At 38.4% G+C, this 227808-nt stretch overlaps 4 protein-coding genes and 2 pseudogenes across 7 annotated transcripts; 3 read left to right on the top strand and 3 right to left on the bottom strand.

Annotated features, from left to right (window-relative positions):
* The first annotated feature begins 5845 nt into the window (after positions 1-5845).
* On the top strand, positions 5846-85693 carry CTDSPL2 (CTD small phosphatase like 2). Of its 4 annotated transcripts, none has more exons than XM_042942166.1 (13): positions 5846-6015; positions 32787-32996; positions 52358-52496; positions 54062-54208; positions 60067-60282; positions 64295-64373; positions 64705-64816; positions 66987-67073; positions 78062-78124; positions 78229-78308; positions 81284-81410; positions 82864-82959; positions 83583-85693. In XM_042942166.1, exons 2-13 carry the CDS (start codon positions 32811-32813, stop codon positions 83646-83648), a joined length of 1398 nt encoding a protein of 465 aa, XP_042798100.1. In that variant the 5' UTR covers positions 5846-6015; positions 32787-32810; the 3' UTR covers positions 83649-85693. The 4 variants fall into 4 exon arrangements, with proteins under 4 accessions (XP_042798100.1, XP_042798098.1, XP_042798101.1 ...); XM_042942164.1 differs by having other exon boundaries at positions 54059-54208; XM_042942165.1 differs by lacking the exon at positions 5846-6015 and adding an exon at positions 6035-6136 and having other exon boundaries at positions 54059-54208.
* On the top strand, positions 18367-19122 carry LOC122222098 (annotated as a pseudogene).
* Positions 85694-98385: 12692 nt separating the features above from the next.
* EIF3J (eukaryotic translation initiation factor 3 subunit J) lies at positions 98386-118007 on the top strand. The gene is made up of 8 exons (XM_042942168.1): positions 98386-98536; positions 98624-98727; positions 107585-107639; positions 108138-108229; positions 113375-113489; positions 115862-116023; positions 117481-117554; positions 117869-118007. Exons 1-8 carry the CDS (start codon positions 98500-98502, stop codon positions 117998-118000), a joined length of 771 nt encoding a protein of 256 aa, XP_042798102.1. The 5' UTR covers positions 98386-98499; the 3' UTR covers positions 118001-118007.
* Positions 118008-119557: 1550 nt separating this feature from the next.
* On the bottom strand, positions 119558-206283 carry SPG11 (SPG11 vesicle trafficking associated, spatacsin). Its single transcript, XM_042942163.1, has 40 exons — positions 206013-206283; positions 203346-203530; positions 202129-202353; positions 200510-200708; positions 192265-192402; positions 191622-192070; positions 190194-190339; positions 179556-179688; positions 174156-174311; positions 173567-173742; positions 171088-171264; positions 170174-170245; positions 169761-169888; positions 169283-169458; positions 168164-168377; positions 163047-163250; positions 161638-161744; positions 160026-160171; positions 158281-158442; positions 156030-156096; positions 152852-153017; positions 151471-151676; positions 151099-151207; positions 149918-150077; positions 149044-149316; positions 148220-148420; positions 147348-147455; positions 137072-137234; positions 134662-134876; positions 133465-134215; positions 127711-127850; positions 126616-126814; positions 126077-126214; positions 125025-125158; positions 124202-124309; positions 122510-122678; positions 121985-122073; positions 121627-121782; positions 120810-120961; positions 119558-120179 (listed from the first exon to the last, which is right to left on the bottom strand). Exons 1-40 carry the CDS (start codon positions 206204-206206, stop codon positions 119999-120001), a joined length of 7272 nt encoding a protein of 2423 aa, XP_042798097.1. The 5' UTR covers positions 206207-206283; the 3' UTR covers positions 119558-119998.
* Positions 176335-178409, bottom strand: LOC122222099 (annotated as a pseudogene).
* A 3019-nt stretch (positions 206284-209302) lies between the features above and the next one.
* PATL2 (PAT1 homolog 2) lies at positions 209303-218247 on the bottom strand. Its single transcript, XM_042943121.1, has 15 exons — positions 218167-218247; positions 217821-217911; positions 217016-217233; positions 216289-216369; positions 215455-215597; positions 214865-214933; positions 214491-214632; positions 213081-213201; positions 212884-212981; positions 212618-212671; positions 212383-212516; positions 212081-212240; positions 211454-211594; positions 210280-210377; positions 209303-209456 (listed from the first exon to the last, which is right to left on the bottom strand). Exons 1-15 carry the CDS (start codon positions 218245-218247, stop codon positions 209303-209305), a joined length of 1785 nt encoding a protein of 594 aa, XP_042799055.1.
* Between the last annotated feature and the right edge of the window lie 9561 nt (positions 218248-227808).

The raw sequence follows: 227808 nt of genomic DNA, 5'->3' as shown, positions 1-227808 counted from the left end.
TGCCCTAACAAGCTCTGACAAGATTGTAAGGGGAGATAAAGTATGAAGATTGAGTCCTGTCAAGTTAGAACTTAATGAAACTCCTTCGGCTTCTCATAGATATGAACTAACAAAGCATAAAACCAAGCCTATATTAGTTTAAGGTAACTACTCAGTAACTGAAGAATCTGCTAAAATAAGAATCATCACTTTTCAGAAGATAACAATCAAGAATCTGTACAACATATACACAATGTCTAGTTTTCAATAAAAAATTATCAGACATACAAAGACTTGAAATGTGATCTATAGTTAAAAAAATTAGATGGCTGTTGTTATTTGTTATATTGTTATTTGTTAATGCAGGTATTAAAAGTGTTTACTGTATGTTAACTAACTTGAATTTAAATTTTAAAACATTAAATTAAAAAGTCCTAAAAAAAAAGTATGTTTAAAGATTAAATGAAAATGCTTTAAGTAAGTGAACAGATAGAGGATCTCAGCACAGAAATGAAAATTATAGAAAACCTAATGGAAATTCTAGAACTGTGAAGTATAATAACTGAAATGAAACATTCATTGGATGGGTTTAATTGCAAATTGCAAATAGCAGTAGAATGAATTTGAAGACATACAAATGTAGTTGTACTATAAGTATTTGAAAATGGAAGGTTGAAATGTTGAGAGACTAAGAAATGTGGATTTGGGATTCATTCAATATTTATTGAGTGCTCCAGACACCCCCTAACACATAAGCCTAAAGATTCAATCATGAAAGAACAATGATCATTCTTTTAATTTCTTATTGAGTACCTAATCTGTATAGAGAGCTGTTTTGAGTACTACAATGTCTCTGCCTTCATGGAACTTACATAAATACCAGAGGGAGAGATCATTATTTTCTATACTCATAGTGATAAATGCTTTAAGAAAAATAAATCAGAATAAAGGAATAGTGATGGAGGGGTGCTATTTTTAGATAGGATGATCAGGGAGGGCCTTTCTGAAGAGGTGGTGTGAAAATAAGCCATGTGGATATCTTGTGCAACACTATCCAATACAAATATAATGCAGGATACCTATGTAATTTTGAATTTTCTAGTAACTACATTTTTTAAAAAACTGGTGAAATTTTGATATTTAACCAATATATCCAAAATATTACCATTTTAATATGTAATCAATATAGAACACTACTAATGAGATAGAGATATTTTATATTTTCTTTTGTGCTAAATCTCAAATCTAGTGTGTATTTTACATTTACAGCACATCTCAATACGGACATTAAGTTGTCATTGGAAATATTTGGTATTTGGCATTCATAAAATTTATATTTGAGTTAATACATTCACATACTCATGTTCCAAGTATACTTAAAAGTTTTATAATAACTAAACCAAATATTAATTTTTTTCAATATACTTCACTCTTTAGGGCAGTTTCAGGTTCATAACTAAATTAAGTAGGAAGTAGAAAATCCCAACATATCACACACACACACACACACACACACACACACACACACAGCTTCCGTGCCATCAACATCCTGTACCAGTGTAGAATTATTTGTTAAAATTGATAAACCAACACTGTGTATACATCATTATCAACCAAAGTCAGTTTACATTAAGATTCACATTTTGTATTGTACCTTCTATGGGTTTGGACAAATGTATAATGACATGTATCTACCGTTATAATATGCAGAACAGTTTCACTGCCTTAAAAATTCCGAGTTTTCCACTTGTTCCTCTTTCCTTATCCCGAAATCCCTGGCAGCCACTGACCTTTTTACTGTCATCATAGTTTTATCTTTTCCAGAACGTCCTATGATTATAATCATACAGCATATAGCCTTTGCAGATTGGCTTCTTTCACTTAGTAATATTCATTTAAGATTACCCCTTATCTTTACATCACTTGATAGCTCACTTCTTTTTAGCTGATTAATACTCCATTGTATGACTATGTTGCAGTTTATGCATTCCCCCATTGAAGGACATCTTGATTCTTCCAACTTTTGGCAATTATGAATAAAGTTGCTATAGACATTCATGTGTAGATTTTTGTGTGGACACAAGCTCAACTCCTTTGGGGAATACCAAGGGGCAATTTTTTTTTATTGTAGCAAAACTACCATGGTACATTTACATGCAAAGTACAATTCAGTGCCATTAAGTACATTACAATGTTGTGCAACCATTACCACTAACTGGTTCTAGAACTATTTCATCACCCCAGCTGGAAGCTCTGTTAAGCAGTCACTCAGGTATTAATTTTAAATTTTGTTAATTAAAATTAAATAAAGTTAAAAATTAATTTCCTCAGTTGCACTACCACATTTCAAGTGCTCAGTCCACCCATGGCTTGTGGTTAGTGGCTATTGAATAACACAGGTCTAAGGGAAAAGAAGTAGAGGCAGAGAAATAACAAAAACAAAGTCCTTGATACAGGAATATACTTTTTCAGAGAATGGTTAATTAGCCAGTAGGATGGGAATACAAATAGCAAGAGGTAGGGAATGTAGTCATGAGGTAGCCAAGAGTGAGCTAATGAAGGGCTTTGCATGTTATAGTGAAGACTTTAGATTTTATTTTAAGGGTGTTGAAAAATTTATAAAGAGGTTTAAAATGATCACCTTGGCTGTGTTTTGGAAAGATTGATGGAGGTTCAAGAATGGAGCAGGAAGACTTATAGTATTCCAGGTCAGAGATGACGGTCCTTGAACTAGGGGAGATAGCTGAGGTGGTAAGTGTTTGGATTCAAGATATACTTTCAAGGTTTAATTTATTGCACTTACAGTGGATTGGATGAAATATAAGAGAATTATATTCTATCCAGTGGAGAATACTAAGAGAGAAACAGGTTTGAGAGTTTAGTTTTGACCATGTTAAGTTTCAGATGATCATTGCCATCAAGTGAATGCAATATTAAAGTACAATGGCAGTTCTGATACTATTTCAATGTTTATTATGAATATTGCTTTCTTAGTTGTACTATGAGAGTGATAAAAATATGCCTCATAGGGGCACCTGGGTGGCTCGGTTCATTAAGTGTGTGACTCTTGATCTCAGCTCTTGATCTCAGGGTCATGAGTTCAAGTCCCACATTGGGTTCCATGCTGGGTGTGAAGCCTATTCAAAAATATCTCATAGAGGGGTGCCTGGGTGGCTCAGTCCGTTAAGCATCCAACTTCGGCTCAGGTCATGATCTCGCAGTTCGTGGGTTAGATCCCTGCATTGGGCTCTGTGCTGAGAGCACAGAGCCTGGAGCCTACTTTGAGTTCTGTGTCTCCCTCTCTCTCTGCCCCTTCCCTGCTCACACTGTCTTTCTCTGTCTCAAAAATAAATAAACATTAAAAAAAATTTTGTTAATATCTCATAGAGATAGAATTAATGTAAGACTGGATTGTGAAGTGCATGACTTATATATCAGATAAAAGGTAATAAGGGATTTGCTGAAGGATTTTGTTAAATATCCAAGATGCTTCTATCACATTAGTTAGTGAACACCTTATTTCATTAATATTTTTAGATAGCAATAATTTTGTATAGTTTAGAAAGCATGCATGCCACTAAGTTTTTGCATTAAGTTTTTTTTCCTGTGGCTACTGCTTTGTGTATAAATATACCTGACTTTTTTTAAGTTCATATTTTGAAACCCTTATTTTATTCTAAAATCTTGGACAAAGTTTTTACTGAAACTTAATGACATTACGAACTGTCATTTATAAATGAATAAATAATCTCATTTGACTTTCACAACAATCCACTTAGATATTGCAGGAGAGTCTAGTAGAAACTATTAGATGTAAACGATGAAAGTTAAAATCAGAACATAATCGTTATCCTCTGAAAAAATGTTAAAATGTTAAATAAATTGCAAAAGCATTTAGGCTTGCTACCAGCAAACTTTCTAAACTTAACAGGAAACAGTAGGATGTGGTATAATGAACAGAAGGACAGCTTGCTTGAGTCCTGATTGTATTTCTTACTACTGGATTATCTTTGGAAAGGGTGACTGTTTTTTCCTTTGTTCTCCCTTCCTCCTACCTTAAAAAAAAAATTTCAGCGTCTTCAGGTGAAGACTTGCGGGGTGGGGAGGGGTGGGGGGGAGCTCTAATATCACTTATTCACAGGGTTGTTGGGTAAATCAAAATGCATATAAAAGCACTTTGTAAATGGCATATTTAAGTTTTAGAAGAGCGAACACTGGTAGTTATTACTATTGATAATTTTTTTCAGAAATATTCCCAATTTTTACCTGATTTAAAAATTATGTTGGTAATCAGTTGAAGTAATTGTTTAACCTATATGGTTTTCCATGATATACACTGGATAATCAGTAACTGTTGATTTCCAGTTAGTTTTTCAGGAATCTATTATTTGTGCACTAATACCAGTTCTGCTCACTGATACACCACTGGCTGTCAGTAAACATCGCATTCAGAGCATTCTTGTAATCGGAAGATATCGGGTGCAAATGAACTCTGAGCTCTGGCAAGATCTGCAGTATGTAAGGCATTCAGGAGACAACTCACCTGCTCCACACTTTGAAACAACCAGATTCACAAGGGTTCTCTGCTTACCTCGCAGCCTCATCTCTCTCCACTTTCTTCCCCTCAACTCCTCTATCCCCAGCGCACAGAAGCACTACCCTAACTACTCAACACAATCTCATTTTTGGATTTTTTCCATCTGTTTACCTAGGCACTCTTCCTTTGTAACATCAACTCTTCAGGTCATCTCATGAAAGCCTTCCCACACCCCGTTTGTACGCCTGTCAAGAACTCCTTGTGGTCATTTTAGCACATTGTATTTAAATTGTTTACTTGTCTTCTTCAGACCGTGAACTCTGAGAAGGCAGGGTTCACGTCTACCTTGTATCCCTCGCATTCTAGTATGGTCTTCACACGTTGTGTTTTTTCAATAAATATTTCTTGATTGAATAATGTGAGTGGCCCAGAGTTTTAGTAAACAGATAATGCTCTTCCAACCATTAGTCTTGGTTTTTTGATAGTTCACTAGGGCTAGATGCTCGGATTGATACATTTTCACTCCATTAGGCTGACAGTCCTTAGACCCAGACAAGCAGGTAGGAACTCATTTGTCTGAATGATCTGACTTCTCGGCAGAACCACAGCCGAGTTCGCGTGGAGTCGAATGGCGTGGGCTTGTGTGACAGAATCACAAGCAACTGTTATGCTCTCTAGGCAGAGAGCTGGAAAGAGGACCTTCAAGGGCCACCGGGATCCCTGGAAAGATGAAGGATTCGTCTCATCATGGCCTGGGGCAGCGCTCTACACACACTACCACCTCCAGCGCGCCAAGGCGTTAGTCCCACCCCATCCCATTTGGCTCCACCCACAAGGCGCGCCCGGGTTACTAACCCTAGCCGCCAGGGTGAGCGACGCGTTCCTAAGCCCCGCCTCCACGGTGAGGGCGCGCTCCCCCTCCCAGCTCTGCCTAAGCAGTTCCGTTAGCAGCGGGAGGAAAAACCGTCCTTCGGGTCCCCGCCTCTTCACTCCCAACGCTTTACTCCCTACTCCCCCTGCAATCACTACACTGCCAGCTACGGAGGCCCTTAAAGTACAAATATCCCCTAGGTCCTGGCGTATCCTGATAGGTTTTGTCCTTTTTCCTCCATTCGGTCCTAAGGGCCTGCGTGCATTTTGTGTCAGGAATCAGGCTTGTGAGTTTCTTCCGGCGGCAGGAACTCCAACGCTCTTTACGGAAGTAAAAGCTGGATTTTTTTTTTTTTTTTTTTTGACTCTGAGGCCGCCCGCATTCCTTCCCTCCCACCTCGCGGAATTGTGGCGGGAGGGGGAGGAGAAAGTCAAGGCGCCTGCGCGGAGAGGCCGCTTTCCATCCGGGTCTCTGTCCGTGCGGTGCAGCAGGTCGGTAGGCGGGAAATGGCGACTGGCTGAAGGAGCTGGTTCTGTTGCTGCTGCGGGCTAAGCGGGAAAGACACCACACATTGCGCAGTCGGGACCATCGCCGGAGCCTGAGGACACTTTCCTGTCGTCACAGTTAGGTAATCCCCCTCGTCCAGACACTGCCGCTGCTTCCAACCTTAGTCCTCCTCCTCTTCCAGGGCCGTCTGCCGGGGTCTCCTCCCCTTCTCAACCGGGTTCTCCAGCGGCTCCGGCGCCTTGGTAGGCATGCACTATTGGCGCCTTATGAGTGCGCTGTGTGGAGCCTCTCTTCTCTGGACTTTCCCCTGGGAACAGAAAGGGAGCTCACTTCCCGCCAGCTTCAGCTTCTAGGCTGCGGCCTGTGTTGTGATTTCTGGGGTTAGATTTCACTTTGCTACCCACCCCCACCCCGATCTCACGTTCCTAGTCCCAAACCTTGTGGTCCCTCCGGGTAATTGGGTTAGATCAGCTTTTCTAACCTTGGCCCACCTCATGTTTTCGGTATTTCGTTCTTTGTAGTAGGGTGCTTTTAGGGGGGCGTTGCTCTATCTCAGTTTTTATAAACATTTTTTGAGGATCTGGAATTAGAGATTTCACTGAGTTCTGTTTATCTTCTGTACTGTTAAAATGTTGAGTTGACATTGTTACTTTTTCGAATCAAGAGTGATAGTAAAGGACAGCCCATGTGGAAGGCCTGTGGTTTCTGTAGTGGTCAATTAAGGGTGAATCTTATCGCCCGTAGTATTCTACGCTTTCTTTGGGGATTAAATAACTATATGAATGTTTACTTTTGCATTCTTGACTAGAATTCTGTGGTAAATAATTGCATAAGTAAATCGTGTTTATTTACTTCTCACCCTAGTGGTGGCTGGATGTGTGAATGATGTTAAGCACTTTAGAGTACCTTAGGGAAGCCTAAAGAGATACTGCTCGTAAACTGCCCTAAGATCCTGAAATGAAATGTACTTAGTAAATGTTCCTCCAAGGCAAGGATTTATCTTTCTAGTGCTAATAAAATGGTACCATGATTACTACCCAAGATGGGTATACAAATTAGTAACTTGAGTGATAGGTTTATCTTAGTAATTGTCAGATTGTAGAATTTTTTACATAGTCACCCCATTCTTTGCCAAGTTTTAAATTTTCCTTTGTTGTCCAGCTGTTATCTTTGTAAAAGCAAGGAAACGTCTAGTTGAAGCTAATTTTATCTCCCCCACCTCCACCCCCCCCCCCTTTTTTTTTTTTGCGTTGCAGACCAGTTTTCCATAAAGAGAAGTAATAATGACACTGTTGGTGTTTTTCAGAATTTATTTTTCAATCTTGTTGAATTTGGGGCCTTGGTACTTTTTTCCCCCTTACTAGTCAGATTAAGGTTTTAAAACGTGGTTCATAATGCATATCAGTCGATATTTTAACTCACAGGTTTTCAGTTCTCTAGGTTCAGTTTAGAAGACTTCATTAATGTTAGCATATTAGGGTTAAATTTCAGTGATAAACAAGAATACACCAACATCATTATAGTTGTCATTTGGTAGATTCCCTCCAAGGTCATAAAGAAAGTCAAGGCAAAAGTAGCTCTTATGTGAAGCAGTCTTTTAGGATTGAATTGAACCTCATACTTGTCTTCTAGGACCAAAAGGGAATGGGAAGTGGAGGTGAGGGCATAGTGGATGCTTGCTGAACCTATTTGTTTCAAAAAATGGGGCCATTATGTGTTTAAAAGAATGTAAAATAATTGGACTCGTGTAGGCTTCATCTCTGTTTTAATGACCTTTTTGGATAGTTTATAAAGCATTAATGTTTTTAATAAAATTTGGCTTTCAGATGGCTGAGTGAGCATTGTATGTAGATTTTGTCTTCAAGAAATCTCAAATTGTTTAAATTCTACATTCATTCAGTATCTGTGCTCTTTTCATACTCTTCTCAGTACGGCTTGAAAGGATGTAAAAGCTATAAGTGGTATAGTCCTTAATCTCTGTAGTCTTGTAGCTATATAGAAATTCCAAATAGGATTGTATAGAAAAACTGAATAGGATTGGTGTGTCTTATAATATTCCATTCTACATAGTGTCTCTTGGGCATTTCATTTGAGCTAGTAATTTATTCTTTTCCACTGTTAAGAAATTAAGAAGTGGGGGTGTTTTCTCTCTCCCAAATTTATCTGTGTTTGAGATTTCTGGTCCAGAGGTTTCTTCACAAGATTATTATAGAAGAAAATCCATACAATTCTGGTTTCTAAATTGTTGTTTAGAAAGATGTTCTAGGCTCTAGACTTGTAACTGTAAAATTAATTGCAGATTGAATGAAATGGTATTAAATTATTTCAGTCATAGGAGAATGTACTTTGGGTTGAAGCAATAAAGAACAAAGTGATTTGTCAGAATTTGAAGTAGACAGTCTGCAATTTTATTTGTAATTTACCAGGTTGTTGTGAAAAGCATAAAGTAGAAAAGACACTTTAAGTCAGAAGTGTCAAATGTTCTGAGAGACCTCATGTATGGTGTACTAAGGTAATTATTCTGGGTAGGTTAAAAAGTTACCTAACCATTTTAGGGGTGCCTTTCTGACTCATTTAGTAAAACATGTGACTTTTGATCTTGGGATCCTGAGCTCTAGCCTCATGTTGGGGGTAGATAGAGATTACTTAAAAAAAAAAAAAAAAAAAAAAGTTACCTGACCATTTTTAACTGGATTAGCTATGGGGGGTCATTTGCTATACTTTGAAGATGAGAAGATTTGGGGCCCCTGGGTGGCTCAGTCAGTTGAGCATCTGACTTCGCCTCAGGTCATGGTCTCGCGGTCCATGGGTTCAAGTCCTGTGTTGGGCTCTGTGCTGACAGCTCAGAGCCTGGAGCCTTCTTGGGATTCTGTATCTCCTTCTCTCTCTGCCCCTCCTCTGCTTATGCTCTGTCTGTCTGTCTGTCTCTCTCTCTTTCTCTTTCTCTCTCTCTCAAAAATAAGTAAACATTAAAAAAAAGAGAGAAGCACTTAGATACATGAAAAGAAGATGAGAAGATTTAACAGATATGGAGCTTATGATAAAACCATACAATTAACAGTTTTAGTTTTAACTTACTTGACATTTGTGAGGCACCTATCTAAGCCAGATCTATATTCACTACTGGTTGTATGACTACATTAAATTTCAGGTCACCTTTTTTTTTTTTTTTTTTTTTTCTTTTAACGTTTGTTTATTTTTGAGAGAGAGAAAGCATGTGAGCTGGAATGGGTAGAGAGGGAAACAGAGAATCCCAGATAGGCTCCAGGCTGTCAACGCACAGCCGATGTGGGACTTGAACTCACAAACTGTGAGATCATGACCTGAGCTGAAATCAAGAGTTAGCCGCTTAACTGAGTGAACCACCCGGGGGCCCCTAATTTTCAGTTTAAACTGTATTAAATTGTAATTGGTTCTACATTACAAATAGGTAGACTAGATAGTTTACTGTGTAGTATAATTTGAGAATTGTTAGTGCCTAATTTTGTGTCTCTCTTGTGTATTATGAAATTCTTTTTAAATGTTTATTTATTTATTTTGAGAGAGAGAGCCTGTGGGAGCAGGGAAGGGGCAGAGAGAGGGTGAGAGAGAATCCCAGGCAAGCTCTGCACAGTCAGAGCAGAGCCCAAAGCAGGACTCAATCTCACAAACTGTGAAATCATGACCTGAGCCAAAACCAAGAGTCAGACACTTAACCAATTGAGCCATCCAGGTGCCCCTCTGAAATTCTTTTTAAAATGATGTTTAAATCACAAATTCTCTGGAAGATAAACTTTAAACTATTGTCTTTTATTGGCAATATTATCTCGTATGAGTTTATCAGATAAACTTGCTGATACCACAAACAGGTGAGGGTTCAGAGGCAGTGCTAAAATGTAGAAGTAAGCTTTTATGTGCTGACTGATCAGGAGAGGTGTGACATAGGAGCACTGACTGTCTAGCAGAGAAAGATATGGTGGGGGTCGAGTCGCAATGAGAAACTTGGGTTTCTTGGGGTCCTTAAGGAATCTTGTGAATCTGACAGTAATGAGGGGTGAGACTAAGTGTGGCCCAAAGAATGGGAGAACTGTAAGGACAAATATGACTTAAAGGTTTGGCCAGTTTCCCTCAGTTAGTATGGTATTTTTAGAAGAGTGAAGGGAAACACTAATATGCCATTGAAAAAAAAATAGTGTAAAATTTTTACATAATAAGTCTTTTAATTTTATTATAAGGTCACAATAGGCCAGTTGAGTATATTTTGGATCCCATATTTTATGGTATTCATAAAGTCTCCTGTATTAATTTAAAGAGACTGTAGGAAAGGAAGTATGTCTAGATTAAACATAAATCATCAGCCGTACTTTGACTTGAGGTTCTAGCAATCAGGTTTTCATAATAGCTATAATAATTTTAGAACAGGAAAATGTGTTTACTACCTTGGTTAAAGAAACATAAAACTGTACTATTAGAAGACACCTGAATACTTCAGGAATAATTGAGATTAATATTTAGTAGTAGTTGCATATATAGTTTAGGAAGAATATTTTTCTGTGGACTGAATACTTATATATTAAGAAATTGTTTGAGGGGCGCCTGGGTGGCTCAGTTGAGTGTCCGACTTTGGCTTGGGTCATGATCTCACAGTTCCTGAGTTCGAGCCCCGTGTCGGGCTCTGTGCTGACAGCTTAGGGCCTGGAGCCTGCTTTGAATTCTGTGTCTCCCTCTCTCTCTGCTCCTCCCCCACTCATGCTCTCTCTCCTTCAAAAATAAATAAAAACATTTTTTAAAAAATTAAAAAAAAAAGAAAAATTGTTTGGGAAGTTAAAAAGCAGACATGTTGTTAAAAGTAGATAAGGGGAAGATTTTAAGTTTTTATTTATTTATTTTGAGAGAGAGAGATGTGAGGGGGCAGAGAGAAAGGGAGAGAGAGAATCCCAAGCAGGCTCTGCAGTGATAGCGCAGAGCCTGATGTGGCGCCAGAACTGACAAACTTTGAGATCATGACCTCAGCTGAAACCAAGAGTTGGTCACTTAATGGACTGACCCAGGCTTCCCAAGAAAGGGAAAGATTAAGACTCCATTAGCAGCATAACTTGGCATTTTAAATTTCTTATGTTGACCAGTTAATTTTTAAGTAGGAATTTAAAAGTACACTTTATTAAAAGTAGAGTATATTACTTGTTAAAGAAAAATATCCAGAACACATAAGTATCTTTTTAGTTGAGAAAAAACTATGATTATTTGTTTTAGGAATAATTACTTTCTTCCTGGTAGTCCCCAAATATGTATGATTATCCTGTTGAGTTGAAAATGATTAACCTCTCACTGATCTTAAAAGTACCTGCTTTAGTATTTTTTGTTAAATAAGATAATTAATTATACAGTCCTTTAATTTTCTGAGGTACTGATAAAAATTATTTGAAAAATATTCACAATCACATTTCAAAAATAATGCACTTTTTCCTTATTGGGAGTATGCCATTTTATTTTTTTAGTCATAGCAAACAAGAGTGTACTTCTGTAAGAGAATTATGACTATACCTAGTCTTTGACTATTTATTTATTTATTTATTTATTTATTTATTTATTTATTTATTTAAAGGATTTTATTTTAAATTAATCTCTGTACCCACTGTGGGGCTTGAGCTCAAAACTCCAAGATCAAGAGTTGCATGTTCTACCCACTGAGCCAGCCAGGTGCCCCGACTAGTAATTTAAATAGAAATTCACTTGGGGCTCCTGGCTGCCTCAGTCCATATAGCATGTGACTCTTAATCTTGGGGTTGTGAGTTTAAGCCCCATGTTGGAGGTAGAGTTTACTTAAAAAAAAAAAAAAATTCACTCTTCGTAAATTCTGTCTTTATCTCAATCAAAATGACTAATTTTTTCTTGGTAGGTAGTGTAAGAATAGTAGGGATTATTTCAGATACTGTAAATTTATTTTGGGCAAAGGCCTTGGTGTTTACTACATAATTTTAAAAATTTTTAGTTAATAACTATTTTTCCTTCTTGTCAATCTCGTTAGCTTTTTATTCCTATAAGTAAATGTTTTCTACAGGTTTCAGATTTCTACTGACCTGAGTAGGTTAATACAAAATTAATTTTCTTTTTTTTAAATGTTTGTTTATTTTTGAGAGAGTGCAAGTGGGGCAGGGGCAGAGAGAGAAAGGGAGACAGAGGATCCAAAACGGGCTTTGTGCTGACAGCACAGAGCCCAGAGCCCATTGCGAGGCTTGAACTCAGAAACCATGAGATCATGACCTGAGCTTAAGTCAAACACTTAGCTGACTGAGCCACCCAGGTGCCCATAAAATTAATTTTCTTTAAGTAAATAGAAGTTTAATCAAAGAGTATAAGTAGTTGTATCTATCCTCTTGCCCAGTTTCGGTGAGAACTAAAATAAAAGCACTTTTAGGAAAATTCTGCTAAGTTTAAGTTCACTTCTTTTATCGTCAAGTTTCTTTGTTAATGTGTTTAAAAAGTACATTGTAACTTGTATGTATACAGGTGACCCAGCAAATTAAAAAACAAAAATGCTGGAATATATATATATATATATATATTTTTTTTTTTTTTTTTTCTTTTTTTAGAAAGGATAGTAATATGAAAAATAATAGACTGGAGTGACAAGTATTGTATGTGCTTTTTGAGGAAAAAGAAAAGTTTCTCATGAGTATTATGGTACTCAGTTCTTATGAATTCATAAATTATATGTTTGCTAACACCTTGTGTTATAAAGTGTTATTGATAAGAATTTCTTTCATACCATGTAGTAGAATGCTCTTTTTACAAGATGTTTAAATTATATTTATTGAAGGTAGTTAAAATTAAAAGTCTCCAAATTATTGTTCTATTAAAGCTTAGGTTAAAGAAATACAAAAATGCCCTCAGCAGGACATACTACCTCATTCTGTCCATAACAAATACTGATTTTGTCCTAATGGTATTTCTGCTGAAGACATAAAAAGGTTTTAAGTTGGGGTACTGCTAGTAGTATTTTAAAACTTTATATCTGAATGGTTGTGCCTTAATAAGTATTTTCAGTGATTAACAAACTGAATAATGCACTCTTTAAAAAATCAGAGTTCATATTTTCATAGAGTGTTATAGTCATCAATTTAACAATCCACATATTTTGTTTCTCTAGAGAAAAATAATTGATCATAGATTTAGAAAAAGCATTCTTCATTGTTGTTCATCGAAGAAAATTTTGCAAGGAAAGAACCTCATCTGCTGGGTTTTTTTTGTATATTCCCTATATTTTGACAAATGCTTTTGATTATAAGTTTATTATGTTTAGTAGCTTCTAAAGAATCTTATAATGTTAGCTAGTAAAAAAAAACAAAGTCCTACATCAAAAATAGTAATAACCCCAAAATGACCACCTATCTTTATCACACTTTTTGGAGAAGGATTTGATGAAAACTCTTCTTGTATTGGAATTGATGCTTATGTAATACTCCTCTACTAAGTTCTTCTGCCCTAGTTGACTTTTGACTTTTATTAGATGATAAGTGGGAGGGACCAGAGAAATCTCTTCCTTCTCTGAAGTCATTTAATGAAGGCTTAGGGAAGTTGTGGAGATTAAAGTGGACAGTTGCAGTACCTCAAGTTGTTGATTTCAGATTAGTCAGGCTAGAAATATAGATAGGAAAAACAGATGCTGACACTTTTGGAAATGTCATTTGGTATTAATGAAGGCAGTGATTTTTAGCTTTTTTTTTCATTAATATAAATTTTAATATAAATCCAGTAGTGATACTATTTGTAATAGTATAAATTAACAAACTCATAGAAATCTAGACCTAGAGGAGACCAAAGGGCCATCTAGTCCAGTAAAGTCTTTGTTTTATTAACGATGAGCCATTCTGAAGACTTTTTAACATGTAGTAAGTGTTTGTCTTAAATTCTTAATTAGGGTGCTGTGGGATGAGTTGTATGTGATAGGATGAAAACAGCTCAGCTTAATTAATGACTCATTTCCCATTTTGGCACCTTTTTTTTTTAAGGTAAAATTTACATATAGTGAAATGCACAGATCTAATGTCCAGTAATTTCTGCTGTTGAGGAAATGAAATGCTAGAATGATTGCATGACTTAATCAGTGTCTGGCCGCTAACTAATGATAGATTCAGGACTGGTACCTCCCTGTTATTCCTTAAATAACTCCCTCGGGAGGCTACTCTGGAACCTTATATGCGTATATTCTTTATATAGCCAACTTACAATTTATATGTGTCTAAATTTTAATGGGAAAACCCAGACTTTGTTTCCTTTAAAGTTTGATTTGTAATCTTTTTACAGTTGTCTTTATTTATTACTCACTTTTGTTTCCCTCTTCTCTGCTTCATTCAGCAAATACTTGTTTAAAGGATATACATCAGGGTGGTCCTAGAAAATTCGTTAAGAATCCTTTATATGCAGTGTGCTATTTTGTTGTTTTGATAGAAATTTGTGCACTCAAGACATCATTAGCAAATTATTAACTGAGTTTATGCTTGTAGCATTATTATAATCTTGTTAGCACAAGATCATCTGTAACCATAATTGTTTGCTTCAGATATTGCTTGGAATCAGGGATTTTGTGAAGAGGAAGGAAATCTTATGAGGAAGGAACATTTTTAGTTTTATTTATAGGCCCCTTTTTGTGAGCAAGAATTGATTGCTGCAGTGAGGGTTGTTTGTGTTTCAGTGACATACTTTTTTCCCATTTTCTAATCTCTGGTCTCTGAGGAAAATGAGAAAAATTTATGGTTCAGTTCAACATAGATTGAGTTATCTTATGTGCCAGGTTATTGTTACAGATTAGATTTCTGCCTTCAAGACTCTTACAGTCTAGTGCAGTTAAAGATATAAATTATTTCAGTAGGATTTGTTAAGAGCTTAGATACAGATAATATAGGTTTACATCAACTTGGGGATGTGGAGGCGGTTACTTAACTTACTGGGGTGCAAGATACTTGGGCTGAGCTTTCAGTGATGAAGATAAGAATTAGTTGAAAGAAAAGAATGTTTGAGGTAAAGAGAAAAGCAGAAGTAGATACAGCATAGTGTGGGCAGGAAACTATTATTATTGGAGTGCAAAGAGAGAGGCAGCAAATAGCAATGAAAAAAGACTTAGATCATGTAGGGTTTTATACTAGAGTCTAGTCTTTATTTTGAAGACAGTTAATGAGAAGGAACAGGCAGATTTGTGGAGTGGGGAGGATGGATTTAAAGGGGACAAGACTAAGAACTGTTTTAGAGGTGAAGTCATCAGGGTGTGTTGATTGTAGGAAACGAGGAATGACTAGGATATATAGGGTGGTTTCTGGTTTGGTTGATGGGGTAGACGGTGGGAACATTACTTGCAATCAAGAAGATAGTAAGAGAAGCGGCTGGCAGGGTCACTCGGTAGAGTGTGTGGTTCTTGATCTTGGGGTTGTGAGTTTGAGCCCCATATTGGGTAAAGAAATTGCTTAAATTAATAAACTTAAAAAAAAAGAATATAGTAGGAAATAATACAGTAGGAAGAGTAGGTTTGGGTGTGACGGTGGGATGGGAATGTGGGTGAGAAAGAGTTCATTTTGGGGTAAGTTGAATTTGAGGTGCCAAGTGAAAGTGATGAGAAGGCTGTTGGATGTGAGTCTGAAATTTAGAGGTGGTAGAGAAACTAGCAGAATTAATTTCGCAATTGATAATGAGCATTTGAAAGAGATTTTCTCCCCACCCTCCACTACTTTCCCAATCCTTTTAGTTGGCCTGCAGGTAAATAGAAAGCAAACTTCATTGCCCAGTTTTAGATTGCTGAGCAGTCAGCTCTTTCTATTCCTGAAATGAGGTCTGGTTTAAATGTTGAAAAAAGTTGAAATGTTTTACATTATATACTTCCCCCCCTTGTAATGTCATGAGTTCGTAGGCTTAAAAATGTCATTGCCCCATTGTTAGGTTTGTTTTATGATGTAATCTAACTAAATTGTATCATTTTCATTCATTAGATCCATTTCCCTAGTGTACTCATTTCCCAGTCTTTACTTGTTTTATTCTGTTCTACTGATAACAGAAAAGGGCTTATCTAGTAATGGAGCTCCTAGAGAACCTAGAGGATATGTTAAATTCTAACATAAGTAGAATTACCAAGAAGAGGAAGTATATGCATGTTTAAAATTTTTCCTTTATATTTTAAGTGATAGTATTAGATTATTGCAGATGTTGTATAGGCAATTTCTGACCTGTACTTGGCCCAGTTGTTATTAGGGTAATGCTGACCTCATAAAATGAGTTGGGAAGTGTGTTCCCTTCTATTTTCTAAAAGTTTGTGTAGATTTGTTTTGTTTTTGTTTTAAATGATTTCTTTTTTTTTCAAGTTTATATATTTTGAGAGAGAGAGAGCGTGCATGTGCATGCACGAGAGGGAGAGAGAGGATCATGAACTGTGAGATCATGACCTGAGCGGAAATCAGGAGTTGGACACTTAAGTGACTGAGCCACCCAGGTGCTTCTGTTTTAATGTTTTGTTTTAAATGTTTGGTATGATTTTCCAGTGAAGTCATCTGGACCCCTGTGTTAGAGGCTTTTCCTACAATTTCAATTTTTTAAAATAGATGTAGGACTGATCAGGTTACCTATTCTTGTGTGAGCTTTGGTGGCTCAGTTTTTGAGGAGTTTGACCATTTCATGTAAATTGTTGAATATACGGGCATAAAGTTGTTATATTCCATTATTGTTCATATAATGTCTGTGGGATGTGTAGGGATTTCACTTTTCATTCCAGATGTTTGTAATTTGTGTCTTCCTTTTTTCCCCTCAGTCTTACTAGAGGCTTATCAATTTACTGATCTTTTCTAAATCAACTTTTGGTTTCATTGAGTTTTCTGTTTTTGACCTCATTGATTTTTGGTTCTGTTGAATGCTTTGTCTTGACAGTGGGTTGAATTTTCTTCCTTTTTTGTGTGTCTTTCAATATTTTATCAAATGCTAGATATCATGAACAGAACAGTTAAAGACTGAGTAGATAGTATATATACCTGGAAAATTGTGTACCTGGATTTTTAGTGTAGGGAGTCCAGTTGATCTAAGTTTCAGTTTTGTTGTAACAAAAGAATTTTTTTTTCTTTGTGAAGAATATTTTAAGTGCACCATTAATTGCAAACTTCTCTAGTGTTATTTGTGCTTAAGCTAGAAATTGAGGCATGAGAAAGTATTTCTCAGTTTTCCTGATGACTTTCAGTTTTTGGCTTTCCTTGTGCACCTGTTTGTGTTCCTTTGTAGATTCTCCTCTCTTCCAGTGGTAGATTACAGTTGTGTTAATCTGTGCTTGTTAGGTGTGCTCTTTCGGAGGGACACATGTACACCAATGTTTATAGCAGCACTATCAACAATAGCCAAATTATGGAAAGACCCCACATGTCCACTGATGGATGAATGGATAAAGATAAGTGTGTGTGTGTGTGTGTGTGTGTGTGTGTGTGTGTGTATGTGTGTGTGTGTGTGTGTGTGTGTGTGTGTGTGTGTGTGTGTGTATATATACACACACACAATATATACACACACACACACATATAATGGAGGAGTATTACTCGGCAATCAAAAAGAATGAAATCTTGGGTCACCTGGGAGGCTCGGTTAAGCGTCCGACTTCAGTTCAGGTCATGATCTCACGGTCAGTGGGCTCAAGCCCTGCATCAGGCTCTGTGCTGACAGCTCAGAGCCTGGAACCTGCTTCAGATTCTTTGTCTCCCTTCTCTCTTTGCCCCTCCCCCTGCATCTTCTCTTTCTCAAAAATAAGCATTAAAAATTTTTTTTAATAAAAAATAAATTAAAAAAACGATACTATCAACAGTGAAAAGGCAGCCTATGGAATGAGAGAAAATATGTGCAAGTCATATATCTCATATGGGTTTAATATTCAGAATATATTTTAAAACTCCTGCAACAACAAAAAAAATCGAACAACCCAGTTCAAAAACAGGTAAAAGACATTTCTCCAAAGAAGATATACAAAAAAGCACATCAAATAATGCTCAACATCACTAATCATTAGGAAAATGCAAACCAAAACCACAGTGAGGTACCTCTTCACACCACTATGATAGCCATTATCAAAAAACAGAAAATAAGACTTGTCATCAGGGATATGAAGAAACTGGAACCCTTGGTGCACTGCTGATAAGAGTGCAAAATGGTGCAGCCACTGTGGAAAATACTGTTGGCAGTTCCTTAAAAATTTAAACATAGAATTACCATATGATCTAGCAATTCTTCTAGGTAGTTCTAAAGAACTGAAAGCAGGAACACAAACAGATATTTGCATAGCCATATTCACAGCACCGTTATCCACAACAGCCAAAAGGTGGAAGCATAAGTGTCTATTGACAGAAGAGTGTATAAACAAAATGTGGTAGAAATATACAATGGAATGTTATTCAGCCCTAAAGAAGAAGGAAATTCTATAATATGCTACAACATGGATGAAACTTGACATTACACTAAGGAAAATAAATCAGTCATGAAGGGACAAATATTATATGATTTCACTTATACCTACTCAAATTAAGTACCTTATGTACCTATGTATTTGTGTACTTTGTATAAATCTGTTTTTTCCAGGCCTTTCATAACAGGAATTGGAATGGACCGATAAGTAGGATTGGGAGAAAGAGAGGTTTGGGGAAAAGATAACAAAAACCATAGAGGAAGGCCTAACCATAAGATAGTTTTGGGAGAACCACAATGTTTAGGAAAGAGGAAAAAAATCTGCTCTTCTGGTCCTGCATTTCATCCAGTGCCTCCACCTTCCACCCTGTGCTGGCTGTGGGTGCATGATCGCTGCATTCCAGCATCTCCCATCATCGCACAGCCCTTGGGGCACCCAGGCCCACAATGTTGGGCCCCAACAGGGACCTGGGCATGCCAGTGGAGGCAAGGGTAGAAGGTGAAGATGATGACTTCAGGGAGGCAGAATATGCTACCATTGACTCCATGTTGGACCAGATCAACTCCTGTCTTGACCACCTTGTGAAGAACAACCACCTCCACACCCACTTCCAGGAGACTCCAACCAGCAGACACACTGTGAGTTCCAGCAGCAGCTCAGAGAGGCCCCTAGCAATGCCAGTCTGTAGACTCTAGAAAACCCTAACCAGCCCTAACCCTGCCTCCCTGGGTGAGGCTCTGATCTAGGCATTCACCACCTGGCTTAGATACCTTTTCAAGGGCTGGCCTACAGGTCCCCTGATAGACCTGCCTGCCTGGACGACCTTTCTGGTACTCCTCTTGGCATGCAGGGGCCAGCCCTCACCCACCTTATCTGCCTGCCCAATTTTAGGGCACTTTCCACTTTGCCCAGGCCTTGAATGTCCACCCTAATTGGGTCTCCAACAATAACAAAACAAAAACCAAAAAGAAAATGTAGGACGCATTGGGGAATTATTCTCTTTACTATCAGCCTAGCCAGTTTGAACCCTTTCCTTTGGTCTAAACCAAGGAAAAGGCAAGGGAGTTTATGCCAAGCAACCTGAGCACAAACAAGTCATGGAATTACAAATTGCAGCTCTAGATCAGAAAGGAAAGCTCCTCTAATTGTAGAGTTTTACCTAAAGATCCACTTTTATACATTAATTGGGTTCTGCCTACACAAAAGAAAGCTGGGAAAAAAATGCTTCTACAAGCCTAACAACAATTACAAAAATGGGATAAACTACAAAATCGAACTTCTCTTGAGCCTATCAGAGAGCTGAGGACTTAGGGCAACCAAATAAATATCCAAGAAAAGGAAAGCCTTTCCTAAGAGAGACAGGATATAAGCACTGGCTCACCTATGGCAGAGCAAGGGAAGAGCCATAAAAACATTAAAAAAAAATCATGTAAAATTGTTAATAAACTCCTTAAAATTAAGGCAAAGTAGGCTAGCACAGAATGTAGTATTCCTGGAAGCTACAGACACAATGGAAGTGTATCTTTGCCACAGACTTCCACCAGGTGCTCACAATATGGGAACACATGAGTAGAAAGAACCTTCCTCTGCGGTGCAGAGCTAAAGAGGGGAGCAGCTTGTACCTGGGAAAAAAAATATCAAAGCCTCAACCAGATCTTTTTCCCCCAAGGAAAGAAAATTTTAAAGCCAGGGGAGGGGCAGGTCCAGTAACCTTCAGGGCATAAGTGAAGACATGATTAAGGAGGAGGGTAAAGTCTAAGAAAAACCCGTCTACCACTAATGGGTGGGGCAGGAAACAGTGTGGGCAGAGGGATCTTAATACAACTGTCTTCAGAGATCTCCTATCCTTAAGGCAAGGCTCAGGGAACTCTTTCCAAACAAGACCTGAAAAGCTGCAAGCCTAATTTGGCACTGAGAGGCAATCACTGACAGAGCCCCACTCCTTATGCCCAGATACACAGGGCCTATCCTACATTGTGACTACACCAGAACAACACCAGGCTAACAAGCACAGATTTTTTTTTCCTTTCTCTTTATTGATTTTTTTTTTTTTAATTTACATCCAAGTTAGTTAGCATACAGTGCAACAATGATTTCAGGAATAGATTCCTTACTGTCTCTTACCCATTTAGCCCATCCCCTCCTCCCACAACCCCTCCAGTAACCAGTCTATTTGTTCTCCATATTTAAGAGTCTCATATGTTTTGTCCCCCTCCCTGTTTTTATATTATTTTTGCTTCCCTTCCCCTATGTTCATCTGTTTTGTATCTTAAAGTCCTCATACGAGTGAAGTCATATGATATTTCTCTAATTTCGCTTAGCATAATACCCTCTAGTTTCATCCATGTAGTTGCAAATGGCAAGATTTCATTCGTTTTTTAAAATTTTTTTAACGTTTATTCCTTTTTGAGAGACAGAGGTAGAGCGCGAGTGGGGGAGGAGCAGAGAGAGAGGGAGACAGAATCTGAAGCAGGCTGCAGGCTCCAGGCTATCAGTACAGAGCCTGGACAGGGCTCGAACTCAAGAAACATGAGGTCATGATCTGAGCCGAAGTCGGACACTTCACCAACTGAGCCACCCAGGTGCCCTGATAGTGTCCTTTATTGCAGAAAAGTTTTTAACTTAAGTGTAGTCCGGTTTATCTTTTCTTTTTTCTTTTGTTGCCTGTCCTTTTGTGTCATATCCAAGAAATTATTGTCAAACCCAATGTCATGAGCTTTCTCCCTATGTTTTCTTCTAAGAGTTGTATAGTTTTAGCTCTTAAGGTCTTTGATCCGTTTTGAGTTTGTTTTTATATGTGGTGTAAGGTAAGGGTCCAACTTCATTTTTTGCTTTTGGATATCCAGTTTTCCCAGCACTAGAGATATATGGTTTTAATATGAGTACAGATAGGCTTGGTGTAAAAATAGGGAATATAGTTTTCCACACGGTTGATATAATGGTTTAGAGTCTAGATTTTTCTATCGTTATATTATGGGTAAAAGTATGCCATAGGAGCTGCCCTGGAACTGTAACCCGCATTTGTAACACTATTTCTATGAGAAGTTGTATTTTGAGCTCCCAACTGCCAGTTTGTAAACACAGCTGTTTGTAAGTTAACCCTATTTTAAGGCTTTGTATAGACAGGGGTTCATTCAGCGGGAAAATCACTTGTGAATGACTATGTATTTAGAAAAGAGCAGAAGTAAAAACAAACTTTAGAGGGTAATGGGAAATTAGAATTTTTAGTGGCTTTTTAATTAGTTTTTTGTTGGCAATAAATATACCATTTTTACATTGCCAGTTATTTTTATTGAAATTACCTGGAAATTGTTCCTTAAAACAGTTCTGCTGTGTTTTCCACCTCATTTTCTTCCATCATAAGATGGAAGTAATGGATACTACTTTATGATGTTGAAAGATTAAGTGAAACAATGTATTAAAAACCACTTAGGACAGTGCCTTGGTCGGAGCAGTTAATAAAGGAAAGCTATTGGTTAATATATCACTTTAACCTTTTCCATGTTCAGATACATGTAGTTAGATAGGAACTTTATTTTTGAAAAGGATAGGTTAAGGATTGGTTTTCTGGAGCACACAGGAAACTTACTAGAAAACCAACACAGTACTTTTTTAGGCAGTGTTTTGGTAGTGTGCTTGTTTGAATCATGTTTCAATATTCAGGTAAGCATAGACATTTGAGCCTTTATTTTAGGATTTTAGTAATCTGCAAGAAATGCGAAGAGATTAAATTAGCAAATATTTATTGAGATCCTTGGAAATACAAATTGTTTTTGAAGTAAATATAGTTCCATTATATTGGGGAGTTGGAACAAATCATGTAAATACCTAACTTTTCTAAATTAAGCCATAATTGGCAAACTAAAAAAGTTGTATAATATTTGTTTTTAAGTATTAAAATGAAAAAATATTCAAGCTTTGGATTTAAAACAAGGAAAATTATGCTTAACCAAATTGCAAGAGTTAAATTCTTTTTAGAAATTCTGCATATTGGGGCGCCTGGGTGGCTCAGTTGGTTAAGTGTCCCACTCTTGATTTTGGCTCAGGTCGTGATCTCATGGGTTGTGGGTTTGAGCCCTGCATCAGGCTCTGTGCTGACAACATTTAGTCTGCTTGGGATTCTTTCTCCCTTCTCTGCCCCTCCCCTGCTTGTGTGCACTAGCGCATGTACTCTCTTTCTTAAAATAAACTTAAAAAAGAAAAGAACTTTTTTATTAAATAAGCGAATTGATGTTATATATTTGCAGGTTTTATTCGGTTCACTTTAAAAGTTCTTTTTGTTTAGAACTCATTTAACATTTTGAAATACTTGCATTAGGAAGTATTGAGCTTCATGTCTCCTTAAGTTATTTGAGCACAATATAGGTTACCTTTAAACAGAGAAACTATCTGAAAGATTTCTGCTTTGGTTGGGGAGGTTGAACTAGAGTTCTTTTCAACTTCAGTCCTTTGATTCTTTATTATTATTATTATTATTATTATTATTATTATTTATTTGAGAGAGAGAGAGCATACATGCTCGTGCACAAGTGGGGGAAGGGCAGAGAGCAAGAGGAGAGAGAATCCAAAGCAGTTTCTGTGCCATCAGTGCAGAGCCTGTTGTGGGTGGGGCTCGAACTCACAAACTGTGAGATCATCTGAGCTGAGAGTCGACACTTAACCAGTTGTGCCACCCAGGTGCCCCAGTATTTTAATTCTTAAAAACAAAGACAAAAAAACAAGGAAGGGGCGCCTGGGTGGCTCAGTTGGTTAGGCATCTGACTTCGGCTCAGGTCATGATCTCACAGTTCATGGTTTTGAGCCCTGTGTTGGGCTCTGTGCGGCCAGCTCAGGGCCTGGAGCCTGCTTTGGATTTTGTGTCTCCCTCTCTCTCTGCCCCTCCCCTGCTCTTGCTCTGTCTCTCAAAAATAAATAATAAAATAAATAAATAATAAATAAATAAATGTAAAGAAGGAAAATTAAAAAAAAATTTTTTTTTTTAAATGAGGAAAGGGCATGCATAGGCATTTAACCAAATGGGAACTAGAGGTAGCCTATAAATATAATTAAAACATTTAATTTTACCTGTCATGACTACAGTTTAAAGTCATTTTTACTTTTGGGGCACCTGGGTGGCTCAGTCAGTTGAGTGTCCAACTCTTGATTTTGACTGAGGTCATGCATCCCAGGGTTATGGGATTGAGCCCCACATTGGGCTCCACACTGAGCATGGAGTCTGCTTAAGATTCTCTCTCCCTCTCTCCCGCTGCCCCTCTCCCCCCTTAAATTTAAAAAAAAAATCATTTCCTTCAATTATCAAACATTTTAAAAATTAAAAAGAAATTCTGATGTGCAGGATTCAGTATGTGGATAGCTTGCTTGGCCCTCTTTAGTCCCCGTTGTGCATGTGTGCTGCCTCAGCCAGGAATGTGGTTGGCGCAACAACCCCTGCATCTGCAGGCTATTAGAGCTGTTGGCCTCCTACTTCACCTGCTACAGAAATTATTACTTATACCAGAAATGTCACTTATACTGATGATACCATTGAGTGTGGTCATTGTCCGACTGCTGTAAACCATCAGTCTCTTTTTATGGTGACCTCAAAGTTGACATTCCTCTCAGCCTGACAAACCATCTGAGCTTGCAGGTGGAGTAGGGAGTAGGGGAGTAGAGCAGTCCCAGACAGGAATGACACGGACTCCTAACGTTCTTACCCAAAGTTGAGCAGTTTTATAAGGATTCTTAGATTGTTATATGCCTTTGGTTTATTTCTAGAGTACTGAAGTGGTGGTTTTTGTTATTTTGTCTAACTGAATGGTTGCTTTTTGTGGAGATTTATTCACCTCTTAAGCTGGACATAGAATTCCAGGGATTTAACTTCCTCTATATCTGTCTTCTTGTTCTATACTGTTCTAGGTTTCTGAGGACCCAGTAGATGATAGACCTGGAATTAGAAGTCTAAATAATTTTATCTCATGACAGACTCACAATAGCCATGCCAGTGCTATTACCGTATGCATGATTTTTGAAGCCGTATATGCACTTTTTGCTGTGTTCTTCACATTCATCCCTTACTTAAAAAAATTTTTTTTCTTTGATGTTTATTTATTTTTGAGAAAGAGACAGAATGTGAGTGGGAGAGGGGCAGAGGGAGAGGGACACACAGAATCCGAAGCAGGCTCCAGCACAGAGCCTGATGCAGGGCTTGAACTGAGGAACTGTGAGATCATGACCTGAGCCGAAGGTGGTTGCTTAACTGACTGAGACAGCTGCCTTTATCCCTCACTTTTAAATTTTAAATAGTTAAGTATGTTTACATTGTCAGAGAATATACATACTCTACTCTCTTCCTTTTAACCTTCATTTTGGATTTTGCTGTATGAGTAACTAACTCCATGTTGTATGTTTGATATTCACCATCGGTTCTAATGCAATATCTGTACTCAGTTTGGTTTTCTCAAATGCTCTGTTAGATTTTTTTAGGAAGGCCACAGTATTCCCAGAGTTTTTGCTCATTGACAATAGTTGGTGGCCATTATTCTTGTTATTTTTGTTGGATATAAAATCCTTGGTTTACTCACATGGTCTTTTCTTGATTATTTTATTTTAAATATATAACTCCATTTTTCGTCTGGCATGAAGTGTTGCTGTTGAAAAATTGAGAGTAGTTTAATTTTTTTTTTCCATTATAAAGTCACTTAGTACATGTCTAGATCGGGGATATGCAAACTGTTGCCCGTGGGCTGACTGCCTGTGTAGACACAGTTTTATTGTACACAGCCATGCTCATTTACTTAACATATAGTCTTTGGATGCTTTTGCTAAACACTGCCATAGACAATATTGAAACCAATGAGCATGGTTCCAGACACTGATATTTGAGTTTCATTTAACTTATACCCTGTGATCTGCAAGCCTAAAACATTTACTGTGTGGTTCTATAAGAAAAAGTTTGCCTGTATCTGGCTTAGATGCCCAAAGGAGGATTTTTTTCCCGCATTTAAAATTAAAGTTCAGTAAAGTTCTAGTAATTCATACCAGACTGTGTTTTCATATTTGCTTTTCTCAGGCCTGTTTCTTTCAGTACAGAGTTTCAAACTTTTCCTATTTCTGGAAATTTCTCTTGTTTTTGAGTATCTGATCTGTTTTCAGTATTTACCAGTTTCTCTTGAATCTTCATTTGTTTTTTAAGACTTTTATTTTTTTTTTCATTTTTTTTTTCAAATTTTTTTTTTAACGTTTATTTATTTTTGAGACAGAGACAGAGCATGAACAGGGGAGGGTCAGAGAGAGGGAGACACAGAATCTGAAACAGGCTCCAGGCTCTGAGCGGTCAGCACAGAGCCCGACGCGGGGCTTGAACTCACTGACCGAGAGATCATGACCTGAGCCGAAGTCGGCCGCTTAACGGACTGAGCCACCCAGGCGCCCCTAAGACTTTTATTTTTAAGTAATCTTTACTCCTAATGTGGGCCTTGAACTCACAACTCTCAAGATCAAGAGTTGTATTGCTCCACAAGTAAGCCAGCCAGGCACTCTTGAATCTTTGAATCTTTTTTTTTTTAAGTAGGCTCCAAGTGCACTTGTGGGAGCCCAGTGTGGGACTTCAACTCAACAACCCTGAGCTGAGATCAAGAGTTGGATGCTTAACTCACTGAGCCACCCAGGCGCCCTGTGTTGAATCTTTTTTAATGTGTGAAAATATTCCATCTTTGTTCTATCTGTTCATTTAATTTTTTGTTCCTTTTTTAGTCTAGTTTAGAAATGATTTTTTGTTCTTAATTTTTTACAAGTTCTTTTGCTTCTTTTCCCTTTCCTTAAATCCTGGTTAAAATTGTTCCTTAGTATTAACGTCTTTAAGCATACTTGGAAATAGTGTGTAGATGTGATATGCTTTTGTGGATTTATCTTTTGCAATCTTACTGTCTGTAGAAAGTTAGAGATTTTATTTTGCTTCTCAATTTTTTTTTTTCCTTATGACTATGGGCTCTGATCTAATTTCTGTTACTTTTTAATGTGAAATTCGTTTCCTTGAACTTTTGGAAAGAGGTTTGGTTCAGGACAGTTGTTGACTTAAACGGAGCTTTCTGTTATTTTCTTACCATGTTAAAAAATAGGGAAGATTGCTTAGTTTATGTTCCTCCACCCCTCTTTTTGTAGATGTTCTCTTTGCTTTTCTCATTTGATACTGCCCTACTCTATTTTGACTTAATTCAGTTTTGTTTCACTGCTGAACCTTGTCGGTAGCTCTGATAATAAGGTGTTTTGTTTTTTTTAATGTTTATTTATTTTTGAGCAAGAGAGATAGAGTGTGAGCAGTGGAGGGGCAGAGAGAAAGAGAGGGAGACACAGAATCTGAAGCAGGCTCCAGGCTCTGAGCTGTCTGCACAGAGCCTGATGCGGGGCTCAAACCCTTGGACCGTGAGATCATGACCTGAGCCAAAGCCTGATGCTTAACTGACTGAGCCACTTAAGTGCCCCTTTTGTTGCTAATTTTTAATGGAAAATATCAAACATGCACAATGTAAACAGAATGGCATGAAGTCCTATAAAATTATCACTCTTTTTAAGTAGTTACTAATATTTTGTATGTTTTTTAGATTTGTATCCCCACCCACTCCCAACTTCTTGCTGGCTGGTTAGTATTGTTTATAGGAACTTTTTACAGGTACACATTTTTGTAAAATTTACATACCTTGAAATACATAGGTTTTAGCTATAAGTTTTGACAAATAGATCCATACTCTGTTGCATACAGGTCATTTCTTTTCCCCAAGGCAACTTCTATTTTGATTTTTCTCCTCAGATTATTTTTGCCTTTAATAGAATTTCTTTTTAATGGTGTCATCAAATATGTACTTTTTTGTGGCTGCCATTGCTCAGCATAATGTCTGAGATTCTTTCATGTTGTTGATGATAATGATGATCATTGCTGTTTTCTAATTATTCACTGTGTAAAGACACCACAGTATTCATTTTTCTGTCCTTGAGCATTTTTGTTGTTTCCAGTTTGGGGGGCTATTGTAAATAAAGCCTGCCAGGAACAGTTTTGTAAAAGTATCCTGTGGGCATGTTTACATTTTTTCTTGGATAAAAACTTGGATCAAGGGGTGAGGCGTTGTTTGAAAGAAATTGCTCAACTTCTACCAAAAACCTTATATTCCCACCAGCAGAGTATGAGAGTGCTCATTGTTCCACATCCTTGCTATCATTTGTTGTCAGTCTTTTTAATTTTTGCCTTTCAAGTAAGTGTAGATTAGTATTCTGTTTTGATTTTAACTTGCACTTCTGATGGTGAATTGTATTGAGTATTATCATTTCATATGTTTGTGGCCAATCATCTAGCTTTTATGAAGTCTCTTCTCAGGTCTTTTTAATTTTTATGAAGTCTAGTTAGTAGTTTTTACTTTTATGGTTTCTGCTTTTGTGGTTATTTTTCATGCAATGTCATGTCCTTTGCAAAGAGATAGTTTTACTTTTTCTTTTCTAATGTGAATTTTAAAATTTTCTTGTTCTTGCCTGATTCCATGGCATGAACCTCCAGTGAAATGTCAATAGAAGTGGTGAGAGTGGACATCCTTGTCTTAGTTTTTACCTAAGAGGAAAGCATTTAGGTTTTCACTATGCGGTATGATAGCCGTGGATTTTTCGTTGCTGCCTTTTCTCAGGTTTAAGAAGTTCCCTTCTATTTCTGGTTTGTTGAGTATTTTTATTGTGAAAAGGGTGTTGGGTGTGGTCAATTGCGCTTTTTTTTTCTGCATCAGTTGAGATGATCATACGGAATTTTTCCTTTATTCTTTTAACATGGTGTATTATATTGGTTGAGTTTCATATGTTAAACCAGAATTGCATCCCTGGAATAAATTCCACTTTGGTCATGGTGTGTAATCCCTTTATTAAGCCGCTGGATTTGGTTTGCTAGTATTTTATTGAGGATATTTGCATCTATGTTCCTAAAGGACTTGGTTTGCTAGTATTTTATTGAGGATATTTGCATCTATTTTCGTAAAGGATATTGAGTAGTAGTTTAATTTTTCTTGTAGTGTCTTTGTTTGATTGTGGTATCGGAGCAATGCTGACCTCATAGATTGAGTTGGAAGGTATTCCTCAATTTTTTGGAAGAGTTTGAGAAGGATTGGTGTTAATTCTTCAGACATTTGGTAAAATTCGCCAGTGAAGCCATTAAAATTGGACTTTTCTTTGTGGGAGGTTTTTAAAGAAATTATCACTAATGCAATCTCTTGGATTTTTTTTTTTTGGATTTTAAAGAAATTATCACTAATGCAATCTTTTGGATTTTGTTTTCTTGAGCCCATTTTACTTGTGTCTCTATAGAAATTAATCCATTTCTTCTAGGTTGTCTAATTTGTTGGTGTACGATTGTTCATAGTATTCCCTTAAAATTGTTTTTATTTCTGTAGGGTTGGTATTAATGAGCCATCTTTCATTCCTGACGTTAGTGAGTTGAGTCTTCTCTTTTTTTTTTTCTTCGCTAGTCTATTTAAGGTGTGTCCGTTTTGTTGATCTTTTCAAAGAACAAATTTTTGGCTTCACTCTTTTGCTTATTTGTAAATCATCTACTTGAGTTCTTTCTGCTTTATTCTTTATTTCCTTCTTTTTGCTTGCTTTAGATTTAGTTTGTTTTTCTCTCTATAGTTTCTTATGGTGAAAAGTTTTGTTACTGACTTGAGATTTTGTTTTTGGTTTTTTTTTTGGTTCTTTTTTGTTTTTTACTTTTTAAAATTTATTTTTGAGAGAGAGAGAAGGGGAGGGGCAGAGCGAGAGAGGGAGACACAGAATCTGAAGCAGGTTGCAGGCTCTGAGCTGTCAGCACAGAGCTTGACACAGGGTTCGCACCCACAGACTGCGAGATCATGACCTGAGCCAAAGTCAGAGATTCACCCCACTGAGCCACCGAGGTGCCCTGAGGTTTTTTTTCTATTATAAGCATTTACATAAATTTCCCTCTGAGCACTGTTTTTGGGGCATCTCATAAGTTTTGGTATTTGTGGTTTTGTTTTGTTTAATCCTGAAGTATTTTCTAATTCACCTTGTGATTTCTTCTTTGACACAATGCTTACATATTTAGGAGTTTGTTTAATTTCTGCATATTTCTTAATTTCTCGTTTCTTTCCTTGTGATTTCTAATTTCATTCCAGTGTAGTTGGAGACCATATACTTGTATGATTTCAATTCTTCTAAGTTTATTGTGACTTGTTTTGTGTCCTGACATGTAGTCTGTCCTAGAGAATATTATGTATTGTGCTGTTGTTGGATCGAATGTTCCATATGTATCTCTTAAGTCTAGAGAATTGTTCATGTCTTCTATTTCCTTATTGGCCTTTTGTCTAGTTCTGTCCATTATTGAAAGTAGATATTGAAATACCCAACTATTGTTGAATTGTCTATTTTTCGCTTTTGACAGTTTTTACTTAATATATTTTGTGACTTTGGTGTTAGGTGCATATATGTTTATAATTTCCCTCTAAATGCTGCTTATTATATCCCAGACATTTTGATGGTGCTCTTTGGTTTTTTTGGTCCAAAATTTATTTCCCTTGTGCTTTTATTTCCTCTTCTCCCCACCCCTCTCCTCCTCCTCCTCCTGACTAATGATTTATTTATAAATATATTTTTAAATTTTCAAGTATTTGGTACTTTTTAAGATTTTTGTTTTTGATTTGTAATTGTGGTCAGAGAACATACTTTGTAAGATTTTTCTTTAAATTTATTTAGCTTTTTTTATGTGTCTCAGCATATGGTCTATTGGTAAGTATTTCATGAGAAATTGAAAAGTATATGTTTTCTTTATCTGTTGCCTGAGTAGTCAGTTTTGAAAGTTCATGAGAGGGGCGCCTGGGTGGCTCAGTCAGTTAAGCGGCCGACTTTGGCTCAGGTCATGATCTCGCGGTCCGTGAGTTCGAGCCCCGCGTCGGGCTCTGTGCTGACAGCTCAGAGCCTGGAGCCTGTTTCAGATTCTGTGTCTCCCTCTCTCTGAACCTCCCCCATTCATGCTCTGTCTCTCTCTGTCTCAAAAATAAATAAACGTTAAAAAAAAAAAAAAAAACATGAAAGCTTGACTGCCCCAGCCCTTTTAGACCTATTAAGTACACCTTTTACAGTTCACTATTGGAATGGACAAAAATCTTCTACATTTCAACTCTTTCTTTAAATGCTCATGTCTTTCTTTCTAGTAAATGCTCACTGGTTATTTTTGAGTTCAAAGAACCTTTCTCCTAAGCTTTCCCAGAAATGTCTTCACTCTTCTTCATGTGGAGTGATGTAGAATTTTATATATACACTATGATATATATATTTATTTGCCAGACTTATGATTCTCATGGGCAGAGATAGTTTTCATCCTTAACATTTTAGTAGCAGATGACCAATAAGTATTGCAATTTTAATGAGCCAAACTCTGTAAGACTGGACTTAACCTATATGCTTTTAGTCTTTTAAGACCTACTTTACCTTAGTGCATTATTTCATAAGGTGTTATAATTCCTATTTGATGATTCTGGGTTTAAGATAGATTCATTCCTAGGTGTTTTGTTTGTTTGTTTGAGAGAGAGAATTTTAAGCAGGCCCCACTCCCAGTGAGGAGCCCTGTTGGGGGGCCAGGGAGGGAAGGCTCGAGATCATGACCCACTGAGTCACCCAGGTGCCCCTCTGTAATTTAAAAAAACAAATTTTTTCCCCCAAAATACCCAAGAATAGGGGCGTCTGGGTGGCTCCGTTGAGCTGCCGACTTCAGCTCAGGTCATGATCTCACAGTTCGTGTGTGAGTTCGAGCACTTTGTCAGGCTCTGTGCTGACAGCTCAGAGCCTGGAACCTGCTTTGGATTCTGTGTCCCCCATTCATGCGCGCGCGCTCTCTCTCTCTCTCTCAAAAATAAACAAACATTAAAAAAAAAAACCCAAAACAAAAAAGACCTCAGAATAGAACCTGTGTGGCTCAGTTGGTTAAGCATCCAACTCTTGATTTTCACTTGGATCATGGTCCCAGGGTCGTGGGATTGATCCCTGCATGGGGTTTTGTGCTGGGCATGGAGCCTGCTTCTCTCTGCTTCTGTCTCTGCCCCTTCCCCACTTGCTCTCTAATTTAAAAAAATTACAGAAATTGATTAAAAATAGTTTTGAGAATTCCCCCTTGCATTTGCTATATGCGAATTTTCCTTTTCTAAGGAGTGCTGTGCTGAAGAATTAAGGAATTAAGACATCATTTACATACTTTAAATAGGATTTTAAAGTAAATAATACATGCCTTGAATGATAAATCACTTTAGAATTAACTTTGACTCTTCAGGGAAAAAGGCAGCATTTTTTATTTTGGGATGGCAAGTTACAACTGAGTACCATTTGTTTATAGGGAAAAAAATAGTTGTTTGTAAAGGTGTGTAGGGACTTCTCTGATGAATCCTTTGAGTGTGGGGTTTTTGTTGGAGTAGATTGTGTATGTGTGTGTGTATGTATGTATAACTTCCTAAAAGTTTCTAACATTTTTTCTGTGACTGTTGATTTAGTAAAGACATAATGTCTTAAGCTTAAGTCGGTGAAGACTACCTTTTGCCAGGATTTTTGGCATCTTTAGGCGTTGGGAATGCTTAAAAGGAGTTAGACTTTTCTGTGAATGCATTCACTATTGTGAGTAGCATTAATGTTCTCTGCAGTTTATAGTCTTTTCTAATTCCTTTTTCATTTTGAAGCTCAGGATGGTAAGATGAACGTATTCTTTATATAAGTGAAAAAACAGTTAAGTGACTATAGTTTAGCAGTGATTGAAGTAGGATTGGAATTCACATTTCTTAATTCTTTGGTAATTTTTATATTCTGTTTCAGATTCTAATTTAGGGTATATTCTTAACTACCTCTGTCTTGATACAGTTTTGTCAGCCATTTTCTCATCTATAAAGTGAGAGTTCAAGTAGATTGCCTCATAATTTCTTTTTGATGTGAATTCGATTTTTAAAGTATCATGTGTGGTAAGATAAAATGATCTTATAAAATGAATGATTCAACTGCTCTTTTTACACTTGCATGATTATTGATCATTAGAATCATGCTCAGGTAATTAATTCATTCATTGAGGGTTTTCCCACTACATTATGAGCTCCAGAAGACAAAAATCTTCTGTATGTGGTTTACTGTTTATGAGGTTCTTATCCTAGCCCAGTGCCTTGAATGTTGTAAGTGCTCAATAAATGTTTCTTGACTGAATGGTTGAATGAATGGTAATATTGGCATGGGTGGAGGTTGCATAGTGCTGTGGAAAGAGTATGCGCACTCTTTGGTGTTACTCATATTTTTATTAGATCATAGGGTAAAATATTTCAGAAGTTGTTGGGAAGGTTACTTGGGATAGTATGTAAAAGTTCAAAGCATCCTTTCACTTAAAATTTTGGTTTCTTAATTTAATCCTCTGGAGACCTACACCAAGGGATTTTTATTATAGAAGGTGGGCACATTTGGCCATGCTAGGTTTAATTTTAATAACCCTTGTTATTTTTCTCTCGTAGTTTTATATGTGGCACCCATAAAAGATGAGGCTGAGAACACGGAAAGCTTCTCAGCAATCAAATCAAATCCAAACACAACGCACTGCTAGAGCAAAGAGGAAATATTCAGAGGTTGATGATAGCCTGCCTTCAGGGGGAGAAAAACCACCGAAAAATGAAACTGGCTTGTTGTCTTCAATTAAAAAATTCATTAAAGGAAGCACACCCAAGGTAATGGTTTTACCTCGTACTTAAAATTGAAGTTTAGGTTATTTTCTTTAAGCATGCAAAGATGAGAAATCTTAATATTGCTAGTAGATTAAGGAAATGTCTACATTTTGGTGTTATTTTAAGAGTAGTAACATGAAAAATATATAATGGCCATTCAAGAAAACATTACTTATTCTACTTAACTGACCCACTTCACCTTCTGTTTTTTCAGCATAGTATTATGAAAAGCAAAAGAAATTTTTCCTTATTTTATGTGAGTTTAATTAATACATTGTTTAGGGAGATGATTTCTCTATCTGAATTGTAACACTTGTACACTGAAAATGTATTACTTCATTAAGGTGGGGGGAAAGTTGTTAAAAAATGGATATGACCAGGAGTCACATGCTTCACATTCATACTCTGGACCAACTTGAATGATCTGAGGAAATTCTTTACCCCTCTGAACCTTAAGAAGACAGTAAAATGGGACTAATTTTAACTGCTTTGTCTGCCTCAGAGTTGTTTTTACATTAGATGGCAAACAGAAAAGGCAGTTTGAGAAATTTTAATGCACTCTATAAATAGTGTTATTATCATTCATTGTATGTATTTAACGTGGACATTAATGAGTAATCCAAGATTCGGGTTAAAAAAAAGAAAGGAACTTGATAGAAAGATAGGTTTTTCCTATGTTTTCTGACTTCTCTTTGTATTCTCTTCCTTCCTTTCTTTTTTTCCTTCTTTCTTTGTTTCTTTCTTTCCCTTCCTTCCTTCCTCCCTCCCTCCCTCCCTTCCTTCCTTCCTCCCTCCCTCCCTCCCTCCCTCACTCCTTCCTTCCCCCCTTTCTTTCTGAGAGATCATGTGCACAAGCTGGGGAGAGGGGCACAGGGAAAGAGGGAGAATCTTAAGGAGGATCCCAGGACCCTGAGATCATGACCTGAACCAAAATCAAGAGTCAGATGCTTAACCAACTGACCCATCCAGCACCCCTGTTCATATTCTTTTGATTTGGGCATTCTTTTATTTTTTATAATGTTTATTTATTTTTGAGAGAGAGAGTGCTAGTGGGGAAGGGGCAGAGAAAGAGGGGGACAGAGGATTTGAAGCAGGCTCCGCACTGACAACACTGAGCCTGATGGGGGCTTGAACTCACGAACTGTGAGATTATGACCTGAGCTGAAGTCAGATGCTCAACTGATTGAGTCACCCAGGTACCTCTGGGCATTCTTTTATTAATGTGTCATCATAGCATATCATATCATGCTTTTTTTCTCCTTTAGTAGTAAGATCTGTCTTTGTTAGTTAGCAAATTTTTGCCTGTGTCAACTACACATCCAGGGTTTTCCTACAGAAATTTGTTTGTTTGTTTGTTTGTTTGTTTGTTTCTTTCTTTCTTTCTTTCCCCAAATCTTGGATTTTTCATTAATGTCTACTTAAAGGTCTTAAGTTAAAAATAAAAGATGTTAATAAATACAATAGGGCCAAACCTGTTTGCAAACTAATGTCTTATTCACTAATTTGGGGGGGGCAAGAGTTTTCCCGCAGCCACAAAATCATTTAATTGTACTCTTATTCATTATAGATTTTTAAATTATATTCTATAAGGTTATTATGAAAATTAGTATTGGAATGTCTTGCTAAAATCAAGGTACATTTATTTTTTCTCCCAGTCTACTAACCCTATGTTAGAAGTAAAGTAAATAATTAGCTTGTCATGTATTATTCCTATTAAGCTTATACTGGCTTTTTAGTCGTTATTTCTTATTATCATTAAATCATCTTTTTGATAATATATTCTAAAGTTTTATTGAGAATCTATACATTGCTTGCTTATGTTCAGTATCTTGAATACAGTGTTATCTTTTTCAAAATTTGGGTGGGGGTTGGTAATTAATGTTTATTGAATATATTTTAATTAGGTGCTTTATATCTAGTATCTCCTTAATTCTTATAACTATCTTGTTATTTTATAGAAGAGAAAAATTTAGGCCTAATGAATTTAGGTAACTTGCACAATGTCAATAACAACAATAATTGTAATAAATGTCCGAGTAAAAAAGAACAATAAAGAACAAATAGAACAGTAATGACTATCAGCAATTGAGCAATTAATATGTGTCATGTATTGTTCTCAGTGCTTTAAGCATAATAACTTCTTTAAGACTTTCAAACCATATGAAGTAGGTGCTATCATCTCTATATTACAGATGAGGAAACTAAGGCACAGGAAGTTAAATAACTTGTACAGGGTTACTTAGCTTTAAGTGGCAACACTGGCATTAAAGCCAAGAAAGCCTGGTTTCAGAGCCTACATTTTAATCCCAGTATGCACTACTGCCTCTACAATAAGCAACAATACTGAGATTTTAAACCCAGGTACAAGGGTCCCTGGGTGGGTCAGTCGGTTAAGTGTCCGACTTAGGTTCAGGTCACGATCTGCATGGTTCTTGAGTTTGAGCCCCAGGTCAGGCTCTGTGCTGACAACTCCGAGCCTGGAGCATGCTTCAGAGTCTGACTCTCTCTGTCTCTCTCTCTCTCTCTCTCTCTCTCTGCCTCTCCCCCTGTTCATGCTCCCTGTGTCTCAAAAAATAAATAAATGTTAAAAAAAAAATTTAAACCCAGGTACCTTTGACTCTCATACCTTTGACACTCATATAGTGCTCTTTCTACTATACCATCCTTTCTCAAAGTAGCTAGATAATGTCTTAATAGAATCTTGTGTAAGGATTGAAAATTCTTTTTGATGAAAGCAAGTAAGAGTTGAATATTCTATGCTACCTAACCATGTTGTCATTTATTTATATTCTATCATCATTTCAAAGCTGCTTGAAGCTTATTCTTTTTATAGGAAGTTTTTCCTTCTAGTATTTTTTGCATATATTTTCATCTTCTGTTTTTATTCTGGCTGGATAATAAACTACTGCTCTTACCTCTACAAGTATCCTTTTAAAACCACGTTAGACAACTCCTTGTGCTGTCTCTTTTGTTTTTTTGGTTCCTTTCGTTTTTGTCTGCTTTTGGACTTTTAAAGATACGTGGCAGGGCCCCTGGGTGGCCCAACTTCTGCTCAGGTCATGATCTCACAATTTGTAGATTTGAGACCTCGCGTTGGGTGCTCTGCTGTCAGTGGTGAAGAGTCCACTTAGGATCCTTTGTCTCCCTCTCTCTTTCTGCCCCTCCCCAACTTGCACTCTCTCTCAAAAATAAATAAACACTAAAACAAAAAGGTATGTGAACTCTTTAGATAAGCCTTCTTTTGAGCTGTAGTCCTTTCTAAGGTATCTAACATTGCTTTCATGCCTGTCTCAGGAGCCCGACTTTTTTTTTTTTAATGTTTATTCTTTTTTTTTTTTAAATTTTTTCAACGTTTTTTATTTATTTTTGGGACAGAGAGAGACAGAGCATGAACGGGGGAGGGGCAGAGAGAGAGGGAGACACAGAATCGGAAACAGGCTCCAGGCTCCGAGCCATCAGCCCAGAGCCTGACGCCGGGCTCGAACTCACGGACCGCGAGATCGTGACCTGGCTGAAGTCGGACGCTTAACCGACTGCGCCACCCAGGCGCCCCTTTAATGTTTATTCTTGAGAGAGACAGAGACTGAGTGCGAGCAGGGGGAGGGGCAGAGAGAGGGAGACACAGAATCCGAAGTAGGCTCCAGGCTCCGAGCTGTCAGCACAGAGCCTGATGTGGGGCTCGAACCCACGAACCGAACCATAAGATCACGACCTGAGCTGAAGTCGGACGCTCAACCAACTGAGCCACCCAGGTGCCCCAGGAGCCTGACTTTTTGAATGTGCTCTCCTCATATCACCCTACTTTTTTGCTCTTTTGTTTACTATTAAGATGTCTAGGGTCAGTGGCTGTGGGTGCTTGCTAGTTTACCATCACTGACTTGTTTTTATATTTTTATATTACTACCAAGTTTTATAATATGTATTCTAGTCTTAATTTTGTATAAATTAGTCATGAGTGTATTTAGGTAAACCAAACATAGGTTGTTAATTTATAAATATAAGGAGTGTGTAGTAGTTTGCTAGGATTGCCCTAACACCAGAGACTGGGTAGCTTAAACAACAGAAATTATTTTACAGCTGAGAAGCTAGAAGTCCAAGATCAGGGCATCAGCAGGTTGGTTTCTTCTGAGGCCTCTCTCCTTGACTTGGATGGCTGCCTTCTTGTTATGTTCTTCCATAGTTCCCCTCGGTCCTTTATACTGTGTTGTAATCTCCTCTTCTTGTAAGGACACCAGTCATAATTGGATTAGGGCCTATCCTAATAGGACCCCATATTTTATTTTATTTTATTTTAATTTCATTTAATTTCGTTTTTTTAAATATTTATTTTGAGAAGTGGGGAGGGCCAGAGAGAGAAGGAGAATATCTAGCAGGCTCCATGCTCAATGCAGAGCCTGACACAGGGCTTGATCTCACAACTGTGAGATCATGATCTGAGCCAAAATCAAGAGTCAGTCACTCAACCCAGGCACCCCCCCCCCAAATGTCTCCATTTTAACTTAATTACCCCTTAAAAGGCATATTTCCAAATATAGTTATATTCTGCAGTTCTGGGGGTTAGGACTTCAACATATGAATTTGATGGGGGACACATAATTCAGCCCATAACAAGATGAATGAAATCTCTGCTCTCTTTCAAATCCAGATTTTATGATTCAAACATTTACTTCTCTGATTTCAGAATTATGCAATTGTCAACAAAAGCACTCAGGAATTGTTGACATGCAGTCTTTCTGCTTTTAGCATAATGAGATTTCTGATCTATATTTGAAGTGAAGTCCTTACAACTAAAATATATTTGCTTTATACCAGGAATCTCTGTATACATTTCCAAATAGTAGTTTCTAGAGTCTTTCCATAACAAAATGGTCTTTCCTCCGTTCTTCTCTAAATACTGTTACACTGTTGTAGCTAAGGGTCATCAGTTTGCCTATGGTTATAATTCTAAAGAAATAATAAAATCTTTCTGTTATATTAAATGTTTGCTTGTTTATTTATTTATTAAGGTTTTATTTTTAAGTAGTCTCAACACCCATTGTGGGGCTTGAACCCAGAACCCCGAGAACAAGAGTTGCATGTTCTGCTGACTGAGCAAGCCAGGCACCCCTTAAATCAGTGTTTTTAGATTTTTTAAGTATAACCCTCAGAAAGAAATCTAGCTTTTACTACATTCATGTATGTGAAACAAAACTCACCCTTAACATATTTGATGTGCTGTGATTTTTCTTTTCTCTTCTTATTCCCCTTTTAAAGATGATTTTAATACCTTAAATTAATTTCACGGTCCACTGTGCGGTTGTACCCTGTGTTTGAAAAACTCTAACTAACCTTTGTACTACCAGGCTTTGTGGTTTTATTGGGAATTTTCTTCCTTCCTACCAAAGTTAATATAAGTCAGTCTCTAGACCTGTTCTTTAACATCTTAGATTAATGAAGTACTTTACTGTTTATTATGGAATGCAAAAATTAGAACATCAGGTTGATTGGTTATACATACATTAACATATATAGCAGATAACTATAATTTTTCTTATTTTCTGATCTTTAGACATTTTATTTTTTTTTTACTTACTGCATTGGTTAGGACCTCTAGTACAGTGCCCTGTAGAAGTTGTGAGAGGAAACACCTCCTGTTGCTGATCTTAGAGAAAAGTTTGTTTACTATTAGATATGATATTAACTGTTTTTCATAGTTATCTTTTATTCATTTGAGGAAGTTTCCTTTTATTCCTGGCTTTCTAAAAATACCGTGTTGAATTTTGTCAAAGACTTTTCTCCATCTATCGAGATGTTCTTCAGATTTTCTTTTAAATTTTAAATTTGCATTAAATATTTTTTAATGGAAAACCAGACTTGTATTGTTGGATTTGGTTTGCTGTTTTTTGTTTTTTGTTTTTTTTTTAGGGATTTTTATGTCTGTGTTCATGAGGTTTTTGGTCTGTAGTAGTTGAGGATCAGGACGGTGCTTGGATCTTAAAGCAAGTCAAGAATTATTCCCTATACTTTTTATTTCCGAAATAACTTATATTGGCTTAGTATTATTTTATCTTTAAATAAGTAGTAGACTTTATTGTGAGATAGCTTTTATTATAAATTTGATTTCTGTAATTTATATGGGGCTGTTTAGCTTTTCTATTTCATATTTCAGTTTTAATCATATGTGTTTCCCTAACTGGCTTAGTCAGTACAGCATGCGACTCTTGGTCTTTGAGTTTGTGAATTTGAGCCCTATATTGGATGTAGAGATTACTTAAAAAAATAAATAAAATCTTTGGTGGGGAAAAAACATTGCTAGCTTGCTGGCTATGTGCAGACAGCTTGCTGGACTTGGTTTCTGGGCTATAGTTTGCCAGCCAGCCCCTTGCTTAGATCATTGATACAACACTTTTCCCCCCATAATGTAAGTTTTTTTTTTTTTAAGTTTATTTATTCATTCTGAGAGAGAAAGCACACTCAAGTGGGGGGTGGACAGAAAGGGAAAGAGAGAATCCCAAGCAGGCTCTGCACTGCCAGCACAGAGACAAGTGTAGGGCTCAAACTCACAAACTGTGAAATCATGAACTGAGCCAAGATCAAGTCAGATACTTCACCAACTGAGCCACCCAGGCACCCCGTAAGTTTTTTCTTTTAAGTTTATTTATTTATTTTGAGAGAGGGGGAGAGAGTGTTCCAGCCAGGGAGGGTCAGAGAGAGAGAATCCCAAGCAAGCCTTATGCTCTCAGTGCAGAGCCTGAAAGGGAGCTTGAGCTCATGACCTGAACGGAAATCAAGAGTGGGACGCTTAACCAACTGAGCCACCCAGGTGCCCCTCCCCTGATGTAAGTTTTATTTTATTTTTTAAATATTTATTTATTTATTAAATGTTTATTGTATTTATTTTTAATTTTTTTTAATGTTTATTTTTAAGAGACACAGAGAGACAGAGGATGAGTGGGGGAGGGACAGAAAGAGAGGGAGACACAGAATCTGAAACAGGCTCCAGGCTCTGAGCTGTCAACACAACCCTGATGCAGGGCTTGAACTCCCAAACCGAGAGATCATGACCTGAACCGAAGTCTGATGCTTCGAAGCATCAGTCTGATGAACCGAAGACTGAGCCACCCAGGCATTTCAAATGTTTGTTTATTTTTGAGAGTGAGCATGTGGCAAAGAGAGATAGGGGGACAGAAGATCCAAAGCGGGCTCTTGTGTTGACAAGCAAAGAGCCCTTTGTGGGGCTCGAACTCACAAACCATGAGTTCATGACCTGAGCTGAAGTCAGACGCTCAACCGACTGAACCACCCAGGCGCCCCAAATGTTTATTTTTGAGAGAGAGAGTGCCAAGTGGGGAGGAGCAGAAAAAGAGGGGGACAGAGGGTCCAAAGCAGGCTCTGCACTGACAGTAGCGAGCCCATTGTGGGGCTGGAACTCACGGATCATGAGATAGAGACCTGAGCTGAAGTTGAATGCTCAACCTACTGAGCATTCCCTGGCAACCCCCAGGTACCCCCCTAATGTAAGTTTTAAAGCTGTGAATTTCAAAGTACTGCTTTCCCATGCATTCTGATAATATATATATATTTTTTTAAGTTTATTTTAACTTCAGTTAGTTAACATACAGTGTTACAGTGTACAATAGAGTGATTCAGCAGTTCTATAAATACATCACCTGGTGTTGCTCATCTGATTTTATCTTTATTACCGTGTGTGTGTGTGTGTGTGCACACGTGTGTGCGTGTGTTTTGTGACTTATTTTCTGACCTGTGGATTATTTAGAAATGTGTTATTTAATTTCCAGATATTTGGGCATTTCTTAGATCTCTTCTAATTGTTTTCTAATTTAATATTGTGATCTAGGAATATACTCTGTATGATTTCATTTCTTTGGTATTTTTTTTATACTTTCTGGCATATAGTCTATCTTGGTGAGTGTCCCATGTGTATTTGAAAAAAAATGCATATTCTAGAATTAATTAGTGTAGGTCAGGTTCGTTGATAATATATTTTTTTTTCTTTTAGTTTATTTTGAGAGAGAGTGCATGAGTCGGGGGAGGGGCAGAGAGAGGGGGAGAGAGACAGTCCCAAGCAGGCTCTATGCTGATAGTGCAGAGCCTGAAGCTGGGCTCGATCTCACAAACCATGAGATCATGACCTGAGCTGAAATCAAAAGTCGGGCACTTAACCGACTGAGCCACCCAGGCACCCTGATAATATTTCAATCTTCTATATCTTAAACTTGTTTTATCAATTGCTAAGAGAGGGGTGTTAAAAATCTCCAGTTGTTATTGTGAATTTGTCTACTTTGCCTTTCAGTTCTGTCATTTTTTTGTTTCTTCATATATTTTTAAGTTCTCTTGTTAGGTGTATATACATTTGTGAGGAATATAAATTGTTCTTGTTACCACTGTGAAATGTCTCAATATCTCTAGTAATATTTGCCTTGAGGTTTACTTTGCCTAATACTTATATAGCCACACAACTTTATTAGCATTTGCATGATATAGTTCTTTCCTTTTGTGTATAAATATACCCTATGTATTTATATTTAAGTTGACATATTGAGTTAGATGTAATTATTATGAGTTTATTAATCTTACTCTGTATTTACAACATTGTTTTTCTGTTTTTCCTATGCCTTCTTTTGGTAAACTAGTTATCTTTTAGAATATCATTCTATCTCCTATATTAACTTTTAAAAGTTAACTTGATTGAGTTACAATTATACACAAACACACTCATTTAAAGTATATATTGTCATGAATTTTTAACAGATTTATACACTCATGCCCAAAAACCCTTACAGTCTTTGCAGACAGTTTCACAGTTATCACCCTAGACAACCATCTATCTGCTGTTGTTATAAATCACATAAATCTCTTCTGGAGTTTCATAATGATTGTAGTCATATAGCATCTCTTACATCTTTCACTCCGTGTAAAGTTTTTGGAGTCACTTATGTTACTGCGTGTCTTCATACTTTATTCTGCCCTCCATCCAGAATTCTGTTGGTGTGAGTATACTGCATAACATAATTTGTGTCTCCATTTGGATTGTATATATTTTTTGGCTATCATGAATAAAGCTGCTATGAATATTTGTGTTGAGCCCATGTATGGACATATATTTAAGTTAAAAAGATTGGTATTGCTAAGTCATATAATGCATGTTAATTTTTTTTGTGGTTGCTTTATTGAGACCTACATAATTAGCAATACCGTAAAACTCACCCATTTAAGGTATAAATTCAGTAGCTTTCAATATATGCACAGTGTGCATTTGTGTTGTAGCATATATCATTTCATCATTCCTTCTTATTGCCAAGTAATAATATTCTATAACATGGATATACAACATTTTGATTATCCATTTTATCAGTTGATGGACATTTTCACATTTTGGCTATTATGAAGGTGACTCCTGGTGAACATTCACATACAGGGTTTTTTGTGGAAATCTATTTAAAAAAAATTTTTTTTTAATGTTTCTTTTTGAGAGAGAGAATGTGCGTGCAGGTGGGGGAGGGACAGAGAGATAGAGACAGACAGACAGACAGACACACACACACACACACACACACACACACACACACACACACAATCTGAGGCAGGCTTCAGGCTCTGAGCTGTCAGCACAGGGCCTGATGTGGGGCTTGAACTCACAGACTGCGAGATCATGACCTGAGCTGAAGTCAGATGCTTAATGGACCTAGCCACCCAGGCGTCCCATTGTGGAAATCTGTTTTCACATCTCTTGAGAATATACTGAAGAGTAGAATTGCAGGATGATATGATAATTCTGTGTAGCTTTTTTTTTTTTTTAATGTTTTTCTTATTTTTGAGACAGAAAGAGACAGAGCATGAACGGGGGAGGGTCAGAGAGAGAGGGAGACACAGAATCTGAAGCAGGCTCCAGGCTCTGAGCTGTCAGCACAGAGCCCGACGCGGGGCTCGAACTCACAGACTGTGAGATTATGACACATCATGACTTGAGCCGAAGTCGGACGCTTAACCAGCTGAGCCACCCAGGCGCCCCCCTGTGTAGCTTTTTAAGGACTTGCAGACTGTTTTCGAAAATGGCTGCACCATATTACAGTCCCACCAACAAAGTTAAAGGTTCTAGTTTCTCCACATCCTCAACAACACTTGTTATTGTTCTTTTAGGTATAGCCATCTTAGTGAGTGAAATGGTATTGTGGTTCTGATACATTTGTGACATTGAGCACTTTTCATGAGCTTGGCCATTGTAACTTCTTCAGAGAAATGTCTTTTAAATCTTTGTACATTTTTAAATTGGGTTTTGTCTTCTTATAATTGAGTTGTAAGAGTTCTTTATATATTTTAGGTACAAGTCCCTTGTTCCATAAATGACTTGCAGACATTTTCTCCCATTCTTTTAGACCCCTTTGAAGCACAAAAGTCTTAAATTTGATGAAATCAAGTCTAATTTATTTATTTTTTGTTGTTGTTGCTTATATTTTTGGTGTCATGTCCAAGAAGCTATTGCCAAACTCAAGGTGATAAAGTTTTAGGCCCGAATTTTCTTAAAAGTGTTATAAATTTTTTCTTGCAAGCTTCAGAGTTTTTTTCTTATACATTTTATAGTTTTAGTTCTTATATTCAACTCTTTCATCCATTTTGAATTAATTTTTGTAGATGGTGTGAGGTAAGAGTCCATCTGTATTCTTTTGCATATTAATATCTGTTAGTCCTAGCACCATTTGTTGAAAGACTCTTTAACTTTTAAGAAGCTGTTCAGTTGTTTTCCAGAGTATTTGTACCATTCTACCCAGCATTGTTTGACTGTTCCAGTTGCCTATATCCTTAGCAATATTTGATATTGCCAGTCTTTTTAATTTTAGCCTTTCTACAGGGGTGGGTGGTTATCTCATTGTGTTTTTATTTTGTATTTCCCTGATGATTAATGAAGTTGAATGTGCTTATTGGCCATATGTGGATTTTCTTTTGTGAACTGCCAGTTCAGATTTTTTTTCCCCATTGGGAGGGGGTGACTTCTTAACTTTTTTCTTGTGATTTCCATTAGTAGTTTCTTTTGAGCAAGTGTTCTTAAACTTTTTGATCTCAGGCTCCTTTACGTTCTTAGAAATTATTGGAAACTCTAAAGAACGTTTGTTTATGTGAGCTATTTATCAGTATATCTCATTAGATATTAAAACTGAGGAATTTTGAAAATATTCATTTCTAATTGCAATTATAAATCCACTACATGTTAATACAATAATATGTTTTTAAGTATTTCCTAAAAACAAAAAGGAAATTAATGGGAGCATAACATTATTTACAGTTTTGCAAATCTCTTTAATGTTGACTTCATACAAGGTAGTTTGTTATCATTGAAGCACTTAAAACCATATTTGCATGTATGTTAAACAGAAGAGTACTTTACTGTCTTTTTTAGATAATTTTGATAGTCTGTTGATACTATACCAAAACTTGTCAAATGATTTCATCTTGTTCCAAGATGAAATTTGAAAGGACTGCAATAATCTTTTCGTTAGTCAGTCTTGCACTTGGAATGTGTATGTATGGTTTTGTAACACTATACACTGATTGTTTAGAAGATATTGGCTCACTGAATTATGTAGATCTTTGATACACTGATATATTTCATTAATCAGTACTTAAAAATTACATTTCTGAACATCCCCATTGATCTCAACAGGATAGTTTTTAAGTACTGGGAAACTGTCAAGCTTATGGTGCTGGGTCTAAGTTTTCTAAAATTCGAATTTTTGCTCGAAAGCTCAAATTTTATTGTTGGCAACAGAAAGTGTCAGTTTTTCTTGAAGTGGCAGGCTTACTTTGTTCACTTTTCAGAAAATACTGGGGCACCTGGGTGGCTCAGTTTGTTAAGTGTCCAACTTTCGCTCAGGTCATAATCTCACAGTTTGTGAGTTTGAGCCCTATGTCCGGCTCTGTGCTGACAGCTCAGAGCCTGGAGCCTGTTTCGGATTCTGTGTCTGTCTTCCTCTCTCTCTGCCCCTCTCCCACTTGCACGTGCTCTCTGCATCTCTCTGTCTCAAAAATAAACAAACATTTAAAAATTTTTAAAAAGCCTACTTCTAGTAAAAATACTTTTCCATCAGAAAAGTGGTGTAATTCAGCTTATAATCACTCAGATACTTTTTATCAAGACAATTGTGGAAGCACAAGTTTGCAGCTGTAGTATTTTATTGCACTTACCATCCTACAGGATGTTAACACATATTTAAGGGTTGAGATTAAATTAATCTTACAGCTTCAGCAGGGACATTCTTAAGTCGAACTGGCTTTATCCCCCCTGCCAGTGCATGGCAGTAAATAATACGGTAACTATTGGGTGTCATTGCCTTAATTTGTGCTAAGGTGACAGTAGTTATATCTACCATTGCTTTTGCACAGTCAGCACAAATGTTCAACATGTTATTTCAGGATAAACTGAGACACAAAAAAATTACTCCCCATTTGTGTTTATTACCACACATTCACAGTAAAGAAGATCTTTGATAATTAGTTGATGCTAGTATTAGATAAATATAGTCAAAACAGAAAGTCTGGCCATATCTGTAAGGCAAAAGTACAATTCTACAGACTAGATATTAACTAATTTCCTGTATTTGCAGGTAAGTCTTTAATTCAGAGTTACTTTATCTCTGGGAAGTGAAAGAGCCTGTTTCTTTCATTGACTTTTTTATTCACCAGGCTTCCAGCAATGTCTACTGTGCAAGAGTTTATAAGTCTCTCAGATAGTGAGTAATATGTGCACATTTTCAACCAGTGCAGTATAACTTACTCTTTAAGATATTTCAGTGGTAGTTCAGTTTCTTGTTTGTCTTGTGGGGTTTTTTTGTTGTTGTTATTTGTTTTTTTGTTTTTTTTTTGTTTTTTTTTTTTTTTTTGAGAGAGAGAAAGCAAGAGCACAAGTGGGAGAGGGGCAGAGAGAGAGAGAGAGAGGGAGACACAGAATCCAAAGTGGTCTCCAGACTCTGAGCTGTCAGCCCAGAGCCTGACACAGAGCTTGAACTCATGAACTGTTAGATCATGGCCTGAGCTGAAGTTGAACGCTTAACCAACTGAGCCACCCAGTCACCCCTCAGTGATTCAGTTTTTTTAGTTTGAAAAATTACAACGATTTTTGGCTTTTAAAAACTCGATGTGTACATTTAAAATATTAAATTCCTTTTTTAAATGTTGAATGAGTGTTCTCAAATGATAGTGGAACTGAATTGGCACCATAACTTTGAGTATGTTCTATTATATAAGGCATGATGAAACAATAATATTTATACAGCTAAAGGAAAATAGCTTTATCATATTCTTATTTGTAATTTGCAGTTTGATCCAGATTCTTTAGAGTAGTTTTCCCCTTTTGTGAGTCAAGAGAATTCTATGTCAGTTTCTTCTTCGCGTCAGTATAATAATGGAGTGAAACCACAAATTGTCTAATCTCCCTTTTTTAAAATTCATTGTTAATTATAAAGTTATGAATTTTATTGTAAATTTTTAGTAAATTTCAAAATAAGTGTTTTAGACAAAAAAAAATTTTTTTTTTTTAGAGAGAATGCAAGTGGGGGAGGATAGAGAGGGAGAAAATCCCAAGCAGGCTCCACACAGTCAGTATGAAGCCCGATGTGGGGCTTGAATTTATAAGCCGTGAGATCATGCATGACCTGAGCCAAAGTCAGACACTTAACTGACAGAGTCACCCATGCACCCCTAGACAAAATTTTAAAAACCTAATTTGGTATTACTGCAAAGCAAAATATTCAGCGTACTCTTATTATGTTTCCATATATATACACACATATCTACATATACATATATATGTAGATATGTGTGTATATATATACACACATATATATATATACACACTATTAAAAGCTTTAAGACTTCAATATAATAATTTACTGGATCATAATGAGGCTACAGAGATTATAGCAAATATGACCTTTGAAGATAGCTAGTAAAAGTACAGTAGTAGTGAACACAAAGTCTTTTATATTTCCTCATATATTTGCCTTAGTGGTGTTCATTCCTTACTATAGGTTTAGGATCCCATCTGGTATTACTTATTTTATGCCTAAAGAATTTCATTTAGTACTTCTTGTGTAGATCAGCTGCGAAGAATTCTGTTTTCTGTCTCAGAATGACTTTAAAGTGAGCAATTAAAAAAAACACTTTATCTCTTACCAGTTTTCTTATAGTTTTATATCTGTACATTCTGAGCCTATGGTCATTCCATACTATCTTTTAATCCTGTTTTATCTTAGTTACAAAGGTTCTACATACGTTCACTATGTTTCATGCTTATCCTCAGTTCTTATGTCATTGTCTGTAGTCATTTTTGTTGTCTGAAGCTCATTTTCTGGTAGATGCCACAGAGAGTACTCATGGGAACAATATTCTTGCACATTGATAACAGTACTCTTTAAGCTTGAAAATCAGTTTTGCTGCATATAAAATACTCGGGTAGCCTTTTCTGTTTGTGATTATTTTAAATGTTATTCCATTTTATTCTGACATAAAAGCATTGCTGTTGGAAGTTTGATGATAATCTAATTTTTTACCTTTTTAAATGAAGTGATTTTTCTTTGATCTCCAAAGGGTTGGTTTTTTTTTTTCCCTTCAAATTCTATGAAGTTTAGGATATATTTTGTTTGCTTTTCTGGGTTGATAGTTTTAGTTAAACATATCTTTCAACATGTAATTTAAAATCTTTTCTTTGTGGAAAACTTTCTGTTACTTGTTCTGTTGCTATACTTTTGATTTGGTTTCCTTCTTCAGGGACTACTATTTTCTGTCTATTGGATCTTCTTTGTCTATCTTCAGTATTTGTAATATTTTGATGTCTTTAAAATTTTTTCCCCCATTTTATCTTCTGTTTCTTTTAAAAAACATAATTTAGGGGTGCCTGGTTAGCCCACTTGATTAAGCATCTGACTCTTGATGATCTCAGCTCAGGTCTTGATCTCAGGGTCTGATCTTAGCTCAGGTCTTGATCTCAGGGTCGTGAGTTTGAGCCCCATGTTGGGCTCCATGCTGGGTGTGGAGCCTACTAAATAAAAAATAAATAAATAATTAAAGACCTAATCTGTTGTTTACTCACTTTTATGTCTGTTCTAGTTCAGTCTTTATTTCTGATACTACAATAAAGCATCCTTCTGTATCTTAGAGCATAAACTCCTGATGTTCAAGGCCCATCTCTTTTTTTATCCCGAAATTCAGAACTGCTATAACATAGGCACAGCATGACTAAAATAATGAGGATGATGCCAGGTTTTTAATTTTCACTTTTAAGAAAAAGTTGATCGTTTTCACACTGTGATTTTTTTTTCTTTTATTTCTAATTATTTTGTCTCTGATTTGAAATTTTCTAACTCTTGATGTGTGTCTCGTATCATTTTCTTAGTAAGTCTTTTGCTTTGAAATAAGTTATAATTTTTATCTATAATGCTTCTTTTACTGGTGTCATTATATATATGCACACACACAAATATATGTGTTTTTTTAAATTAAATATTTATTTATTTATTTATTTATTTATTTATTTATTTATTTATTTATTTATTTTTGAAAGAGGGAACATGAGCAGGGGAGGGTCAGAGAGAAAGGAAGAGAGGATCCCAAGCACGATCTTCTCTGTCTGCATGGAGCCTCATGTGGGACTTGGTCCCGCAAACTGTGAGATTATGACCTGAGCCGAAATCAAGACTCAGACACTTAACTGACTGGGCCACCCAGGCACCCCCACAGGGTATCTTTTCTAACTAGTTTTGTGTAGTGTTAAAAAATATAGTGATTACTTTTTGAGTTTTCCTGTCTCTTTATTCTTACATGTTTATCTGAAACTTCGCTTTTCTTCTTTTCTTTTGTTTCTTTGCTACTCAATTTTGATTCCATTCCCAGCAGTTTCCCCTTAGTGTGGAGCCCTGTTCTAGAAGAGAGCCTTAGTTGGTCAGTTTTAGGAGTTCATAGGAGCTGTTGTTTCATTCTCACCATGGACCCCTTTGCTATTAGATTGGGCACAACTTTTTCCCCTGTCTTAACATTGACCTGCCATGCTTTACATTGAATACCTACCTTTTAGCTGTTTTGGGCTTCTCTTGTTCTCAGGTGTGTCACACACCTTGTTGATCCCTTTATTCTACACTAGTGCATGTGGGCATTCAGGTATGGTGGCTGTTGGTTTGTCTTCATCTGCTTAGAATTTAAGGGAGATAGCTTGTCCCCTTGTTTTTGCTGTTATTTTGACCTTGAGTTTTTGTTGCCTCTTTAGTTCTGTGTGTTTCCCTTGGGATTCAGAGATTTAAGAATACTACCTTCCTGGTGGATGGCTCAGTCAGTTAAGCATCTGACTCTTGGTGTTGGGTCAGGTCATGATCTCATGGTTTCATGGGTTTGAGCCTGGAGTTGGGCTCCGCTCTGGCACTACAGAGCCCGTTTGGGATTCTCTGTCTCCCTCTCTCTTTGCCCCTCTCTCACTCACACTGTGTCTGTCTCTCTCAAAATAAATGAACTTAAAAAAAAATGGCTTCCTCTTCCTCCTTAGAGATGTAAGCTAAAATATTTTTACTTTCTGTATGTATTTACATACTTTATGTATGCAAAAATACTATATGTATTTTTAATTGACCACAGTATCGTCTCTTCTGCTACAATAAACATGTAGTTCCACAGTATCAGCTAGCTTAGACTATTGGTAAATAGGGGAATAGTGTCAGTATAACATGGGTGATGTATTGCTTTATACATGATTTTTTCCTGAACTGGACAAGGGGATCCTGAGTAATGGGAGTTGAATTTTATATTTCATCAGGAAAGTAAAAAACTTTCAATTCAGCTGCTACAGAAACAAAAGCCCCACACACAGACACACACACAGTTTTTAATTAGAAGTGATAATTAGCAATGGGGGGTTGCCTCCTAGAGAGGTACACTGTGATCTAGCAGAGACATTTCTCACGTGGCAGTTTGCATTTCCTTTTGTGTCCATCTTTGCCCTACTGGCTTAAAGCTCCTCTCAGCTCCCATAAGCCCTTGTTTCTCCTTCTGTTTTTATTACCTTTTATTAAGCCCTGAGGTAGCATTTCAGCTGCTGTTAGCTGCCTCACTGGGGTGTCCAAGTTATCTCTGGAGGTGTCCCAATCATTGTTTTTGTTGGTGCTATGGTTACAGAGTTAACGGGGCATTGACTGATTTTTTCCTTAAGCCTTGTTATTTTTAGTGTTGCAGAATGCAGGGTTTTCAGAATGTAAGTATTTATGTTATAGCAGATGTACTAAGAGACTTCTTTAAGAAGATGCTGGAGCTTAGTCTTGTTGGCTTTGTGGTGTTATTTCTGTTCTTGAAGGACTTTATGAAGAGAGTTCTGTTTTCTGGCAATGGAGCTCCCATATTTGGGATATGAGGCTTCCCTGTTCATCTTTTAAACATGCAGGGGAATGATAAATAGTAAACATATGAAGAATTTTGTTGTAGATCACTGAAGTGTTATTTTGTGCTATAATAGACATACTGTTGTAATGGAGCTACCTAAAATTAGCAAAACTACTGAGTAAAAGTAAAATTCTATGTGGTATGATATGGACTGATATATTTTGACAGTGTCTTTGTTCTCTTTTCATCCAAATAGGAAATTGTAATTGTGTTCATTTACAATACCAAGGTTTGTTTCAGAAATAAAATAATATTCAACCTTTAAAAAATGCATAGTAGCATATTATTTACTGTGGTATAAAAGCATTAAGTACAAATATTCAGTATGAGTAGAGAATTCTTACTCCTGTTGAATAAGAATGTTGATTATACATATAAATTATATTTAATATAGGTTTAAGAATCTCTAATCTCATCCTTACCAAAAGGTTTCAGGTAGTCTCATTAAAACAGCAAGGAATTGGGGCACCTGGCTAGCTTAGTCGGTAGAGCATGTGATTCTTGATCTTGGGGTTTTGAGCCCCACATTGGGTGTAGAGATTAAGATTACTAAAAAATAAGGGGCGCCTGGGTGGCTCGGTCGGTTGAGCGTCCGACTCCGGCTCAGGTCATGATCTCACAGTTCATGAGTTCATGCCCTGCGTCGGGCTCTGTGCTGACAGCTCGGAGCCTGGATCCTGCTTCTGATTCTGTGTCTCCCTCTCTCTCTGCTCCTCCCCTGCTCACACGCTGTCTGTCTCTCAAAAATAAATAAAGATTAAAGGAAAAAAAAGATTACTAAAAAATAAAAAATACAGCAAGGGATTATAGGTCAGTATTACAGTAATGTAAGAAAATTGCTCATGTGGTCGATGACTCTAGAAAAATTTTACAAATGAGAAAGATAGATGTACAAGTGAAGACAAACCAGGTATTACTTGAAGTATACTCTTTTAGTCAATAATATCGCAAAAACAATGTACACTGGTGGTGTAGATTTGCCCCATATAAGGAAACGAATAGAGAGCTTCATTAAGGAGTAAACTCCTTAGTGTTAATTTGGGCATTTAAAGAATTGAGGTTGGCATTGGGTATGGCATTGGCAAGCCTTGTTATTTTGGTAATATGTGATATGCCAACAAATTCCAGTGAGGTTCTGTTTCTTACCCTGAGTGTTCACGGAAACAACCACTGTTCTTTTGGACAAATCTAAGAGTAGGGGAGTATTGCTGAAAATTCAGAGCACATCTTACAATTCGAGTGTTTCAATAGCACAGACAGTGTAATGGACATTGGGGAAAGGATCTGAATTGAGAATGCTGTAATTATATTTGTGTATTTTAAGTGCATTAATAATAAGCACCCCTACAACATTGTCAAATTTTTACTTTGTTTTTTCCCACTTTTGGATATTATATAATTCTATTTTGTTTCTCCTGCATGTGAAAACAGGAAAATATATTACACATATTGTACCTTTTTTAAAGATTGAGGGGCGCCTGGGTGGCTCAGTCGGTTAAGCGGGCGACTTCAGCTCAGGTCATGATCTCTTGGTCCCTGAGTTCAAGCCCCGCGTCGGGCTCTGTGCTGACAGCTCAGAGCCTGGAGCCTGTTTCAGATTCTGTGTCTCCCTCTCTCTGACCCTCCCCTGTTCATGCTCTGTCTCTCACTGTCTCAAAAATAAATAAAACGTTAAAAAAAAAAAAAAAAAAAAAGATTGAGGTATAATTGATATACCTCATTAGTCATTAGTTTCAGTGTACAACATAATTTGATATTTATATATGTATATATACATACACACACCATGTATTCTTTATCCATTCATCAATAGATGGACTCTTAAGTTGTTTCTGTTGGCTATTGTAAATTAAGCTGCAGTGAACAGGGGGGGTACATACCATATTTTATAAGTGTAACCTGTAAGGCAGAATGCCTATGCTCAATGCATGTTTTTTTCCTCATATCTTAAGGAAGAGAGAGAAAATCCTTCAAAACGGAGTAGGATTGAACGTGATATAGATAATAATTTGATCACATCAACACCAAGAGCAGGAGAAAAGCCTAACAAACAGATATCTCGAGTAAGACGGAAAAGTCAAGTAAATGGAGGTTTGTTAATATTTAGATATTCTTCTATTAGGTCTAAGCAGAAATTTCACCTGACGTGTTTCTTTTCTGTTTTTAAAAATTGAATGTGTGTAATTTTTGCCTTATTTTGTAATCTCCTTTGTATTAAGTATTAGCATGAAATGAAATAAAAATTACCTCATATAAATATACTTTGATGAATTAAAATGACAAAGGCAGAACAACTGGCTTTATACTATTTATCATGAAAATGCATACAGAACAACATTTTTGACCTCTAATAAATTCATTTCTTAAAGCAGTAATAATTGTGACTTAATTTACTGAAATAAGTACAAAGAATTTGTTTCTGGATCATGGAACTTCAGCTCAGAGGGGTCTTGGATCACTCAGGGGCAGTGATTCTTAATGAGGGGTTGTTTTGTCCCTAGGGGATGTTTGTTAATGTCTAGAGACCTTTTTGGTTGTCACAACCTATGGTGGGATTGCTACTTGCATCTAGCAGGTGGAGGTTAGGGATGCTGCTAAACATCCTACAATGCACAGGGCATCCTCCCATAATAAAGAATTGTCCAGCCCCAAGTCAGTAGTGCTGCTGTTGATAAATCTTGTTCTAGGTCAGTCTGTTATAGTATTGCTGAGAAGCTCCCCAAGTCCAAAAGAAGGAGAAAAACAAGAAGGACAAGCAGAGGAAGGTATAAAGAACACCACTTTAGAGCATGGGGTGCTGCGTTTTAAACACAACAGCAAGAATACCTTCCCTCTTTCCTCTCAATTCAATATTGTATCTCTAAATTTTGAACTATTAGGGAAAAAGAAAAGAGCTATAGCAGCAAAGAAAGAAATGTGGGTAGATACCAAGTAAAGTTGTGAAAGGTCAAGGATGATTAATCAAAACACATTTGTATGAATTTATTTTTATTGTTTATTTTCCAAAACCCATGAAACATTTTTATTAAGAATCTAAAAAAACAAAAGACAAAAAACCTATTTTTCTTAACCACTCTGAAATGGTGCCTCGGTATGTACATAAGTAATTTTTGCTATATACTATGCATAGTCTTCTGCTTCAGTATATATATGTTGCCGCTATTTATTTAGCTGTTATTCATTAGTAAGAAACTGGAGGGTCGGTTTTATGAAGTAGGCAGCATCCCAAAATGTAAATAAAGACACAGTCTTGCATTTGTGTTTTTGATGTTGTAACTTGCTTTACTTACAAAGAGTTTATTTCATTTTGTTGTAACTTGCTTTACTTACAAAGAGTTTATTTCATTTTCTGTTACACTGTGGAAGCCTATAGTCTACATACTAGAAACTTCAGTCTATATATATACTTCTAGATGTAAATGTGTTTTGTAGCAGTTATAAAACATTATAAATAAATAAATTTGTTGTAAAGATCATTTGATTTACCTCAGGATTTTTTTAAGTAAAGCTTTCTTAACATTAGTGTTCATCAGTTTTTATGAAGTATTTTAAGGGAAAAAATATTTTCCTAATGAATTGTTTAAAACACATTTCTCAAAGTCATGTTTTCTAGATTGCAACTTTTTTTTTTTTTTTTTTTTTTTTTGCCTTAGAAGCTGGTAGTTATGAAGTGACAAATCAACATGTAAAACAAAATGGAAAATTAGAAGATAATCCTTCCTCTGGCAGTCCTCCAAGGACTACATTGTTGGGGACCATATTTTCTCCTGTCTTCAACTTTTTTTCACCAGCAAATAAAAATGGTAAGTATAAACTATTACCCATAAACCATAATCTGGGTTTAAAAATTAGTTTTCCTGGTTTTTCAAGAGATCTGTTTGATTTTACTGGAGTATTTTGTGAGCATCTTAGTTTGTTTTCAGCCTCATTAAAAATACACAGCTCCTAAAAGACTGTTTTTTTTTTTTTAACGGACTGAAATACATGTAGGTTATGTTTAACTCTGTTGAAGTGCATGAACTCTACTTTCACTCTCCGAAAAGCTAGATGATAAACTCTGAGCTGGAAGGAAAATGATTTTTATGATACTTACTATGTATAGGAGAGAATCCAGAAACATTTTCAATATTCTAGATCAGTAAAGTAGAATTTGTTGAATATTTAAGTGAGCTGAAAGTAGGTCATTTTTTGTAACACATTTTATTTTTATTTTTCGTTTGCTTGATTTTTCCCCATAGGGGTCATTAATTTGGATATTTAGTAAAACTACTCTAATTCAAATGAAATGCCTTTGCAAAAGAAATTTGGATTGTTGCCCAGCATTTTTTTTAGGCTCCACACCCAGCACTGAGCGCAATGTGAGAGGCTTGAACTCACGACCCTGAGATCAAGAGTCAGATACTTAATCAACTGAGCCACCCAGGTGCCCCCCCCCCCCCCCGCCTCCCTCCCAGCCCTAGCATTTTTTGTTTTTTGTTTTTCTTAAAAATTTTTTTAATGTTTATTTATTTTTGAGAGAGACAGAGTGTGAGTAGGAGAGGGGCAGAGAGAGAGAGAGACACAGAATCTGAAGCAGGCTCCAGGCTCTGAGCTGTCAGCACAGAACCTGACAACAGGGTTCAAACTCACAAACCATGAGATCATGACCTGAGCCAAAGTTGGACGCTTAACTGACTGAGCCATCTAGGTGCCCCTGGCATATTTTAAAAAAAGATAGCTAGTGTTCTTTTTTTATGAATAATTGTTAATTTCATAAATGATAATTTAGTCTTTATGTGAGGGCAGGAGATCTTGTCTTTATTTTTGCATCCACCATGTTGTTTGATAGTATGGGGCACATGGAAAATAGCCATTAAATGCTTATTGCCTGATTATTTAAATTCTAATTTGAATATGTTTCTGGATGATAATACGATTTTTAAAATAGTGCAGAATAAAATAGTGCAGAATAGTGCACTATAAAATCTAGATGCTCTGGGGGATGAAAATAATGTATGTTAGCACATTTAAAAGGACTATGAAGTCCTATAGTAGAAATAAAACAAAAAACTACCTTTAACTTTGTTTAACCCCATGTTTCCTAGACATGTATGATCCAGTGAACCCTTTTTTGTGGAACATCTGTTAACATCTTATGAAACTAGTGCCCCATAGACCAACTTTGGAAATAGCTGGTGTAGTGGGAAAAGAATGGGCTTTGGAATTAGAGAAACTTGTCTTAAAATTTCAGCTCTGCCGGGTGCCTGGGTGGCTCAGTCATTAGGCATCTCACTTCGGTTCAGGTCATGATCTCACAGTTATGAGCTTGGGCCCTGCTTGGGTGAGCACATGTTCCACTTTGGGTGACCTTGAGCCCCACTTTGGGTGAGCTTGAGCCAGTAAACATGAGCCCCACCTCTCTCTCTCTCTCTCTCTCTCTCTCTCTCTCTCTCTCTCTCCCTCCTTCTCCCTCCCCCTCCCCCTCTCTTCTCTCTGCCCCTTGCTCTCAACAACAACAAATCCTCCTCCTCTTCCTCCTCCTCCTCCTCCTCCTCCTCCTCCTCCTCCTGGCTCTGCCTCTTTAGCTGTGTTACCTTGGTCTAGTTCTTTAAATTCTTGAGCCTCTTTGTCTGTGAGAGAGGATAATTATACTTAAATATGGGGCAGGGGCGATTTGAAGATTTCATGTCATTCATTTGAGTATCTGCTGTGTCCTGGCCATTGTATTAATCGCTAGAGATTCAAGGATATTTAACACATCCATGGTCCCTGTGCTCAAGGAGCTTAATTTTTTACAAGAGGGAGAGAGATCTATAAATAGGTATAATAAATTTTTATAAGTGCACTGATAGAGGTATGGGGTAGTATGGTATTCATAGGATGGAATGGTTCTATATTCTGACATCTCACAATAGTCTTTATAGAAAAGCTGAATCTTGAAAGGTGGTAAAGGGTATTCTAGGTAGAATGAGCAGTGTGAGCAAAGGCATAGTGTGTTTGAGAAACTGAAATTAGTTAGTTACAGATAGACCATTGGATTTGAGGAGTGCACAGGATGGTTAAGATAGTTACAAAGATGGCAGATCAAAACTAACATGGTAAGATATTTGAATTTTATCCTTGGTGGGGGATGACTGAAAGGTTTTAAACTGGTGAGTAAAATGAACAGATTTTTGTTTTCTAAAAATCACAATGTGTCAGCTACATTCTAAAAAGGTTGTGTTGGGGGAAAACAATTAGTAGACTTGTAGTCCACATGAGACTTCATGTAGCCTTAACTATGATATTAGAGAAAAGAAGAAGGATCAGAGATATAGAGTAGACAAATTTTGAGCACAGATTGGAGGTGAAAGAGACCAGAGATTAAGATGACACAAGGTTATTTTTTCAAGAGAGGTTAGGTTATAGGAGATAGGTGGGCCATACTGAGTTTGAGATGCTATGAAACAACCAAATAAAAATATCTGGTAGCCATTTGTCCTTCTTGTGTGGAGCTTAGAAACCTGGGTTTAAGCAGTAGACTATTATATTACCAGCTTATAGGTATCATTTGAAACTAATGGAGTAAATGTTCAGCAAACTAAGATCTTGGAATATATTTAAGGACTGGACAAAGTAAAAGAAAGCAACAAAGACATGGAAGAAGCCAGGAGATTTTGTGTCATAGAAGCCAAAGGAAAAGAGAATATCAAAACCCAGGGTCAAACAATTATAAAGATTGAAGGAAAGGAAATGAGTATTGAAAAGAGACTGCTGAGCCTGGCAATTACAAAGTTACTGGTTTCTTTTTTTTTTTTTTTAATGTGTGTTTGTTTGTTTGTTTATTTTTTGAGAGCACGAGTGTTAGTGGGGGAGGACTGAAAGAGGGGAGACACAGACTCTGAAGCAGGCTCCAGGCTCTGAACTGTCAGCACAGAGCCTGACACAGGACTCAAACTCATGGACCACAAGATCATGACCTGAGCCGAAGTTGGACGCTTAAACAACTGAGCCACCCAGGCACCCTAAGTTATTGGTTTCTTTTGCCAAAACAGTTTCAGGAGAGTGGCTGGAGTTGGAAGCCTAACACATTTGGGTTAAAAGAGTAAAATGGGAGTAAGAAAGGAAGCAGCAAATGTAGGTTACTGTTATGAACTACTTGACTATAAAATTAGAGAGGTTACCAAGTCTCGAGTGGTTTCTCTTTGTGAGAGACCAGCATGTTTTTAAGCCTCAGAGAGGAGTCTAATAGGAAGAGGTTGAAAATAGAGGGAAAATAACTGATGAAGAAAGTTTCTGGAGTCTGCTGACAATGATGAGATTATGGGAACAGATAGTAGAAGGATTAGAATGGAGAAGAGAGGGAAGGTGTGTGCGGAAATAAATGGGCAGAAGTTGGTTTTTGGTAAGTTACTTTTTCTTTGAAGGAGGAGATGGTGCCATGTGCTGAGATTCCTGGTGGCGGGGACTGAAGAGAACAGTGAAGGTTTAGAATGTTTGTTGTTGGGTATAATTAAAAGAAATACATACATAATCCAGTAAGCCTGTAAGTTACATTGATTCAAGAGAGATTTCTATGATGGGCGACATTTGAAAGACGAGGGAGCAAGAATACTGAAGCTGCTGGCTTGTGAGTGTATTAAGTGATATACCATGCAGTCTGACTAGATGAGAAGGGTGGGGAAGGGGCTGTTAAGGAATTGTTTGGAATGAGACTGGCCTTTATCAAACATGAAGGTCACATGTAATGGGAATATGAAATAGGTAATTAAAAGGTTAGGAAGTTGTGGTAGTGGATTGATACATTTGAACTTTAGTTTTCAGAGATGAACAGTTTCTTACTGTGAATGTCCAGGTTATGGTCATGGTACTTGCTAAAGAGAGCAGCGTGTATGAAGATGGAGCTTAAGAGCGCAAGACCTTTGATTAGTCTTAGGGATGAGTCATTGACATCCCCTGTAGTAACAACCAGCAGGTGTTTCATAGAGCTTTAAACTGGTAGCTAGGTGTTAAATTCGTCTGGTTGAGAGAGGATGCTGGCAACAGTTGGTAGAGGACAGCAGTGGGGATAAAGAAGAACTACAAAGCTAGGTGCCATCAGTCTCAAAGGAGGAAGGATTTTTGTAGTTAATAGAAAACCAATGATTTGGTGTCAGCAATGGAATAAATGAATTCTGATTCATTTAGTATGTTGAGTATGGAAGAATAAAGAGCTTTGAGGGGAAAGGTATCAGGAAGAGATTTTTTGGAAATAAGTCACATTTAAAGCTTTCAGGGAGAAGGAATGTTGTCTGAGAAAATTGAGAGTATGGGAGGTTGATTTTGTTTTTGAAAATGACATTTGGAGGATTCCATAAAGAAATAGAGTTGGGGTCATCTCATCGTGGAAGAAGAATTGGGTAGCAGGGTCATTTAGGTTGTGGCTGAGTATGATTAGGAAACTTACTTCAGTCTTTGTTACTGAGATGGAATAGTGTTAGGAAATTGTTCTTGTGTCTCTGAATAAAAATGTTCTGATGGTTAGGGTAACAGCTCATTCTTGGATAACTACCTCTATCCACAGTGGCTAGGATGCTTACTTAGTACTGGACTGATTTGAGGATAATGAAAAATACACACACACACACACACACACACACAATGCCTAGCTCATAGTAGACACTTAATAAATGGTATTTGCTTTATTGAAAAGAAATTCTGTAATCAACAATACTGCGTTGTATACTTTGAAGTTGCATAGAGACTAGATCTTAGATTTTCTCACCACAAAAAATGATAACGATGTGGCAGGATAGAGGTATTAGCTAATACTAGGTTGGTAACCATAATGCAATATATAGATGTGTTAAATTAGCACATACACCTAAAACTTACACAATGTTGTATGTCCATTATGTCTCAATAAAAATTTTTTAAAGTTCTAAATTATGACTCTCTGTATAGCTGGATGTTTCTAAACCGAACACTCTAAAGAAAAATTTTGTTCACCAATAGCGCTATAGCTTGTAATAGTCTTTATTCCTCATTATTTGAAATATCTAGAAGAGACTCACTAAACAGTGATCATCAGCTCTATGTCTGTTGCATTTAGTTTTTCTAAATATTTATGAGTTTATTTTTCAATATTTAATTTTAGTTTTATTAAAATGTATTTGAGGGGCACCTGGGTGGTTGAGTCAGTCAGCCAGCTCTTGATTTTGGCTCATGTCATGATTTCAGTTTGTGGGATCAGGCCCCGTGTGGGGCTCTGTGCTGACAGTACAGAGTCTGCTTGGGATTCTTTCTCTCCCTCTCTCTCTGCCCCTCCCCTACTCGCTCACACTCTCTCTCAAAATAAATAAGCATTTAAAAAAAAACCCTTTATTAAAATATATTTGATATACAACATTATGTAAATTTAAGGGTATAACATGTTGATTTGATACATTTATATATTTTAATATGATTGCCATGTAGCAATAATTAGCACCTCTATCACATTACATAATTATCCTTTCTTTTTAGTGGTTGGAATAATTCTAGTGTCAGCAAGTTTGAGGATTATAATACAATATTGTTGTCTGCACTCTATTGTGCCTTAGGTCTCTAGGGCTTATGTTTGCTTGCTATATAAGTTTGTACCCTTAAAAACATCTATCCTATCCTGCCACTCCCTTTTGATTTTTTAAATGATGGTTGTGAGTACACTGAATCTTAATTATAGGAACATCAGGATCTGATTCCCCAGGACAGGCTGTGGAAGCTGAAGAGATAGTAAAACAACTTGATATGGAACAGGTGGATGAGATCACTACCAGTACTACGACATCAACTAATGGAGCAGCTTACTCAAATCAAGCAGTTCAAGTGAGACCATCGATAAATAATGGTTTAGAAGAAGCAGAAGAAACAGTTAATCGTGATATCCCACCCCTTACAGGTGAAGAAAATTCCTTTTCTTATGCATCTTCATGAATTTAGAAAAATACGGTATTTATTTATTTTTATTTAATGTCAAATGCATATGTTTTTCTTCCTTGAACATAAGACAATTAAAATCGAAAATAAAACTTTCTCCCAGATATATAGTCATTTTGAAATTGAAAGTTTTTAGAAGGTTGTGTTGATTGAGAATTAATCATTTTACAGTTTAATTATTTGTACTGATCTTACTAGTTAGAGAAATTGAACACAAATAGCGAAATAGATGCTCATGTTTATGAGTATATTTATTGTAATTGCACCCAGTCTCAGACCCTTAAGTCTGAAGTCCCTACCTAACGGCAGCCTTACACCTTTGGATTTGTTGCATATATAGATGACATCCGCCCCCCCCCCCCCCCAAGAAGCTTCTGTTCCTAGATCTTGCCCTGTATTCAAACTGCAGCCTAATTCTGGATCCTTATAAAAGCCTAACGTAATTGTTTGGTCCCTGAGCCACTTGTCATGGAAATGTAGAACACATGAGATCAGAATTTATTATGTCTGAGGGTTGTGGTATACAGATGCATAAAGCTAAAAGATGAAACTGTTCCATCATACTTAAAAGCAGAAATAAAATTGAGGACGGTCATCGTTTCTCAGAGGGACAAGATCTTAGGCTTTTATTTTAGATTAAAAAAAATTTTTTTTCATGTTTATTTTTTTATTTAGAGAGAGAGAGAGAGAGAGAGAGAAAGCATGAGCAGGGGAGGGGCAGAGAGAGAGGGAGAGAGGGAATCCCAAGCAAGTTGCACAGAGCCTGATGTGTGGCTCAATCTTACAAACCATGAGATTGTGACCTGAGCTGAAATCAAGGAGTCAGACCCTTAACCAACAGCCACCCAGGCACTCTTAGATTTATTTCTTATAATGCCAGGCATTTGCACATATGTATTGGTTCAGAAATGTAGTTTGGTGTAAGGAAGTAGAATAATGTTCTTCCCTTGAATATAAAGGAGAAACTTGAAAAACTACAATCCAAACAGCTGAAAACATTTAAAGAAAAAATGCATACAATTAAGAAATTTCTATATAGTGCAACCCAGTCATACCAATATGAAAAGTGACATAAAATAGGAAAGATTTATTTTAACTTGGTCGAATAAAAGACTGGGCTCTGTAATGTTAATATCTGTAATGTTAAATTATAATGTTGTAATTTAAGAATAATACTGAATCTGACAAGCAAATCAGTATGGTGCACATAGTTCATTTTGGGTGGTTAAGACTTGGAAATGAACCTACTCTTGACCTGTCATTTTATGCTCATTACTTTGCCAATGTTTAAGCTAGTGAATTGTAAAGTAGACTAAGTCCAGGGCTTTGGGCCTCGTGTTTGATGTTTGTTCTATATTTTTGTGCTGCTGTATTTTTTTTTTCCCTGACAACTATGAAAATGGAGAAGGGATTTCTATAACCATAGTGATTTCTAGAGGGGAAAAGGAAAATTTAGTCCTGTTGTCTCATTCATTCATTCATTTAGTCCCCTAACATTTATTGAACATCTATTTTTTGTGATGGGCATTGTTTATGAAGATGAATAAGATAATGCTTCTTGACCCTGAAGAGTGAATGATCTAATTGATGAGCCAGGTATACACAAAAATTACTGTACAGTGTGGTGAGTGCTGTTATAAAATAAATGAGCAAAATAATGAGGTGGCATATTATATTTACTCTGGGAGTATCATGACAGGAGAGAAGTACAATTTTTGCTGATCTTAAAAGATGAGTATGAGTGACAAAGATTGTTACTTTTCCTTAAGAACTAAGCCAAAGAGAACAAGACAGAAGGAGGCTGGCTCTACCATTTACTTAGCTTTGTGACTTTAGACAATTTAAGCTCACTTGAGTCAGTTTTCTTAGCTTTAAAAGGTAATAATAATTCATGGTTTTAAAGGCTAAATGGGATGAAAGAAGAAAAATGCTTAGCATGAAGGCTCTCAAATATTACTTCCTTTCTCCCTTTTTCTGAGGTTAACAGGAATTTGAAACAGAAGTGGTTAGAAGTTATATTTTTCTATTAACCCTTGTGCTAATGAACTGTCATTGGCATAAAGTTATTACAGATGGACAAAAATTATTATTTACATCTGTCATTCACTGAACATACTATGTTACAAGGTAATTCATACATAAGAAATTAATATATCATAATAGCAAAAATGATTTCTTTTTGTCCTGAAAGACTATTATCCACCAATGTTCCATTCCTATAGACAGATTACAGCAGTTTTTACCGTGTTCCACTATTTTAGTCCTTTTGGGCTACTGTAACAAACTACCATAGACTAGGTGGTGTATACACAGCAGAAATTTATTTCTCACAGTTTAGGAGGCTTGGAAATCCAAGATCAAAGTGCCAGCAAACTCAGGACCTGGTTAAGGGCCTGCTTTCAGGTTCATAGACAACTGTCTTCTCATGCATCCTCACATGGCAGAAGCTATGTGAGTTCTCTGGAGTCTCTGTTTTTTGTTTTTGTTTTTTCTGTAATGTTTGTTTATTTTTTTTATAATTTAAAGAAATTTTTAATGTTTATTTTTGAGGGGGGGGGGAAAGAGAATGAGTGGGAGGGGGCAGAAAGAGTGGGAGACACTGAATTCCAAGTAGGCTCCAGGCTTTGAGCTATCTGCACAGAGCCTGATGCGGGGCTTGAACTCATGAACCATAAGATCATGACCTGAGCCAAAGTTGGACGCTTAACCGACTGAGCCATCCAGGCGCCCCATTGTTTGTTTTTGAGAGAGTGAGAGAGAGAGAGAGACAAAGGATCCAAAGGGGTTCCGCACTGACAGCAGAGAGTTTGATGTGGAGCTTGAATTCACAAACCACGAGATCATGACCTGAGTCCAAATTGGACGCTTAACCAACTGAGCCACCTAGGTGTCCCTGGAGTCTCTTTTATAAGGGCACTGATCCTATTCATGAGGGCTCCCCCCTAATGACTTCATGACATCCTAAAGTCTTCACCTCCAAATACCATTTTGGGAGGACACAAACATTCAGTCTGTAGCATCCAACTTAAGCTTTTGTCTAAAACATTACCTCTGACTAATAATATTATCTTTTGTCTTCTTGAATTTAAGTTGTAATTATTGTCTTAGAAAATTCCCAGCAAGGTTTTTTATTTATTTACGTAATCTCTACACCCATTGTGGATCTCAAGCTCAAGACCCTGAGATCAAGAGTCCTACATTCTTCTGACTTAGCAAGCTAGGTGCCCCTTCCAGCATAATTTCTAAAGCTCTGTCAGTTGATAGAATTTTAGCTTAAACATATACTGGACCATGTGTCATGGCATATAGAATTGCTTCATGATTATTTTTAGGTTGCTTGTAAATTAGAAGTAAAGTAAGCCTCCCCTGAAACAGTGGTTTCTAAATAGAACAGCATTTCTTAACTTTTAAAAGATTTTAGATAGCCTTGAGGTTCCTGGGAAAATGTACATACAACATAAGTGCACAAGGGGGGTTCATGAACCTCTTAAAGAATGTTCATAGATCTCAGGTTAAAAACTACCTTTGGGTCTATTGTCACACATATATATTGACTTCCTATGTATGTACAAGGTACTTTGAAAAACGTTACTGCTGCAAGAGGCAGCATGAAGTTTTTATGGTTACACATATAGACGCCATTCAGTTAGAAATTGAAGTTTGGTGGAGTATATCTTTCTAGCAATAAGTAGTAAATTTTTTCTTTGCTATTAGGGATTTTAATTCTACTAGCCATGATCTAGCTTGCCATTTTATCTGTAATGGCAGTTTTTTCCTTTGCTTCTGGAGTTAAGAAATTTGTGTTAAGAAATATGTGTTAAGAAATTTGCTTTGAAATACTGTTTACAAGTTATTTCTGTCATATCTTTAACCTAAAATACAGAAGGGGTCAGGAAAATCTTATATAAAATCAGTAAAAATGTATACTCATAGTGAGTTAAAACTAACATATTGTTTTTCCTTTTATCAAATAGCACCAGTAACTCCAGATAGTGGTTATTCGTCAGCTCATGCAGAGGCCACCTATGAAGAAGACTGGGAAGTATTTGACCCGTGAGTTTTTTGTGTTTTTTTTTTGTCTTTTATTTTCCTTTCGCTCTTGGAGCAGAATGAAAGTGTGTGTGTGGAAGGATGGCTCAATGGTATATTGCAAAGAACATGTGACCCTTAGGTATTAATAATTTTACTGGGTTACTGAAGTACTAATTTATATATTTTCAGTTTTATTTATGTTTCATAGGTTTGGTTTACTAGGTTAAATGGATATTATTTAATTGAAGATTTATTTTAAAAAGATTTAAATATGAGCTGAATTTAGTAATATGTTTAATATTATTTATAAAAAATAGAAATGTTGAGATTTTTAAAAAAATTTGATCTATAGGTATTATTTCATCAAACATGTTCCACCACTGACAGAAGAACAGCTAAATAGGAAACCTGCTCTTCCATTGAAAACAAGAAGCACACCAGAATTCTCCCTAGTTTTAGACCTGGTAAGTATATTATCTATAGAGGTAGGGAAAGTAAGTTAAATTTATTTTTTAAAATACTAGCTGAAAATAACTAAAAGGATACAATTGAATGAATAGGCTTACACATTTACTAAACATGTCCAAGATGTTCTGAAATGTTTTTATTTGAAGTATAGTATAATGCCAGGATCCACATTTGGTTGGTATCAGGTACTCTTTGAAAATAAGTTAGGCTTTCATTTTTGTATTTAAATTGGTTCTTTCCCCCATATTTCTGGAACCCTTGTGATTTTTTTTGAAAAATTTCCCAGTAAATTATTATTTGATTTCATGCTTAATGAAATATAATTTGATTTCACCTTTTTTGGGGGGGTGGGGGGAAGGGGGTCGTGGTTAGGATTATGTTTCCCTGAAGGACCAAATATTATCTGTGTCCCAATGAGTTAACTTTATGCAAGATTATAGTTCTTTTCCTGTTCTTATTTTTGTGTATTGTCTAATATCAATAACTTTATTAATAGACTCCCCAAAGCATGAGCTCTGAATGCTAATAAAACCTTTGATATGTTTTCTTGGTATGTTAAAAATTTATGTTTTAGGATACCAAAAGAGCTTTGAAAAATGAACATCTACCTCTTACATAATACTGGAAACAATTTATTATTTAGCCTTTGTTACTGGTATCCTATAATTGGAGATGTGGTTTACTTCTCATAAAATTTTTTTCTTGAGGAAAATATCATTATTTTAAATCTTAACTAGGATGTATAGTTCTTTTTTGAGAGTTCACCACCTTAGCCTTTGCCTAGCCAAAGAGGTGTAAGAGAGGTATTCAGAGGTCCTAAGTATTAAGGTATTTATTAGAAGATAAGTATAAAGAGAAAAATTTTGAAACTGATTTATGAGTAGTTTAGATGTGATGTGCAAGTTAGTGGAAAAACTGAAAAAAGATTTTGCTAGATTTTTGTGTTAGGAGTTGATATGGTCATCATAGCAAGTTTGACCATATAATTTTTAATCCAGTTTAAAGGTAAATAGAGAAGGAAAGCTAGGAATTGGCTGAGCATAAATGAATAATTTTATAAAAGTAAATGAAGAATGATCAAAATTTAGATAGTGTGTAAATGAAGTAGTAGAATTAGTTATTCAGTTGTAGGAAAGAGGATACTGGTTTTTTTTTTAAGATGATAAGACAGTACCTTGAAATGTGTAGTCTGATATGCTATTAAAAGAAAATGAGGCATATCTAGAGTATTTTTTGCTCTTTGCCTCCCCAGAGTTAACTTTAGGTTAAAAGAAACACTCCAGCTAATAAGATGTGGAATCACAAGGTATGAACATTTGTGTTTCATTTTAATTCATTTTAAATGCATTGAAAAATTTTGGGGGTAGTCACTGGCAGCTTTTTAAAAGAAAGCATTTTGTCATTTAACTACAAATAGACCTCCTATTTGTATTCGGTATTTAAGAAATATGAATATTTGCACATATCTTAGATTGAATGATCCTCACCTTCTTATCCTCTTAATGAGAAAACAGTTTGGTGATCAAAGATGAGAAGTCTTCATTGACTGCTAATTTAGTTAAATCATGTTTATGTCTGAAACGTATTCAACAGATACTAAGACATCCATTTTATAAAATAAAAGTCTTTATAAAAGATTTAAGGATAAGGAGCTATGTGAATAGAATATATGTAATTTTAAAAATAATTAGATTCTAAACTTTCATTTGTTATTTGTTAAATAAAAGGAGTATGGATTATACTTATCAGAAAGTTGGCAAGTGCAGAACTCAGAGCAGTGGTTCTCAAACTTGAGCATTCATTGGAGTCACATAAAGGGTTTATTAAAATATGGATTGCTGAGCTCCTCTCTCCTTCACCCCCTTCTGAAGTTTTTGAATTATCGTAAGTGGAGCTGGAGAATTTGCATTTCTAACTAGTTATTTGCCTTTCTAACCCAGAAGGTGGTGATACTTCTTGCTGGTCAAGGGACCATACGTGAGAACCAGTGGCTTAGAAAATTCTATCCCAAATTGCTGTGCCACACACAGCAATATGATAAATATAAAATCCCACGTATGAATGAGTACTTTAATAAATGTTTTTGGTGATCATGGGTACATAAAATTATCATTTGAAATTTCTTTTAGTATCTTGGTTTATTCAGTATGTGTTTTTTATTTTAAGGATGAAACACTAGTACACTGTAGTCTAAATGAGCTAGAAGATGCAGCACTTACTTTTCCAGTCCTTTTCCAAGATGTCATTTATCAGGTAATTAAAAAAATTTTTTTAACTTCTTTTTTGGCCTGTTAGATAATGTTCTGAACCAAGAAATCTTTTGTAATTTTGTGTGTGTAAAATTTAATGTGTTTTTTTCCTAATGAGTTTCATCAATATATTACTGATTTATTAACACAAAGTAGCATCATGCTAAATAATTACATAAAACATTAAATGTTACCCAAAACGTGAACCTTTTCTTAACCCAGTGATCTCTGCTAGTTTCATAATCTGTTTGCCAGCAGGTGGAGGCAGAAGCACTGACATCATAGATCCCCAAGAAGAACTTGCCAGGTTAACACCTGGTGTTTTGTTTTTATGTGTGTTTTCCCCCAAAATCTAGTTAGTGTAAAGAAAACTCATTCCTTGTTGGTCATTTTTATTTCCTTTTGTAGTAATATGGTCTGTAGATGGCAGTTTGGTATATCTGCTTTATATCAATCACAGAATTCTAGGACATTTCCAGTTACTGCTTTAAAAATCTGGGTAAAAGCATTTCTCCCTCATCTGTGTTGATGGACAGGTAACTGTGCAAAATACAAATATCATTTATCTTTCATTGTGAATTATGTTGTTTGGCCATAGCTTTTACTTTACGTTTGAGATTTTCCTGTCATAAAATTTGAATTAATTAACATATATGAATACACTTTGAAAATTGCAAAGTGCCTTTCTGTGGTGGCGGCTGTTATTTAATTAGCGTTACCTTCATCCATACTAGTTGTTGAAGGATTGGGAAAGGTCAAAAAGTTTGTTCTTTGTCAAGAGGAAGCCAACCCAAGGATTAAATAAAGCCACAGAACATTTGCCATGTGGATGATGAAAAGGTGTTTATGGTTGTTTATGTGCTCTTAATAGGCAGTTAGAATGTGGGTATAGTTTTCTTAGCACATGATAGTTACTCTCTTTTGGGAATCATAAAATTTCATAATTAAATAGAAGTTTGTGGTTCAGGATTTACTTTACCGACTTCATCTTGTAATGAGTCGTAAGAGGATTTACTTTAGCAGTTATGTCAGTTCTAGTTTAACCTAGTTAGTCATTGTAGGCATGCTAATATCTGAGTACTATATTCATTTCCCTTCTATGGAACCTGATTTTAGTTTTGATTTTTGATCAGAGAGTGAGCAAACTATACATAAATATAAGGGATTTTAAGATTTTTGTATTCGTTTTTAACTGGTTATTATTTGGTTTAAGGTAATCTTTTTTCTTAATAAGACATTTTCTGCCAAATAGGTTGTTCTTGTTTAGTTCATGTTAAGGACAGGAGTCTTCTGGTAAATATAAATAGTATAGCAGTATCTTAATAGGTTTGTCTTTTTAGCTTGATTACCATGTTTTTTTGTTCAAAATTCCATTCAGGCTTTGAATTTGGAAAGGAAAGTTGTCATTTGAAAAATATTAAATCATTATTTTGGGATGACTTCTTAAGCTTTCTGGTTTGAAATTTATTTCTTGCAGATAGTTTTGGTCTGTATGTCATTTTTAATAGTGAAATAAACTTGGAAATTGGAGGAGTTTGATTCTTTCCTTTCATGAGCATTTCTTTTCATTGTGACCATAAGGTTGAATTTTTTTCTTGCTGCTTTCACCATTTCTGCTTTAATTCTCTTCTTTTTAATAAAGTTCTTATTATTTTTATGTGGATCTGGATAGTTGTCTTATTTTGAATAAAAGGCTTCTAGCAGTGCATATGACTAATACTTAGAAAAACTATGTATGTACTGCATCTACCTTTGTGTAATTCAAAGAACTCTTTTTCTTTCATATTCTGAGTTAAATTTTCTGAAACTGAAAAATGATCTAGCTTAAATTAGGAGCAGTGAGCAGGAAGTTTGAATCTTCCAAGTTATAGGGATGATTGCATTTTAATATTATTTATTAGTTACTACATCATAAACAGAGTTTAGTCCCCCTTTAGTAAATTTTTGAGGATGTCCGTAGTTAATATTGGGTACATTCCTTTGGATTTCTGGTTTTGGCATAGCCATTCTGTCTGCTTTTTAAAAAATAACTTTGAAGAAATCTTGGGTTAGGGTTCCCCCAGTTTTCAGACCAGCAAGCTCCCTTTAAACAGGGAATGATGTCTTTTAAACTTTCAGTGGTGTTGTCTCCATCTACTGGCAAAGAAGAAATATACACAAGGGTCTGAGATGATCTAAGAGATTTTGGAGAAACCACATTATTAGGTAAGATGTAACTTACATATTTAACCACTGCAATATAATGTGGCCCACTTAAAGGTTAGAAACCTGTAAAATACTGTATATACTCTTAAAAAATAATTTATTGAAGTGAAATTCACAACATAAACCATTTTTAAATGAACAGTCCCATGGCATTTATCTGTATACTGATGAATATGTCAGTTCCATAGCATTTATGTATAAATTCTTAAAAAATAAAATTGTAATGTTAAGATAGGATCAAATTCTTCACCTGAATCAACGCCAGATAAAGTGTCCTCTTGGGACTTACTTTGCTTTTGGTTTCTTTTTGTGGTAAGTTTGTTATGGTTGGCCTATATCTAATTTTAAATCTATTTGTTTTTTTTTCTTTCTTTCAAAACAGTTTAAAGTGTAAATTGTTTTACATATGTTTAATAATCGTCTATATCAGGGGTTGGCAAACTTTTTCCTGTACAGGGCCAGTTTTTAATATTTTAGGTTCTGTAGTCTTTGTTCCAAATATTTTTTTTTGCCATTGTAGCATGAAACTAGTCATAGACAGTAAGAATGTAATCAAATAAACATGGCTTTGTCCCAGTAAAACTTTATTTACAAAAATAAGTGATGTATTTGGCCCATAAGCCATAGTTTGCTGACCCTTGGTCTAATAATTGTGAGAGTATATACAGTAAATTTACATACTCAAATTCTAAGTGGAAGTAAGTAATCAAATGTTCATCAAAATTCTTGTTAATATATAGAGAAATTTAAAACTAGATCCACTATAATCTGGTTGTGGGCTTTCTTAGTTTTTTTTCAGATGAAAGTTTGAGGGAAATTTAAGGTGACCACTATTCACATTTAAAGACTGCCTGACTCCATGGTATATACTCTCCTTTTGATTGATAAGTAGGACTCAACTTACTTAATGCAAGTCTCAGAATTTTTGAGCAGGTAGATCATTCAAGCCTCAATTTAGTATTTTGAGTGTATTTGAATTCCATTTCTCTGGGAGATTCAAAAAAACTAAAAGATTCAACTCAAAATTTGATACATGTTACTAATACTATTTGGATAGAGAGATTTAGTTTGTGTAGATGGAGAGAAAAAGTCATTCTTTAAAGTGAGTTTTTAAAGTGAGGGTATGGCACTCAAAGAGGCAAAGTGTATGGATTTTTGTTTGGGTCTTTTTTTCCCCCTTTAAATTGGTTGTTTTTCCATGAAGTGTTTTACAGTTAGTTATTGGGAAAACATTATTTATTCTTAGAATTGTACAGATGCATTTGATACCTGGAAAAACAAGTGCATGATCAGTTCCAATCCACATATTTAATTTTTATATTTAGCTTATATTGACACATTGTCAGGAAATCCATCTCGTGGTGTTACTCAGTTAAGAGGTCTCCACTGTATTTAGTTTCTGTTCCTGCAGATCCACCAATTCAAGACTCTAGGTCATCTCACTCCCTCTTCCATCCAGAAGATGACTTCTATCCACAAGCAGGACTGAATCAAAAGACAGATTTTTCACTTAGCTCTTGAGCTGAACCACCTCCTCAATGACCTTCCTCTATCTCCATCAAGAACTGGAGCTCAGTTTTTTGAAGATGTAATAGAGCTACTCAGCCCAAACGTGGCTAATTGAAGACAAAAAGAAGATGCCTCATATGTTTCACCACAGTGCAGCCAAACGTAACTGTGCTGTCCAACTCCTCATTCTGTAAAGTATGGCAGGGGCATCTGATTTTTGACTCTGTTCACCAATAAGACTTTAGCCAGTCAGTGGCTTTCTGAAGATCAGTAAAATCATCAAACTTTGGGTCAGCTGTCCAGAAATCAGATTGTGGTAAGCACTCAAGGAGAGATAGGATCTGTAGGGAGCTACTTGATAAAGGATGCTTTGTTTTATTAGTAGAGGTTGCTTTTATGGGAAAAGTTGGGGGGAGAGGTGGGCGGGAAACCCCACGTTTAGCAAAGCTTAGACTTTTCCCCATCACTATAGTTTGTTTTTTTTCTTGGGAACCTTACAGCCTAGGATAATTTTCATAAGGATCTCAAATATTTTATCCCACAGAACAAGAAAAGTAGAGAGTCAGTGGCTTCTATCTCTTCTGTATAGTCTTTCTTAGAAAAGTCAGCATTATTTTTGCTTTATGGAGAAATAAGCAATCGTGTAAAGGAAGAGTTTTGTAGTAAATACCTAATCAAGTTTTTCTTCCTCTCAAGCTCTGACTTAAATTGACATTAACCAAGAGGCATTTTGTTTCGACCTTCATAAAGCATAATTTTTGTTGTACAAAAGGAGTGTTTATAATATACCTTAAAAAGAACATTTGGGGTTCATGGACACTTAGTATTGAGGATTAAGGTAATATTTTAGCTGGTAGGGAACAATACTGTGATAACTAATTGTAGGTTAATATTAAAAGTAATTTTAAAGTAACTTTCCTATCCTTATTAGTAAGTATAACTAGTCATTGATCTATTTTTTTTCATTGTAATTATTCATTATTGATTTTTTAGGTTAAAAAAAGAAAGAACAAACCTATAGTTAGCTGCCTCTCAAAGGTGATAAAGTGTATTTCATGGGGACCTCTTTGTATTCTTTGTAAATGTATCTTAAAATTAGAGGCAGTTCCTTAAAAAAGCATGGAAAATTCTTGTTCAACAGCTGAAAATGTGCTGCAAATTTAGGAGACGTGACAGTTAATTACTAAGCATATTAAATCATTTAGGCAGTTTAGAGCTTGTTATTAAAGGCAGCATTTTTTTACTAAAGTGACCTTTTTTTGCTTTTAAAATGATTAAACTTTATTTAAATAAAATCAGCAATAGTTTATATATATAAAACATATATATATGCCAATTTTTATTTGAAAATTATGCTTCATTGCTAACTTACGTATATGGATACCTTAAGTTTCATTTTATCCCATGTAGACTCTACAGGAAAATTCCTTTCCAAATTTATTTCTACTTAGTGTAATGTTTTACAGAAGTTTTTAGTGTGGGGATTTTTGATTTTATTATTTTTTATTTTGATGTTTTAGTATTTACCTATTCATTTTCAGATTGATCTGCCTACAAATACTATCCCCAGCAGCCATCTACCTCTTGTTGGAATTGTGTTAAGCAAAGGATGAGTGTAATGTCACCCGGGGGTTATAAGGTTGAGATCTCTGCAGGGCCTACCTGAGCAACCCTCTTTCTATGAAGAGGATTTGGGTTTTGTCTCTGTGCTCTAGTATTGATGCTAAGAAGGTGTTAACTAAGTTAAATAGCGAAGCTATCAACTGATGGAACTCCTGATTATCTTCTCTCTCCTAAAAGTGTAGATTGCAGCTGTAGGGCTTTCTTTTTCAGTTAGGTTGCCCAGTTCTGTCCCATAGAATCATACTCATTCCAGCTATTCTCCTTATGACTGATTAATAATAAGGTGGATAAGTAATAGTCGTTGGCATTCTCCATGTGCCAGGCACTGTTCTAGGTGCTTTACATGTATTAACTTAATCTTCACAACAACCCTATGAGGTAGGTACTCTTATTTTACTCATTTTATGTATGAGGAGACTGAGGTGCACAGAAGGGTTAACAAATTGACAGTCACTTGTTATACCTGTGGTATCTATCTACTCATGGTAAGATTTTTCAGTTATATGTAGCATCTCATTCATCACATTCCCCAGGATTATTGGTTTTCTACTGCCTTAAAGTCTTACTTGGGCGCCTGTGTGGCTCAGTCAATTAAGCGTCTGATTTTGGCTCAGGCCATGATCTCATGGTTAGTGAATTTGAGCCCCGCATCAGGCTCTGTGCTGGTAGTGCAGTGCCTGCTTAGGGTTCTCTCTCCCTCCCTCTCTTTCTGCCCCTCCCCCACGTGCATGTGGGCTCGCTCGCTCGCTCTCTCTCTGTCTCTCAAAATTTAAAAAAAAAAAAAAGTCTTACTGCTGATTAAGTAAATAGCATTTACCAATCATCTTTTTATTTAAAGGGTGCCATACTCTTAAGTGGAGGAGTCCCACAGAATTGACTGTTTTTTTGTGGGGTTTTTTCTGAACCTATATCAATATGTGGCTCCTGGCTGCCTCAGTCAGTAGAGCATGTGACTCTTGATCTTGGGGTCATGAGTTTGAGCTCCATGATGGGCATAGAGATTACTTAAAAAAATTTTTTTAATAAAAATAAACCTGTATCAGTATAGCAATAAATTCAAAAGATATCATGGAATAACTATTAAAAGATGTTTCTTTTTGAATATGTTAAGGTTATATTATCTGTGCTGAAAACTATTTAGAAATACTTTTTCTTAAAAGATTTACATGTAAGAGTTTTTTGTTTTTGTTTCTTCCTTATTCAGTTGCCCACAAAGTGAAGCTGCTTTGGGGGTTTTCTTTTCCATCTCTTCCTCCTCCTCCTCCATCTCCTCCTCCACCTCCATCTCCTCCTCCACCTCCATCTCCTCTTCCACCTCCATCTCCTCCTCCACCTCCATCTCCTCCTCCACCTCCATCTCCTCCTCCACCTCCATCTCCTCCTCCACCTCCATCTCCTCCTCCACCTCCATCTCCTCCTCCACCTCCATCTCCTCCTCCACCTCCATCTCCTCCTCCACCTCCATCTCCTCCTCCACCTCCATCTCCTCCCTCCTCCTCCATCTCCTCCTCCTCCTCCACCTCCATCTCCTCCTCCTCCTCCTCCTCCTTGTTCTCCTCCTTTTTCTTCTCTTGCTTCTGCTGCTTCATTCATGTTGTTAAAGTTATATATGAAATTTCTTTAAAAAGTGAAATTACGTATGAAATTAGATAAGGTTTGGTAAACAAATAGAGATTATTCAGTATATATAGCTTGACATTGAATATTTGGTCATGAATTTGAATTTAGACAGGCTACCACAAAATATTTATAATCATTTTATAACTAGATTGCTATTTTGGTGACTGCTTTTATTAAATTCAGTTTTATTAACCATTATGGCCTGGTAGGATTATCTACATACACAATTACAGGACATTCTCATTGTCTTAACACTAAAGAAAGTACAGGCCATCAGGTATTTGTTCATCTCAAGGAATCTTGATGTAATGTAATATTTTCTGTTATATACATTACTTTTTCTATATAAAATTTAAACTTTAGTAAAATCAATCTACAAGATCATATAAGATTAGTTCCATTATCACAGTTTTGCAGGTATTTCTGGTAGATTTTATTTTTAAAGTTTTATATAATGAACATATTCATAAATCCCTATCTTTGGGTAGTCAGTGCTCTTTAAGACATGTCTTTGGGTATGGTATTTTTATACAATAATTGTTTCTTTATAGCATTCTGCATTATTTTTAAAGTTTTGACATTTTAAAAATGCATATTGTTTAGTGATGGATTAAAACTATTTGTAGGGTAGATAGAATAATTGCTGTATATTTGGAGGGACATATGTATACCAGACTGAAGTGAAACTTTTAGCCTATTCTTACATTTGGGAGACTACATGATTTTGAAAAGTTACAGGTTTGAAGAAGGATGGTTGTTGGTGAAATACTAAGTAGGGAAAGAATGTGGAAAAAGGGAAATAGGCAGCTCAGGACAAGAATCTTTGTTATGAGAAAGGAGAAGAAAAATATAATTATGAGCATCTGTGGAATAGATTTTGAAGCATTTTGGAGGCATGCCTCTGTGCATTTGTACATTTCTATATCTCTGTGACCTAACATAATAAGTGATCATAGTCTCTTTGTATTATATATACCTTAACAATTGTTCTGTTTCCTACTAGACAGTACTTAGTGTTTGACTGTTATATATTTATGCTTTAATATATCCGTCCAAATGACTTAGACCATGCTGGCCTTGTGTCTCCATTTCTATTTTTCTTTCTGAGATTTTACCTTTGTAGCACATAGCAGAACCTCCACCTCTGCTCACTGTTATTTTGTACCTTTCTATATTCTCTTTCCCACTAACCACATTAATTTCTGTGTATATATTTTAATCCTGAATGACCTTCCTGTTCAAATAGTGAATATGTTTTGGGGATAAGAACTTTTACAGCCAACAATTATTCTATTCTCATGGTAAGGAAATAATTTAGCAATATATTCCCCCATCTTCAGTACTACCTTTTTGCATCCTCTGTAAAGTAATGTCGTTTTAAGATGTATTTTTATATTAAGAATGGTCAAAGTAGTAAGTACAATGTATAATGAAGTTACAGTTTTGATTTAATATGGAAGTCATGTATAAGAAGTTGGAAAGGTCACCTTTGTATAGTGTTCCACTTACTATGCTTGGATAATACCGTTTACATAGAAGTATTCCTCTGAAATGGAAGTGTGTTAGGGTTCAGAGGAAGCAAATCCCAAATTACAGAGGCGTTCCTTAGCTTATAGTGTGGAGCAAGTGATAACAGGGATATTGAGACCAAATGAAATCATTTACATAAATGCAAAAATAACATATTGTTTAATTAAATGTATGTAAACGGTAAACTTTCTTAGCAACAAACAAAAGGCTCTGATGGTTCATAGTTTATCATCCTCCTTGAAATGAGGTAATCGGAAAAGAAGTATTAACTAAATTGATTGTTTTCTTAATCATCACAAATCTATTTTGAAAAGACCCATAGTTAATAAAAAATGAGGGGCGCCTGGGTGGCGCAGTCGGTTAAGCGTCCGACTTCAGCCAGGTCACGATCTCGCGGTCTGTGAGTTCGAGCCCCGCGTCAGGCTCTGGGCTGATGGCTCGGAGCCTGGAGCCTGTTTCCGATTCTGTGTATCCCTCTCTCTCTGCCCCTCCCCCGTTCATGCTCTGTCTCTCTCTGTCCCAAAAATTAAAAAAAAAAAAAAAAAAAAAAAAAAAAAAAAAAAAAAAAACGTTGGAAAAAAAAAGAAAAAAATAATAAAAAATGATATTTCTATTTAAGGCAATCCATCAGTTACATGGGTTGGTTACAGGGTATACCAAATGTTTTTAAGATGAAAATGTCAAAATTAATTAGAAGAGCAGCTCTAGTTAAATTTCTTGGGCCTCATTCTAAATGATCGTGATTGGACACTGAGGATTTATTTTTATTTGACTTAGTGGTAGCGGTATATGGCTTACTTTGTTTTTGATTAGCCAAGAAATTGAGATAAAATGCCTAATAGGATTAAAAAGAAGTAAACTTTATCATTCTAGCCTGGAGGTAGGGGTAGAATGATATTATTATCACTCACAATTTGTCTTCTACAAGTGATCAGTTTTTAAGGAAACTCTGTAGTTTTCCTTATCTAGTCATATATGCTTGCTTTTCTTTATTTGTTTTGTTTATATTGCTTGGCTTTGAGTGATTTCATTACTCAATGTATTTTTTTTCTCAAGCACTTACTATATATTTAGTATTGTCTTATGCCTTTTGGGCTTTGGAAACTATAAAGATTGGTAGTACATGGTCGCTACCTCCTAGAATCCTTTGCATGATTTCCTTTTTCTGCCCTGAAACATTCCCAGAACTGGATTTTTTTTTTTTTTTTTTTTTTTTTTTTTATTTATTTATTTTTGGGACAGAGAGAGACAGAGCATGAACGGGGGAGGGGCAGAGAGAGAGGGAGACACAGAATCGGAAACAGGCTCCAGGCTCCGAGCCATCAGCCCAGAGCCTGACGCGGGGCTCGAACTCACGGACCGCGAGATCGTGACCTGGCTGAAGTCGGCCGCTTAACCGACTGCGCCACCCAGGCGCCCCCAGAACTGGATTTTTATCATGAGGGCATTTTTGTGTGGATGTGTGTTTATGACAGAATTAAATTTCATGAAGCCTAGATTTTGAGTTTTTTGCCACTAGTGTTTTGTTGTTGTTTGTTTTTAATCTTAATCCAGTGAATCTGGTGCATAGGTGTTCTATATATATTTGTTGTTCGTGGTGTTTGGAGGTAATAATCACCTTTGAGTATAAAGTTTTCTTTTTATAAAGTTTTGTCACAAAATGAAAACAATTTAAAATCTTTTGTATGTCAGTGTTAGTAGTTACTCATGGCTTATAATTCTGTGCTTTTTGAAAATTGGAGTAAGAGCTACATTAAATGTAGGCAAGAAGATAGACACAGAAATAAGGAAATAACGTATATAAGGCAGTTCTTTGGGTACTGTAGTTTTTCCTGATATTGCCAGTCGATTTTGATAACTGGTGTGCCTTATTATATTTTCAATCTCAAGTAACCCAGTAGTGCTAATTTAGATGCCACATCTGAATCAGTAAATGTAGAACAAGATTGAATTCTGAAAAATTCCAGTTATGTAAAACCCACCAATCCAGACATCTCTTTCTTGAACATTATTTACCTAATAGAGATTTAAAATAAAGGTATTCTTAGCAGGTGATTGTTGAGAAGAAATTCTGAGTATAGAGGAAGGTCATTGAGACAGGTCAGCTAGAGGTGGACACACAGCCTGCCTAATAATTGGATGGATGCTACCTGGCTGGAAGATGGAGCAGATTGGTGGATCAAAATCTCAAAGGGAAACCTTTCATTTTTAGTTGAAATGTTTATTAAAATTATATTCCACAAAGAACTATCATATTGTATGCTGCAATTTAACTATTAAGAAGTGACATCACCAATAATTATTGTTACCCTACCAAAAGATTGTTTTAAGTGGTATTTGGTATGTGAAATATATTTGGCTGAGTGGTACTTAGTATACTTTTCTATTACTTTAAAATACGAACTTTTAAATTATATCCAAAGTTAGAACACAACATATCTTATAAATAAGTTGTTTCTATTTTAGAGGTTTATTTACTGAAGCTTATTTTTGTTATTTCTTTAGGTTTACGTGAGATTAAGACCATTCTTCAGGGAATTCCTGGAGCGAATGTCTCAGATGTATGAGGTAAACATGCTTAAGCTAATTACATAAGTATTTTTATTTTATTCAATATAGTACCCATATTTAGATCATGTATAATGATTACTTCTTTTCCCCTGAATTTGTAGATCATTCTTTTTACTGCTTCTAAGAAGGTGTATGCAGACAAGTTACTGAACATACTAGACCCTAAAAAGCAACTGGTCAGGTAAATTTAATTAAGAAATAGTAGAAATGTCTGTCACACTGATCTATGAAATTACTATGATTCTATTTAATTTTCATGGCCATTTTCAGTTGGCTGCAAATACAGAGATTTGTTGTGTTGAATGGTGAAAACGAACTTTTTTAAGCCCCCAAACTCTTTAAGAGTTCCTAATGATATTAACTTCAGACAGACGTTCTTTAAAGGATACAAAGATCAAATGTATTTATTCACTGTTACATCTGTATCCTCACTTCCTTGGGGACTGGGGGGAGATTGGGGGTATGTGGAATTTTTCACTGTGTGCATGATGTTTTCACTTCCTTATGTCTCTGAGATAATGCATGTTATGTCACCTTTTTAATGGCATAGAAAATAAAGGTTAATTTTAACAGAAAGGATAAATTAAACTCTTTTGCTTTTTTCAAGAGCAAATTTCTCTTCCATGGAAAGAAAACATTACATGAATCTAATTGGAAATTGCAGTTGGTTTAGTCACTCAAGTTACCCGATCTGGACTCACTTCCTTGTGTGTGTCCTGAGCCAGCAGATGCAGTGTGTTCCTGGTTAGGTGGGAGTGCCTCGGGTAATCTTAAAACAGTTTGAAAATCAGTTCCATTATTTCTGTCAACAGAAATGAAATACTAAGACTGCCAGCAGTCTTGCTGCATCCTCTAAGATGACAGAGTTAATCTATGTTGTTGTTTTTTTTTAACCGAGAATGCTGAGAGAGATGCCAGAAAAGGTTCATAAAAGCTTTAATAGCCAGGAATTCATTTTCTTGAATACTTTTCCCCATATTTTTTTAGTGGAAAGTCCTAATTTCTACTGTTAATAGTACCTTTGTTATAGAGTGGTTACAACTATGTTAAAAGACTTTTTCTGATGTCCACGTTTAGGGGATTTGCTTTCTTGTAAATAGAACTATGTTTTTTGTTTTTTTTAATCTAAAGGAGCAAAATTTGTTCTTGTTGTCACTTCCCATTTAACTTCCAATATAAGCAAGCATTAGACACACAAATGAAATTTTTTTTTCTCTTCATAAAGGTATAATGCATGCTTATTTTATCTAACTTTAACAAAAGTACACAAATGATTTTGTTTTGATGACTTCATTCATTCTTAAGATTTCTGTTCTCTTTTAGAGCTTTCTTTCATTTTACTAGGGAACAAATCATAGTCATGGAATTATAATGTTACAAATTAACACCCTTCATTTAAACTACATTTATAAACCTACACACTGAGAGTTTAAATTTGTTTTATCTAGTTTTTGTATCTAGTATTTGAATAATTTAAAACAGGAGGAGCTTTTTGAACAGTGTATTGCATTAGAGTGCTATGTTGAAGATAAGGTAGACTCAAATTCCTGTGATCTGATGAGTCTCATGATTCCAAATGCAAATCTGATGACCGGCAAGAGTAGTTCCTTTCTAAAACTGCAAATGCCTGCTATTGATTCTCAGGCTCCTGAATAACTGGAGGGATTTTAGTGTAATTTGTTTACAGTAATCATTTGTATCCACATACATGTTCATTTGTCTCCTGTCTTGGGTGAGTTTGCTGCTATTGGCAAAGAAACATCAGTAGTGACTTGCGTGTACCTGCTGCACCTGCCTGTCTAGTTTCCTCAAATGTAAATGTTTGTACAGATAAAAATGGAATCTTTTATAGGCCCATCCAGGACTTAAATTCTTTTGTCTGGTCTTACCTTTTCAAAGTAGAACAGTCTTTAAACCATACAGTGGTAGATGATCATTTAATTTAAAGTATTCTTTATAGAAAGGGGGGGAGAGAACTGTTTCTACTACATTTCTTCTGGTTGGAAAACTCTGTCGTCATCACCAGGACTGATGTTTTTAAGGTTGAGTTTTGTTGTTGTTAGAGCTATGGCCAATTTTGTTGGTGGAAAATGCCCTTTTCTTGAAATTCCATAAATAAAAATATAGGTATATATAAGTAGGCCCTAGCTGCTGAAAAATTGTTTAGTGGGATTAAGACACAAGGAAGCCAAACTATCAAATTACTAATGTATGCAAATGGAGTATTTCAGGGTGACCAGTATTAACTATTAGTAATATTCCAAGACTAACATTTTGAGTGCTAAATGAGATTATGTAATTATGACAGTATATAAGTATTATAAGACCTTCAATCGCTTTTAGTGGTACACCATTTTTCAGTTAAGTATCTATCATTGGTGAAACATCAGTTTACATTTGTAATACTTAAATCTGAATTCATCATTTCATTCAATCCTTGTTTTTCAAATATTCATATACACACTCACACTAAATTAAAAGGAAGATGGGTGTTTGGGAAAAGTATGAAGTGATGGAATAAACATTCGTTTTGGCCTCCACAGCTTTTCTCAAAAACTATAAGGGAAACTAAAAACATTTTTGAAAATGCCAACACAGAAACATTCCTTCTTATATTTTCTATTCTGGCATGTACAGGGATAGGGAGGCTGTGTGGTCTTCTGGTTAGAGCAAAGGACTGGGAGCCAGGAGGATCCTGGGTTCCAATGCGGGGCTAACCACTGACTTACTGTGTGACCTTGGGCAAGTCACTTGACCTCCTTGTGCCTCAGTCAACCATCTGGAAAATTGGTTAAAAAGCAGGACCTCGATGACACAACCAGATGCTGCATCTGAACTGAGCTTTCCTGGGTAAATAAATTACAAAAACAATTTACAGAGTTTTTAATCCCTCTTTATAATTTAATATAACATTTTGGGATAAGCCAAAGTTCTTAAAGTCATGGTAATATTTGGTTGTAAGGTTTCAATAATTGCTAACATTTTTTAAAGTAAAACTGTAGCCCAAAGCTTAGGCCCACATTTGTATTTGAATTTCCTTTGTGAGAGAAAATAAGGCTAAAACTGTAAAGCCTGTGGTATGTGTGTATGTTTCAGTATGTGTTATACTTTTTGGAGTTTTTTTTTAAGTTAATTTCTTTTTATTTTTATATTTAGGCATCGGCTTTTCCGTGAACATTGTGTTTGTGTACAAGGAAATTATATAAAGGACTTAAATATCCTTGGAAGAGATCTTTCAAAGACTATAATAATTGACAACTCACCACAAGCCTTTGCATATCAGGTATGAAGAGAGGGTTGCTAAACAAAATGAGATTGGAAAAAAAAAAAATACAATGAGAACAAATGCTGCCAAACAGAATGTAATAGGAGAACAGAGTTTTCACTGGTGGAATTTCCCTTTTTAGTGTTATCTTTTAGAATTAGAAATGCCAAATTGCTATATTTCTTGTGGACATTTTTCTTTTAAATAAATGAAAACATAGATAAAAATCTGAGTAATAATTCTGGATAAGAAGAGATTATAAGATGTACATCAGTTAATAGCATTCTTATCAGTTGTTAAATCAGTATGTCAGCACCAAGCCTGATATGGGGATCGTACTCATGAACCATGAAATCATGACCTGAGCCAAAGTTGGAAGTTCAGCTGACTGAGCCACCCAGGTGCCCCTTCTTTTTCTTTTTTTTTTTTTTTTTAATGTTTGTTTATTACTTTTGAGAGCAAGTGTCTGTGCGAAAGCTAGGGAGGGGCAGAGTGAGAGACTCCCAAGCAGGATCCACGCTGTTAGTGCAGAGCCCGATGAGGGGCTTGAACTAACAAACTTTGAGATTATGACCTGAGCCGAAATCAAGAGTTGGAAGCTCAACCAACTGAGCCACCCAGGCACCCAGCAAGATATGTATTACATTATGAATGTGTTCGTGTGATAGGTCTGAGATTTCCTTTACAGTAAATCAGTGCAGAGTAGGGATGGTGGAAATTGGGTTGGGTGTAGAAAGAACAAGTGAAAAGTAAACAGTAAAAAGATGAAAAAAGAAAAATGGGGAAAACTGCATATGGTATTGAAATGTGTTCAATTTAGGTCATTGGTCACATTTTGAAATATATTTTTAAGAATTTCATATTGGTTCCTGGATAAAATAATTTCATTTATCTACCATCTTAAATATAGTATTCTGCATTAATATTAAAGATAACCTAGAGATTATTTACTATAAAATGTGGTTTGCATTCTCGTTTTTAAACTTCTCTTCAGTGAAATACCATTGCATCAATTTGTTACGTTCCTGCCGTTTCAGGTTATCCTGCTATTTGTTGGAAATAGAACAATGAATGTCACACAGTCCCTGTGTAAAAGTATATAGGCTTTCTGATAGTGTTTACATTGGCAACACCCCTCTCACAGTGCCTAGCATAGACTAATAGTAACTATTTTTTTAATCCATAAAGTAATATTTTTAATTATGTAATTGCAAAACTTGTTTCAATGGATTTTTCTTGTTTAGTTTCATATATATTAAGAAGACATTAAGCTGAAAAACCAATTGGGCTTTGATGTATCCCTTAACATCTGTTTCTTGCACTATTGAATTGTCAGAATGTAACAACCATAAACTGATGGCATTCCTTTTCACAGTAACTTCTGCAGATCACTGTGTACTTAAGTATCTGTTATTTCTTTTAAGTTTTTATAAAGTATGCAAAGGATTTAATTACTTATTTATTATTTTAGCTATCTAATGGAATCCCTATAGAAAGCTGGTTTATGGATAAAAATGACAATGAACTCCTAAAATTGATTCCATTTCTGGAGAAGCTTGTAGAACTGGTAAGTATCTTATTTATCTTGTTGTGTTTTGCACTTGTTGCCTCAACTCTATTGAAGTAAATCTTTTTAATTACTTTACTTTATGTGCACTGACTTTTAAAGTCAACTTGGTATGAGATTAGGGGAAAAAAAAATTGAAAAGGATTACAAGCATTTTCTAACCTTGTAAACTATATCAAAATCATGCTTATCAGTATTTAATAATTTGCAGGTTGAATGTTTTTATTTTCACTGGGCTGCTTCTTATGAAGTTACTAACAGTATTAAATTGATTTCACTTTGCTTTCATAGTTCAGGTCTAGAATTATTGCTTGTGCTACTGAAACTTTATTCTGGTGTTATTTTTTCCTAATAAATAAAGTAGAATTCAGTGGCTTAACACTTTTACCAGTCTTTTGGTTTTGCCTCTTAGTGCATAATTGTTCTTTACAGAATTAAAACTTTAATGACAGTTCTTTTAATCTAAATTTAATTCTAAGTTAACTGCTTGTGTGTAGTATCTTTATATTTGGCAAACAAAGTGAAATAAATAGTGGTATATTTTTTCTGCAAAGGAAGAATGTTCACAGTGTTACGGAATCATATTTTTACATGGCTTTTAAAATGTCTTTTTCTCCACACAGAATGAAGATGTTCGACCTCACATCAGAGACAGATTTCGCTTGCATGATTTGCTGCCCCCAGATTAAGTACAAAGACTTGTCAAATCACTGAAGGGGGAGAGAATGCAGGACCCTTTTGGACTAAGACAAAAACATTGCCATTACTGTTGAAATTTTGCATTTTTGTACCCCGTCTTGCTTTTCTTATCTTTGGTGCCCAATAATAATCAAGGGTTACAGAAAGAGACTTTATCTCAGATTGAATACATACAGTAGGTAGGCTAAAACAGAAGAGTCTTTAGAACTAGTGCAACTCCGGTGAAATTTTTTTATGTACAGGACATCTGCAGTTTATAAAGAATTCTGTTTCTGCCACCAGCAGTTTGACCTGTAGTCACACAGGATTTTATGATAATAACAGAGATGAAAATGGACTTTTATTTTCTCTCTGTTTGGTGCTCTAAGTGGGTTTGTAGCCACTTTTCTGTTACTTTAAGATTCTCATTTCAACAGGAATGGCCAGTAAAAGTTGTTTTATTTTTCCTGTTAAGGTTTATAACCTTTTTACATTTTTGACCTGTATTAGATTAGATTTTCATTATGCATTCCTTTTAGTTGAGGCGCTTCCTAGTTTTCTGGAAATAGTCAGTTTTTAGTTTTTTATTATACATTTGAATGGCCGTTTTCCTGCTTTGTCTGCCTGCATATTGTATATTTGTTTAAAAATATTCTCTACTTTTAGTCCATGTAAGTTTCATTTAGAAAGACATGCATTTATATTTTGTTTCTGTAATATTCTGTAGGTGAAATCTTTTAAAAAAAATCAAAGGACTGGGTAGATAAGAATATATGAATGACTAATATTCAAAAGATTTAAACCATTGTGATGGCATGTGTTCCCCAAATGGTAATATCTTGCAATGGCACACGGATTTAACGGATAAAGGTATACCTCAGACTTCACTGTGCTCACCAATCTTTGAGGAGAATGAGTTTGGTCACCTGTTGGGCTTGATTTGGTTACTGCTGCCTTTGGTTTTCTCCAGGAATGAAGTATTCAGCACAGTGACTCAGTATTTTTAGTTATTTTGCATGGGCTGGTAGTACCTCTGTTATGCTCTTGGTTACAATCAATTTAAAACTCTGTGTAACAGTCTTGGTACCTTACAGTAGCTATGCATAATCCTGTGGCACAGTAAACTCCCAAGCCACCAATGCAGTTAATATGCTCTCATAGTGGTTTTCTATGCTATATGAAAATAGTCTTCAAGCCTTGGTTCTCTAATGCAGCTACCACAAGAGGTTGATATTTTTATAGTGGCGTGTAATCTCCTTTTCGGGAGGCTTTTTATGGAAGGTAGAATTTGTAAAAGTTAGTATGCTTTGCCTCTCGACTGCATTAACATGCCACAGGCTCAGACTGTTTTTGTGTAAAGGATGTCAAAGAACGGCACTTTTTCTAAAGAGAAGTTTGATATTTTGTATGCTTGTTAAGAAAGTACAGTATTGGAAATTAAAGGTGGACAACTGATAATTGAGGAGTATGTCACTTAATTTTTTATGTATATTACCTGTTTACTTGTACAACTTATTGTACAAATTACATGCAGCTTCATTTTCAAATGAATCCTTAAAATAAGGAAATCTTTTTAGGAAAACATTTAATTTTTGTATTTTTGATTTTAAAGGCATGAGTTATGTCAATTTTCAGTGTATTAATGAAGATTTTAACTTTTCATCAGGTTGAGTGTTTTCTTACTATATTATCTGTTGTGTATGTAGTTAGCATATTGTGTCACTGAACTGTTTAAAAAATCTAGCATGTAGAGCAAGCCTGTTTTGTGGAAAATCCTTATTCATTAAAAAAAAATAATCATGGCAGATTTTCTGCAAAAAAAAAAAAAAAAGCAAACGCATTTGCAATTCAGAATACTGGTTTATTTTTTTTTTTTTAATTTGTTTTGGTTTGTTTTTGTTTTAATTTAAAGAAAGGTATTTTGCTTGCAGGAAAAATACTCCAGATTCATTTTAATGAGAATCTTTGAAATGTATTTATCTTTAGGGCATCTGGGCATCTTTATGCTGTTTGTCTTCTGTCTTTCTTGAAATAAAATGTACATACGTTACCTTTACATACGCTCTTGCTCAAAATTGTGAACCTAGTTACATTTCTCCTTGCTCCCCTTTTTATGCTCAAACAGTAAAACCCTAAACCTAAACAAGAAGATCTAAGCTTTCAGTGTGCATTATAATTGCTGAAAGCTTTTCTGATTAAGCAAACACAGTCTCAAAGGGCTTTCCCATGATTTAAAGGGAAATGTAAGCACCTGTACTGTTGTGCCTCTGGGCACTTTAAATAAACACCAACTTTTAGTCCTCTTTTATTAATGGTAAACTGTTTTCAGTCCCATGCTAGGAGAGTTCTTTAAGTCAACTGACAAAGGAATCTAGCATAACAAGATTCTGTAAAGGAATAAAGGGAAATTTTATATGACCTGAGAAAATTTTTCGAGACCAATTTATTTTTCTTCATTACTTAATTTGGGTCATTTTAAATTTGTTAATATAAAATTTAAAATAATTTATAAAGAGACAATTATCCAGCTTCCTTCTACTTTAACATGTTTTATCCTCTCATTACCCCTAATTTTCTTTTATCTTTTGGTAAATGTTATCTTAAACACACTTCCATTTAGTTAAGCGGAGGTGTTTATTTTGTGAATTGAGATGTGCCCAGCTCCTTCAATTCACACAGGAAACATGAACTCTTAAAAACTGACTGTAGGAAATGCAGGAGAGTTGCATACCTGATAAGACACAGCAAAAGTGACCTATATACACATTAACATATCTGAAGTACATATTATAATTGTGATATTTCCAGTGATAAATGTCTGGCTTTTAAGACATTCTTTTAAATATTTGTATTATTGTTAGGATGTTTAAATCAGTTGTGTTTTTTAATTCTGTGTAATATATGTAGCCCTAATCAGATTTATATCACCATATTTCTTCTTGAGTCTTAAAGAGTTGATAACAATTTGAAACCATAATTGTTTTATATTAGCTAGTATGTATATTTATTTACCCGATGGCTTTATCTTGTTTCCCAGAATTGGGGGGGAGGGAGCTGTTGAAAGCATTGTAACTTCTATAAATGGCTATTTTCTTGTACCTGTCAGTGAAAATGGATGTGTACATTGTTTTTTTTTATATTTCTCTGGTTTTTCTGGTTTGTTTGGTTGTTGTTGTTGTTGGCTTTTTTTGTTTGTTTGTTTTTTTAAGTGTTAAACATAGAATGGTTTAAAAAAGTTATCTTTGGCCAATGACTTTTTCAGCTAGATAATTACTTTTATTCAGCCTTCTAAAGAAGTTTGTTTTCATTGTTTTGTTCAGTCAACTTGCCTGAAAAAGAGAGACTTCATCTCATCAATGAAGAAAGCATGTCATTATTCCTACAAATCTTTACAGCGAGCACAGAATTCTTCATAAGGATCAGATCTCTTCCACATCTTGTGTCAGTCACATAAAGCTGAAATGTAAAGGACACTGAAGCCTTCATTTAATTGTACTAACACGGTGGTGTTATATACCACATCATTAGCTAGTTAAGGTTTTCTGAACTGACTTCTCTTTGTCTTCCTAGGTATTTATTTGTTATCTCTTTTAATCTTGTGTATCTAAATTAACTTAGTTAATAGTTACCCACTGAATAACTATGCCAAGCAACTAGGAAAGAATGTTTATTTTATTTCCCCTTATAGGGGAAGAGTGGACTGGGAACAAAAATGTATGGGCCAAAAGGCCTTAGGTTGTCATTCATTCACTTTCTTATTCCTCTCATGAGCTATATTTGAGTATAGTATTTTTTCAGTGCTGATATGCTTGATTATGTCATTACTTCTCATATCTTCCCAAGTTGAAAGCCTGCTAGGAACCTATATAAAACACATTTAAAATTTTCAGAATAAGAACCACAAAACTCAGTATCTTATATTCAAATGCCACTTAAATTATTATGGGAATCCAAGTCTCACTCACTAGGATACATTTTTATAAAATGTTTCTCTGTATCTTGAATTGAAATTACTTGCTCAGAGGCAAGAGTTCTGGGGTATAATGTGTTTTGAGAAATTTTTAGAAAGGGGAGAAGAGAGCAGCAAGTTTATACTTAGTTACTTTATGGTTTTGATATTAGTATTTTAAAATACATCAGTGTTTCCCAAACCTGACCATTAGAATAGTTGTGAAGAGCTTAAGAAATACAGATTCCAAAAGCCTAACCCCCTGCAAAACTGTCTGGATGGATCTAGAGTGGGGCCTGAGAGGTGTGTGTGTGTGTGTGTGTGTGTGTGTGTGTGTGTGTGTGTGTGTGTGTGTGTGTGTGTGTTTTAAAGACCTCCAGGTGATTCTAATAGCCAGCTTTGGGAAATCACTGTTTTAAATAATGTGATGGTGTTTGAGAGTAGGCAACTAAAATAAAGTTTACCAGACATCTCTGGTAGTTTTTTTTTAAACCGGGACCAGATTTCACAGAACTTACTCAAGATACATGGAGGAATAATAAAGAAGATTGAGGCTACTGCTCATTATCATTCTTATCTCCTACTTTTTAAGAGTTTGCATTTCTAGCACTTGGAATAGTTGATCATATATACAGCTGAAGGACATCCCTGAATGAGACCATTATATATATTAATTGTAAAATATTTCACTATTTTTTTATTTTATAAATCTTTGTAGAAATAAGCAATTAAATACTACTTTCATCTTTTGAAATGGGATTTTTCAAGGCATTGTCCTTTTGGCATTAAGGTAGGGGGGAGTTAATATTCTCTCTGCCTTTTTCCATGTGAATCAATATAAAAGTCATGGATATTTAAAAATCTCAGTTTAATTTCTACATATTTACTATGCAGTATAGCCGTGAACAAGTAATGTAGACTTAGTTTTCTCATCTTCAAATGCCCTGATCACCCTACCTCACAGGGTTGTTGTGGGGATAAATAAAACTTTTATGGAAGCACTTTTCTTTGACGATATTTTATCAGCCATTAGAAACAATCTAACAGCTTATATTTGTATAGTGCTTTTTTGCTTGCTTGTTGCAATTACGTGATTTTTTCACATTACTTTCCCCTTTGATATCTTCAGGATGTACCTGTAAGGAACACAGAATAGGTTACAGACAGGCAGAATGACAATTTCTGGAACTACTGTGTGCAGAAGTGGAATAAAATGTGAATAAAGGGGCTAGTTTTGAAAAAAGAGATGATGGCAAAGAACCAGATTATGGTGAACCTAAGATGAGGAATTTCTACTTGATGTAGTGGGCAAAATAACATGAACCAACATAACTACAAAATAGCATTCTGGTTCCACCCCGATTTCTGTGGTGAGACTTTTTCTTCTTTACTGAGCAAAACTGACATTGTGTAAGTTTAAGGTATACGGTATGAGGACTGGATACAAATATTTGAGATGTTCATCACAATAAGGTTAACATCCTTCACCTAATTACCATTTTTGTTAGGGTGAGATGAGAACATTTAAAATCTACTCTGATAGCAACTTTCAAGTATACATTTACAGTACTAACTGTAGTCCCTATGATGTACACTAGGTCCCCAGAACATTAGATCCTCATACAACTGGAGGTCTACCCTTTGACCAGCATCGCTTCATTTCCCCTAGCCCCAGGCTGTGATGAGATTTTTAAGTATTTTCCCTAAGCTCCAAAGGAGTTTGATGCACATACAGGTTTGAGAGTCACTGAAGTACAGGGCCTTTAGAAATAAATGACCTGGCTGGCTTAGAAGAGCATGGAACTCTTGATCTGAGGGTTGTGAGTTCTGCCCCACATTGGGTGTAGAGATTACTTTAAAATCTTAAAATGACGACTTCAGGTGAATAGTTGACTTGGGAGTTTGGTTAATAAAAGGAGCTTTCAGGATCAAAAGATCTGATTTCAAGTCCATAGGTACTCATTAACTTACTAGCCAAAAGCAGGTATCTAAGCCTCAATGTGTTCATCTGTGCAAAGGGTGCACCAAGATGTACTTTTCAGACTTACAAAGATGAATGATATCAAGACATCATAAACTGTAAGGCAATATACAAATAACTACCAGAATAGAAATGGTAAAGCAGCTAGTTCTCTTGCAGATATGCAGGAGATATACATGCACAGTGTTTGGGGAGATGTCTGAAGCTGAAAAGGACAGCAGAAAATCAAGGCATTGTAATAACCACATGTTAGTTTTTTAAGAAAAACATGAGCAGTAGGGTGCATTCACATGAAGACCACAGAAGTGATTGTGGAGAGGTCACCTCATAAGAATGTGTTTAATGAAAATATGCTGAGTGTTAAGAAAAGTGGATGATGAAGACAGTACTGAATGGCTTGAGAAATCTGGTAAGTAGTTGGGGTAGCAGGCTTATATAAATGGTTTGCCAAGTTAGTAGTTGCTTAGTAATGGATGAACCAAATGAACTAGAACTTTTGGTGGCTATCATAATGAGCTTTAATGTTCTATTTGGTGTATGGCAATATTTGTTGAAAGCTGTAAGTAGCCTTCCTAATGACCGTAACAGTCATTTTAAAGCGCTGCCTTACTATGTGTTAGTATTCCAGGCTCTATGAACGGCAGAAGAAAACAACCCTGACATTGCCCTCAAGCTTACAGTCTAGCAGTGAAGACTGATAATGTTGGGAAAAGAGTCATGAAAGGGAAGAATGGCTTTGAGAATGCCACAATCTAGTCTGGAACCAGGCTTGGGTTGGCTGAAAAAGCATTAGGTTGAGATCTGTAGAACATGTACTGAAAGAAAGTAAAGCCAGGCTTGATTGCAGGTGGAGGGGACATAACATCAAGCAAGGAAGTATATGATCGGATTTATCTTGAAAAGATCACTTTACCATACAGGGAAGAGAGGGGGTTGGTGGGAGATCAGTTAAAAGAGTTACAAAAGGCGGCCTAATTCAGGGCTCCTGGGTGGCTCAGTTAAGCCTCCAACTCTTGATTTTGGCTCAGATCATGATCTTGCAATTTGTGTGTTTGAACCCTGTGTCAGGCTCTGCATTGACAGTGTGGAGCCTGCTTGGGATTCTCTTTCTCTGCCTCTCCTCTGCTCTTGCTCACTCTCAAAATAGATACATAAACACATTGGGGCACCTGGGTGGCTCAGTCCAGTTGAGCATCTGATTTTGGCTCAGGTCGTGATCTCACGGCTCGTGAGTTTGAGCCCCGCGTTGGGCTCTGTGCTGACAGCTCAGTGCCTGGAACCTGCTTCAGATTCTCTCTCTCTCTCTCTCTCTCTCTGCCCTCCCCCAACTCGCACTCTTTCTCTCAAAGTATAAATAAACAGTAAAAAGATTTTTTTAAAAAGATACATAAACACATAAACTTTAAAAATTAAAGTTAAATAAGTTAACCTAATTCTCCATACAACGTCTTCCCTTTCTCGTAAGACCACAAACATTCGGTGCTAACCTAATGGACAGTCTGAGGCCAGGAGGTTGGTAAAGTCTTAGGGAGAGTATGGACTGTCCATTTAACTGACAGGAATAGGAAGATAACTGTAGGATTTTATGGCACCATATAAAAGTAAGAGCAAATGTATAGGAGTTGAATGGAGACAGATGCTGTCATTCATGTCTTACAAAATTCTTGGGTAGGCTTTTTTGGGTAGCGGTTGGGGTTAAATGAAAAAAGTCAGTTCCTGTATCAAATATAAATCAAATCTTTTTACATATGTAATGACTCATTACATATTTTGGCACTTTATAAATGTCTTAACTTGGTCCTGTTTGCAATTAAAACTTCCTCTTCAGCCTTACTTCACTTAATCTCTGAGATTTTGAGTCTAGTGCTTAAGCCAGTTCACTTAAAAAGAAGCCATTGGCATCTCCATTTCTGCTGTTATTTACTATCCTGTGGTCTTTTTTTTTTTTTTTTTTTATGTTTATTTATTTTTGAGACCGAGAGAGACAGAGCATGAACAGGGGAGGGTCAGAGAGAGAGAGAGACACAAAATCTGAAGCAGGCTCCAGGCTCTGAGCTGTCAGCACAGAGCCTGACGTGGGGCTCAAACTCACGGACCATGAGATCATGACCTGAGCCAAAGTCAGAAGCTCAACCAACTGAGCCACCCAGGCGCCCCTATCCTGTGGTCTTAATGATGAAGTTCTTGTAGGCAGAGATTTTAATATTAATTTTTTCAACAAACATTGATCAATTACTCTGGTCATCTGTAAAATAAGAATACTGTTCTGTGTGATTTTAGGGCTCCTCTAGAGGACTAACATGTGAATCACAGATTCATTTTAAGGACTGAATAAATTCTCAGCACGTAATTCTATTATTTTTTTAATGTTTATTTTTGAGAGAGAGCACAAGTGGGGGAGGGCAGAGAGAGAGGGAGACAGAGGATCTGAAGCAGGCTCTGCAATGACAGCAGCAAGCCTGATGCGGGGCTCCAACTTGTGAACTGCGAGATCATGACCTGAGCCTAAGTAAGACGCTTAACCAACTGGGCCACCCAGGCATCCCTGGCACATAATTCTAGACAATTGTTTCCCTGCTTCCTCATTTCAAAAAGCAACACGCGCAATACTGTGAATTCTCAATTTCTGCCTCAAAAATCTATCAATGCTGCCTACATATAGCCCATGTATTTTTCCATGGCATCTCCACAAACCATTTTCAACTGCATGTGGTTTAAAACCTTCAAGTTAATATCCCCAGAACCTAGAACAATACTGAGTACAGGGTAGGCACTTGATAATTATTTGCTAAATAAATAAATGAATGAATGAGTTCACACTTCAAAGTATGGACTTCTATTTAAAAGTCCAGAAAATTGATTCATTCAGTGCACCCCAGAATTGATGAGATTCAGGGGAATTGGTTCATACCAATTAAACTCATGAGACACTAGTTTTTAAGCCAGATTTCAATTTCTTTCACTTACTGGAAAAAGTTTTCTCCCTATGAAACTAGATTACAATCAGATGCCTCCTTGGTGAGGGTGAAACAAGAGAAAATCTACTGAAAATGAATTATAATGTCTAATATCAATTCAACAGGATACCCCTCTACTAGATATCGGCCAAATATCTAATAGATACTTACCTTTTCTCTAGAGACTTTTCTCAGAGACTTAGCCTTTTCTCTAGAGACTCACAATCTTGTTCTTTGGATTTTCCTTCCCTATGCTTCACCTTCTTTCTGTTAACTTTTTTTTTTTTTTTGTCTTTAAGATATATTGTCTCAGAACATCTCCAGGCAAGTTAATACAGATAACTACACTAATGACAAATGACTAATCACCACCATTATTACAGATACATATATTGCTTTCCTGAGACTCTACCTTGGGGTAGTTGATCGGATCTGGCACCTTCTTAACCACTTATTTACTATTTACTAGTTCAGGTTACTGCTATAATGCTATAGATTTACTAGTAATATAATAAAAGAAAAAGGACCCAAATTTTCTTTTCAGACCACCTTTCTTTCATGAGGGAGGAACAATGAATGACCTGATGGGCAGGTTTTTCTTGGTAACAAAAACCAAGTTCTGCATAAAATTTATTCATGCAGTCATTCAACAGTTACTAAGTGCCTACTATGTGGCAAACACAGACTTAAATATAGCAGAGCCTAGCCTCTAAAGATTTCTTACCTGTAATTAGACTACTAGGATGTACCTGTTAAAAGTTTTTGCTGAGGCCAAGAATGAAATGTACTGGAAAGATGCTGGGGTACCTTATAACATCTAAAGAAGAGCTGGACAACTGGACATCAAGGGTAGGCAGGAGGAAGTGAGGTGGCCTGGAAAATCATCACTTCATCAAGAGTTGTGGTCTTCCCTTCAGGGTGTTGTCATCAGTCACTAAATTCTAAAGTCCTGGGAAAGAGACTCTGTTAACGCTGCGTAACAATTCACTTCGAAAGTAAAAAGCCTTGGGGTTCCTAGGTGCCTCTGTTAAGTGCCTGACTCTTGATTTCGGCTCAGGTCATGATCTCACAGGTTCATAGGTTTGAGCCCCACATTGGGCTCTGCACAGTTCAGAGCCTACTTGGGATTCTCTCTCTCCCTCTCTCTGCCCCTCCCCTGCTCGTTCGCCTCACTCTTGCTCTCAAATAAACTTAAAAAAAATTTTTTTTTTTTTAAGTTAAGAGGCTTAGGACTACTCTAACTCATCTGTGGGTTGATGGGACTCAGCTGGGCAACTCTTGCTTTCCATCTTTTGCAGTTGCATTCAAACGTTAGCTTGGGATGGAATCACCTGAAGGCTCAATTAGGCTGGATGTCGAAGATGGCTTCTTTACTTCCATGTCTGGCATTTTTGCTGGCATATCTGGAACAGCCAGGGGCTGGCTGGCTCTCTCCCTAAACACCCTCTCTATATGGTTAGTCAGAAACAGCTTGGTGGTCTTAGAGTAGTAAGGCTTCTTAAATGGCTGCTGGCTACCACCAGAGTGAACATTCTAAAAGGCGCAGGTGGAAGCTGCAAGGTTTGTTATGGCTTAGCATCCCATGTCACTTCTGCCCTATTCTACTGGTCAAAAATGCATCATAGGGCTAGCCCAGACTCAGGGGGAAGAGATTGCATAAGGGCTTGAATACTATTCATTGAAGGGCCAACTGTGGAGACTACCTACAAAGAGAATTGATAGTTCCACTGGGTTATTTACATCCCACCTAGGGGCAGTTCCAGATTTTATGTAGTTTGAAGCATACACAATTTGGAGGGCTTTTTTGAAGAGTGTAAGGGGTCTGTGCAATGAGGGGCCCTGAAGGTAAAGCTTCATTAAACTTCACAGTTATTTGTTTTTGACTGCCCTTCCCAAATTAGCTATGGTAAGGGAGCAAACACGGCTTTTAGGAGCCCACATATTCTTGTGTACTAGAACAATTTCCTGAAAAGGAGGAATCACTGTGAGCTCACCCCCCCCTAAAAAAAGTGTACAGTGTTCAGTTCAATATAATCTGATCATTTGAATGAATAAAACCCAGGTCCCCTGACTTCCAAAAGTGAATTTTCAAATATATTCCACAGTATTTCATCTGTCTTATAAATAAAACAACAAAAAACTGGTAGAAGTGGAAGGATACTTTTTTTTTTTTTTTTAACTTACTATGCTTTCTATGCCTTTTTTTCTTTGGCTGCTCCTTAAATATTGATGTTCTTCAAAGATTCTTCTCATTCTATATACCCTAGTTTCACATGATTCCATCCACTACCATAATCAGATGACTCCTAGTCCTCTCCATAACCCAGACCTCTCTAGTTCCAAACATGTACTAGATATTTCTATTTGGATGTCCCACAAGAATGTCAAGATCTATGTGGCCAAAAGTTAATTTATCCTTATTCTTTATTATGATGAGAGGCACCATTCAGTTATTTTCAAAAACATTTATTGACCATTTACTATATGCCAGGCACTAGGAATATAGTAGTAAAAACAACAGACAAGGTCCCCATGCTGCAAACAGACATTAAATATGTAAACAGGGTCATTAAAGATTACGATAAATGCTATGTCAAAAACAGAGCAATGAGATAGAGTAACTGGGGGAGGCTTCTTGCAGGCAGGAGATCAGGAAGAGCTCTGCAAAGGTAGCATTTGAACTCTGATATGAAAGAAAACCAACCATGCAAAGAGGTGTGGAAAGAACACTGTAGGCAGAAAGAATATCAAGTACAAAGTCCAAAACTAGGAAAAGGGTTAGTAGCCTTATAAGGCTAGAAGCAATGAAGTTAATGAGAGAGAATGACATAGGGGGTTGACAGGAGGTAGGAGTCAGACTTGTAGGGCCTTATATGCCATAGTAAGGAATTGGAATTTACTCTAAAAATAACAAGAAGCCAGGGGCGCCTGGGTGGCTCAGTTGGTTAAGCGTCTGACTTCAGCTCAGGTCATGATCTCACGGCTGGGCTAGTGAGTTTGAGCCCTGCATCGGGCTCTGTGCTGTCAGTGCACAGTCAGCTTGGATCCTGTTTCCCTCTCTCTACCCCTCCCCGCAACCACCCCCCACACCGTTTGCGCTCTAACATTTAAAAGAACAAGAACAAAAAATAAAAAAATAAAAACAAGAAGCCACTAAAGGCTTTTCAACTGGGAGAAAGGGGTGTCACAATCTGATTTACATTTTTAAATAAGCAAACTGCCTGGTGTGTAGTGAATGGATTGTGGAGGGAAAGGTGGCAGAAGGAAAACCGACTGGGAAGTCATCATAGAAGAGTCTAGAGAAAGTTTGGATGAAGGTGGTTGCAAAGAGATATGGGGGTAATTAAATGTATTCAAGATTAATAGTGGAAGTAAATCAAAGAACTTGGTGACTGAATTTAGGAGCTGAGAGGAAGAAAGCAGAGATAGGTCTCGGTTTTTTGACTTCGGTACCTGGAGATTGGTGTCACCACCACTCGTTCAATCTCCAAAAGCACTATCCTCTACTGCTCTCTCCCACTTCCCCTCCATATCCAACCAGTCACTGTTATAAGTTGGGATTATCCAGAGAAACAGAACAAACAGCATGTGTGTATATACATAAAGAGATTTATTTTAAGGGATTGGCTCACACGATTGTAGGAGCTGGCAATTCTGAAATCTGCAGAGCAGGCCAGCAGGCTGGAAACCCAGGCAAGTGCTGCTGCTGGAGTCCAAAGGCAGTTTGGAGGCAGAATTCCTTTTTCTACAGTGGTTTTTTTATTTTTATTTTTATTTTTTTTTAAGGCCTTCAACTGATTGGATAATGATTAGGATAAGACCCATCCACATTTTGGGGGTTAATCTGTTTTACTCAAAGCTTACTGATTTAAATGTTAATCACATACAACAAGTACATTCACAGCAACAACTAGTGTTTAACTAAAAACTGGTTATCACGGCCAAGCCAAGTTGACACATAAAATTAACCATCACAGTCAATAAATTGTTTTGACTCTTAAACATTTCCCAGATTGGTTCTTTTCTTTCTGCTACCATTGCCTTACTTTAAGCTTGTGTTCTCATTTAATTAATTCATAAAATATTTACTTTATGGTATTAGATACTGTGCCAAATGGTGGAAATACAACTGTGAATAAAAGATTATTGCACCCTAGGGACCTTGCATTCCAGCCTTTCCCTGCCTTCTGCTAGCCTCCCTCTAATTTAGCTTTATAAAAGGATGACTGTATATCATTGCCTCTCATACTTTAACATGGAGAGTCATCTGAGGACCTTGTTAAAAGGCAGATTTTGATTCAGTAGGTCTGGGATGGGGTCTGAGATTCTGTATTTCTAACAAGCTCTCCAGATATGGCTGTAGATGAGGAATAAACTATGAGTAACTGGGCTGTACAAAATCTCTTTAAAGACCATGTTTATAAAATATGTATTTGTAGGGGCGTCCGGCTGGCTCAGTTGTAAAAGTAAGCAACTCTTGGTCTCCAGGTAGTCAGTTGGAGCCCCACATGGGGTGTAGAGATTACTTAAGTAAATAAACTTAAAAAATAAAATAAAATGTGTATTTTTAGACTCCCTGAAAAGATACACAAGAAATAGATAACAACTGTTGCTCCTAAAAAGAACAGAATGGCTGATCATTGTATATACCCTTTTATAACTTGGATTTTATACCAAGTACGTGTATTACATATTCGAAAATAAATTAACAACAAAAGTAAAGTAAAAACACCTGAAACTGCTCCTCTCTTAATACTCTGCAATGGAGCCCAGTGGCCCAAAGGGCAGAGTGCAGTTTAGCCCATCTTAAACCCTTTATTATGATCAGTTTACTTATTCAGCTTATGTCGAATGTTGCCAGTCAGGTCAGGGACCACAGGCATTCTTTCCACCGGAAATGCACGTGAGCAAATTTCACTTGGTCTTTCAAACTCCAGGTTCCGCAGAACTTACCCCAGGAAGCCTTTCATGCATCCTCCCGCCCCCCGCCGTTAAATTTACCTTTTTACATTTAACCTCATAATGCTTCTTTTTGTTGCAATCATCACACTGTGTCGAAATTTTGTTAACATGTCTATCTTTGCTACTTGATTGTGCGCTCCTTGAGGACAAGGCTAGAGAGGACAAGGCCTAGCGCAGACCGACTTCCGAAATTATTCTGCGAAAGAATCATGTACTGGCTGGCCTCAAGGGGCTCACAGGAAGGGACAATCCTCGAGTTCTGGGGCTCTCTTCGATCCCTTCGTGAATAACTCAAGGCAAACGCGCCAGGAGCTGAATTCGAGTACCTTGGCTGAGAAGGCCGCCAAGAATGCGGCCCTGTCCACTTGCTCCTTCCCGGGCGCCCGGTCCTAGCCGGCGTCCAGAGCAATCTCCCCTCGTCCAGCGCGCGACGCCTCCTCCGGGGGTCGGGGCCGCGGGTCCGCCGCCCCCACTGGCGGGCGCGGCTTGGAAAGCTTGGGGGTCTCCTTGGTATCCGCCAACAGCTCCGGGCGGCGGCCACAGTGAAGACAGGGAGGGCGCACCCGGCCGGTCGGGGCGGGGCTGCAGTTGGCAGGGAAAGGGTAGCAACGACGGGCGAGCACCAAGCGCCAAGGAAGGCGCGCTTCTAACTTCCTCGCACGTATGTTTCCTCGCCGGGACCCACGCTGGGGCAGCCGTCTCCTGTGCGATTCCTCTCTCCCCGCCCCGCTACCTCCAGGACCACTACCTCCACGCTGTGGGGTAAGGAACACTCAGTCTCCCTCTCCCGCCGACTCCCGCGCTGTCGGCCGCATTCCACGCCCCCTTCACGCCCGCGCGCGCGTCGCCGCTGCCGCCGCCGCCAGAAGAGGCGGGGCCTGGGCCCCGGCGCAGAGTCAGCCACGGTCCCAGCCTGCCCCGCGCCGGCCAACGAGAGCAAAGTCAGTGACTCACCTCCGCCGCGCTAACTCCTCGCTAGCTCTCCCCTCACACACGCTCACACCCGGTTCGAGATGGCGGCGGCAGCAGCGGGGGACTCTGACTCCTGGGGTGAGGGGAAGTTACGAGGGACAGGGGCTGGGCCGGCGCTGGCCCCAAGCTGAATCGGGCACTAACGCGGCTCGCTCTCTTCCGTAGACGCTGACACGTTCTCCGTGGAAGACCCGGTGCGGAAGGTGGGGGGCGGCGGCACCGCCGGCGGGGACCGCTGGGAAGGCGAGGACGAGGACGAGGACGTCAAGGTGGGTGCGGGCCGGTACTCCGGGCCTCGCGGGAGCGAACTGGCGCTGTCTCGGGCGGGGATGCCCGCCGAGGGGCGAGCTGGTGGACTCTGGGCCCAGGGGCGCCGCCCGAGCCTGCGGTCTACGGGTCCAGACGCGAGCGTAGGGCCCCCCGGTGCCCTCCTCCCCTACGCTCGCCGGCCATTTGGGCCGGAGTCGAGCAGCGTGGCCTTTTGGATTTCCTTGGCGAGGGCGGTGGCGGCCCCGGCCCCAGCCCTTCTTTAAGGGTCTGCGTCCCGGCCTGGATCCCACCCTCCAGTTGGCGACGGGAGGTGACAGCAGCGGCCGGGCCCGGCCCACGTGCAAACTTCGCGGTCTGGAGCCACTCGCCAGAATGATCTGGGAAGTTGGGCATTGAGCCCAATGGTTTATCCCATATGGAAAGTCTTACAACCACCTGCCTGTTTGAGCTCAGGTATCCCTAGGGACAGTAACTCATTTTTGTTTCTGAAGGCCCATTTGTAGAGTTTGTTGGAGCAGTTTGATGAATGAAATATTGTGCTTTAATTTTAGCCTTCCCCCCCCCCCCCACAAGACAAGTAGAAACAGTAAAGTTTACAAAATAACTTTAGACTACCCTCTCCCCACCTTGTTGTAAAAACCGAGTACTGAGATAGCCAGCAGTTAAGTTGTCAGAAACCTAGGTAGTCCTGGGAAAACGGAGAGTTGACGGAGTGAGTTATTTATTCGCATACGAACGACGCTTAAGAAAATATTGGTTAGAATAGAGGAGGGGGCCAGTGTTTTTTTCCTATGCCTTGTTGATCTGAACCAGATTTATCCTTGTCGTTTGTTGTTGAAAACTCCTGGGGACTCATATTGGTCCAGATGACATTATGACTAGTGCATTCATTTTTTTTTTGTTTTTAGTAGTTAACAAACATCTCAAGCCCAGAATGTTAAGATTCTTTCTAACAGAACTCTCAAAATCTTTTTACATTTGTGCAGAGTTTTTATGAATTGAGAAGATGGTTTCTCTTGGTTTTGATTCACTTAGTGTTTTACTTTCCTGACTTATACCCTTCAACACATATAAGTCCTTCTGCTTGAGCTGAAAAAATTTAAATAGGTATCACTATGAACTTAATACTACTTATGTTTGGATTTTTTTTTTTCTCCTGAGTCTGATGAGGTGGATGTCTACTTTATTGAACAGCTTGAGGTCCAGAAATAATGTGAGTTCTGCACACATTGGGGTTAATAAGTGAGTAGTGCTATTGTGCATATACTTAGATGCTTCATTTACTTGTTGTATAGACATGGGAATGGATTGTGTATCATTCTCATTGCAAGATATTAGTTACCTTACTACATTGTAACAGATTTTCTATTTTGAGCATTTAGTTCACATTTGTCCTTTCACTTTTTCTGTGCTTACTGGATGCAGCAGTTAGGACATCTGTTCTGACTATTGGGAATAATTCAGCAAATGAGAAGAGAGAGAAATCAGGAAAGAAGTACCAGAAAATGAAGCTTGAAGGGAGTAGTCTGGACTAATGCTATGAAGTAACCTGCCTGTGATTATTGGATCTAAATGGTGTCATTCCTGATAAATATAATTCTTACCACTTGGAACTAATTTTGGAGATTTACAGGTTGTAAGGGACCATAAAGGTCATCTTGTCCAGTCACTCTTTTAGTGCAGAATTTTTCTTTTATGCAAATATCTTATTTCTTTTACATAAACATTGAAGTTGATCTTGGAGAAAAAAGCTGAACTTGTCCATTTTATTTCTCACTTGAAATGTTGGTTTATTTCTATTGAATTTCTTCAAGATTCCCAAGGTATGTTATTCATGGAGTAATTTGATTCCTCTGCTTTAGAATCAGACAGACCTAGGTGTATATTATTGCCTTGACATTTTCTATATTTGTGGTCATAAACAAGTTTTTTTACTCTTTCCTTTTAGTTCCCCAATCTAAATTGTCCTTACAGGAGATAACTTCAGGGGGTTGTTCTGCATTTTAAATGATCTAATATGTCTAGCATTAGGCATAGTTGCCTAGCACTTGGGAGGCACGCAAATGTTAATACTCTCTTACTTCAGGATGTTGCCTTCATTTTTCTGGCTTGTGGGAAATACCCTGTTTAGATCCAGTATCTGGGTTTATTTTGTGCCACATTTTGTGATTTCCTGAGCTCCAGGGGACTCTCCACGATGGCTCTTTACTGTGAATTTTGTGTTTTGAATGGAATGATTAACAAGCAAGTTTTTGCTTGTTCAGTTTACCAGTCTAGAGTTGAATTTTGTCACTTTGGATGGTAATGAGTAGTACCAAATTTCTGAATTTTGATGTTTTAATACATAATCCTGTTGTAAATATATGAAAACAAAGCTTAGTTTTCACAAGATCAAATAATCATAGCCTTTAAATAGTATAATATATGCATTTTTTTAAGTCTTCAAAGGTAAGATGTAGAAACAGAATAAGTTCTTCGCTTTGTGTTGTCATCTAGTGTTTAACTTTTAAGAATATAGATTTAGTGTCATTTGTAATATCCTGAGAAATGAAAGGAAAACTGAGGTCTTTGTTGCAGTAATTTGCTTCAGTAGTTTACTGTTCTTCAGTAGACATTATAACATTTTGCTGTCCTTGACTTAGTTGTCTGGCAGTGACAGAAATGGATTTAGGAGAAACTATAGAATTGTTAATCATGAGGAGAGAAGGGAGAGAAGCTGTGCTTCTTCCCAATTAAAAACAAGAGAACTAGGTGTGCCTGCTTGGCTCAGTCAGTAGAGCATGAGACTCTTGATCTCTGGGTTGTAAATTTGAGTCAACTGTTGGGTATAGAGATTACTTAAAAATAAAATCTTAAAAAAAAAAAAGAAAAGATGAGAACTAGGAAAATAGTCTCATGTCATGGGCTGGCTTTATTTTACCTTTCTTGCTATCCTGATGTTATGCAGAGGTAGGGAGGAAGTGTTCACTTGGCATATGTCACTGGGCTCCTTCCCCATTGCTGGAGTGATGTGTAGGTTGTGTTAAGGCAATGAGTGCATATCCCCTGCAAGCAGGGACAATACAACTTTTACTTTATTTTACTAGTCTCCTAGTATTTCAATAGAATAGATTAAAAGCCGGATTTATTCAAGTTGTATAGAATTGTTTTGAGAAAACTGGCTGTGTTCAAGCATCTCTGGCATTTGCACATATAATGTTATTATACAATTCTTTTTAAAAGATCCGAGAATAAACTTTGTTGAAAACTGCCTGACTCATCCTACCCATTCAACTATCTGTTAGGATCGTATCCTGCTTAATAGCCTAAATCTACCAGAGTAAGGACATTTTTCAAGCATTAGAAATAGCATTTCTGAAGAAGGGGAGATTTTTGGGAAATACTCAGAAGGTGGGCATTTTGCCAGGAAATGGGTATCTTGAAGTGTGTAAGTTCTTATGAAAAATTCCAAACATAAACAGAACTAAAGAGAAATTTAAATAAATCCATGAGCAATCTTATTTCTTCTGTATCTCCACTTAACTATTCTCCCCTAACCAGGTTATTTTGAGGAAAATCTCAATTATATCATTTCAGTACCCTGGCAGTTTTTATAACTAGTAAGTTTTTAGTTAGGAAGTGTTTTGTTTTGTTTTTTTTTAACGTTTATTTTTGAGAGAGAGAGGGAGACAGAGGATCCAAAACAGGCTCTGTGCTGTCAGCACAGAGCCCAATGCAGGGCTCGAACCCACAAACCATGAGATCATGACCTGAACCGAAGTGTAACGCTTAACTGACTGAGTCACCCAGGCGCCTCAGTTAGGAAGGATGTTTGGTGTTGAAAATGTGTTTGTCATGCTGGATGACTGAAAATAAATAAGCCATTTGTTTAGTGTTCATTGTCTTGATACTGCTTTAGCCAGGCATTTGAAGTAGGATTGATTAATAATAGTTCCACATGTGAAACTGGTAGGCATTGAGATGGAATTCAACGGAGTGCTTAGCCATAATACATAGTAGGATGTTAAAAACTTAATGAATAGAATTAAATGAAGTAGACTTTAGAGGCAGGTACCTTAGCTTCCAGAAACCAGCATAGTTTTGAGATGATGGAAGAACATTTAGGCTTCTTTTAAGAACTGAACTTTGCTGGGAAGTCTAGACTTGCCAGAAGCCTGTTACACAGTTGTGAAGCCTCTCAGAGCACGTCAGTACAGCTTACAGAACATCAGTAAAAGACTCTTTTTCTGCAAAAGGTTATTTATCTAAACCAAATTACTTAAAGGGAAGTAAAAGAGTATATGTTAATTAATGGACTCTTGCTATGGGGCAGAAGAATTTTACTGCTCCTTTGAAGCTACTTCTGTTTGATGATCTATAAATACATCTTGCTTAAGTTGGAAAGCATTTTCAGCCCTAAATGTGTTCTCTGATTGCATGTGACATTCTGTAGTTGTGCATTGTAAAAATGACAGATCAGCCAACTACTGGCTGTATTATTAGAAATGTTTAAAAAGCAGGGTTTAAAAATTTTGTTTTCAGTTCTCAGTCATGTTCAATTGGGAAGTAGGTTTTAAACTTGAAAAGCAGCCATCTCTTTCAGAGCAAAGGCTCAAATGATGTTGGGTGTGTATCTGTAGAAGAGTGTAGATTAGCAAGAGATTTATAAACTGCCTCTGTTCTTTTTTTTTTCTTTTAATTTTTTTTAATGCTTATTTTTGAGAGAGAGACAGAGCACAGGTGGGGGAGGGGCAGAAAGGGAGGGAGACAGATTCCAAAGCAGGCTTCAGGCTCTGAGCTGTCAGCACTGTGCCGGATGTGGGGCTCGAATCCACAAACCATGAGATCATGACCTGAGACGAAGTTGGACGCTTAACTGACCAAGCCATCCAGGTGCCCCTAAACTGCCTCTGTTCTAAGGAAGGTAGCTAGCCATTTTAGGAGAGCAGCCTTGGTGGCTCAGCCAGTTGGGTGTCCAACTTCAGCTCAGGTCATGATCTCCTGGCTCGTGAGTTCAAGCCCCATGTCAGGCTCTGTGCTGACAGCTCAGAGCCTGGGGCCTGCTTCGGATTCTGTGTCTCCCTCTTTTTCTGCCCCTCCCCTGCTCATGCTCTGTCTCTGTCTCTCCTTCAAGAATAAATAAACATCAGAAAAAAATTTTTTAATTGAATATTACAGTTGGAAGATCTATTAGCTACCAAAAATTGGGTAAGGAATTTACTTGGTTATTGATAAGTATTCTCTGGAACCAAATAACCATTTAGAGCTTACTAAATTACAGACTTACTCTCTGTTTAAATGTGTTAAATTTTAGGTGTTTCTCTAAGAACGTTTTTGAAATTTTATCTGAACTTACTGTCAGCATTTACAAAGTCCTAGTGTTTACAGCAAATTGGGCAGATTTTGACCTTACATTTACTTTTTAGGCGCTGGCAAATTTTATAACTAAGGAAACAAAAACTCTAGTTCTTGGGGAAAACTACCTGGCCTTATGCTGTGGGAATTACGTCTATTTGGAAGTCTCTCTGTTGACTTCACTATGCTCCCTTCTTTAGGGACTTGTCCCCAGTCAGGGCAGCCTTGTTTCAAGCACTTTGGGGTGAGGGTGACAGGCAGAGCTTGCCTTTCATGGTCCTTTTATGAACGCAGGAGCAGGTGCCATAGCTGTTCCCAGGACTTGTTGATAGGACCACTGCTTTTGCTACTAAAATCCATTCTGTGGTGGAATCTAGGTAGCCTCATTATGTCAGCCCTGATGGGACAGTTTAACTTGAGTGTCTGGAATAAGATTTATACTTTGATTTAGGGAAACCAGGAACTGGGATAGGGGTGGTACATAGAGTTGGTATAAATGAGATATTGAGGGCTCAGGGATATGGATGGGGGTTGGGTGATGTTTTACTGGGAAAGGGAACTGAGAAATTCTCCTGATGTATCTGTTTCTCCATGTTGGAGGTATTGGGATGGAGCTGCTCATTTTTAGCTATACCTCTCCCCTCTTGGCCTCCTGGTACCAGAGGCTGCTAGACTTGTTTCTTAAAATTAATAGAAAACCATCACAGGCAATTTGAGGTAGGTAACTGGTATAGTTGTAGCTGGACACATCACTCTGTGCCATACCCTTCCTTTGATGAGCTTTCCTGCAATTCCAGGGGAGCTCATTCCAGAACTGATTGATAGAATGAATTTTAGTGGGGAGGGACCTAGTTCTCAGATAGTTATGGTATACTTCAGGACTCCAGTAAGAAGTTGTTTACTATGACACTTTAAACCTGGTTCCTTCATTTGTTTTGTTTTGTTTTGTTTTGTTTTGTTTTGTTTTGTTTTTGTTGGTTGGTTTGGTTCATTCATTACTTTTCACTGAGATTTTGGGATAGCTATCTGAGGGCCTAATGTTCTTACCTATAAAATGGAGAAACCACCATCTTACAGGACTTCGTGAGGGTTAACTGTGTTACTACATGTAAGGCCCTTTGCACAGTGCTTGGTGCAAAGTAAACACTTAGTAAATGCTTTATCATCATCATCATCATCATCATCATCATCATCATCACTATCATTAATAGAGAGTGGTGAATATGTACCCCTTTGAAGTAAGCAAATGGTCTTCCTGTCTGGAGCACCACCTAAGCAGGATATCACTCACAGACCCAGCTTTCTATATTATGTGAAGATTAAAACAATAACAAAAAACTCCTAGTAGTTAATTTTTATTTTCAACTCTAGGGTTCCTTTTGTACTGTGGTGTATTGATAACAAGCACTTAAGCAAACCAGTCAGATTATACAAACATTTGCTTTTTAATTTCTAACTCTTGTGTCTTAGATGTCCAAATAATGACTAGCAGGTATGTTTTCAGTCTGACCTGTGAGTTAAATTGCCAAGGTGAGGTGATTATAAAAATACTTTACTTTTATCCAAATTTCTTTCTACTCTGCTTACAGAGCCTATGATAGCCTTAATCAGGATTTTTTAGTTCTCTGGTGGACTTAGAGAGTTTTATTAAAATCGAGGTTTGTTTAGTTTAAATACCTAGACTGATTCATTATGAGCTGTCTTGTTATAAAACAGAAGCTTGGTGTCATAGTTATGGCACATTAGTCAGCCTCTACATCTTCCAGCAGCAGCAGAGCCTCTTGCAATCCTGTGGTTCAGCTTCAAATGGCTATCCCTATTAAACTTAAACATTCTAAAGTCTCTGGAACCTTTAGAAAATTGTTTGATAATCAGTTTATATTTAGTTCAATGACTGTGTTAGGTGTAGAAAAGACAAGAGTATAGATCAACCTTAAAGTGCCCTACCCAAGTTAGGGAGTGGGTTCAATAAGCTATTGATCAGCTCTTGACTGCTCTTAAATACTGGGCTTAAATATTATATAGATTTAATTCATTAATCAGGGTTGTGTTGTATACCAATAATTGTGTTGTATAGGTTGTGTTGTATATCAATAATTGAGCCATTGGCTAGAATGTTGGATGTTTTCACATTTGGGAAAGTAAGAAATATAAAGTCCTTTTAATTTTTTATTTAAAACAACTGCAAATTACTTTAAGAGAAGTAGTTTTGGCTTGGTTGTCTTGTGTTGTGTTAACAGACAAGTTGATATAAAATTTCATATGGAAAAACAAACATGCAAGAATGGCCAGGAGAACACTAAAAAGCCTGAAAACCTATAAGAGAGGGAACCAGCCTTGACCTACATAAAAACATACTATAATTAATTAAAGTAATGAAAGCAGTGTGGTATTGGTGCATGAAGAGACAGTAGACCTGTGGGAAAGCAGAAGTAGACCAAGTACCTGTGAAAACTTAGTATGTGGCAAATCACAGGGCTCAGGTATACTTTTTAATAACTGATGCTATGACAATTAGGTAACCATTTAGAAAAAGAGTTAGATCCATACTTCATACCACACAAAAGAAAAAACTCCATATGGACTAGAGATCTAAATAAAAAACAATGAAAGCATACATGTTTTAGAAGAAACTGACTTGATGAAATTCACCGACAATAAAAAGAAAAGACTGATAAATTTTACTGCATAAATGTGGTGGGGTGCATATGCTTCGTAGGGAAACACTAGAAATATTTCCATTAAGAACAACAAGGCAGGGGTGCCTGAGTGGCTCAGTTGGTTAAGCTTCTGACTCTTGGTTTTGGTTCAGGTCATGATCTCAAGTTTTGTGAGTTCAAGCCCTGCATTAGGCTCTGTGCTGACATCACTGGAGCCTGCTTGGGATTCTGTCTCCCTCTCTCTCTGCCCCTCCCCCACTTGCTCTCTATCTCTCAAAAAAAAAAAAACCAAAAAACAAAATAATGATGCCCATTATCTCTGCCATTATTCACAGTGTACTAGAGGTTTAGCCAGTGCAGTTAGATAAATCAGTTGTGGAAGCATAAGAATTGGTAAAGAAGTAAAGCCATTTTCATTTACAGATGATATTATAGTACACCTGGAAAACCCTAGAGAATCAATGAAAGTGACAAATTAACATGTAAAAACCAATTGTATACACAAATAATAACCAGTTAGAGGACATAACAGGGAAGAAAAAAAAAACCCTCCAATTTACAGTAGGAACACATAAGAGAAATACTTAGGAACAAACTTGAAGAGAAATTCACAAAATCTCCAAGAGGGAAACTTTAAAACATTCCTTGAAAGATACAGAAATAGACTTGAACAAATGGAAAAACAGCCCTTTTCCTTGGCTAGGATGGCTCAACATTATGAAGATGTGCATTTTCCTAACATTAATTTACAATTTTAATGCAGTACAAAAAAAAAAATACACACTTCTTTCTGTGGAGTTAGATAAGTTGCACATGGAAAAGTAAACAGGCAAGAATTATTAATAGAAGTCCTTTTCTTTAGGATAACTGGGATGATGATGATGATGAAAAAAAGGAGGAAGCAGAAATAAAACCAGGTGAGCCACTGGGGTTCCTTCATTTTTGGTTTTATATCTTGGTGAGCATGTAATACTTAAGACAAATGACAAAATGCTTGCAAAATTGAAAATTTTTGTGTTGAGAAACCAGACACCCTTCCATTCTCACTTTATTCTCTTCTCCTCCCATCTCTTCTCTCCCCTCAAAACATAATCAGATTGGATACTGCCTGCCACTTTCTGTTTGAGTGCTGCTGTTAGGAGACAGTAGAGGAGGGTGTGATCTCATATTTTAATAATCTAAATCCTGCTGAAAGCACTGGGGAAATATGAAGGGAGATGTTTGAGTCCTAGGGGTCAGATCAGAGAAGAGAAAGGAAGAGTCCCAGAACTTTCCCATTGTTATTCACGAGTAAATCACCATATGAAATTGGAGCTAGGAGAAGTTTGGTCTTTTGAAGTATATTATTGTTATGTCTGTCTCATCCACAAACTGGAAAATATTCAAGGTAACTGTGATTAAAACATTTCTTTCAGAAGTAAAAATTTCAGAAAAGAAAAAAATAGCAGAGAAAATAAAAGAGAAAGAACGGCAGCAGAAAAAAAGGCAAGAAGAAATTAAAAAGAGGGTAAGTAATATTCATTTCCTGAAATACAGAATTCTCACATCAGTAATGCTACATTGTCTTAATAGACAGCAAGTATTACCTAGCAGTCTGACGGGCTTTGTAAAGACAATAAATGGACACTATTAGAGAAGTAAATCCCCAAACTGAATTCTGTGTCTCCCTCTCTCTTTGCCCCTCTGCCTCTTGCGCGTGCTCTCTCTTTCAAAAATAAATATTTAAAAAAGCCCCTCAAAATAAAAGTAGATAAATTATCATAATGAATAATTATGCATGTCACCTAAATTTAACAGTTGCTAATATTTTGCCATATTTGCTTCATCTTTTTTTGTTAAAATCAAGTAAATAAAATGTGCATTTTATCTTTAAATACTTCAGTATGCATCTTTGAAAAATCAAAGCTGTTTCTCACATGATTACGTATCTAATAGGATGAACAGTAATTTTTTAATGTCATCTAATATTCAGCGTATATGGGTTGGTTTTTTTGTTTGTTTTGTTTTATTTTGTTTTTTGAGAGAGAGAGAGTGCACAGACAGGGAAGGGGCAGAGGAAGACAGAATCTCAAGCAGGCTCCACGCTCAATGTGGAATCTAATGTTGGGCTTGATCTCATGACCGTGGGTTCGTGACCTGAGCTGAGATTGAGTCGTACCCTTAACGAAGTGAGCCACCCAGGTACCCCTATATGTGCCCAATTTCTAATTGTCCCAAGATATCTTTTACATATGGTTTGTTTAAACAAGGACCTTAGATTCATTGCATTAGGTTGTTAACATATCCTAAGTCTCCTAGAGTATCTTTCTCTCTGTCTTAAAATGACAGTAAGGGCGCCTGGGTGGCTCAGTTGGTTAAGCATCCAACTCTTGATCTTGGCTCAGGTCATGATCTCATGGTTCATGAGTTCAAGCCCTGCATCAGGCTCTGGGCTGATAGCTCAGAACCTGCCTGGAGTTCTGTTTCTTCTTCTCTCTGCCCCTCCCTTGCTTATGCACATGCATGTGCTCTCTCTCTCAAATAAACTTGAAAACAAAAAGTAAAATGACATTCACTTATTGAAGGGAGGAGCCCATTTGTCGTGTAGAATATCCCACCTTTTTGATTTGTCTGATTGCTTACAGTTGCAATTTCCTGTAACTTGGCCGGTAAGTCTAAAAGTTTGATTGGATTCAGATTAAACATTTTTAATTGGAATGCTTTAGAGGTCATGCTATGTGCTTCATATTGCATCATATCACATCAAGAGTCACGTAATATCTGTCCTATTATTAGTGATGCTAAAATTGATGACTGGGTTAAGGTGGTAACAGTCTGATCCTTCTATTATAAAATTACATATTCTTGTAAGTAATCCAATTTCACATCAAGCTCCCACCCATTAGTTTAGTGTTAGTAATGATTGTTGCCTAATTATTTTATTATGGACTGCAGAATGGTGATTTTTCTCATCCAGTGACTTCTCTTCCATTTGTTACTGGCTGGCTTTTCTTCCTCCTCTTCTACTTGCTTTGCTGTTTGATTACTTTGATATGGTTTGTGCTAGAAAAGCAGAGTAAAAGCTTAATTGTTTTCTTGTAATCACTAATTTCCAGAGTAAGGAGGGAGTGTAATAGTAACTTCAAAGGGTTGAAAAATGAGGGGTTTGTGGGTTTTTTTCTTTTGAGTAAATTTGTAGATGTACAGGTTTTTATAAATTTTACTCAGATACAGTAATTATTCTTTTGATGCTCAAATTTTCCCAACTTTGGCCAGTAGGAAACCCTTTCAGTTGTTCTAATGTTCATCCTTTTGACAGAACCCTATTAGTCTTTGAAAACTTCTTGCTTTCTGGCACAATAAGTGCTGGGCTCACTTGGTAAACTCTCTTCTTTAAGCCTGGAATGTGCTACTTCCCTGAGGTTTTTAGTGGAAATGATGTTTAGAAGCCAAATCTAGTTGCTAGTAGTACTCAGCATTATTGAGGTGGCCTTGCCTTCTAGACCCATTTTTATAGGTGAAGCTAGGAAAGAAATAAATGCATGAGTATATGTGTTGTGTATGTCAGCGTTAGTTCATGGATTCTAATAATGGTAACATAATTGTTTATTTGCTTTTCTACAATACCAGTAATACTAACAATGTTTGTAGGATTTCTTTGCAATTCTTTTTGCATTGAGAATATATCCTCTAAGGATGTATAATTATGTTCTGGGTTCTAAAGTCATTTGTATTATTTTGTGTCAGTATGTCTTTTGATACACATTTTAGAGTTATTTGTTACCGTTTCCATTTTTAAAGTTTTATTTTTTATGTAACTTTATTTTTTAAACATGAAATAATGTTCAGAAGGCAAAACCATACAAAAATGGTACACTCAGAAAAGTCGCAAACATCCATTCCTGTCCTGTCCTCTCCTCTCCATCCTGTTCCCTGTCACCCCCTATAATAAAGCATTTTCACTAGTTTTTGGTTTATTCTTTTTTTGTTGTTGTTTTTTGTAGCTGTATGGTATTCTGTTGCTACAAATATGTACCATATTTTATTTCACCAGTCTTCTAGTCATGGGCAGCTGGATCTTTTTTCCCCATTCCTGTACTTGAACTAACAGTGCTTCCATGAATAGCCGTATCTGTGTGTCATTTTTAATGGGTATAGTCATATTTGTAGGATAGATTGTCAAATGAGAGATTGATGGGTCAGAGGGCAAATTACATTTGTAGTCTTGCCAAGGGTTCTCAAATTGCCCTCTGTATGGGGTTGTACCAGTTTGCATTTGCCAATAATGTATCAGAGTGTGTTTCCCCAGTCAGGGACATTTTAGATACTTTTAAAATAATTTATACTTGCATATCAAAAATATTTACATGTGTGTTTCTATGATCGGAACAAGCAATAGAAACTTAGAACTCAGTCTAAGAAGCCATCTTGGTTAGATCTTTCTTGGTCATTGAAGTTAGAATTTGTACTTCCTTTGTTGGGTCTTGGTATTTATATCCAACATAAAGAAACCTTATTAGTTAGAGTGTGCTCAGTTTGTCTTAAGTAAAATATTGAGTTAAGATGAGTTCAGTTTTGATGCAGGAAATACTTAATAATGTCCAGGTCTACAAAGACAGTTAAGTCAAGATATTTCCTTTTTTCTTTCTAGAAAGTATTCTGAGATTTCCTAACTTGGCATAATGACATTTCTCATTTTATCCTCTCCATGAGAAACAAAATATGATGTATTTCAGAAGTGGACTTGTGACTCAGAATCTGCAAGCTGCATAGACATAGTTAACTATGAATAGCACAAGTTCCCTTTACTTTTTTCCCACTTTAATGAATACTGTCATAGATTCTCCTTCATAGTAAAAGTGATACATTTGTTGTAGGAAGTATCACAGTATAAAGAAATGATATTCACTAAACTGTTGACTGTCAGAGAAGTAGAACTGGAAAATAACTGACAACTTCTGTTGTGTGTCTTTAAAATTTGTTGACAATGATAATGTGTTACTTTTATAATAATATAAAAATGTAAATAAGAGGAAAACTTTTTTTAAATTTTTTTATTGTTTATTTGCTTTTGAAAGACAGAAATGGAGCATGAGTAGGGGAGGGGCAGAGAGAGAGGGAGACACAGAATCTGAAGCAGGTTCCAGGCTCTGAGCTGTCAGCATAGAGCCCGACATAGGGCTTGACCTCATGAACTGTGAAATCATGACCTGAGCTGGAGTGGGATGCGTAACCTACTGAGCCACGCAGGTGCCCCAAGAGGAAAACTTTTTTTGGTGTTTTTGTTTTGTTTTGTTTTACATTTTTATTTATTTTTGAGAGACAGAGACAGAGCACATCTGGGGGACGGGCAGAGAGAATGAGACACAGAATCCGAAGCAGGCTCCAGGCTCCAAGCTGTCAGCACAGAGCCCGATGCAGGGCTCGAACTCACAAACTGTGAGATCGTGACCTGAGCCGAAGTCGGATGCTTAACTGACTGAGCCACCCAGGCGCCCCCAATTTTTTTTTTTTTTTTTTTTTTAATTAGAACGTGTGTGTGCACAAGTGGGGGATGGGCAGAGGAAGAGAGAGAGAATATTAAGCAGGTTCCTCACTCAGCATGTAGCCTGATGTGGGGCCCCATCCCATGACCCTGGGGGATCATGACCTGGATGGAAATCAACAAGAGTTGGATGCTCAACTGACTGAGCCACCCGTGTGCCCCCAAAACATTTTTTTTATGTTTGCATAGTACAGTTGGCCTTTGAACAATGTGAGGGCTAGGGGTGCTGACCCCTGCACAGTCAAAAAGCTACATACAACTTTTGACTTCCCCCAAACTTAACTATTAATAGCCTACTATTGACTGGAAACCTTACTGCTAACACAGTCAACACATAATTTTGTAGTTGTGTGTATTATATATCATATTCTTCCAGTAAAGTAAACTAGAGAAAAGAAAATGTTAAGAAAATCATGAAGAGAAAAATGCATTTGCTGTACTGTAAATACCAGAAAAAGTCTGAATAAGTGGACCCATGCTTTTCAGACCTGTTTTATTCAAGGGCCATCTGTATTGTCATATGGCTGTGCCATGTTTTATTCATTCTTTTGTTGAACATTTGGGTTATCTCTAAATTTATTGGAAATTATAAGTAATACTCCAATGGACATCCTTGTGGCTAAATGTTAGTGTGCATCTTTGGTTTCTTAAGATAAATACCTAGAAGTGCAATTGAGTCCATAAAGCATATAAAAGTTATTTTAAGACTTGATGCACATTACCAAGTTGCCCTAGAAAAGTTGTTTCAATCAATATACAGTCTTTAGCAGCAGAATGTGAGTGTGATTTTTCCCTTGTCTACAGTCTCAATTCCATATTTTTTAAAAAGGCTGTGGAAATAAACTCAGTCTTCTTGGGTTCTTAACTCAGCTCTCTCGCATTAGCAGCTGTGTTAACCTTCTGTTACCATGGACAGGTTGCTTAACCTCTCTGTGCCTCAAATTTTTTTGTGTAAAATCAGGATAAGAACATCTGAGGTGTTTAGAAGGATGCCTGAAATAAACACTTTATAAGTATTTGCTATTATTTATAATTTTGTGTTTATTAAAAAAAGTTCACACAATTCAAAAATGTACTGGTCATTCGTAATCCCAGCCGTTTTAAAATTTTCTTTCTATCTCATTTTAGTTAGAAGAACCTGAAGAACCTAAAGTGCTAACACCAGAAGAACAATTAGCAGATAAACTGCGGCTAAAGAAATTACAGGAAGAGTCAGACCTTGAATTAGCAAAAGAAACTTTTGGTAAGGTGCAGGGAGGGGGTGATTGCAGTGAAGTATTGAAGTTCCAAGTGCATGCGTGGAAGTCTTACTAGTTATGAAAGTTTAGAAAACATCTCCATTTTTGGCATAACAATACTGGCGAACTTAGATATTCGAAAGTAGTTTTTATTTTATATTTGAGGTTTCATTGCTTAAGGCAGAGTGAAATACATTTTCAGATTTTTTAATGATTATGTTCCGAGTATCACATAAAAGGTTATTAAGATAAATCATTGGACCTTTTCAAATAAAGTTTCCTGCTCCTTTAAATATATCAGCTGGATGAAATTTGGATGAAATGTGAGGTCTGTAGCTTTGAGGTTTAAATATTGAACTGACTATAGGGCTGTCCTATTGTCTTAAATCTGGATAAGAATGTCCCTGTGGGGGATTCACCTTCAGCTGTGCCTCTGCTCAGGATCATTCCTTTCTGTGACCCTTCTTGGCCCTCGCCATACCCAGTCTTTAGAGGGCTTCCATTTCTGTGTGTCATGCTACAGTTGTGAGTGGTACATGAGATGAAAAACATATTCAGGATCCTGTATGTATGGAAGTTCAGAGTGTTCTAGGGGGAGAGTAACATGACATGAAGGGGAAAGTAAGAAACATGGCCAAAGAAATAGTTAAAAGTTCTCCCTTTGTTTAATTAAGCTCATTGTTGTCATTACCTATTGTGTACTTTTCAGAGTAGAAGATTATGTTGAAAGAGTTAAAGAGCTTTGAAACCTATAGCTAATTGTATCCCCATCCTTCCTGTTCCTTAAAATGGATCAGGAAGGCTGACAAGTGATCATTGTCCTTTCTGTGGGAGATGTGATTTTCTCACTCTGGGAGTTGCTGGCAACCTGAGGAGTTACTTTGGGTGCTCCTGTGCACTGGCGTGTGCTTGGCAGATCTTAACCTGCAGAGGGCACACAGCCATTATCCAGTGTCTTCATAGCATGGTAACAGCCAGCCAAGTGTTTATTAAAGAAAAGAGTTTACATGCTACTTAAAAATTCTAAAATGGGACAATTATGGATTGCAAGGCAAAAACATGGATTCATACAGCCATCATTTAGTTAATAGGGTTTTAATGTTGTATTTCTCATACTAAAATACTAAATCAGTGATACTGTTAACTCAATTTGCTATTGAGGAAGATACAAAGTGTACTGTCTCTTAGCCTAGAATCCTTTTAGGCCAGATTCTTTCTGTTGGGATTTTTTAAAAATTTTTTTAAATGTTTATTTACTTTTGAGAGAGAGACAGAGCATGAATGGGGGAAGGGCAGAGAAGGAGGGAGACACAGGATCCGAAGCTGGCTTCAGGCTCTGAGCCGTCAGCACAGAGCCTAGCCTGATGGCGGGGCTTGTACCCACAAACTGTGAGATCATGACCTGAGTCGAAGTCGGATGCTTAACCAACTGAGCCACCCAGGTGCCCCTCTGTTGGGATTTTAATACATGGCTTACCCCTCTTAGCTTCTGGAGTCAGCTGCATACTTTGACAGGAGCCATCTGGGTTTTTGTTTTGTTTGCTTTTTCCTTCTCTTCCCATTTTACTGTGGCCTATTTTTTTTTTTAAGTTTATTTATTTTGAGAAAGGAACAGGGGAAGAGGGGCAGAGAGAGAGAATCCCAAGCAGGTTCCATGCTCAGCATGGAGCCCGCCGTAGGGCTTGATCCCATGACAGTGGGATCATGACCTGATCCGAAAGCAAGAGTCAGCCGCTCAGCTGATCCACCCAGGCCCTCCCCTGCTGCAGGCTATTCTTAGACATAGACTTTAAAAACATCCTTTTTGTGCCAGGGACGCTTTTGGTGCTGTGGTGAAAACTACAGGTTTCCTCTTAATATGATGTTTTTTTAAATGCAGAAAATAAAATACATAGAATTTTACTTACTAAGGAAGTCTGTTATATTGAAATAGGTATAATGTTAAAAAGACGAGATACAGTAATAATGTGCTTTTTTATTAATGCAGTAAATAAGATCTAGTGGCAGGTCTATCTAATAAGTAATGTGATTTGAAAGTAATGATGACTGAAACAATATTTTAAGAGAACTACAACTGTAATGTGATATGAAAATATCTGATCTTTACTAGTAACAGGTTTTTGCTAGTTATAACCACTGTGATTTATTGCCTATAATCAAAATGGAAGGAAATGCTGAATTAGAGGTTAATGAAAATAAAGTTGTAATCTTTGATCCAGATTTGCAGACCTGCTGAATTCTGTCCAAGAACTCCAGTGGACCCAGGTTAAGAAACTCTGCTTTAGCATGAAATAACAGCGTTGTTCAGATACCGAATTGGTTTATAAACCTAAAAAAAATCTTTCTGATATTTTTAGTGCTCCCTCTTCTCCTGCAGGTGTTAATAATACAGTTTATGGAATAGATGCTATGAACCCATCTTCAAGAGATGACTTCACAGAGTTTGGAAAGTTACTAAAAGATAAAATTACACAATATGAAAAGTCACTATATTATGCCAGTTTTTTGGAAGCCTTAGTTCGAGATGTGTGTATTTCACGTAAGTAATTCTAATCTCTACTTCTGTAGGTGGATTTTAGTAACAGCCCATCATAGGAGGATGGAGGTTGACTTATTTTGGGATGCTATAATAGACTTAGGATTTCCTTTTCAGAAGTTACCTTGGGAATGTTCTGCAAATACCCAGTGAGTTTGAGTGGTTTTGTTTTTTTGAGGCTCTCTTCTTAATTTTTTTAAAATGGCTTCCCAAAGGGACATCTGGACTTTGCTGATACAAAGCTGATAAAACACTAGCTTATTCTTTTATCTAATTAGATCTTTAAAAAAAATTTTTTTTTTAACGTTTATTTTGAGACAGAGAGTGCAAGCAGGGTTGGGGCAGAGAGAGAGGGAGACACAGAATCTGATGCAGGCTCTGAGCTGTTGGCTCCCCTTATCTAATTATATCTTAAATGGACGAGGAAGTATCTTTTGGGGAAAATTGTCTCTCCCCATACGGAATTTTAGAGCTGAGTGCAACCATAGTAAGTGTTCATTTTACAAACAAGGAAGCCTGTGACTCTAGGTTTAAGTTGCTCAACAGAACAGGTACCTATATTCTGGGTCTGTGGGTGTGGTGCCATGCCCTGAAAGGAGTCATACATTTCAGAGACAGGGTGTGTGGGAGTAAAAACCAGGGGTGGTGTGGCACTAATGTGGAAGGGACTGTTTTTGCTAGCACTGCTGTTTTTAAGATCGAGAAAAAGGAATTCTACACGATGAACTTTCAATTGGGATTTCCTTGAGAAATCATTACTAATTTGGGTGTTCTGAATTTGATTAGTGATATACCCATAGTTGGTATTTTATTTACATATACTTTTTTTCTTCTTTTTGAAGGTGCTCTCCAACCAAAACTGAAACTCTTTTTTGGTAGCTAAAAACTGCTGTGTTTCAGCTTGGTATTTTTATAAGGATCAAAGGATGTGTTGTCCACTAATCAGACTTGTCTCCTAGTAGGATACTGAGATTTCTGAGATAACCTGTTTTCATTCTGGTTCCCATGGTAGAAGGGGTAGAAAATAGAGACCCTAAAGGGTGGGGAGTTGTAATTTGTAGTTTTAAGAATGGTTGTTCCATGTTCATTCAGCCACTCCTCAGTGTGCATCGAGGATGTGTTGTGGAAAGGCATGGTGATCCTCCGTGTGTTTATTTTTTTGCCCCCTCACATGTTTAGATTGAGTTAAGGAGGTATGGTAGGGGACAGTATGAGCTCTAAAGACACTTTGGGTTTCTTTTTGAACAATGGTGTCTTGGTTATTTCAGGTCATTATAAAATTTTTGTTGCTGAGTTTTCTATTTTACGTTAAATAGTTCTGATTTGTGAGCCTAGCCATAGACTGAATCGCGATTCTTTACCATCTTATGTTTAACAGGACAAATTCATAGCCTTTTTAAAGTTACTGAAGCTAATGATGGACAAAGTAGAGGTGGTAATTCCTTTTTCTTTTTTTTTAGTGGAAATTGATGACTTGAAAAAGATTACCAATTCATTGACTGTGCTTTGCAGTGAAAAACAAAAGCAAGAAAAGGTAAGGGCAAACATGCAAGGGAGATGCCTATCACATTAGGATGGGGGTGTGGGGCATAATATTCTCAGTGTACTGGGAGCCTGAACTAAAATTTAAATTGGAATAGAGCTGGAGCCTGAGTGCCATTACTGTCCTTTTGTTCACAGACATGGTCAGAGTTTTCTTTTGGAACAGAAATTGCTTTGGGTTAGGTCTGAGATCTCCCCTAAAGTTTTTTTGTTGCCAGAGGCTTTAGTGTCTCTGTGAGGGTTTCTGTACCAGAAAAAGGTGCCCACAGTGGACAGTCTCATGAATTAACTCTCTTTTGTCTTTAGCAAAGCAAAGCCAAAAAGAAGAAGAAAGGCGTGGTTCCTGGAGGGGGATTAAAGGCCACCATGAAAGACGATCTGGCAGATTATGGTGGTTATGATGGAGGATATGTACAAGACTATGAAGACTTCATGTGACATTTTATCTTCTCCTGGTGTCTTCTTTCTGTTGCCCACAATCCCTTCAACATGTAGCACAACTTCCTTTCCTTTCAGTTCTGCCAAATGCTACAATCAGAAGTGCAGTATCTTTTGTGCTGGTTATTTAACCCCTTGACACTTAGGTGCTAATGTGCGAATGAGGGAACTTGGATCTTGCTGCCAAGGGGTTAAAATTGGGAACCTCAGTTGCTACTAAATCATAGTTTAAAAAAACAAGCGTAATAATGTTGTCATTGTTGCTCTCTGATTCCATAGCAGCAGTCACTGAATTGGAAACAAAGGTTGCAACATGACAAAAATTGTGTAGTATTTACCAGCACCATTCAGTAATACAGCCTTAACCATACCTCCTTGAACTACTTCATAACTTGTCAAGAAAAGCAGTTTGCAGCAAGGGCATGCCGTGTGCACCTAGTATTAAAATTGCTTTGTCTTAAAATTGAGCGTGAGGATATTAAAAATACATTGTGAAGAAGACTGCTTATCTCAGAGTGAAGATACAACGGCTGAAAAGCACTAGCTTGATACTTAAAAATCAAATGACCAAAACCCTCCAACTTTGAAGCTGAAGAAGGTAGACCTCCATTATTGTGTTGCATTACAAGTTGTGGAATCTCTTGAATGCATAGACTGTCTAGTTTCTATTTATCAGACTGTTCTGACGGAGTGCTTCAGACGGGGGAGGGAAGCTCTTTACCTGTTTCATTTCCCTGATTTCAGTGTCTGAACAATCCTCCTTTGTTCTCCTGGGCTGCAATGGAACAACTTTAACAGGGTTTTGGCATTTCCTTTCCTTTATAAAACATGCTCAGCAAACTGCACCAGTTGACTACAGTTTGGTAAATTGTTATGTTAACAATTATGACATCTGCAATGTTTTATAAAGCAACTAATTTAATAAAATCACTATTGTGAGGACTTAAATTTTGTGTTAACTCCCAAGAGATATTTTTGGAGAGTATAGAACAACAGCTCTTGGGACTAGAGTTCTCTGTATACTTACAAAGCTATTAATAAATGCCTGATGAGCAGTTAACAGCTTTAAGACAAAAATGATGTGCCAGGCCTGATTAGTGTCACCCTAGAGCGACAAAGGTATAGGGCTGCCTTCCTCTCCTTATTTATTTGGGCAAATTATTTGCTTGTTTAGATAGTAAGGCCTAACTCAGTACGGAGAAGAGCTTATTTATTTGGAGTAATTGAGCTTATTACTCAGGTTACGGCTGTAAAAGCATAGATTGGGTGATCCTCTTTATTATATATTTTAAGCAATTTAACCAAATTTGTGGTTGGAGTCTTTTTGAAACTGTCAGAGAATCAAAAGTAGGGACAACAAAACATGTTTTAAGTTTCTCTTAAATAGGAAATAGGAACCTCAATCAAAGCTCTGTAGACTACTAAGTGTAAGAACCGTCTAAATGATCGGAGGAATTAACAGAAAGCAATGACTACACAGCAATAATTACAGTAAATAAAGATTGTTTCAGGGCAGACAAGGGCTAAGATTTCCTTGGCAGTAATGATGACATACAATGAATTTAAAATCTATTTTATTATAGAGATCAGTTTCTAACAAATGGAAATGTATCATCTGTTCCTTAACTGTGTAAATAATATTAAATTCCTTTGAAACTGGAATCTGCAGGCACAGATATTCTTTAATCAATATTGCATATCTAAATAGAAGCCATCTTCAGGAAGATGGAGCTTTTGATCTTTATACCAATACTATACTATCTGAAGTGGTATAGATGAACAATCACTTTTAAGTAAGAATTTCCTCGTGAAAATTCTCTCATTTACCCACTATTCACAGAGGACTGGTTATGGTCAGTCCTGGGGTTTTACAACTTGACAACACATACCCCCACCACATTATTCTGAACAAACATCTGTCAGTACCTCACTTCAGTACAAGAAAACAGGCATCTATGACATCTCGGCAGTAACCACCCTCCTATCATCTGCATCCACCTAACCTGCTAGCATGTCCTTTAGACAGCAGCCAGTTTGAGGGTCCTTCAGAAGCATATTTACAATGTCATAAAATTTGTGTTCATATGCAAGTTTGTAATACAAGTAGACATCTTCACAATAAGTGAATAACTTCTTCAGGTTTTTCACAGCTGTGTCAGTAGGCTGATGCTGTTTGTATCTAGAAAAGAAACAGAAGAATGTACAGGTTAAGATACTGTATCTGAGCGAGAGCTGTCTACTCTGACACAGCTACTTACATAGGAGATGATGCTGGAATCTGAGGAATTCTATCTATGGTATTAGGGGTCCTGGATAAACATGAAATTATTTCATTAAAAATGTTATCTTAATGCTCACTTTAATTGCAGTAAGTTCAGTACTCCAAAGGAGGCCTCTGAGGTTTACAGTTTGGCACCTTGGGCAAGCTGAACAGCTGTCCTCCCATTTTAAATTCAGAGTGCTGTAAGTAAACTGTTCTCATTCATCTATTTGCATACGTTTGTTAAAAAAACATCCAGAAGCAAGAGATCTTTTAAGTTGATTTATTTTGAGGGGAAGAGAGAATCACACACAGGCTCTGCACTGTCAGTGCAGAGTCTGACGCAGGGCTCTACCTCACGAACTGCAAGATCATGACCTGAGCCGAAACCAAAAGTTCTGATGCTCAACCGGCTGAGCCACCCAGGTGCCCCTGGCGATTCTTGACATCTGTTTGCCATCTCAGAGAGGCAGCTACAAACATGTTCTATTTAGCCATAGAATTCTTAACCAATGCGTTATCTCAAAGCAGAGTCATTTTAATACTTACTTTTTTGAAATCTCTTCAAATACACTAGATCTTAATAACCTTTGCTGCTTAAATTCTTCCAAGTAATTAAAGTCTCCTTTAACAATCACTTGTTGGTATAGAATTTCAGCCCAATCAGGAACAAAGTCATAGGCCTCAGCCACAATAGAAGCCTTATAAAAGGATGGAGGGGAAGAAGGATACCATTAGAACCCTATCTGATATAAAATTGAAGGCAAGGGGTTCTAAAAAACAACTTCCTACTGTTACATTCATGGTGAATGTGACCATCAGCAAAGACTATTAGCATTAGCATTGGGAAGTTTGGTGTTCGTTTGACATTTCTCTTCCCTTAAACCCCAAACATTTTCCTGCGGTATTTTTAATCTTCACAATGAGTTAGTAAAACTACTGAGAAATGGTATTTTTCCCACTAACTCAACTGTGTAAGGAACAGGGAAGGGGCTGATTCCCTGGTAACCTAAGTGCTAAAGCCAGCCTCCCAGCAGCCCTGATCCCTATGCTAACCCAGGTGTCCCATCCTAGAAACAGTGGGGCTAAGAGCCCATTAGCAGGAATGTTTCTCCAAAGGTTGTCTGCCTTTCTGCTGGCCTAGCAGCAAGCTCCAACCTCTGTCCAAACAATGTGCTAACAAATCCTGCCATGAAAAGCAATTTGGTGTATCGGACAGCTAAAAGTAAAAGCTTAGAATTACCCTGATTCTGTCTCTAGTCCTGACATTCCAGGCAAGTGACTCAACCTGTGGGCCCCAGGAGAGGGGTGGCAGGAAGGGGTGCTGGCAACAAAGCTGACTTCTAGAGTTTCCTTCCTTGCTTACCTGGTAGAACCGAGGTAGAGCAATGATGCAGTCCATCAGCCTGTGGCGGCCCAGGTTGATGAGCATTGTGTTCTGGCCAGTGTTCAGAAAGTGAATCTGCAGTGTTATCAACTTGGTGAGCCGGTGACAGTGCAGGGCCTGTCGCACACAGGAGTCCTGAGAGACAAGGGTAGAGGGAGGCACAGGGGACATGTTGGCATGTCCCCTGGGAACCTTCCAGCAACTGAACTCACCCCTTCTGCCCCCCGTTGGCCCAAGGCTGCGTCTCCTTTCACTTGGAAGAGCCCAGGGAGATCAGATAATTCCTACTGCAGACACCAAGCTCTAAGGCCGTTCTGGAATGAGACTCCACTGTTACCTTGGCATAACTCTCTGCTGCATCCAGCATCAGAGTCAGGGCTTTCAGCAGCAGCTGCTTCAGGTGGTGCCCGTCCTTGAGGCGGTCCTCTGCGGGAGAGAAGGGGAAACCTGTGGGGTGTGTCTGACTCTGGAGGCTGGCTGCTCCCATCCCACTCAGTGATGGTGGGCTGGACTAGAAACATCCAGCTCACATTCGCTAGGAGGCAGGCATGTCTTACTCAGCTAAAGGCTACTGGACCAGAAGCACACACTTTGGAGCAGGGTTCATCTAGTTCTCAGAAGCATCAAGGCAGGCTCGCCCAGCCTCAGTGTACACATTGCTTCCAGATGGATGTCACCCCGGGTGCATGGGCTACAAGAGGGGCAAATGCCTTCCAAATCCCCTTCCGTCTCTTGTCTGCCCAGCTGGGGCCCCACTGAGTGGCAGTTAATAGCTGAAGTGGGTATTAATCCCCTTCTTAGTCCCAAAAACCTCTCCTGGCTGGCAGCACTGGCCTGAGGGCACTGCTGTGACCTCTCTCACCCCAGGGCTGAGACTCAATCAATTTCAGTTGGATGCAGGCAGCTGCCTCGTGATTCTCCCCGATCTCCCGGCACATGCTGAAGCACAGAGCAATCATGTTGTGCTTCTCACTGTCTCCCGGGCGACAGCGTTTGATGTAGTCCAGCAGGGCTGTCTTCAGGGTACCGCTCTGCCCAGGGAAAAAGGGGAGTACCAAGGTCAACCAGTGACTGCGAGGGGGCATGACTGGCTGAGTCCCTTGGTTCTGAAAGTTCCTTGAAAACTCCCAAGAAAAAGGAAAAGATAAGCAAAAATGAACACAAAAGTTTATGCTACCCTAAGAAAACAGGCACATCCTCTCTGCTGGTACAAATGTGAACGGTGAAACCTGTCAGAAGGGAGAACCCTCAAAAATGTGCACATGTGCATTACTCTAACAGTTCCATTTTTTAGGAATCTATCCCTTAAGAAGTAAGCAGAGAAACGTGCTGAGATGGATGTACCACAGGTATTCAATAGCAAACAACTGGAAAGAATCCAGATGTCCAGAATAAGGACTAAGAGAATACCATGTAGCCATTACAGCCAATGTTGGTTTGGGAAATATTCATGGCATGCTTATTAAGTGAGAAAAGCAGGCTATTTTATATCTACACACCATGATAAAAGTTTTGCTAAAAAATACATAACTATGTGTATATATGTTTCTGGCTACATGTGCAGAGAAAGGGCCTACACCAGACTGTTAGCAGTGGCTGTCTCCTGGTGAGGACTTTTTTCTGTGCATTGTTGTTTTCCAAGCGTCTCTATAGTGAATATGCGTTACTTTTGTTATCAGGAAAAAAACTTATTAAAAGAATATTTACATGCACAAACCAAAATACCTTGGAAACAATTTTAAAAAAACCCTCTGGGGTATCCTGCAGGTGTACCTCGGCCCAGGACTTGCTCCTCTCCTGACAATTGGACTGGTCTGTCCTGAAACTAGCCCAGCACTGGGGAGAGTTTTTCTGCTTTATCTCTTAGTCCTGATTGGCTGAGCTCAAGTTCCCAGAAGCCAAAAATGTGCCTTGGTTTTTAAATCTTCAGAGGTGAAAGAGGCTGAAGCAATCAATCAGCCAAATGAATGATTTGGGAACAGAAGCTCCGTAAGTGACATGCCTGGGGTCACTCACATGGCACGCCGAAGACAGAGAAGTGCCCGGAGCCTAGAGGGCTGACAGGTCAGGCCTTGGCTTCCAGGCCTCCTTCCTGGTCATCACTGTAAGCTGCCCCACAGCCTTCTAAGCCCAGGCCTGGGCATTCCATTCACTTCCTAGCGGCTCTTGGCAACACGCAGTCTCATGGTCCCTTGAAAACTCTCCACTCAAAGCCATCAGACACAGCATTCTGAGCTGGTTAATCTACTTTCGCATGGCTCCCAGGAAGGGTTTTTGCTTCCCCGGAGCCAGCATTCAGACAGCCGAGGCAGGTGACAGGCTGACAGGAAGTGCACAAACTTGTTTTCCTCATTATTTAACATCTATCGGCATAATTGCTACCTAGTCTGAACTCTGTAACTTAAAGCTACTGGTTACGGTGTGTGTCCTAGGAAGTTCTTTAATTCTCTCCCTTTGATCCCAGGGGGCCGCCCTGACTGGGATTATTCCTGAGAAGTCAGCTGTAAAGTCAACAATATATGCCGTCCTGGAGCTCAAAATACTGTACACCTACCGGATCCAACTTCTTCCTCATCAGCACTTCAAAGTAGTGCTTTTTATGCAGCAAATCAAATATGTAGGTCATCTCATTGTACCTTCCAATGCCAGTGAGCAGGCGCACCTGGAAAGGGTGAGGGCAGCTTGCATCAGTGTCAGCTGGATCACCGCTGCTCGCATCATTTCGGTTGCTTTCAGATGCCAACCTCCAGGGAGCAGAAGGGCTAATGGCAAGGCTGCCATTCTTAGCTCCCTCCCTCCCTTCCCATGTACCCATTGGGACCTCCTCTGGAGGACTCAGAAATGCTCGCCATTGGGTTACCACTGGCTGTTGCCTCCTCAGTCGTCTATAAACCTAAGTGTTGACGTGACATGGTAGGCAGGCATGCTTCCTCTTCCCAGCACGCCTTATTACAGGGCCCGGTGGCTTGCTCACCCACACGGGTCAGTTCCAAGCCTGGGGAGATTGGGGAGGCACAGGAGGTGTGAGCTGTCAGCTCATTTCAGTTCAGAGACAACACTGAACCTTGTTTTGGGGGGAAACAGAGCTGTCTCAGCCCTCTAGATGAATGAACTGCCCTGGCAAGGGGGTAGGACAGCCCTGGAGCATGGCACAGACCCTCTTGATATCTGCTCCTTTGGGGCAGTCTCTGCTCTGATTTGGACAGTAATCCTAACCTAGAGCAGAGGGTTGAGTTGCCCAGCCAGCTCCCAAGTAGGCAGTGGTATCCAGAGGAGCAAATGCCCTAAGACCATGTCAGCTCTGAACTGGTCCCCGGCCTATCTGTTCCCTCAAAGGTAGCCTCAGAATGGAGGGTGGGGGTTCAGGGGTGACTTACCATCAGCCCATACTCCTCACTGGGGGCCAAGTGTTTGTCTGTAAGCAGCCGGGCAGCCTGCAGGACTCGGCTGATGCCCTCCATGTGGCATGTCAGCGTGAAGCAGTGATGGGCCAGGATCAGCAGCTCCGTGGCTGGATAGGTGAGGCAGTCAGGGTAAGAAAGGATTGCGAACCCTGGCAGCAGGGTGGAGGGGCCTATATAGACAGCCTGTCTGGAGAAGACTCTGAGATCCCTGACCTCACCAGCTTTGGAGTGAAGTGTGGCAACAGACATATAAAGCTTTAAAAATAGGCATACTTTTGAATCAGGAATTTATCTTAGGGAGATAATCATGAATGTGCATATAAATGTGCCTATAAGGATGCTTGTCACAGTGTTGCAAACAGAAAGTTGGAAACAATCTTAAGGTCCCAAAGTAAGGTATAAAATGTTTTAATTACATGAGAAATACTGTGTAACTAGTGACAATGATATAGAAGAATATGGTCATGGAAAGATGTTAATGACAGCATGTTCATAAAGTAATTATAAACAGTATACACAAGATAATGCCATTTTTGAAAAAATGCCTATAGACTTCCAAAGAGAAAGATCAGATGGACACATACTCCCGAATGCCTAGAATGAACTAGATATTGTGGAAAGCGAGCAGGCTTTCAAGTCACAGGGACTGGGTTCAAGTAACGCTTCTGACACGTAACAGTTACAAATCAATCAACTTCTCTCAGCTTCAGTTACCTTCCAAAATGGGGACTGTAATATCCCCATTTTAGGGGATAACGTGAGAGTAAGGTAAGGTAAATGTTATATAAATGTTATAAGGTTACCTTCTTGTGTAAATTTTACATTTTGGGCAGCATTCCCATATTTATTTTCTGAATTTTCTTCAATGACTGATGGCTCTCCACCAAGAACTTATAAACTATGCTGGAAGGGAAGGGATCCAGAGCGGGAACAAGGATCCAAGTTGTTTTGGAAAGACTAACTTGGGGAGACTTCTTGGAGACCGGCTTGGGCCCAAACATGTAAGAAAACGGCCAACAACTTACTGCAAGACAACTCCCCATGGGGAACGGAGGAAATCTTGTCTAATAGCTTCATGCCTACCAACGTGCGGTCTTGACACAGAGTGGTCAGCTGAAGAAACGTCTGGCTTTCCTCTGCTGGGGTGAACATCTGCTTAAGTCCTGTATGAAAAGGCGGTGAGAAAGGGGCTGCTTTTAGCCTTGAGAGTTGAGAGAAAGCTAAGAACCCCATGCCAGGCACTCTGCCCAGTAATGCGGAAGGAGCTCCCAGTGCAGCTGTCTGCTTCGCTGAGCTCAGACACGTTGGCCTAGTGGTCACCTTATAGGTCAGCAGGAGTTCGTTAGCTCCAAGAAAGGCATAGTTACTCTAAGTATAATCATAAAATAATAAACAAAAAGCAACAATAACAAAATAAATGCAGTGTGTTCTCTCCTCTGACAAGTGCAGCCTGGTAGTCTCAGAGGCAGCATGCACGATGCACATGAACATGACATCCAGATTCCTTATGCTGGCAACGTGGGAATGTGGTCTGAAAGACGTGGAGGCATGTAGGGTGGAGCACCTGTTCCTTCCGATGGGGTCAGCAGCTCCCGGGTCACCTCTTCGGCCACAAGTTCAGCCACTGTGTCTGGCTCGAGGCCCTGGGTGCTGATGAAAGCCTGGGCCTGCCTGCATCGGTCGGGCCGCTGAGAGGCCAAGATCGTCCTGAGCATGGCCTCACCGTCCTGAGCGGCCACATCTGCGTAGGAACAGCCCAACTCCTGAGAGGAAGGCAAAGTTGGTCAAAGCTACTGTTAGGAGCCAGGAAAAAAGCTAGCAAAAGGCATCCCTTTCTGAAATCCCATGTGGACAGACTCCACTATTTTTTCTGAGGTTAAAGATCCCTCACCCTGGGCAGAAACCTTAGAAGAAGGAAGCACTGTTTTCTAGCCCTTTCTTTCTCTTCACCAATGAGCTGAATCCAAGCAAGAGAAAGAAAGGCTTGTCTTCAGAAACCATCAGGTGACTCACCTCTTGTTGAACACTGAGCTTTTCAAATGTTATGAAATGTAAGAAAGTTGAATAAAAGGCAAGAGCCTCAACTCTGCTGTTCCCACAGCAGCAGCAAAACCCTCAATCTCCAAAGAAGCCCTTCCAAAGGGCTTTAGTGCCTGCCATTATTTCTCCTGTGTTCTTCCACTTCTCAGTGTCTATTATTTTCTCCCCTCAATCAGCTCAAAGCCACAAACAATTTCTGGCTGCTCTGGTTCCTGTCTTTACAGTCATCACATTCCATTTTATTTTATAACTTATTTTAGGCTCTCCCGCATATGGAGACCTCCAAACAATCCTGAAGCTAACTAAGATATTATGGCTAGAAGGGACCTTCATGATTAAGTCATTTATAGATGGAGAATCAGGAGCCCAGAAAAGTGAAATTTCTTGCCCTCACTTCTGGTTAGCTGGGGCACAGCCAGGACTCAAAAGGCCTGGCACTTGGCCTGGAGTCCCCGGTATTCCCAGGGATGGATTTACAGGGGCCGACATCCTGACGAGCCATCTGCCCTCATGTCATGGTTATCACGTGAAGGGCCAACTTGGCAGCGTCCAAAATCTATCTCCATCTTCCTGCTTCCCTCCCTCAGCTGCCCCAGAGGCCCCACCATTGGGCACACACCTTGGCAAGTTCATACAGACACAGGACCTGCCGACAGTAGTTCTTCCCATGGAGGCATTTGCTTGTCAGAGTTTCCAGATTAGTCACCACTTCATCCCTGGGGGGCAGCATCACAAGTGACTGACTATCCAAACTTGAAGCTGGAAGCAGATACAGGTTTGAGGGGGCTTTAAGCTGGCAAGTAAAGGCCTCTCCCAAGCCCCCTATGGCACAATCTGTTTGCTCACACTTTCCTCCCGTTACACCTCCATGACTCCCCCTGGGTCTGGGACGACTTGTGACTGGGCCCACACCCCACTATTTCATTGCCTTCTTCCAGGAAATCCCGGCCAGGAGACTTCAAAGGCCTCAGAGGCTACACAAGACTCCAAGCCACTCAATGAACACTCTAGATAATTACCAAAGATGTCTGCTGAACCCTCCTCCACACACCCTCCCAATTTCCTCTCGTACCACCTAAGTCACCAGATCTAGCTGACTGAGTCTCTAAAACATCTCCCTGGTCACTGCCTGAGGTACAGTCTTCACAACCCTGCATCTACGAGGCTGGCACCAGCCCCTGCCGCCAGCCTCCCCCTCCCCAACTCAATCTTCTACGGACCCTGAAGGATTTTTCCAAATCAGAAATGAGAAAAACCAAGGGTCAACTGGATAGAGGCCTGAAGCACATGATAAAAATTAAAATCCATTCCTGACTTAAAAAAGAAAAAAATCAAAACAACCTCTCAGCCAAAAATAGAAGAAAGTGGTCTTGAATTGAGAAAGGGTTTCTATTAGGAAAAAAAGTAGAAGGGAGAATTTAGATCACAGTGTTCCTAACAGCAAAAACAAAATTGAAGAATTTAAGTATGTATCAATACAGTACTATTGGGGCGCCTGGGTGGCTCAGTCGGTTGAGCAGCCGACTTCGGCTCAGGTCATGATCTCGCGGTCCATGAGTTCGAGCCCCGTGTCGGGCTCTGTGCTGACAGCTCAGAGCCTGGAGCCTGTTTCAGATTCTGTGTCTCCCTCTCTCTGACCCTCCCCCGTTCATGCTTTGTCTTTCTCTGTCTCAAAAATAAACAAACGTTAAAAAAAAATTAAAACAAACAAAAATACAGTACTATTAAACAATAAAGTCTTAAGTAAAATTAGTGTATTCATATAGAATGCTCTGCAGCCATTAAAAAGAATGAGGTCCAGAGGTGCTGGGCGGCTCACTCAGTTAAGTGTCCAACTCTTGATTTTTGGCTTAGGTCATGATCTTGCAGTTGTGGGATCGGGCCCTGTGACAGGCTCTGCACTGACAGCTCAGAGCCCTGCTTTCTAAATACACAAAAATACACCCGGTACTAAAGTGACAAAATGTTGGAATTACCATTTATTGAACAAACTATCTTTCAAAGTAGCTATCATACAAATTGTTCCAACAAGCAATTATAAGTGTTCTTGAGACAAAAAGAAAAACAGAGTCTCAAAGAAACAAGGTATAAAGGATAAAATAGAAATTCTGGAAGTGAAAAATAACTGAAAATTTAAAAGCACAGAAATAAACTCAAGAGCAGCATGCAAATGCCAGAGAAAAGAGTCCGTGAAATTGAAAATGGACAGACAGAAATGATCCAATCTGAAAACAAGGAAAGAAAAATGATCCAATCTGAATAAAGACGAAAAAAAATGAAAAAAAACTGAATAAAGTCACAAGAACTTGTGAGACAGTAACAAAAGTTCTATGATTTGCATCACTGGAGTCCCAAAAGGAGAGGACTATGAGGACAGTGTTGAAAAAATATCTGAAAACATAAGGTCTGAAAACTACCTACATTTGGTGAAACACATACACCTAAATGTTCAAGTAATTTCAAGTTGCATCCTGGACATTTTGAATAGTATGAGACTCTGATTCTTGTTTAAATCTTATGAAGAATGTTGGTTTTGTTTTAAGCAGGCAGTTGACCTGGTTAGGTTTCCGCTACGATATCCAACCCACGTTCTGTAGACTGTGTCGGTTCTTTTTTTTTTTTTTTTTAAGGACCATTTTTTAAAAATGTTGTTTATTTATTTATTTTTAATGTTTATTTTTTGAGAGAGAGAGAGTGTGAGCAGGGGAGGGGCAGAGAGAGAGGGAAACACAGAATCTGGAGCAGGCTTCAGGCTCCGAGCTGTCACCATAGAGCCGACGCAGGGCTTGAACCCATGAACCGTGAGATCATGACGTGAGCCTAAGTTGGATGCTTAACCAACTGAGCCACCCAGGCACCCCATGTTTTTTATTTATTTTTGAGAGAGAGTGAGAGTGTGAGCAGGGGAGGGGCAGAGAGTGAGGGAGGCAGAAGATCCAAAGGAAGCTCTGCCCTGACAGCAGACAGCCCAATTCAGGGCTTGACCTCAGAACTGCAAGATCATGACCTGAGCCAAAGTCGGATGCTTAACTGACTGAGCCACCCAGTGGCTGTGATTTTAATATCAGTTTTCAAATCCTTTGCAGTGCCATTCAGATCTAGCCTGCATGTGTGTAACATCCTATGCTCAGTCTGCAGCCTGGGTAGTGTAGTTGTTAATTCAGTTCTCCGAGTCTTGATATGCTGATTAGGAGCAGGTCTATATACGCAAAGCCCAGGATTGAGCCCTGGGCTTTACAATTTTATTGTCGGGTTTCCTGAATCTCTCTCCCAAGTATTTTCCGGTTCCCTGAGGCTTCACTTTTCAACCTTCTGGCCAACAGCTGGAAGTTTAGCAGCCTCATTCTATCCTGCACTTTCCCTGACTGTGCCTGCATCCTGGGCCAGCAGACAGGATAATGCAAAAGAGAACAGGGGTTCACTGCATCGTCTTGAGACCAGGACACCTCGAATTCAAAAATAAAGTTCCTCTCTGAGTTTTGGATCTTACCAGCTGCGGCTCCAGCCTCTACTACCACAGCCAAAGGGCTTCTTAGGAGCTGAGATTAGAGAGAAAGGGTGTTAGGAGTTCCCTTTCCTGCTCCTTGAGCCCGTTCTACAGGGCTTCTCCTGGAACACGTGCTCTGTCAGGCTTAGTGCTTAGTTTTGGGTTTCAGACAGCATCACACTCAGGCTGGAGGTGATGGGAGGTGGGGGTGGGGGGGGGATCATAATTTGTGTCACTCAGTGCTGCCTGCTGTGTGCCAGGTTTTACGTTGATTTCAACAGGTGGAGCGAGCTCGTTCTGCCTTACCTACAACCACAACCCCAGGGAAGGGTTTTAAGCAGGGGATAACGTGGTCTGAGTTGCTATTTACTTTTTTTTTAAGGCATATTTTTAATATGTAGTATCTTAAATGCAAAAGTATTACATGCTTAGTGTAATGAATCACAGTAGAGAAGTGCATAAAGTAACAAGTGAAAGTCATTTATCCATTCAATACCACCCCCACCAAATTTGCCAGAATAATGTCTCTTACTTGCTTGGTATGCATTATTTTCTGTGGGTGGGTTTGCACAGGTACATGGGCACATGCACACCATTTATTTTTTACAAAAATAAAGTTACGTTGTTGTACATTTTTTCCTGTCAGTACACATATATTGACCTCATTTAAAGAGAGAGAGAGAGAGAGAGAGAGAGAGAGAGAGAGAGAGAAAGAGAGAAAGCATACACACACAAAAAATTCAAAATGGATTAAAGACCTAAATGTCAGACCTGAAACCATAAAATTCCTAGAAGAAAACATAGGCAGTAATCTCTCTGACATCAGCTGTAGAAACCTCTTTCTACATATGTCTCCTCAGGCAAGGGAAAAAAAAGCAAAATTAAACTATTGAGACTAACACCAAAATAAAAAGCTTTTACACAGCAAAAGAAACCATCAACAAAACAAAAAAAAAGCCTATTGAATGGGAGAAGATATTTGTGAATAAAATATCCCATTAGGGGGTTAATCTCCAAAATATATAAACAACTCAACACCAAAAAACACAAATAATCCAACTAAAAATATGTAAGACGTGAATAGACATTTTCCCAAAGACATCCAGATGGCCAACAGACACATGAAAAGATGCTCAACATCCCCCTCATCACCAGGGAAATTCAAATCAAAACCACAATGAGATATCACTTTACACCTGTCAGAATGGCTAAAATAAAAAACATAAGAAATAGCAAGTGTTGGTGAGGAAAAGGAACCCTGGTGCAATCCTGCTGGGAATGCAAGGTGATGCAGCCACTGTGGAAGACAGTATGGAGGTTCCTCAAAAAATTAAAAATAGACCTACCATATGATCTAGTATTCCACTATTGGGTATTTACCCAAAGAATACAAAAACACTAATTTGAAAAGATATACGACCCCTATGTTTACAGAAGCATTATGTATAATAAGCAAGATATAGAACCAAGCCAAGTGTCCATTCATAGATGGATGGATAAAGAAGATGAGGTATATACACACAATGGAATATTACTCAGCCATAAAAAAAGAATACAATCAGGGCGCCTGGGTGGCTCAGTCAGTTGAGTGCCCGACTTCGACTCAGGTCATGATCTCACAGTTCGTGAGTTCGAGCCCCGCCTTGGGCTCTGTGCTGACAGCTCAGAGCCTGGAGCCTGCTTCAGATTCTGCGTCTCCCTCTCTCTCTGCCCCTTCCCTGCTCATGCTCTGTCTCTCTCTGTCTCTCAAAAATGAATAAACATTAAAAAAAAAAAAAAAAGAACACAATCTGGCCATTTGCAACAATATGGATGGATCTAGAGGGTATAATGCTAAGTGAAGTAAGGTCAGTGAAAGAAATACAATTTCACTCATGTGGAATTTAAGAAACAAATAAAGAATAAAAGAGGCAAAAAAATAGACTCTTAACTATAGAGAACAGGGGAGCCTGGGTGGTTCAGTCAGTTAAGCATCCGAGTCTTGATTTCGGCTCAGGTCATGATCTCACAGTTCGGGGGTCTGAGCCCCACATTGGGTTCTGTGCTGACAGTGCAGAGCTTATTTGAGATTCTCTCTCTCTCTCTGCCCCTCCCCAACTTGCACTGTCTCTCTCCAAATAAATAAGTAAACTTAAAAACAAAGTAGAAAAAGAAAAAAACTATAGAGCAAACTGGTAGTTACCACAGGTCAGGTGGGGAGGGGGGATGGGTGAAATAGGTGAAGAGGATTAAGAGTACATTTATTGTGATGAGCACTGAATAACGTATAGAACCGTTGAATCATATTATATACCTGAAACCATGTAACACTGTATATTAATTATATTTGAATTAAAAATAAAAAGACTGAATGCTTTCTCCCTAAGATCAGTAACAAGGCAAGTATGTCCACTCTTAGCATTCTTCCCCAATATCATACTGGAAGTCCTAGCCAGTGCAATAAAACAAGAAAAAGAAGTAATAGTCATTCAGATTGGAGAGGTAGAAATAAAACGGTCTCTATTCACAGAGAGTATTGTCTGTAGAAAATTCCAAGGAATCTATAAGAAATCCACTGGGATGAGCAAGTTTAGCAAGGGCACAGGATACAAGATTAACACAAAAATTAGCCTATGTCTATATACTATCAATGTATAATTAGAAACATGATTACTGGTACAGAAAAATTTCAATGGACTAGCTACAAGTCAGATAGATTCCCTCTAACTTTGATATACAGCTAGTTAAAAGACACAAGTGTTGCTATTTCATTGACTAGTTATTTACCTAGTTTATGGATTACCCTGAACTTATGTAACTAGTATGCCAATAGGGACCCTTTCTTTCTGGGAAAGAGTGCCAACAGCTCCATTCAGGACTCAGGGAGGTTTGATCTCTTTCACTTACTGCTCCGGGCTTTCCTGAGTGGCATGCCAGGTTCCTCCTCGTCAGGCAGCTCAGCACTTTGCAGGACAGCATGGATTTCTGGGTGCAGGTCACCCACACTAGCTTCCCCTGAAGCCAGTGCTCTGCAGTGCAACACCAAGGCAACATCTTGGTTATAGAAATGAAAATACCGACATATTCTACTTGCTTCATGCACACAGCCAACGTCCAATAGGCGCCCGATCAGGAAGTTCAGCGATTCCTGCTCCTTCCAACCCAGTGTGTTATCACAAGTCTCTTTGGATGGAAGGCCATTAAGTTCTAAGTATTTTGATGTGTTCAGAGCGGCCAACATGGAGATTGAAAACTCACTCGCTACACTTTCAAAGGAAAGTTCCCCATTAGTTGAGATCTGTTGAGAAAACCTGGGCTCTGTTTCCTCTGGGTTTTCCCTGAGGGTGTGCTGGGCGATGCGGCAGAGCCAGATCCGCTTCTCCAGCTCCTCCAGCTCGTCCACGGGCACCAGGCCCTCCTGAGCAAGCCAGTGTGCAGCCAGTGTCAGCAGCAGATGGGCCTCCTCAATGTTGCTCAGTGCCCCCTCAGCTGGGCACTCACATGCCTCAGGGGCCTGGGCTGAGAAAAAGGAGGAAGCTGCTTTGCTTGAAATGGAATTTCTCTTAAAATTCTCGTGACATTTTTTCCAGAAGCCAATTCTTGCTTGTTTCAGGGACCACTGGTCAATGTGTTTTAAGGTCTGCATTTCCTGTGTTATCTGTGAAATTTAACAAAGCAATTTTTAGTCCTTCCTAGATATAAAAGTGTCACGAATGCGAATGCTCCCAAGAATGCCATACTTGTCAAAACCAAATCAAGTCAGAGAACATGAGACTTGGCTACAGATGATCCTGAATATTTTATCTGGAAAGTTAAAGTATGAAAAGCAATTCTCAATTTACGTAATTGAAGGGGGGTTCAAGATGAAGCCACCCTGTATTTAATTCTATTCAAAGCACAACAGTTGCAGCATATCCTATAAGCTGACCTGAATTTAAAACACACATTCTTTGCTAACGGGCATCCTAGGCTCATCCATTTCTGAAAGTAAGGTGTGTGTCAAAAGTAAAAAACCCTCTTCTATAAATCATCTATCTCATTTGATTCTGTTTAATGCTGGTTTAAAAAGCTAACATTTTAAGTAACTTAAGAGACTAATGATACCTCTTCAATAACCAAGTTGTCCACAGGTAGCTCAGCTAATTCTGCTACCCTCCTGGCCAAAGCAAACTGTCCCTCTGTCTCCAGTTTTTCCAAAATAGATCTGCATTCATGCTGAAAATTCTCAGGGCTGTAGCTGCTAATAACTACAGGATTAATGGCTATGGATGTATCCTTCAAAATTTTGCTAAGGACACAGAGCTTCTTCACATCTGGACCTGTGCCAAAGAGAAAAGGATATATACATTTAATCAGGAAAATGCTGCCATGGCCTTTCCAGAGTAAATATCAGGGGGAAAGCATGTATGTTTAACACAATTACGTAATCAAAGGAAAAACACAAACCTATTTTTCTTCTCTGGTTTGCTAGCAAATGAAGCTATAAGGGCATCTCCTACATCGTAAGAACCACTAAAGATTCGTGCAGGGACTCCATCTACACATGTGGCTTTATATACACGGCAGAAGTTGGTGGCCTGCAGTAGCAACTCAGTCGACCTTGGGAAGATCTGACCAGTCATTCAGGCTAATCCCAACTCTTTTGGATTCTTCTCCTACCTTGAACAAATCTGTTTTTATGATTGCTCACTTGCTCATTCGGTGCAGGCATCATGTGGATTAAGACACAGAACTGGCAGGACAGTTGAAACTGTAGCTGACCAATAGCCAAGCCCCTTAATGCAGCACACCGTATCCAGAATGGAGCATCACTTTCTCCTTCGCACAACTGCTTAACCCAGGGAGACCCAGCTGAGTTCTTCTTCATATCCCTAGGAAGTCCTTTTCCTCAGTGACATTTGGAATTCTCTGCCCATAGCAGACCTATGTGGCTGGGTCTGCTCCCATTCCCACATAGTCTGTGTGGAGCTGATGTGTGCCCTACCATAAAAGAGGGGCATGAAAAATATTCTGTAGGGGCCATCTGCTGGGCTGCGGTCTGATTTAGGTGTTTCTGGGGACAGTGAGACACCTTGCACAATAACCACCAGTATGGAGATGCTGGGCTTCTTTTCTTCATATAAAACACAGGTTTTTTATAGGAACAATTTCTAGGGGCACGTGGGTGGCTTAGTCAGTTAAGCATCTGACTCTTGATTTTGGCTCAGGTCACAATCTCTTAGTTCATGAGTTCGAGCCCCGTGTTGGGCTCTGGGCTGGCAGTGAGGAGCCTGCTTGGTTTTCTCTCTCTCCCCCTGCCCCACTCTCTCTCTCTGCCCCTCCCCCTCCCACACTTATTCTTTCTCTCAAAAATAAACTTAAAAAACATAATTTCTTTTCTCTAAGCACATACATGTTACACACAGAGCACAAATGTTCTATAAAAACAGAAAATGTTTATATGAATCAAAGCATAATAATAGTTAACAACACAATCCTTATAATTTCTCAAGGATACAGTAATTCTGGCAAGAAAACTGGAAATTCATTTCTGAAAAAAATTAAGATTACTACAGACCAATAAAAACACCTATATGTAAAAAGGATCTATTTGGTGTACAAAGTAATTGACAAGTCCCATGTGACATACACTGCATTTTGGAAACACCCCTCTTTATTTCCAGTCGTCAGCCCTGACAGCCTACAATCCAGGCATTGAGCCCAGTATTCTGTCAGTGTTTGGTACAGATGTGAGTTCTCCAGATGAATATCTATGAATTTAAATGTGATAAAATAACCCTAGTAGTGAAAATGTCAGAATCTAGTATAAAAACTTGAAATTATCAAACAGAAAAGAGGGTAAGGCAGTAACTGGTTTCTTTCAATCCGTAACAACCTTAGAGACTGCCCATGTCTGGAGGAGTCTGCAAAAAATAAGCATAATTTGTCTGAAACCTTCAAAATGAGTTAGACATTCCTGAAACAGTTTGTGACCCTGAGCAATGATGACATGTTAAGGTGACTTGTCAGAAAAAAGAATGACAGTGACAGGGTGCAGACTAGCCAAGGGGAACGTAGCTGACAAGGACTCAGAAGGAGCAGACAGCTGTATTATTTAGGTTATATCTTGTTGTGCTATGTTTTGAATGTTTTCACCATGATTGAAGATTCCTGCAACCTCTTCTTCATACCTCATTATGGACTATAAATGTAATGTTATATGTATTTTATTTTCCTGAATGCCCTTCTAAAATATTTTCAAGATTAAGAAAGCTAATTTGGGGGTGCCTGGGTGGCTCAGTCGGTTAAGTGTCTGACTCTGTTTTGGCTCCTGTCATAATCTCATGGTTTGTGCGTCCAAGCCCCACATGGGGCTCTACGCTGACAGTGCAGAGCCTGCTTGGAATTCTTGCACTCTCTGCCCCTCCCCTGCTTGCTCTTTCTCTCTCTCAAAATAAATAAACTAAAAAAAAAAAAAAAAAAAAAAAAAGAAAGCTAATTTCCTAACAACTTTAGTTTAAGGACTGTGTCTTACCATCACAGAAGAGATGTTCTATTCCAACAAATAGCTGTAAAAGCTTCCCCAGTTCATACTGGGTCCCACACTGCTGCAGCATAAGCTTCAAAAGAAAACACACCTGCTCCTTCAGCCACGCAGCAGGGATGGTAGCATGGACCCTTGTGGCTGTTGTTTCAACCTATGAAAATAAAAGGGGGTCAGGAAAGGTGATTTCACAGCAAATCAAAACCCCCAAATTTGGGAACGTCTAAGAAAGCCAAGGTACCACCAAAAGTCATTTCCTGTCACAAAGGGGGACACTTATTCAGGTCCTTTCCACATGACAGGAAATGGAAGTATGCCTCAGAGGAGTGCAAAAATAAGCCCTCCTTGGCAGCTTTGCAGATACTCTCTTTGTGAGATGCCCTGCTGTAGAGAGCTGTGTGTGTCAAAGTCAAAGATGGACTAGAGACCTAAAGACTGAACGCTAACCATGGAGTGAACTGAGGCGAATATCCCCAAGTCAGTGACAGCCAAACTAACAATGCTGTGAGTTGCTGTGAAATTAAACTGACATGTTTCACCTAACAGCTTTGGAGAGGGATCTAGGGCTGCCCTGGAGTCCAGAAGATCTGAAATTCATATATCAAGACCTCTTAGAAAGATTTAACATTGCCCAACTTGTTCTACCACTTTGCATGTAGTTTATATTATCATTAGAAAAGGATCTCAATTAAGAAGCCTAGACTTATGTCATTACAATCAAATGCTGGCAATATTAATAGGAATGATCCCAAGTACCAGGCTACATTAGTTTGAACTAGAGAATTAGTTCTTAGTCTTTATTTACTTGTTTACCTACTCCTGCTGCTGTTACAAGAGAGTCTATAGCAGGCAGGTGATGGAACTGGTCAGAAGAAAAGATACATGAAAGTAAAGGGCTGAGGCAAGGATGGAACAGGTGCGCTGCCCCTCCACAGCAAACTGGAGCAGGGGCAGTCAAACAAGAATAAGAACTACCTGGGAGGACCTAAATATAGAATGAAAAACTATATAACTCCTAAAAGATTATACAAGAGAAAACTTAGATGACCTTGGATGATAATCTATAAAAACATAATTACCCAGATTGACTTCATTAAAATTAAAAACTTCTGCTCTACAAAACACAATGTCAAGAGCATTAGAAAACTAGCCACAGACTGCAAGAATTTGCAAAAGACAAATCTGATAATGGGATGTTATCCAAATACACAAAGAACTCTTAAAAACAAACAATAAAAAAACAATGCCATTAAAAAAATAGGCTGGGGGCACTTGGATGGATCAGTAGGTAGAGCATGCAACTTTTTTTTTAAATGTTTATTTACTTACTTTTGAGAGAGAAAGAGAGAGAGTGCACAGCAGGGGAGGGGCAGAGAGAGAGAGGGAGGCACAGAATCTGAAGCAGGTTCCAGGCTCTGAGCTGTGAGCAGACAGCCTGATGCAGGGCTTCAAAACATCAACCGTCATCATGACCTGAGCCAAAGTTGGACGCTTAACTGACTGAGACACCTAGGTGCCCCATGCATGCAACTCTTGATCTTGGGATTGTGAGTTGAGCCCCATGTTGGACATAGAGTTTACTTAAAAAAAAAAAAAAAAAAAAAAGGCTGAAGACCTTAACAGATACCTCACCAAAGAAGATATATAAATGGCAAATAAACATAGGAAAAGATGCTCTGCATCATATATCAGGGAAATGCAAATTAAAATAGTGACATATCACAACATACCCATTAGAACGGCCAGAATCTGGAACACTGACAACACCAAAGGCTGGCAAGGATGTGGACCCACAAGAACCATCATACATTGCTAGTGGGAATGCAAACGATACAGCCACTTCGGAAGAAAGTTTGATGGTTTCTTACAAAACAAAACACACGCTTACCATTTGATCGAGCAATTATGCTCCTTGGTATTTACCCAAAGGAGCTGAAAATTTTGTTTAGAGCACCTCTATTCATAATGGCTAAAACTTGGAAGCAATCAAGATGTCCTTTAGTAGGTGAATGAATAAATAGACTGTGGTATATCCAGACAAGGTAATATTCAGCACTAAAAAAAAATGAGCTATTAAGCCATGAAAAGACATGACAGAAACTTAAATGCATATTACTAAATGAAAGAAGCCAATCCTAAAAGCCTACATTCTATACAATTCCAATTATACCACATTTTGAAAAAGGCAAAACTATGAAGATAGTAGAAAGATCAGTGGGTGCCTGGGGTTGGGAGTGGGGAGGGATGAATAGGTAGAGAAGATTTTTTAGGGCAATGAGACTTCTATGTAGGATACTGTAACACATATATGTCATTATGCATATCTCCAAATGTATACCTGAAGAATGTATAACACTAAGAGTAAACCCCAAGGTAAACAATGGCTTTGGGGTGTTATGATGTGTCAGTATAGGTTCATCCTTGGTAACAAATGGACCATGCTGGTGTTGTGATGTTGGTAACGGGGAGAGTCTATACAGGTGTGGGGGCAGAGGGTATATGGAAAATCTCTGAAACTTCCTCTCAATTTTATGATGAACTAAAACTGCTCTAAAAAATAAATTCCTTGGGGCGCCTGGGTGGCGCAGTCGGTTAAGCGTCCGACTTCAGCCAGGTCACGATCTCGCGGTCCGTGAGTTCGAGCCCCGCGTCAGGCTCTGTGCTGACAGCTCAGAGCCTGGAGCCTGCTTCAGATTCTGTGTCTCCCTCTCTCTCTGCCCCTCCCCCGTTCATGCTCTGTCTCTCTCTGTCCCAAAAATAAATTAAAAAAAAAAAAAAATTCCTTTTGAAAAGGTGGTGTGGAGGGAAGGAGCAGAAAGCACCAGCATCTCTCTCTTCACCTAGACAAGAACTGCACTGGCAAATCAGTTCAATACAATCATTTTGGAACTCTGCAGTGTGTTGAAGGCTTGTGAGTTCCAGAGGAAGGCCTAATGGCAGGTAAATTGCTGACAATTTTGATCAATTTCAGTCCTTACCACAGTAGCTGCAACCCACTCCTCACCCCTAGCCACAGGGGAGGCAGTTGTGTATGCACATGTTCCTAGAGCAGCTTGCACACAGCTTGCAGGAGTTGTGGGGGCAAAAAGGACCCTGTCCTCCAAATATCAGAAATTGGTGCTCTGATCCCCAGTTGCTGCTTCCAGCCACAGAGGTGTAGACAAAGAAGTGGGCAGTCGTTGTTTCACCTCACCCACTGTTGCAAGCTCCACCGAACTCCTCCCCTGACTTCCAGGAGATTTAAAGGGCTAGCACCCTTTTCCTTCCCACTCCCTTCATTTTTTGCTTTTTTCCCTTTTGGGAGCCAGACATAAAGACTGAGACATTTAAAAACAACTGCATATATGAGGAAAATTAGAAAATTACTGTGTATGTGCAGGGAAAGGCTAGAAAAGACCCAAGAAGACCTTACTTAGATTTACACTTCGTGCTGATCCTTGGCACAGAAATGACTTCTGGCCACCCAAAACCCAAAATAATAAAACAATAACAAAAAATAACAAACCCTGGGGAAGGGGGAGAATCTGACTTCTAGGGTTACCACAACATTAGATTCAAATGTCCAGAGTTCATACAGAGAATCATAGGGCATACACATAAGCAGGAAAGTAGGGCCCCAAAAGAAAAAAATTTTGACATAACCAGTCCCTAAAATAGACCTAACGGCAGATACACCATTAAAACAACTGTTTTAACTGAGGAAGATGTGCAGAAAGTCAAGAAAATGATGTGTGAACAAAATGGAAATACCAAGAAAGAGAAAACCTAAAAGGAAACAAATTCTGGAGCTGACAAGTAAAATAACAAATTCACTACATGGATTCAAAGGTAGATGTGAGCAGACAGAAGAAAGAATCAGCAATCTTAAAGGCAGGACAATAGAAATTATCAAGTTTGAGGAAGAGAAAGAAGATTGAAGAAAACCAAACAGAGCCTAAGAGACTGATGGGACATCATCAAGTGGACCAATGTAAGCATCATGTGAGTCCTAGAAGACGACAGAAAGGTGTAGAGAGAATATTTGAAGACACAATGGGTGAAAACCTCCCAAACTTGAGGAAAGACATGAATATAAATATCCAAGAAGCTCAGCAAACTCTAAGCAAGGTGAACTGAAATAAACCCATAATGAGACACATAATAATTGAACTTTCTTAAGGCAAACAACAACGACAACAACAACAACAAGAATCTTGGAAGTAACAGGAGAGAAGGGACTGGTCACATATAAGGGATCCTCAAGAAGATTATCTGCAAGGGTCTTATCAGAAACTGTGGAGGCCAGAGACAGTGGGATGAGATATACATAGATACACACACACACACACACACACACACACACACACATTTAAATGGGTGTTCCTTTTAAAATTTTTCTAATTTTTTTTTTAGTTTTATTGTTTTATTAAATTCCTTTATTTATTTTGAGAGAAAAAGAGAATGACACAGGGGCAGAGAGAGAAGAGGACAGAAAATCCCAAGCAGGCTCCACACTGTCAGTGCAGAGCCCAATGTGGGGCTCGATCCCATGACCTGTGAGATCATGACCTGAGCCAAAGTCAGACATAACCGACTGAGCAACCCAGGCACCCCATGGCTGATATATCCAGCAAAACTATCCTTCAAAAGTGAGGGGGAAATTAAGACATTCCCAGGGAAACAAAAGCTGAGGGAGTCTTTGACTACCAGACTGTTCCTATAAGTGGTGCTCAGGGGAGTCCTGTAAGGTAAGTGAAAGGACACTAGACGATACCTCAAAGTAATATGGAGAAATAAAGAACTCAATAAACATAAATACATGGGCCATTATACAAGCCTGTATTACTGTAGCAAGGGGTTTTTACTTTCCATATGATATAAGAGACTAATGCATTTAAAGAAGAAAAGAACAATTATTAGTATAAAAGCCGGTATTGCTGTAACTTTGGTTTGTAACTCCAACTGTTGTTTTCTTCATAATTTAAGAGACTAAATGCCCTTAAAGGAATTATTTATGTCTTTGGGCATATAATCTATAAAGACGTAATTTGGTGACATGAACAACTAAAAGGGGTGAGGTTGGAGCTGCAGGAATACTTTTTGTTACTGAAGTTAAGCTGATATAAACTCATTGTAACCACAAAGAAAATAGCTACAGGATAGGCACAAAATGAAATCAGAAAGGAATTTAAACATTTCACTACAAAAATCAACTAAACACAAAAGAAAACAGTAATGAAGGAAATGAGAAACGATAAAGCTACAAATTATAAAGAAAACCAACAGCACAATGGCAGAAGTAAGTTCTTCCTGGTTAGTAATTATTTCAAATATAAATGGATTAAGCTCTCCAATTAAAAGACAGAGATCAGAATAGACAAAAACACATGATCCAACTATGTGCTGTCTACAAGAGACTCACTTGAGATCCAAAGACATAAACAGGTTGAAAGCGGAAGGATGGAAGAAGGTATTCCATGCAAATAGTAACCAAAAAAGAGTGGTGGAGGTGGCTATACTAATATCAAACTTTTAATCAAAAAGTTTACAGAGAAGGAGAGTAGATACTCATAAAAGGTTTAATACAGCAAGAAAATGTAACAATTATAAACATTTACATACCTAATGATGGATTTCCAAAATACATGAAGCAAAAGCTGATGGAATTGAAGCAAGAAATAATAATAGCTGGGGACTGCAATACCTCACTCACACTAATGGATAATCAGACAAAAACAATACAGGGCTTGACACAATAAACTGAATAGATTTAACAGACAGGGGCAGAACATTTTACCTAAGAACAATAGAAAACATATTCTTCTCAAGTGCACATGAGGTATTTTGCAGGACAGACCATACATTAAGCAACAAGTTTCAAGAGATTTCAAAAGGCAGAGATCATACAAAGTATCTTCTCTGACCACAATAGGATAAAGTTAGAAGTCACTATCAAAAGGAAGACTGAAAAAATAAAATTGTGGTTTTATTATTGAAATTAAACATTTTTTATAGAGGTCTCAAATTACTAAAATCAGAAATGAACGTGGGGTCATTCTACAGATAAAAAGGATTATTTATTTCTCGAGTGGGGCTCGAGCTCACCCAAAGCAGGGCTCACGCTCTCCCAATGTGGGACTCAAACTCACCAACTGTGAGATCATGACCTGAGCTGAAGTCAGATGCTTAATGACTGGGCCAACCAGCACCCTCAAAATAAATAAACTTAAAAAAAAAAAAAAAAGGATTATAACAGAGTACTATGGACAAAGAAAAGCCCTGGACACGATGGCTTCACTGGTGAGGTCTAAAAACATTTAGAGAAGAACTACTACCAATCTTTTGCAAACTTTTCTAAAAAACTGAAGTAGAAGGAACACTTCCCAACTCATTTTATGAAACCAGCATAATCTTAATACTAAAGACAGATGAAGACACTACAAGAAAATTATAGACCACATCCCTTACAAACACTGATGTAAAAAAAAAAATCCTCAAAAAAATACTGGCAAACTCAGGGGCGCCTGGATGGCTCTGTCGGTTAGGTGTCCGACTTTCACTCAGGCCATGATCTCACAGCTTGTGAGTTTGAGCCCCACATCGGGCTGTGTGCTGACAGTGCGAAGCCTGGAGCCTGCTTCGAATTCTGTATCTCCCTCTCTCTGTCCCTCTCCTGACTTGTGCTCTGTCTCTATCTCTCTCAAAAATAAATATTAAAAAACATTAAAAAAAATACTGGCAAACTGAATTCAGCAGCATATTAAAAGGATTATTCACCATTACCAAACAGGATTTATTCCTGGGATGCAAGGATGGTCCAACATACAAAAAACTAATCAATGTATACATCGTATCAACAGAAGATAGGAAAAAAAAACCCACACGACCATTTTACTATTGATGTAAAAAAAAGTATTTGGCAAAATTCAACACTATTTCAAGGTTAAAAAAATAAACAACTGGGGATAGGAAGAAACTATCCCACATAATAAAAGCCACATGTGACAAACCCAGTGAACATTTTACTCAAAGGTGGAAGACTGAAACCATTCTTCTAAGATCAGAAACAAGGCAAGGATGTCTGCTTTCATCACTTCTATTCCACCCAGCACTGACTGAAGGTTCTAGCCAGAACCTTTAGGCAAGGGAAAAAAATGCACCAAATTGGAAAAGAAGAAAATAAAATGATCTTTTCAGAAAGTATGATCTTACATGTAAGAAAACCCTAACAATCACACACACACACACACACACACACACACTCACACAACTTGGAATAAGTGAATTCAGCAAAGTAGCAGGATAAAAAGTCAACACCCCAAAATCAGTTGGATTTCTATACACAAACAACAAACAACCCGGAAAGGAAATTACAGAAACAACTCCATTTCCAAAAGCATCAAAAAGGATAAGTTACTTAGGAATTAACTTAACCAATGAGGTAAAAGCCTTGTACAATGAAGACTACAAAACACTGCTGAAATTAAAGACATAAATAAATGGAAACACATGCCATGCTCATGGGTTGGAAGCCTTAATATTGTTAAAACATCTATACTCTCCAAAGTGATCTTTGGATTCAGTGCAATCCCTATTAAAATCCCAATGATGCATTTTGACAGAAATAGAAAAACCATCCTAAAATCATATGGAATTTTAAGAGACCCTCAATAGCCAAAATAATCTTGAAAAAGAACAAAACTGGAGACCTCATTCTCCCTGATTTCAAAACTTACTACAAAGCTATAATAATCAAAACAGTATGCTACTGGCATAGAGACAGACATAAAGACCAATAGGATAGAACAGAAGGCCCAGAAATACACCCTCACATATATGGTCTAATGATTTTTGACAAGGGTGCCAAGCCATTCAATGAGGAAAGGACAGTATTTTCAACAAATGGTGCTGGGAAAACTGAATATCCACATGCAAAGAACGAAGTTGGATCCTTATACAAGAATTAACTCAAAATGGGCCAAGGACCTAAATATGAGACCTAAACACAATAAAAACTCTTAGAAGAAAATATAGGACAAAAGTTTCACAACTCTAGATCTGGCAATAATTTCTTGGCTAGGACACTAAAGGCACAAGTAACAAGGGAAAAATTGGGCAAGTTGAACTTCGTGAAAACTTAAGGAAAGACACTATCGACAGTAAAAAGGCAACCCAGAGAATGGGAGAAAATATTTGCAAATCATATGTCTGATATGGGATTAATATCTCAATTATATACAGGATTCCTAAAACTCAACAACAAAAATAACCCAATTCAAAAATGGGCCAAAGGCTTAAATAGACATATTTCCAAAGATGATATACAGCCAGTAAGCATGAGAAGATGCTCAACATCATTAATCATTAGGGAAATGCAAAAAAAACTACAATGAGATACCACCTCACACCCATTAGGAAGACTACTATCAGAAAAAACAGTAATCTCGGGCACGTGGCTCCAGATTCTGTGTCTCTCTCTCTTTCAAAAATAAACGTTAAAAAAATTAAAAAAAAAAAAAAAAAAAAAGGAAAGAAAAACCAGAAAACAATGGGGAGGCTGGCTGGCTCAGTTGGTACAGCATGCAGCTCTTGATCTTGGGGTCTCCACACTGGGCACAGAGCTTACTTAAAAACAAAAAAGAACAAAAAACAGCTAACAAGTGTTGAAGAGGAAGGATGTGGAGAAATTGGAACCCTTGTGCATTGTTGCAGCGATGTAAAATAATGCAGCTGCTATGGAAAGCAGTATGACAATTCCTCAAAATATTAAAAACAGAGTTACCATATTGTCTGGCAATTCCACTTCTGGGAGGATTCCTCAAAGAATTGAAAGCAGGGTCTCCAAGAGCTATTTGTATACCATGCTCATAGCAGCATAGTGAAAACATAGAAGCCACCCAAATATTCATGGGTAGATGAACAGAGAAGCAAAATGTGGCATATAAAACACAATGGAATTTTATTGCATTTAAAAGGAAGGAAATTCTGCAATATGGTACAACATGGATGAACCCTGAGAATGTCATGCTAAGTGAAATAAACCTGTCACAAAAGGACAAATACTGTATGATTCAACTTACATGAGGTACTTAAAGTAATCAAATCATAAATACAAAACGTAGAATCATGGTTGCCAGAGGCTGGGGATAAAGGAGAATGGGGAGTTACTGTTTACTGAGTACAGAGTTTCAGTTTCACAACATGAAAAGTGTGATGAGGATGGATGGTGGTGATGGTCGTGCAATAATGGGAATGTATTTAATACCACTAACTATATACTCAATGGTTAAAATCGTAAGTGGTATGTGTATTTTGCTAAAATAAAAAATAATGTCAAAAAGAAAAGAAAAGGAAAGAAAGAAAGCAAGAAAGAAAGGAAAAGAAAAGAAAAGAAAAGAAAAGAAAAGAAAAGAAAAGATATCTAGCAGAGCCCCAGCCATGGAAAAGTGCTAGACTTGAGGACATTAATGTTCCTATTTGCTGTGATTTTGTAACCTCAGGCATATTTCAATAATTTATTCAATATTTTCAAATAATTTAACTTTTAAATCTTCATTACAGTTATTGATTTACAGCAAAAGCCTATACTGGTTCCACTGTGATATATTTGTTGGGTAGAATCAGTATATAGTTTTGTGTCATTTATCATCGAGTTCTTTTGGGGTTAGAGAAAGCAAAAGTGCTAAAACCCCATGGAGGACTAAGGCACATCTCTTTTCCTGCCTTATGACTTCCTCTTTCTTCCATAGGGTTAATTAGCTCCACATGATAAACAGGCCTGAAACAAGTACTGAAACGGTGAATCCTGAAATGGACCACAAGGCTCAGCATCATTTGGACAGGGACTACGAGGACTCTGGATGGAAAAGGCCATTATTTTCTGCCACAGCAAATACAGCAGTATTACGCACCCTTCACGCTCAGTGCTGTTGGCGGTTCTGTTAGAGTGGCAAAGTGTGGCTCACACACCACCATACTCCTCTCAAGCAGCCATAGCAGATCCTGTTAATCCCTTTCCCACTGAGCTTGGCTGCAGCTCGGGACCCTGATTAGAATTAACACATTAGATGAAACCTCTCTGTCATGCCTGGCAACTGAGGTGCTGTAAGCAAGGCCGCTGTGACTCCTGTCCTACCCCCACCCCCCACCTCTGGAACAGTACAAATGAGTTGGTATGAATTATGACACATACCAGCCATTCGCCTGTCATATCCTGACTACTAACAGATGATGGGCCACGCTACCCAATTTCAGATCAGCCACAAAGAGCAGTATGATTCCAACTTACAGTCTCAAAGCTTTTTTCGAACTCCAGAAGTTTAACTTCAGCTTCCTTATAATTCTTAAAGAACATACATAGTTCATACATCTCCATCATCAACAGTAGTGGGGAATCCTTTAAGAAAGAGTTTGAATGAAATTACAAAATCGTGAATTCAATCAATACTATTTTCTCAATGAACAATGCCAATCAATATAAGAGGTTAAAGTAAAAACATAAGTACTAATAGTAACAGTTTCATCGTAGAATTAAGCCATATATGTTAAAAATAAAGATTAAATTTATATTCCTTTTATCTTTTAGAAAAAAGATATTCAGGCCAGGTACACCTACTCAACAGTCCATTTTCTGTCTATTGTATGTATACTTGGTCCACTGCACACGAGCTGGAGATGTTCCACTAGATGGCGCTAGGACACCTCTACATACACTCCTGGAAAATGGGCTCCACAGAGCTGCCAACCTACAGCTGTCTGGGGCATTTCTATCACTTTGGTGAAAGCTTTTCAGTCAGAAGACAGGCGTTTTGGAATGAGAAAGTATAGATCTGAACTATAAATATACTACTAAAATACTTTGAGGCCCTGGGGAAAGATACTTAAGTTCTACAAGCCCAAGCTTGTTACTGTATAAAATGAGGATAATACCATTTCATAACATCTTCATATAATACTGTCTTTGTATTGGATTATTTTGAGAACTGGCTAGAATAATAAATTTAAAGCTCTTTGCTAAATAAATGGTAGTTCTATTATCATTATTTGTTGTTGGCTAAAAAACTCCAAAAAACCCAGGGTTACAACAATTGAAAAATCCAATGGGAAAATTCTGAAGTAACCTTTTTAAACTCAGGAAAGAAATGAAGTGACTATCACTACCTTCAAGAAAAGGTGGAAACCTCTGATGAGAGTTTTGCTCTTCCGCCTTGTTAACAATGTTTTCCAGATGACTGAGAGGTCTTGAAGCTCCCACATGTGGCCCTCCACTGAGCCCTGAATGTGTCCTGTTGCTTCGGCTGCAACACTCTCCTCCACAGATGTGATGATCCAAACACAGAGACAAGGAATAGTACTGGCACCCTGCCATTGGATAAAAACTTTTCAAAATAAAATAACAATTGTGTCTGGATTACCTGACAGAGGGAGTTGGGAATTGCCAGCAATGCTACAACCATGGATGGATATGTCCTGTTTAGAACAAGTCACCTCACCAACAATAAATTGGTTAAAATAGCTTGAAAAGCCTTCAAACATGAAATAAACACTAATAAACAACAAGGGATTATCATAAACTATTCTGCAGAGTGTAACATGTCAAAGGACCAAGAGACTGAGCAGGTATACATGGAAGTTGTGGAAATACAAAGTATAAGAAAACAAGACAGCCTTCCACAGAAAGGCTGATCAAGGGGCTGGCTACAGCATCCCACTTCTTTGCTCAAGAGGCAGGGTCCCTTCTCTTTGCCAGCCAGGAAGCAAGGCTCTGATCACCTGAGTTACTGAGTATCAATGTACAAGAAAGTGTACTATTAGATGGCCTGGAGCCTAAGCTGGAAAAGCACAAAAGTGACAGTGGCCTTGAAAACACAGGCTGGAGCCTCACATCATCACCCCACTTCCTCTCTGATTATCAGCCTTCCCAGTCCCTCTCCACTGTTCTCTTGCTCTCTGGGTCCTTAATTTAGGTTTTTCATTATCCTCACCTGGAGACATGAGGCCAAGACACTAAGGATAGGGGCCTGTTGTTTCACCGCTTCAGCTAGGAGCCAGGACCCGGAGTTTGGCTCCTCCCAGCACTGGAGCAGAACTTCAAAGAGATCAGTCATCTCTTCTTTGTTCCCCTGGAATTCCTGGGGGGACCTGTTGCAGACTTGATCACTGTCCATCCTGGAGTTGGACACTAAGGGCAAGTTCTCAAAAGCCAATCTTAAGTGGTCTTCAAGGACAGGACTGAAATATTGAAGAAGAGATTTCACCTAGAAAACAGACGATTAAAAAAGACAACTGTCAATTTCACCTGGAGCTGAAAAATGTTAGAGAAGAGCAGAGGCAAATTGTTCTTTCTCACCCTGAACTGCGTGCAGGGGAAGTGACCATGGAAATTTACAAAGTAATTTATTGCTTTGGAGTGAATTTCCATATTCAATCTGGAGTCACAAAAACCTCTTCCTTCAGCTCTTTAATACTAATGATTAGTCCTTTTTTTTAAAAAAAATTTTTAATGTTTATTTATTTTTGAGATAGAGCATGAGGGGGTGAGGCTGCAGAGAGAAAGACACAGAATCCGAAGCAGGCTCTAAGGTCTGAGCTGTCCTCACAGAGCCCGACGCGGGGCTCGAACCCACGAACCGTGAGATCACAACCTGAGCCGAAGTTGAACACTTAACTGACTGAGCCACCCAGGCACCCCTAATGATTAGTCCTTTAACTGAAGCCAATCCACTGAAATCTTAGTAAAAATAGTAGCATCATATAAAACAAAAGCCTAGGTATACACAACAGAAAAAACACTACTTTTCTTCCCAGAAGTCTTCTAATTTCCTCTTCTTGAATAGTTGGGAACAAATGGTGGCTTACCTCCTCTGGGGGATAGTTATGGAGTTGACTGTGAATAATGAACTGTAACCAATCATTTGCTTTGGCACATTCTCTGAGATAAGACGTGCTCAGTTTCACATTGTGGATCCTGCAGAACTGTACCGCTAATGCCCACTGGCTGCTAGATTCACTAGATATCCTGTAATTGGGCAGTAGAGGAAAAAACAAACTTGTTAAGATATAGCTTAATTTAATTTTAAACTGGAAAATTAGTAAATATTAAATAAATTTAACCACAGCATATGTTCTAAAAAGCCTTTCAACAAATATCAATGTTTAGTAGGCTGTTCTGGAAAACAGTGGTGGGAAAAAAGAGGACTCCTGTACCCATAACACAAAGCTTTCTTAGTATACTAGCAGAATTCATTTCTTTTATCAGCCAAGTATCTATCAGTAGATATAGTAGCTATATACCATCTTAAGGAGAACTGCATAAACAGTCAGTCAAGACACTTCCTGAGTGCTTAACTGTTTTTGCATGATTTACAGTATCAGAGTCCAGACAAGTGCATGGGCTTCCTAAGTGGGGAGTACCTGTTCCTAGATCAGGCGCGTTCAGGGTAGTATGGCTGTAGACAGGGAGTACCTGTTCCTACTGGCAGCAGGAAACTGCTGAAAACAGAGCCATTGACAGCAGGTATAGGAGAACAGTGTGCCTTCCCACAGTCTGGGGTCACCCCAGGGTTACCCCAGGTGGCGTAGCACAGAGGAAAGATGGCATAAATGTGTATGTAGAGGGGTTTTTGTGGATAGATGGTCACCTCAACTTTCATTATCAACTGACATACATTAGGAAGAAAAAATTAAGGACATCACTTAGAGTCAAATTTTGTGAGATCCATCCCACATCTTCTTAAATGATTTCAATATGTGACACTTAGGAGATTCCTCTGACCAGCAGGACAGTGGAGGAGACAGAGCACTTTTCCATCTCTTGGAAACTCTAAAGAGTGAATAATTATCTTCACCCTCCTTTTACTAATGGCAAGAAGAAATTAAAATCCTTGTCCATTTACCAAGTATCTGCTATACGCTGGCTGAGTAAGAAGACTTGAAAGGATTGATAAAAATATGTGAGGCGTTAGAAGAAAGACTAGGCAAACACAGCTTGGAAGATTAAAGCTTGCTGGAAAAAAGACTGAGGTTGCAATTCAACAAACCTATTTATTTCCTGCTGCTGAATGCTGCTCCATATACCTTCTTCTAAAAGAATAAGCAATTCTTCTATGGTTGCCTTTTCACCCATAGCCAGTTTAGATAGTTTTTCAGCTGTAAGAAATATAAACAATAAAATATGGTGAAGAGAAAGGGTCAGGCGCTGGGAATTTCTGTTTGAAGAGTGTGGCCTTGGGCCATTTCAGAACCTAATTAAAAGGCCCAAAAAAGTGAGATAAAGTGCAAACATTCTGCCGTAAAAGAATGAGACAGGAAGATAACTGTTTCTCCCCCAACCACTCATAATCCAGTGCCTCAGACCTATTCATCCCTTGTCCCCTGAACAAAACAAACCCCAGATAGAAAAGGTGCTGTACCTAGAGACTCTCTGACACAGCTGTACTGAGCATCTTCATTTCTACACTTGTAGCTCAAAATTATATTGGCCACTTTCATATCAACTCTGAGCTTTAGGCTGTCGAGGCCAAGCAGTTCTAAGAAACAAACACACGCAGCTGCTATTGAAGGTATGTAGAAGGAGGAGAGTCCTAAAACATAGGCTTCATTGCCTACTTGCTGGACCCTGAAAAAGGAAGGAATCAAAATCACATCAGGGTATGAAAATTATTTCTCAACAGGAAGAGCAGCCAGAATTACACAGTGATACATGAAGCGTCAGACACTTATGATTTTTGCCCCCTGCACACACCCATTTAAGTTCTTGGCAGTTTTTAGTTGTCTCCATAGCTCCCCATTCCCTTACATTTCACCTTCTCCTAAAACACCTGTTTATAAGCCAAATTATTCTTGCTTCCAACTTCATCCAAGGAACACAGAACTTCTGAAAGACTGTCAACTTGTGATCTTATCAATTATGAATATATATACATACTACCAAGAAAATTAATGCCAATTAAACTTGACATATTAGGTTTTAAAATTTCTTTTTAATGTTTATTTTTAGATAGCACACACACATGGGAGGAGCAGAGGGAGAGGGAGAATCCTAGGCAGGCTCCATGCTGTCAGTACAGACCCTCATGCGGGGCTCGATCTTAGAATTGTGAGATCATGACCTGAGCTGAAATCAAGAGACACTTAACTGACTGAACCACCAAAGTGTCCCCATTTATATTAGTTTTACAAGCGTAGACAAATTTCAAGGACAGATGCACACAAAAAAAAACCGTATTAATTTACTATGTAGGATGAAGACAGGAGACTCAGGGACTCTTATCTTTCATTTTTCACCATTCTGAATTACTTGAACATGTTACCATAAAAATGCATTACTTTGTTAGCTATAAGACAAATCAATAAATAAAGTTAATCTATATTTAGCTGATTATATAAAATACTTCTCCAAATTCTGTACTTTATAAAAGTGAATTATAAAAAATGAAGATCATAAATACAGAATTCACATCTTATTATATATACAATTCCCTCTTTAGAGGAACCACTAATATTTGGCAAGCTCCTGGGTCATTTTTTTGTTTTAAACAGAATTTTAAAAGACATAAAAAGAATATTTTAATATTATCTTTATTATCTTTTTTCCTATTAACAAAGATACACTAAATTCCCCACACTTGGGATATACAGAAAAACACAAAGGGGAAAAAAAAGAACACTAAATTACTAGCCAGATATAATTATTTAACTGTGATATATTTTCAGAATTTTTTTTCAAATAAATGTGAAAAATACTCAGATATGCCTTTTATTAAGAGTACAAATTATGTTTTAAATACTCACAGCTGCTTAGGAGTCTTGCTCTTGGTTAATTCCTGGACCAGAAAAGTACCAAATGCAAATGAAGGCCGTCCATGTTGTAAATAATAAGCAAAATTCAGACGTTCCACTATAGCATACTTATTAACCAGGTCAGGGCTAGAAAAATGCGGGAGATGACTCCCTGCATCTGGGGAGAAAGTAAAGCAATATTAATCCTCTTCACTTCACCATGATCAATTCCAAATTTGTATGTGGGAAACTTAACTCTGCAATGGTAAAAGAAAACCAGTTGTTATTGTCATTTTGTACCACCGTGTATTACTGTGAACCACCAAAATGTAATAGTTTATTTTAATGTGAAGAAGTAGCCCTCCATTTTACACAAAAATATGTACCTGAAATGCTGCATAAAAAACTTATAATTTATGCTTTTTCCTCACGGAACTTATTTTATATGCCGTAATTCTCTATTTGATGATCATTTAAGTTCACAATGGCAATAATCCTTTAGCCTGTAAAATCTCTGCTGATGATCTGCAAAAAGAGCTTTATAATTCATTCATGCAGCTCATAACACAATGAAATCCCTTCATAACGTATTTATATGAGTCCTCTATTCACCAAGGCCAACTCACTATACCTTCCTCCAGTAAACAGTTTTAAGAACATCCTTTTCTTCATATTAATACCGTTCTACAATTTCCGTTTATCACTAGCTATAGTTTCTGATGATGTTTTCATAGAGGACCTCATTAGCTATATGATGATACCATCTTTCTAAGATTAGCAGAGTAGCTCAGTTTAAAGTTACTCTGTGCCCATGAAAATAACAGAAAAAAACATTTTTTCCTCTCTAGAGAAACCTGAAGTCAGAAGATGTTTGCGTGTGACAAGTTAGTATGAAATAACCACTTCGGTCAAGCCCTAATCTTTAATTGCCTCTTAGGCCACTCACTACCTATAAAAAAAAAAAAAATGAAAAAAACATTTTTGTTTTCTTCTAAATGTATATTTTTAACATTTATTTATATTTTTGAGAGAGAGAGAGAGAGAGAGAGAATGAATGTGTGTGTGCAAGCAGGGGAGGGGAGGAGAGAGAGGGAGACAGAGAATCCCAAGGACTCCGTGCTTTCAGTGCAGAGCCAGATGCGGGGTTCAAGCTCATGAACTGTGAGATCATGACCTGAGACAAAATTGAGTTGAATGCTTAACTGACTGAGACACCCAGGCACCCCTGAAACCACATTTTGAACTGTTAAAGGAACAAGTTCTTGGAAAACTTCATCTGCTCTTATTTTCAAAGTTCAAAGCCTATTTCTGGAAAAAAAAAAAAAAATTATCCTCCAAAAAAAAAAGGATTTTTTTATACTGTGACTTGGTTCTTAAAAAAAAGAAAGAGAAAGAAAGACAGAGAGACAGACTTGAAGAGAGGTGTCTGTCATCTAACAAAGCTATTACTTAAAAGTCTACCACCTTTAAGATTAAAAAATTGTCACATGCCTTATCTATATTCTTTGTACGAACACAGTGACTTTGGTAACTTGTAATTACACATAAAACTGTTCATTCACTCATTAAATATTTGCTGAATACATGTGAAGTATATAGCACTGCCTGGCACCAAATCAGCTAACTTTAGTTTTTAATTCAAGTAAGACCGTGATCTTTTAGCAGCTGGGGGCTAGTATGGAGAGGGTATACAAGAAAAAATTCTACCCAAAAGGTAATTTTCTCTGCCCTGACACAGAAGCCAAGTCACCTCACAGTCACTCTACATCTCTTTTCAGTGGTAAGACCATATGAAAAAAAAAGTAAACATTCTAATTAAATACAATTCTCCAATCTCATAAATCCACATTATGTTTTTATAATTGTTTCATTTACTTTATGCTTTATTTCTTCAAATATTTCCCAACACCAGGCAGGGAATATGCCTTTAACTTCCTCTCTTTTCCCCAAGTGTACCCAGTACGGTGCTCAGTCTCCAAAAGGGGGTCAGGATTCTGGTGAAGTTGTTGGAGTTGGAGGCATTAGAACAGCACAGGGGAATCAGTCTACACTCTAGTAGTAACTTCACTGAGATTAAGAAAGTATTTTCATTTGAGAATGCAATACGCACTACTATATTCAGCCATCAACAAATATTTATTGAATATCTATTACAGGTCTGGCACTGCACGAGCTCTGGGCAGTAGGTGAGTTAAATATATTGAAATTTGAAATTACAAAATGGACACATTAGAAAATTCATTTTTATGCATGTCCATAAATATTTACAGGGTATACATTATGTGCAAAGTGCTAATCTGAAGCCTACTTTAGAGTAATATCGGCAGAGACACCACAAGTACCATGACATTAAAGGCTAACCCTAAATTTAAAAGTAAAAAAGAAAAAGTAGAGTTTAAGCATGGCACCAAAAAAAAAGATCAGAGAAGTGCTTCTGGTCTAAAAAGAACAGCAATGTGCATGCCTCTGGTGCTTACCATGCGCCAAGAGCTCCAAGAGCTTTTTAAATACTTTGTCTCCTGTCATTCTCATGTAATACGTGAGGTGGGCACTGTTATTAACCTTATTTTGTAGGGAACTGAAGAAAGCTTACATCACTTACCCAAGATCGAGCCAGGATTTGTCTAAAGCCAACACCTATGCTCTTAATCTTATTTATAATACTATACTGTAAACAGGGATTTTTGGAAAGGGAGAAATTTAAGCAGATAGATAATACAGATACACTTTAGGATAATACATCTTATATTTCTCGGCAAGAATAGCACTAGTGATGTATTACAATTACTTTTAACTCACGAAATGTTTTCAGTTCAGTCTCCTAGAAAATGTTTTCCATCGGAATGCATCTTTATTTTTAAAATGGAAAGCAGTGAGGGGTGCCTGGCAGCCGTCAGTTAAGCAACCAACTCTTCATTTCACCTCAGGTCATGATCTCATGATGGGTCATGAGATCGAGCTCTCCACTGGGCTCCACACTGGGCATGGTGCCTACTTAAGAGTCTCTCTCTTCCTCTCCATTGTCCCTCCCTTGATCACCCACTCACTCGTGCACATATGCTCTCTCTCAAAAAACAAAACAAAAAAAAGCAGAGAAAAAAACTGGATTGGCCTTACATAAATTAAGTTCTACTGTCAACACTGCTGAGATACTTAACTTCTAAAGCCCTAAATACCCGTAATGACTTACCTCCTATAGCCAGTGTGTTGGCAGATTGCCAGCCAAACAATCTGCTAGGATCAAAGGGCAATAATGACTGAAAAAGGGGAGAAATCAGAATTAAAAGTTAATTGACTCTAAAATAAGTGAACAAAACTGTATGAAAAGACTTCACAGGCAGTCTGCTTCCCTTCTTCAACCTTATCTTTCTGAACATAAATTCTCTGAGCCCAACTTACAAAAAAAAAAAAAAAAAAAAGAATGCATGAGACACTTTCCTACGTTAATAAAAAAAGAACTGGCTGTGTTCCTTTTACAGACTCCCCTCACTTCAAACTACATCTGCAAAGTGTACTCTCTTTCGGTTCAAACAACATCAATCATAATGTAAATGGATTTTTGAAATACTTTTGGAATCCAAAAGCAAGAGAAGAGGCTAAAAAATGTTACCATGTAAACAAGACAATGTTTTGTTTGCTAAAAGGACTAGAAAGGAAAGAGGAAAAGTAGATCAAAGGTTAGAGGAATGTGGTGAACGAACCACCACTGCCATCAAAGGAAAAAGAGGGCAGGAAGTTGTTAAGCCAGTCAGAAAAGGTTTGAAAGCTGGGAGCCATAGCTGTTTGAAATTTGTCTAAGCCAAAGATTTAGCAAAGATGATCAACAGATGGTAGAAAAGATAAAGGAGAAATAAAACTTTTAAGTCAAGATGTGAGTGGCTAAGGAAAAAGCAGCTTTGATTTAAAATTAAATAAGAATTTGTGGTGTGTTAAGGAAGGGCTACTTTTCATAAAGTAATACGACTAAAAAATTGCATCAGTCAACTTGAGAACAGAACAAAGAACAACCTGAACCACTTATGTTCTAGGCTGGCTGAATCCACTTTAGGCAGTGCAACTGCTTTGGTATAATCCACTTAAAGTTTATACCAGTGCTACTGGTCTGCAATAAGATAAGAAACTTGCAATAACTTTAAATCCAGCTAAATGCTTCCTGCTTCAAGAGTGTCTTGCTACACAGATCAAACAACAAAACAAAAAAACACAACAAAAGCCTGCTGAACTGAACCGTGTACTTAGTAACATAGATTTATATAATAGTTCAAGATCCTAATCTCATCACATCCCAGCAACAAGCAGTTCATGGAGTGGCACCCACGTGGGGAGTGAGCATTCTGAGCAGGACTACTCTATAAATTAAGGACTGTTAACACTGGAGAAATTTTGTACCTTTATAGATTATAGGTTTATGTTGAATTAAAGACCCTAATGGGAAATATGCGCACCTAAAGAAAAAAAGCAAAAGCCCTCTGAAATGAGAAATGAACAAAAGAATGTGTTCGTAACAGAAGATCCCTGAACAGGTTTCAGGGTATATGAATTCCTTGAAAATATATGCAAACTTATACATATATGTGCAGTTTTTCTGGATAGAGAACTCACATTCTTAAAGAGGTTTTGTCCTGAGAATGGTTAAGAAGCACTGATTTAAATAAATAACTCGATTCACTGAGAAGAGAGAGACACAAGTTATCTGTGTAGAATGAAGTGGCTTTCGATGAAAGCAGCAGACAAGTATGCTGGCCAACTACCTGCTTTCAGATCCATTTCCACCTTTCCCCTACAGAGAACTGCATTGCCCAAGCTCATTTGCCCTTTGGCTACCAGTAGGGTTAGCCCAGAGAACAACATGGATACTAAAGGTGGGAAGAGGGGAGAAACCAGGTTTTTTTTTTCCTTCTTTGTTTTCTGGGGTATCTCCTCCAAAGTTCCAGCTCCACCTTCTGTTTCCGGCTCTCATTAGACAGCCAGGTTGTCAGATTAGCTCCCAGAGACAGCTCCAGCTTCTGGGTTCTGATAACACCACTTTCTTGCACTGTTCTTGCAGCCTTAGGAGTGTTGACGGCTTCCTTCTTCGTCAGTTTTTGGGTTGTCTCACCAGGGCATGTTTGGATTCTCCTTTCTGCTGTTACTGTGTAATTTCCTATTTGAAAGACCCAGGGTAGGAGCAGCTGGGTGGCTCAGTCGGTTAAGTGTCTGACTTCGGCTCAGGTCACGATTTTGCAGTTGAGGCGTTTGGGCCCCACATGGGATCTGTGCTGACAGCTCAGAGCCTGGAGCCTGCTTTATTCTGTGTCTCCCTGTCTCTCTGCCCCTCCCCTGCTTGCACTCTGTTTCTCTCAAAAAGAAGTAATAAACATTGAGAGACCCAGAGTAGGTTTCTGTTTTCCTGGCTGAATCTTGACTGATACCCCTCAATACTATCCACCTAAATACTGTACCTGCATAAGGTGGTAAAGTGTAATATCAGGTGGCAGGACGTTAGAGGCAGTATACTGTGGGAATAGAGCAGTTTTTAGCTTGGGATAAGGAGTTAATGCCATCTTCAGTAACTGGGGATCTACTTTCTTCAAACAGGTCTCATTTTCATCATTCTGAACAACCTAAATAAAAAGATCACATGGTACAGAGTAAGGGTTTTCTCTTTCCCAAATTTCAGGTTTTTGTTTTTTTTTTCACAAGAATGAAACAAGGTTAGCTTGAAAAAATACATGGAAGTGAAAAAACCAATGGTCAAGGAGTTAGAAGCCAAGAGTTCTCATTCTGGTTCTAGGAAAAACTAGCTGGTGACCCTGGGCCAGATATTCAACATCAGGCCTCAGTTTCCTCATCTATAAGATTAGGAAGTTCAACTAGATCAGTGGTTTTCAAACTATATGTGAAAAAACTGTTTGAAAAAAGGCTCTGCTACTAAAATGTTTAGAGTATTTTTTATTTTTTAAAATTTTATTTATTTAATTTATTTAGAGAGCACATGTGTGAGCAGGGGAGAGGAGCAGAGGAAAAGGGAGAGAGAGAGAGACCATCTTAAGCAGGTTCCACACTCAGCACGGAGCCTGACATGAGGCTCAATCCTATGACCCTGGGATCATGACCTGAAGTGAAATCAAGAGTCAGATGCTCAACCAGCTGAGCCACCCTGGCACCCCTTAAAATATTTAAATAGTAAATAGTAAATATTTTTAAAGGAAAAAGAAAACCACTTGACTAGATGACTTCTACCTAGGTTTTTCTCCCTCAGTGCTCAAGTTATTCTATGACTGTTTTTTGACAGGTGATTATAAACAGAGGAATAGATAACCATATGAATTAAAATACATTGCAATAATCTGGAGGATGTAGTATTATATTAAATTAGCATCAGTAAGAAGCTTTTAAGGATTAGATGTTAAACAGCATCCTTAATTCAGTTCCCTCTAACCAGGCATACTATACTTTCAAAGAAGCAGAGATGGGCAAATTTCCACTGGGTCCCTTAAGAGTTTATATGGATAGCCAAAAATTATGATTTCCTTTTTGACTAAGAGTACAAATAGTAGACAGTAATTCCTAAGCCACACATCTAAAATACAGTTACTCCCAGGAGCAATCAGAAACTGACGTGCTATCCTTAAAACAAACCTGGAGTTTAAAAAACAAAGGTAGGGGCACCTAGGTGGCTCAGTCAGTTTAGAGTCTGACTCTTGATCTCGGCTCAGGTCATGATCTCACAGTTCATGAGTTGGAGCCCCTCCTAGGGCTCTGCACTGGTGGTGCGGAGCCTGCTTCTGTCTCTCCTTCTCTCTGCTCCTCCCTTGCCTGTGCTCTCTCTCTCTCAAAAAAATAAACTTAAAAAAATAAATAAATACCAGATATACACACACACACAATTGATTCTGTTTCTCTGGAGAACCCTGACTAATATAAGGCTTCTGAAATCCAGAGAGAGAGAGAGAGAGAGAGAGAGAGAGAGAGAAAGAAAGAAAGAAAAAAAAAAATCTACACCACATATTAGTTCCCTTTCAACTTAAGAGGATATAATATAAAATATAAAACTTCATCCTTTGTTTTATGCTCTTTAATATAATGAGATACTTATAAGCAGTTATACTTGAATATCACAGGAGGTCTAGAAAATCCATAGATACTTCTGCTAAATTTAAAATCAGTCCTATTTTGCAATAACAGGTAAAAGTGCTATCCGTACCTGGCTGACACCCCCAGGGGCATACATTGTAGTAGCAAGGGCCAGGAGAGTATGTCCTTCCAACAGCATACTGCTTACACTGGCCTGGTTGCTGGGAATCAGTATCTGAGCATTTGCAAGGCTAGCCTGGAAGATCAATTTGGGATCTGGAAAACAAAAGAGTAGGTTTTTTTCCTTAAGAGAAAGAGTTACATAATTCTGAGAAGAAAATTTTCACTATCCACAGTATGAAGGACTTTCTAAGTTTAAAAGCAATAAGAAAACATCAAAAAGGAAAATGGGAGATTTGTCCAAATAAAAATAAACTTCTATTTAAACAACTGAGACAAACAACTGTTCAAACAACTGAGATAAACAAAACTAAAAGGCAGTAATGAACGGGGGGGGGGGGGGGGGGGGGCATGGAATTTTAACAACAAATTAACAACAAATGATAACCTAAAATTAATGTCTTCAGCAAAGAGCTCATACAAATCAATGCCTGAAATACTGACTCTCACAGATAGACTGTCACGATGTGGGAGCTTAATAAACATTTGTTGGATGAATGCAGGCTAAAAAAAAGGATAGAGAAAATAACCAGAACAAAATACATGAAGACAGATCAAGAGTTGCCTGTGGATGATTATCTACCTAGGCTATCTACCTGCAGAGTTTTACCTTTTGATAGTTGTCTGTGGCGTCCAATTTTTCTTTACAATAAACATATTATCAACATCAAAAACAAACAGAACAAAACAAAAACCCCAACCCACATTATGAAAAAATTCTTTATATTGGAAAAAACCCCAGAATTACATAAAAGTGAAAGATTGGCTGTTGACATTCCTTGCCTGTGTTAGTGGCTTTGCCTGTCCCCTTTCCCAAGTGGAGTCTCTGGAATAATACCAGCTAAACCCTCAAGGGGGGCAGGGGTTACAGGGCTTTTCTGATTATAACCAGAGCAAAGCTCTCCTTCAGCAGCTCTACTACATAAGACAGAACAATCCAGACATACTGTGGTTTGTTTTTTTTTAAATTCCATCTGGAGTTACTTACTAAAAAATTCAGGGCAGACACCTGGAAGACAGACCACTTCTTCATAGAAAAAGGGTGTCATTACCAGAGAGCAGGAATTCACCCTGTGATAAACTGGTAAGATGAGACATATCCAGAAAGAACAAGCCTGAGACTGAGGGGGAAGGGAACACTGGCACACATGCTGTCTGGCTTTTCTTGGCTGGCAAGAGGGCAACATTTTTGGTCTTCTGCTTTCTAAACAAAGCTTGAACCTAGGTTATAGTCAGATGTTTGTCTATAGACAAATGATTTATTTAGAGAACACAAATTACGTGCCATTTAACAGATCATTTAGCCAGACTTTTTTTGTTTTTGGGTTTTTTTTTTTGTTTTTTTTTTGTTAAGAGACAGAGCATGAGCAAGGAAAGGGCAAAGAGAGAAGGGGACATGGAATCCAAAGCGGGGTCCAGGCTCTGAGCTGTCAGCACAGAGCCCAAAGAGGGGCTTGAACTCATGAACCATGAGATCATGACCTGAACCAAAGTTGGATGCTCGACCGACTGACCCACCCAGGCACCCCGACATTTTTGTATTTAATACAGTACACCCATACCTGTTAAATTACCGGAAACTTGTCGACACTGAACTAAAAATTCAAACCAAGGGTGAGCTTCATATAATTCACTTTTTTCCAAAAAGGGACAATTTGAAGGATTAAGTCTGTATATAAAACAAAGGAACAAACTCTGGTTAGCACACAGGATAAGACGGTTACAATCATGTTTGCTCCAGATGATAACTAGCATTTAAAAAAGGAATTTCAGAATTAAAAGTAAATATAATATACTCCAATCTTGTGTTGTGTTTTACTTATTACTTACGATCTAGAAATAGAGAAAAATTTAGAGACAGATAATTTTATTTATAATGTGTTTACTTCCATGATGAAATTTTACCAACTCTGTAAGATTAACAGATACCTTGTCCTGTCATATTTTATTATTTTAAACAACAAAAACTTGTCAGCATTTTCAAACTTCAGAGGCTTTTAAAAACTTCCACAACTACAGAGAAGCTAGGACCGAGGAATTAAGTCTCAGGATAGATCCTTTGAATATATGACTTCTAAATCTTCTCTTACCAGCAGCTTTGGGGAAAACATTTCTGTGTCTAAATAAGCTTCAATGATACGAACCAGAAAAACACCATCTATTTGAATTCTTAGTCTTTAATACACAAAATAAAATAAAAAGGTTCTCATTAGCACCTAAGGGTGGACTCTGGAATCAAATCTAAGTAGAATTAAATCTGGCTGTGCCATTTATGAGAGCCATGTGCTGTAAGTAAGGCACTTGGCCTCTCTCAATGCTTCAGTTTCCTCATCTGTGTAATGGAGATTGGAATAACCACCCGATAAGCCTTTTGTGAAAATTAAATGAGATAATGCACGTAAAGTACTTAGTCTAGTGCCAGGAACACTGTAAGTACTCCTATATTAGAGACATAGTCTTGTTAGCACTGACCCAACAGCAATTCAGAGCAGCCAGAATGATCTTGGGCAGTATACACTGATGTATATCTATCTATCTAAATATCAATTTAAGAGTATACCTAACATACCTTGCAGTGGTTATGAACTCATAACCTTCTGTTAATCTTACAGAATTGTTTAGCATTCATTTGCCTGGTAATGAAGGTATCAAGTAACTCCAAGTTAACTTTCAGAATCTTCCTCTCTTTTAAACTTTTAAGGCATTTCTTTCATTTTATTCTTTGTAGTTATCTTATAGGTTAACAGACATGTTACAGGATTAACATCACCAAAAAACACATGATAAGCAGTTAGCTGAATGCAGCACTGAACTAAGGTACCAAGTATTGGAGTGAAGGGGCACTATTTCAAAAAGATCAGTATTCCTCAAGGGAGTGTTTAATATTTTCCTAAAAGTCACATTCAGAAGTAGTATGGAAAGAGGAAACTGATTTGTGCTGCTCAAGGACAAATCAATTCTCAATACTCACTTGTAACGGTCAAGATAGACATAGAGAAGATACTGCAGACTGTGTTCCAAACAATAGAGAATGAAGTGAGAATGGAAATCCCAACCTTCTTTGGACCTGTAGTTTTGAACGGGGAGAGTATCTTGCATCACACCTCCAATTCGGTTCAGTCTTAGGAGGAAGAGTTCAAAGTCTTCTAGTTCAGACTGAAGAAAAATCCCACTCCTGTTGGGCAGGTTTCAGAGGTGGCAAGTTACCAAGTTGCTACACTCAGGGCAGACCAAACCACTTCCATTGTGGAAGTCTCAGCTACTTAAAAATAAGGATTTACAAATTAAGACTGCCAAGTCTTGTGGTAGGGTCCCCTCCCTAATGTAAGAAAAAACAAACCTCAAAGCAACCTGGCTATATGTGTATGTGACAACATCCCTCACAACCTTGTAACAGGAGACCACTTAACCAGACTACATGTTCGTGTGTTACCATATATAGGAGACAAAGAAGTAAAAAGTATATAGAAAACTACACCACGTGGTGTTCAGGGCTCAGTTCTCCAGGTACGAACCCAACTGAGCAATGCTGGCAGGAATAAAGTTACTTCCTGGAAAGAAAAGCCTCAGCGTCAGGACTATCTGTCTGAGAATCCTGCTACAGTCTCACTCTATAAATCTGTTCTGACACATATATATTTTGCTAGTTTCTGATGAAGACTGGTGCACCATCTTAGTATTTAAATCACAGTCTAGAGTTATCTTCATTAATTCAAAAACGTAATCTAAGCTATCTCCATTTTTTTATGATTTTAACTAGAATTGCACAATCCACTGTGGCAACAGTGGTTAGCTCTTGAAATTAGATGTTTTAAGCACTGGGAATTTCCAAAATTTAGAAGCTAAAGCAGAATAATTTAAATAGACCAACAACTAAACAAGAATAGAAATTTGCATTTAAATATTACTTTTTACAAATTTACTGTTAAATTTATATACTATACAGAGGACAATAGGAAATATATAATGTGGCATGTACAGAAACACTATGTAACCATCACCCAAATAATAGACTATTATACCTTTGTGTATTCTTCCCCCATGCATGTCCTTTGCTACCCCCAGAGGTAACCACTATCCTAACTTTGTAATAATTATTTTTTAAAAAATTTTTGTAATGTTTATTTTTGAGAGAGACAGAGACAGAGACAGAGTGCAGGTAGGGGAGGGCAGAGAAAGAGGGAGATAGAGAATCTGAAGTAGGCTCTAGGCTCTGAGCTGTCCACCCAGAGCCTGATGCTGGGCTCAAACTCATGAACCATGAGATCATGACCTGAGCTGAAGTTGGATGCTCAACTGACTGAGCCATCCAGGTGCCCCCCTGCCCATTCCCAACTTTAAAAAAATTTTTTTTTGAAGTTTATCTATTTTTGAGAGAGAGAGAGATAGAGTGCAAGCAGGCAAGGGGCAGAGAGAGAGGGAGACACAGAATCTGAAGCAGGCTCCAGGCTCCCAGCTGTCAGCACAGAGCCCGATGCAGGGCTTGAACTCACAGACCATGAGACCTGAGCTGAAGTTGGACGCTTAACTGACTGAGCTACCCGGGCACTCTTGGATTTGCCTATTTTAAACTTTATGCATAAATGGTACCTTCTGGATATATTGTTCTTAGTCTCATTTCTTTTATTCAACATTGTGTGATTTACCCATGTTAATACCTGTGACTACAGTTTGTTTTCATTATTATTTTTTTTAATTTTATTTTTTAAAATTTACATCCAAATTAGTTAGCATATATTGCAACAATGATTTCAGGAGTGGATTCCTTAGTGCCCCTTACCCATTTAGCCCATCCCCCCTCCCACACCCCCTCCAGTAACCCTCTGTTTATTCTCCATATTTAAGACTCTCTTCTGTTTTATCCCCCTCCCTGTTTTTATATTATTTTTGTTTCCCTTCCCTTATGTTCATCTGTTTTGTGTCTTAAAGTCCTCATATGAGTGAAGTCATATGATTTTTTTCTTTCTCTAATTTCACTTAGCACAATACCCTGTTTGTTTTCATTGTTATATAGTATTCCACTGTAGGACTGTAACTACATTTTATTTATCTACTCTCTACCTTTGATGGTCAGTGCAGCTACTCCTAGATTTTTGGTAAAATAATTTTACATTTCCATGACTACAAATGAGGAAGACCATCTTTTCGTATGTTTATTGGCCATTTGTGTTTCCTCTTTTGTGAAATGCCTATGTATGCTGTTATCTTCCCCTCCAGATCCAAGCTCTACTCTTCTCCTATCCCTGGAGGCTCACCTGCACAGAAGACTCTAGTACCCTCAGACTTCCATTTTGTTTTGCCTATGGGAGACCCCCATAAGAAGGTAAGAGTCAGAAAGAAGAGAAGATGAGGATACCTTGACTCTTTTTGTGCTGGGTGACTGCAGGTTGGCTGACACTCTCCACTAAGGGACACAACTCTTGCCAGGCAGCTCTCTAGGTCTCAGTAACCATTCTCCTTGACCCCTTAGGCCGTTTAGAAAGCATACCCTACTCCCAAGGTCATGAAAATATTCTTCCATATCTTCTAAAAGTTTTATAGTTTTACATTTATCATTTGGGTTTTGAAATCTACTTGGAATTGACTGTATGCATGAGAGAAGGCAGAAAGTCCAATTAAAAATAAAAGTCCAGTTTAAATCCAACCCCCCCCCCCCCATGGCCACAGCTATTTTGTTACCCCAGCTCCCATTTGTTGAAAAAAATGTTCTTTGCCCACTATTCAGTGCCACCTCTGTCATATATAAAGTGAGCATGTATGTAGAAGTTTGTTTCTATGCTCATTATTCTGTTCTCTGGTCTATTTTTCTATCCTTGAACCAATACTCTGTCTTGGTTGCTAGAGCTTTAGAATAAACTTTTATATCTGGGAGGACAAATTCTTTTTCAGGGCTATTCTTGACCCTCTGCATTTTCATATAAATATTTATAATCAGCTTGTTAAAATCCACACGAAAACCTGCTGGGATTTTTATTGAGATTGCATTATATCTAAAGATCAACTTGGGAAGAATCGACAACAGGCTTGTCATGCTCCAAATCTAAATAGAACGTTTGTGGTGTTTCACCATCAAGCATAACGTTAGCTACAAGATTTCTTCAGATACCCCTTTCACATTAAGGAAATTTGCATCCATTCTTAGTTTGCTAATATGTAGCTTTTATGATAAATAGATGCTGAATTTTATCAAATGCTCTTCTGTATCTATCTAACAGGGTGGTATGAGTTTTTCCTTTTATTTTTTTTTTAATGTTTATTTATTTTTGAGACAGAGAGGGACAGAGCATGAATGGGGGAGGGTCAGAGAGAGAGAGAGACACAGAATCTGAAACAGGCTCCAGGCTCCGAGCTGTCAGCACAGAGACCGACGCGGGGCTCGAACTCACGGACCGCGAGATCACGACCTGAGCCAAAGTCGGCCACTCAACCGACTGAGCCACCCAGGCGCCCCTGAGTTTTTCCTTTTAATCTCTTACTGTAGACCTAATTCACTAATGTCATATTCCTGTTGAATCACACACATACTAGCTTTTTAAATAAATAAATATTAAGCCAAATATTTGACAACCATGCTAGTTATATGCAATTTTACTTTTAGTAAATAAGGAAAGGATTTAGTGCAATAGAAGGAACAGCAAATAGAAAGTCAGAGGTAAAAGAATTGAAGCCTGTAAGTAACTGGCTTGGGCAAAGCTCCTAACTTCTCTAGATTTCACTCTCCACATCTTCAAATTGATTAGGACAATACAGCTACGCTTCCCTAATAAGCATAAATATAAAATAAAATAAATACATGAGGAATATGCTTCAGAAACTTAAAAATTAATATATATGTTATTGTCTCATCATATTATTTTTATAGCCTTAGGAAGATAGGTTTAGCCTGTGAAATTGCTGATATTCAACCATTTTTGACCCACACAAACGGCAAGTTCACATGGTTCAATCTAACAGAATTGTTTTTAGCAATTAATTAAAAATTTAAAGTCTTCACATCACTTCAAGAGCTACTGACCCTTCACTAATTTTTTTCTTTTTTTAAGTTTATTTATTTTGAGAGGGAGAGAGAGACAGAGAGAGTACAGGGCAGAGAGAGAGAGAGAGAGAGAGAGAGAGAGAGAGAGAGAGAGAATCCCAAACAGGCTCTGCACCATCAGCACAGAGACTGATGCAGGGCTTGAACTCACGAACCACGAGATCATAACCTCAACTGAAATGAAGAGTTGGACACTTAACTAAGCCACCCAGGCATCCCCTCACTGATTTTTTTTAAATTTTTTAAAATTATTTTCTTAATGTTTATTTTTGAGAGAGAGAGAGAGACAGAACGCAAACGAGGTAGAGGCAGAGAAAGAGGGAGACACAGAACCCAAAGCAGGCTTCAGGCTCTGAGCTGTCCACACAGAGCCCGATGCAGGGCTGGAATTCACCAACTGTGAGATCATGACGTGAGCCAAAATCGGATGCACCCCTCCCCCTCACTAATTTCTTAACTGAACAGTCCTCTTTAGTTAAAATCCACAGGCAGCACACAGGTGCAGTGACAGTAATGAGAAGAGTAGGAGACATTACATGACATTAAGGCATCCTCTTCTCAGCTCTTGCCACTTGGTCCTTGTAGCTCCAATGACAGCTGACCATGTCAGCTACAGTGTGAGAACCTATTCACTAACACATGGTGTTAAATGCATGTGATTTTAAATATTTTTTTTTAAATTATTTATTTTGAGAGAGAGAGAGAGAGAGAGAGAGAGAGCGAGCATGAGCAGGGGAGAGGCAGAGAAAGAGAGGGAGAGAGAGAGAATTCCAAACAGGCTCTGCACTGACAGCGTGAAGCCTGACATGGAGCTCAATATCTCACAAACCATTAGATAGATCATGACCTGAGCCAAAATCAAGAGTTAGACACTCAACTGAGCCACCCAGGCACTCCAAAATGCATGTGATTTTAAAACCTCAATATATGGTAACACTATAATTTTAAAATACTATGAAACAACATTGCATTGGATTTATGGCATTTCAGAGCAAAATTTACACCATTAGTTTTTTATTGCCCTTCCTTGTATTCATCTCCAGTTACAATACCTGGCCAGCTTATCTAAAATTTCATTCCTCATGTAGTTGTTGCAGCAAGTATTCTGATCAATAACATCAACAGTCAGAAGGGGCCATCTGTTCTGCTGAAGTGAAGCACAACTGTTCTGGGTCTGAAATTCTCCAATCCACAAGATAATGCTTGACCAATCATGGCGAGCTGTGAGGTATCTCCAGAGGGCTTCGGGAGAATATGATTTGTACTCTGCATTAAGAATAAAATACATTTTAAAACAGCAATGGATTATGATTATTGACACAAAACTCAACAATAATTAACTTAATAGATTCTTCTTCCCTTTTCTTTTCTTAATATAAATAAAAACTTTGGGGGCACATGGGTGGCTCAGTCAGTTAAGTGCCTGACTTCTGATTTTGGTTCAGGGCATGATCTCATGGTTCATGGGATCAAGTCCTACGTTGGGCTCTGCACTAACAGCACAGAGTCTGCTTGGGATTCTTCCTTTCCCTCTCTCTCTGCCTCTCCCTGGCTCATGCTCGCTCGCTCTCTCTCTCTCTCTCTCTCTCAAATTAAATAAACAAACAAAATAACTTTGGCTGTAATAGTTAACATGAATTTAACATTCTATACATAACTACTATTACTTGTTCCCCAGAGCCCTCATGTGATACAGATCCTTAGTTTACACAAGAAGAAACTCAAAGACTATTGGAAAAACACAGATGTCACTTTGAGGCTGGCTAGAGAATTCTTAGCCTTGAAATTTCAATTCACTAGACCATATGGCTTTTCTCTTTCACTGTCACATTATAAATCTCTTACAAAAACCTTGAGATATCCCAGAGTCATGGGATTGAGCCCCATGTTGGGCTCCTTGCTGAGCATGGAGCCTGCCTAAGATTCTCATTCTCATTCTCTCTCTCTCTCCCCCTCTCTCCCCTCTGCCCCTCCCCAGCTCATGCACACACTCTCTAAAAATTAAAATAAAAACCTTGAGATAAGAGGTCTTCATGCAATGACTTGCATTTTAAAGTAACTGAGTATTCTTCCTCCAAAAGGAATTCCAAAATGGAGACTCACCAAAATATTCAAATGCCTAATTTAATTCTCATACAATATGTTTAAATTTTAGGTTCTTTCACACTTGCCTTCTGGACTTATCCTGGGGAGAAGGATGGATTCTTGTGTTAGTTGATTCCACCACTGAGCCCAATTTAACACAACTCTGTGGTCCTGTTTGTTAAATTTATCTTTAGGATCATGTTTCAGGAGTGAGTCCAAAACAGATTTGTGCTTGAAAAAATCCTGTTCCTTCATCCTATACCTGAAACAGTAGTATAAATTTTTTTAATTTTGGAGGGAAAATCTGCTCATGAACTTCAACTCTTTTAGGAAACACATAATTCAATACTATAATTTTTGTATTTATTATCTTAAAAATATGTATGTAATTATACAAATATTGAAATGAGAGGAAATTCCCTGAATCCCTTCTGGATGATACAAGTTTTATCTTCATAGAGAATGTAAGCTCAATTCCACATAAAAAACCTGTGCTCACTAACAATTATAAACAATGTCCACAATATTTTTTCCATATTATCGAAAGCAGGCTAATAAGACTACCTGGCAAAGGACTGGATCTGCACATTTTCTTGAAAATGTCCTGAATAAAACTTCTCAACTTGATGCACGAAGTCTATAGTTCTCTTTTCATTTTCAGAAAAATAATTTTTTTCTTTTAAAATTTCAACCTTGAATAAAAAGTAATTAAGCAATGACCTCACAAAAATCAATCACAATTGCAAAACAAATGTCATAAGATTAAATGCCATTTAAGAACTGTATTTTGAATTTTTGAAGTGTATATATATTCACACAAATTTTCTTTTACCACAAATGCAAAATGATCATTAAAAATAAAAGGAATTCTAATACTTTTACTTACTAGACATTAGTCGAATATTAAAATAATTCATTTTGAATTTTCACCAAGGTTTACTAGAAGATGTAAACTACATAGCCTCACCTTTACCTACCAAAAAGTCCCGTATATCTTTATCAGTTGTATAGAAGCAGATCTTGAGCAACTGGTCTTTTACATCAAAGCCCTGTAATAAACAGAAAAATTGAAAAACCTTTACATTTTGTAAAAGGACTATTTTAAACATATATATATGTTGGATAAAGAAATACTCTATTACAGACATGTACCCTGTTAGAATTCTACACCTTTTCTGCTCTTGTGAACACTCATACTCTAGATTTACCTTACGTATACACTGCCTATCCCTAAAGTCCTTAGCCATTTTGCCAGAACAAAAGCAGCAGATAGAACAATTTAAGGTAATGCTAGGCTACCATGACCAAAACTGCAGGTATCTGCTATAATGATTCACTTGAAAACAAAAGTCAATGCAAATCACAATGCTTGCATGGTTTCACTCTGTACCTCTAGAAAGTTACCATGGACAAGCCACGACCATGCAGATTAGGGCCAGGTCTCAGCTTAGTCCAGGAGGCCTACCTCTGGGACTTCCCCTTCTCAAATGAAGTAAAACCACAGAGCACGAAGTAAAAGTATAAGCCATTAGCTCAAATGGAGACGTAAGGGGTCACACGAACAACCCAGAATGTTTCCCAACAAACGAGGTTCTGTGCACACTTTGACATGTGTGAAGCCTTCTAGGAAAAGCACTGTCTCCTTCTAGTCAAAGTGCCAAGTATAACAGAGAATAAATGATGGAAACTCCCAATAAAAAAATTTCTTCAAAAAAGTTCTCAGTACCAAAGAACATTTCTGACTATTTCCCAGTAAAGGCTATATAAATTTCTTAGTTTCTGACACAACTATGAATACAAATCAATTTTTATATCAATCAGAAATTGCATTCAATATAGAGAATGTTTCTTCCATTAGAGACTTTAAGATCAGACAGTTTATGCAACTCACCATGTTCTTCAAAAGTTCAGAGGCTTCCTTTATGTTGTTCTTTTTCAAATTGTCAAAGACCAAATTTAGGCCTATTCTAATCAGCTCCTCAAGTCTTTGAGCAGAATGACTGTTAATCCTGAAGAAAGCCTGTGCCTCTGGTATTCTGTTGCTCAAAATAGCATCGGCAATAACTTCCTAAGAAAATGAGGAAACATATTTGCCTTTTAAGTTCCTTTTTATTTCCTTATTATGATTATCAACATGGGACTGATATATTTATTGAGCACCTAATAGACTTTTACTGAAAATCAACCACTAGATTTGGTGCTTTGCACAGGACAGATGAAGTTGACCAAAATACAGGCTATTAGACTAGTGGAAAATATACAAATAAAGTATTGAGTATAGTCTTGTATGATAAAGGCAATGATGCAGGTATCCCAGGGTGCTAGAGAGGAGGGTCCAGAAGAGGAGCATCTAAATAAAAGAGGTAACAACAAAAGAAAAGTCTTCCTAGTAGAGAGGACTAATGAGGTGAAATTTAAAAGGCAAGTAAGCATTACATACATATATTGAGGAAACAGGACAAGTGTCCCAAAAAGAGGGAATATATACCGAGGTATAAAGGCAAGAAACAGTATCACTCTTTAGGAAACTCCAAATTACTCAATTTAACTGGAGAAAAAACTGGACATAGTAACAGATGAGATTTGAAAGAAAAGCAGAGGTTCCATCATGAAGGGTGTTATATGTAGGAGATAGATTGTATCTTGAAATTTATGTGGAAACACTGAAAGATCTTAAAAGCTAAGGGTGACATAACCAGATACATATTTTAGGAAGAATGTTCAGGTAGCAATGTGGAGAATAGACTACAGGGGATTCAAGCTCAAGACAGTAAGGCATTAGAAGGTTACAGCAAAAATCCTAGTAAGAAGGAATAAAGACCTACACTGAAGACCTATACCCTAGACAGAAGAGGGACTTTTTTTTTTTTTTTTTTTTTTTTTTTTTTTTGAGAGAGTGCACGTGCACAAGTTGGGAAGGGACAAAGAGAGAGGGAGAGAGAAAGAATCCCAGGCAGGTTCCACACCATTAGTACAAATCCCAATGCCAGGCTCAAACTCACAAACCAGGAGATCATGACCTGAGTTGAAGTTGGATACTTTACCAACTGAGTCACCCAGGTGGCCCAAATAGGGGCATTCTTAACCCGGGCTTTCAAGGAGTAGGTAAATCCCATGAAGACTTATGCAAAATTGTATGCATGTGTACATGCACACAATCACATGTATATTTTTGGAGACAGAGTCCACAGCTTTCATCAAAATAGGCTATAACCTTTCAAAAAGTTAAAAATCAATTATTTTGAGCAAAAAGACCAGAGGACCATGGATGGTACCTTGGAGTATATTAAAGGGTGAAAAATAGGAAGTGAAACCTGCAAAGGAGACTGTAAAAGAGAAGCCAAAAACAGTAGAGGGAAAATCAATTAACTTTCGGATAGAGAATAAGAGATACAGAAAAAGCAGTCACACCAGCTATTTCCCTGTTCCTCCACCCCAAGAACAGCAGTCCTGCGAACCTGACAGTATGTCAAACTTATCACTTTCACTCCCTACTGAGTTTGATCATCTGGGTTAAGCTATTTTGGTCTTTGTCTTTCCAAAGCCAATACTCGACAGGTGGGTGGAGGGATTCTTCCAGTCCCCAGTCATAAAGAGGGCAGCAGCACAGTCTGGTTGTACTAACTTCTATAAAAAGAAAGTCAAGGGGCGCCTGGGTGGCTCAGTCGGTTAAGCGGCCGACTTCGGCTCAGGTCATGATCTCACGGTCTGTGAGTTCGAGCCCCGCATAGGTCTCTGTGCTGACAACTGGAGCCTGTTTTGGATTCTGTGTCTCCCTCTCTCTCTGACCCTCCCCCGTTCATGCTCTGTCTCTGTCTCAAAAATAAATAACTGTTAAAAAAAAAAAAAAAAAAAGTCAAGCAGGTGAGCTAGAAAATTTAACTGGCAAGATATCTTAACTGGAATCTGAGATAGGACTCAAACTGAGTATATGTCCAAGAAATAATGCCATAAAATAAAAGTTTCCTAAGATCAAACTACCAGCAGCAATGTGATTTACCCAAAGGTCAGGCAGAATGCTTAAGTCCAAAGTGCCAGGCCCTAGCCATTGAAGAAATATCGTGAAGAGTGTGCCACTTCACATAGTTTTGGGGTTGGGTGCTTGTCCCTGGATCTAAGTGGGCAGATCTGGCATTAAGAATTCAGAGGGAACCTCTCTGTGTTCTCAATTAAATACACAAGCTTGTAGACATAAATTTGAAGTCATGCCCAGAGATCTCCAAATCTATAAAACCTAAACTCCAAATGTATAAAACCTTGCTAAAGATTCTGAATCACAAATGTACAGATTCTAAATTCCGGTTTTCAAATTGTTTTCTCAGATCCTCTAAATCTGGCAAATAAAAGAAGTAGTAATTACTCATATTTACCTCAACACTGAGTTTCTTCCATATATCGCTTTCTCTTACTTTGGGGACATTTTCATTTACATCATATTCATCTACGGTATCTATTATCTTCCAAGGAAACTTTATCATGAAGGTTCGAAGTTCATTAATGTAGCTGGTCAAAATGTTCACTCCCTGCTGTAGATGTTCATCTAGTTCTGTGGAAAACATCAATTTGCCAATTTCATGTATATAAAAATGTACGTGTGCATATACATATAGAGAGAGCAAGAACTGGAGAAAATAAACCCTAAGCTGTTATAAAGAATTCTAGAAAAATGCCGAAAAATTAAACTCGGTGTTTTCAAATTTCAAACAAAAAAATCTGAGCTTATTCGTATTTACCAGTAGCTCTGTGTTTTAACATAACCCTTTTCACAATAATTAGTCCCTTCTGTCAACGTGGCCAGTATTGGAACCTATTTCACTCAATCAATTATATACACTGACTCTTCTCAGCTTTAGGAAATAGCAGTCTCTTGGCTTATATTTTCTCGGGCAATAGGACCACTGGGATCTCTGTCCTGACACACGGATAGGGCAGTTGCACCCCTCTTTGCTGCTATCTTACCTTCATTGTGAAGAAAAAGCTCCTTTATTTGTTTGTTAAGAAAAGACAGTGTAAGATTAAGCAACTGTTCTGAAAAGTGTTTGCTTTGGGTTTCAGAATCACTTTCTCTAATTGCTGAGCAAAGTAAATCCAAGGCTGGTGTCAGCTTTTCCACATCTGAGAAAGAACCAAAGAAATTAACATGAACACCAGTATTCTTCTAACAAAACTAACATAATCAAAAATATGTTAAAATTTTTTAGGAACATAACAGATATATGTCTATTGGACTACCTGATATAGAGGATAGTGCAGTATGAATGGATACTATGAAAGACACATAATACAAATATATTTATTTTTATTTGAGAGGGAGTGCGTGCGTGCACTCATGCAGCAGAGGAAGGATGGGGGTTGGGGGGTGGGGCAAGGAGATAGATGGGGAGGGAGGGAGAGAGAGGGAGGGAGAGAGAGAAAAGAATGAATCCTAAGCGGGCTCCACACCCAGCTTAGAATTCAACTCAGGGCTCAATCCCACAACGCTGGGATCATGAGCTGAGCCAAAATCAAGAGTTGGATGCTCAGCCTACTAAGCCACCCAGGCACCCCACAAATATACTTTATTTGAAATAAAAATTCTTCCACAGCTCAACGGGTAACTTGGAAACAAGCTTGTTTGACTGTATTACTGAGCAAAAACAAAGCTGAAGCACAAACACCCTTCTGTTTTGACATGTATTTGGAGATAGGTAGGAAGACACTACTTATTTTAAGAACTGACCTTCCCTTAAGGCCTGGTCATGGAAGTGTAAACAATGTAAATGAATCCATCATTATCAGTTGTCATATCGTATCTATGTCATTCTGATATCACACATATACCAGCCAGTATACTAGGGAAGGGTTGCTATATCACAGTTACATTTGAGTTCTTGGCAGACAGGAATGAGAAAGAGAAATCTGCAACAAATTATACATCCTATTTAGAACAAATCAGTAGCATTCCCTTAAATAACAGGTTACAAGAGAAGGATATTGCCTGGAACGTTATCCTTTTTCACTTTGGTTAATTTTTAGTTTTTGTTTGTGATTTACATAGTTGTCTGATTCATCTGCTTATAGTATAATCCTGCCACAAAGTATTAAAACACAAGATAACTATTATTCCTTCAACATCTGCATTTTTCAAGTTTTATACCCTACTACATCCCTATTATGTCAGCAGTTCTTGAACAAAAAACAGTAAGTGGGTAAAACTCATCTAAACACACAGATGTTAGGGTGCCTGGGTGGCTCAGTGGGTTAAGCATCCGACTTTGGCTCAGGTCATGATCTTGCAGTCCGTAAGTTCGAGCCCTGCATCGGGTTCTGTGCTGACAGCTCAGAACCTGGAGCCTGCTTCAGATCCTGTGTCTCCCTGTCTCTCTGCCCCTTCCCCACTCATGCTCTGTCTCTGGGTCTCAAAAAATGAATAAATTTTTAAAAATAAAAAAATGCAGGTATCTAGAACTGTATAATGGTGGTAGAGGGGAAGGAGATAATGAGAGAGGAGAAAAACACATTCATGTGCCAATACATTAATGTGCAGGGAATGTGGTTCAACTCTTTGCACTTAAAAACAACTTCCCCAGGGAAGCTGATTATAATGGTATTTCCAGAAACCTTCCTTTGCCCCCAGAAAAGGATCTGAAAAGCCCAATCCAAACTTTTGAACACTACATTTATGAGATGCAGTAAATGATGATCAAAGCAGTCAGAGGGAGAAGGATAAACATGTCTTCCATTCAGCTAGTTTGTAACATAGCCTCTTTGGCTGCTGGTGGCTCAGTAAAAACCACTGAAGTACCGGAAGTGCTTTGAAGGATAGGGGTAGAAAAGTACCGACCATATTACCTTTCTTTATCAGTAACAGGGCTTCCTGGCTAGGAAAATTTTCTAAACGGTAAAATGACTCCAGGATAGATCTCCTTCTCTATCATTAAATGTGGCAGAATTAAAAAAAAATTTTTTTTTACAAGTACATATAGTGAAAACAAATTAAAAGGCAGAGAAGACAAAAGGATCAAGACGATGCTATAGGTTCAACAGTACTCTATAAGGTTAGAAACCTGCTAACTTTGAAAGCCCTAGCAAAATACCACTTTAAAATTTTTTATTTTTATTCTTAAGTAATCTCTATATTCAACACAGGGCTCCAACTCACAACTGCAAGATCGAGAGTTGTAGGCTCTACTGACTGAGCCAGCCGGGCACCCCAAAACACCACTCTTGTTTAGAAATCACTTATTCATCATATGATCACATGTTGAATCCTTTCTCTCCACATACTGAAAAATCCTACATTCGGCCTTTAAGCATTCCTCATTTCTTTGCCACTCTTGTAGCTGAGTATCTTGTTCCAGTAGATTTCTGGGTGGGTAACTGGAAGCTGCTGGCACAAGGCCTTGAACGTGGTGCCTGACACTGTTTGATAGTTTTCACTAATTGCGGTATGATAATTACTTTCCGCATGCTCAATGACTTGGCAATCTGGACTTCATTTGAAACAATTACTGAATCCTATATATCTTTATGACTAACCAACTGAACATTGTCATCTTAATAATAGTGAAAATGATTTTTTTAAATTTTTTAAACTTTTTAAAGTTTATTTTGAGAGAGAGAGAGAGAGAGAGAGAGAGAGAAAGCAGGGGGAGGGACAGAGAAAGACGGAGAGAATCCCAAGCATGCTCCCTACCATCAGCACAGAGCCTGATGCAGGGCTCGAACCCACAAACTGTGAGATCAGGACTGGGGCCAAAATCAAGAGTTGGATGCTTAACTGAATGAACCACCCAGGCACCCCGTGAACCTGAATCTTAAGTACTCCAACCACCTGGGCTGTAGGTGGTGTGATGGTGAACTTCCACTCTGATCTCTACCATTCCAGAAGTTTTTAGGCTGAAACTGATGGCTTCAATGCATACAATAATGGTCTGTTGCCTGTCTATAGTTTTAGCATAAATCATACAGAAGCCACTGGAATAAAGATCTTTCACGTTGGCCCTTAAAGCACTGTCACATGGTTCTGTCCAAGACTTCAGACTTCCATCTACATCCTCTGGCTGGGGGTCACTTGCTTCTTTCCATAAATGATCAGACTTAAAATTTTGTTTCTTGGGTCTAAAAATCTATTACCCAGGTGACTGTTCTGTAATGAAGACCCAATCTTCTACCTTCTATCTTCACAGGTGTGAACTGACGCATGTTATTCTAGGCAAACGCATGTGCTACCCCTTCCCTGAGGAGATCATCAATTAAGTAGTAGCCAGACATTGTTGAACACCTCATTAAATTCCCCTGGGGGTGCATGAGTGATGAATTTAGCAGCTATGCATACCTTCTCCTCATCCGACACCCAATCCTCGAAGTTGGGCATCTTGGGCTGCCTGGACAAGCAAAAAACAAGGCCAGTATCCTCCTCTCAAAAAGTTCACAAAAATTTTATGAAGTCTTACCTGCAAACGTTAGTGATTCTACTTACTATTAGTCATTGTTTACTGGTATTATTAGTAACCACCTTTTACTGACCACCTATGCTATATCTTAAGTATCAGGCTTGGTGTTTTATAAGTGCTATCTCATTTTTTTTCATTTTCAACAATGCTGAGAGGTAGGTGCTGTAGCCGTTTTCCCATAGATGAGGAAACTGAGGTTAAGAGGGATTAAAATAATTTGCCCATGCTAATTTGGTAAGTAAATGGCAGAGCCAAAATTTGAACTTCAGCCTGTTTCCAAAACCATTCTCTTAAACATGCAGGTGAAAGCAGGAAGTGCAGGCTCCTAAAGCCTCCATTTGCCAGCTTCGGGCCCTAATAAAGGGATTCCTGTTTATCTCAGCATTGGCCCCACCTGCAGAATTGCATGAGCATGATGAGAAACCTAAGATTGCCTTTGAGACAGCTGGTAAGCTATTCCCATGCTGGTTTCCAGACTCATCCCCACCATTTAGGGCAGAGCAGTGCAGGCGAGAGGGGAAGGAGGAGGAATCACTGACCAAGACCAAATAGTAGAAGTGAATAATGACCAAACAATTGCTGAGGGAATTCCACTTACCACAAACCAGGCCTTTTTCTATAAATTCAAGCAGACTTAAAAAAAGAAATCAGATTGGTGCCTGGATGGCTCAGGTGGTTAAGCGTCCAATTTCAACTCAGTTCATGATTTTCCTGCTTGTTTTGTTCAAGCCCCACGTTGGGCTCTTGCTGACCGCTCAGAGCCTGGAGCCTGCTTCAAATTCTGTCTCTGTCTCTCTACCCCTCCCCTGCTCACACTCTATCTTTCTCTCAAAATTAAACATTAAAAATTGGAAAAAAAAAGAAATTGGAGTATTAAAAAAAAAGTTAGCAATGCAAAAGGAAAGGGCAAACTGGGCAAGCAAGATGAAAGAAAATGTTTTTTAAAAAAGAAAATTTCGAATCCACAGTGTCAGTGAGAACACTGTATTGATGGAAAAAAAGCAGGCTGTTGTTTTCTCCATGTAACTAGAGTACAAGTTGATAAAACTTTTCTGGGGGACAATTTCTCAAAGCATTTAAGAATATAAATCATGTGTCTCTTTGACCTGGAAATTTCACATCTACACATTTATCCCAGTAATTGTATGTATGTGAAATTATACACACACACACACACACACACACACACACAGCATTTATAGCACACTACCAACAATAGTAAAAATTGGAATCAATCAAAAATCTAATAGGAGTATGGTTGGGAAAATTATGGCAAAGCCCACAGAATGAAATTCTAGGCCACCACAATTAAAAAGGGATCTATTAACAAGAAAGAGATCTATACCAGCAAGAGACAAAAAAAAAAAAAAAAAAAAAAAAAAAAAGATTATAAAACTGTAAGTGTAAGGAAAAACATACTTTATTACCCTGTACCTCTGAGAGGATGTGCATGGCTACCTGGTTGAAGAATAACAACTAGGTTTCCTGTTTATTAAACACGAAAGCCAAATCTTGAAAAGAAGCGTTGGTAAAGCAGCAAATAAGCAGAAGAGTTAAGCTGAAAAATTTATACATAACAAGTCTTAATCCATAACTCAGGCATCACTAAATATCTCAGACAGTTGCAAGAGTGAGCAATTTTGCAAATGAATTTTGTTCTCTTTTGAATGAAATTCTCTTGAATTTGAAAGGCCATTTCTTCCTTGTATACTAAAAATACAAAGCATAGTACAGGATATGAACAATAAACAATCCACTTAGAATGAGAACATTTACAGATTCTTACAAGTCTCTCAAGATTCCACGAAATACATAAAATGTCATGATTGACTTTTGGCAAGTCAGTCACCAAAAAGCACAATAATTTGAAAATGACTAAAAAGGTAAAATGAAAAATACAAATGCAGAAGACTTTTCTACTTACTTTTTAAATATAAATGAGATGGAAAATGATCCAACTGATCAGGTACAGAAGATTTTGAGGATGGATTCAAAAGATTTTCTTTGCTCTTCAAAAAGAAATCTACTGTGTCCAGCTGACGATTTTCTATCCCAGCCTGAAACAGGAGAAAATCGGGAAAACTTACAATAGGAAAAAATTAAGGATATAGATTTTTTTTTTAACTTTATAACTTAACGTACTGAGACTGCAAGAGACACAAGGCGCTCTACCCTGCAACAGTACCCCGGTTCTGGTGAGGATTCCGACAATGACTAACCATGCAATCTGCCCAAGTCTCCAACTTTGCTGAACATCAGTTTCTGCTTTGGTAGAAATAGGAGGTTAGATTAGAAAACACTTCCAGCTCTACCATCTGTAATTCTAATTCCATTCAAAGCCAGGTTCTTGGGGACTATTATTACAGTTAATTTACAGTCCATTTGAATTAAAATGTTAAAGCATTTTGTGATATAAACTTCATGATACAAAGTTTACTGAAAAAGCAGGCTAAAGACAGACTCCCAGGGCGCCTGGATGGCTCAGTTGGTTGAGGGTTCAACTCTTGATTTCAGCTCAGGCCATGATCCCAGGGTGATGGGATCAAGCCCCATGTCGGGCCCTGCCCTGAGCATGGAGCCTGCTTAAGATTTTCTCTCTTTCTCTCTCTCTCTCTCTCTCTCTCTCTCTCTCTCTCTCTCTCTCTGTCCCTCTCCTCTGCTCATGCTCTCTTTATAAAAATAAAAAGATTTTTTTACTAAAAAAATAAAAACAGACTCCCATTTCTGATAAGGCATATTAAGGAAGCTTTCCATACAGTACACTTAAAAATCACAGATTAAAACACACACACACACACACACACACACACACACACACACACACACACACACACACACATTTAAATGCTCAGTTGATGGGGCGCCTGGGTGGCTCAGTCGGTTAAGCGGCCGACTTCAGCTCAGGTCATGATCTCGCGGTCCGTGAGTTCGAGCCCCGCGTCGGGCTCTGTGCTGACCGCTCAGAGCCTGGAGCCTGTTTCAGATTCTGTGTCTCTCTCTCTCTGACCCTCCCCCGTTCATGCTCTGTCTCTCTCTGTCTCAAAAATAAATAAACGTTAAAAAAAATTAAAAAATAAATAAATAAAAATAAATGCTCAGTTGAAATGCAAACAAAAAAATTTTCCCGGGATAACAATGAGGGGAAAGACAAATCCAGAAAACTGAATGCTCTAAAACCAACTGTTGTCTGAAAGATTCTGCAAATTTCTTTTTCTTTTTTTTCCTCGCTAGTGTGCGTTTTCTTTTTTTCTTTTTCAATGTTTATTTATTTTTGAGAAAGAGAGAGAGCATATGCACAGCAGAGGCAGAGAAAGAATGGGAGACACAGAATCTGAAGCAGGCTGTAGGTTCTGAGCTGTCAGCACAGAGCCCAACGTGGGCTTGAACTCACAAACTGAGATCATGACCCGAGCCAAAGTCAGACACTTAACCAACTAAGCCACCCAGGCACCCCAATTCTGCAAATTTCTAACAGCCTAAAGCAGGGATTGGACAATTAAGACCCACCAACCAAATTTAGCCCTTGCCAGTTTTTGTAACTAAAGTTTTATGGGAACATAGCCACACCCATTCACCCATTCATTTACATATTGTCAATGGCTACAAATGGCACCTCTGAGTAGTTGCAATAGAATCCTACCAGCAAATCCTAAAATACTTGCTATCTGGCTCTCTGCAGAAAGCTTGACACTCTTACCCTAAAGCACTGTGCTTAAGAATGACCCAGAGTAAATTGCTAAACCCTACCCGCAGAGTTTCTGATTCATTAAGTCTGGGGTAGGGCTTGAAAATTTGCACTTCAATAAATCCCTAGGTGATGGTGATGCTGTTAGTCTGGAGACTAACTTTGAAGTTCTGGGTGTAACAGACCAGGCAGGTTGAGTGAGAGGTATTGGTAGAAGTTACACATCCAGGAAAAGAGGATAAACCTAGGGCTCATGACACTCTCCAGAAGTGGATGGACTAGAAAAACAAGTGCCTCCAAAGAGAGACCATAAAAAACTGTCTTTGGTCTGGGTGGTGGGAGGGAAAACTGAATTGTGTATGATTAAATAAGATAATATTCTTGTTCTTAGAAGATGTATGCCAAAGAACTTAAAAAGTTACAAAGTTAGTAACTTTTAAATAGTTTGGCAAAAATAAAAAGTACACAACCAGTCAAGACATATGTGGCAAAATGTTAACAGCTGGTGAATGATGAAGGGTAAATGGATGCTCATTTTACTATTTTTTTCAATTTTTCTGTAAATTTGAAAATTCTCTAAATAACATATTTTAAAACAATGACCAAATAGTAATTCTAGAAATAAAAAAATAAAAATTGAAATTAGATACTCGAAGGATGTGTTTAGAACAGATTAGACACAGCTGAAAAGAAAATTGGTGAGCTGGGAGATATAAAGAAATTATCCACAATGTAATAAACACTCATAAAGGTAAAAGAGAAATTGAAGAAAGTATGCAAATTATAATTACTTTTGATTGAACTACACTGTGATGTCACAGGATGTGGGGGTAAAATGCACATTCAATGTTCAAGTACATGGAACAGTTATGAAAACTGAGTACTTACTAGGCTAGAAAGGAAGTCTCAACAAATTTTAAAGAATTGGTATCAGATAGACCAGTATTTTTCCAATTAAAGACTATGATTCATTAGTGAGACATAAAATTGGTCAAACTGCAGAACAGTAAAAATAAAAAGATCACAAAAGTAGCCTGAAGGGAGAAAAATAAACTATCCTCAAAGAAACTGATTTCTCAATGACAATGGAATCCAGAATATAGGAGAAAGTGATCAGGAATGTTCTGAAGGAAAACTGCCTACCCAGAATTCCACACCTTCCAAAAATATCTTCCAAAAATGACAGCAAAACACATGTTATTAGTTAGATAAAAACGGAGAATTCAGCACCAGTCAGATCCTCACTAAAAGAGATTCTTAATGATACACTCCAGGCAGAGCGAAGGCCTAAAATGGGAGAAGAAATGAAGAGCAAAGAAAATATATCATATCTGTGCAAAAAGAGAACTTTGAAGGGCACCTGGTTGGTGCAGTCAGTTAAACGTCTGACTTCGGCTCAGGGCATGATCTCACGGTTTTTGAGTTCGAGCCCCTTGTTGGGCTCTGTGCGGACAGCTCAGAGCCTGGAGCCTGCTTCAGATTCTGTGTCTCCCTCTTTCTCTGTTCCTTCCCCACTCATGCTCGTTCTCTCTCTCTCTCAAAAATAAATAAACATTAAAAAAAATTTTTTTAAAGAAATGAACCTAAATACATAATAATGATGTCTACTTTGGTTTAAAAAAATAAAAACAATAGTAACTTAAGTAGGGAGAAAAAGTAAATAAAATTAAAGCATTCAACGGACCTGTATTATCACGAAGGGTAAAGTTACTAACTTTAGTTTTGATCATGTAAATATGTACATTTCCTAGAATATCCTCTAAAAGAACATAAACTTAATATTTAATATCCAAACTACTAGAGGTCACAGGAGCTTCTACAGCACTAGTGATGTTCTATCTTTTGAACTTGGTGGTGGTTACAAGACTTTTTGCTTTGTAATTATTTGTTAAACTGTATGTGTATTCTGTATACTTTTTTATACATGTGATATTTCACAATAAAAGTAAAATTGATTAATGTAGTTTATCACAGTAAATGAAAGGGGATGACTCATATGATTATATCAAGAGATTCAGAACAAGTATTCAATAAAATTTCAATACCCATTCATGATTTAAAAAACAAAACAACACCTGGGGTGCCTGGGTGGCTTAGTCAGTTAAACGTCAAACTCTTGGTTTCAGCTCAGGTCATGATCTCATGGTTTGGTGGATTTCAGCCCTGTGTCCAGCTCTACACTATCAGTGCAAAGATTCTCTGTCTCCCTCTCTCGCTGCACCCCCCAACTCACGCTGTCTCAGTCTCTCTCAAAATAAACAAACTTAAAAAAAAAAAAAACTCATAGGAAAAAAGAAAAGTCAATCTTATAAAGGTTTTCTTGATATACATGAGTGTGCACAGACTCATGTATATCAATATGGATAGATATTACAGGTATTCTTTTTTAAAATCAGGAATAAATAAGGATGCCCACTGTTACTTCTGAGTGATACTATGCTAGAGGTCCCAGCAACAAAATAAGGAAAAAAAGTTAGAAGAATAAGGATTTGAAGAGAAAAAACAAAACTGTATTATTCTGATGTTATTGTAGCTAAGTATATAAAAAGTTCAATAAAATCTAACAAATTATTAGGATAAGAAAACTTAGCAAATTCACTGGATACAAAACTCAGTATCTACCAGTTAAGAAATGAGAAGATATGAACAGACATTTTTCCAAAGAAGACATACAGATGGCTAACAGACACATGAAAAGATGCTCAACATCACTCATCAGGGAAATACAAATCAAACCCACAATGAGATACCACCTCACACCTGTCAGAATGGCTAACATTAACAACACAGGAAACAACATCTGTTGTTGTTGGCAAGGATGTGGAGAAAGGAGAACCTTCTTACACTGTAGGTGGGAATGCAAACTGGTGCAGCCACTCTGGAGAATAGTATGGAGGTTCCTCAAAAAGTTAAAAACAGAACTACCCTACAACCCAGCAATTACACTATTTACCCAAAGGATACAAAAATACAGATTTGAAAGGGCACATGCACCCCACTGTTTATAGCAGCATCATCAACAATAGCCAAACTACGGAAAGAGCCCAAATGTCCACTAACTGATGAATGGATAAAGAAGATGTGGCATACACACACACACACACACACACACACACACACACACACACAATGGAGTATTACTCAGCAATCAAAAAGAATGAAATCTTGCCATTTGCAACTATGTGGATGGAGCTATAGTGTATTATGCTAAGCAAAATAAGTCAGAGAAAGACAATACCAAGATTTCACTCTTATGTGGAACTTAAACAAAATACATGAACATACAGGAAGGGGGAGGGAAGAGGAGAGAGGGAAACAAACCACAAGAGACTCTAACAATAGAACACAAACTGAGGTTTGATGGAGGGAGGTGAGTGGGAACGGGTTAAATGGGTGATGGGTATTAAGGAGGGCACTTGCTGGGATGCGCACTGGGTGTTATACCTAAGTGATGAATCACTAAATTCTATACCAGAAACCAACTTGACCATATATGTTAACATATAAATAAAAAGATTTAAATAAAAACTTGAAAAAAACCACTATAGTAATGAAAATTATGGAAATCTCTGCACTCTCACCTATTTCCTGTAAGTCATGGAAATTGGAAACATATTGATTTTCTCCAAGTAACATAAAAGGTACAGAAATAAAGAAAAATTAATATATAAAAGCTCAATGTATTTCTTTATACTGGTAACAAAATATAACTTAAAAATATACCATTTACAATATCAATATATAAAAGTTTTTAAATATATGTAAAGATATACATTTAAACATACAGTATTTACATATATATACACATAAATTTAAATATAAATACATCCAGACCAAAAATAAAGCTAACAAAAGATGTCAAGCTCTTAATGGAAAAATTGCACAAATGATAATGTTTCATTGAAAGACATTAATGAAGACATGAAAAAATGGGAAAAGAGACTATGTTTATGGATAGGAATATTAAATATCCTAAAGATGTCAATTCTTCCCAACTTGATATACAGATTTAACCTAATTCTCATAAAAATCTTAACAGTTTTTCATGAAACTTGATAAGCTGATCCTAACAGATGGAAGAGGGTTAAGGAAGAAAGAATAATGAATACATCCTGAAAAATAATAAAGTGAGGGATTTACAATTAAGACTAGGTAGAATTGGCCCCAGATAGGCAAAGACCAATGTAACAAAATAGACCCCAGAAACAAACTCATGCATATATGGAGACCTGACACACAGAGATTTTGGGTAGTGGTAAAAGGAAGGAGTTTAGAAAAAAAATGGTTCTGAGACAAATGGTTATCAATACACAGGGGGTAGAAATAGGTCCCCACCTCACACCATGAATAAATACAAGTTCCAAATGATAAAGGACTTAAATGTGAAAATCATAATTTTTTTTTAAAGTGTTTTAATTTTTTTTTTAAATTTTTTTTTCAACGTTTTTTATTTATTTTTGGGACAGAGAGAGACAGAGCATGAACGGGGGAGGGGCAGAGAGAGAGGGAGACACAGAATCGGAAGCAGGCTCCAGGCTCCGAGCCATCAGCCCAGAGCCTGACGCGGGGCTCGAACTCACGGACCGCGAGATCGTGACCTGGCTGAAGTCGGACGCTTAACCGACTGCGCCACCCAGGCGCCCCTAATTTTTTTTTTAAAGTTTTTATTTATTTTTGAGACAGAGAGAGACAGAGCATGAATGGGGGAGGGTCAGAGAGAGGGAGACACAGAATCTGAAACAGGCTCCAGGCTCTGAGCTGTCAGCACAGAGCCCGACGCGGGGCTTGAACTCACAGACCGCGAGATCATGACCTGAGCCGAAGCGGCCACCTAACTGACAGAGCCACCCAGGTGCCCCCAAAATCATAATTTTAACACTTAGGAAAAAATACAAAAACATCTTTATGACTTCAGGATAGGAGAAGGCACAAATTACATGCAAAAAAGACTGATTAATAAAAATACACTAAAATTTAGAAGTACATTAAAGACCCCACACAGAACATAAAAAGTCAAGCCACGCATTAGAATATATTCACCCCACTTAGAAAAAAAGATTAGTATCTAGAATATATCCAACATACAAACTACAAACCAGTAAGAAAAAGACAAACGCCCCAAGAGACAATAGACAAAAGACTTGAACAGTCACTTTACAAAAGAAATCCAAATGTCATATATTTATCAACCTAAATCATCAGGGAAATGCAAATTAAAACCCATTGTAATACCAGGTTGGCAAAATTTGAAAAATCTACAAATGCCAAGGGTTGGAAAAGACATACAACAAGAACTAACATACATTGCTGGTGAGAACATAAACTGATAAACCAACTTTGGAAAACTAGAGTGTTTACTTAGTAAAGTTAAAGATGCACATGTCCCACGACCCAGCATTTCTACTACCACCACGGAGAAACTCTTGCACACGCGCTACAGTAGATGTGTACTGCTTATAGTGACTTGTCCATAATAGAAAACAACTGGAAAAAACCTAAAGGTGGATAAGTAAAGATGTATTGATACAATAGGATCCTATATGGGAGTGAAACTGAATAAATTACAGTTATACAAACTAACACTGGATGAATCACAAAATATTATGTTTAGTGTTAAAAAAAACAGTCCCAAAAGAATATATACCATGGTACCACTATATGCAAAATTCAACAATAGCCATAACTAAATAGCATTATTTGAAGATATATTTATGTGGAGTAAGATAAAGAAAAGCAAGGGCATGGTTAAAATTTTCAGAATGGTAGTTAACTCTGACACTGAGTGAGGTAAGAGAATAGGATGGAGAGGGGCACACATTCAAGAATGTTAATCCAGGGGCGCCTGGGTGGCTCAGTCGGTTAAGCGACCGGCTTCGCCTCAGGTCATGACCTCACGCTTCGTGAGTTCGAGCCCCATATCTGGTTCGGTGCTGACAGCTCAGAGCCTGAAGCCTACTTCCAATTCTGTGTCTCCCCCTCTCTCTGTACCTCCCCTGCTCATGCTCCATCTCTGTCTCTCAAAAAATAAATAAATGTTAAAAAAAAAATAAAAAAAAAAAAGAATGTTAATCCAGTTCTTGCTGGGATGGTGGGTACAAAATATTTGCTTTATTATTGTTGTTGTTATCACTAAAATCATATGTATTTACTCATTTGTATATGGAGTGAGACTAAGGCCAAGACAATGCTCCATTTACCATGCAATCCTTTATTATATGTTTCTAGGAATTGATCCATTTGTTCCAGAGTGCCCAATTTGTTGGCATATGATTTTTCATAATATTCTCTTATAACTGTCTGTATTTCTGTGGTGTTAGTTGTGATCTCTTACATACCATGCAATCCTAATTAAAGTCACACATAGGCATGAACACTATATAAGGACAGAGGCTCAGCAGTCATGCTGCCTAGGTTCAAATCCTGGCTAACTATCACCATTCATGTAATATCGGAAAACACTATTCACGTATATCTGAATTAGATTTCCTAACCTGTCTGTGTTCCCTCATGAATAAAATGGGATTAATAACAGTATTTACCTTCAGGGTTGATAAGAATATTAATGAAATTACACATTATTAACATTAATATTTAAGAAAAATAACCACAAGGAAATAAGTATGATTACTTCTGGATAATGGATTTATAGGTGACAAATTTTCTTTTTTTCCCCATTACTCAAATTTTCTCAATGATATTTTGTAGTGTATAAAAATAAGTTCTTCAACAAATGGTGCTGGAAGAAATGAGTATCCACATACAAAAGAATGAAACTGAATCCCTTGCTAATACAAAAATTAATCACAATGCATCACAGACCTAAACGTAAGAGCTAAAACGATAAAACTCTTGTAAAACCCCATTGCCTCAGTTTAGGCAATGATTTCTTAGATATGAACCAAAAGCACTAGAGATTAAAAAAAGTAAATTGACTATCAAAATTCAAAACCTTTGTATTTCAAAGGACATCATCGAGAAGGTAAAAAGAAAACCCACAGAACGGGAGAAAATATTTAAAAGTCATCAGATTCCAGTACCCAGAAAATATAAAGAAATTTTAGAACTCAACGACAGAAAAAAATTTTTAAATGGACAAAGCTTTAAATAGACATTTCTCCAAAGACATACACAAATGGACAATAAGCAAATGAAAACATGTTCAACATCATTACTCATTGGGAAAATGCAAATCAAAACCACAATGAGGGGTCCCTGGCTGGCTCAGTAGGTAGAGCAGGTGACTCTCAATTTTGGAGTCATGGATTCAAGCCCCACAGTGAGCATAGAGCTTACTTAAAAAAAAAAAAAACAACACAATGACTTAATTTTGACTTTACAACTACTAGGATGGTTATAATAAAAGGTGGACAATAACAAGTGTTGGTGAGGATGTGGAGCTCTTGGAACCCTCGTCACACACTGCTGGTGGGAATGTAAAATAGTGCAGCTGCTGTGAAAAACAATTTTGTGGTTCAAAAAGTTAAATGACCCAGTAATTCCACTGCTAGGTGTATATCCAAGAGAAATGAAAACATATGACACAAAACTTGTACACCAGTGTTCACAGGATTACTTACAATAGCTAAAAAGTGGAAACAACCCAATGTCCATCAACTGATGAATGGATAAACAAAATGTGGTACATCCATATAATGGAATATTATTCAGCCATACAAAAAAAGAAGTACTGATATATGCTACAACATTGATGACCCTTGAAAATATGCTATGTGAAAGAAGCCAGTCATAAAAGGCTACATATTTTATATTTCCATGTATAGGAAATGTCCAGAATAGGCAAATCCAGAGACAGAAGGCATATCATTGTTTGGGACTTAGCAGCCATGAGAACTGGTAAATGACTGCTAATGGACCGAGTTTCTTTTTGAAGTAATGAAAATGTTTGGAATTACATAACAGTGATAGTTGTACAACCCTGAATACACTAAAAATCAGTGGACTGTACTCCTTAGATGGGTGAATTTTATGGTATGTGTGTTATACTTTAATAAAGCTGTCATTAAAAATACAAACTCACATACAACATTATTAACTTTTGGGGTCTGTGTGATGTACAGAAAAGTACCTTGACTTTGATTCTAGCTCCAGTTCTTGTTAGTATTGCTATGGGCCACTCACTCAACCATTCTGAGCCTAAGGTTTTTCATCTGTAAAATGAAATGAATAAAAACTATCCAGGGGCACCTGGGTGGCTCAGTTTAGCCCCGGACTCTGATTTCGGTTCAGGTCATGATCTCTCAGTTCATGAGTTCAAGTCCCACATTGGGCTCCATGCTTACAGCACAGAGCCTGCTTAGGATTCTCTCCCCTCCTCCTCCGGTGTCTGTCTGTCTCTCTCTCTCTCTCTCAAAATAAATAATAAACTTACAAAAAAAAAAAAAAAAAAAAAAAGACTACCCAAATCATCTCATGTTATTTTAAGACAAAACTAGATAATGCATATAAAAAAGTGTGAACTACAAAATGCTATACAAATTTTTCAGGTTATGCTGCTTCCATAGTTTGATTAGAAGAGTAGGGACCATAAGGTAGAAATAAAAGGTCACTTTTGTTTGTGATTTCCATAGCTTGCTTCTACTTCATTTAGTTTTACCATCTTATTGTTGCCTTCATTTTTTGCAACTTTTTCTTTTTTAGTTTTTACTATAATTTTTTATCTTTTAAGACCAAAAAGGGTAAGCAGAATTCCTAAGCAGAATTAGTGTATTGAAATAACCAGAACTAAGCAAATGGTTGGGTAAAGACTATAGCTCTTTTTGCTGCTAGGTTAAATGAATTCTCCCAAATCTTCAGTCAAGTAAGAGTCTATGACAGAAAATAATCAAGCAAAGTCATGTGGACATTTAATATTGTTACCTCCAGTGCATGGATGGGGATTGAGCATCTCTCCCAACCATTGAGATGGCAAAGAGAGTCCACAGTACTGGCGCTTCCATGGATCATTAGTCTATTTAAAAACTCCTCCTGAGTCAATCCAAACAAAATCAGAGAGAGTCCATTTTCTGCAGGAAAAATAAAAGTTACCTTAAATAAATTATCAGGATTTAGGTTTTAGGTTTATGACATGCATTAACTTCTAATTATGCAATACTTCAGTGCTATAATTACAAATATATGTATTTGGCACCAGGTACTACTATGACCATGATTAATCCATCATGATTTTTTAATGTTTTTAAAAAAAGAGTTTTATTTTTTCAACAATGGACCACAGGGAAAATTCTCGTAAGAACAACACATCCTATGAAATAATACTAAATCTCACTTTTCTCCTTTACATTATCCACACAATCAATGCCTGGAATTTTTAACTATTTACAGAGATGTCATATATCCGATTCACTAAGGTAAAACCAATAGCACGCTCTTGACACACAGAAATATAGGATTTCCAAATATGGGGTATTAAAAAAAAAACCACACACATAGTTCAATTGCATCACTCAATAGCTTTGTAGGAGGTTATGGCATAACTGCTGACTGAGAAATATCAAACGGGTAGTGAGACAAGTACAAGAAAAAACTAACAAGAAAACAGCCCATCTAAGAGAACCAAAATTCAGCTTCAACCCATAAATTACTACGGAGGAATGCAGGGCTAGTGTTGCCAGATCTAATAATTTTTCAATAACAGCTAGAAATCCTCTAATTTTATATGTTTATAATACAGTCTTCTTTAAAAGCCTAGATAGTGCAAGCCCAATAGAATGAATCTGCGGTGCACATACATATGGCCCAGAAGCAGCCAGCTTACTACTGTCGCTTGCACAGACAAGTCAAGAGGAGACTCCCTGGGATAAAACCAACCTTTACCACTCTGACACTTCTCTGACTTTAGCGTCAGAGCATTGAGCTGAGCAAAAATAACCTTAATTAAAAATCAAATAGATGAGACAACAGTACCAAGAGTAACACCAAGTTTCCCCATGAAAGACTACCACTTAGAGGACAGTGTAGGCACTAACATCACCTGAGCAGAAGTAAAATATGTTAAGAAAGCACACCTCTCAGGGCGCCTGGGTGGCTCAGTCGGTTGAGCGTCCAACTTCGGCTCAGGTCATAATCTTGTAGTTCATGGGTTCAAGCCCCGCATCGGACTCTGTGCTGACAGCTCAGAGCCGGGAGCCTGCTTCAGATTCTGTGTTTCCCACTCTCTCTGCCCCTCCCCTGCTCATGCTCACTCGCTCTCTCTCAAAAACAAATAAACATTAAAAAATTTTTAAAAAAAAGAAAGCAAGCACACCTCTTAGCAATGGGTTTCAACCTGACACGAGTTATTCTCACCTGTCAAAACAAGGCAGAGTTGTTGGTCTCCACAACTGTCTATAGGAATACACTTTTGGCCAAGGGAAAAGCACTGCAGGCCCTGGGTCTCCAAATCCCAAAGGACAATGGTGCAGCCCGTCCTTTCCACTGCCCAAGTAAACAGTGCACTGAATCCTGTCACAGACATACATTTAAGCTCAATAGGTTCCTCTTGTTCATGAATGTGCATTATTTTCCATGATCTTCCTGGATCCCTGGTCTTGGCATGATCTTTCTGTGGAAAATTATACTGGTTGTGCATTATGTCTGGTGGAATGAAGGCCCAGCCTGGCATACTGGTACTGGGGTTACCAGATTCAGGAGACTCCAAATGCAAAATATTCTGGAACCACGGAGCACAATAGGAAACCTCCAGGTTGGAACTCTTTATTGTTTCATTCAATGATGATAGCTGAGCTTTCCAAGACCTGGAAGATAGGGTAGAACTCACACCTGTTACAGTGAAAGGCACTACATAAAACACTACATCATGAAGAAGATGCATTAAAAAAAAAGTGTTTACTTCTGTAAAGCCCTTTAGTAAAAAGGTAGAGTATGACCAAAAAAAAAAAAAAAAAAAAAAAAAAGGAATAAAGTAAACCCAAGAGGGAAGTTTCTGTACCTATCAACTTGAAAGGAAAACTTGGTCAGTTTCATGTTGTAGTCAGAATTAACAGGATCATCTTCATCTATCCCCTTAGGGCCTTCAACAGGCATGTCTTCTTGAGTTCTTTCACATAGTAGGTGTCCTGGGTGTTGCCTACATTTTAAAATGATAGCCGTGGTCAACAATGATGATTGAATCCAAATCTGTGTTACTACTGTTAAATATTGAGGGGAAGGGGGTGTCACATAGAAGGAACAGTATAGACAGGTTTTTTGAACAGGACTCCTTCTCTCCATTGTTTATAGCAGAATGATAAAGTCAGCCCTAAGAATTTGACCCATTTGCAACCATGTGTGGTAATGGAAGTTAACTAGATTTATTGTGGTGCTCACTTCACAACATATACATATATTGAATCATTATGTTGTACACCTGAAACTAATACAATGTTGCATGCTGATTATATCTCAATCAAGAAAAAAGAATTGGACATTTATGGGCAGTTAGCTTTATAAAGAAATAAGAACACTTATTTATGATAATGCAGATGTTGTGATTAAAACTTTAAAACATTTTGTTTATTTATTTTTAAGAGAGAGAGACAGAGTGCGAGGGGGGAGGGGCAGAGGGAGAAGGAGACACAGAATCCAAAGCAGGCTCCAGGCTCTGAGCTGTCAGCACAGAGCCCAACATGGGGCTTGAGCCCAGAAGCCGTGAAGACATTTAACTGAGTCACCCAAGTGCCCATAAAACTTTATATAAACTAAGCCTTTCAAAAACCCTATGAGGTAAACATACCCCCATTTTATAGATATGGAAACAAAGGCCCAGAGAAACAGTGGAACTGTAACCAGGTCAATGTGACCATAAAGCCCAGGCTTTTAACCGTTCACAATACTGTCACCACAAAGTAAGATTTAGGCTGAGATCAGGGGAATGCATACCAACTAGAAAGACAAAATGTAAGTGCAGGTGTAGGTGGAAGAGTATTTGCAGAAAGAGAGTTTTTCTTTGTGTTTTGAGAAACAAAAAAAGGCAAAGGTAGCTAAAGCATAGTGAATGAGAAGCAAGGTGGCCTGAGATGAGACTGGAGAGGTTGGCAGGAGACAGATGGTGCAAGACTCTATGGGCTACTAAGGATTTTTAGTTTTATCTTGTGGGGTAGGGAAGCTAAGTAAGGGTTTTAAATAAGAAAAGCAATATGATCAGATATAGAAGAGTAGCTGGGGGAGAAAGAGTGGCACTTAAACCTTGAGCACTTATACTGCTATTAACCCTTTCAACAATTTGAAGATAATATGTTAACATACATGTATCAAGGATTGATTTTTAAAAAGCTAGAAAAGGCAGGGGACAGGGAGAAAAGATGATGCATGGAGAAGGCAGTTTCCCATCCCCCAAATGAAAGGTGGATACCTTGTCCCCAGGTGTTCATATCTGGCTGTTTCTCTGAGAAGATATGCATTTTAACACATCACTCTGGCTACTTCACAGAGCATGAAGTTGATGGGGTTAAGAGCAGACATGGGGAGACCAATTACAAACCATTACCTTACCTTAGTTCAGGTAAGTGATGACAGTGACATGGGTGAGAATGATAACAAAGGAGTTTAGAGTAGTAGACAGATTCAAAAAACACTTAGGAGGTAGAATGATTAGGATCTGGTGACTAATTAGATATGGATCTAATGCTTAAAAGAGTTTGGAGGGGCACCTGGGTGGTTCAGTTGGTTAAGCGTCCGACTCTTGATTTCAGCTCAGGTCATGATCTAATGGTTCATGGGTTAGAGCCCCACATCGGGCTCTGTGCTAGCAGTGTGGAGCTTGCTTGAGATTCTCTCTCTCTCCCCTCACCCTCTCTCTTTTCCCCTGCTCATGTTCTCTCTCTCAAAAACGAAACAAAAAAAAAAAAAAAAAAAAAGAAAGAGGTTGGAGAAATAAAGAAAGCAAATGGAAAATGGTCCCTAAGAAGGAAGGAAAAGAATGGGATCTGGAGCACAGAGCACAGAGGCCTTCATGGAAGGAGGGGAATCTGTTTTAATAGGAGGGAAGATGAGGAGATGGGCACAGGAAAGTAGGTTTGTAACTTAATGTGAGAAACTGAGGGAGTTCTCATTAGATGGATTCTACTTCCACTATAGAGTAGGAGATAAAGTTACCTAAGAAGACTTGGGGATAAAGAGATGAGCAGAGGTTTGGGGAAAATGGAGGTTTAAAAACACTGTTATAAAAAAAATGGGCTCATGAAAAATCATTGTAAAATTTCCAGACAATACTGAGAGACCAGTTGAAGGTAGCAAATGTGAACTCACAGTGGTATCGATTTTCCTTTGTGGTTTTCTCACAAGTGCCTTGTTGCTTGGGGGCAGGGGCAGAAAAGGCAGAGTGAAAAAGAAAAAAAAAAAAAAAAAAAGATTTTGTCAGACCAAGTGCTACCACAGAGAGGAGCAAGAGTTTAGGGCACAAGCAAAAAAAAGTGATTGAAATGATGAGTCACAGAATCTATGCTGAGAAGGGAGAGGAGTGGGAGGGAGTAAAGACATGAGGAGGCTAGAGAGTGAAAAGTCAAATGAACTGGAAATTCCAATGAGGTCAGATGACAAGTAAAGTGGGGATACTTGAGTAAGTGACACAGAAAATTCGGGAACCTGTGGTCAGGGAGTGAAAAGTGCAGGTAGTGATTTGAGGGAGGAACGGTTTCAAACAAAGACAAAGCCAGGGTAAGAGTATTGGAAGAAAAGTCACTGACAATGAACTGAAAGAACAGACCCTGAGTTTGGGTCCTCAAGTTGCTTACAAACTCTATAGAAAACATGAAAAAATTAGAGAAATAATACAAGACTACATAACTAAGTGCTAAACTGTAGTTCAAAGCAAAAGTGCTACAGAAGTCCACAGAGGAGAAAAATTATAAAATGAATATAAAATTACAAATCGAAGGGGTTTTAGTAAGCAAAGGCTTCATGAGAGAGGTAGATCTCAAAGGATAAAATGAAAAGGAGAAACCGACATTCTGTATCAGGGGGAAAGAAGAGCTAGAACTAGGAGTCAGGAAAGATAAAAACACTTTTAAACTTCAGAGCACAGGGGCGTCTGACTCTTGACATCAGCTCAGGTCATGACCTCACGGTTGTGAACTAGAGCCCCAAGACAGGCTCTGAGCTGACAGCATGGAGCTTGCTTGGGATTCTCTTTCTCCCTCTCTCTCTGCCCCTCCCCTACTCACACTCTTTCTCTCTCTCAAAATAAATAAATAAACATTAAAGTAAAATAAAATAGGGGCGCCTGGGTGGCGCAGTTGGTTAAGCGTCCGACTTCAGCCAGGTCACGATCTCGCGGTCCGTGAGTTCGAGCCCCGCGTCAGGCTCTGGGCTGATGAACGGCTCGGAGCCTGGAGCCTGTTTCCGAATCTGTGTCTCCCTCTCTCTCTGCCCCTCCCCCGTTCATGCTATGTCTCTCTCTGTCCCAAAAATAAATTAATTAAAAAAAAAAAAAAAAAAAGTAAAATAAAATAAAAAATAAACTTCAGAACACACTTAGAAAATAAAATATGCAGAAAAACTGAGAGCTTTCCTCCTAAGGTCAGGAACAAAACAGGGATGTCCACTCTTGCCAATGTTATTCAACATAGTATTGAAGTCTTAGCCTCAGTAATCAGACAACACAAAGAAATAAAAGGTATCCAAATCAGGCAGGAGGAGGCCAAACTTCCACTCTTTACAGATGACATGATACTCTGTACGGAAAATTCAAAACATTCTACCAAAAAACTGCTAGAACTGATCCATGAATTCAGCAAAGTGGCAGGATATAAAATCAAAGCACAGAAATCGGTTGCATTCCTATATACCAATAATGAAGTGACAGAGAAATCAAGGAATCGATCCCATTTACAATTGCACCAAAACCATAAAATACCTAGGAATAAATCTAACTAAAGAGGTAAAAAATCTATACACTGAAAACTATGGAAAGCTTATGAAAGAAATTGAAGAAGACACAAAAAAATGGAAAAAGATTCCATGATCGTGGATAGGAAGAACAAATATTGTTAAAATGTCAATACTACCCAAAGCAATCTACACATTCAATGCAATACCTTTCAAAATAACACCAGCATTCTTCACAGAACTAGAACAAACAATCCTAAAATTTGCACGGAACCAGAAAAACCCTGAATAGTCAAAGCTCTTGAAAAAGAAAACCAAAGCAGGAGGCATCACAATCCTGGACTTCAAACTGTATTACAAAGCTGTAATCATCAAGACAGTATGGTACTGGCACAAAAACAGACACTCAGATCAATGGAACACAATAGAGAACCCAGAAATAGACCCACAAACGTATAGCCAACTAATCTTTGACAAAGCAGGAAAGAATATCCAATGGAATAAAGACAGTCTCTTCAGCAGGTGGTGCTGGGAAAACTGGATAGCGACATGTAGAAAAAGGAACCTGGACCACTTTCTTACACCATACACAAAAATAAACTCAAAATGGATGAAAAACCTCAATGTAAGACAGGAAGCCATCAAAATCCTCAAGGAGAAAGCAGGCAAAAACCTCTTTGCCCTTGGCTGCAGCAACTGCTTACTCAACACATCTCCAGAGGCAAAGGACACAAAAGCAAAATGAACTAATGGGACCTCATCAAAATAAAAGGCTTCTAAACAGCAAAGGAAACAATCAGCGAAACTAAAAGGCAACCGACAGAATGGGAGAAGATATTTGCAAACGACATATCAGATAAAGGGTTAGTATCCAAAATCTATAAAGAATTTATCAAACTCAACACCCAAAAAACAAATCATCCAGTGAAGAAATGGGCAAAAGACATGAATAGACACTTCTCTAAAGAAGACATCCAGATGGCCAACCGACACAGGAAAAAATGCTCAGTATCACTCATCATCAGGGAAATACAACTCAAAACCACAATGAGATACCACCTCACACCTGTCAGAATGGCTAACATTAACAACTCAGGCAACAACAGATGTTGACGAGGATGCGGAGAAAGAGGGTCTCTTTTGCACTGCTGGTGGGAATGCAAACTAGTGCAGCCACTCTGGAAAACACTATGAAGGTTCCTCAAAAAATTAAAAATAGAACTACCCTACAACTCAGCAATTGCACTACTAGGTATTTATCCAAGGGATATGGGTATGCTGTGTCAAAGGGGCACATGCACCCCAATGTTTATAGCAGCACTATCAACAAGAGCTAAAGTATGGCAAGAGCCCAAATGTCCATCAATGGATGAATGGATAAAGAAGATGTGGTGTGTACACGTACACACACACACACACACACACACACACACACACAATGGAGTATTATTTGACAATCAAAAATAATGGAATCCTGCAATTTGCAACTATGTGGATAGAACTAGAGGGTATTATGCTAAGCGAAATCAGTCAGAGAAAGACAAATATCGTATGACTTCACTCATATGAGGGCTTTAAGATACAAAACAGATGAACATCAGGTAAGGGAAGCAAAAATAATATAAAAACAGGGAGGGGACAAAAACATAAGAGATTCTTAAATATGGAGAACAGAGGGTTACCGGAGGGGTTGTGGAGGCAGGATGGGTTAAATGGGTAAGGGGCATTAAGGAATCCACTCCTGAAATCATCGTTGCACTATATGCTAACTTGGATGTAAATTTTAAAAAAATAAAAATTTAAAAAAATATGCAGGGGTTTCTGGGTAGCTCAGTCAGTTGTGTCTGACTTGGGCTCAGATCATGATCTCACTGATCCTAAGTTCGAGCTCTCTGCTGTCAGAGCAGAACCCGCTTTGGATCCTCTGTCTCCTTTGCTCTCTACCCCTCCTCTGCTTGCGAGTTCTCTTTCAAAAAATATAATAAAAATTAAAAAAAAAAAATTAGGGGTGCCTGGGTGGCTCAGTCAGTTAGGCGTCTGATTTCAGCTCAGGTCATGATTTCACACATTGTGTGAGTTCAAGCCCTGTATCGGTCTGTGTCCTGACAGCTCATAGCCTTGAGCCTGCTTCAGATTCTGTGTCTCCCTCTCTCCCTGCACCCCCCTCCCAACTTGTGCTCTCTCGCTCAAAAATAAATGTTAAGAAAAAGTAATAAAACATTTAATAAAAGTTAAAAAAAACAAGAAAATACGGTCTATTCCAGAAATTACACTAATTAAAGAGCATTCATGTAATTAGTAAATAGAGATCATTCATTTAGATTCCTAAGTTTACTGGTAAGCAAACACCAGCTCTTCTTTGGGTGATGTAACAGTAACTGAGTTCAATGCAATTTGTTCAAACAATGTGCATGGTGCAGTCTTCAGAGTTCTCTTGAAGTGTTACCAAAACATCCACAGGGGGGCACCCAGGTGGCTCAGTCGGTTAAGCAACTGATTTTTCGCTCAGGTCTTTATCTCACAGTTGGTGGGACTGACTGAGCTGACAGTACAGAGCCTGCTTAGGATTCTCTCTCTCCTCTCTCTCTGCCCTCCCCACTTTTGCCCTCTCTCTAAATAAATAAATCAACTTAAAACAAAAGCAAAACAAAAAACATCCACAGGAATGTTCCCTATACTCAAGGATCAGAGTGGCTGAGTAGGCTTTCCCCCCTCTTCATCTATCAAATTATTTTCCAAGGTAGATTAGAACGTAATTCTACATACCAGGGTATGTTTTAGTCAGTAAAAATGGCCTACTGTAAACAAGCATATGATCTGAGAAAGTGCGAATCATCTTTTTCAAAGATTTTTTTTCTTTTTTAGGGTCAAGTCCATTTAAAACAAAAGAAAAAAAAACACAGTAGGAAGAGGTTCAGTAGGTATGTGAAAATGAATTTGTCCTTTCTTGTGATCCAAACGATAGGCAATAAAACCCATCAAAGTGCCTTCCCAATTACTCAAGGATTTGTTTATCTCATTCATATTAAGTTAGGACCAAAAATCCTAATGGTTTTGAATGGCCCTGAAGGCCACAAGTCATAAATACGGACTAGCTTACTTTTAGATAAGTTGCAATGTACAGGTTGGGGTATTTACATATGCCTCTCACATCATACCTCTCTCAAACATTACAAAATCAGAAGCAACTTGAATATCTAAATCTAAAAGTAACACAAATAAGCCTCCAATTTTTACTAATATATTTAGACAGTAACTGGGGTGGGTCCTTCAAGGGAAACAGCTGAGGAAGTACTTAGCTGGAGAAAGCTACCTTAATATATATTATCAAAGTTCTTTAAGAGAAAATTAATCCCCAAGGCTCCAGGAACCTAAGCCACATAAGAAGCAATTCTGAAACAGGGTAAATCCCATTTTTGTTCTACTTTAATGTAGGGCAAGGAATAAATAATGTGTAATAGTCAACTGTGCTATACTATACATTATGTACTTATTTTTAAAACTGTGCTTGATTACTTTGTAACTTACGATGATATAAGCTATATGTAAAACATATATAAATCAAAACCAAAATCTTGATATAAATAAAGGTAGCCAACGATCATTTGCACAATTTTACAGTAACAACCTCACTATGTAGTTGCTAGAACATGAACTAGCTGAATAGAGAAATTAAACTGGTTTTTAAAAAAGCTAACAAGGGGGGGCGCCTGGGTGGCGCAGTCGGTTAAGCGTCCGACTTCAGCCAGGTCACGATCTCACGGTCCGTGAGTTCGAGCCCCGCGTCAGGCTCTGGGCTGATGGCTCAGAGCCTGGAGCCTGTTTCCGATTCTGTGTCTCCCTCTCTCTCTGTCCCTCCCCCGTTCATGCTCTGTCTCTCTCTGTCCCAAAAATAAATAAACGTTGAAAAAAAAAATTTAAAAAAAAAAAAAAAGCTAACAAGGGGCACCTGGGTGGCTCAGTCAGTTAAGTGTCCAACTCTTGATTTGAGCTCAGGTCATGATCTCACTCTCCTGAGATCAAGCCCTGAATCAGACTCCACCCTGAGCATGGAGTCTGCGAGAGATTCTCTGCCCCTCCCCCACTTGCTCTCTCAGGAAAAAAAAAAAAGCTAGCAAGTACATTTTTTAAATTAAACCTTTTTATTTTAAAGAGAGAAAGTGTGAGTGGGGGAGAGGGACAGAGGGAGAGAGAGAGAACCTCAAGCAGGCTCTAAGCTCAGCATGGATCCCACGACCCTAGGATAGTGATCCAAGTAGAAATCAAGAGTCCAATGCTCAACTAAGTCACCCAGCTGCCCCCTAACAAGTACTTTTTAACCTCTTAAGGCTTTATTTACCTCAACTTAGAGACGGCAGTAATTTACATACCTGAAATACAAATTTAAGTTAAGAGCAATTGCAGAGTTGGAGGAGCTGATAATCACAACATCTAGGTCCTGAGACACTTTCAGCGAAGTAAATGAAGAAACCTTGGCTGGCTCCTGTTGCTGCTCATCACACATATCTTCTTGGTGAAGTGCTAAATCCACATGAGCTACATGTCTACCATCCACAGTGTCAAAAATGTCTTTGAGTTAGAGTTAAAGAAAATGCCAGTCTTAAGTATGCCCCAACACTTAAAATACAGGATGGGATGGAGCTTATAGACTTCATCGCTGCAACCTTATGGGTATAGTAACAAAAGGAAGAGTGGACACTAGAGGCAGCCCTGATCACAGTAACCAGCTGAATGTGAAGTTGGTGGCCCAATAAACAACCTGATACAGAGTTCATTCAGCAATACTTGCTGAAAATCCACTCTGTGACAGGCTCTGATACACTGCTAATATTTTCCACTACTGTTCTACAACAGTGCTTTCCAAGAGAAATAGAATGTGAGCCATATTTGTCATTGCAAATTTTCTAGTAGCCCTATTAAATAAGTAAAAAGAAACCAGTGAAATTAATGTTAGTAATACATTTTATTTAGCCCAATATATCCAAAATATTACCATCTCAACAGGTAATTTACATAAAAAATTGGGATATTTTACACCTTTTCATGTAAGTGTTCAAAATCTGGTATTTTACACTTACAGCAAACCACAGTTTAGACACTAAATTTCCATTGGAAATACCTGATTTGTATTTAAACTTCCTAAAATTCACATTTGAGAACTTAGATATACTTAAAAGTTCTCCAATAACTGAATCAAGTATCAGCTTTCAAATTTAAACTAATTAAGTAAAATTAAGAATTCAGTTTCTCAATCACACTAGCCAATTTCAAGTGCACAACAGCCATATAAGCCTAGTGCCTAACATGCTGGACAGCACCATTCTATAACCTGGCAACAAAGATGAAGTTAATGCAACACTTTATGACATTTTTACAAAATAAATTTTAATAAAGGCTATTTTATATCTAAAACTGACAAACCATCCCTTTAATTCAGAAATAAAAGTTCCAAAATCAATAAGGGGTCATTTTTCAAGTCTTCAAAACAATTTTGCTGATGATCTGATCTACAGATCTGCTGGAAACAAAAACTGTAATGTTTCCAAAACCAAATTAAAAGTAGTTAAGCAAACCATATGATTCACTAATATGATGGAATCATCATATAAGGAGATTACATTCATATATGAAAATGTATGCATCACATCATAAGCAGCCCTCTAAATCCTTTCTGGAACAAGCACATAGTAGATATTTAATAAGCATGTTTTGAATAAATGGGTAATACAGAGCATATATAATTTAAAAAGAACACAAGCTGGAATATTATGACTATGGAAAAAAACGTATATACTAAAAAATATTTGAATGGAATACAAAACAATATAGTTGAGTATTTTAAGTTCATAAAGATCTTTTTCCCTGAATTAAACTGAAAATCTAACAATTCTACTTATATACCAGTCCCTAAAACTAAAAGCCTAAAAAAGGCTCATCCTTTAAGGCATTCTCCTCCCCTGCACATCCACATCTTTACTGCCAAGGATACAGATCCAGCCTAAACTACTCAAAACAAAGAGAATTCCTCTGCAGAGCTGCGTGTCAATAATCCTGTCCGCTGCCTGTGCAGGCAAGGGTAATGTAAAACAGCTGCATACTCCAACCTCAGCATCTCTTTCAGGAAATATAAGGTGTACGATGATACATTTGTTGATGAGCAATAGTGAAGTGTTATCGTGAAATGACAGAATTCTCAAAGACAATATGGAAATACCTAGGAAACAAAAGCATAGTATTTCAAACTCACTGGTCACAATTTTACAGTTGGCAATTTTGATCTTGTAAACATATCATAAACAGATCAAATGAAGAAGAAATAGCACTTAGTCCAACTCTAGGCAGTTACTGCTCATACCCACCTAATCAAGTGGTCACTGGTAGGTAGGTAAGGGGATGAATAAAGGTAGCCTACAATATCTCTGTTCCTTCTGTTTATGGTCCGAGTCTGATAGTACACAAGATTAAAGAAAACAAAAACAAAAAAACCCCTACTTATCCTGGGAACCTCACAAGAACAATCACAGATTTTTTTTTTTTTTTTTAACAAGATGGGGGAGCACCTGTCTGGCTCAGCTACTAGAGCATGTGACTCTTCCATTGTGAGTTCGGCCACGTTGGGGGTAGAGATTACTTAAAAATAAAAAAATCTAAAAAAGAAAAAAAAAAGAAAAAGAAGGAACCTTAAAATCAAGTGTGTCCAGTATGCTACTGCTTAAATATAAAGCCTGAATGCTTCATTTCTGCTCTCTGCAGCCTTCAGGATGAAATAAAGTAAACAGCTGGGTAACCAGTCTCGATCAGCACTATCCAATAGAAATATATCAGCCACAAATGCGAACTGCACAAGGAATTTTAAATTTTCTAGTTGCACCAAAAAAAAAAGAATCAGGTGAAACTAATTTTTATGTATTATTTACCCCATAATGTCCAAAATAGCATTTCAACATGTAATGAATACAAAAACCTATGAATGAGATATTTTACTTTCTGATCCTAAGCCTGCAAAACCTGGAACGTATTTAACACTTAGAGGACATCTTAATTCACATTAACCACACTTCAAACGCTCCAAAGCCTCATGTGGGTAGTGGCTATTGTACTTAACAAGGCAAATCTCCCTCCCTGATTTCATCTCTATAACAAGTTTTCCCGGAATATATAAGATTTCACAGTGATGTCACAGACTGACCACCTGTAAATACTTACTGATATTTTGATCTTCAAGGAGCTTTTGCAATGTCTCCTCACTACAGCTATACAAAATGGTTGCATCACATCTTCCATCTTTCAAATTAAATTCATAGATAAACAGTTCATAATTCTCACTAAGAGCAAGCAGTTTGGGCTTGTCTGTTGGTGAGCTGCTCTTATGAGACGCGTCCCATACAAAGCTAAGGAAAAAGCATATATTATTATATTCTATTATCCACACTAATATTTACCCACAATGGTGAGGGTAGAAGGGCAGAATGAGTAAAGAACAATTCTTTAATTCATGGAGTAGTAGCATTAGTCCTATACTGGCTTTAAGGGAATGTAAATTGCTCTGGGACTTTGCCCCTCTTCTACCTGAGCCCCCTTCAGGCTAACAATACACGAGTGACTGGTGAAAGGGGACATAGAGCAATAAATGATGAATTATCTTCCTAAATCCTGTCTGATGAAATGTTTAAAGGAACAGTCACAAGGATAAGTTTCAGCAACCAAATATGTGTATTTTTTATAAGAGGTGATGCTCAAACTTAACAAAGTAGGTTTTGCTAACTTAAATGTTTTCGAGGACTTAAAAAGTGACTGTTAGTATTTATAGACTATGAAGACTCGAAGAGGGTATATTATAGAATAGCCCTGACAAAGAGAACTTTCCATTCCGTTGGTCAGAACTATTCTATATATCTGCACTGTCCAATACAGTAGCTAACAGCCACATGTGACTACTGAACAGTTGAAATGTGAATAGTGCAACTGAGGAAATATTTAAAATTCACTGAGTCACATGTAGCTAATGGCTACCATGCTAGACAGCACAGTTACAGAAGTTTTACAGCAGTGTAATGATGGAAAGAGAATAGTGAATGATGCGACAGCTTCAAACTAAATTAAAAAAATAAAAGGACCCAATTGTGAAAACAATGGAATGGCAGGAAGCTACCATGCCGATAAAGCTTTATCGTTCAAAAAAATCTTTTTTTATATACAGAAGTAGTTAAATTTTATTTCTTAAAAAAAAAAAAGACGATTTTTTTTGTCCTTATTAAAGAAAAATATTGACACATTTTATATTTCTATCTTTATACCTAGACTGATGATTTTTCAGGAACACTCAATTCCTGACTGTTTACACTGAAAATATGGAAAACAATAGGAATGGTCAAATATAAAAAATATTAAATTAAGATATATTTAAAAGGAAGAATACAGTAACACCATTAACATCAGTAGCATATGGACTATACTGTCACATGAAAAGACAGGAAATGTTAAATAAAAATAACTATAGAATGTACAGTGATTTCAACATATAAAAAGGGCCATATACACATTGAGACAAGCCCTGAATACTATAGATTTATCCTTATTTTTTACCCTATGAAGTACTTGAATTAAAATTCAATTCAAATAAAAAATAAATCCCTCTTAATCCTTCTTCCTTCTAGTAATTTCATGCAGTTTACAAATGCCTTCATTTCATGTGTACATGTCTTCTGTTAAGTCTCAAACACCTAAAGAGTTCTGCTTTTCTCTCATTCCTTTCTTTAGGGGACTGTGACCATAGGTACTTAACGCAGTTGAATAAACTAACTTCCGTTATGGAGAGATTGTTCTTCCTATCAGCTAGAAATCAGGAGTAAAAAATACAAATACCAAACTGAGTAAACCAGTTGCTTATTTAACAAACACATCTCTACTGTCAGGCACTGTTACACAACCCGGAGATTCCAAGACAAGACCCCTCTTGACTACATTAAGTTTTAAAGAGGAGATCGTTTCCAAAATGTTTTCTGTTATTAAAAAGAGCCCAGGAGTGCCTGGCTGGTTCAGTCAGAAAACATACGATTTTTGACCCTGGGTTGGGAGTTCCAGCCCTATGCTGAGTGTAGAGATCACGTAAATAAAACTTAAGGGTTAAAAAAAAAAAAAAAAAAAAAGCCCAAAGACTCAGAGGACACTCTCAAACTTAATGACATAAACTCTAACTCCTGGCCGAACAGTTACACAAGTGGAAAGTTAGTATAGGATTATAACTAGGTGTTTTGTTTTTTGTTTTTTTTTTTTTTTCGGTCTTCCCAAATCACGCAACCTTTGCTATTTTGTTCAACTTCTGGGGCACTGCTCCCATATAACAGTAAGCGTGTAATAAATATTTGTTAAGCAATAAATGAGTGGGCAAACGAGGTTCTATCCTTGAAGAAGGGAGGCAGGCGAGGGGAAGAGTCCATGTGTGAAGGCAGTCACTGTTTCATGCACAAGAAAAAGGTATCAAGATGATTCAAATTAGAGATTGTTCCCAGCTGGTATCTTTAAGGGATTTAACTGAAAGAAAATGGGCACGGTACACAGCACAGTAACGATTAATCAACCTATGCTGAATTTATCAGCGCCCGAGCTGGGACCCACTCCAGGTTCCCTGCGGCCAGCAAAGGAGCTGAATACCTTCTCTGTTCCCACCCCCTACCCCTCCCCGCCCCTCACAAGGGAAGGGAGAGTGGGGCTGCAAAGCGAGAAAAAGGTTCTAAGAGGGCACCTAGATCACCTCTCAGGTGTTTATCACTCCTCTCCCCACTACCCCCACACCCGGAGGGGAGCACTGAGGCCAGCCGAACTAAGGCTCCGGACTCCTCCCACATTGCCCAGCCTTCCCGCAGCACTTACTGCCGAAAAGGACCATTGAGGCAGCAGGCACCCCCACTCCGGCCGCTCGGCGCCAAGGAAAGCACTTGCAGGCTGCCTGCAGCTGTTAGGCTCCCCAGAACCTCCTGCTCTCTGTGCAACTGTGCCCGGGATCCCAGCCGCCGTGTTGCCTCCGCTGGGACTGGCACCAACAACATAGGTAGAACCCGCTCCATGGCTTTAGAGCTGCAACTGCCCCAGCTGGCAGCCCTGCCGGCTGCTTATTCTGCAGCCATTTTGGTCCGGCCATTTCTTCCGGTCACCTGAGCCGATCTGCGTCCTGGGCATGCGCAGTGTAGCCGCCTGCCGGCTGTCTCGTGATTCCGGCACAGACAGCTGAGCTGTCTCGGCTGATTGCATTTCTCGCCAATGGAGGCCGGCACCAACCTGACCCACAAAACTCCATCTGCCTTTTCCTCAAGCCTGTTTGCTTAACTACCGTGAAAGAATTAGGGATCAAATTTAGCGGCTTAAGGCAGGCTGCAGCAACTTGACTCGCTCTGGGGCATTACCCTCTGTATTTTTACTCTAAATGCTTTCCATCTGTTGGAACCCGGTTTCTGCCTCTCTCTGCCTCTCTCTCTCTCTCCTTTGCTTTTACTATCCTACTGTTATTTTCGCTTACAGGACCTGGGTGGTATCACGTCTTTGGTAATGTGGACTGCTCTCTTGTTAGGGAGTTGACCTGAATGTTGAAGTCAAATAATATCCATTGTAAAGGGCAAAGAAATAGGGTAGTCAAGGTGGGGTTGTGGTAGAGTTTCTGTATCATTACTAGTCTTTTATCAAGGAAGTATGATGAAAAATCTTCAGAGCTGGAGCGGAACAGAGAGGGTGAAGAAATTAGAGGTGTGTAATAGGAATTTGGGAAGGTCTAATAAACATCACTATCTTAACACATTCACACACAGGTAACCAAAGGCCAACTCCTCCGTTTGTGCTTTGATTCACATCCTTCTCACATCCTTCTTGTTCTAAGACTTTGAGTCTGTAAAATTTTTTCTTCTGCATTGCTTTCTCCCCCTTTATTGGGGTGTTTGACATTATACCAAGTCCACATGATATTCTCAAAAGAAATCCTCCCTTAATGTACACAGACCACTACCTGCTGTCGTTTTTATATCCCCTTAAGAAATTCTTAGTTGACTCTTCTTAACCACCCTCCCCAAGCCCTATTTTCCTTGTTTTTTTCCCCCACTTCAGTATGGGGCACCCACCATTCACTTTACTTGAAGTCATCCAAGTAACCACGGTTATCAAGCCTATCAACCCCCACTGTTACCAAGCCTATCAGCAATGTCTGCCAACTCTTACTTCCAAGACCTATTCCAAATTTCTTCTCTGCTTTCTCTGCCCCTCCTCTTCAAGTTTTGCTTGAACTGATGGAAGAAACCTCTGAACATTTTTCTCTGCTTTCTCCCTTCTTCCTCTAACAATAAGCAGGCCAGAGTGACCTAAAAATGAAGTCACATCACTTTCCAGTTTAAAATTTGGACTTCCCATTAGTTAAAATTCCAATATTTAAGTCATGGCTTATAAATCTATACCTTGCCTCCCTCTCTCCAAACTCATCACCCTCCCACCTTCTCTGTGTACTTTAGCCATACTTTTCCTTCTTCTTCTGAAACACATTAAATTCATTCTCACTTGGCAGCTTTGTGCTCAGTAGTTCCTCTGTGTGGAATACTTTCCCTTCTACCTAATTGTAACCACTGTTGACAGTCCTTCCTGGACCATTACACTGCAGTCACTCCTGACACACCAAGGTATTGATCACAACTTAATGTTTTGCATCAGCCCCTGACTAACCAGAATGTAACCTTCAGAAGAGCAGGGAGTTTTCACTGCTGTTACTCTACTACCTAAAATGTGCCTGGTTCGGGGTGCCTGGGTGGCTCAGTCGGTTAAGCGTACGACTTCGGCTCAGGTCATGATCTCACGGTCTGTGAGTTCGAGCCCCGTGTCAGGCTCTGTGCTGACAGCTCAGAGCCTGGAGCCTGTTTCAGATTCTGTGTCTCCCTCTCTCTCTGCCCCTCCCCTGTTCACGCTCTGTCTCTCTCTGTCTCAAAAATAAATAAACGTTAAAAAATAAAATTAAAAAAAAAAAATGTGCCTGGTTCAAAAAAGGGATTCCAGTGATTAATTTAACTTGACAAACAAGGGCATGTATTCATCAACAAACATTTCATACCCCAAGGGAGATATTTATAGCCAATCCTATTAGCTTAAAGAGGGCTACTTTCTCTTTATACAAAATGGCAGTAGTGGGGGCACCTGTTTGGCTCAGTCAGGTAAGTGTCATGACTCTTGATTTCAGTTCAGGTCATGACCTCACACTTTGAGTTCTAACCCCACATCAGGCTCCCCACTGGAGCCTGCTTGGGATTCTTTCTCTTCCTCTCTCTTCCTCTGCCCCTTCCCTGTTTTCTCTCAAAGTAAATAAATACACCAGAAAAAAAAAAATGGAAACAGTAAAGAAATTTCCAGGTCATACTTTTGTTAGGCATAACAAGACCTTGTCCCTTTTATTAAGGACTTTCTTAGGGCATTCACAAGTTGCATCTCCTAACTTATAACAAGTTTGAACACATCATTCTTTTAGCTCTTTAATTATACCTTATCGTGTCATGCCATTTTAGGCATATCACATAGGTTTTTAATGAAAGCATAAGAAAATGTTTTGGTTGGGGTCCTTCAATATATCAAAGCATAAGAAATGTCCTTGGACTCTCTGGATCTCTGAAGACATAGCTCATATAGCTAATGTCTGATGATTAAACTTTTCCTACATGTACATGTTCCAGAACAACTGGATCAATAGATCCAAGCAAGCCTACAAAGAGAACAGATGTTAACTGTAAACAATTATATTTTCTAAAATATTTGTGTTATTTGATTAGTATCTGACTCCTTCCAGCAGATGGTAAATTCTGAGGACACAAGTGACCTTTCATGTTGTTCATGCTTTTATCTTAGAGTAGTTGTCCCTCAAATATTTCCTCAATTAACCATTCAGCTTCTATTCATCCTTGCCCTTAAGTAGTTTAGCATAATAAATGAGGAAAGCCATCTGGGAATAAATTAAAAAGTCTGACTGAAGAAATAGGCCTCACAGCCCTAATATGGACCAACTGGTTACTCAGTAAATGCTGGTATCTGGAACAACTTCTAAAAACAAGGTATCCTTCATATTCTTAGCTTAAAACAAGAACAAAGTGACAGAACCTAGACTGGGCTTGAACAAGGGGCTAGGACCTTGTTTCTGCCATCACTTACTCCATCCTCTCCCCTAGCTGCTGTACCAATTGTTTGTCCACATGGTGACAAAACAGAGGAAGAAGGTTGCTGGGGAAGGCTAAGGGTTCTGCCAGAGAGGCTGTTGGCATATGGGCGATCTCCCAGGCGATCAGAACCACCATGTCTGTCCTGGCGGGCAGAAAAGACAGAAAACCTCAGAGTCTTGGTATTTATGTAGTAAACAGAACTCAAGGCCAAGGTTCCTAGTTATTTTTCCACCACCACTATCAGCCTTTGTGCTTGTAGCAATTAAGGGAACATTTGCAGAGTTTCTATGTGCCAAACAATACTTAGTGCTTTACATATGCTCCTTCTTATATTAAGAACTCTGAAGTTCCTTGCTTCAGATTCTCAGTTGCTCTGCCCCTCCCCTGCTCATGCTCATGCGTGAGCAATATAAGTATTAAAAAAAAAAAGAAAAAACAAAAAAAAGGAGCACCTGGGTGGCTCAGTTGGTTAAGTGTCCAACTTCAGCTCAGGTCATGAGCTCACTGGTTATGAGTTTGAGCCCCACGTGGGCTGACAGCTCAGATCCCGAAGCTTGCTTCAGATTCTTTGTCTCCCTCTCTCTCTGCCCCACCCCCACTCATATTCTGCTTCTCTCAAGTATATAAACATTGAAAAAATGTGGGGGGGGGGTTGTGCCTGGGTGACTCAGTTGGTTAAGCGTCTGACTTCAGCTCAGGTCATGATCTCATGGTTTGTGGGTTTGAGCCCTGCGTCAGGCTCTGTGTTGACAGCCTGGAGCCTCCTTCAGATTCTGCATACTCCCCACCCACCCTCTCCCTGCCCCTCACATGCTCATGCTCTGTCTCTGTCTTTATACAACTTCCCTTCTCTATACAACTTCCTTCCCAATACTAGAATATACCACTCAGGAAATATCTCATCTGACTCAGCCTATACATCCCAGGGGTACTGACATAGTATTTACAAGGCCATAAGATCTTACCAAGCTGAATTATCACTATTGGACTCCTTAAGAGAAGACTCCAGGGATACCAGCTGCTCCCCATGACTCAGCAGGGCATAGAGCAAAGAAATTCCAAACTGCAAGTGATAGAATATCCAAGGTAAGAGAAGTTCACCATAGGCAAGCAGTGCTTTCCTGGCTCTGCCACGTTCCCAATTAAAAGGGAAGGTTCACATGTAAAAATAGAGTACAACACTTGTAAAATGGTCAGGTTTTACAATGGCTGGCCAAAGAACTCTCAGACCTTTAGAAGGAAATCACTGCTTTCAAGTTTCCAGAAGATCCTTGTGGAGAGTTGATTAAATGCACACTTGTGGGTTCTACTCTCAGGAGTCAGAGTCTATACATCAGGAATAGACCCAGGAATCTGATGCAGGTAGTTTGTGGACCCCACTGAATGAAGCATTACTTTAGGCAAAGATCTTCAGAGAGGGGTTCACAAGATATACCATTGGGGTAATTAGAAGGTATCAGAACTTTCACATCTAGAGTCTTCACTTAAGTTTTTCTATCTTTCTATTTACATAATAAAGGTATGTACTTAGTATAGTTTCACATGTGTAGGACCTATAGACAAGCACATGGGGGACATGATTCAGAGCTTTTTACTAAAAGAGATAATCAATAAAGTTTGGTGACGGGGCACCTGGGTGTCTCAGTCGTTTAAGCGTCCGACTTCAGCTCAGGTCATGATCTGGCAGTCCATGAGTTCGAGTCCCACGTTGGGCCCTGTGCTGACAGCTCAGAGCCTGGAGCCTGCTTCGGATTCTGTGTCTCCCTCTCTCTCTGCCCCTCCCCCCGCTTATGCTCTGTCTCACTCTCAAAAATGAATAAATGTAAAAAAAAAAAAAATTAAAGACAAAAACAAAAAAAGTTTGGTGACCTCTGCTCTAGAGGTCCACCTCAGCACCATCAGGGAGCTTGTTAGAAAAACAAATGCATGGGCCACACTCCAAGTCTACTAAATGAGACTCTCTAGGGGTGAGACCAAGGAACCGGTGTTCTGTGAGTTCTCCAGGTGATCCTAGTGCTTACTAGATATGGAGGAGCACTGCAGCGAAGATGGAAAGTTAGCACTCCCTTGCTTATTCCTTGCCTGTGATAGCACCTGAAGGTCATCTGTGGCAAGAGAAAAGCCTCCACACTGTGTTACCTGGTTCTGAAGGATCACAGTGACTGGTCGCTCTGAGGAGCCAGGCGGAAACAGCATTAGCCCCTGAAGTCCTTGGAGGAGTTCATGGAAGGTCAAGTAACTGATACATTTGCCCAGAGGTTTGAATAACATTTGTAGGGCCTGCAAGAAGGTAAGTGCCTCTCTCAGATTTCACTACAACTTCACCTCCTCCTACTTTGCCTCTACCCCCTTTTCTTGCTGACCTGCTTTTGGCACTTTCCTGGTCAGGTTACTTCCCCAGCCTATCATTATTCATGTCTCTCCAACCTGAATACTGGTCTTCCAATACCCACTTATTTAGGATGTTAGGATTCCCTAACAAAGTTGGACATGGGGCTCGCACTTCTCAGGGAGTCCTTATCTTCTCAAACCTCCACAGCACACTCACACCTGTGCCAACACATGCCTGTATTTTGTTTATTGTACCTAAAGTTCATCAGTTGTTCCTATAGTAGTTTGTTCTGGAACTCACCCACCTGAGGGTGTCAGGTTGACCTCCCCCTGCCCAGCACTTTCTCCAGCATCTCTGGGGGTGGGGGACAGAGGATGAAGTGGAAGGATCCCTCACCCATCCACAAAAGTATCCTCTGCTCAGTGCCACAATACCTGATCGGCAACATCCCTTCTGACTAGGAGGGGCAAATGGTGGGTGATAGCTAGAAGAATGCTAACAGCTTGATCCTGGGGCAGGAAAGGGAGCAGCCTTGCCACCAGAGCTTTCCCCTTCCTCACGGAGAGCACCTGCAGGAAGCCATCTGCTGCCTCCCTACATGTGAGAAAGGAGAACATTTTCAGGGCTCTGTATAGAGGGCTCTGGCTACATGCCAGAAAGGAGGGGCAGAAGCAAAGTCAGTGTCTTTGCTCATCTTGCCCTTCCTGGGCTGGAGGTGTGACCCTCCCACACTCACTCCAGATTATTCTGCTCCTGGGTCTTTAAGGCCTGGAAGAGCTTCTCAACCTGGTTGCTCTTCTGTTCGGAGTAGCAGGGCTGTTGAGGCCCATCCTTCTGGCCCTGTTCTAGCTCTAGTAACTGAATGAACATCTGGCAATTTGAGGGTGGGAAAAGAGGAAGAGGTCAATATTAGCAATATTCCATTCTCAAGGGTCAATTAGGAACTCATCCCTAAGGACTTGATAGCTCACCTTCTCAATCCGGGACAACACCTGAAGCCTCTGACTGCTTGCAGCTCCCATCTCCTAGGAGAGAGTCCCAGGCCATCAGCCACACCTCCATAGCAGCAGCCCAGGCCTCAAGCGAGCTACAAATTGAGCCAGAAAGGCTAACACAAAGTCTGACCACACTTCTTTATCACTTTTAGGTCACAATCTGATCTCAAGCATGACAATGCCCCAGTCCTTTCTCCAAAACAGGGGAGACAAAAAGGGTTCTGGAGAGTTAACACTTCTACCTGCTCTTGAGATCCATGGGGTACAGCATCAATAGCTCGACGAGGGCTAAAACATGTTGATACAGCTACCTGGCCCAGGGAACCCTCGATTCGAACCACTGCACAAAAAGGAGTCAAAAAAACACATTCCCTTCCCCTTTCCACCCTCTATTCATCCGGATGTCTATCCCAACCCACCACGTCAGCCCTGGTCCCACCTGACTCATAAGCCTCCGCCTTCTGAATGTAAGGTGTTACCAGCTTGAGGGATTCAACCTTGGTCCTTCGCCCAAGTAGTTCTTCCTCTGTTTGCTTCTTCTCTAGTTTCTGATAATATTCCTGAGAGTCCATGGAATAGAAAAATGTATCCTCATCTCAACTTAGAATTAAGGTTCTTAAATGCAACTTCTTAATACATCCTTTCCTACAGCATTCATTTCAGAAATGATCTTGGCACTTTAGGCCTTTCTGCCGACATCTTGAGTTGGGCATCGTGCCATCTGTATTGGGGTCTCCGTACTAAGGACCTGAGGAGCTAGATACCACCACCAGGTCTGATGAGAAGGCAGAGAGCAAGGTGGAAATCCAGGAAGCAAACCTGTCCCAACATCTGCAACCTTCTTTCATTCCTTATTCCCAGTATACACATTGCACACATCTTCCGCCCCCAACCCCTGTTTGGTTTTGTGATTGTACCTGTGCTTTCCCAAATTACAGTTATCTGATGGCATGAAGAACCATGAGGAGCTTGCAGTACAGAGATGGCACTATTGTCAACTGGCCAGTAGCCAATAGCACTCTAGGCCAGTTTTATGCTTCTGAGGAATGGCCCACCAGCTCTAGTATCTTCTCAAAGAAATCTGTAAAATCCCAAGCTAAATAAAGCCACTGACTGTGAGTCAAACAAGGATTTAAATAAAGTTCTTTCACTTAGGAGCAGTGCCAAAAAGGCAAGAGTATAAAAATATTTTGCTTTCAGTGATCTGGGCAGAAAGAAGAGTTTTTGAAGCATGGTGGAAAGGAAGAAAGAAATTAGTCTAAATAAGGGGTTAAGGGTTGGAAACTTGGTAGGGGGCTCATAGAAGTTGAGAAGAAAGTGGAACACAGCTTAGACAACATCCAAAATCAGTAGTTAAGACCTGCCTCATAAATAAAAGAGAGATAGGGAACAGAAGGTAAGGAGTGAAAATTTCTGCCGGCATTTATTCAGTTCAACAAATTGAATCCCACTATTTAGGAGATTCATGTATCATATCTAAAAAAGCACAAAGTAGGTGAAGGTTTATAACAAGACATTTCTAAGATCCACAAAAGTGTACAAAGGCAGAAAAGTTCTTATTTCAAGGCTGAGTAGGGGAAATTCTTGGCAAAGGATGAAGACAAAATGTCAATGTTTGGGGAATTGTAAATAATCCCATTTGTCTGAAGTGTAGGAGAATAGAGGATAACGATCTTGGGATGTCAGCTTTAGAAATATGGCCCCTATCCTGTAGGGATGGTCTCTCCCACCTGACTGGACATGGCCTCTAAAAGTTGGAAAAAAAGTTGGAAAAAAAGTTGGAAGGCTGATGGAGTCCAGGTCCATTTGACGCCAAGGTCAGAGGCGGAGAAGAGCACCTGGGGCTCACCTGGTAGTAATAGTCATCCAGGCAGGGGTTCTCACTCTGCAGCTGAACCATCTGTACTTTTATCACCCAGTCTTTCTCTTTTCGGGTCATGAGGTTAACATAGGGGTCTGGCTGCTGAGACCAAGGCTTCTTGGCTGGGGGACTTTAAGCCAGAAGGAACATTCCTTTAGACCTTCCCACCCCTGCACAGTGAATTTCCCAAGGAGAGTTAAGCAGGGAGTGGAGCCATCTGGGCAGGATGGAACAGAGTGCATAGGTGGGCAACACTGGGAGAGTGTTATTTGTGTAGGGGCTTTGGAGAGATGCCCAATCACATAGGAATACTCAGCATGCATACGAGCTGCCCTCAACCCCGCTGCCCATCCAGGCTTTACCTTGGTGTTCGACTATGTTGCTGCAGCTGCAAGATCCGTTGGTGCTGAGGGTGGAGCTGGGTCAGATGACTAGGAAGACTTAGAAGGAAACTTGGGCTGGGTGAAAGAAAGCACTCAGCTCCCTGCCCTCCCATTCAATTAGCCTCTGGTAACCTCAGTTGGACATCTAAAGCAACTCCATCTGTTCATGTGCCTCCCCTAAAGTCAGCCACACAAAACACCACAACCCTAGCTCAGCAGGGCTCACTTTCCCCTCGAAGATACATTTTCCTGCAATTTGGCTGCGGGAAATCTTGACAAAAGAGAAAACGACTTGGCCTGGTTGTTGGGAGTTCTGTCCTAACTTGAGTTCTGCCATGCCAGCTAACCTCAAGTAAGTTTTTAGTCCTTCTGGGCCTCTATTTCCTCATCTGTGAGGGGAAAATGACTGGACCCTACCACACACTTCTCTTACTAAGTTTCTGTAGGTGTTTTTCTGTGGCAGTTAGTGGAGTGGTTCCACCCCTCCTCAAACCACTACTTTCTGAACCCTCTGGAGAAGAGTTCAGCCTGTGGGAGACACTGGGATGCCCAGCTCACTGAGCCAGTACCTGAAACTAGGGGGCCATGAGGTTGGTGGGCTGCAGAAGAGAGTTGGGTCTGGTAGGAGAAGTCGAGGTCCAAAGTGTCGTGCTGGAGAACTGGCACTGGAAAAGGTAGTCCGGAAAGGAACAGGAGAGAGGTAGTCCAGCGTCTGAGAGAGGAATGTGGAGGTCTGGGAAAAGGGCATCTTCAGCAACAAATGCTGCTCTTGCTGCCACATGCCTTTCCCACCTTTATATTGTCACCTGCCTTTTCTCCCATAAGAACCTCACCCAACAGAGTTGGTCACCTCCTAGGGAGCAGCTCCTTAGTCCCTGATAGTGTGGGGGCATGCGCTTTTCCTGTCTGGTGAGTCATCACCGGTCTCGGTCTCTCCTCTCTGTGATGGTCTTCCCTCAGACTCTTGTGCCTTCAGCTACTGGGGCAATGCTTCTTTGCCTCTTTTTGGACTCCTCCTCCCCAGAGCTGCAATTGTCTTCTTATTCTCCCTGTAGGCTTTCCTGCAATTCCTCTACCCCATGCCATGTTCTCATTACACAGTTAACCTAAGGGCAGGTGCTCTTTCCAGCCCTAAGCTTAATGCTGCTCATCTGCTGAAACATTGGGAGGTGAAAGGATGGCTCTAGTTTGTCTTTTTCACTTGGATGGCCAGTTGTCCCCTGACCACCTCTACCATTTACCAACCTTCCCTAGACTATAGGTATCTCCTGCCTCCCATACCTGCACCTCACTTGGGGTGCTCCATTTCCAGAGCAAGGTCAAGAGCAGACTAAGGTACACTCCACATGCTTCTTCTCCACACACCATTACTTTCTCACAGGATGGATAATGAAGTGACTCACCTGCCACAGAAAGTGCAAGGAAGCAGGTGACATCCCCAACACACCAGAGGCCTTGATTCCAGGGGAGTTGAGAAGACCTCTCTAGAATGGGAGGAAGAATGAGGCTTGAAAGAGCCATGTGGTCATCAGCATCCACTGGGTTTGGGGTGCGGGAAGGCCAACCACTTCCAAAATGCAAGACAGTGGAAGCCTGGCCCTCCATTGTAATCAAAATCAACTGGATCAGGACCTCTCTGCTTCCTTTGAGGGGAGGCAAGACTGGTATCTCAGGAGTGGGTTGAGGGAGAATCTGAGTGATTTCATTTCTGTTTGGGAACCCTGGTCTCTCTCCACTGGTTGTGGGAATCCAGGGGAATAAATACCAGGAATGAACTGCTGAGACATGGGGCCTAGGGTCAAAGAAAACTCACCTTCAGCACCAGGAGCTGGACGAGCACCTATGGGCTATGCACAACCCTTCTAGGACCTGGTTTTTAAGGTGAAGACAGCATCAGAAACTAAGTGGGAAATAGGAAGAAGGAAGGAGAGTGTCTCTACTCAGGTTCAAGCCTAAAATACAAAGTGTTAACCCAGAACTTATCTTAGAAAGGTGTGGAGGTCATGTAGTCATGGCCAAATGATTAAAGCGAGGGACTAGAAAGGAGTGAAGAGAAGGATATTTAGCAACAGTCTGTAAGCTGCAGATGGTTCAGGACAACAGTTACCCCACCCCCTCCTGTCCTGGTACCTGAGTGCTGTGGACAGCATTGAGGACAGCTGGATCCCCGAGATCACTCTCTTCCTCATCCTCCTCTTCCTCCTCCTCCGAGTCTGGGGTTAGATCTGGATCCAAATCCATCTCCTGCTCCTCCTCCTCCTCGTCTTCCATTTGGGAGGCAGATACTGGCTCCTCCTCAGGAGCCAAGGAGCCACAGCACTTGCTCAGGCCTCGGTTTAAATGGGGGCCTGAGGAGGGAGTAGATGGGGACTCAGGCGTGAAGAGTCTTTTCTAGAGAGGCTGCTTCTCAGTAGCACCTCTGTTTACAAGTCACCTCCAGCACACTCTTCAAACAATGTCTCCCCCTCGTTACCTGCCCCTAACCACTCCCCTAGCACAAATGGAACCTGACAGGTGCCAACCACTTTTGCTTTCCATATCTCTCCAATTGCCTCAGTAAGTACTACCCCAGGTTTCTCCACTTGCTTTCCCCCACATAACAGCCCTGAGTGCCTCCTTAACCAATCAAGTTCCAGCTACCAGGACCCACTGGAATTTAAGCCTACTATGCACCAGATACCTTACATGTATGTGTCCTTTTAATGCTGAGCAGTCCTGCAAGACTGTTATTGATAATTTCACAATGGAGCAGAGGAAAATAGGGCCCAGAAAAGTGACCTCAGTCACCAGTGTGATGTAGCTAGCAAGTCAAAGAGTTTGGAAGTCACTGCCAGTAATTCTGGACACCAGGCCCATATCCATCCACTGAACCAGACCATCAAGTCTCTGTACCCCAAGCCTTTTCATCCAGATATCACAGCCTAATTGTCAATACCTTCAAGACATGTCATCTTTGCAGGCTTGCAGACTTCCGCCATGGCTGTTTCCTCTGGTAAGATAACACCATCCGCCTCTGGAAGGTAAACCTGAGACAGGGAAGAAACCCAGAGACACCCTCCTTCTCAGTAAGGATGTCATGGCATCCATCCTCAAAGAGCCATGATCTCCCCCTAGCAAGGTTGTCAGAGGAGTATTGGCCGAGCGTCTTGAAGCAGGACCCTGGGCTTTCAGACTATTTTAAAGCCCCATGCTGTGCCCTCACCAGTCCAGCTGCAGGGAGCAAAGGGTCAGAAATGGGACAGAGTTTGGAATTGGAGAAGCACTTCCACACAGATACACACTTGGCCTGCAGGCCTCACAGCTGCCTTGTTGTTGACACCCACCACTGGACTGTTGCTGTTCTTTCCACTTAGTTTAGCCATGGCAGCCTAGGCCTGGCTTGTTTGCTGCCCTGGCTTTAAGACTCCCAGCCCCTCCTTTGCTGCCCCCTTAAAGGGCCAGCATCCCCCCCGCCCCCAACCACTGCACCTTGATAGAAGTATGAGAATATAATCTAATAATAGAGAAAACTCTTGAAATGGCAAGAGACATAAATTCCATTTTTAACCACCAAGTTTGTGAGTACAGTTTATGGGGATTGATATTTGGGAGTAGGTGTTTGTTAAAAGGATCCCTGTTTTCCACACCCTTCATAGGAGCGTTATGAGGTTATGTTCCCTTCAGTCCCTAGATTTTGATTCATCAAAATTGGATTGGAAAGCCCTGGGGGGATTCTGAGGAGATTTGCCAGGAACCAAGATCTCAGCGCTTGGGCAGTGCACTTGTAGATCCTGAGTGCACCTGATGATGCTTGCCTTTCACTGGGTGTTCTGAGTTAAAATCTGCCACCTAGCTCTAACTGATGAGGGACCCCTGTGAATTTAGAAGCCAGATCTTCAAGGTTAAAACCCATTTGCATGAGTTACCCAGACAATCTTGTGTCTTCTTGGCTACTCCAGTGGAAAACAGGTTCAAAAGCTCAGGAGTAATAAGAAAACAAGACAACAACAAAAATGAGCACATCAGTACAGCTGGTAGGCAAAAACCTAAGACCCACCTGAGCCTCATCTAACACCTGAGTGAGCTGGGTTCTGTGCCCATATCCTGTATTTATTATGTTTTCTAAATTTTAGTTACTTAACATACAGTGCAATATTGATTTCAGGAGTAGAATTCAGTGATTCATCACTTACATACAACACCCAGTGCTCATCACAACAAGTACCCTCCTTAATACCCCTCACACATCTAACCCATCCCCCACCCACCTCGTTCCATCAACCCTCGGTTTGTTCTCTATTATTAAGAGTCTCTTGTTGTTTCCCTTTCTCCTCTCCCCCTCACTCTGTTCATTTGTTTTGTTACTTAAGTTCCACATATGAGTGAAATCACGTATTATTTTTCTCTCTCTGATTGACATTTCGCTTAGCATAATGCATTCTAGTTCCATCGACACCATTGCAAATGGCAACATTTCATTCTTTTTGATGGCTGAGTAATATTCCATTGTGTGTGTGTATATATATATATACATCATACATTGATGGACATTTGGGCTCTTTCCATACTTTGGCTATTGTCAATAATGCTGCTATAAACATTGGGGTGCATGTTCCCCTTTGAAACAACACACCTGTATCCGTTGGATAAATACCTAGTAGTGCAATTGCTGGGTCACAGAGTAGTTCTGCTTTTAATTTTTTTAGGAAACTTCATATTGTTTTCCAGAGTGGCTACACCAGTTTGCATTCTCACCAGCAGTGCAAAAGAGATCCTCTTTCTCTGCATCCTCGCCAAAATCTGTTGTTGCCTGACTTGTTAGCCATTCTGACAGGTGTGAGTTGGTATCTCATTGTGGTTTTGATTTGTATTTCCCAGATGATGAGTGATGTTGAGCATCTTTTCATGTGTCTGTTAGCCATCTGGATGTCTCCTTTGGAGAAGTGTCTATTCATGTCTTCTGCCCATTTCTTTAAAAAAATTTTTTTTAATGTTTATTTTTGAGAGAGACAAAGCCTGAGTGGGGGAGGGGCAGAGAGAGAGAGGGAGACACAGAATCTGAAACAGGCTCTAGGCTCTGAACTGTCAGCACAGAGCCCATTTCAGGACTTGAACTCAGGAACAGCGAGATCATGACCTAGGCTGAAGTTGGATGCTTAACCAACTGAGACACCCGGGCACCCCTCTTCTGCCCATTTCATAACTGGGTTATTTGTTTTTTGGATGTTGAGCTTGATGTTCTTTATAGATTTTGGATACTAACCGTTTATCTGATATGTCGTTTGCAAGTATCTTCTCCCATTCTGTCGGTTGCCTTTTAGTTTTGCTGATTGTTTCCTTTGCTGTTTAGAAGCCTTTTATTTTGATGAGGTCCCAATAGTTCATTTTGCTTTTGTGTCCTTTGCCTCTGGAGATGTGTTAAGAAGTTGCTGCAGCCAAGGGCAAAGAGGTTTTTGCCTGCTTTCTCCTCAAGGATTTTGATGGCTTCCTGTCTTACATTGAGGTCTTTCATCCATTTTGAATTTATTTCTGTATATGGTGTAAGCAGGTGGTCCAGTTTCATTCTTCTGCAAGTTGCTGTACAGTTTTCCTGGCACCACTGCTAAAGAGACTGTCTTTTTTCCACTGGATACTCTTTCCTTATTTGTCAAAGATTAGTTGGCCATATGTTTGTGGGTCTATTTCTGGGTCCTCTATTCTGTTCCATTGATCTATGTGTCTGTTTTTGTGTCATTACTGTACTGTGTTGATGATAACAGTTTTGTAATACAGCTTGAAGTCTGGAATTGTGATGCCTCCAGCTTTGGTTTTCTTTTTCAGGATTTCTTTGACTATTCAGGTCTTTTGCGATTCCATGCAAATTTTAGGATTGTTTGTTCTAGCTCTGTGAAAAATGCTGGTGGTATTTTTTAAAGTTTATTTATTTATTTTGAGAGAGAGAGAGCACGAGCAGGGGAGCGACAGAGAGAGGGAGAATCCTAAGCAGGTTCCGCACTGTCAGTGTAGAGCCTGATGTGGGGCTTAAAGTCATGAACCATGATATCATGACCTGAGGTGTAATTTAGAGTTGGACCCTTAACTGACTGAGCCACCCAGGCATCCCAATGCTGGTGGTATTTTGATAGGGATTGCATTAACTGTGTAGATTGCTTTGGGTGGTACAGACATTTTAACAGTGTTTGGGCTTCCAATCCATGAGCATAGAATGCTTTTCCATTTCTTTGTATCCTCTTCAATTTCTTTCTAAGGGTTCTACAGTTTTCAGAGTAGAGATCTTTTACCTCTTTAGTTAGGTTTATTCGTAGGTATCTTATTGTTTTTGGTGCAATTGCAAATGGGATTGATTGCTTGATTTCTTTTTCTGCTGCTTCATTATTGGTATATAGAAATGCAACAGATTTCTGCACATTAATTTTATATCCCGGAACTTTGCTGAATTCATATATCCACAGCCTGTGTTTAAATGAACCGCATGTGACTTTGTAGAATTTCTGAATAAAAATGAAAATGAAACTAACTTCTCTACATCAAAACCGCTAGATAAGTCCTGTTATCATGGTTTATAGGACCGTGATTCTTGGCTCCTCTAAAGAAAAATTTTGTTGCAGAAGTTTTGCTGTATGTTAGAATGATATAAGTGGGGGGGGGGGGGGGGATTAAGTAGCTTAGTTAAGTTTAAGTTACTGAAACTTTTCAAATATCCAAATTGGGATCAGGCCTTTTTGGTAATGTCATTCAGCTGTTTCTGTCAAGGATTTCCTAATAGCTCACTTTGGTATTAAAAATAAAAGGGCCAGTGGTGAATGTCAGTGTTCCAGAAGTGATTTATTAGGTTGTTGTAGAGACCAGGTCTTATGAAGAGCTACCTGCTGCATGCATAGTGTAAAAATAACAGGATGTGTTCATTTTTAGAAATAAAAATCCCTTTCTTGTTTTTGTTTCTCATTTTAACTGCCACTTATCTCTCTCCTACCGATGAACCAAATTTCTGCATTTCCTCAACTCACATCATTCCTTCAACCATTGCTCTCTGGCTTTTGACTCCATCATAATGAGGGCACCAAGGGACAGATGAACAATTCCACAAGCTTCCCAACCCTTCCTATGGCCAGTTGACAGTTTTTCAACCCTATGTTAGTGCTCTGCAAACACACTATCAAGACAAATCCCCTACCCTCACTTCTACCCAGTCACCACCCCTAAACACTACTTGAATGACACAAAATCTGGAACTACCATTGCCCATCACCCCTCAGAAACTATCCACAGTTACCAATGATTTCTTAACTCTAAGTGCAAATGACGGGTTTCAGCTCTTACCTTAGCTCAAGTCTTGACAGCATTTGACACTATTGACCATGTCCTCCTTATATCTCTATTCTCCCACAGCTTCCTAACACTTCAGTCTCCTGGTTCTTCTTGTATGCCTTGGGTTATCTTTCCTTTCTGCTGCTTGTATGCCTTTTTCCTGCTCTCCTCATCACCATCCAAATATCCTCTTCTTCATGCCTCTCCTCTTTCCCTTCTATGTCACATATTCTTAATTTGATAGTTGCCTGAAACTGTGTAGGTTTGTGTGATTTTTAACATGTACGTTTTTCTAGACAGAGAGTCCAAAGCTTTCCTCACATTCTCAAAGGGATCAAGAATACCCCCATGCCCTGAATTGGGTCCTCTGCAACTTGGTATTCCTGGGCAATCTCATCCACTCATGTCTTCCTACCCACTACATGCTAGTGACTTCCAAATCCTTTCATCAGATCTGACACTTTCCAATTAAGCATCTCAGTGATTTTTATCTTCTGTCCATTACAGAAGGCATAAGATCCTTAAAATCTGCCTCTCCAGCCTCCAGTCTTCAAGTTCTCTGCCTTCTAGTTTGGGTTTCAGAAATTATAAACTATATTTGGCTGTGTGGGGAGAGTGGAATTCTGATGGAGCCCTCTCTCATAATCAGTGTACACCAGGATCTCTCTCCCTGGCCTGGGGGCCTCTCTCCTTTTGTCTGGGAGTTGTATTCAGTTGTTGATCAAAGCAGCTTCCTGTCCCAATTCTTTCTGTCTTTCTTTTCAATGATATTAAACATGTATCTTAACAGGCAATATGCTCTTCATTGTGTCACACAAGCAAAATGAATTTGCAAAGGAAGTTATTTTAACTGGAGGGTGATTTCAGATGTTTCATTAAACGGTCTTATTCTAATTTTCTAAATATTCAAATGGGGTTGAAAAACTTAGCTCTGGCTTCACTTCCTCCAGGAAGACTTCTTGGACACCCACCTCCCTTCCAGGCTGGATGAGATGCCCATCTTTTGTGCACTCATTGGTTCTTACACTATTTTCTCATAGCACCTACCACACTGAGTTGTAATTCTGTTTCTGTATTTGTCACCCCCATTTGAGAAAAGAGCTGTGTCTTCATCTTTGTGCTTCCAGCACTTAACACAGTATCTACAACAGGATAGGTCCTCAGTCTCCTTCCCCTTGGAGACTTTGTCAGATGCAGTTTCTAGCCTGCCACCTGGGTCTGTCTATTCCAGCCCACTTTCCACGTTGCTTCCAAGAAATGTCATTCTAAGAAAACAAACTTTATAATATCTAAGCCAAAAGTCAAAAAAGACAAAGATTTGACTAAAAAAAGTATAACTTCTATACTGAAGACATATTTATGCCAGCATAAATTCTTATAGAACAAAGATTTAAATAGTAAAAAAAAAAATTAAACCTCAAGAATACTCAAAGTGTGAGTTTCTTTAAAAATGTCAGGGGCGCCTGGGTGGCTCAGTCGGTTAAGCATCTGACTCCGCCTCAGGTCATGATCTCGCGGTCCATGAGTTCGAGCCCCGCGTCGGGCTCTGTGCTGATGGCTCAGAGCCTGGAGCCTGTTTCAGATTCTGTATCTCCCTCTCTCTCTGCCCCTCCCCTGCTCATGCTCTGTCTCTCTCTGTCTCACAAATAACTAAACATTAAAATAAAAAATTAAAAAAAAAAAGTGAAGTAGAGAAGGTCCTTGTAACCATGACCTCAAATCCATAAACCATGAAAGGTGACTGGTAAATTTGTCTATGTAAAAATGTAAGGCTTCTGAATGGCAAACAAAATAAATTTATTTTTATCCGGTAATCTTAAATTAAATCTGTCTCTTAAGAGAGACAGAGTGTGAGCAGGGGAGGGGCAGAGAGAAAGGGAGACACAGAATCTGAAGCAGGCTCCAGGCTCTGAGCTGTCAGCACAGAGCCCGACTTGGGGCTCGAATTCACAAACTGTGAGATCATGACCTGAGCCGAAGTTGAATGCTCATTCAACTGAGCCACCCAGGTGCCCCTGCCTTTAAAAATTATTTAAAATAACTTTTAGATGAAGTTCTTTTTATTGTGTCTGAAGATTTTTGAGGGCTCAGGAAAGGAGAATTTATGCTAAGTCCAGATCCTTTTAGAAATACTTCCTTTACAACTCCTGATAATATTATCCAGTCTGCAACCATATCAAAATTAATGTAACACTGTTGATGGGTAATATAAACATAAGATTGCTATTTTCTTTCATATTTACTTTTAAAATCCTATAACTTTAGGTAAGTGCTGGATGTCTGTTAACACAGAACATCTAATCCTTATGGAGACTAAGAAATCTTGGACCATACTATTCACTTCTTCTAAAAAAATAAAAGTCCTAATTTAAATAAGAAAAGTATGACTTTGTCCTAGTCCATTTGAGCTGCTGTAACAAAATAACAGAGACTGGGTAGCTTATAAACAACAGAAAAAATTTTTTTTCACAGTTCTAGTGCTGCAAGTACAAGATCAAAGTGCTGGCAGACACAGTGTCTGATGAGAGCCCACTTTCTTTTCTTTTCTATGTGAGAGCTCACAGATGATGCCTTTCACTGTGTCCACAATGGTAGAAGGGAGGGGTGAGGGAGCTCCTCAGAATCTCTTTTATAAATTCATGATTCCCATTCATAAGGGCTCTACCCTCATGACCGAATCATCTCCCAAAGTTTCCTCCTCCTAATACCATCACCTTGGGGATAGGATTTCAATATCTGAATTTGGGGGTGGACACAAATATTCAGTCCATAGCCATGACCTTGGGGGATATAAGTTAAGTATATAAAACTACTATGTTTTTACCGGAATTTTACATTGAAATATAATATTTGGTTATTAAAGTCTCAAAATGGTTATTTTTTCTCAAAACTATGCTTCCATTTACATTATAGGAGAGGTGCAGGTGCAGACAAAAAAAAAGCTGAGACTTTGTCTTCCAAAATCTATATTCAATCCATAATCAGGTAAATCAACTTTCTGGGATTAATCTGTAATTGCCACATTTACATAGAAACTCCTGGTTAAAAGAAACTTTTCAAAACAGATTGTTTGGTGTTGCATTTAGGCTCAATGTTCATTTATTTAATTCACCTATGACATTTGGAAAAATTTTTTCAAACTTAGGAAAATGCAGGGCTTCACTGAATTATACATAAAGGCTGCAAAATATTTTTGTTACACAACTAAGTACAATTGAATAAATGCGATCAGGCAAAAGTAAAGACTTTCCTTTCACATTTAAATTATATTTGTTTGGGGTGTCTGGGTGGCTCAGTGGGTTAAGCTCACACTTCAGCTCAGGTTATGATCTCACTGCTTGTGGGTTCAAGCCCGGTTCGAGCTATGCTGACAGCTCAGAGCCTGGAGCCTACTTCAGATTCTGTGTCTCCATCTCTCTCTTCCCCTCCCCTCCTCTCAAAAATAAATAAACATTAAAAAAATTTTTTTAAATTATATTTGTTTCACACATTACTGCCTGAAAACAAGTTGGAAGAGACTATTACTCATCTTGACTATGACAATTTGTTACATAGTTTGGCCTCTCTTTTTAATGTTAAATAGTCTGAGTTTCAAGTTCTTCTTTTATCTTTTAATTTTTTTTAATGTTTATTTATTTTTGAGAGAGACAGAGACAGGATGTGAGTGGGTTAGGAGCAGAGAGAGAGAGGGAGACACAGAATCTGAAGCAGGCTCCAGGCTCTGAGCTGTCAGCACAGAGCCTGACATGGGGCTCAAACTCACAAGCTGTGAGATCATGACCTGAGCCGAAGTTGGACGCTCAACCGACTGAGCCACCCAGGTGCCCCTCAAGTTCTATTTTTCTATTAATCTTTAAACAGGTGGCTTAGTGCAAAACTTGAATAGCTGACGCCATTGACCACCAAATTGTTTGTGGACCAGAAATCAACTCTACCTTGTTGCTTCCTTGTATATTTCCTTCTACTATGAGCTTCAAATGCTCTAAGCAGAATTAGGATATCACTACATTTGCTTAACCCTGATTTGATGATGATAATAGTTCCATTGTGCTCCAGGATCTAGATCTTCTGGTTTCAGATCCAACACATCTGTGCCTAAAATATATATCCTCTTATTCTTGGCCCTGTTCTCCAGGATTAATTCCAAAAAAGTCATCTGTTAGGGTACTGAATATAGAGTCTCCATCGTGTGTACTTCACCTGGTTTTTTTCTGTTCAAGAACTGAGGTTTTACTTCCTGTAGAGGCAAGATGAAAGTCAATATCCTACTTTGTCTGAAACTTGTTAGTTGATTTCTAGTAAGGCCATCAGGGATATGGTCTGGTGGAAGTCGCTGTCCTGGAGGGCTGAGGCTGGCCAAGGAGCTGCCTGGCTCTTGTCACCTATGACGTGGGGCTGAAAGAGATAGACTCACTCATTCAAGATGGCTGAGAATCTCCAGGTGGCAGTGGCAACTGTCCTCAGAGTAGGGAGCAGAGTCTGAGAAAGAGAGGGATCTAGGACAGACTGTGGTTACTTCTCAAACCCTCTGCCTTTTCCCCCTCAGGGCTCTCTTCCTTCTAACATTTTATTTTGAGAAAACTTCAATCCCACACACAAAGTCCAGATGATGATAAATTATCTTCGGTGTATCCTTCACCTAGCAGTTGGTAACATTTGCCTAATAAATATTCTTTAAACAAACTCCTCTGTTCCATCAGGCAGTGTTTGTTCCCAGTGACTGGGGATTTTGGCTGACAGAATCATGAATAGGAAACTCATAGAACAAGGAACACAAATAGTAAGTAAACATGTGAAAAACCGTTCAACCTAACTGCCTTTTAAAAATATGAAGTCGGGGCACCTGGGTGGCTTAGTCAATTAAGCATCCGATTTTGGCTCAGGTCATGATCTCACAGTTTGTAGGTTCGAGTCCCATATCGGGCTCTATGCTGACTGCTTTCTCAGAGCCTGGAGCCTGTTTCAGATTCTGTGTCTCTGCTCCTCCTCCACTCATACTCTCAACCTCTCTCTCTCAAAAAATAAATAAACATTAAAAACTTTTTTAAAAAATTAGGTCAAACAAGGAGATGCAATTTTTCAATGATAATAACCTGCTTAGGGAAGGATGTGGGAAGATGAGCACTCTTTTTATTGGGCAGTGGAGGGTAACCTCATACAAAGTCTCTCGAGGGCAATTTCACAGTGTATAGCATGTGTTAGAATAGGGAAAAACTGGAAATGTCCCCAGTCCAGGGTTGGGTAAAAAAGTATGGTATATTCATATAATGAAATACAGTTAACCCTTGAACAATATGGGTTTGAACTGTGTGGGTCCAGGTATAGGTGGATTTTTTCCCCCCATAAATATAGTACAGTACTGTAAATGTGTTTTCCTTATGATGTTTTTAACATTTTCTTTTCTCTTAACTTTATTGTAAGAATACAGTATATAATACATATAACATACAAAATATGTGTTAATCATCTGTTTATAGTATTGTTAAGGCTACCAGTCAGTAAAAGGCTATTAGTGGTTAACCTTTTAAAGAATCAAAAGTTACATGCAGATTTTCAGCTGCAGACAGGGTGGGGCTGTGTAAGGGTCAATTGTACTATGAAAGCATGAAAAACCTACATAGATCTCTATTATGATA

The sequence above is a fragment of the Panthera leo genome, chromosome B3 (assembly GCF_018350215.1).
Source record: "Panthera leo isolate Ple1 chromosome B3, P.leo_Ple1_pat1.1, whole genome shotgun sequence".
In the NCBI taxonomy this organism is placed as follows: Eukaryota; Metazoa; Chordata; class Mammalia; order Carnivora; family Felidae; genus Panthera; species Panthera leo.
The sequence above is the reverse complement of the archived record's forward strand: the minus strand, read 5'-3'. Positions and strand labels throughout refer to the sequence as shown.

What these genes read in the sequence shown, in the direction of transcription:
- CTDSPL2 (XM_042942164.1), top strand. Translation starts at nt 32,811, where the DNA reads ATGAGGCTGAGAACACGGAAAGCTTCTCAGCAATCAAATCAAATCCAA. An exon ending in GAAAAGTCAAGTAAATGGAG is followed by an intron (nt 52,497 to 54,058) that starts GTTTGTTAATAT and finishes TTTTTGCCTTAG; the next exon opens with AAGCTGGTAGTTATGAAGTG. An exon ending in TCCAAGATGTCATTTATCAG is followed by an intron (nt 67,074 to 78,061) that starts GTAATTAAAAAA and finishes TTATTTCTTTAG; the next exon opens with GTTTACGTGAGATTAAGACC.
- EIF3J (XM_042942168.1), top strand. Translation starts at nt 98,500, where the DNA reads ATGGCGGCGGCAGCAGCGGGGGACTCTGACTCCTGGG. An exon ending in ATTAGCAAAAGAAACTTTTG is followed by an intron (nt 113,490 to 115,861) that starts GTAAGGTGCAGG and finishes CTTCTCCTGCAG; the next exon opens with GTGTTAATAATACAGTTTAT. An exon ending in TCGAGATGTGTGTATTTCAC is followed by an intron (nt 116,024 to 117,480) that starts GTAAGTAATTCT and finishes CTTTTTTTTTAG; the next exon opens with TGGAAATTGATGACTTGAAA.
- SPG11 (XM_042942163.1), bottom strand. Translation starts at nt 206,206, where the DNA reads ATGGAGCGGGTTCTACCTATGTTGTTGGTGCCAGTCCCAGCGGAGGCA. An exon ending in TTTTCCTTTCAAGTTGATAG is followed by an intron (nt 192,071 to 192,264) that starts GTACAGAAACTT and finishes CCTATCTTCCAG; the next exon opens with GTCTTGGAAAGCTCAGCTAT. An exon ending in CCCCAGGATAAGTCCAGAAG is followed by an intron (nt 168,378 to 169,282) that starts GCAAGTGTGAAA and finishes TTCTTAATGCAG; the next exon opens with AGTACAAATCATATTCTCCC.
- PATL2 (XM_042943121.1), bottom strand. Translation starts at nt 218,247, where the DNA reads ATGGCTAAACTAAGTGGAAAGAACAGCAACAGTCCAGTGGTGGGTGTC. An exon ending in TGGATGACTATTACTACCAG is followed by an intron (nt 213,202 to 214,490) that starts GTGAGCCCCAGG and finishes ATGGACTCTCAG; the next exon opens with GAATATTATCAGAAACTAGA. An exon ending in GAAGGGATGTTGCCGATCAG is followed by an intron (nt 211,595 to 212,080) that starts GTATTGTGGCAC and finishes ACCTTCTTGCAG; the next exon opens with GCCCTACAAATGTTATTCAA.